Source organism: Schistocerca gregaria, chromosome 3 (genome assembly GCF_023897955.1).
Source record: "Schistocerca gregaria isolate iqSchGreg1 chromosome 3, iqSchGreg1.2, whole genome shotgun sequence".
Classification (NCBI taxonomy): domain Eukaryota; kingdom Metazoa; phylum Arthropoda; class Insecta; order Orthoptera; family Acrididae; genus Schistocerca; species Schistocerca gregaria.
The window spans coordinates 850,663,634-850,903,401 of NC_064922.1; the positions used below are offsets into that span (position 1 = coordinate 850,663,634).

At 44.1% G+C, this 239,768-nt stretch overlaps 1 protein-coding gene across 1 annotated transcript; it reads right to left on the minus strand.

Annotated features, from left to right (window-relative positions):
* Positions 1-15,433: 15,433 nt before the first annotated feature.
* Positions 15,434-233,548, minus strand: LOC126355625 (podocan-like). The gene is made up of 3 exons (XM_050005988.1): positions 233,500-233,548; positions 41,494-42,047; positions 15,434-16,622 (listed from the first exon to the last, which is right to left on the minus strand). Exons 1-3 carry the CDS (start codon positions 233,527-233,529, stop codon positions 15,434-15,436), a joined length of 1,773 nt encoding a protein of 590 aa, XP_049861945.1. The 5' UTR covers positions 233,530-233,548.
* Positions 233,549-239,768: the final 6,220 nt, after the last annotated feature.

Consider the following 239,768-nt stretch of genomic DNA (forward strand, 5'->3'; position numbering starts at 1 on the left):
TCACGGAAAACCTAAATCAGAATGGCAGGACGCGAGATTGAACCGTCGTCCTCCCGAATGCGAGTCCAATGTCTAACCACTTCGCCACCTCGCTCGGTTTGCAACAACTGGACCAATGACAACTGACGTGACAGAAGTGCACCCCGTCCACAAATTGCTGCAGATTTCAATGCTCGGCTATCAGCAAGTGTTAGCATGCGAACCATTTAATGAAACATCATGGATACGGGCTTTCAGAGCCGAAGGCCCACTGGTGTACCCTTGATAAACGCACAACACAAAGCTTTATGCCTGCGCTCGTTAACACCAACACTGCACTGTTGATGACTGGAAACAAGTTGCCTGGTCGGACGAGTCTTGTTTCAAATTGTGTCGAGCGGATATACACAGGTGTGGAGACAACCTCATGAATCCATGGATCTTGCATGTCAGCAGGGGACTGTTCAAGCTAGTGGAGGCTCCGTAATGGTGTGTGATGTGCGCAGCTGGAGTGATATGGGACCCCTGATAGATGTAGATAAGAATCTGACAGGTGACACATACGTAAGCATTCTGTCTGATCACCTCAATCCATTCGTGTCCATTATGCATTCCGATGGACTTGGGCGAATCCAGCAGGACAATGCGACACAACACACGTGTAGAATTGCTACAGAGTGCCTCCAGGAACACTGTTCCGACTTTAACAGCTTTCGCTGGTCACCAAACTCCCCAGACATGAACATTATTGAGCATATTTGGGATGCCTTGCAACGTGCTGTTCAGAGGAGATCTCCACCTCCTCGTATTCTTTCGGATTTATGGACAGTCTTGCAGGATTGATGGTGTCAATTCCCTCCAGTATTAGTTCAGACGTTAGTCGATTCCATGCAACGTCGTATTGTGGCACGTCTGTGTGCTCGCAAGGGCCCTGCACTTGTAAGTAGGCTGTTTAAGTTTTTTTATTGGTAACGCCGCCGCCACGTAGCGCTCTGTATGAAAATCACTGGCTGTGCCGTGTGCAGTCTGTGGCTGGTTGGCATTGTTGTAATACTCGCCATTGTAGTGTTGGACAGCGGCATCTGGATGCTAACAGCGCGTAGCGTTGCGCAGTTGGAGGTGAGCCGCCAGCAGTGGTGGACGCGGGGAGAGAGATGGCGGCGTTATGAAATTTGTAAGAGTGGATGTCATGAACTGCTATATATATTATGACTATTAAGGTAAATACATTGTTTGTTCTATATTAAAATCTTTCATTTGCTAATTATGCCTATCAGTAGTTAGTGCCTTCAGTAGTTTGAATCTTTTGTTTAGCTGGCAGTAGTGGCGCTCGCTGTATGGTAGTAGCTTGAGTAACGAAGATTTTTGTGAGGTAAGTGATTTGTGAAAGGTATAGGTTAATGTTAGTCAGGGCCATTCTTTTTAGGGATTTTTGAAAGTCAGATTGCGTTGCGCTAAAAATATTGTGTGTCAGCTTAAGCACAGTCATGTATAATTTTTCTAAGGGGACGTTTCACACTTTATCAGGCAGGTGTACGAGTTTCTTTGGCTCTGAGTGCATATACTGGTCATAGGGCAGCCCTGAGTCTCGATGGCGATGCCCACCATCCTCGCCGATACTGACTCGTTACAAGAGTGGTTCTGTATTATCTCCACTACTATTTGTCATCTAAGTCAACGACATTGTGCTATTGGTTCGATTGGTGCTTGCCGAATTCGTGGGCGACACTGCCTTGCTGACCAGTAGCCAGAGGGTCAATGCGGTCATTGCTCGCCTACAACGTGAACTCACGATGGCAGAAACTTGGGCCAAGGAAACATACAGATACTATCAACGCAGATAAGACGAGACTGGTGATGTTTATTCGATGCCGCCCGGTATTGGGAGTCAGGCTGATTCTTCACCATCAGGAAATCCCTTGGAGCAATCACGTCAAGTTACTTTTCAAACTGCCTGTCCAGGGTAAGAGGATCAAGAGTTCACATCTCATCTGTCCATTATTCCCCCCACTGGCCAGTTCGCAGATGAACGTCAAAACGAATCTTCTCCTTTAGAGGGCAGCAGTCATTCCAGCTGTATTACGTGGCTGTTCCATCCAGGCTTTGCAAAACCGGTGTCTTTGACTCATTCCTGGAGTGCCCAGGTGGACAAGAATCCGTGACCTACATAAAGAGCTTAACCAACCTACCACGCAGAAACTCTCATACAACACACACGCAAGCTCATGGACAAAATAGAAGCCCTACGACCCTCGTCATGTCATCTAGAATGTATATATATGTTGGATTAGTAACCCCTGAGCGTTGCCACCGAGTCTGGGTGCCTTGGGAGATTACTGAAATCCCACCTCATTCTTCACCTACTTGCTATAAGGTCCGAAGGACTTAAAGTACAGTGCCCTGATCAAGATTACAATAAATATAAAGATACACTTCGTCACTAAGGAAGTCCAGCCATTAAGCTGGTAGCACTTCGTCATAACCGTCCACAAATAAAAGGCCCTCAGCAATGTGTTCCCCGCTCCCGATGATGACGCTCAGCTGCGCCAATGAAGCATAGAAATTTCACGACAACTTCATTGCTTACATATTCCGCCCTCACAATCATGTTGCGCATATCAAGACGCTTCATTCGAACCCAGACTCGATAAGATAAAGTCAATGTTGTTCGAATTCATGTAAACGATATGCAATTGACAAGTGAGTGTACCGTGGTTGAAATACTCGAGGCTGGCGTGCACACATACATTCCAAACACGACAGTCACAGAGGCGATTAGTTCGGGAGAGAGGCCGCACAGCGGGGTGCCAGGCCCTTCAGAGGACGACCCAGCCCGTGTCGGCCAGTGACCGCCCGTAGTGGACAGTGTGGGCCCGAGTGAAAAGGGGGAACGACCCCGTGTTCGGCTTAAAAGCAAATTCAGCTACATTGTGTGGGAGCGACCAGACTACGATTCTTTACACATAGCATGCAGTTTCAGAGATTTTCACAGGGAGACAGCAAACGCCAAATGCCAAAGCTACAAGCTTTCGGATTGGTCGCCTTAAACGAAACGTCATTCTCCCGTTTTAGAAGAGCAATGCTGATTGGCAGACGAAATTTCTGACGCCTTGAGCTGAAGGAATAATAGAAGAGACCGAAAGATGTACCCCTTTACGTCTAGTGTGGAGAGGCGCCGTTCTGTTGTCTCTCTTGGCGTGAGAACACGTAACGAGAGCATGCGCGCTTGTACATGTACTCGATAGAGCGAGGAACAAGTCTCTTCTCAGTACTTCACTGGGAGAGCACCTCTGTCGAGAGCGAATCAAAGGGCGACTCCATATTGAGTCCTTGCGATTAAGCGTTGTTCACTGTGTTGGCCGACACACTTATTGTGCGGTGTGAACAGACAGAGTTATGGTTGAACGCCTGCGAGGGAATTTTGAATGGCATCGCGGTGGACTGGTTATCTGACCAGTGTACCACGCCAATAGTTACACTAGGGGCGAATAGGAATCCTTGACTTCATCAAGGCATAGGGAGAGTTTGATTGGCGAAGGTCAATCCAGATAGAATGAGAGTTATCTTATTTGTCAGCAGCGAGCGGCGCAGACGGCAGTCATCGCAGCTTACGGTATTGTGCGCTACAGCTATTGCGAGCCCCATATTTCCTCCACAACAGTACACTTCACTGCATTTCACACGTGACAGCCTCGACCGTACCTAGCAACATTCTAAAGGATAATTATTCAAGTTAAGTAGGCGTGCCTCTCAGCCATTCTGCCAAGTTTACCATCTTAAACTTTGTGTAGAAATTTCATTAGCGAATCCTATCCTTGAAAGGTAACTTCACATTCCGAAAAGAACCAGAATATAACTTGTTTAATTCATAACTAAAAGTGTCATTGTGATTTTTCAGAATTTTTGCAAAATAAATAATAACTTTCGTTAGTTTCATGTTTTTCTTACACTAACTAGCATTACTCCAGTACCCAAGTATCCCACTAGTTACGTAAGAAATTTTGTGAATTTTGTGTCATTTCCTTACAGCAGACGACTCCTGAAGATATTTATTGCTGAATTTTTTACAGGCATTTCTCTTTAGAACTCTAGGAGCGTCTGTCTGACTTCTGTAGTAGTGTGGGGGTGGAAATTGAATCTTGCAGGAGCCACAGGGTAAAGGGTACATCTCAGGTTAATCCGTTGTTCAGAATAAAAGAATAATAGATCAACCCCACATCTCAGACGACATCCGACGTCTCGCTCAAGAACCATATTTGCAAAATGGCCGTCGGAAAAGTCTCTAGAAACATAGTCTCGCAGCTGTTTGTTTTTGGGTGCGCGCCAGCTCGGCAGTCATTAAGGATAGTGTTCAGATGTGGTCGGTCGCGAACAGTCGGTCGGAGGAAACATTGGAGCGGTAACCAAGCGGTGTGCTGGCTGTTACGGTCGCGGCCGGAAGAATAAAAATGGTTCAAATGGCTTTGAGCACTATGGGACTTAACTGCTGAGGTCATCAGTCCCCTAGAACTTAGAACTACTTAAACCTAACCAACCTAAGGACGTCACACACATCCATGCCCGAGGCAGGATTCGAACCTGCGATTGTAGCGGTCGCGCGGTTCCTGACTGTAGCGACTAGAACCGCTCGGTCACCCCGGCCGGCTCCCGGAAGAATACTGAAATGTAATACGCAAGTAGGGAATGTCGTGCAAAATTAAAGCGTTAATGAAAGTTGAAGCTCTACTCCAATCTCATGATTTGGCGTTTTTGCTATAAAACAGTATATGTTGACAAATGATGTAATAAACTAATGGCGACATCTCGGTCCATTGTACTTAACGAACTGCGCCCGGCCGATCACCGAATAGCACTAATGATAAAATAACCTTTAACTGACAAAGAGAGAAATAATTATGAAAGAAGTGAGCAAATGACGGAGCTCACAAGTAGATGCGTAACACTTCATTAGTCATGCTGTTCTGACCGATTAAAACACATTTATTTCCTCGGAAATGTAGAGAGGATAATAGTTTATCATTTTCGTGTTTATTTATCTTCATGAATGTAATCTTAGGGTCGGTCGGCTGTATTTCAGTAATATCCTCTTACTGGTAGTCCACTCAGTTGTGTTATTGATATTATTCAACTTACATTATCGATTTCGAAACTATAAATTTCAGCTTCACACCTACTTGTGACAGTCCAGTTCAAACAAAACACTGAAATGCATAAAATGATGCTAACAGATGAACCTATCGAAAATCTCTAGTACTACTATAAGGCAAGTCTTACATGCAGCCAATATGAAGGCTGAACATACAGCAACAGAAGTTTTGTGGCTGAGCAACGAAAAGTTTTCGAAAAGTGCGGCGAATGAATGACGATGAAATTGGACTTCATCACTGAAATATTTCCACTGGCTATGGATTTAAGATGCTTTAGGTTCTCTCAGAAATATTTAAGATTAGATGGCAGACGAACTAGATGTCTGAGAAAGAAAACTGATGGCCTTTCATTTCTATAAGGATAATTTTCACATGCGATATTCAGTTGGGGAAAATCTTACGGTTGACGAGAAACTTCAGTGTTTGTTTGGCAGGAACAACGTTACGGAATACATCACTTAAAAAATTCCATGTACTGGACAAAAATATTTCCGTTAGTTGATTGCAAAATGTGTTAGAGCAGTAATTTACTCCTGCTGGTAAACAAGCCTGAAGGGCATTATCCAGTTAGAATAAAATTATTGATGGTATTCACTGAATCGTTGGTTTTATCAGTTAAGTACTCAGTACGTAACTACAGCTAATAACTGGTTTATCGACATCTCTCTTCTAGAAACTATTGGTTATCGATTTTTGAGATGGTTAAGAAATTAAGTAGCATATTTGAGACAAACAAATAAATACATATAAAAAGTGTAATTTACATTCGAGTGTTTTCACAAAGTGCAAAGAATGAACCTTGTGTTCTGTGTGCTGGAAGCTTAACACTTTGTGAGTAGGCTTTCGCAGAATATTTGCGGCTGTCTTCAGGCAACTCTCAGTTCAGGCTTCTACGCCCTTGGATCAAACGACCTGCGACCGTTCGTCCTGCCCTTCTCTGCATACGTTCAATACACCTTGTTAGTCCTGTCTGGTACAGGTCCATCACACTTGAACAATACTGAACAGTATTCTAGGATGAGTGACGAGAGTGCTTTTTGGGCAATTTTTTTTACAGAGCGATCGTATTTTACAGTATTCTAACAGTGACCCGAAGTCTGCTTTAGCTACGACATAGCCTTAATGATCATTCAATTTTAAAATCCCCTCAAAATATTGCAGCCAGGTATTTCTGTGCATTGACTTGTTACAGTTCCGACTCATAGGTGTTGTACATGCTAAGAAAAAATGGTTGTGCTATGGAAAGAAATGACACGACAGGCCATCAGCCCTGGTTATCGGGACGTATGGCAGGTTGTTATCGCACCACTGTCTGGTCCGCCTCCAGACACGTCTTCGGCCTGGAATCTCATTGACTGCAGTGGAATTGTCTTCAGTGATGAGCCCCGTTTTGAAATGAGCCCTGATGGCCAGAAAGGTTGACGGATCTCTCTCCAATTGAGAATGTTTAGAGCATTATGAGTAGGACCCTCCAATCAGCTCAGATTTTTGACGATCTAACGCGCCATTTGGACAGAATTTGGTACGATATACCAAGCCGAATAACGGTTTACATAAGAGGAAGAGGTGGACCAATCCGTTATTGACTTGCTCAATTTATAAAGCTCTTGCTCTTGAATAAATCATCCAACTTTTGTGAAACTGTAACCATTTGTTTCTACATGTACGTCACACTGCCCATCTCCGATCCATTTTGATAATTACTTCGTGGTGCCTCCTTTTTTTTCTTAGAGTGTAATTACATGTCACTACGTTTTTCCGTTTTATGAAGAGCTTAATTTTACGTATCTTAACACGTAAATCAAGTTATGAATCTTCGCACTGCACTGAGATGATATCAAGATATGTCTGAAAATTTGTGCAGCTTTTCTCGGACTGCATTTTGTTATACGTAAGTGCATCATCCAAAAAAGTGCGTGGTTACTATTATATCTTGGGTGATGCACGGGCAAAAGAGAAACACAAATTAAATTCTATGTAACAATGGCCATTCCAGCCAGGTTGAGAAATTGGCACTAAAGCCCAGATCGAAGCAGCAGAACTGAGATCCCTAGATGAAAAAAAAAAAAAAAAAAAAAAAAAAAAAAAAAAAAAAAAGAAAAAGGACAGCACACGCATCCATGCCCGAGGCAGGGTTCGAACCTGCGACCGTAGCGGTGGCGCGGTTCCAGACTGAAGCACCTAGAACCGCTCGGCCACTGCGGCCGGCTTCCTACATGCATCCTAGAGCTGCTGCGAGAGAGAACACTGTGAAAATGAGGTCATAAGGAAAGAGATATCTATCTATTAATCGATATTGAAATAAATCGTTACAACGTGTGTTGGCAATAGATGACAACGGTGTATCGAAATTAGATCTCCGTTATACACACCGAGGACAGTGTGGGACATTGGAGAAAGAGGTAGGCTGTACAATCAGCACAGGCCGGATGACGTACTCCTTGAAGAAACAAAGAAGGAGGGTGAAGATGATGATAATAATGACTACGTGGTTCATGGAGAAGTAGACCGATAAGAAGACTAGCCTTATTTATGCGAATGAGGTCTATCGAGGGTTACACTAATGGAAGGATAAATTATCAACTGAGTCTAAATATTCCGGCAATGAGATCACATGTGACTGCACAACTTTGCCCAGAATAATGTATGGTCTGGGACTATGACATTGCCCCACTATGGAAACCCTGAATGCTGGATGGACTAAATTTTTGAAGAGTAGAGACATAGTAAGAATATAATGCGTCCATTGTAGGATTCCTATACATCCGAATATGTCTCAAAATAATATGTTTGACAAGTTTCACGAGTTTCAGTCTGTGGGCCCATACGCTGGAGCCATAGCCCACCGTTTGAAGCAAATACTACCTTGGCTATCACCAGCAGTGCTCCTAATGAGAGGTATCCAGGCATGACTACGAGACTGCGCGACTTCCAAGTGCCCTAAATACGCCCTGTTGGCCTTTATAGGAAGACTTCCCTGACAAGCAGAAACGCAAGTGAAATATTCGGAGACAAAACTTCACTCAGTGGAGGGAAGTAACTGGCAGGACTGTGGATCGAGAGGCTAGAGAAAGCTACAACCTACACTTAGATGATTTATGACAAAGTGTTTCAACTTCCAACTTAGATGTTGTGCGTACAGCAACTGATGCCATGTTAAATTCTTCCAATAGGCTGTTGTGTAGTAAAATTAAACTTGCGGCGGGTATTTCATTCGATAAAATGGTGGAATAGCATGTAGCACTAGTAGTTTGTAGTAGTGCTTCTCTCAGGTAGCTTCGTGCATCAGCCCCCTATGGGGCAAAGTGACCATAGATGTAGACTGATATAAGATAGCAATACCTACTGCAATAAAATACACTCAAACGCCAAAGAAACTGGTATAGGCATGCGTACTCAAATACGGAGATACATAACCAGGTATAACACGTCGCTGCGGTAGGCAGCACCTCCATAAGACAACAAGTGTCTGGCGCAGTTGTTAGATCGGTTACTGCAGCTACAATGGCAGTTATTAAGGTTTAAGTGAGTTTGAAAGTGGTGTTAAGTCGGCGCACGAGCGATGCGACACACCATCTCTGAGGTAGTGATGAAATGGGGATTTTCCCATACGACTATTTCACGAGTGTACCGTGAATATCAGGAATCCGGAAAAACATCAAATCTGAGACATCGCTGCGGCCGGAAAAAGATCCTGCAAGAACTGGACCAATGACGACTGAAGAGAATCGTTCAAAGTGACAGAAGTGCAACCCTTCCGAGAATTGCTGCAGATTTCAATGCTGCGCCATCAACCTGTCTCAGCGTGTGAACCTTTCAACGAAACATCATCGATATGGGCTTTCGGAGCCGAAGGTCCGCTCGTGTACCCTTGATGACTGCTCGACACAAAGCCTTAAGCCTCGCCTGGACCCGGCAACATCGACAGTGGACTGTTGATGGCTGGAAACATATTGCCTGGACGAGTCTAGATTCAAACTGTATGAGTGGATGGGCGTGTACGGGTGTGGAGACAACCTCATGAATCCACGGACCCTGCATGTCAGCTGGGTACTGTTCAAGAAGGTGGAGGCTCTGTAATGGTGTGGGACATGTGCAGTTGGAGTGATATGGGAACCCTGACCTCTGACAGGTGACACGTACGTAAGCATCCTGTGTGATTTATTGTGGTAGAGGGTAGACCCCTTTCACTTCTAACGAGGTATAGTAAACATTTTCATTGGATTCACTAGGACACACAAGTTCTAGGAGGTCTTACACCTGGTCTGGAATCCAACACTTAGAAATAACTATGTTATATATAGTGGAAACAAGAATAGCTATAGCAGAAAAAAACACAAATTATGTTTCTACATGAAAATTGGAACAAAAAATTAAAAATGCAGGAAGGCAGATTTAAAGTGAATAGACTAGCAAGAGTGAATGTGAGAGCAGGAGTAGGATAGGAAGAGATAAAGGAGCGTGATAGGGTACTAGTCAAGAAGAAATCGTGGAAAGAAAAGATGGGAGCATTTTCTTTGCTCTCTGACAGAGAGAACAGCTCATATACTGTACGTTAATTTTGTAAGCAAAATTATGAGGTTGACAAAACAAAGTCCTGTAGCCTTTTATTAAATGCAGTAAGGCATTAAACCGTGCACAGAGTGCAGAACAACTCGTTCGAGATGCCTACACTACCAATAGAAAAAGATTTTGCGAAAGCCATTGTTCTTAGGATAATTGCAGTCACCATACGAGGTAAAGGACATGTTGAGTTACTGTTGTGATGCGATGACTAGTAACTGATCTCGGATAGAGGGCGCTCCAATATATGCACACTGAAGAGCTAGTGATGTGCAGATAGCATACGTTAGTCAAGTAACTTGTCTTGCTCCAACCATTGTTAACGGCTAGCCTTAGGTACCGGCTGATGGACATCAGGTAATAAATCATTTAATAAACTGAAACTCGGGTTCACCTATTATACCGGCAACTGAGCTTCTTATCGTCCAAAAATGTTTCGGCTCACTTCTGTCATCATCAGTGGGTACTTTCATTCATGCCATTCTCTAGAATGCTATGTTCTGTAAGTCCTTCTTTACGTTATTGTATGTCTCGCCACAGGTTTCCTCATGATTCCTGTCCTCTTTTGCTTGCCTCGAAAAAAATTGCCCATTGATAACAATTTTATTAGTGTTATTATTTCCTGGAGAAAGTTTATAAATATTGATTTTATGGATTGTAGCACCTTTCTCTTGCTGCAGTGGATTATTTACATCCATTCCAGATGGGTCTCACTATTTATATTGCAGGCAAGTCGGTGGAATATTTTAGAATAATACCTGTGTCCAGATTAGAGAACATACAGATTCTGACAAGGCAGGTACGTAATTGATAATAATATTGTGCTGGCGCAAAATTTATGGTCAGAGATGGTTCGAATATATTAGTACCACATGTAAAAACAAAACTATATTTTTCCTAAAAAATCCTCTGAAAATGCCTTTTATGTACAGGGTGACAATTATTGAACTATATGAAATAAAATCTTCAACACTTCTGGACGGTTTGCGTTAGGACGTTCAACATGGCCGGTTGGCCGCGGGGTATGATGAGAATTAAGATGTGCATACGCCTTGTTGTTGTCGGCCACTTCCGTTTGGATGGGTTCGACAGTAAGCAAAATTGGCGCAATTGGGAACTGAGAATCCGCATTACGCGATCGAGAAGTTCAAAAATGGTTCAAATGGCTCTGAGCACTATGGGACTTAACTACTAAGGTCATCAGTCCCATAGAACTTAGAACTACTTAAACCTAACTAACCTAAAGACATCACACACATCCATGCCCGAGGCAGGATTCGAACAGACTGTAGCGCCTAGAAGCGCTCGGCCACTGCGGCCGGCGATCGAGAAGTCTCTTCACCCTCAATGGGTGTGCAATGTCCAGTCAGGGAATAATCTGTGTGATATTCCTTATAGCACGGTGGCTACTGAATGGTATGTGAAAGATCTGGAAGCTGATTTCATCCCCACGATCCAAAGTGACCCTGATTTCGACATGAGGTGGTTTATGGAAGAGGGAGCTGGACTCCACCGAAGCAGGAGAATGTTTGATGTCCGGAAGGAGCACTTTAGGGACCTCATTCTGGCTCTGGGGTTCTCAGAGGCCACTGACATGGGCCTCGATTGGCTACCATGTTGTCCGGATCTGACGGCATACGACTCTTTTTAGTTGGGCTACACTAAAGACAAGGTGTACAGCAATAACCCCAAAACCATTGCTGAGCTGAACACAGCCATTCAGGAGGTCATCGACAGCATCGATGTTCCGACACTTCTGCGTGTCATACAGAATTTGTCTATTCGTCTACGCCACATCATCGTCAATGATGTCAGGCATATCTAAAACGTCATAACCTAAATCCGAACATCTGTAGTGATTTTCGCATGTTGAATAAAATGCGTGTACACCGTAGTTTATATCTAATTTAGGTTTTTTTCATATAGTTCAATAATTGTCACCCTGTATGTCGGATTTTATTCCCTCCATCATCTCGCTCCTATCATAGTTCATGCGACCGCCGCACTGGATGGTGGTGATGGGGAGGATAGCGGTGTCTGTCTGCAAAGTCTGGCCTCCAGTATCTGCACTATCGCTATCGGTTGAAGACCTCACTGTACGGACTCTTTCTAATTTTCTAGGCTCAGTGTAGGGTTCCACACCTGGGTTATATGCCGCTACAACTAGATCATCTTACCGGATGGGAAATTGGGACAGAGTGCGTACTATAGAAAACCTGCACACACTTATCTGTATCTGCCTGCCTCCAGTAGTCACTACGGCTCCCAAAGTCAACGCATTTTACGCATACTTGTTCATACGGCGCGATCCATCTGCGACCAAGACATTTTTCCAAATGAGCTGAAACACCTCGAGACGACATTCCGAAGAAGTAGGTACAGCAGCGAGAGGATAGTGCGTGCGTTTAGACAGGCTGTACCCAGACAACAGCAGGAAGAGAAAGAAGAGCAAAAATCACTAGCATGTATCCCTTTTGTCGTCAATACTTCCAGAAAAATCAATAAGTTCTTGGCATGACATAATGTTAAATGTCTATTTCGTACATCCATTAAAACCTTGACACGACTGACCTCAGTTAAGGACGATCCAGCACATCGCAAACAAGGGATCTACCAAATCCCCAGCCACTGCAGCAAAGCAAAGTGGGGGAAATCATATGCATGGGAGAAAAAGGCGCCTCTGAACATAGAGGCCACTCAGTGTACGATCGTGGTATCATGAATAAATCGAGGAGCTGCCAGCACCAGCTGTAGGGGGCCAAAAATTTTGAAGATGACTTTAAGGTAAGCCAAAACCGGTAAATAAACAAATATTATTGCGATCTCGACTGTTGGTTTAACCTAAATATGGCACCAGGTCGCTGTACCCCATTGGCAGTGTTGTTTAAATTTGTGAATTACACCAGACCACCAAATCAGCCGTGGCTGACCATAGTATAAGACTGGCCATACTATGGTTTCAATAACACCAAGGTGCTTAGTCAGTCTTCCTCGTTCAGGGATTGCATGATTACAGAGGCTATTAAATCAGGATGGTGTGACTAGACAGAATCAGCAGTGGAGCCCTGCGCTGAGACAAAGAAAAGAATAGTGTTTCTGTACGGCGAGGTCTGCAACCAACAGCAATAATGTGTACGGTGGAGATCAGTGTCCAAAGCCATCACTACCATCCATTGTGGTGGCTCCATGGATAGCGATATGAGTTGAGTGATGCAGGTGTAATGCCCAAAATATACATGACGTTGCTAGGATCTGAGAAACAATTAGCACACACCACCTGAAGATGGCAATGTGTCTGTGTGTTCAAATGTAATGGAGTAACAATGAAGTGACCCGTCAAGACACAAGAGTATTGTGCATGGTCAATAGTTGTCTCATAACAGGTGAACCAGAATCCTCTAATTTCTCTTGAGTGTTGACTAACTTAATAGCTGTGTCATAATAGACAAACCAGAATCCTCTAATTTCAGGATTCGAGATGGTGTGACTAGTGAAGAAAGTGACCTACAACTGCATCAAGAGTGAAGCCCAGCACTGAGCCTAGGAAAGGAATAGTGTGCCCGTACAGGGAAGTCTACAACCGACGGCGATAACGTGGACACTGCACCACTACCATCCACTGTGGTGGCTGCATGGATAGCGATATGAGAGGAGTGATGGAGGTGGTAATGCCCAAGGTATACAGGATGCCACCAGGAACTGAGGCCACAGCTCATGGTCTAGTGGCTAGCATTTCTGCCTCTGGATCATGGGGTCCCGGGTTTGATTACCAGCTGGGTTGGGGATTTTCTCTGCCTGGGGACTGAGTGTTTATGGTGTCCTCATCATTTCCTCCTCCTCATCATCATTCGTGACAGATGCTAGACTGGTCTGTGTAAAAACTGGGCTGCATAAAAATTGGGACTTCGTGTAGGCACTGTTGACCATGCAGCTGAGTGCCCCACAAACCACGCATCATCATAACGAGGCTCTGAGCAGCAATCAGCACACAGCACCTGAATATGGCAATGTGTGTCCAAATATTATGGAGTAATTGTGTCGTGACCCAGTCTTACACCCAAGAATTGTGCGAGATCAATAGTTGTCTCATAATAGGCGATCCAGAATCCCCTATTTTCCTCTGCAAACTTGGTTGCTGAACAAGTTTTAAATCCAAATGATGATGAGGAAACGATTTTTACGTGCCGCACGGGGGAGCCACGTGGTCTCGGAAGCCTTGTCATGGTTCACACAGCTTCCCCCATCGGAGGCTCGAGTCCTCCCCCAGGCATGGGTGAATGCGTTGTCCTTATTGTATGTTAGCTTAAGTTAGATAAAGTAGTGTGTAAGTCTAGGGACCGAAGACCTCAGCATTTTGGTCTACATCTACATCTACATCTACATTCATACTCCGCAAGCCACCTGACGGTGTGTGGCGGAGGGTACCTTGAGTACCTCTATCAGTTCTCCCTTCTATTCCAATCTCGTATTGTTCGTGGAAAGAAGGATTGTTGGTATGCCTCTGTGTGGGCTCTAATCTCTCTGATTTTATCCTCATGGTCTCTTCGCGAGGTATACGTAGGGGGGTGCAATATACTGCTTGACTCCTCGGTGAAGGTATGTTCTTGAAACTTCAACAAAAGCCGGTACTGAGCGTCTCTCCTGCAGAGTCTTCCACTGGAGTCTATCTGTCATCTCCGTAATGCTTTCGCGATTACTAAATGATCCTGTAACGCAGTGCGCTGCTCTCCATTGAATCTTCTCTATCTCCTCTGTCCTCTATCTCCTCAACCCTATTTGGTACGGATCTCACACTGCTGAGCAATATTCAAGCAGTGGGCGTACAAGCGTACTGTAACCTATTTTCTTTGTTTTCGGATTGCATTTCCTTAGGATTCTTCCAATGAATCTCAGTCTGGCATCTGCTTTACCGATGATCAACTTTATATGATCAATCCATTTTAGATCACTCCTAATACATACTCCCAGATAATCTATGGAATTAACCGCTTCCAGTTGCTGACCTGCTATATTGTAGCTAAATGATAAGGGATCTTTCTTTCTGTGTGTTCGCATCACATTACACTTGTCTACATTGAGATTCAATTGCCGTTCCCTGCACCATGTGTCAATTCGCTGCATTTCAGTACAATTTTCCATTGTTACAACCTCTCGATATACTACAGCATCATCCGCAAAAAGCCTCAGTGAACTTCCGATGTCATCCACCAGGTCATTTATGTATATTGTGAATAGCAACGGTCCTACGACACTCCCCTGTGGCACACCTGAGATCACTCTTACTTCGGAAGACTTCTCTCCATTGAGAATGACATGCTGCGTTCTGTTGTCTAGGAACTCTTCAATCCAATCACACAATTGGTCTGGTAGTCCATATGCTCTTCCTTTGTTCATTAAATGACTGTGGGGAACTGCATCGAACGCCTTGTGGAAGAAACACGGCATGTACCTGGGAACCTGCGGCTATGCCCCCTGAACCTTGTGGACGATAACACGAGCTGGGTTTCACACGACTGTCTTTTTCGAAACCCATGCTGATTCCTACAGAGTAGATTTCTAGTCTCCAGAAAAGTAATTATACTCGAACATAATACGTGTTCCAAAATTCCACAACTGATCGACGTTAAGAGATATAGGTCTATAGTTCTGCACATCTGTTCGACGTCCATTCTTGAAAATGGGGATGACCTGTCCCATAAGAACTCACCACAATTTTCCAATTATTCCGATTGTTCCGTACGAACTTACCTGCGAGTGCAGTTGCCTGCTAGTGCAGCCGAAGCGGCCGTCCTCGGAGGCGTGGAGACGCGGCAACCACTGACACAGAAGGCCGTCGGCCTGACGGCGGGGTCGCAGGCGGCGGGGTTGCCGCCGAGGTTGGCGCAGGCGAGCGCGGGGTAGGGCGGGAAGGGCAGCAGGTCGGCGAGCCGCAGGCGGTTCCAGCTGAGGTCGAGGTAGCGCAGCCGCGGCAGCGCCTGCGCAGGCGGCGGGCCCGCCCAGCGCCGGATGGCGTTCTTGCGCAGCGTCAGGTTGTGCAGCCCCTGGAGGCCGGCGAACGTGCGCTCGCCGACAGCGCTCGCGCGGTTGTCCTCCAGGTCGAGCATCAGCAGCGAGCTCGCGTTCAGGAACGGCTCGTCGGCACTCAGCGCCACGCGGTTGTGGCGCACGAACAGCCACTCGAGTTGCAGGTTCTCGGCGAAAATGTCCACGGGCAGCGAGCTCAGCAGGTTGTGGTCCAGGTAGAGGTGACGCAGGTCCGTCAGCTCCCGGAACAGCTGCGGCGGGAGCTGCCGCAGCCCGTTGCCGCACAGGTGCAGGTACAGCAGCTCGGTGACCCCGGCGAAGGCGTCGGCGGGCAGCGAGGTGGCGTTGCACGAGTTGAGGAAGAGCACCCCGAGGGAGTCCGAGCGCAGCCAGCTGCCGAGGCCGGCCACCTCCAGCGGGTTGCCGCTCAGGTTTAGGATGAACAGCTGCGGGTTCCACGAGAACGCGACCGGTGCCAGCTGCTGCACGCGGTTGTAGCTCAGGTCGAGCACCTTCAGGTCCGGGAGGTCTGAGAACGCATCCTCAGACACGAACGTGATGCGGTTGTGGTCTGCGAAAAGTTTCTGCAGTGACTTCAGCCCGGTGAAAGTCTCCCTCGTCAGGTTCTCAATACGGTTGAATGACAGGACGAGCTCCTCGATGTACGTCAACTTTGGGGACGCGTTAAAAGTGTCCAGCCTCAGACGAGAGCAGTTCAGAACTCCGAGACGCTGACGGCATTTGGAACGGACTGTTGCCGTGTCGACTCCGGGTGCGGGTGGGGCCGGTTGGCTGTGCGTAGTAACTGAATCTTCTGATGCCGAGGTGCTGGCTCTTGATACACTCACGACAGTTGCAGGTGCACCGTAGATTTCTTGAGACACTGCGCTGTCTGAGATAGATCCAGACCTGTCAATAATAGATTTTATTGGTAAAATAATTTCCTTAAATGTTTACGAAAGTAAAACTTCACTCCCCATCCGCACTGCACATCTTTGGCAGTACTACAGTGTGTGTCATGTTGGAAGATGGGCCAGTTCTTGAACCATTCTGCACATCATCTGCTACCAGCTCACATCAGCCAATGAAACATACTCTTCCTCAGAGCAAATCACTGTGAACAATCTTATACAATGATGGACACTCTCCTCGAAATTGAGACGTGACCATATTTGAAGAGAATGCAATATTGTGCCATATTGTCTACAGCAATTCTTTGCATGCCTTGCCATTATGTAAAGTGTCTGGCTCCTCCTGCTAGGCATAAGCAAATCTCACCTCTCCACACTTCCCCATAACTTTTTCTCTGTGCAGGAACATGATGGGCACAGTAATGCACTCATTGCAGTACAAATCGGTTTATAGTGTGTCCCCTTTTTCGTTATTGATCACTCAGACACAATTTTTTGGAGTTCTGTCTTACTATTGGATTTCTCATGTAAATTTATTTTTTCCTGTGACAGTTAATTTAATTTTCATACAGAAAGACTTTATTAGTTCTGGATTTCCATTCATCCATGAAAAATACTGTACAGGGTGAATAAAAAAAATCATCCGATTTCAAACACTCATAACTACTATGTTATTTGATATATGTGCGTGAACAATGTACTGTTGGAATGAGGAAACTCTCAAGTTTCACATGGTTCCCGCTAAGTAACAGCAGTGAGTTCCCATTTCAGTTCCAGTAAAAGAGGTGTCAGACAACAGAAAGCATACTCTGTTCTATGTGTTGTGCAATGCGGGTCAGTAATAACTGTTAAGCATGACTTCTGTACAAGGTGTAGATGATAGGATCCAAATCATTAGACGATAGCATGAACATTTCCGAAAAAAAGTTTGTTTGTGTAAAGGCAAATCGCGGGGCCGTCCCCGAGTGTCTGACACAGACGTCGAAGGCATCCACCATAGTTTCACAATGAGTCCGCAGAAATCCGTTCGCCGTGCAGCTCGATAGGTCAACATGCCCTCGATATCGGACTGGGTCTGCAGCTCGTGGTTTTGTGGTAGCGTTTTCGCTTCCCGCGCCCGGGTTCCTGGGTTCGATTCCCAATGGGGTCAGGGATTTATTCCGCCTCGTGATGACTGAGTGTTGTGTGATGTCCTTAGGTTAGTTAGGTTTAAATAGTTCTAAGTTCTAGGAGACTGATGACCATAGATGTTAAGTCCCATAGTGCTCAGAGCCATTTGAACCATTTTGTCCGACTGGCGTGTACTGCATCAACGTTTACACGTGAAACCATAGAAAATTCAACTACTGCAAGCTCTTCGTGAAGGTGGCAAACAACAACTTGTGGAGTTCTGTTTTTTCGTTCTTGTCAAGATGGAGGATGACAGTTTTCTTCCAGTATTAGGTGTTTAGTGAGAAGGCAACATTCCATTTAAATGGAATGGTGCATGGTCATAATGTGAGAATATGGGATACAGAACAAGTACATGAAATTGTGCAACATGATAGGGTCTAACTAAAATTAATGTGTTTTTTGCAGTTTCACCGGAAAAGGTGAATGTGTCCGTTTTCCTTTGTAGACAACACCTGTGAAAAGGTGTGAAAAAATTCATTGTATATGTTTATTAGTTTCAGAAATATAGATGTGCCAATTTGGATGATTCTTTTTGATACAGCATGTATTTATGGGTGGTAAGCAACATAGTACCTGAGCACGCCAAAGCCAAATAACAATAACCATTTATGGTCAGAGTTCCATTCCGCTGAATTTCCTAAATTAACACGAACATTGACTATTAAATATTACCAGTTGGTGTACCTTGCTACATGTCCAAGGTATGTGAAGATGAAAATCGCAATATTTTACCAAAGAAACTGACATTATTTAGATTTAAGTTAGTAACTAACGAATAGGTTTTGTCTTGCTTGAGGGAAATTCAATTATCTTAGGGATCTGTAATATTGTACTCAAAGTGGTTCACGTATTTTTATATGAGTATTTTTGTGCGCCTGTTCTGCGTTTTGCCAAGACAATTCATTTATCGTCATCCAACCATGTTTCGTTACTGGAGTGGCGTTGCAAGTGAAGTGTTTGCCATAAGATAGTGTAAAAAATATGTATTAGAAATCACTGAAGGTGCTACAACGGTGTGAAATGTGTGCGAACATACGCTTCCACACCTACTACCATTTCCAATGAAGCATTTCTGGGCATGTGACCATGTTGTCATGTTGTGCTACAGTCCCAGATTTTATTCTTAGTCGGAATTGCCCTTCATGATGTCAGTCTGTTTACCGGTAAGTACTTGATGAAGTGCACTTCAAAGAATGACTAAGCCATTGCTCAGTGTAATAACATGACAATGCTGTCTAGTAGAAGGAAATTTTTATAGAAGTGTGAAACATATTTTGGTGGACATCAGGAAACAGTGTGCAGAGCAGACTGGATTTCCAAACACATTAATGAAAATAATGAAAATATTTGTACTACATTATTGAACGAATGCAATCCGAAGAAATTCCCCTAATTCTCCTAATTAAAAAAAAAACAGTTCAGTCATTTTTCCACTATCCTTTCCCGTGCGCATAAATCATCTTCCATTGTCCTCATGTTGACCAGACGTAGACACATTTTCAGATGAACTGGGTACTCTAACTAATCTTAACAGGCAGAATCAGGCAAACGAAAATAATAACTTTAAAATAACTTCTTCCTAATTTCTAGTGAATGTTTTCTTTCCTAATTTTAAAAAGATACCAGAATCTTCGCTTTTAAATGACAATTGTCCCAACATCAAATATTTATTTACGATAAAATCTTCGTTTTTACATGACAATGGCCCCAACATCAAATATTTATTTACGATACAGATAAACGTACCAGCTACAGAAGAATTATTTGATGTTTTGGCGTTAACGCAAACTAAAGGCCTTTCTGGATGTTTTTAATCATTTCTACGCAGGCAGATCGTGATATTGCAAGTATCAGAGAGAAACTAATCTGGAAGATAATGTAGTTTGCTCATTCTAAACAATTATTAGTATTATTATTATTCTGTTGTTGTTCGAATGACTGACTTCTAGAAAAGTAGCTTCCATAGTGTAAGAGTAATATGTTGTGATCACTGAAGATGATAATTAATCTGTACATAGCTATTTAAATAGTCAGTTATCTTAAATGCAGCACTGAAGTTCATGTACCCCCCTCCATCTCCCAATGTTATGAGAAGCAAATAGTGCAGAATAGACAAGAATTATGACGTCTGTGACGTCTGTTACTAGAAGACAAGCCCAACAAAAAATGGATTTCAGTACTTCTCGTTACAAGTTACTTTATCTCAGAATGGTATAATTAGTGTTATAAAATCTGTACCTTTCAATCTTTATCTAATAACACAAAATGCCTGACGCGTGAAATTAAAAAATGAGCTGCAAGAGTTTTTCCCAGCTAAGTTCTCTTTCCATACAATAATTTTATTTCCGATCTTGTAGGTATATAGCGCAATACATTTACTTCTGTTATTATACTCTCATTTTTACTGTCTTCTGAGTGTGCTCTTCCTTAAATGTAGACATATGGAAAACAGTTACGAGTATGCAAATTGGCCAAAACCATCTGCTACATACGCTGCAGATGAGTGTTGTGTATGGCGGGCAGTACATTTCATCGTACCATTCCAATAACGTTTTACCCTCTCCTATTAAATTTTACCCCGTTCCATTAAATGACAGAGAATAGGAATAACAAGTGTTTGAGGACCTCTGTTTGATCTGTTACTTCTTTTCTTGATCTGTGCGACATAGATACATAGGAGGGGAAGGGTGAAAATATTCACGGTTCTGACCTGAAAAACGATACTGGAAAATTCCTAAGCATATTCTCACGAACTGTGGCGCTTCTTTCCACCAGTGTTTAAGGTTTTGTAACATCTCTATTATGCTCTTTCGCCAATCAAACAAACTTTTGACAATTCGCACTGCCGTTACTTGTTTATACTCCATGTCCCCTTTTAGTGCAACCTGATATAGGTTTTGCTGCAGCTGCGTTTAAGATAATAAACAAAGCAATGTGTTTCAGTCATCACATAATAAATTCGACGTTAGACAAGGAGTAGCAAGCAAGAGAGAAAGTTAAGTAAAACGTATTTCGTTTGTGATTATTTTCTCCCAGTGATAATTACTTACGTGCAAGAATGGTGTGTGTATATATATATATATATATATATATATATATATATATATATATATATATATATATATATATATATATAATGCCTATATTTTGTCTGACTTCAGCTTGAGATGGAATATTACAGTGTCATTAATCCCGTAGTTAAAGGATACCCCGTTTTGACGTATCTGCGAAGAACATACGTTTTAATCTCTGTACATTAAGGGACTGCTCCATGCTGATATTTTAGCGTGCGCTAACTAATGTTTACCGCCCAAAAAAATAACTGAATTTTCTGTGGAAAGACGTAGATTCCAGTTACTACTATTCGCTAAATGACTAACGTACAACATGAACAGAATCGGTTCCATTACACTCCCGTGGGGCGCACCAGTCATTACTTCAGTGCTTGTAGATGACTCTCCATCCAGGATAACGCGATGCGTCCAGACTATCTGGAAATTTTACGCTCCAGCCGCAAACGTTGCTAGACATTCCATAACAATGTACACTCTAAGACATAAGAAACGACGCACCACGAAGGAGTTATGGAAATTGCTCACAATTTATATTCATTCAGGTATCGACGGAAAATGCAAAATTGTACACTTTGGCAACCGACGGATGACTCGTGTTGCTGGAGCGCAATTTCATCGTGCAGCTGGCAAGGACAGTAAATGGATGCATATCGGTGCCAGGACATAAAGTCTTTGTGGATTTTATTCTGTGTACTCAGGTGTACAGTAACTATGCAATGTACGAGAGCTATTCGGAAAGTAAGGAACGATACGTCGCGAAATGGAAACCATAGCGAAAATCAACAGTTAGCTACAACTTCCAGACACTTATCTCCATAGTCGCCGATCCGACTTAGACGTTTGTCGTAGCGTTGAACGAACTTTCCAGTACCCTTGTTGTAGAAGGCAGCCGCCAGTGCTTTCCGCCAATTCTCTACGCTGGCCTACAGCTCGTTGTCTGTACCAAAACGTTGTCTTCATAGCCAGCGGTTCACGTGAGCAGAGATGAAACTCAGAGGGAGACAATTACGTGCTGTATTGTGGGTAATCAAACATTTCCAATTGAAAACGATGCAGGAGCATCTTCATTGCCCCTGCAGAATGCGGCTGAGAATTAGCTTGAAGAAGAAAACTTGTCACAGTTACGTGATGTTGGCTGCATAGCTTCAGGCGAAATTTCTCACCAGGTCGTCGTACTTGGCGGGAGACACTATTGGTCTAGGTTTCTTTATGTGCCCCCCGTGCGCTCAGAACTAAAAAGAACGACGTAACGCAATCGTTGGGCATACTAGAGACACTGCCCAACACACCTGTGCAAAACTTCATTGGACTTCCACTGTGGTTTCCATTTCGCGACCGATCGTTCCTTACTTTCCGAATAACCCTCGTACTTCGAGAGAAGACGTGTAGTTGGGCTCAAAAAAGCCTGTAGAGGTAACCAGCGAATCGCTTGACGTTTAAATATTCGATGATGTTGGCAGGAATGGGCGAACAATGGCCGAACACAGCATCAAGAAGCAAGTTGTCCACTTAGGGAGAAGACAGAACGTCAGGATCGGGCAATCGTCAGAGAGGGAATGCATACCAGGGGGATTCATCATTATCATCAATCTGACGGGCAATTGCAGCTTCGGTACCAACAAATACCATTAACAGGCGGCTAACAGGCTGAGCTCATGGAGCCCCTTGCGCCGACTACTGCTGACCTCTGCACACCAACAAACCTGTGGTCACTGGCAAACTTAGCCTGAAATATCACTGACTGGAGTAGAAATATTTTCAGTGATGAGTCCCCGTTCGACATGAGGTCCGATGACCAGCGAAGATGTATCTGGAGACAGCTGTGGGACACCAACCTGGCTCCTGTCTGCCGCCCTCCATACAGCCCGACAACTGGGAGTGATAGTCTGGGGTGCCATTTCACTCCAAAGCAGGACCCCTTTGGTTGCCATTTGCGACTCCCTTACAGCACAGCGGTAGGTCGACGATATTCTATGCCTCATTTTGTTGCCCTTCATGGCAAGCCATCATGGGCTTACATTTTAGAAAGTTAATGCCCACCCACACACAGTGGGAGCTTCTAGAGCTTGTCTTTATGCTTGTGAAACCCTACCTTGCACAATAAGTTTGCCGGATCTGTCCCCAATGGGGAACGTTTGCAGCTTTATGGGCTGGGCCCTCCAACAAGTTTGAGATGTCGACGGTCTAACGCACAAATTGGACAGTATTTGGCACGATGTCCCTCAGGAGGTCATCCAACAACCCAATCAGTGCATGGCAAGATGAATGAATGCTTGCGTAGGGACCAGAGGTGCACGAGCGCATTATTGGCCTGCTTAATTTGTGAAGCTCTTTCACTTCAATAAATCATCCTGTTTTTCTGGTAATCATTTGTTCGTCTGTACATTTACGTCACGTCTACTGATTTCGGTCCCAACTGGGTACTTTCTGTAGGATGCGCCATTTTTTTTATTGTCTTACAAGGGAACCTCCATACTGTAAATCACGGATTTTGAAGTTCAAGGTTTGTACACTCCTGGAAATTGAAATAAGAACACCGTGAATTCATTGTCCCAGGAAGGGGAAACTTTATTGACACATTCCTGGGGTCAGATACATCACATGATCACATTGACAGAACCACAGGCACATAGACATAGGCAACAGAGCATGCACAATGTCGGCACTAGTACAGTGTATATCCACCTTTCGCAGCAATGCAGGCTGCTATTCTCCCATGGAGACGATCGTAGAGATGCTGGGTGTAGTCCTATGGAACGGCTTGCCATGCCATTTCCACCTGGCGCCTCAGTTGGACCAGCGTTCGTGCTGGACGTGCAGACCGCGTGAGACGACGCTTCATCCAGTCCCAAACATGCTCAATGGGGGACAGATCCGGACATCTTGCTGGCTGGGACTTACACCTTCTAGAGCACGTTGGGTGGCACGGGATACGTGTGGACGTGCATTGTCCTGTTGGAACAGCAAGTTCCCTTGCCGGTCTAGGAATGGTAGAACAATGGGTTCGATGACGGTTTGGATGTACCGTGCACTATTCAGTGTCCCCTCGACGATCACCAGAGGTGTACGGCCAGTGTAGAAGATCGCTCCCCACACCATGATGCCGGGTGTTGGCCCTGTGTGCCTCGGTCGTATGCAGTCCTGATTGTGGCGCTCACTTGCACGGTGCCAAACCCGCATACGACCATCATTGGCACCAAGGCAGAAGCGACTCTCATCGCTGAAGACGACACGTCTCCATTCGTCCCACCATTCACGCCTGTCGCGACACCACTGGAGGCGGGCTGCACGATGTTGGGGCGTGAGTGGAAGACGGCCTAACGGTGTGCGGGACCGTAGCCCAGCTTCATGGAGACAGTTGCGAATCGTCCTGGCCGATACCCCAGGAGCAACAGTGTCCTTAATTTGCTGGGAAGTGGCGGTGCGGTCCCCTACGGCACTGCGTAGGATCCTACGGTCTTGGCGTGCATCCGTGCGTCGCTGCGGTCCGGTCCCAGGTCGACGGGCACGTGCACCTTCCGCCGACCACTGGCGACAACATCGATGTACTGTGGAGACCTCACGCCCCACGTGTTGAGCAATTCGGCGGTACGTCCACCCGGCCTCCCGCATGCCCACTATACGCCCTCGCTCAAAGTCCGTCAACTGCACATATGGTTCATGTCCACGCTGTCGTGGCATGCTACCAGTGTTAAAGACTGCGATGGAGCTCCGTATGCCACGACAAACTGGCTGACACTGACGGCGGCGGTGCACAAATGTTGCGCAGCTAGCGCCATTCGACGGCCAACACCGCGGTTCCTGGTGTGTCCGCTGTGCCGTGCGTGTGATCATTGCTTGTACAGCCCTCTCGCTGTGTCCGGAGCAAGTATGGTGGGTCTGTCACACCTGTGTCAATGTGTTCTTTTTTCCATTTCCAGGAGTGTATATCTGTAACATTACACATTTTCTGAGTAATTCAGCGTATCGCAGCGGTAAAGGTTCACGGCTTCCGCGCTGGAGGTACCGTGTTCTAATCCTGCTCGTATATTCTTTTTTTTTTTTTTCAAAATCGATCGAACTTTTCAGTTTTATTTCAAAGAATATCAACAAACATTGGAAGCTGTGCGAAATTGTAAAGATGTATTCAGTCCCACCAAAGTGGCCTCCTATGCGAGTTCTGCGATGTTTAGCCAGCCAGTGTGGCCGAGCGGTTCTAGGCGCTTCAGTCTGGAACCGCGCGACCACCACGGTCGCAGGTTCGAATCCTGCCTCGGGCATGGACGTGTGTGATGTCCTTAGGTTAGTTAGGTTTAAGCAGTTCTAAGTTCTAGGGCACTGATGACCTCAGATGTTAAGTCCGATAGTGCTCAGAGCCATTTTTTGTCTGCAATGTTTATTTTTACCGACAATTGAAAATCTTCACGAAAATTATTCAGAATACTCCCGACTTGATGAAAGACAATAGATACATCGCTTCTAGGGAAGACTCGATAAAATTACATTCGCTAATCCTACATCAATTCAGCGCAAACTAATTTTGAAAGTATGATTAGATACGCATGGTTTGCATCGAAATTAACTGATGAAAGAGAAATATTTTTGAATGCAAAAGAATTGTGTTTCCCGGTTTCGCTTATGAAGGAACGGTGCTCCTTCAAGACGGCTGCTTTCATAAAATGGCTGTGGTGCTGCGAAAATTTGTACTTCTGTTGTTTCTATGATAAGTATCACCCACAATATTGTTCTGGCACGTCAAGCAATATGGACGATGGAAAATAAGATTTTGTAATATTGTAGGACAGAAAAAATTAATAACAATATATCTTTATAATTTCGCATACCTTACACTGTTTGTTGACATTCTCTGAAATAAAATTGAAAAAGGTCGATTTTGAAAAAAAAAAAATGCACGAGCAGGATTTGAACGCGATACTTGGAGCGAGGTAGTCTCAAATCTTTACCGCTGCGCTACGCTGACTTGATTGGAGTTTTAGTAATGATACAGGTGTACAAAGCACGTAATGAACTGCAAATCGTGTTTCTCAAACCTAAGGCTCGTCGCTAAAAAACCGGATAGCAAGGTACATATTTGAAGCGCATCAAAATCCGAGATTTACAGGTTGGAGGGTCCCCTTGTTAGAGAATACAGTCCTTAGAAAGCGACGAAGTGATACTGAATCAAAAGTTTTTCCAAAGTATAGAAGCACCAAACAATGGAAATACTGAAATAACACCGAACAAATTTGCCATCCTCTTTCTTTGGCACTGAGAATACCAAATTGAAAATTTCGAGATTAGATTTGCATAATCGGTGTTTTCAAAAACGGAAGTTATTCTGTTCAAGGTAGGTCGTAATATCTGAACTCTCAATACGCTCCAAGATAAAAGTGAATTGTACTAAATTCTCTTGCCACACAATATTATCTTACATGGCGCACACGATCTAGGGAACGATTAACAAACCCAAAACTTACTATGTTGTCAGTTTTATTATTTATATGAATGCAGAATCTGCAGCTGCGAAAATGAGCATTTGGCGTCATTGGCCGGGAGGTCCCTTACGAGGCAGATCCGGCCGCCTTGGTGCAGGTCTTATTACAGTCGACGCCACATTGGGCGACCTGCGCGCCGGATGGTGTAGAAATGATGATGAAGACAACACAACACGCAGTCCCTGAGCCGAGAAAATACGCGACCCAGCCGGGAATCGAACCCGGGTCCGTAGGACGGCAATCCGTCACGCTGACCACTCAGCTTTTGGGGCGGACATCTGCAGTTATGACACATATTATGTAAATTGAAGGTGGAGAGGAGGGGGTATGGGGAGGAAAGGAAAGGGCAGGAAGTAATGACATCAGTTACATCGGGAATTTTGTGCGGAATCAGCGACGACGAGAGAAAAACGTTTGCCAGAGTGGGCCACGAACCCTGCATCTCCTGTATACTAGGCAGTTGGGTTAAGCTCTGCGCCGCCCGGACATAGTGTTAATCGCAAATGCGCTGACTATCTCAGCACGAACCCAGTTGACCACTCACACCTAGCGCCACCTGTCTGCAGTCCCATACATGTTCTCCGCCCTCCATTAATTTTGGATTACCACTGCAGATTGAACGTAAACATGCATCTGCACTGATGTTTGTTGATTCATTGCCCATCGAGGCATATCAGTTACCTGAATGCAACATGTCAGAAAGAACAGATGCCACGCATTCGTATAACTGCTTCGCTTAGATAAGCAATGAATCTAAAATTAGCAAACATGGAAGATATGGACGGGGCTGTGGATAGGTGGCGTTGGAGGGGAGCATGGGTCATGTGGGGGGGAATGCCGAGATAGTGTGCGCGCTTACGATAAACATTGTGTCTGGGCACTGTAGTGGTTAACCCAATTGCCTGGGAAGTAGGAGATCCTGGGTTCAAGTCCCAGTCCGGTACACATTTCACTCGTTGATGCTGATTCCTCAAAAAGTCCCAATGCAGCTGATATCATTAGTTCCTTCCTTTTCTCCCCCGCCCCCTTTCACCTTTAATTTACATAACTGTAGTGTTATTCGTGTTTTGCAACTTCATTTTATGTTCGTCTTTGACGGAACATGTTTCTCCTAATTGATGAAGTATCTTGAATGTCGAGAAAGTAATTATTATTTTGCTTCACTATCTATATTTTATTTTGAGATAATAATGTTTCATAGCAGGTCTTTTATGATAACTTACCGCTGACAATATTTACAAGTCAAGGGAGTGGACTGAACACTTACAGCCGGCCGGAGTGGCCGTGCGGTTCTAGGCGCTACAGTCTGGAGCCGAGCAACCGCTACGGTCGCAGGTTCGAATCCTGCCTCGGGCATGGACGTGTGTGATGTCCTTAGGATAGTTAGGTTTAATTAGTTCTAAGTTCTAGGAGACTGATGACCTCAGAAGTTAAGTCGCATAGTGCTCAGAGCCATTTTGAACACATACTTTTATGTTTCCGAGTCTGAAGTACGCATATTGACTCAACTGTGAGTATTTCTGGACTAAAAGTTTATTGAATGGCAGCTCTCACTGAATTGCAAATGAAAACCTGCTCGAACTGCACTTGACTTTACTGCGATGATAATCTGTGACTCATGGTAACTTGAGAGGCTGACAAGTGGAGCGGAATGTTGGGGGTGGAAGGGGGAGGGGGGGTTACTATTGTGATATTTGCGTGTGCATGTTTATTTAGTTTTAGGTTTACATCTTTCCAGGTTTTTTTATTGCATGGTAACTAGCCAGTGGATACATCGTTTTTTTCGTGCATTTTTTATCAGTTACCGTAAAATAGGACGAAATTGAGACATCAAGGATACATTCAGCACTAAGGACACACGTATTTTCAGTTATGGCTGGATGTGATTTCACTCTTTTTCCTTGTAGCTCTGTTTACGAAGCCTCAGGCAGGAGTCCTCGATTTATTAATCCATTTGCATTTGTTTTTAATGTGCCTTTTTACAATTTGAAGCTGACTGACAAAAAAGTAAGTAAAATAACGTGTTATGCCGAGTCAACTATAATGTGTTTAATTTTTGATGAATGTGTATGTTGTGGTTGGCAGGAGAGCCAACACCTTATTACTAAAGGAGGCCGAAATCACGCGTCTCAGCTCACGCAGGCTGGCGTGAGGTCTGGAACATGACAAGGGAATTAGAATTGAAAAAAACAGACGTAGCTGGTAGAATACTTAACTTTAATCCATTAATGAAGAACGTCGCTCGTGACAGTACATGATTCACAATATCAATGGTAACTGAATATGGCGCCTTGCTAGGTCGTAGCAAATGACGTAGCTGAAGGCTATGCTAACTATCGTCTCGGCAAATGAGAGCGTAGAAGTCAGTGAACCATCGCTATCAAAGTCGACCGTACAACTGGGGCGAGTGCTAGGAAGTCTCTCTAGACCTGCCGTGTGGCGGCGCTCGGTCTGCAATCACTGATAGTGGCGACACGCGGGTCCGACGTCTACTAACGGACCGCGGCCGATTTAGCTACCACCTAGCAAGTGTGGGGTCTGGCGGTGACACCACAGTGTAGGTACAGTATACCTTTCTTGTGAAACTGAATTTCAAAAATGTTGGATATACAGGGTGTTTCAAAAAGAATGACCTGATTTGAAAACTCCATATTTATTGAAACTTCCTGGCAGATTAAAACTGTGTGCCCGACCGAGACTCGAACTCGGGACCTTTGCCTTTCGCGGGCAAGTGCTCTACCAACTGAGCTACCGAAGCACGACTCAGGACCGGTACTCACAGCTTTACTTCTGCCAGTATCCGTCTCCTACCTTCCAAACTTTACAGAAGCTCTTCTGCGAAAAATGCAGAACTAGCACTCCTGAAAGAAAGGATACTGTGGAGACATGGCTTAGCCACAGCCTCGGGGATGTTTCCAGAATGAGATTTTCACTCTGCAGCGGAGTGTGCGCTGATATGAAACTCGGTCCTGCACACAGTTTTAATCTGCCAGGAAGTTTCATATCAGCGCACACTCCGCTGCAGAGTGAAAATCTCATTCTGGATCCATATTTATTGATAAAAACATACTACCAATATGGGATAATTTGCAAAACACAAAATCTTAAGGGTTTTAGCTACACTATTAGAAACGCTCTGTATATCCACCACAGCAACATGAACAACATCTAGACGGTAGCTAAATTCGCCATAAACTTTACACAATGTAATTGTGGCAGCTGATATTGTTCTTCGCTTCTTCTATGTCACTAGGTAAAAGGAGGATGAACACACTTTCCTTTACGTATCCCCTCAAGACAAAATGTCATGGGAACATGTTTGGCGATCCTATAGCCAAGAATGCATGACAGTGTCTTGGGGTCTCGTGCACCCTAACTAGTTTTGAGGCAGAGTATCGTTGAGAAACTGAAGTACGTTGTTACGCCACTGTGGAAATAAAGTCATCGGAGTCCTCCTGAAGTTGTGCAAGAACCCAGTTCAGTATCAGTTGAAGATATCTCATTCCAGTCGCCGTTTTCTTCTCAAAAAAAGAAGGGATCGTACACTTTTTCACTTGAAATGGCACAAAAAAGTTAATGGTACGTGAGTCTTTTTCGTGCTTATTAATACAAGCAGGGGTTTGGAGTCCCAATATGATCGTGTTATATCGGTTTACATTGCCGCTAACCTGAAATGTTGCTTCATGTCGTGTACATAGTTCCGCGTAGTCAGCGCGTACACAACTTTCCCACTAGAGCGCGCCCCGCTAAGCACAACAGCTCAGGTGCAGCGCTCGTCCGTCTCCGCACTACGAGATGGCGCTATCTTAGAGACGGACCAAATTCTGCTTCCGCTGATCCGCGTATTACTATGTAAGGCAGCCAATGAGATTGTTGCTAACGTAGAACCTTTTCTCCTTATGGGTCACACTCGCTCAGTGATACCTGAACGAGCGAGGTATTATAACGAGCGTACAGACCTCCGATCAGTCAGTCTGCATTAGTCTGCATTTGTCTGCATTAGTCTGTACCAGTCTATAGCCAAGTTTCAGTCTGCGCATAATAAGATTATCATATTCCTGTACATAGCCATGAAGAGAAATGAGTAGTCACTTTGTCAAGTGTCAGAGATATGCGAGAATAAGATTAACGTACCAAGACCAAAGGAACTTCACATTGTCAATTGTATATAGCATCCAGAATCCAGTTACATAAGATCTATGCTTTTTATTGTTTTAATAAATGTGTGTTGAAAATTAACCAAGTTCTGTTTAAAGTTGGTCACCGTCAATCTGCTACTCTAAGCGTGCAAGTGGCATTTCTATCGTCTGACCTAACGGCAGAAGATAAATACGCCACGATAAGACCACGAGACATATTGCTGACACTCGCCTACTTCGTTAGACCGACAAGTCCAATAATCTTATGGTGTGTTTACCGAAGGTCTTACAGTACGCACACCACACTTCATTACTGAAAATTAACAGTGGTAGAAATGTATCGTCTTCCATGTCGTCTAGAAGAGCACTGCTGAAGTCAATTCGTTCCCTTCCATCTCTAAACCGCAGAGCTTGTACAAATTGTTGTGTGTATGGTTTTCAAACCAAACAATGCCTTAACCCCAACAGACAGTTGTCTAAGGCATTACCAGTTCTCTACTTACGCGGCGAATAGACTTTCGTAAATTCCGCTGAAACGTTTGCCGAATTCTTTCCACCACATCATGGGAGATGCGAGGTCGACCTGGACTCTTACCTTTGTACAAGAATGCTGTCTCTTCAGATTGCCCATACCAATGGTCATACGAATGATTTAGCTGTAGGCAGATCAATGCCAAACGGCGACTAAAAGCACGCTGGACCCAAATCATTGATTCACTCTTCGCAAACTGCAAAATAAAAAACGCCCTCTATTGAGCTGACGCCATCTCACTTCTGACTGGCTATAAACTGAAAAGACGCGCTGACTGGCATGCAAAGGCGATTTTCTGAAACTCTAGGCCACGCTCATTGAATGAATAAAGATCTGATTTCCGGCACGTCCCATGTTTCGTAACAATAATAGTACAAAATCAGGTCATTCTTTTTGAAACATCCTGTACTTGAACCATTCACATAAAAGTACAATATTCTCTGGTATTTTACAAATTAACCTATGTCCTACCTAAATGGTAAATTACGTATCGTGGAAGTAAAATACTTCGCAAATTGTATATTTAGTGCAGGCATATTCTTTTTGTTATAGATTAAGTGATGATTCAGAAACATAAGGGCACTGAGAAGTAGACGATACACATATCATTCCATATTTGCTTTAAATGATACCATTAGGAAAGTAAAAAAGGAAGGGACATTAGGCTTTAACGTCTCGCTGACATCAAGGTCTTTAGAGGCGGAGCACAAGTTCGGAATGTTTCAGGGATGGGGAAGGAAATCGGCAGCGCCCTTCCAAAGGAGCTATCGCGGTATTTGTCTCGAGCGATTTACGGCAATCACAGTAAACCTGAACGTGGGTTTGAACCCTCGTCCTCCAGAATTATAGTCCAGAGTGTTAACATTAAAACAATAGCTTGATAAGAAGGGGACTACTCTAATTCAGTAAATTGCAACCACGCATTCAAAGAAATTTTCAGTCTGGTTTCATGGGAGCTGGCATTGTGCTTTTGAATCAGAAGAAATTCCGAAACGTCAACCAGGCTCAACAAAGTAAGTAGGCCCAGGAGCGTCTGATTCATTCGAAAAGTGTGCTTTAGCCCAAACAGAAGCAGAAGGTGGTTCAATGGTGAACCTGGCGAAAGTTTGGGGAAAAATGTTTCCAGACAAGAAATGTATCTGATTCAGCGTCAGAAAATGCTGTGACTCAAAATTTTGGTGCCAGTATAGATATTAATGACGATACAGTCTACCTGCTAAAAAAAGCAGAGATTTGGAAGTTGGAGTTTTTATTTTGAGGACAGCAAGGTTTTCAAAAAAATGGCTCTGAGCACTATGGGACTTAACTTCTGAGGTCATCAGTCCCCTAGAACTTAGAACTACTTAAACCTAACCAACCTAAGGACATGACATACATCCATGCCCGAGGCAGGATTCGAACCTGCGACCGTAGTGGTTGCGAGGTACCAGACTGTAGCGCCTAGAACTGCTCGGCTATCCCGGCCGGCAGCAAGGCTTTCAGTTCCTTCAAAGAAAGCGATGAATGAATTTTATATTGGACACAAAGAATTTATGAATGGTAATTACATCTGTGAATTAATGAGAAAAAGTGCCAATTTGCAAGGCCATTTATGATGAATGCAGCTTCAAAAAGAAAAACTTGATAGAGGTGTTTTAAGCTCTGTTTGTTGACAGGGGAAGACAGCTCCATGATATACCACTACCGGTTTTCATTGTGGTACTTTAACTAAATCACGCATCAGTTTTGTACCTCTTTTTTTATTTATTTATGTTTGATATAACTGAACTAAAATTACGCTAACGAAAAAATTCCCTCCAAGATTTGCAAAAATTTAACAAAATGTCATATATACACTGAAGAGCGAAAGAAATTGTGCACCTGCGTAATATCGTGTAGAGCCCCCGCGAGAACGCAGACGTGTTGCAACACGACGTGGCAGGGACTCGACTGATGTCTGAAGTAGTGCTGGAGGGAACTGACCACGAATCCTGCAGGGCTGTCCATAAAGCCGGAAAAGTCCCTGAGCTTCAAGCGCTAATAGAAAGCACAGAAGCTGATATCGTTATAGGTACAGAAAGCTGGCTAAAGCCTGAAATAAGTTCTGCAGAAATTTTTACGAAGTCTCAGACGGTGTTCAGGAAAGATAGATTAGGCAGAATTGGTTGTGGAGTGTTTGTGTCTGTCAGTAGTGGTTTATCTTGCAGTGAAGTCGAAGTAGATACTCCGTGCGAATTGGTATGGGTGGAGGTTATACTTAACAGCCGAATTAAGTTAATAATTGGCTCCTTCTACCGACCCCCAGACTCCGATGATACAGTTGCGGAACAGTTCAGAGAAAGTTTGTCTCGTAACAAATAAATACCCCACTCATACGGTTATAGTTGGTGGGGACTTCAACCTACCCTCGGTATGTTGGCAAAAATACTTGTTCAAAACCGGTGGTAGGCAGAAAACGTCTTCCGAGATTGTCCTAAATGCTTTCTCCGAAATTATTTCGAGCAGTTAGTCCACGAACCCACGAGAATTGTAAATGGTTGCGAAAACACACTTGACCTCTTGGCCACAAACAATCCAGAGCTGATAGGGAGCATCATGACTGATACAGGGATTAGTGATCACAAGGTCGTTGTAGCTAGGCTCAATACCATTTCTTCCAAATCCATCAGAAACAAAGGCAAAATAATTTTATTTAAAAAAGCGGATAAAGTATCACTAGAAGCCTTCCTAAAAGACAATTTCCATTCCTTCCGAACTGACTATGCGAATGTAGACGAGATGTGGCTCAAATTCAGAGGTATAGTAGCAACAGCAATTGAGATATTCATACCTCATAAATTGGTAAGAGATGGAACGGATCCCCCGTGGTACACAAAAAAGGTCCGAACGCTGTTGCAGAGGCAACGGAAAAAGCATGCGAAGTTCAGAAGAACGCGAAATCCCGAAGATGGGCTAAAATTTACAGACGCGCGAAATTTGGCACGTACTTCGATGCGAGATGCCTTTAATAGGTTCCACAACGAAACATTGTCTCGAAATTTGGTAGAAAATCCGAAGAAATTCTGGTCGTATGTAAAGTACACAAGCGGCAAGACGCAGTCAATACCTTCGCTGCGCAGTGCCGATGGTACTGTTATCGACGACTGTGCCGCTAAAGCGGAGTTATTGAACGCAGTTTTCCGAAATTCCTTCACCAGGGAAGACGAATGGAATATTCTAGAATTTGAAACAAGAACATCTGATAGCACGAGTTTCTTAGAAGTAGATACCTTATGGGTTGCGAAGCAACTCAAATCGCTTGATACGGGCAAGTCTTCAGGTCCAGATTGTATACCGATTAGGTTCCTTTCAGATTACGCTGATACTATAGCTCCCTACTTAGCACTCATATACAACCGCTCGCTCACCGATAGATCTGTACCTACAGATTGGAAAATTGCGCAGGTCGCACCAGTGTTCAAGAAGGGTAGTAGGAGTAATCCATTTAACTACAGACCTATATCATTGACGTGGGTTTGCAGTAGGGTTTTGGAGCATATACTGTATTAAAACATTATGAATCACCTCGAAGGGAACGATCTATTGACACGTAATCAGCATGGCTTCAGAAAACATCGCTCTTGTGCAACGCAGCTAGCTCTTTATTCGCACGAAGTAATGGCCGCTATCGATAGGGGATCTCAAGTTGATTCCGTATTTCTAGATTTCCGGAAAGCTTTTGACACCGTTCCTCATAAGCGACTTCTAATCAAGCTGCGGAGCTATGGGTATCGTCTCAGTTGTGCGACTGGATTCGTGATTTCCTGTCAGGAAGGTCGCAGTTCGTAGTAATAGACGGCAAATCATCGAGTAAAGCTGAAGTGATATCAGGTGTTCCCCAGGGAAGCGTCCAGGGACCTCTACTGTTCCTGATCTATATAAATGACCTGGGTGACAATCTCAGCAGTTCTCTTAGACTGTTCGCAGATGATGCTGTAATTTACCGTCTAGTAAGGTCATCCGAAGACCAGTATCAGTTGCAAAGCGATTTAGAAAAGATTGCTGTATGGTGTGTCAGGTGGCAGTTGACGCTAAATAACGAAAAGTGTGAGTTCCAAAAGAAATCCGTTGGAATTCGATTACTCGATAAATAGTACAATTCTCAAGGCTGTCAATTCAACTAAGTACCTGGGTGTTACAATTACGAACAACTTCAGTTGGAAGGACCACATAGATAATATTGTCGGGAAGGCGAGCCAAAGGTCGCGTTTCATTGGCAGGACACTTAGAAGATGCAACAAGTCCACTAAAGAGACAGCTTACACTACACTCGTTCGTCCTCTGTTAGAATATTGCTGCGCGGTGTGGGATCCTTACCAGGTGGGATTGACGGAGGACATCGAAAGGGTGCAAAAAAGGGCAGCTTGTTTTGTATTATCACGTTATAGGGGAGAGAGTGTGGCAGATATGATACACGAGTTGGGATGGAAGTCATTACAGCATAGACGTTTTTCGTCGCGGCGAGAGCTTTTTACGAAATTTCAGTCACCAACTTTCTCTTCCGAATGCGAAAATATTTTGTTGAGCCCAACCTACATAGGTAGGAATGATCATCAAAATAAAATAAGAGAAATCAGAGCTCGAACAGAAAGGTTTAGGTGTTCGTTTTTCCCGCTCGCTGTTCGGGAGTGGAATAGTAGAGAGATAGTATGATTGTGGTTCGATGAACCCTCTGCCAAGCACTTAAATGTGAATTGCAGAGTAGTTATGTAGATGTAGATGTAGAGTACGAGAGGGTGGAGTTCTCTTCTGAACAGCACTTGCAAGGCATCCCAGATATGCTAAATAATGTTCATGTCTGGGGTGTCTCGTTGCCCTGCTGTAATTGCCCAAGTCTGTCGGAATGCACAATGGACACGAATGGATGCAGGTGACCAGACAGGATGCTTACGTATGTGTCGCCTGTGAGAGTCGTATCTAGACGTATCATGGATCCCATATCACTCTAACTGCACACTCCCCACACCATTACTGAGCCTCCACCAGCTTAAAGAGTCCCCTGCTGATATGCAGTGTCCGTGCATTCATGAGGCTGTCTCCATACCCGTACACGTCCACCCGCTCGATACAGTTTGAAACGGGATTCGCCCGACCAGGCAACATGTTTCCAGTCATCAGCAGTCCAATGTCTGTGTTGACGGACCCAGGCGAGGCCTAAAGCTTTGTGGGGTGCCATCATCAACGGCACACGAGTGGACCTTCGGCTCCGAGAGCCCGTATCGATGGATTTCCGGTGAATGGTTCGCATACTTACACTTGTTGGCGTCCCAGCATTGAAATCTGCAGCAAATCCAAGGAAATGTTGCACTTCTGTCACGTTGAACGACTCTCTTCAGTCATCGTTGATCCCGTTCTTGCAGGATCTTTTTCCGGTCGCAGCGATGTCGGAGATTTTATGTTTTACCGCATTCCTCATATTCTCAATACACTCGTGAAATAGTCGTACGGGAAAATGCCCACTTCATCGCTACCTCGAAAATGCTGTGTCCCATCGCTCGTGCGCCGACTATAACACCACGTTCAAACACACTTAAAGCTTGATAACCTGCCATTGTAGCAGGAGTAACCGATGAAAGGTCTCTGTTGGATTCCTTTCATGTTAATTTCCTAAATCTGTTGACATGTACGGCATAAATCCCTCTTCTAAATTTGCTGTGGTGTTTCTGACCCTATCTAGGAGGAGACTGAGCAGTGGAACGTGTTACTTTTACACATAAACAAGAACGATCTGTCACACTGCTACACTTTAAAACACAGTTTATATGTAATTCATTTCACACAGTCTCCTACGGAACCTACATCCGCTTTCTTTTATACACTGTATATGTTAAGATACTGTCATCCCCCTTCCCTTCTGTGTGAAAGGATGAATGAGCAAATGTATTTCTAGTAGCATGCTTGATGGTGGCAGACAAGCCTGTCTGCTACAGAACAGTAGGACCAACGTCGGAACAGGTAGCTATGCTTTCTAAAAGCAAGGAGGTTTATACTGTTAGTATGGTCCTGTCCGTCCCTTGTCATGTTGGTATAGGAAGCTGCCTCTCTGGTCACTTCCGTTTGTATCTGTGGAAGCACGATCCGTAGGCTCCCACAGCAGTCGGTCCGCAGCAAGCGTCTGAAGTGGTAAGATCTCCGGCTAAGCGCGTCTCTGCTAGGTTCAGCCTAACTGAAAATTTAATCACCTTTATTTCAGGTTTAGATCTAAAATACCTAATGTTATCTTAAATTACAACGCAGTGTAACTCGAGTGTGAAGTTCAGAATATCTTCCAGTAGTTGCTTTGTCACTACTTTGTGAGTAATGTGGAACCACGTGTGGATGATCTGTAACTCTAACTAAGATCATCAATCTTAAATGCGAATGTGCGTGAGATTATAACGTCTCGTCTTGACAATATTTTTCAATATAGCAACTTTTCTTTATGTTCACCCCACGTGGAGTGTATTTTGTGAAACCAGTACCACGTGCTTATACAATTGTTTGACCCATCAGGTTAATAGTAAGAGGATAGTAACCAGCTCGAGGTTTTTCTTTTGTAAATTGCGTTTCGATGTAATTTATTTTAATTATCAAAATTATTGTGGAGTTACACTCTTTGTGTAAACCAAGTTGACCACGTGAAGCATGTGATGTAATCATCAAAGCAGCCCTCAGCTATTACTTTTGGGAAGATTTCACAGAGAGTTAGAATGAATTTAGAATACCAGTGTGTGGTAATTTCTTGACGTACAGGATTGCGCTACGAACGTAACTTCTTTGGGTGAAAATTGAATCGGTTGGTTGTGGTTAATTTCCTGTTTCATATGTTTGAGCGTTCTTCGTGTGTTATTTTATGAATGCGGTGTAGTATGCAGTGTCCCAATCTTGGCTCCATATTTGATGTGTTCAGTAAGATTACAAACTCATTTTCACAATCCTTAATAAGCACCAGTTTAGTTGTGAATCAAGTTTAATATGCTGAAATTTTAACGGAACAATGATAAATGTTAAAATAAATTTCTAAATATAAACTGATGTATTTCTTTTTATTTAATATATATATATATATATATAAAACCGGTTGTCGTAAGATGGCTATTAAAAGATTATAAGTAATGTTAGTCTGGTTGGCAATTTGGCAAACTAGACTGGATGCCTGGTGAAACAGTTGCTCAGTAATGCAAGGTTAACTTCCACATATAGCTCACAGCTTTCATTGTCTTGAATATCAGCACCGCTTTCGGAACAATTTAATGCATCAACTTTACACTGACCTAACAACTGCGCCAGACACTTGTTGTCTTATATAGGCGTTGCCGACCGCAGAGCCGCATTCTGCCTGTTTGAATATATCTCTATTTGAATACGCTTGCCTATACCAGTTTCTTTGGCGCTTCAGTATACAAATACATGCTTGTATTTTAAAGCAAAATCTATCTATTCAGTATTTTTATGTCTCTAGCAACCCTGTGTAAAGCCTGATTTGAGGCACCCAGCTATTTTAAGTGAATGGCTAACTGCATTCATAACCTGAGTAAATTAAACTAATAAGAAAACAATTAAAGAAAACAGCAATAATAAAAGTCCAGTAAAGCTACCCGGTGATTGGCACATAAGAGGACTAATCATATGACATATAAGTGGAAATGTGTCAGCGTACAGTGAGAATATTTGAAGCTTTTCAAGTACCTAAAGTTACCGCTATGGTGGTCGGATATGTTTTTCCTACATGGTCATCCGTATACCTGCACCATTTACTTTAAAATAATGTGAATATTTAGGTCCCTGTTGCAAAACACTATGCACCTTGAAATAAAATACACTGCCGACCGCCCTAAATGCAACACCTTGAAGGAACCATCCTGATCAGGCGAAATTTTCAGCATGCGTTTGCGGCGAGGATCGAGGCACGTGATAAGCATCTCAGCGAAGGCGCACATCGCGGGCCCCAGCAGTAAGACCTGCAAGCGCTACATAAAGTGGGAACTGGCTGCCGTGTGGACGAGCTGGAATTGTTCTTCCTGTTCTGGCGTAACCACAAGCGCCACAACGAAGATGAAGAACGGAAGACCAGAGAAGGCGACGTTAGCCAATAGCCCATTGGCAAGAACCGCGTCGTGACAGGAGCTACCTCTGGAAGAAGTGAATATAAGCGCTGATTTGGGAGAGCGGACCAATCAGCGAGATCATCGGTCCCATTGGATTAGGGAAGGATGGGGAGACAAGTCAGCCGTGCCCTTTCAAGTGAACCATCCCCGTATTTGCCTGAAGCGATTTAGGGAAACCACAGAGAACCTAAATCAGGATAGCCGGACGTGAGTTCGAACTGTTGACCTCCCGGATGCGAGTCCAGTGTGCAAACCACTGCGCCACCTTGCTCGGTGTCGTGACAGATCTACTGTGGCAGTGATGGACCACTCTGCCCAATCACGAACAAATTTCTTCTGTTGCGCAACCAGCAGTGTCCGAGCGTACCATTCAACGTCATTTGCCATGGAGTGGAGTGTCCACAAGGCGTCCATTGCTGCGTTTACCACGTAGTCAACGCCACAGGCGTTTCACCTGCAATGGTTCAATGAACGACGCACACGGACAACCGAATAGACCGATATTGCTTTTATCGAAGAATCCCGACTCTGCCTCCACCACTGAGATAGTAAATTGATTATAATCTGGAGACACTGTGTTGAGAGACTATTAAACTGTTGCCTTACGGCATCGCCATATTGCTTCTGCTCCCGGTATTATGGTTTGAGATAGTTTTGGATTCCGCTCTCTCACCCCTCTGGTATGCATTGCCAGTACACTACCCAGCCAGCGATACATCTTTGAAGTGTTGGAGCTTGTTTTCATCCCGTACATTCAGAGCTTGCCAATGGCCACATTTCAACAGGATAATCCGCGACCACACGTTGTATGCAATGTTCTAGACTTCTCCATCACACATCGGATTGCACTGCTACCTTGTCCTCCCTGTTTTGCAGATCTCCGGCCTATCTACATCTACATCTACATCCATACTCCACAAGCCACCTGACGGTGTGTGGCGGACGGTACCCTGAGTACCTCTATCGGTTCTCCCTTCTATTCCAGTCTCGTATTGTTCGTGGAAAGAAGGATTGTGGGTATGCTTCTGTGTGGGCTCTAATCTCTCTGATTTTATTCTCATGGTCTCTTCGCGAGATATACTTAGAAGGGAGCAATATACTGCTTGACTCTTCGGTGAAAGTATGTTCTCGAAACTTCACCAAAAGCCCGTACCGAGCTACTGAGCGTCTCTCCTGCAGTCTTCCACTGGAGTTTATCTATCGTCTCCGTAACGCTTTCGCGATTACTAAATGATCCTGTAACGAAGCGCGCTGCTCTCCGTTGGATCTTCTCTATCTCTTCTATCAACCCTATCTGGTACAGATCCCACACTGCTGAGCAGTATTCAAGCAGTGGGCGAACAAGCGTACTGTAACCTACTTCCTTTGTTTTCGGATTGCATTTCCTTAGGATTCTTCCAATGATTCTCAGTCTGACATCTGCTTTACCGACGATCAACTTTATATGATCATTCCATTTTAAGTCACTCCTAATGCGTACTCCCAGATAATTTATGGAATTAACTGCTTCCAGTTGCTGACCTGCTATTTTGTAGCTAAATGATAAGGGATCTATCTTTCTATGTATTCGCATCACATTACACTTGTCTACATTGAGATTCAATTGCCATTCCCTGTACCATGCGTCAACTCGCTGCAGATCCTCCTGCATTTCAGTACAATTTTCCATTGTTACAACCTCTCAATACCCCACAGCATCACCTGCAAAAAGCTTCAGTGAACTTCCGATGTCATCCACAAGGTCATTTATGTATATTGTGAACAGCAACGGTCCCTAGACGCTCCCCTGCGGCACACCTGAAATCACTCTTACTTCGGAAGACTTAATCGAAAATATCTGGTCGATGACTGTGGAACGATTGGCCTGGGATACACCACCGCTGCTACACCAGATCAACTTTGGCAATATGTGGAAGCAGCGTCGACTGCTACATCCAACAACACATCAAGAGCCTCTCTGATTCAACGCTGAGGCGTGTAGCAGAGGCTATAGCCATAAATGGCGGCAACACCCAGTACTGACTTCATCATCTTCCTCATTTTACATGGGGCTGTATTTTCAATCGTGTGATCTTTGTACAAAGCTTCGTCTCCCAAATCAGTTTGTCAGTGACGCCTGGGGTCCTTCCTAGTTTTGCGTTTGGATGAATAGCAGTGTATGTATATATAAGGAAACAATCATTTATTTTATTTCTTTTGTAGACCACTGAGGTTAGAAAAACAATGAAGTGAAGCATATTTGATTAAAAACAAAAATTATAATTTTTTTTGACAGACAAGACGTAGCTATTCTTACCAACACGAAAAACACTATTGAACTGTAAACTGAGAAATCTTAGCTGCTAGTATTAACTATGTAAAATGTAACCTACCCGCTGTGTTCAGAAAGTTCTGTAGACGTCCTGTCGCCAGATGTAACTGGTGGAGGAACTGCAGTTAATCCTTCTTCACTTGGTAGAGAGGTTGGACCATCCAACGATCCTCCAGTTCCCTCCTCTCTGCTGCCGTTTAACAAATGATTTCCCTCATTTGTTATAAGCTCATCTGGGAGGCGTTCGCCTTCGGTATTGTTCTCGCTTCCAGGAGGAGTACCTCCTGGAGGGCCGCCATCCACAGAAGGTACTGGTACTCTGATGGCCCAGACATCTGGCGCACCGAACGCCTGATGGACTCGGCCTTGTCCATTGGCAGCAGGCGCTACGCCGTTCCAGTGTCCTGGTGGAACACCTAGGGTCGTTTGGGACTTCTCAACATCTGGTGCATCGGGCTCTTCCTCCCTCGACGCAAGGAAGCCGAATGGGTAAACGTCTTGACCGGCTGGCTGACTGTCTGCCGCTGACGGTGGTTCTGGGCTTCGCCCATCACGAAGAGCTTCTTCAAGGGGCGCAGACAGGGCTGATGACACCAACGTTGTCAAGATCAGCACCTGGAACACACAAGAGTCACATTACATTCAACAAATTCTGTCTGCTTTAATCACTGGAATACTCAATCCAAGACAAAAAAGGACACACTGCGAGGAAATTATCCGTATTGGACGGAAACCTATAAATGTAATTTACATGTACATAAAAACGAATTGCTTCACTTCCAGAAAAATTGGGTGATTTATTTAAGACAAAGAGCTTCACAAATTGAGCAAGTCAATGACGTGCTTGTCCACCCTTGGCAGTTATGCGAGTAGTTATTCGGTTTGGCATTGATTGACAGAGTTGTTGGATGACCTCCCGAAGGATATCATACCAGAGTCTATCCAACTGAGGAATTATAAAGTCAAGATCTGCTTTTGGGTCTGGAAGGTCAAACTTTGTTAAGGTAACTTGTCTTATTGCATGTATTGCATCATATGGATTCATGAGCGTAGTCTTGTCTTGTGTCTTCGTATAATTGGTAACTTTCAAGTAAACCTTACAATTTGTGGGTTACATTATAAAAATATGACCGACTATTCTATAGGGCCAATTTTTAATGTCTTTCGTGTTAGTTTTTTCACCCATCCTCGGTCTGCGTGGTTCCGTTGTTCAATTAGTTACGAGAATTTTGTTTGGCTGTTAAAAGATGCAACTTTCAAGTTTAGCAACACATTGTTTATTAAGTAGTTGTATAATGGGAGGACGGTTTGGTTTTGGAATGAACACACAGAAAATACTGTGGGGAAGGCGAACCAAAGAACGCGTTTTATTGGCAGAACACATAGAAGATGCAAGCAGTCTACTAAAGAGGCTGCCTGCACTTTGCTTGTCCGTCCATCCACTTTTGGAGTACTGCTCCGCAGCGTGTGATCCTTACCAGATAAGATGTCCGCCCCTGGTAGCTGACTGGTCAGCGCGACGGAATGCCAGACCTAAAGGGCCGGGTTCTATTGCCGACTGGGTCGGAGATTTTCTCCGCTCACGGACTGGGTGTTGTGTTGTCCTTATCATCATCATTTCATCCCCATCGACACGCAAGTCGCCGACGTCAACTTGAAAGACTTGCTCCAGGCGACCGGTCTACCCGACAGGAGGCCCTAGTCAAACGGCATTTCCATTTTTTGCCAGTTAAGATTAATGGAATACATTGAGAAATTCAAAGAAGAGCAGCACATTTTGTACTGTCGAGAAATAGGGGAGAGAGTGTGATGTCAGCGGTATGATACAGGAATTGGAGTGCACATCATTAAAAGAAAGACGTTTCACGTTGTGGCCGAATCTTCGCATGAAATTCCACCAACTTCCTCCTCCGAATGCGAAAATATTTTGAAGACGTTAACCTTTATAGGGAGAAACGATCATAATAAATAAAAAAAATAAGGGAAATCGGAGTTTGCACGGAAAGATAAAGGTGTTTTTTTTCTGCGCATTGTTCGAGATTATAATAATAGGGAATTATTGTGAAAGTGGTTGATGAACCCTCTGCCAGGCACTTAAATGTGATTTGCAGTTTATCTTTGTAGATATACAGAGCTGCTTGGAGAGCCCTACCCATAATGCTCCAATCGTTCTCGACTAGGGACAGATCCAGCGACCTTGCTGGCCAGGGTAGGGTTTGCCAAGCACGAAGGCAAGCGGTAGAAACTGTCGCCGTGTGCGGGCGGGAATTATCTTGCTGAAATGTAAGTTTTGGATGGCTTTCCATGAAGGGCAACAGAAAGGGGCGTTGAATATCGCCACGTACCGCTGTGATGTAAGGATCCCGCGGATGATAACCAAAGGCAGTCAGGTAGGTACCCCATCACTGGCCGTGACGTCTGCACTCTCGTAAAACTGTCTGAAATTTTAGCCCCGTAACTGACCATAGCAGATGCTACATTGTACGAGGGTGAGTCAAATAGAAACCTTAAATTTGTAATAACAAATCGAAATTTCGCGCCGTTATCCTGGAAGTTGGTAAGCGTGCTACAAACAGCGTGCAGAATGGCCTTTAGGTGGCAGCATAGTGCAGATGCACACATACCGTTGCAGTATCAGTACAAAGATGGCCGCCCCACTTGCGACTTGCACCAGGGAAGAACAGCGTTCTGTTATTCGGTTTACCGGCCACGGTGGCTGAGCGGCTGCAGGCGCTACAGTCTGGAACCGCGCGAGCGCTCCGGTCGCAGGTTCGAATCCTGCCTCGGGCATGGATGTGTGTGATGTCCTCAGGTTAGTTAGGTTTAATTAGTTCTAAGTTCTAGGGGACTGATGACCTTAGAAGTTAAGTCCCATAGTGCTCAGAGCCTTTTTTTGTTATTCGGTTCTTGCGTACTGAAGGTGTGAAACCTATTGAAATTTACGACGAATGAAGGTTCAGTACGGTGACGCATGTTTCTCACAGCAGCAAGTCTACGAATGGAGTAGGAAGTTCGAAAATGGTGTGACTTCAGTGGAAGATGCTCCTCGTCCAAGTCAAGCACAAGTTGTGACTCCACAGAACATTGCAGCAGTTGAAGCCATAGTGTAGGAAAACCGCCGAGTGACACTGAATGACATTGCAGCATGTTTACAGATTAGCCATGGGTCAGCACACCACATTGTGCATGATGTGCTCCATTTTCAAAAAGTGTCTGCAAGATGGGTGCCCTGGCAGCTGACTCCTGAAGTGAGAGAACGACATGTTGTTGCTTGTGAAGAACTTCTTCGGCCGGCCTGTGTGGCTGAGCGGTTCTAGGCGCTTCAGTCTGTAACCGCGCGACCGCTACGTCGCAGGTACGAATCCTGCCTCGGGCATTGATGTGTGTGATGTCCTTAGGTTAGTTAGGTTTAAGTAGTTCTATGTTCTAGGGGACTGATGACCTCAGATGTTGTCCCATAGTGCTCAGAGCCATTGGAACATTTTTTTTTTTTTTTTAACATCTTCGGCGCTTGAGAAGATGAAGGCTTCCTTGCAAGAATCGTTGCTGGGGACGAAACTTGGGTTCACTTCCACCAACCGGAAACGAAGAGAGCGATCAAGGAATGGCGCCATTCCTCATTCACCAAAACCAAAGATTTTCGAACAGAACCATCAGCAGGGAAGTTTATGCTGACCCTCTATTGGGACGAAAAAGGCGTCATTTTGGAGCATCACATGCCTAGAGGGACCTCTGTCACCAGTACATCATACACGGATCTCCTAAAAAATGATCTGCGGCCTGGAATCAAATCAATGCGATGTGGATTGCTTTCAGCAGATGTCCTTTTGCAACATGACAATGCAAGGCCCCACACTGCCCGTAAACAGTTGCAGCAATCAGAGACCTGCATTTTGAGTGTCTTTCTCCACCAGACTCAGCAGACCTTGCCCCAAGTGATTTCCATATGTTTGGACCACTCGAAAACGCAATGGGAGGAAAGAAGTTCTGTTCTGATGAAGAAAAAATGGTTCAAATGGCTCTGAGCACTATGGGACTGAACTTCTGAGGTCATCAGTCCCCTAGAACTTAGAAGCACTTAAACCTAACTAACCTAAGGACATCGGACACAACCATGCCTGAGGTAGAATTCGAACCTGCGACCGCAGCGGTCGCGCGGTTCCAGACTGTAGCGCCTAGAACCGTCGGATGAAGAGGTACGCCACGCGGTGCATGAGTGGTTGTGCGGACTACCAAAAGAATTTTTTTCTAAAGGAACTTATGCACTTTGAAAGAGCTGGAGGACTTGCATTGAACGTGGGGGAGATTATGTTGAAAAGTGATACAGCTTTGTACCACTTCTGCACAATAAATAATATTTAAGGTTCTTATTTCACTCACCCTCATAGCTTCGACTATAACTGAAGTAATTCTTCTTTGATTTAGCTTTAATTGTCAACAAAAGTGCAACATGTGCGCTCATTCGACTTTGTTCTTAGACGAGGAATCATCAGTCATACTTCAGCAACTCCTGCCAACGTTCGCGAAATGCAATCTCTCCTTCTGTCACACACCGCAGGCGCGTGCAGAACACACCGATATGCTCTGCGCTTGGAGAACCCTAGCGCACACAGGTGTGCCGCCTCCAGAGCCTGCTCATGCTCAACTGCAAAGTACTTGTTGCTATTCGGAACGCCATGCTGTAGCAGCATCTCAAAGGTCAACGAACGGATGCTGAATCAAGTAAGCCATTCCACCGGAGGCCTTCATTTCTGCCGGCTGAAGATCGCAGCGAGACGCGATGGTGGAGGATGAACCAAACTTCGCGCAGCTTGACGCCACATAGCTATTCGTTGCTTACTAACAACACAAAAACGTCTAATAAAATTGCGTCACGTGGATATTTTCTGTAGAAAATATACGTCAAACACAGGTAATTTGGCGACACCGTAATCACTTATCCGAGAAGTATCTCCATTCAGTACCATCATTCAGTGCTGCGCAGTAAGTGCAGTGGGTAGACCTTCGTTTTCGAGAGTCTGGTTCTGAGTCTGTCTAATTTCATTTTATTTCCAAATTTTAGGCAGCATAATATTGTATTAGGCTTCCTATTCGTTGTACAGCAATTACTCTAAGTCGTATGCAAAACACGTGTACTTACATGATAAACGAAAACTAAACTCCGTCCGAATAGGCCTTGAAGGCCCAACGGTACCACCCGGCCGCCATGTCATCCTCAGCCCACAGGCATCACTGGATGCGGATCTGGAGCTTCTACTTCTCAGACAAGTAGCTCCTCAGTTTTGCCTCACAAGGGCTGAGTGCACTTACATGATACTGACACATAAATGAGAGTAGAATAAAGGACATTCTGCCACAGATAATGGTTTTTAACTATTACAACTGGCATTCTTACTCAACATAGTATGTAAGTTTCATAAATGTTGTAGTTATTTCCATCATATGACAAGTAAATTGTTTTTCACTGATTATTAATTACTCTTCATGAATATTTAGATACCTCAGATCAATATTTTTTTTTGTTTTCGGCGTTAAAATAACAGTTGTTGTAGCACATTTATCGTTTAAGAAACAGTACATGGCTCAGCTTTAGTGGGAAAATCAAAATTAGAATGTAAAAGTTACACCTAGACCTGGAATAGAACTCACGAACGTGAGTATTGTAGCCCAAAACTGTGCAAACTGCTCTAACATTTTTTGTTTGTTCTAACCAAAGCCCTGTAATGTACACGGCATTAGTTATAACAGCGCAGCACTGATGCATAGTATTGAATGAAGGTACTTATCCGACACATGATTACAGTGTAGCCAGATTAGCTCTCTTTGACGTACATTTTCTATCAAAACTATTCATATGACGAAATTCTGTTACAGACGTTATTGTATAAGTATTTTTAGTACGCAAGGAATCAACTTGTGGCGTCTGAGTATTATTTACTTTCCCCTCAAGCCAGTACTTTTGCTGCTCCCACGTTTTAGTGGGTACGACCAGCTGTGTAAATGCAAGTCGGTTGAAAATTACGGCTTCTGCAGCTGATTCATAATATTATTGCAGGAATGAAGCGTCTTTTTTTTAAGCCTATTTGCAAAATTATTTGCTAAATCTATACCGAAAAGAAACTGAACAAGTACGAACAGGAATCACGCTTTCAGAGTTCCTTACGAAGTTAATTATGTATATAGGTAATAATAATAATAATAATTTCGTGTGGCTCAAAGGAATGGTGCAAGTCTTTCTACTGGACGCCATTTCGGCGACTTGCGTGTCCCTAACTTACCCCAGTTATTCATCCTGAGTAAGAGGACGTACAGTTTAACGTGGAATCCAATCCACATCTCGTTCCTGGCTACTCCTCACAGCGTTCAGAGGTTAAAACGACGACGGAAAAGACCGGGGTTCGAGTGACATTCGATTCCTCGATTTGTCGAGTTCCAGGCACACGCTTTACCGCTAGACTATCACTCTGGCATGCATGTAATTACCCAGAAGAGCCAAAGAAACTAGTATACCTGCCTAATAACATGTAGGGTCCCCGCGAGCGCGCAGAAGCGCCGCACCACAAAGTAGTGCTGGAGGGAATTGACACCATGAATCCTACGGGGCTGTCCACAAAACCGTAAGAGTACGAGGGGACGGAGATCTCTTCTGAACAGCACGTTGCAAGGCATCCCACATATGCTCAATAATTTTCATGTCTGGGTACTCTGGTGGCCAGCAGAAGTGTTTAAACTCAGAAGAGTGTTCCTGGAGCCACTATGTAGCAATTCTTTACGAGTGGGGTGTCGCATTGTCGTGCTGGAATTGCCCAAGTCCGTCGGAATGCACAATGGACAGGAAATGATGCAGGTGATCATACAGGATGCTTACGTACGTGTCACCTGCCAGAGTCGTATCTAGACGTATTAGGGGTCCCATATGACCCCAACTGCACACGCCCCACACCATTACAGAGCCTCCACCAGCTTGAACAGTCCTCTGCAGACATGCAGCTGCCATGGATTCATGAGGTTGTCTCCATACTCGTACACGTCCACCCAGTCGTTGCAAATTGAAATGAGACTTGTCCGACCAGGCAACATGTTTCCAGTCAACAATAGTCTAATGTCGGCGCTGCCGGGCCCAGGCAAGGTGTAAAGCTTGGTGTCATGAAGTGATCAAGGGTAGACGAGTAGCCCTTTGGCTCCGAAACCCAATATCGATGACGTTTTGTTGAATGGTTCGCACGCTGACACTTGCTGATGGCCCAGCACTGAAGTCAGCCGAAATTTGCGAAAGCGTTGCGTTTCTATCACCCTGAGCGATTCTCTTCAGTCATTGTTGGTTCCGTTCTTGTAGGATGTTTTTCCGGCCCCAGCGATGTCGGAGATTTGATGTTTTACCGGATTCCTGACATGCACTGTATACTCGTGAAATGGTCGTACGGGAAAACCCAATTCATGGCTACCACGGAGATGCTGTATTCCATCGCTCGTGCGCCGACTATAATACCACATTCAAACTCACTTAAATCTTGATAACCTACCATTGTAGCAGCTGTAACCGCCGGCCGTGGTAGCCGAGCGCTTCTAGGCGCTTCAGTCCGGAACCGCGCGACTGCTACGGTCGCAGGTTCGAATCCTGCCTCGGACATGGATGTGTGTGATGTGCTTGGATTAGTTAGGTTAAAGTAGTTCTAGGTTCTAGGGGACTGATGACCTTAGAAGTTAAGTCCCATTGTGCTCTGAGCCATTTGAACCATTTTTGGACTTTTGGGTTCATTTTTCCTGACATTTGCGATGGCATTTGTCTCACGTTAAATTATTTGTCTCAGTGTCATTTAAGTAGCTCTGGTGCCTTAAAACGCTAATAAGAATCAGAGTGAATATGGCAATATCTACATCTACAGGGTGGTCCATTGATCGTGACCGGCCAAATATCTCACGAAATAAGCGTCAAAGGAAAAAAACTACAAAGAACGAAAATTGTCTAGCTTGTAGGGGGAAACCAGATGGCGCTACGGTTGGCCCGCTAGATGGCGCTGCCATAGGTCAAACCGATATTAACTGCGTTTTTTTAAAAATAGGAACCCCCATTTTTATTACATATTCGTGTAGTCCGTAAAGAAATATGAATGTTTTAGTTTGGACCACTTTTTTCGCTTTGTGGTAGAGGGCGCTGTAATAGTCACAAACATATTGCTCACAATTTTAGACGAACAGTTGGTAACAGGTAGGTTTTCTAAATTATAGTACAGAACGTAGGTACATTTGAACATTTTATTTCGGTTGTTCCAATGTGATACATGTACCTTTGTGAACTTATCATTTCTGAGAACGCATGCTGTTACAGCGTCATTACCTGTAAACACCACATTGATGTAACAAATGCTCAAAGTGATGTCCGTCAACCTCAATGCATTTGGCGATACATGTAACGATATTCCTCTCAACAGCGAGTAGTTAGCCTTTGTAATGTTCGCACATGCATTGACGCATGTTGTCAGGCGTTGTCGGTGGATCACGTTAACAAATATCCTTCACCTTCCCCCACAGAAATACCATCTATCAACACATATTTTTCTCAGGAACAGGTGAAGGTTTCAAGCTGAAATTTGTTTCAAATACCAGAGTCTACAGTCCCTTGGCGACGTAAATGATTTAAGGTTCTTAGCCTACTGAAATTAGAAACAACACACAGAAAATGCTGTGGTGAAGGGAAGCCGAACCAAAGACTGTGATTTATTAGCAGAACACATAGAAGATGAAAAGGATCTACTAAAAGAGACTGCCTACACTACGCATGTCCGTCTTCTTTTGGAGCACTCCTGCGCGGTGTGGGATCCTTATCAGACAGGGATTACGTCGACGGAGTTCAAAGAAGGGTAGCACGTTTTATTATTATTATTTATTATTTATTAGCGAATGTCCCCATAGGAGAACGATAAGCAGGTGATTTATCAATATTTCTTTAGGTTCTTCTTGTTTTGCCAATATTTCTTCATTTTCTCCCCAAAGGCCTTCATTCTTTCTTCAATCCACTTTGGTCGGTATGGTTTTGGTGCCGTCTCTGAAGTAAACTTCCACTTGTCAATTTTGCTTCTGAATGTATCCCTGTCTGATGCGTCTGTTATGTCAATTTTTGCTTTTGTCAAATCCTTCTTAACTTCAGTTACCCAGGGTATTGTTGCTTTAAGTGATGTCACATAGTCCAATAGACGTTTAGTTAACCTGTTTCCAGGTAATCTGTGTAGGTGTCCATAAAATTTCATTCGTCTCTTTCTGATGTCACTCTCTCCACTCACTCGTAGCACGTTTTATATTATCAAGAAATAATGGAGAGAGTATCACAGCCATGATATAGGATTTGAGGTGAATCATCCGATTGTAAAATAATAATAATAACTATCATGTTATTTGAGATTTGAGCGTGAACAATGTACTGTTGGAAACGGCAAACATTCGAGGTTTACACGGTTCTCGCTAGCAGTGTGCGCCCACTTCAGTTCCAGTAACAATGGTGTCGAGGCAACAGAAAGTATTTTGTGCTCTACGTTTTGCGCGGTGCGGGTCAGTAAATAACTGTTCAAAAAAATGGTTCAAATGGCTCTGAGCACTATGGGACTCAACATCTTAGGTCGTAAGTCCCCTAGAACTTAGAACTACTTAAACCTAACTAACCTAAGAACATTACACACATCCATGCCCGAGGCAGGATTCGAACCTGCGACCGTAGCAGCCCCGCGGTTCCAGACTGCAGCATCAGAACAGCACGGCCACCGCGGCCGGCAAATAACTGTTCAACGTGACTTTCGTACTAGGTATGGTGTGGGTCCTCCTACAGCACAGAGCATTAGACGACGGCATTAACAATTCCGAGCAACAGGTTGTTCGTGTAAAGGCAAATCGCCGGGCCGTCCACGAGGGTCTGACGTCGTACGCATCCACCATAGTTTCACAAGGAGTCCGCAGAAATCCGTTAGCCGTGCAGCTCGATAGCTCAGCGTGCCCCCGCCGTCCGTATGGCATGTGTTACGTCAACGTTTACACATAAAACCATAGAAAATTCAGCTACTGCAAGCTCTTTACGAAGATGACAAACAACAATGTGTGGAGTTCTGTAATTTCGTTCTTGGCGAGAACAGTTTTCTTCCAAGCTTAGTGTTTAGTGACGAGGCAACATTCCATTTAAACGGAAAGGTGAACCGTTGTAATGTGAGAATATGGGGTACGGAACAACCACATGAAGTTGTACAACATGAGAGGGACTCTCCCAAATTTAATGTGCAGTTTGACGGCAAGTGTGTGGTCCATTTTGGTTTGGCGAGAACACTGTTCCAGGACGCGAATATCTCGATGTGCTTGATAACTTTATTTTCCCACAGCTGATGAGTGATTCGAACGACTTCCTTTAGCAACAGGATGGGACACCGCCACACTGCCATCTGGAAGCGCAGGGATTTTTAAATCAAAGGAAGGTCGCACTGGACCAAATGATTCAGCCTTACATTACTGGCCACCAACGTCACCAGACCTGAGTGTATGTGTTTATTTCTTGTGGAGGTTTATAAAAGACCCTGTTTATGTGCCTCCGTTACCAACAACAGTGAATGAATGGAGACGTCGCAAAACAGCAGCTGTGGAAGCTGCAACTCGAGGCACGCTCGCTGTTGTGTGGGAAAAATTTGAATACCTCGTTGACTTATCACGTGCATCTCAAGGGGGGCATACTAAACACTTACTAAAAGGTGCCAAAAAACGTTTTGAGTTTCCCGTTCATCAAAGAACAATATTCATAGTATATGTGTTTTAGTTTCGGTAACATAGGCGTGCCAAATAGGATGATTCTTTCTCATACATCATGTCCTTTGTTGACTCCAACCTACATAGTGAGAAACGATCATAAAGGAAATAAGGCAAATCGCAGCCCCCACGGAAAGATATAGGAGTTCGGTTTTTTTTATCGTGCTGTTCGAGAGTGGAATAATAGAGAATTGCTGTGAAGGTGGTTCATTGAACCCTCTGCCAGTCACTTAATTGTGATTTGCAGAGTTTGCACGTACATATACAGGGTGGTCAGAGGTACACTAAAATGAACACAATACGATACATACAAAGAAAACTATACAGTATTCACCCAGAATTGGGCAACTTTGATAGCACTGGGTGATGCAGACGTCAAGTCCTTCATGCTATAGCTGGTTGGGCATGAGTTTCATTTGAAGAGATGCCTGGTTGTGTGCAATTCACCGCATTCGCATAGTGTTGTGTCGTCAGTTGGCAGTTGCAAGTTCCATTTAACGAGATTGCCCTTCGGTCCGTAGTCTGTTCAGGGACTTCCAGATTACCCACTTCTGCATGTGTCCAGGCGGCAGAGATTCTTGTGGTGTCATCCAGATGACATATGCTGAGACAGACTCAAACAAGTGTGTAAGTAGGCTGTTTGTACGTTGGCACCACTGTAGACTGTGTTAATATCATTGACAGCATTCTGCACCCTCGGCAAGAGATTCTGTCGTTTGACGGACTAGAAGTTAGCAAGTGGATAGAGAGGTGTATGGACATATTTTTTTCTTAGTGAAGACTCTGTGTCGGTAGGTCATATATTGTAAAGTGAGACGCAAGAAAATGAGGATGCATATTGTTGGTAATGTTTGGATTGTGGAATTACTGACAACTATATTTTTGCACCTGGTTGTTACATGAATAAGGTAAAATTTTCTAAATACATTGTTTGCTCTTCAACAAAATCTTTCTTTACTAACCATATGCTTCCTAGTATCTAGAATCTATAGTAGTTAGACTCTTTTCATTTAGTTCGTTGTAGTTGCTGCTTGCTGTAATTGCTGTAGTTCGTGTTACGAAGATTTTCTGAGGTAAGTGACTTATAAAAAAAGGGGAGGTTCTTGATTGAAATGAGTTTAAGCAATTAACAGAGTTGGAAGTAGTTTCATATTTCATTAATTTCATATTTTTTTGGACTTTTAGTGTTGTTAGGTTTTATTGCAATTCAGGGACATCTTCTGTAATAGTATTGGAAGTCATGTTGTCACTGTACAAGTATTGCGTTGGGCTTCTATAATGTGGGTAGTAAATGAATACGTTAAGCTTGAGTTGTCTTCGTCAGGGAAAATTCTGTAGGTCAGTGTTTAAATGATAAAAATAATTAAAACATCAGTATCAAGTGCTCCTTGAAAAAGCGTTCCGTTTTTCCGGCTGAGGTACAGAACCATAAAAATTACACAAACGTACTTTTATAGCATTTGGCTTTTTGGTGGAAGTAAGTGTAGCAGATCAGCAGTGGACATTGTTTCCTAGCAGATCACTCACTTGAGGATCCTCTGTCCCAAGCGACGGACTTCGGCTCTTCTGGAGGTGTTTCGTAGCCTAGTACGAAACTGGTTTACAAAAGGGACAATAGACACGCCACAGACAATGAAAGTCTTAGTAACCTGGCGAAACCTATATTCGGAAATGAACACATAAATTCTGAGTTAGACCTGTCACAAGTACACTCCTGGAAATTGAAATAAGAACACCGTGAATTCATTGTCCCAGGAAGGGGAAACTTTATTGACACATTCCTGGGGTCAGATGCATCACATGATCACACTGACAGAACCACAGGCAGATAGACACAGGCAACAGAGCATGCACAATGTCGGCACTAGTACAGTGTATATCCACCTTTCGCAGCAATGCAGGCTGCTATTCTCCCATGGAGACGATCGTAGAGATGCTGGATGTAGTCCTGTGGAACAGCTTGCCATGCCATTTCCACCTGGCGCCTCAGTTGGACCAGCCTTCGTGCTGGACGTGCAGACCGCGTGACACGACGCTTCATCCAGTCCCAAACATGCTCAATGGGGGACAGATCCGGAGATCTTGCTGGCCAGGGTAGTTGACTTACACCTTCTAGAGCACGTTGGGTGGCACGGGATACATGCGGACGTGCATTGTCTTGTTAGAACAGCAAGTTCCCTTGCCGGTCTAGGAATGGTAGAACGATGGGTTCGATGACGGTTTGGATGTACCGTGCACTATTCAGTGTCCCCTCGACGATCACCAGAGGTGTACGGCCAGTGTAGGAGATCGCTCCCCACACCATGATGCCGGGTGTTGGACCTGTGTGCCTCGGTCGTATGCAGGCCTGATTGTGGCGCTCACCTGCACGGCGCCAAACACGCATACGACCATCATTGGCACCAAGGCAGAAGCGACTCTCATCGCTGAAGACGACACGTCTCCATTCGTCCCTCCATTCACGCCTGTCGCGACACCACTGGAGGCGGGCTGCACGATGTTGGCGCGTGAGCGGAAGGCGGCCTAACGGTGTGCGGGACCGTAGCCCAGCTTCATGGAGACGGTTGCGAATGGTCCTCGCCGATACCCCAGGAGCAACAGTGTCCCTAATTTGCTGGGAAGTGGCGGTGCGGTCCCCTACGGCACTGCGTAGGATCCTTCGGTCTTGGCGTGCATCAGTGCGTCGCTGCGGTCCGGTCCCAGGTCGACGGGCACGTGCACCTTCCGCCGACCACTGGCGACGACATCGATGTACTGTGGAGACCTCACGCCCCACGTGTTGAGCAATTCGGCGGTACGTCCACCCGGCCTCCCGCATGCCCACTATACGCCCTCGCTCAAAGTCCGTCAACTGCACATACGGTTCACGTCCACGCTGTCGCAGCATGCTACCAGTGTTAAAGACTGCGATGGAGCTCCGTATGCCACAGTAAACTGGCTGACACTGACGGCGGCGGTGCACAAATGCTGCGCAGCTAGCGCTATTCGACGGCCAACACCGCGGTTCCTGGTGTGTCCGCTGTGCCTTGCGTGTGATCATTGCTTGTACAGCCCTCTCGCAGTGTCCGGAGCAAGTATGGTGGGTCTGACACACCGGTGTCAATGTGTTCTTTTTTCCATTTCCAGGAGTGTAGATACATTATTACACACGATATGTAACAGCCGGGCGCACATACTTGCTGTAGGACAAGTTGAAAGCAGACAAGATCACTCACAAACCAGTCTCCGCCAGCCGCGGTGGCCGAGCGGTTCTAGGCGCTTCAGTCTGGAACCGCGCGACCGCTACGCTCGCAGGTTCGAATCCTGACTCGGGCATGGATGTGTGTGGTGTCATTAGGTTAGTTAGGTGTAGTGTGCGTACTGTAAGACCTTCGGTGCACACACCATCAGATTATTTGACTTGTCACTCTAACGAAGTAGGCGAGTGTCAGCAATATGTCTCGTGGTCGTATCGTGGCGTGTTTATCTTCTGCCGTTAGTTCAGACGATAGAGTTGCCACTTGCACGCTTAGAGTAGCAAATTGACGGTGACCAACTTTAAACAGAACTTGATTAATTTTCACACACATTTATTAAAATAATAACAATCATAAACCTTACTTAACTTGATTCTAGATGCTATTTACAATTGACAATCTGAAGTTCCTTTGGTCTTGGTACGTTAATTTTATTCTCACATATCTCTGATACTTGAGAAAGTGTCTATACATTTATCTTCATGGCTATGTACTGGAATATGGTAATCTTATTAGGCGCAGACTGAAACTTGACTATAGACTGGTACAGACAAATGCAGACTGATGCAGACAAATGCAGACTGACTAATCGGAGGTCTGTACACTCATTATAATACCTCGCCCATTCAGTTATCACTGCGCGAGTGTGATCCGCGAGGAGAAAAGGTTCTATGTTAACAGCAATCTCATTGGCTGCGTTACATATTAATACGCGGATCGGCGGAAGCAGAATTTGGTCCAACTCTAAGGCAGCGGCATCTCGTAGTGCGGAGATGGACGAGCTCTGCGCCTGCGCTGTTGTGCTTAGCGGGGCGCGCTTTAGTGGGAAAGTTGTGTACGCGCTGACTACGCGGAACTATGTACACAACATCAGGTTTAAGTATTTCTAAGTTCTAGGCGACTGATGACCTCAGATGTTAAGTCCCATAGTGCTTAGAGCCATTTGAACCAGTTTTCAGTATGAAGACCAGTCCTCAGAGAGAGCAGAGAAATGAAATAGCGGTTACCATTATAGGAAGAGAAACTGACCAACGTCGGCCACTGTGGCCGAGCGGTTCTAGGCGCTTTAGTCTGGAGCCGCGCGACCGTTACGGTCGCAGGTTCGAATCCTGCTTCGGGCATGGATGTGTGTGACGTCCTTAGGTTAGTTAAGTTTAAGTAGTTCTAAGTTCTAAGGAACTGATGACCTCAGATGTTAAGATCCATAGTGCCCAGAGCCATTTCAACCATTCGAAACTAACCATGGGTCACATTAACAGCAACAGGGGTCGTCCAAAACGGCTTACTACGCTACATGGCGGCCTTCAGCGCTAGTGCTTGCGATAGAGATGTAGTACTAAGGCAGTCGTTACTATAGTAATCGCTGGGTACTTCAGAAACATCACGTGTGCATCCCAGGTGACTAAACCTTCCCTGGGCAATGGGAAGCACTAGACATTTAATGGCAGTAACTGTGGTATACTGAACTGTGGTGCATATACTGCCAGGTACTCTGTATCAGCGACCTCAGTAGCCATTAGACATCGTGAGAGAGCAGAATGGGGCGCTCCGCAGAACTCACGGACTTCGAACGTGATCAGGTGATTGGGGGTCATTTGTGGCATACGCAAGATTTCCACACTCCTAAATATCCTTAGGTCCACTGTTTCCGATGTGATAGTGAAGTGGAAACGTGAAGGGACACGTGCAGCACAAAAGCGTACAGGCCGACCTCATCTGTTGACTGACAGAGTCCGGCGACAGTTGAAGAGGGTCGTAATGTGTAATAGGCAGACATCTATCCACACCATCACACAGGACTTCCAAACTGCCTCAGGTCCACTGCAAGTACTATGACAGTTAGGCGGGAGGTGAGAAAACTTGGATTTCATGGTCGAGCAGCTGTTCATAAGCCACACATCATGCCGGTAAATGCGAAACGACGCCTCGCTTGGTGTAAGGAGCGTAAACGTTCGACAACTGAACAGTGGAAAAACGATGTGTGGCGTGACGAATCACGGTACACAATGTGGCGATCCGGTTTTCAGAGTGTAGGTATGGCGAATGCCCGGTGAACGTCATGTGCCAGCGTGTGTAGCGCCAACAGTAAAATTCGGAGGCGGTGGTGTTATTGTGTAGTCGTGTTTTTCATGGAGGGGGCTGTCAGCCCTTGTTGTTTTGCGTGGCACTATCACAGCACAGACCTACAGCGATGTTTTAAGCACTTTCTTGCTTCCCCTAGTTGAAGAGCAATTCGGGGATGGCGACTGCATCTTTCAACACAATAGAACATCTGTTCATAATTCATGGGCTGTGACGGAGTGGTTACATGACTATAACATCCTTGTAATGGACTGGCCTGCCCATAGTTCTGACTTTAATCCCATAGAACACCTTTGGGATGTTTTGGGACGCCGACTTCGTGCCAGTTCTCACCGACCGACATAGATACCTCTCCGCAGCGCAGCACTCCGTGAAGAATGGGACTGCCATTCCCCAAGAAACCTCCCAGTACCTGACTGAACATGTGCCGGCGAGAGTGAAAGGTGCCATCAAGGCTAAGGGTGGCCGGACACCATGTTGAATTCCAGCATTACCGATGGAGGGCGCTACGGACTTGTAAGTCATTTTCAGCCAGGTGTCTGGATATTTTTGATATTTTTGAACACATAGTGTATGTATGCTAAGTTTTCAAGTAACAGCAACTAATTTGTAAGGTAATGAAATTTTGTATATTTAACCTTAAGTACGCAGCAATGCGATATGTGGATTTGTCTGAATTTTAGAATACTTAACGTTGAATGTAGGAACTAAGTATTTTCGATCAGATTTAATGTATAAGTTGATTAGGTAGAGTCCCGGCGGAGGTTTGAGTCCTCCCTCGGGCATGGCTGTGTGCGTTTGTGCTTAGGATAGTTTAGGTTAAGTAGTGTGTAAGCTTAGGGACTGATGACCTTAGCAGTTAATTCCTGTATGATTTCACACACATTTTTGATTAGGTAGATCCGATTTGTAATATTTTGTGTATTTTGTAATCGTGATACAGAGAAGTTCAATTTTAGAATCTATTTCGCCAAACGATGTCAGACTTTTTCTTGTGTAACGATCCAAGTGTTTTTAATTACGACAGTATATGAGAATTGTAGAACAGTTGAGAAGTTCACTGATTTTTTAGTTAATGTAAAATATTTCATATCAGATTTTGTGAAGGAGAAACTTTACTTTGAACACAATTTTCAAACTCAAGCATTCGATCGTAGCACATACCCTTATCAGTACCTCATCCTCTTCCATGTCATGTTTATTTAAATCCAATGAATATTTTTCTAAAGGAAATCATTCTTCAATCAGAATCAGAAAAAGTATTAATTTATTTATTTATTTATTTATTTAACCTGGCAAGATTAGGGCCATCAGGCCCTCTCTTACATCTAACCAGGCATTCTACTTATTTTACAGTCATATGTTTCAGTAGGCATGTTAAACTACATCTAATACAAAAAGTGAGATAAACAATTAGAAAGGTACACCTGGAAAAATACATTATTGAAGAGAAAGATTTAAGATAGGAGTGCTGGCAGCAGGGAGTATGAGGGAGACTCATGGTGAAGCGAGGAGAAGAATAGAGAGACATGATGAAACATAATTAAGGAAAATATAAAGGAAAAGGAGACTGCGTGTCTAATAGAGATAGATGAAGAGGAAGGCATCTCAGAAGCAAGATAGGAGACACTAGCTTTGCTATTTGACAGATGAGAGGATTTGCCTTGCACATTAATTTTGTGGAGAATTTTATGCGGAAGATAGTAGGAAATGCTTCAACTTCTTCTTAAAAGCAACAGGAGATTGAATTTTCCTCAAGGTAAGGGGCAGTTTGTTCCAGAGGCGGACAGCGGCAACTGAGAAGGAGTTTGCAAAAGTTTTTGTTTTGTGAGTGGGCACAGTTAGGATACCAGATAAGAGTGACCTCGTGTTTCGATTATGATGGCATGACAGGATTTTAATCTCTGAAGCTAGGTACTGGGGTGCTTGCGCGATGAGGAGTCGGTGAAGTAGACATAGAGTGTGGTAGTCACGCAGTTTGTCCGGCCGCAGCCACCCTAGCTCGGAGTATGAAGCACTAACATGATCATATCGGCGAATGTTGCAGGTGTAACGCACACAGGCATTCATGGTTATCTCTAGCCGTCTTTTGTTTTCACTACTCATGCCTTGTTGAATCACATCACAATAGTGGAGGTTCGGTAGAACGAGTGCTTGCACGAGCTGGCGTTTCAAGTCCTGTGGGAATATGTTCCGAAACTTTTTGAGAGCATAGAGACAAGCAGACGTTTTTCGGCACACTGTGACTGTATTCTCCGCCCAGGTGAGATGCTCGTCCAAAGTTACACCCAAGTTCTTCACTGTTTTCTGATATGGTATTGGAGTACCTTCGAGCAGAATCAGAAAAGTATTAATGTTTGTAACAGTTTCGGTGCGGGCAGCATTGCACAACGCTGAGCTAATATCCATTATTTTCACTGAACATTTGCAAGGTTGTTCATTTATCAGTCAATGTACTGATATCACCTGTATGAAGCTATTTTAAAGCCAGCATTGCACTTCGCTGTGCCAAGACTGAATATTTTCTATGTCTACTGTGGAGAGAACAGAATACTAAGATTACATCCGTTGCAAGCTAAGGAAAATTTACGTTATTGATTATTAGAACAGCGAATTTTTTCAGCGGGAGAGCTTCTGTGAACTTTGGAAGGTAGGAGACGAGGTACTGGCAGAGTTGAAGCTGTGAGGACGGGTCGTGAGTCGTGCTTGGGTAGCTCAGTCGGGCAGTCCGCCTTTAGCCGCGGAGCAGCTAAGACTTGTTTACGTCCCGGCTGCGAACGTTCGCGGAAGAAGCGGTGTTTACACCGTCGTCACTCGCGTGTTTTATTGTTTGAATCGAACGCAATGGCACACTATTTCCGAAAAACCACGATACAGTTCACGTTCTGTAACGAGTATGCAAGACCGAAGGCTTTCGAAATCAGAGGCTGAGACGGTTCTGCGACCGTGTGGGCTGGTAGATTCCTCGACTTGCGCTACAGGGTGGTGGGGTTTCGGATTCCGCTGGATAGGTCAGGAGTCCACTACACGCAGCAAGCGGCTACAGGGGTAGCAGGGGCTGTGTGGCGTGGAATGGGCGTTTTTTTTTAGGTTAGATGGCCTCGGGCAAGTACAGAAAGGGCAACTGCCTCAAAGGGTGCGGGGCAAAGTCAGGACATGCGGGACCAAGCAGCAATCGGTATTGTAATTGTAAACTGTCGGAGCTGCATTGTTAAAGTACCGGAACTTCAAGCGCCGATAGAAAGCACCGAAGCTGAAATCGTTATAGGTACAGAAAGTTGGCTGAAGCCAGAGATAAATTCAGCCGAAATTTTTACAAAGGCACAGACGGTGTTTAGAAAGGATAGATTGCATTCAACCGGTGGTGGCGTGTTTGTCGCTGTTAGTAGTAGATTATCCTGTAGTGAAGTAGAAGTGGATAGTTCGTGTGAAATATTATGGGTGGAGGTTACACTCAACAACCGAGCTAGGTTAATAATTGGCTCCTTTTACCGACCTCCCGACTCAGCAGCATTAGTGGCAGAACAGCTGCAAGGAAATTTGGAATGCATTTCACATAAATTTTCTCAGCATATTATAGTCTTAGGTGGAGATTTCAATTTACCAGATATAGACAGGGACACTCAGATGTTTAGGACAGGTGGTAGGGACAGAGCATCGAGTGACATTATACTGAGTGTACTATCCGAAAATTACCTCGAGCAATTAAACAGAGAACCGACTCGTGAAGATAACATCTTGGACCTACTGATAACAAACAGACCCGAACTTTTCGACTCTGTAAGTGCAGAACAGGGAATCAGTGATCATAAGGCCGTTGCAGCATCCCTGAATATGGAAGTTAATATGAATATAAAAAAAGGGAGGAAGGTTTATCTGTTTAGCAAGAGTAATAGAAGGCAGATTTCAGACTACCTAACAGATCAAAACGAAAATTTCTGTTCCGACACTGACAATGTTGAGTGTTTATGGAAAAAGTTCAAGGCAATCGTAAAATGCGTTTTAGACAGGTACGTGCCGAGTAAAACTGTGAGGGACGGGAAAAACCCACCGTGGTACAACAACAAAGTTAGGAAACTACTGCGGAAGCAAAGAGAGCTTCACTCAAAGTTTAAACGCAGTCAAAACCTCTCAGACAAACAGAACCTAAACGATGTCAAAGTTAGCGTAAGGAGGGCTATGCGTGAAGCGTTCAGTGAATTCGAAAGTAAAATTCTATGTACCGACTTGACAGAAAATCCTAGGAAGTTCTGGTCTTATGTTAAATCAGTAAGTGGCTCGAAACAGCATATCCAGACACTCCGGGATGATGATGGCATTGAAACAGAGGATGACACAGCCGTGTACCGCAAGTCTCTAGAGGAACGGAAGGCTCCAAATGATTGGAAAAGAGCACAGGTAGTCCCAGTCTTCAAGAAGGGTCGTCGAGCAGATGCGCAAAACTATAGACCTATATCTATGACGTCGATCTGTTGTAGAATTTTAGAACATGTTTTTTGCTCGAGTATCATGTCGTTTTTGGAAACCCAGAATCTACTCTGTAGGAATCAACATGGATTCCGGAAACAGCTATCGTGTGAGACCCAACTCGCTTTATTTGTTCATGAGACCCAGAAAATATTAAATAAAGGCTCCCAGGTAGATACTATTTCCTAGACTTCCGGAAGGCGTTCGATACAGTTTCACACTGTCGTCTGATAAACAAAGTAAGAGCCTACGGAATATCAGACCAGCTGTGTGGCTGGATTGAAGAGTTTTTAGCAAACAGAACACAGCATGTTGTTATCAATGGAGAGACATCTACAGACGTTAAAGTAACCTCTGGCGTGCCACAGGGGAGTATTATGGGACCATTGCTTTTCGCAATATATATAAATGATGTACTCGTAGTAGATAGTGTCGTAAGTTCCATGCGGCTTTTCGCGGATGATGCTGTAGTATACAGAGAAGTTGCAGCATTAGAAAACTGTAGCGAAATGCAGGAAGATCTGCAGCGGATAGGCACTTGGTGCAGGGAGTGGCAACCGACCCTTAACATAGACAAATGTAATGTTTTGCGAATACATAGAAAGAAGAATCCTTTATTGTATGACTATACGATAGCGGAACAAACAGTGGTAGCAGTTACTTCTGTAAAATATCTGGAAGTATGCGTGCGGAACGATTTGAAATGGAATGATCATATAAAATTAATTGTTGGTAAGGCGGGTACCAAGTTGAGATTCATTGGAAGAGCCCTTAGAAAATGTAGTCCATCAACAAAGGAGGTGGCTTACAAAACACTCGTTCGACCTATACTTGAGTATTGCTCATCAGTGTGGGATCCGTACCAGATTGGGTTGACGGAGGAGATAGAGAAGATCCAAAGAAGAGCGGCGCGTTTCGTCACTGGATTATTTGTTAAGCTTAATAGCGTTACGGAGATGTTTAGCAAACTCAAGTGGCAGACTCTGCAAGAGAGGCGCTCTACATCGCGGTGTAGCTTGCTGTCCAGATTTCGAGAGGGTGCGTTTCTGGATGAGGTATCGAATATAATGCTTCCCCTGCTTAAACCTCTCGAGGAGATCACGAATGTAAAATTAGAGAGATTCGAGCGCAAGGAGGCTTTACGGCAGTTGTTTTTCCCGCGAACCATACGCGAATGGAACAGAAAAGGGAGGTAATGACAGTGGCACGTAAAGTGCCCTTCGCCACACACCGTTGGCTGGTTTGCGGAGTATAAATGTAGATGTAGACGTAGATGTAGATGTAGAACGTTTCTTGAGGGACGAAGTGCAACTTAATTACACGGAGATTATTCGAATTCATTTATCAATCGTGAGCAGCACGCTTTACGTAAAGATGATTGACGACACAGCAGGCAATAGGATCATTGAAGCCGCCAAACGAGGATTCCAGTTTCGACACTCCGATGGTCATATTGGCGAAGCTTTAGTCGCTCATTCGGGCCTAGGCGTGCGTACTATTCGAGTCTTCGGGCTGCCTTTCGAGGTACCAGAATCATTGGTCACCGAATCGCTCCAGCCATATGGCAGAGTTATCAGTCGTACGGCCGAACGTTAGGCACGTTTTAGCACGTATCCAGTGCTCAATGGTGTCCGACAGGTCCGAATTGCCCTTACGAAACCTGTGCCATCGTACATCAACATCGGCGGCTGTCGAGCTATTGTCATCTATGATGGACAGCCCCGGACATGCTCCGGGTGTGGTGAAGGACATCTTCGATCTGCGTGTATGCAGAGGAGACTCGTGCAACTCCCCAGCGGAGACCTCCAGAATCCGACTACACCAACGTCACTGCCGATGACTTACGTGACGGCGCTTCGCGGGGAGGTGACGCCGAGGTCGGAGCGCACTATGGAACCGACGCCGCAGTTGATTGAGGCGCCTTCGGACCCCACTGAAGAAGGAATGGCTCCGACCAACCTACAATTCCAGACATTACAGGTGGTACAGAAAGAGGGTGACAGCATCACAATAGGCATGGAAGGTGAAGTAGAACGGCCCCAGGGCGTTGTGGCGGCGGCGAGAACGCAGGTGATGCAAGATTCGCCGACACCAGAGGCCGAGGTTACGGCCCGCAAACAACGCTCGCCAAAGCGCCGCAAGAGGCGCCGACTAAACTCTGCGGAGAGGCTCCCTTCTCTTCTTGGGAGCTCAGATGAGTCTAACACTGTGGACCTGTCGGACTTGGAACCACAAGCTTCGGATGTCGCAGACTATACGAATTCGGACAGTGAAAAGATATCATGTCCTTCAGACGACGCATCCGCTCAAGGGCCTGCTACCCCTTCTGCGGTGGAGTCTAAAGGTGCGAAAGAACAACATATGTCACACATCAATGCCGCACAGGAAAATTTGGAGCACCGCAATAATATCAGCTGGTATGAGCATGACGAAAATCACCGATGCGGACCAATCTACTAGGGGACTCGCATCCGCCCGCATCTCAGGACACCTAATGCCGCAGGGGCACGTCCGTCGGGCGACCCTCTGCGGATGTGCAAAGGGACTGTCGATACGGTGAAACTTTGTCATTTTAACATCATGTGGAGATGACAGCTACTCGACCCCAGGCATACAGAATAGGGACAGTGAATGTAAATACCATTAGATTGCACGTGAAACAGCAGTTGTTTAGGGACATGATATACGCATCGGATATGGATATACTGATGATGAAGGAAATTTACATTCCTGAGTTCCAGGAAGTCCATGGATACATCTCCTACACCTCGCCGCACTCGAACAACGACAGTGGAACGGCGATATTGGTCCGGGACGGGATTCCGGTTCGCGACCTGGCTTATCTGCCTTCGGCACGAGGACTGGCGATAATTGTTAATGGAATTCGCATTCTCAATGTTTATGCCCCTTCCGGCACAGACAACAGACGGGCGCGTGCGAGATATTATTCGGAAGAGATTGTGCCCTTATTTACCGGCAGATTCCATCATTTCATTATAGGTGGTTACTTCAATTGTGTTTTATCCCAAAAAGACCAGACTCCACATTACAATACTTGTCGTGAATTGCATGTGCTATGCCGGGATCTGGAGTTAAGCGACACCTGGGACATGATTCATAGGAACAGTGAGGGAATACTTTTTATACCAGTCACTCGGCGAGCAGACTCGATCGAATATATGTTTCGGTTGGCCTACAGGATAAGGTGATCGACGCGGAACGATGGCCTGCGGCATTTACTGATCATCTGGCTTACATTTGTACCATATCACTCCCTAGGCAAAGTGTGTAGAGAAGCCGCGGGACATGGAAGCTCAATTCGTCACTTTTGGCGGGCCCCGAATGTCGTAAGAGAGTCGAGGAGGTATGGGCCGCATGTCAACGCCGTCTACCAACATATACCTCCGTGCTTCAATGGTGGCTCGAGTGTACTAAGCCGGCAATAAGAAGAGCTCCCATACAGTATGGTCGGGATAAGACGAGATGGCAAAGAGACACTCTTGATTATTATTACACCATGCTTCGTGAGCTGTCCTTCCAGGCGCCGTCTGCAGAACATCAAGCGGAAGTTCATCGTATCAAGGCGCAAATGCTATCGCTCACGCGACGACGACTGGGTGGCATCCCAATACGGGCAAGATGTCTCGACTCCATCACTGGCGGACGTACCTCAATACATCATGTGTCGCGGGAGCATAAACATTACCGCCGGGCATTGGTAACAGTGCTCCACGGTTTACATGGCCGTCAACTGATAACACAACAGGACATTGCCAATGAATTTTTAGAGCATTTCCGCCACCTCTATGCCGGTACACCGACGGACCGTGTGGTGGGGGAAGAGATACTGCAACATCTGCAAACGACACTGACAGAGACGGATAAGGCAGCGCTTATGGAGCCACTCACAGAAGACGACATAAAGGTGGCACTCACAAAAGGAGCGGCCCATAAATCACCAGGGCCAGATGGGATTACGGTAGAGTTTTATCGAGAATTCGTGGACATGATGATGCCACAGTTGGTGTCGATGTACAATGAGGCGATGCGTCCGGACATGTGCCTACCGTCGGATTTTGTGACGGGCTTTCTTCTTCCCATCCCGAAGATAGCGGGGGTGTCGCAGTGTTAATCAATACCGGCCTCTCACTATGCTAAACACCGACTATAAAATCTTTGCACGACTACTGGCGACTCGTCTGAAGCTGGCGATATCCAGGACAATATCCCCTGATCAGGCTTGCCTAGGGGTGCGAAGCAACATCTCCTCGGCGTTGAGTGAATACGGTGACGTTATCGCCCTTGCGGAAACATGTAAAATGCGAGCAGCGATGATATCTGTGGACTTCGATCGTGAGTTCGACAGGATAAACCATGACTTCTTGGCGTCAGTCATGAGCCGAATGGCGATTCCACCTGTTTTCATCTCCATCGTTATGAGGCTAATACGAGGGGATACATCGAAGGTGATTGTAAACGGCCGGGAAGCGGGCTCGATTCCTATTAACAGCTCAGTCCGACAAGGGTGCCCACTGTCCATGATGCTGTTTGCGATAGCGCTTGAGCCGCTGATGTGTGTTATGAGGCGCTCACTTACTGGGATAGCGTTTAATGAGAACTCTTTCGTCTGTCGCGCATATGCGGACGACATGATCCTCCTTGTCAGATCAGGACATGAAGTGCGTCAGACTGTTGAACATCTAGACTCTTACGGGACGGCGGCAGGCAGTGCCGTTAACATGACGAAATCCAAAATTATGCACATTGGACGGGGTGTGGACGACGTACCGGGACCGTTTCAGACGGTGGAATCGCTGAGATGTCTGGGGATTACATTTACCCGTTCACTACGGCGGTCAGCGGCGGCGAGTTCTCGGCGGCTTCTGCAGAATGTTCGTCTGACGATACGCAACAACTCACTGAGAGCTTTTGACATGATCCAACGTGTGGCATACACCAACGTTGACATAGCGTCACGACTGCCCCATTTAGCACAGATCCTACCAATACCGAAGGGTATTGCAGACCGCCTCATGACTGCCTTTGGTTACTATGTTAGTACTGGGATGTTATTTAATATCAAATATGATACTTCAAAGCTACAGGTCCGGAACGGTGGCCTCAACCTCACAAACGTGCGAAACAAAGCTCTGGCGCTCTACATGCGAGCGATGATACGAAATTGGCAACAAAGAAAGCATACCATAAATTCAGCTCTGATAGAAGTACTTGTTCCGCCTTCGTACGAACCCCCAATTGCGGTGGGCAATATTTCGCCTTCTCTTGCACACATTGCCTCATTTCTTGTTGATTACAGTTATGTTCGTCTGAAAGTACCTTCGACGAGAATACCCACGACTCGGGAGATCTATAGATGCTTGATGGATCACCATGGCCGCAACATAATGTAATTTAAATACCCGTCGAGAACGTGGAACCACATATGGTGTGCAGTGCATACTCCATTACTGTCAACAGCAGCGAGATCGATGTGGTATATTCTTATAAACCGTAAATTTGTGACCAGGAGTCGATTACATACAATTCATATGGTCGATTCTCCTCTTTGCACAAACTGTGGACTGTTAGCAACGGAAGGACATGGTTTAGTGTGTGGCGCAGCGAGGGACGTCTGGGTGCTGACGCGTCGAATACTGGCCTTCCTTCGGCGCACTAACTACCCAGAAATCACATCGGATGTACTTTTTCTACCGGAAAAGACCTTTTTTCCCAAACAAAAGACGTATGTGGTCAATTGGATCGCTGGACTTGCGACGAAATATTTATATTCGTACGATATTAAGTCCGTGATGGATTATTGGATCTATTTACAAGAACAACACGAGCTCATACGGAGTCATACGAAATACAGTTTTCCAATTTTTTAGCAAGTGTTTTTCACAATCCGCCCTGCAGCTGGGGTGTCCCAGAACTGAGAAGACTCCTGCAGCAGAAGGACTAGAGACAGTGCTGCGCGGTTCAATTATATTGGCATATAGCACACTGAGAGGAAAACTGGCCCCTACCTGTTGGCGCCAGTTATGACTGGATTATGTTAACGTGACGAAAAAGAAAAAAACAAAAAAAACACAACGATGGTAAACACCGAAACCGCCTCAGATAATGGTCCTTCGAATGGTCGACGCAGGAGAAATACATGCCGCCCACATTGGCAAAAATGATGAAGATTGTATGACTGTCTGCCAGGTTTATGAAGCGACACCGCGAGCTGCAGGGATTGTGATGCAGATGATAACTTCATTTTCACTCCCGCCCGTGACTAGGATTGTCATTTACTTTATTCCTGTTAAAAAACAAAAATAAGAAAAAGAGGGCGGCCTTTGCGTTGATTTTATAGGTTTCCAAATTGTTTTTGCTGTCTCGATACTTTTCTTATCCCTAGGGCAGTACAATTGTACGAATAAAGATTGTTTGTTTACCCTGCTTAAAAAAAAAAATAAACGGTTGGTAGAGCACTTGCCCGCGAAAGGCTAAGGTCCTGAGTTCGAGTCTCGGTCCGGCACGCGGTTTTAATCTGCTAGGAAATTTCGTGCCAGCGTACACTCCGCTGCAGAGTGAAAATCTCATTCTGGAAACATACCCGAGGTTGTGGCTAAGCCATGTCTACGCAATATACTTTCAACACGCAGGAAATTTGCATAACAGAAACATTACGCTTTTCATAATCATTGGCAAACAAACACATATTTTTTTAAAAGAACGTTACATTTTTATAAAACCCGTTACAAAGGGTGCGGCAGATTTTCTTCCCTAGCCTTTCCTCGTCCAAGCTTCTGTTCCGTGTCTAACGACCTCGTTGTCGATGGGACGTTAAACTCTAATCTCCTGCTCCTTTTCGATCGATAAGCTGCAGTGCACCTCCGCGGTACCCGAAAAAGTCCTGGTAGCCAAACTAACTGGCATGAGAAGTGGAACCGTTCCTGCTGTTCTGCCCGCCTGCCGTGGCAGAGTTCCACCCCTCACGTTGAGTGCCCTAAACTGGCGAGAATTGACAGAAGATGGGAGAACAGTGTGTGCCTCCGCCATCACGTCGGAAGTTCACTGAGGGTTTTTGCGGATGATGCTGTGGTATATAGAGAGGATGTAACAATGGAAAACTATAGTGAAATGCAGTAGGATCTGCAACGAATTGACGCATGGTGCAGGGAATGGCAGCTGAATCTCAATGTAGACAAGTGTAATGTGCTGCGAATACACAGAAAGAAAGATCCTTTATCATTTAGCTACAATGTAGCAGGTCAGCAACAGGAAGCAGTTGATTACATAAATTATCTTGCAGTAGGCATTCGGAGTGATTTAAAATGGAATGATCATATACAGTTGATCGTCGGCAAAGCAGATGCCAGACTGAGATTCATTGGAAGAATCCTAAGGAAATGCAGTCCGAAAACAAAGGAAGTAGGTTACAGTACACTTGTTCGTCCACTGCTTGAATATTGCTCACCAGTGTGGGATCCGTACCAGATAGGGTTGAAAGAAGAGATAGAGAAGATCCAACGTATAGCAGCGCGCTTCGTTACACGATCATTTAGTAATCTCGAAAGCGTTACGGAGATGATAGATAAGCTCCAGTGGAAGACACTGCAGGGGAGACGTTCAGTAGCTCGGTACTGGCTTTTGTTGAGGTTTCGAGAACATACCTTCACTGAGGATTCAAGCAGTATATTGCTCCCCCCCCCCCCTATTTATATCTCGCGAAGAGACCATGAGGATAAAATAAGTGAGATTAGAGCCCACACTGAGGCATACCGACAATCTTTCATTCCACAAACAATATGAGACTGGAATAGAAGGAAGAACCGATAGAAGTTCTCAAAGTACCCTCCGCCACACACCGCCAGATGGCTTGCGGAGTATGGATGTAGACGTATATGTAGATCACGTTTGATGCACTGTTAATTAGTTTTCAACTGGTCGCTGTTAGGTATCAGTTTATTCGGAATTTTATATGGAATTCTAATCTGTAATCAGAAGTAAAGGAATAACCTTATTTCTCTCTCTTCCGTTGTGGTGAAGACTGGTCTGGGCAGATGCTATGGCGTTGGAAAGTGTTTGGCAAAGTCACTGCGTTGCACTTTTAAAGGGGTTGGGGGGACACAGGTAGATGGCAGGGTCGTACAGTGTTGGCAGTTCTACAAGGGTTGCAGGATCGCCCAGCTATGGCTCTATCCTAATGTTGACGTCGTCGCCGCAGAGACTTTGGGCTGCAGTCTTCCCTCCATTTTCCGCTCCTCGGTTGTGCACTGAAGCGCCACAGAAACTGGTATAGGCATGCGTTTCCAAATACAGAGATCGTAAACAGGCAGAATACTGCAACGCCTATGTAAGACAGCAAGGGTCTGGTGCAGTTAGACCGGTTACTGCTGCTATAATGGCACGTTATCAAGGTTCAAATGGCCCTGAGCACTATGGGACTTAACATCTGAGGTCTTCAGTCCCCTAGACTTAGAACTACTTAAACCTAACTAACCTTAGGGCATCACACACATCCATGTGAAAGGCAGGATTCGAACCTGCGACCGTAGTGGTCGCGCTGTTCAAGACTGAAGCGCCTAGAACCGCTCGGCCACTGCGGCCGGCCGTTATCAAGGTTTAAGTGGATTTGAACGCGGTGCGAGCGATGGGACACAACATTTCAGAGGTAGCGATGAAGTGAGATATCCCCATACGACTATTTCACGAGTACATCGTGAATATCAGAAATCCAGTAAAACATCAAATTTCCGACATCGTTGCATCTGGAAAAAGACCGGCAAGAACGGGATCAACGACGACTGAAGAGAATCGTTCAACGTAACAGAAGTGCAACCTTCCGCAAATTGCTGAGGATTTCAGTTCTGGCCTGTCAATAAGTATTAGCGTGCGAACCATTCAACGGTATGGGCTTTAGGAGCCAAAGGCCGACTCCTATACCCTATATGACTGTGTGGCAACAGAGCTTTACGCCTCGCCTGGGCCTGTTAACACCGACATTGGACTGTTAGTGACTGGAGTCACGTTGCATGGTCGTTCTAGTCTCGTTTCAAATTGTATCGAGTGAGTGGAAGTGGCATGGGTATGGGGACAACTTCACGAATCCATGGATCCTGCAGGTCAGCAGGGGACTATTGAAGCTGGTGGAGCCTGTCTAATGGTGTGGGGCGGGTGCAATTGGAGTTATATGGATCCTGCAGGTCAGCAGGGGACTATTGAAGCTGGTGGAGCCTGTCTAATGGTGTGGGGCGGGTGCAATTGGAGTTATATGGATCCTGCAGGTCAGCAGGGGACTATTGAAGCTGGTGGAGCCTGTCTAATGGTGTGGGGCGGGTGCAATTGGAGTTATATGGATCCTGCAGGTCAGCAGGGGACTATTGAAGCTGGTGGAGCCTGTCTAATGGTGTGGGGCGGGTGCAACTGGAGTTATATGGATCCTGCAGGTCAGCAGGGGACTATTGAAGCTGGTGGAGCCTGTCTAATGGTGTGGGGCGGGTGCAATTGGAGTTATATGGATCCTGCAGGTCAGCAGGGGACTATTGAAGATGGTGGAGCCTGTCTAATGGTGTGGGGCGGGTGCAATTGGAGTTATATAGATCCTGCAGGTCAGCAGGGGACTATTGAAGCTGGTGGAGCCTGTCTAATGGTGTGGGGCGGGTGCAATTGGAGTTATATGGATCCTGCAGGTCAGCAGGGGACTATTGAAGCTGGTGGAGCCTGTCTAATGGTGTGGGGCGGGTGCAACTGGAGTTATATGGATCCTGCAGGTCAGCAGGGGACTATTGAAGCTGGTGGAGCCTGTCTAATGGTGTGGGGCGGGTGCAATTGGAGTTATATGGATCCTGCAGGTCAGCAGGGGACTATTGAAGCTGGTGGAGCCTGTCTAATGGTGTGGGGCGGGTGCAATTGGAGTTATATGGATCCTGCAGGTCAGCAGGGGACTATTGAAGCTGGTGGAGCCTGTCTAATGGTGTGGGGCGGGTGCAATTGGAGTTATATGGATCCTGCAGGTCAGCAGGGGACTATTGAAGCTGGTGGAGCCTGTCTAATGGTGTGGGGCGGGTGCAACTGGAGTTATATGGAACCCCTGACAAGTCTAGATACGACTGTGTCAGGTGACACGTACGTTAAGCATCTTGTCTTATCACCTGTGGGCCGGCCACTGAGACCGAGCGGCTCTAGGCGCTTTTTCGCAATAAAGAACAGCGGTAATTGTTTATTTCCTATTGTTCTTCGACGAAACGTGAGTAATTCACAGTCATACCAACAGTGTTTGTTAGTGTTCTGTGTTAAATTTTTTTGAGTTGTCTGATATGATGAGCTGTCTTAGTCGAATGGTTAAGGTGTTTGGCTGGTAGGCGAATTGTTCTGAGTTCAAACCTTGTTGGGTGCTTAATATTTTGTTTATTTTAAAACAATATCGAAGTGTCTTACTTCATGAATTTTATTCGTTTGCATTCAATTTTTTTAAATTTCTAGTGCTTTGTCTCTTTATTATAATCATAATAAGTTTTCGGTTTTTCGCAGCGATTGACAACAATGCAACGTAAGGCACATTTACAATAATATTCATGTTCTCTTTCTTGTTTTTGTTCCACAGTCGCAGTTTTACCAGTGGTACTGAAATATATTCTTCTTCTGCAACTGCAATAAGCGTCTTATTTAGACCAGACGCGTTTTTCTCCTTTGAAGCATCTTAAGTGGACAGTATTTTGTCTCCTCCACCGCCAAATCACCTTTCATAGTTTTGTGCTGCGGTAACACAATATTCAACGTTTGTGTCTGCTGATCAGTGTTTTAGCAAATCAATGCTGTTTGTGTGTGCCACACACAAAAATTATATTTGACATAGCTCAGAGCACTTCACTGATACACAGTATATTCAAGTCCTAACGTTTTTGTAAGTGCACAGTTTTGTTTAATGTATTTTGTCTACTTCCTTTTGATTGACTGAAGTGCTTTAAAATAAAGCCAAATGCGCCCAGTGTAAATAAAACTTTAATTGCGGGCGCGAAAGACGGAATATTTCTCAATATTACATACGACACCTATGTGGTACTTAAATTAAATGAGATATTGTTATACAGTAAATTTTATATGAAATTTAGGTATATTGTCTACATTTCATTCTTAACATTGTGGCAACTAAAATCGACCATACAGAAAGTATACGCTATCGACTTTTAACTCTTCAAAATTTCGTGCAATGCTTTACTATATTTAATGCTGCACAATAACTGCGTTGAACATCGAAACAAAATTAAGTCATTTATGGGGGGGAGGTATCAGTCAAGAAGATGTGTAAAAATCAAATTTTTGGGCCAAATAGTTTTTGTGAAACCGAATGATAAGTGTGTCAAAGCAGTCGGAACACCAGGAGAGCAGTGCAGTGATGACAAAATCGCGCACAGCGCGGAATGCGGGGAGCACGTCTGTGTAGCGGCGAAAGGGTTAACGCGGCCGTGGTGGCGTTACTTCATAAACTGCGTGCTCCCCCCCCCCCCCCCCTTCCCCCTAAACGTTAAGTTTGCGAACTATATTATACTATGGCGCTGCTTGTCTCGGCGCGTGCGTCGTTTGCAACTGGCAACGCAGCAATCTCCCGCGTCTGGGCGGGCATGTGCGAGCCGCCAAGATAATAGAATTGAACAATAGGCCGGTGTACGAGTTTCTTTGGCTCTTCAGCGTCGCTGCTGGAAGCGGTGAGTGCCCCGTCGGTTCGCGCAGTAAGCCGCGCCGCCAGTCAATGCTGACGTGGAGACGGCAGGCCGCTGCGGAAAGAAGGCAGGCCGGCGGACCGGGATTTCGGCGCCGCCCACGCAGCTGGCTGCGTCTGCGCCGGCGCGCCGGCGACCTCGTCAGCGTCCAGACGAGCGGCGCGTGGCGTGCGTGCGTGCGTGCGTGCGTGCCGCGTCTCTCGCCGAACTGCGCTGTGGCGCGGTTGTTGTAGGCCCGCCCTGTCCTCGCTGTGTTGTCAAACAGCCAGCCGGCTTCTGGCCGCTGGCGCCTATTTTTGACCTTCTCGGATAGGCCAACTAAGCACCTCGTGCGTCTTCTTTTCTTCCAGTGCTCCTTCATCTGTTCATTAGAAATCTCTACTGCTCTGACAGAGCGAGGTGGCGCAGTGCTTCGCACACTGGACCCCCATTTGGGAGGACGGCAGTTCAAATCCGCGTCGTGCCATCCTGATTTAGTTAGATTTTCCGTGATCTCCATAAGTCGAATCAGGCAAATGCCTGAATTTTTCCTTTGAAAGGAAATCTAGTGGGATCGATGACCTCGCTGTTTGGTACCTTCTCTCAAATCGACCAACCATTCTTCTGACCACTTCACATCTATTTTTCCGCTTTCCTACTTTGCCATTTTTCATATTCGATGCTTCTGTGTGTCAGTTGTTTCTTCAGCTTTTATATTACTTCTTGCTACATCAATTTTTACTATATGGATAGAACTTCAGCCTCAACGTTAACTACACTACTGGCCACTAAAATTGCTACACCAAGAAGAACTGCAGATGATAAACGGATATTCATTGGACAAATATATTATACTAGAACTGACTTGTGATTACATTTTCACGCAATTTGGGTACATAGATCCTGAGAAATCAGTACCCAGAACAACCACCTCTGGCCGCAATATCGGCCTTGGTACGCTTCGGTATTGAGTCAAAGAGAGCTTCGATGGCATGTACAGGTACAGCTGCCCATGCAGCTTCAACTCGATACCACAGTTCATCAAGAGTAGTGACTGGCGTATTCTGACGAGCCAGTTGCTCGGCCACCAGTGACCAGACGTTTTCAGTTGGTGAGAGATCTGGAGAATGTGCTGGCCAGAGCAGCAGTCGAACATTTTCTGTATCCAGAGAGGCCCGTACAGGACCTGAAACATGCGGTCGTGCACTATCCTGCTGAAATGTGGGGTTTCGCAGGGATCGAATGAAGGGTAGAGCCACGGGTCGTAACACATCTTAAATGTAACATCCACAGTAGAAAGTGCGGTCAATGCGAACAAGAGGTGACCAAGAATTGTAACCAGTGGCACACCAAACCATCACGCCGGGTAATATTCCTGTATGGCGATGACGAATACACGCTTCCAATGTGGATTCACCGCGATGTCGCCAAACACGGATGCGACCATCATGATGCTGTAAATAGTACCTGGATTCGTCCGAAAAAATGACGTTTTGCCATTCGTGCAGCCAGGTTCGTCGTTGAGTACACCATCGCAGGCGCTCCTGTCTGTGATACAGCGTCAAGGGTAACAGCAGCCATGGTCTCCGAGCTGATAGTCCATGCTGCTGCAAACGTCGTCGAACTGTTTGTGCAGATGGTTGTCTTGCAAACGTCTCCATCTGTTGATTCAGGGACCCAGACGTGGCTGCACGATCCGTTACAGCCATGCGGATAAGATGCCTGTCATCTCGACTGATATTGATACGAGACCGTTCGGATCCAACACGGCGTACCGTATTACCCTCCTAAACCCACTGATTCCATATTCTGCTAACAGTCATTGGATCTTGACGAACGCGAGCAGCAATGTCGCGGTACGATAAACCACAATAGCGATAAGCTACAATCCGATCTTTATCAAAGTCGGAAACGTGATGGTACGCATTTCTCCTCCTTACACGAGGCATCACAACAACGTTAAACCAGGCAACGCCGGTCAACTGCTGTTTGTGTATGAGAAATCGGTTGGAAACTTTCCTCGTGTCAGCACGTTGTAGGTGTCGCCACCGGCGCGAACCTTGTGTGAATGCTCTGAAAAGCTAATCATTTGCATATGATAGCATCTTCTTCCTGTCGGTTAAATTTCTCGTCTGTAGCACGTCATCTTCGTGGTGTAAATTCAATATTTTCTGTGTTATCAAGAATTTCTAATAGGCCATGCCTCTTTACCTATTTGATCCTCTGCTGCCTTCGCTGTAGCATCTCTTAATGAAATCCATTCGACTGTTACTGTGCTCGTATTCCTTTCCTCTGCTTTTGTCAACCGTTGCCTAATGGTCCCTCTGTAACTCCCAACACCCTCTGGTTCTTTGAGCATATCCAGATCCGAGTACTTTATTGTCCTACCTTTTTGCAATTCTTGAGTTTTAATCTATTGTTAATAACCAATAAATTGTGGCCAGAGTCCACATCTGGCTGTGAAAATGTCTTGCAATTTAAAACCTGGTTCTGCTATCTCTGTCTTACCATTACACAATCAATCTGAAACCTTCCACTGTCTCCAGGTCTCTTACATGTATACAACCTTATTTCAAGACTCGTAACTAAGTATTATCGATGATTAATTTATGCTCTGTGCAAATTTCTATCAGACGGCTTCCTCTTTATTCCGTTCCCCCAGTCTATTTTGCATGCCTATAAATTGTTGCACGCAGCTATGGGTATGAATCGGCACCATTTGTGAATTACTACTGTGTTGGTCTTAGCATATAATTTTTTGCGTTTTGTGAGGTGCCCAGCTTGACATTTCTGTACATTTAAGGCAAGTTGCCATATTTGCATCACTTTGTAATCTTCTCAAATAAGACAATGGATCCGCAGCGTTTTACAGATACTACTTTGTTACAGATAAGTGCATCATCTGTGTAAAGTCTGAGGCTACTATTAACATTCTCTGAAAGGTCGTTAACACACAACATGGATAGCAAGGGTCCCACCTAGAGGCACATCTGCGTCTGTCGATGACTGTCCATCTAAGACAACATGCTGCGTCATTCTTACCAAGAAATTCGCAGTCCAGACATAAATTTCACCTGATACCCCATATGATCATACTTTCATTAATGAAGACTATTGTTGTACCGAGTGAAGTGGTTTTCAGAAGTCAAGGATCCATCTGACTGCTTTCTCACGGCTTTCAAGATGTCATGTGAGAAAAGTCCTAGTTAGTTTCCGCACTGCGGTTCAGTGTTTTCGGAACCCATGCTGCAAGGCATGGAAGCTCCTTACTGTTTTAGAGCTCTCCGTTGTTAAACGGTTAACGCTGTTCATCTTGCAATCGCCAGCTGCGGATTGCCTATCTAACGGCTTCTAGGGGCGACAAAAATTCATTTTATATAGTTCATGTAATTATTGACCGATTTTAAAAATGTAAAGTTCTGTCGTAATGTAGTCATTCATAAGTATAATCTTACGTTAAAGTTTTAGCGCAGTAAGGCAAATATTACAGTTAGAAACAGCTTTGTGTGTTTCTTGAAGCAGCAAAACTAGCGGCTCGCGAATTAACAGTATATATTCATTCAGGATTTGAGAACCAGAGCACAGCAACTTGCAACAAACTGTATGTATAGTCTAAAACCTTTACGAAACTTTTTCTCGCTGACACCCTCTACAAAATAATGAAAAGAACAATGTTCATCGTTTACTGCATTTTCGCGCAGTGAAACTTCAACATGAGGTGAGAAACTGTGATTTATTACCTCTCTACTACTAACTCTATTCTAAATACAGTTTAGGGACATCCAGACGTACCGACAAATGTACCTGCAAGATTATTTCACTGTACGACTCTAGTTCAGGGAATACGACTTCATAAACATTATGATGCTTGAAAAAGTAGCTTTTGCGTTAGTCGGAGAGCACATTACCCAGACTATAGACATCCATTGTTTGATAGGGAGAAAAGTTCGCGATATCCAACGGCCTTTAAACACTGTTTCATCATGTTTTCAAGGAACACACCGCGATTTGACCATTTTATTGTTTATCTAAGTACAACCCATGTTTAGGCCTTTTATGCCATTTTAAGATATTTGATTTTATGTCTTTAACATATAATGCAGGACACTTAACATGCCAGGTTCAAAGTTGGCCATAAATTAAGAAAAATATTGGCTTCACACGAAATGCCAAATGTAAAATCACCTTCTACATTTGACCCTTCGTGGGAGGGGGGGGGGGGGGGCAATGTTTTTCGTAATTTATGGCCAACTTTGAGCTTGACAACATGTTAAGTGTTAAAGACATACTTGTGTGAGAATATAGCGGTCGAACTTTGTTTTGTGATAAAACACAGTCGTACTTCAATCTCTAGCACATACGAAACGAATAATGCGTAGGTAATGGTGGAGCCGAAAACTGATGGGTCTTGTTTGTATGCGTCTGTCACGCAGTATTTGTTTTGCGTATGACGTCATCATACCAGTGTAGACGTATGCACGTGGTTGTCACGAATTACCTGTGTGTAAAGTCATTAATTGGCGCTCCGTGGAATTTGTTTAGGTACGACATAGATTCACGTGGCATTCTGAAGAGCGGGCGAAACATTACTACAAACTCAAAGTGAAAACTGGCATTAAACAGAGAATTACAGAATGATGAGAGATGTCTCATCTGGCTCGTAAATATGCTCAAAATTGCAGAAAACGCAAGTCAGAGGGGGAAACAAATGGTTCAAATGGCTCTGAGCACTATCGGACTTAACATCTGAGGTCATCAGTCCCCTATAACTTAGAACTACTTATACCTAACTAACTTAAGGGCATCGCACACATCCATGCCCGAGGCAGGATTCGAACCTGCGACAGTAGCAACTGCGCGGATCCGGACTGAAGCGCCCAGGACCGCTCGGCCACAGCGGCCGGCAGCCTGAGGGGAGCTCGCATCGAAAGGAGTCCAAAGGCCTGGAAAGCAGTGCCGAGCGAGGTAAGAAAATGAGAAAACAGCGCAGGGCGGATACGTAGCAGAGATACAGTGGCGAGCAACAGAAACCGTCCTGCTGTATCTAAGAATAGCCGAATGAGGTAATTAATACGAAATACTTGTCCTGATTTAATCCTGACGTTTTCGTGAAAAATTTGCGGCGTGGACCCGAACTGCGCACAGAGAAATTTTTCTCGGAGCGACGTTTCTCGCAAACTTGGCTATTCCGCGTTATCGGCGACTGGTTGCCACCTGGCGGAAAGATTCACCGGCCGGAAGTGATAGCGATAGCTGTTTAGTCAGACTCTGGCAGGTCACGTGCGCCGGATCTGCCTGTACAGCGGGGCAGCAAACAGTAGCCGCAGCCCCCTTTGTACGCTGATCAGCCAGAACATTATGACCATCTACCTAATAGCCGATATGTCCGCCTTTGGCACGGATAACAGCGGCGACGCTTCGTTGTACGGAGGCAGTGGGTCCATGGTAGATCGCTGGAGAGAGTTGGCACCACATCTGCACGCACACAAGTCGCCTACTTTCCGTAAATTCCGGAGATGGGGGCCATGAACTCTGGCGCCACGCTCAATCACATCCTAGATGTGTTTGATCGGGTTCAGGTCTAGCGAATTTGGAGGGCCAGCACATCAATTGGAACTCGCCACTATATTCCTCGAACCCGTCCATCACACTCATGTCCTTGTTACATGGCACAGTATCTTGTTGAAAGATGCTAATGACGTCAGGAAACATGAGTGTCATGAAGGGGTGTACGTGGCCTGCAATCAGTGTACGATACTCCTTGGCCGTCGTGGTGCTTTGCACGGGAAATTCTGAAGGTGGCAAGGGTAAAATACAGGGAGCGAAAGGCTATTTACAATTTGTACAGAAGCCTGATGGCAGTTATAAGAGACGAGGGGGCATGAAAGGGAAGCAGTGGTTGGGAATGGAGTGAGACAGGGTTGTAGCCTATCCCCGATGTTATTCAATCCGTATATTGAGCAAGCAGTAAAGGAAACAAAAGAAAAGTTCGGAGTAGGTATTAATACCCGTGGACAAGAAATAAAAACTTTCAGGTTCGCCGATGACATTGTAATTCTGGCAGCGACAGCAAAGTACTTGGAAGAGCAGTTGAACGGAATGGACAGCGTCTTGAAAGGAGGTTATAAGATGAATATCAACAGTAGCAAAACGAGGATAAAGGGATATGGTCGAATTAAGTCGGGTGATGCTGAGGGAATTAGATTAGGAAATGAGACACTTAAAGTAGTAAAGGAGTTTTGCTATTTGGGGAGCAAAATAACTGATGGTCAAAGTAGAGAGGATATAAAATGTAGACTGGCAATGGGAAGGAAAGCATTTCTGAAGAAGACAAATCTGTCAACATCGAGTATAGATTTAAGCGTCAGGAAGTCATTTCTGAAAGTATTTGTATGGAGTGTAGCCATGTATGCAGGTAAAACATGGACGATAAACAGTATAGACAAGAAGAGAACTGAAGCTTTCGAAATGTGGAGCTACAGAAGAATGCTGGAGATTAGATGAGTAGATCACGTAACTAATGAGGAGGTACTGAACAGATTTGGGGAGAAGAGGAATTTGTGACACAACTTGAATGGAAGAATGGGTCGGTTGTTAGGGCACGTTCTGAGGCATCAGGGCATCACAAATTTAGTATTGGAGGGAATCGTGGAGTGTAAAAATCGTAGAGGGAGACCAGGAGTTGAATACACTAAACAAATTCAGAAGGATGTAGGTTGCAGTAGGTACAGGGAGATGAAGAAACTTGCACGGGATAGAGTAGCATGGAGAGCTGCATCAAACCAGTCTCTGGACTGAAGACCACAACAACAACAACAGGATTCATCAGACCATGCAACGCTCCGCCACTGCGCTGGCGTCAAGTTCCACTGTCACTTGGCCATTTCAGTTGCAGTTGTTGATGTCGTGGTGTTGGAACATTGGAACATGCATGGGTCGCCAGCTGCGGTGGCCCATCGTTATGAGCGTTCGCTGCACTGTGTGTTCAGACAGACTTGTACTCTGCCCAGCGTTAAAGTCTGATGTTAGTTCAACCAAAGTTCACCACCTGTTCTGTTTTGCCAGTCTGCCCAGCCTACGACGCCCGACGTCTGTAAGGAGGTGTGGCCACCCAACACTACGACGTCTGGACTTGGTTTCACCTTGGATTTGTCACGTGCTGAAGACACTCACCACAGCACTCTTCGAACAGCCGACAAATCGTGCAGTTTCCGATGCGCTCGTGCCGAGTCTCCGGGCCATCACAGTCTGCCTCCGGTCAAACTCATTCGACACACAGACAGTAGGCTCACTGATACCACATGTACATGTGCGTGTGTCAGACTAGCAGTCATTCCTCGCCATGTGACACTGCTATCGCCTGGACGGGTTCATATCGATAGTAGGTCGGTGGTCATACTGTTCGGGCTGGTCAATATACAGGGTGGGTCAAAAGTCCTTGGACACCTTCATAAGGTGGAAGATTAAAGGGAAAATTGAAATGTGATGATGGGAACATAGGTTTGATGTGGAGCCGCAACTTCTGGAGTGAATGTAATTCGTGGCCGCCATCTTGAAATCCGCCATTTTGGACTCAACTCATTTTTTTTAATAGGAAGGGGGTGTATGACACATCAAATAACACTCACTTGAGCTCTGGACTTTATTGGTATTATTTGTTTTTGTCTATCTTGTACAGTTTAGAGGTTATTAATGTTCAAAGTTGGGAAATTACCTTCATACCGACTGCTACAACACATGTTCTACGTGTTGTCCATCCCGAGACATGAACCACCATCAAGGTAACATTGAACTTTATTAACTTCTAAACTGTACAAGATAGACAAAAACAAATTATGGAAGCAGGCTGTTTAGGTTTTCTTATTGGTAACGCCACGTAGCGCTATGTATGAAAATCACTGGCTGTGCTGTGTGCAGTCTGTGGCTAGTTCACATTGTTGTCTGCCATTGTAGTATTGGGCAGCTGGATGTTAACAGCGCGTAGCGTTGCGTAGTTGGAGGTGAGCCGCCAGCAGTGGTGGATGTGGGGAGAGAGACGGCGGAGTTTTGAAATTTGTAAGAATGGATGTCATGAACTGCTATATATATTATGACTATTAATGTAAATACATTGTTTGTTCTCTATTAAAATCTTTCATTTGCTAACTATACCTATCAGTTGTTAGTGCCTTCCGTAGTTTGAATCTTTTATTTAGCTGGCAGTAGTGGCGCTCGCTGTGTTGCAGTAGTTCAAGTAACGAAGATTTTTGTGAGGTAAGTGATATGTGAAACGTATAGGTTAATGTTAGTCAGGGCCATTCTTTTCTAGGGAATTTTGAAAGTCAGAGTGCGTTGCGCTAAAAATATTTTGTGTCAGTTTAAGCACAGTTTTGTATAATTTTTCTAAGGGGACGTATCATAATTACACCAACCAATTCGAGAGCTCAGGCGAAAGTTATGTGTCATTCACCCCCCTTCCCATTTAAAAAAAAAAAAAAATTGGCTTGAATTCGAAATGGCGGATTTCAAGATGGTGGCCATGAATGACATTCACTCCAAAAGTTGCGGCCCCATGTCAAACCTTTGTTCCCATCATCACATTTCAATTTTCCCTTTAATCTTCCAACTTATGATGGTGTCCAAGGACTTTTGACTCGCCCTGGACATACAGTACACTGCTGGCCTGTACGGACATCACGCTGTCCCGAGCAGTCTTTCTTCTGCGGCCTCCGGCACTGGCCGGTTTCGCTTAACACCACGCGACCCAGCTATGGTACCAGCCAAGCAGCGTCTACAGGCGCGAGTTCCTCCTCCTCCCAGCAAACTACGAGCGACAGCCATAGGCGTCCTCAAGTAAGGCAGTCACCCGTCCTGGCATCTGGGCTACTGTCTGTCCAGACATTACAGAATTCTCACGCGTTTCTAGGTACGGTTAAATTCTCCATTTGCACAGCAATTGTGTTCTCGGTTATTAGACAAAACGTAACAGCGTTGAAGCGCTGTAATCAATATGTAGGAAAAGGCCGTGCACAGAACTGCTGTTTGGGCAAGCATGGGTGGCGACCCCATTGGTTCCTATTTGGGCTAGGAAGACGGGGCCATTTGTATAGCCATTCTAACACCTATTTTACCGTCGCTGTGTTGCAGTACATTAAGCACGGTTTGAAAGACGAACCGGGGCTGGTGCCCAGGAAAAACATGCGAATCGTCTAATTACTTTTGAAAAACACTGTAATAGGGCTGAAATTAATGCTCAGCTAATGGTACCATGGATGAGATGAATACAGTAAGCAGATTCAGAAGGAGGTAGGCTGGAGTAGCCACTCGAGATCAAGAGGCTCGCACAGGATAGAGTATCACGGAGAGCTACATCTACATCTACGTGACTACTCTGCAATTCATATTTAAGTGCTTGGCAGAGAGCCCATCGAACCACAATCATACTATCTCTCTACCATTCCACTCTCGAACAGCGCGCGGGAAAAATGAACACCTAAACCTTTCTGTTCGAGCTCTGATTTCTCTTATTTTATTTTGATGATCATTCCTACCTATGTAGGTTGGGCTCAACAAAATATTTTCGCATTCGGAAGAGAAAGTTGGTGACTGAAATTTCGTAAAAAGGTCTCGCCGCGACGAAAAACGTCTATGCTGTAATGACTTCCATCCCAACTCGTGTATCATATCTGCCACACTCTCTCCCCTATAACGTGATAATACAAAACGAGCTGCCCTTTTTTGCACCCTTTCGATGTCCTCCGTCAATCCCACCTGGTAAGGATCCCACACCGCGCAGCAAAATTCTAACAGAGGACGAACGAGTGTAGTGTAAGCTGTCTCTTTAGTGGACTTGTTGCATCTTCTAAGTGTCCTGCCAATGAAACGCAACCTTTGGCCCGCCTTCCCCACAATATTATCTATGTGGTCCTTCCAACGGAAGTTGTTCGTGATTTTAACACCCAGGTACTTAGTTGAATTGACAGCCTTGAGAATTGTACTATTTATCGAATAATCGAATTCCAACTGATTTCTTTTGGAACTCATGTGGATCACCTCACACTTTTTGTTATTTAGCGTCAACTGCCACCTGCCACACAATACTGCAATCTTTTCTAAATCGCTTTGCAACTGATACTGGTCTTCGGATGACCTTACTAGACGGTAAATTACAGCATCATCTGCGAACAGTCTAAGAGAACTGCTCAGATTGTCACTCAGGTCATTTATATAGATCAGGAACAGCAGAGGTCCCAGGACGCTTCCCTGGGGAACACCTGTTATCACTTCAGTTTTACTCAATGATTTGCCGTCTATTACTACGAACTACGACCTTCCTGACAGGAAATCACAAATCCAATCGCACAACTGAGACGATACCCCATAGGCTCACAGCTTGATTAGAAGGCGCTTGTGAGGAACGGTGTCAAAAGCTTTCCGGAAATCTAGAAATACGGAATCAAGCTGAGATCCCCTGTCGATAGCGGCCATTACTTCGTGCGATTAAAGAGCTAGCTGCGTTGCACAAGAATGATGTTTTCTGAAACCATGCTGATTACGTATCAATAGATCGTTTCCTTCGAGGTGATTCATAATGTTTGAATATAGTCTTTGGACTGGAGGCCACAACAACAAAAATGGCACCATTTGTATGTGCAGCGTTAAGTAACTGAGAACTGGAAGCATACTGATGGTTCAATATTTGGTGCCCCGGTGTATCAGATCCCAGTTTAACATAAGTTTTAACCGTTTCAAAGAAATCTTGATTGGTTGGAATTTTACGCCTAAAGAACACGTTTTTCTGGGAGGCTTTTTAAGCGCACTACTTCTATACCTTCAGCTCTACGAATCGGTTCCAACTTTGCACGAACATAGATAAAAGGATAAAGTCAAAACTAATTTTTTTCCAAGAATCTTTATCTGCTGTCGAGATTCGATGGTATAAACTCAAACTAAATGCTGCATGTGAAACTCGTTCTCACGTGGACAGAATGCGCGGAAGAGGTTCAAAGTGAATCAGATAAATAAAAAAATGCGTTCTTAGAATGAACTTTAAAGTTCTCTTTCAAAAATATAGCTTCATTCGCATTTTGAGTGGAGAAAACACGACTTATGTGAGGTTTTTTTCCGTCGCTTCTGTGTTTCAAACTTGCGTGCATCTGTTCAAATTTTGTAATAAGATTGACACATCAATGTAAATAGTAACCGTCCTGTTGTTTTCTGAAAAATTTCTCTGTCGCCACGATATAAGCAACATGGTTTGAAATTGACAAATCTACATCGGTTGGCAAGCTGTGGCCGTCTCAAGTCAAAATTATGGTACAGCAAAAGTTGGGAACCAGAGTGTAAAGCGCTTCTGTCAAAGAACAAAGAAAGGCAAATATGTCCTGGGCAAAGTTTGGAATCCAAAAGAAGGGAACTAGCTTTTCAACTTATCTACCAGCTTCAAAGACATTTAAATCAAAACATCTTGACATATTCGCGCTTTTTTTACTAGTTAACCCTACTTCCCCAGCGCAGTGAGCTCTCTTAGCTGTAAGGTGTTGGCACACCTGCATCTTGCAATTTATAGACTAAAGTCCCGGATGCTGTGCCTAAAATCCAGTCGGCTGGTGTGGCCGTGCGGTTCTAGGCGCTTAAGTCTGGAACCGCGTGACCGCTACGGTTGCAGGTTCGAATCCTGCCTCGGGCATGGATGTGTGTGATGTCCTTACGTTAGTTAGGTTTAAGTAGTTCTAAGTTCTAGGGGACTGATGACCACAGATGTTAAGTCCCATATTGCCCAAAATCCAGAAGCTTCGCCAGCCATCCTAAACAACATGAAATATACGGCTGAAGAGCATACATGTAATATCTAAAAACTTTTTCCTCTCGAAAATGTAAAATCTGGTAGTGGAGTTGTTCCTGCGTGTGGGGAGACGGGGATTGTGAGGGAGGAGGACGCACTAAAACAATTTTTTTTGTTCTGGGTGGGTGGGATAGGTTAATTCCCCCCCCCCCCTTTCCCTCACTCTCCTGTTACATGTATCATGAAGGATTTAAGAACAAATAGACACAAATTTGTATGCTTCTAGACATTGGAATGTATCTACAATAGGAAGTATTCGAGGGTGCGGCTGCATCTACATGGTAATAGGAACTACCCCAGAGTGTGGATACATTCATACTAAACCTTAATGACACGTTGCGTTATATTCGACGACATGACAAGTACGATGTTGGATGACATGGCACCACGTGTCATATTATACGGCAGGTTATCATGTATCATGTCGCTTTATTTGGTTCAAATGGCTTTGAGCTCTATGGGACTTAACATCTGAGACCGAGCGAGGTGGCGCAGTGGTTAGCACACTGGACTCGCATTCGGTAGCACGACGGTTCAAATCCGCGTCCGGCCGTCCTCATTTAAGTTTTCCGTGATTTCCCAATATCACTTCAGGCAAATGACGGCATGGTTCTTTTGAAAGGGCGCGGCTGACTTCCTTGCCTAATCCAATGGGACCGATGACCTTGCTGTCTGGTATCCTCCCCCGAATCAACCAACCAACCTTTTCTGAACAGTCTCATTTCTGGACCCAAATACAGACCTGCAAATTCAGAAAGATAAAAAGCCACCCTCTGCCTCAGAAAAGAGAAACAAAGGAGTGAAACTTCAAGGTCGGCAAGATGTCCTCCCCAGAAGTGAAAAAACCTTGATATCTACAGAGAGCAACACAATGCAATATGCAGTCGTAATACGTGCTTTCAGCCTCCTCCCACTTATTCGCCTTCTTCTCTGATATTTGTAATACGAAAATTGCAGTAATTAATCAAGCGACGTCCATAGTAATAAATTTAGTGCCGAAGTACAGCGAAGTGGACGCGCGATAGTACGAGAAGTTCATTTCATTGCGCTTTCCAAAGTTCTTACACTCCTTCGTAAGTGCAGCGCGTGTTCTCATAAATTCAAGTGCGCAAGTGCGCAGTGGTGTCGCTTTCTCTGTTAACACTGACATGACTTCAGTTGCGCATGCATCGTAAGATTGATTCCCAGAATTATTTGCTTATTTCATTGTGCTCTATTGCTCGCCCATATATATACACGCATAAAAAAAACATCGATTTGCATCACCTCGGTTCCGAGAGTTCCGGAACCAGTACAGAAGCCGGCCGCGGTGGTCTAGCGGTTCTAGGCGCGCAGTCCGGAACTGCGCGACTGCTACGGTCGCAGGTTCGAATCCTGCCTCGGGCATGGATGTGTGTGATGTCCTTAGGTTAGTTAGGTTTAAGTAGTTCTAAGTTCTAGGGGACTCATGACCAGAATAGTTAAGTCCCATAGTGCTCAGAGCCATTTGAACCTGTACAGAAAATTGGAACTGAGATCAACGTAAACGTCATTTCCGCCCTTTTTATTGCTCATGAAAAACACACATTACATGTTGTAGCACCACATGGCGATACCTTCAGAGATGGTGGTCCAGATTGTTGTACACACCGGTACCTCTAATACCCAGTAGCGCTTCCTCTTGCACTGATGCATTCCTGTATTCGTCGTGACATACTATCCGAAACTTCTTCAAGGCACTTTTGGTCCAGATTGTCCCACTGTTCAACGGTGATTCTGCGTAGATCCCTCAGAGTGGTTGGTAGGTGACGTCGTTCATAAAGAGACCTTTCCACTCTATCCCAGGCATGTGCGAAGGGTTCCTGTCTGGAGAACACGCTGACCACTCTAGTCGCCGATGTCGTTATCCTGAAGAAAGTCATTCACAAGATGTGCATGATGGGGGCGCGAACTTTCGTCTATGAAGACGGATGCCTCGCCGATATTCTTGAACTATCGGTCGGAGGACGACATTCACGTATCGTACAGCAGTTACGGATCCTTGCATGACCACCAGCGGCGTACGTCGGCCCCACATAATGCCACCACAAAACAGCGGGGAACTTCCACCTTGCTGCACTCGCTGGACAGTGTGTGTAAGGCGTTCAGCCTTGCCGGGTTGCCTCCAAACACGTCTCCGACGATTCTCTGATTGAAGGCGTTTGCGATATCATCGGTGAAGAGAACTTGATGCCAATCCTGAGCGGTCCATTCGACATTTTTTTGGGCCCATCTGTATCGCGGTGCATGGTGTCGTGTTTGCAAAGATGGACCTTGCCATGGACGTCGGGAGTGAAGTTGCCCATCATGCAGCCTATTGCGCACAGTTTGTGTCGTAACACGACGTCCTGTGGCTGCACGAGAAGCATTATTCAACATGGTGCCGTTGCTGTCAGGGTTCCCCCGAGCCATAATCCGTAGGTAGCGGTCATCGACTGCAGTAGTAGCCCTTGGGTGGCTTGAGCGAGGCATGTCATCGCCAGTTCCTTTCTCTCTGTATCTCCTCCATCTCCGAACAACATCGCTTTGGTTCACTCCGAGAGGCCTGGACACTTCCCTTGTTGAGAGCCCTTCCTGGCATAAAGTAACAATGCGGACGCGATCGAACCGCGATATTGAGCATATAGGCATGGTTGAACTACAGACATCACGAGCCGTGTACCTCCTTCCTGATGGGATGAGTGGAACTGATCGGCTGTCGGACCTCTTCCGTCTAATAGGCGCTACTCATGCTTCATTGTTTACATCTTTGGGCGGGTTTAGTGACATCCCTGAACAGTCAAAGTGACTGTGTCTGTGATACAATATCCACTGTCTACGTCTATCTTCAGGAGTTCTGGGAAGCGGGGTGATGCAAAACTTTTTTAGATGTGTATATATATAGGGTGGTGTTTTTTTCTGTTCTGACACCTGATCTTCAGTGACTCGTTACAAGTAATTCTTGGCCTCATTTATGTCTTTTTTGTATTTCACTGAAAATCTTTGCATTGCATTGTAGATGTCGACAGTATGCGCTGTATGTCACCTTATGGAAAACTTGTTAGATGCACTCATGGTACTTGTCGACAATAGAAAAGCCCAGTTTACTCTTCGACGTCCAGAATGCGTTCGGTACTGGTCTCTTTTTCTCTTGGCTGAGTTAGTTGTTAGTTAACAGTGATACCCAGCCGTGGAGGTACGTTCACTGATCCAAAGTTTGCCTAAACGCACCTCATGTACGGGGTTCACTGAAAGAAGTGGAAGAACAACGCAAAGACGTAATTGTGGGCAGGTCTCCGATCGACAGCAACCGTGTTACACTACTTTTGCGCCGGCTGGTGTTGCAGAGCGGTTCTAGGTGCTTCAGTCCGGAACCGCGCGACCGCTACGGTCGCAGGTTCGAATCCTGCCTCGGACATGGATGTGTGTTATGTCCTTAGGTTAGCTAGGTTTAAGAAGTTCTAATTTCTTGGGGACTGATCACCTCAGATGTTAAGTCCCATAGTGCTCAGAGCCATTTGAACCATTTTGAACTACTTTTGCATCTGCCCGAGTGCTTCTACATTACTCAGTGTATTGTGTTGTCTTTTTACGGACGTTGTGAACTTCTTTTCCCGTAAATAAAAGTAGAACTGAAGAAATCTTAATTATATTATTACTCTGTAGCGAGCCACTATAGATCGTGGGCTCGTTGTACATGAGTACTGACAAGACACCCCTTAAATATCTGTTTAGTAAATAAAAAGGTCTTCTCCTGCTGCACGGTCTTTCTCCCATACGCATTTCGCCGTTTTTCACTTTAAGGCATCGGCAGTGGAATCTAGTATGATACAGTTTTGTGGTTCAAATGGCTCTGAGCACTATGGGACTTAACATCTATGGTCATCAGTCCCCTAGAACTTAGAACTACTTAAACCTAACTAACCTAAGGACATCACACAATACCCAGCCATCAAGAGGCAGAGAAAATCCCTGACCCCGCCGGGAATCGAACCCGGGAACCCGGGCGTGGGAAGCGTGAACGCTACCACACGACCACGAGATGCAGGCACAGTTTTGTGTTTATATGTGTATATTCCGTATCATTTTAGATCCACTGACGACGCCTTAATGTGAAAAAAAAGGCGAAACGCGTCAAGGAGAAATAAAGCACAGTGCAGCAAGAGAAGGCGTTTTTTTTATTTTCAAAACAAATATTTCTGTGCTCTACGTCCCTGAAAACTTCTTAAATTTTGTCTGTCGAGTTCTGGTTCATCATTATATACACAGTAGAACCGGAATTCCATCGACGAACCTTCAGAGAACCAAGCAACACAGAAATGTGTGGTAGACGCGTACCTCAAGAGCTATGAGCACTTTCTCAGTGGAAGATACGTGTTTCTCAGGAGCTCTTAACGTATGCACTGTAGAGTCCATGTTTATTGGGTATAGTTTTCTTGTTTTGGTCCACACTACCAGTTCTCAAAATACGGAAAGCGAAGATCTTGCAGCAGAAGAGATTTCTTTCATTGTTTCAAAGATGAATAAGTGCTAATTGCTCTTAAGCTGTGCATTGAAGAGCACGTGTTTACTGGAGTTTTTTTCTTGGTGTGGTCCTTAACACCACTTCTTAAAGTCGCCACAAGCCAATGTACAGTGCGTAGCGTACTACATACCAACAATATCGATTTGTTGTCGCAATCCACTCACGTGTTGAGGTGGAAACAAAGTCATCCTCTAATACAGATTCTCTAAGTGTAACTATGATGACTCGCGAGAACCTTGTCTCACGCAATATTAGATACGCATACGACAACGTCTGTTCACGAAAACACACCAACTACCTGCGTTTCGGCGCGTGATAAACCGCTTGGTTCAGTGCAGTGATGAGTTCTGAAGGGGGAATCCAGACAAATCTCACAATAAAAATAACAAATTTGAACAAGTGACCCGCTTTGAGGCAATTAGCCACCAGTTTAGACTGCCAATGCGACTCCAAGCAAAAGACAAAAACCCAAAAATAAACAGAACAGGAAACTATTTCTGAACATAAGGAAATTCTCCGCGAGGTCAGACCATAGTTTGCAACTAAGAACCAGAACGATTCGGTGCTACATATTCTCTGTCCTCCTTTACGGGTATGAAAGGAGCAACTTGCACCCAAGTCCTGACTAACGAAATGAGGTCTTTGAAATGTTATCGCATGCAAAAAATATATTTTTTCCTGCAACTTCATTTTCAAAATCTCGCATATGAAGGTAAGGTACTCTCACTCTGTATGGTGTTGTTGTGGTCTTCAATCCAGAGACTGGCTTGATGCGGCTCTCCATGCTACTCTATTCTGTGCAAGCCTCTTCATCTCCGAGTAACTACTGCGACCTAAATCATTTTAATCTGTTAACTGTATTCATCTCTTGCTCTCCCTCTACGATTTTTACGCTCCACTCTTCCCTCCAATACTAAATTGGTGATCCCTTGATGCCTTCTTCCAGTCAAGTTGTGTCACATATTCCAAGCCAGATCCTTTTGATCTGCATACTGTATTCATCTCTGGATCTCCCTCTACCCTTTTTATCCTCCAACCACCCACCCCCCTTCCCCACACACTTCCCTCCAGTACTGAAATGGTGATCCTTGAAGTCTCAGAATGTGTTGTATCAGCCCATATTATCTTTTATTCAAATTGTGCTACATATTTCTTGGCTCCCAAGTTCTGTTCAGTGCCTCCTCATTAGTTATGTGATCTACCCATCTAATCTTCAGTATTCTTCTGTAGCTCCACATTTCGAAAGCTTCAGTTCCCTTCTTGTGCATATTGTTTATCGTCCATGTTTAACTTCCATACATCGCTACACTCCATACAAATACTTTCAGAAACACCTTCCTAACACTTAAATCTATACTCGATGTTAACAAATTTCTCTTCTTCAGAAACGCTTTCCTTCCCATAGAAAGGCTACATTTCATATCCTCTTTACTTATACCGTCATCAGTTATTTTGCTGCCCACATAACAAAACTCCTCTACTACTTTACGCGTCTCATTTCCTATTTCCTAATCTAATTCTTTCAGCATCACCGGATTTAATTCGACTACATTGCATTAGCCTCGTTTTGTTTTTGTTGATGTTCGCCTTATATCCTCCTTTCAAGACACTGTCAATTCCGTTCAGCTGCTCTTCTAGGTCCTTTGGTGTCTCTGACAGAATTACAATGTCATCGGTAAACCTCAGAGCTTTTATTTCTTCAAATGTTTCAAATGGTTCAAATGGTTCTAAGCACTATGGGACTTAACATCTGAGGTCATGAGTCCCCTAGACTTAGAATTACGTAAAACTTACTAACCTAAGGACATCACACACATCCATGCCAGAGGTAGGATTCGAACCTGCGACGTAGCAGCAGCGCGATTCCGGACTTAGTGCCTAGAACCACTCTGCCACAGCGGCCGGCTTTATTTCTTCCCCCTGGACTTTAATTCCTACACCAAATTTTTCTTTTGCTTCCTTTACTGCTTGCTTGAATAACATCGCGCATGGGGTATAATCCTGACTCACTCCGTTTGGGCCCCTCGACTCTTATAACTGCCATCCGATTTCTGTACGGACTGTAAATACCCTTTCGCTCTCTGTATTTCACAACTGGTACCTTCAGAATTTGAAAGAGAGTATTCCAGTCAACATTGTCAAAAGCTTCCTCTAAGTCTGCGAATGTAAGAAACGTAGGTTTACCTTTCCTTAATCTATCTTCTAAGATAAGTCGAAGGAAAGTTGCTACTCACCATATCGCTGAGAGGCTGAGTCGCGATAGGCACAACAAAAGGATTCACACGATTATAGCTTTCGGCTATTAAGGCCTTTATCAGCAGTAGACACACATACACACACGCAGACACAAACTCAGTCAAACGCAACTTGCACAAACGTCTGCCAGAAAGCTGTAATTGTGAGAATCTTTTTGTTGTGCCTATAGCGACTCAGCATCTACGCTATATGGTGAGCAGCAACTTTCCTTCTCTGGTATTGTTACATCCCATCCTGGATTTTCCATTGTTTGATTATATATATATATATATATATATATATATATATATATATATTGACTATATGTATATTGATTATCTGTATGTTGAGCAAGCAGTGAAGGAAACAAAGAAAAATTCGGAGTAGGTATTGAAGTGCATGGAGAAGAAATAAAAACGTTGAGGTTCGCCGATGACATTGTAATTCTGTCAGAGACAGCAAAGGACTTAGAAGAGCAGTTGAATGGAATGGATAGCGTCTTGAAAGGAGAATATAAGATGAACATCAACAAAAGCAAAACGAGGATAATGGAATGTAGTCGAATTAAGTCGGGTGATGCTGAGGGAATTAGATTAGGAAATGAGACACTTAAAGTAGTAGAGGAGTTTTGCTATTTGGGGATCAAAATGACTGATGATGGTCGAAGTAGAGAGGATATAAAATGTAGACTGGCAATGGCAAGGAAAGCGTTTCTGAAGAAGAGAAATTTGTTAACATCGAGTACAGATTTAAGTGTCAGGAAGTAGTTTCGGAAAGTATTTGTATGGAGTGTAGCCATGTATGGAAGTGAAACGTGGACGATAAATAGTTTGGACAAGAAGAGAATAAAAGCTTTCGAAATGTGGTGCTACAGAAGAATGCTGAAGATTAGATGGGTAGATCACATAACTAATGAGGAGGTATTAGAACAGAATTAGGGAGAAGAGGATTTTGTGACACAACTTGACAAGAAGGGACCGGTTGGTAGGACATGTTCTGAGGCATCAAGGGATCACAAATTTAGCATTGGAGGGCATTGTGGGGAGTAAAAATCGTAGAGGGAGACCAAGAGATGAATATACTAAGCAGATTTTGAAGGATGTAGGTTGCAGTATGTACTGGGAGATGAACAAGGTTGCGCAGGATAGAGTAGCATGGAGAGCTGCATCAAACCAGTCTCAGGACTGAAGACAACAACAACAACAACAACATGTATGTATGTATATATTTACCAATGTGTGCACTTTTTTTTTTTTTTTTGTTACGCCGCGTTGGGGGTCCGAGATGCTCACGGCCATAATTTTTAATTAGGAAGGGTATTTGAGTACTAAGTGCCGAACGCCTTCGTAAAACGTAAGAGGTGACACTCGTGAATACGGAAAGTACTCGTCACATTTCTGCTCTTTGGATGAGTTGGACGAACTGCCGATATGCCCGCACCTGGTGACGAAAGCAGCGCTACCTTTGCGACGGCCAGGATTTTTGCGTGGAATAAACCGACACCGCCGCGATCGGGCTGATGTTGCTGATGGCAGCCGTGGAGTCAGCAGCGGTCAACTACTGACTCCAGTCTGGGACGTGACAGGAACTGACAGCGCGCTTCGCTTTTCGGCAGCCGTCGCGTCCGTCTCAAGTTGACCGCCAACGGACGAGTTGTCTGTATTAACCTGCTACCCGACAGGCGGCAAGCAGCGGCCTGCAGCCTCGGCGCTAAATTTACTGATGCGGGAACCACTCGCTGACAGGCTGGCGGCAGAGAGCTCTTGAACAGAGGCAGTTTGTGAAACTTTACTCCCTCGCCATGCAGCAATCAGCTGAATTCTGGCACCGCAGTACTCGAGAACAGATCAGATTTTACCAGAATTCTAGTCTGGTGCTTCCCGCTCTTATCATTTGCGGTCACTGACCACATACCCATATATGAATCTGTACTCCGCTGGTAACCATAAGGTGTGCGGCGGAGAGAACATCGTCCAGCAGCATTTTACCGCTTTCGCCCTTCCTGCTTCATTCGTGGATTCTACGCGGGAAGAAAGACTGACGGTGTCCCAGATTACTTCTGCTGTTACCGTCAAGGTCATCACGAGAGAAATATATTAAAGGGAGTAGAATGTTTCAGGAGATAGCCACTTGAAATTCTGTGACGCACACCACATTTATACTAAGATTCATACCTTTGAGTGTATGCTGTGATACACACTGAAGAGCCAGATAAACTGGTAAACCTGCCTAATATCGTGTAGGGCCCCCGCAAGCACGCAGAAGTGCCGCAGCACGACGTAGCATGGTCTCAACCTATGTCTGAAGTAGTGCCGGAGGGAATTTACACCATGAATCCTACAGGACTGTCCATAAATCAGTAGGAGTACGGGAGGGCGGAGATCTATCCTGGACAGTGCGTTGCAGGGCATCCCAGATATGCTCAATAACGTTCCTGTTTGGGAGTTTGGTGGCCAGCGGAAGTGTTTAAACTCAGAAGTGTGTTCCTGGAGCCACTCTGTAGCAGCTATGAACATGTGGGGTGTCGCATTGTGCTGCTGTAATTGCCCAAGTCCGTAGGAATGCACAACGGGGATGAGTGAATGCAAATGATCGGACAGGATGCTCATCAGTCGGAGTCGTATCTAGACGTATCAGGGGTCCCATATCACTCCAACTCCACGCGCCCCACACCATTACAGAGCCTCCACCAGCTCGAACAATCCCCAGCCCATGGATTCATGAGGTTATCTCCATACCCGTACACGTCCATCCGCTCGATTCAACTTGTAACGAGACTCGTCCGAGCACGCAACATGTTTCCGGTCATCAACATTCGAATGTCTCTGTTGACGGATCCTGGCGAGGCGTAAAGCTTTGTGTTCTGCAGGATCTTTGGGGTTGGGTTTATAACATCCCAGCACCTCCACCAAAATTATAACATTTCAGCTCCTCAACACCAAATTAAAACGTTCCACTTCAATTTGTTTGCACTTATAGCGATCCCAGCTTCCTCAACCAAATTAAAACGTTGCATTAGGAGGTGTCTGCTTCGTGCAAAAGGTCTTGAGTTCATATTGACGACAACAAGTAATTCTTCATTACAGACGTTTATTTACAAACAGCGCTGACAGACTTCACAGACTCAACAACCGACTCTCAGAGCTAACCGCACTGCATATCCGAACTGGCAACTGACAACTCCTAGGTGTATTAATATCTTTACAAACAATGAGAGTCTTTGACAATGTTTTGTTTACAATACGATAGCAATTCACGACCCAAAACTAAATTAGACATTACAGAATTTTAGTACAGATTAAAGTAAGTAAAAGAATCAGTACATATAAATTCTTACAAGCATAATTTCCAAACAGATTTTATAACATTTTTCTACCAGCTTCTGGATAACCTTCAACAAATTTTTACCGATGTTTCCAGAAATATCTTGACATTTGATTCTGGATATTTCTTGAGTGATTTAGAACAACTATTTATATGTAAAATGATTTAAATCGTGTTTCAAAACGTAAATAAATCTTTTTAGCAATATTTCTTGATACAAATCGTCTTTCGAAATTAGGTTATGAAACAGTTTTCACAAGTTTTCGTATTTTTGCGATCATAATATAGAATTTCTCCATAGAAAGTTCCAGAAGTGTGCATTAAACGTTCATTTACAGACTTTCTCTTTAGCTGGTGAATTTTTAAAAGTATCCTGTCCATATTATACGAAATAATTTAGCTCAAAACTGATAATTTATACAATTAATCAGAGCTACAGCAAACAGTGAGTCTTCCTTTTACAAAATGAAATATAATTACAAAATTGAATGAAAATAGGTTACTAACACTAATATACATTTACATTAATTCTATTTTTGTTCTTTCTGTGCAAAATGTCCTAAAATTGACAAAGTACAATATTTAAACATCACCAAAATTTCCCTTTACATTTTGCATATCTGTATCGACATCCCCTAAAAGTCTACAGTATCGAATACTTCAATATGTCCCAATATGTCCTGTAATGTTACAGGATGTTTGGGGGAGGAGACCAGAAGAAAGGGTTCAAATGGCTCTGAGCACTATGGGACTTAACATCTGTGGTCATCAGTCCCCTAGAACTTAGAACTACTTAAACCTGACTAACTTAAGGACATCACACACATCCATCCCCGAGCCAGGATTCGAACCTGCGACTGTAGCAGTCGCGCGGTTCCGGACTGAGCGCCTTAACCGCGAGACCACCGCGGCCGGCGGAGGAGACCAAACAGCGAGGTCATCGGTCTCATCGGATTAGGGAAGGCGGGAAAGGAAATCAGCCGTGCCCTTTCACAGGAACCATCCCGGCCTTTCCTGGAGTGATGGTGGTGGTGGTTAGTGTTTAACGTCCCGTCGACAACGAGGTCATTAGAGACGGCCTGGGGCGATGTAGGGAAATTACGGAAAACCTAAATCAGGATGGCAGGACGCGGGATTGCACGATCTTTCTCCGGCTGCAGCGATGTCGGAGATTTGATGTTTCACCGGCTTCCTGGTGTTCACAGTACACTCGTGAAATGTCGTAGGGAAAATCCCCACTTCATCACTACGTGAGAGATCCTGTGTCCCACCGCTTGTGTGCCGACTATAACACCACGTTAGGACTCACTCAAATCTTCAGAACCTGCCATTGTAGCAGCAGTAACAACCGATCTAAGCATTCGGTCTGATCACTTGCATCCATTCATGTCCAGTGTGCATTTAGATGGACTTGGACAATTCCAGCGGGACAGTGCGACACCCCACCTGTCCAGAATTGCTATAGTGGCTCCAGGAATACTCTTATGAGTTTAAATACTTTCACTGGCCACGAAACTCCACAGACATGAACATTATTGAGCATGTCTTGCAACCTGCTGTTCAGAAGAGGTCTCCACCCCCTCGTACTCTTAGAATTTACGGACAGCCCAGCAGGATTCATGGTGTCAGTTTCCTCCAGCAGTACTTCAGACATTAGTCGCGTTCATGCCACGTCGTGTTGCAGTACTTCTGCGTGCTCGCGGGGGCCCTATACAATACTAGGCAGGCGTACCGGTTTGTTTGGCTCTTCAGTGAATTACATTCACTTATTTTGGGTCAACTACGGTTTCTTGCACCGACCACTAATCTTGGGCGAGTCTTTCTTCATTTAGCAGCAAGTTTCAGAACTTGTAGTCGTGTATACACAACTGTGTTGCTTGTGAGCATTATCATAGGACTTTATCCTCCAGTTCACTTGTAAAGACTATACCGTGAACTGTAGCGGTCGTATCACACAGTCTTGACGCACCACAGTCTGTACCTTCGATTCCCATGACACTTCTCGATTGAGAGTGATGTAATGAAGTTTGTTAGCTATGACGTTATAATAAAGTGTTTAGGTAACGAAGTAATGCATTTTCGGATGTTCAGCAACCTATCCAGTACATTATGTTCTGAGAGTGATGATATTATGTTGAAGACGTTACGATTTATGGAGCTAGTGGTTGAATGCGTGGTAGGTTTTGTGTCTTTTTGTCGTGATGGATAATGCAGACCGTACTATTAACTATTACAGCTAGCTGAATCACATTATTCGCAAGGAGAGCAGTACAAAGAGCGTACAATATAGTACAGTGATAATGGACCCCTTCGCTACCTTCTCCATCTTGCTTACCAAGTTGGATTAGCAAAGGGGGTATGGGAGATCTAAAGAAGAGCTGGACGTTTTCTCATGGGATTATTTAAATACAGGATGGAGACGCTCATGAAACTCTTTTGCCAGACGCTACTGCAAAGGCTTCGTATATCACGGAATAGTTTACTGTTACGTTTCGAGAGCATATGTACATATGAAGATGTAGAAATATCGACCTATTTTTCTAAAGAAGTATACCGGAATACTAATAGCACTTTGAAAGTCCTCCTCCGAGGAAATTTTGAGTCAGCAATACATTGCAGCTTTTGAATAATGACAACATTCACAAATGAAACGCTATTAGCAAAAGTAACGTACAGCAGCCCTATGTACTATTATCCCGAAGGAGGTTAAGCATTCTGTTTCTTTTTGACAATCAATTCATGAAGTGTTTATAAATACCGAGAACGTGTTCCAGTGTACTTAAACCAGGCTAAGAAAATGGAGATTGCTAAGCAAGTTTTGCGAACATTATTTACTTTTATTGCAAAAGCTGACTCTCTTTCAACTTCGAAAACATAGAGTGCACTCCATTTTAGCACTATAACCATACATATAACTTCATTAATAACCGTAATATTCTCAGAGAAAGCTCTATGAACGACGGAACAATTTACATCTACATCTGTACCTACATATATACAGGGTGGTTCATTGACAGTGACCGGGCCAAAAATCTCACGAAAAGAGCGTCAATCGAAAAAACTACAAAGAACGAAACTCGTCTAGCTTGAAGGGGGAAACCAGATGGCGCTATGGTTGGTCCGCTAGGTGGCGCTGCCGTAGGTCAAACGGATATCAGCTGCGTTTTTTAAAAAATAGGAACGCCCATTTTTATTACATATTCGTGTAGTACGTAAAGAAATATGAATGTTTTAGTTGGACTACTTTTCTCGCTTTGTGATAGATGGCGCTGTAATAGTCACCAACGTATAAGCACATGGTATCACGTAACATTCCGCCAGTGCGGACGGTATTTGCTTCGTGGTACATTACTCGTGTTAAAATGGACCGTTTACCAATTACGGAAAATGTCGTGTACACTTCTGCCACTGGGCACAAGAGAAATTACGGGACGATGATAGATTTTTTGCACGCGTTCTATTTAGCGACGAAGCGTCTTTCACCATCAGCGTTAACGTAAACCGGCATAATATGCACTATTGGGCAACGGAAAATCCACGATGGCTGCGACAAGTGGAACATCAGCGACCTTGGCGGGTTAATGTATGGTGGGGCATTATGGGAGGAAGGATAACTGGCTCCCATTTTATCGATGACAATCTAAATAGTGCGATGCATGCTGATTTTCTACGTAATGGTCTACCGATGTTACTACAAGATGTTTCACTGCATGACAGAATGGCGATGTACTTCCAGCGTGATGGATGTCCTGCACATAGCTCGCGTGCGGTTGAAGCGGTATTGTATAGCATATTTCATGACAGGTGGATTGGTCGTCGAAGCACTATACCACTGGCCGCACGTTCACCGGGTCTGACGTCCCCGGATTTCTTTCTGTGGGGAAAGTTGAAGGATATTTGCTATCGTGATCCACCGACAACGGCTGACAAAATGCGCCAGCGCATTGCCAATGCATGTGCGAACATTACGGAATTACTCGCTGTTCAGAGGAATGTCGTTACACGTAATACCAAATGCTTTGAGCTTGACGGACATAATTTTGAGGATTTGTTACATTAATGTGGTATTTACAGGTAAGCACGCTGTAACAAAAAAAAAATGGCTCTGAGCACTATGGGACTTAACATCTGTGGTCTTCAGTCTCCTAGAACTTAGAACTACTTAAACCTAACCAACCTAAGGACGTCACACACATCCATGCCCGAGGCAGGATTCGAACGTGCGACCGTAGCAGTGGCGCGGTTCCGGACTGAGCGCCTAGAACCGCGAGACCACCGCGGCCGGCCACGCTATAACAGCATGCGTTCTCAAAATAATAAGTTCACAAAGGTACATGTATCACAATGGAACAACCGAAATAAAATGTTCAAACGTACGTACGTTCTGTATTTTAATTTACAAAACCAACCTGTTACCAACTGTTCGTCTAAAATTGAGAGCCATATGTTTGTGACTATTACAGCGCCATCTGTCACAAAGCGAAAAAAGTGGTCCAACTGAAACATTGATATTTCTTTACGTACTACACGAATACGTAATAAAAAATGGGGGTTCCTATTTAAAAAAAAAAAACGCAGTTGATATTCGTTTGATCTATGGCAGCGCCATCTAGCGGGCCAACCATAGCGCCATGTGGTTTCCCCCTTCAAGCTAGTCAAGTTTCGTTCTTTTTAGTTTTTGCGTGTGACGCTTATTTCGTGAGATATTTGGCACGATCACGATCAATGGACCACCCTGTATAAGGTGAAGTTGATGGAACTTGATGTGCTGTACGAGCAAAAAACCTCACGGTACCAGATCGACGTACTGGCTGACGCCAAAGGACATAATTTAATCATGCTTCATCCGTATCAAGCTACTTTAAATGCGACTGAGAACACGCTCAGTGCCGGCTGGGGTGGACGAGCGGTTCTAGGCGCTACAGCCTGGAACCGCGAGACCGCTACGGCCGCAGGTTCGAATCCTGCCTCGGGCATGGACATCCTTAGGTTAGTTAGGTATAAGTAGTTCTAAGTTCTAGAGGACTGATGACTTCAGATGTTAAGTCCCATTGTGCTCAGAGCCATTTGAACCAATACGCTCAGTGAGGCTAAAAAGCAGAAAGAAGAAGCTATTGGAAATGTTTCGCCACAGGACAGGTCTCGAGTTGTCAGCCATACCAAGAAGGTAGTTGAGGAGAGATGGATTCACAAAGGATTATGATGAGTTTTGAGTAATACGTAACTTCTCTTGTTGCCATGTTATAATCTGCTTCCTTTCTCAAAACAGAGCATTGCAAATATGCATCTCACTAACATTCTAATGCAGTTGAAATTGCGACAGAATCATTAAATAGTGTGGTGTCAAACTTGTAACTGAGGGCAAGTCAGGTGAATAGTTTATGAAACAACCCATTCTCAGAATAAAATAAACGCGTAACTTCGTCACAAAACCCTTAGCAATTCTCGTTTCACCAAATATGGATGGTCCTTAAAAATTACATTTTTGCATTGAAAAAAATGTGTAGTTGCTTGATTATCGCGGTGGATATGAAAGTTTCGCATATTAATCATGTGGCACAATACTCTGCTCTTTGCGTGCTATCATTTGTCGAAATTCTTGTTCCAATAGCTCGAAGAGTTTATGCGATGCGTGGGATTTATGGCTATTTCTTTCTGGCTGTATCCTGGTGCGTCATTTCATGACGCAGTGGTTTACATACAACTGAGACTGCAGACAAATCACTTCAAGTTTAAAGAATAATTCACTATGTTTTCTACATTTCATACGAAGCAGCATATGACTTAAAATGTAGGAAACGCAAATTCATAGCGGCCCTTATTTTTCACTGCAAACTTTAAGAATTTCTTGCACTAATATCGAAATATCACAATAGCTACGAGCATTAACGAAGTGCGCCTAGAACCACTCGGCCACACCGGCCAGCCAACTTTGTAAGAGATGTTTCACATGGAGAGGAGGGCATAAAAACAGACGAAGTCTCGTCTTTGACATTGGACTTGTTTCATAATTGAAATATTTAAGCTAAGCAGTAAATCTCACCAAGCGGCGATGAAAGACTCAATAAATATTAGCACCGACGAGTACTGGTCTTTGATTCTCGAAGGAACAAAAGAAGTGAAAATGTTAGGCCAGATGAAGACTAGAATATATGCAAAACAGCCCATGGTATTCTTGTGGGTTGTGGGACTCATGGAGAGATGAAAAATTAGCAGGAGTTAGAAGATACGGTTGACGGAATCAAACAAATCGTAAATAATGCTGCTGTAAAAATGATAGGGGCCTGTTTCTCTGTTTACTAGTGTATACTGATAAGAGAATTAACAGAACAGTAAAGTCGCTGAGAGAGAGGTCTCAAGTAACCTCGATTTAAAACATTACAACATCCAAGAAAGAAAATAAAACTGTTCGACTAATGTGGTGGAAGGGACACTCAGGCTTCTGCAGAATGAAGTAGCAGCTGGGATTTGCAAAAGAGAGCATCAAAGAGGGGGACACGCTATTTAGTCAGCTTCCATTTTCCGACTTTCTCCATGTTTCAAGAAAAGAGATACCCGGTGAATGAGAACATCAGTGGCCTTAATTGCAGCAGGGAAAGAGCTTTCAGATCGCTTCAGCACAGAGCACTGTTAAAAAAAAAAAAAAAAAAAGTGCACAAACAGCTCTGTCCATGACCATGCAACAAGAGATGGACTCATCTTACATTTACCAAGAAAAAATAAACATAAAACTCAGAACAGCATTGTCTACCAAAGAATAAAAATGTACAATAAATTACCTAAACAGATTAAAGAAAGTGTAAAAATACACTTATTTTAAAAGCAACTATAAAGTACCTGTTATGCAATACATTTTATACATTGAAGGATTACTTAGGTAAGACAGAGTAGGGGTTTGATAAAAAATGTTATGCAAATAAATAATGATTATACAGTATCCAACATTCCACATAACACCTTCACTTTATGTTTTCTTTTTCTTTCTTTTTTCCTTTCTAGAAATACTCGCCCCAAAGCTATGCATAGCACAATACTAAAACCTCTTCCTCTTTCTGAGCTCAACACCTCACTCATTATTGACTCAGTTTTTCAGGATAGCAAATGGGAAGTTACGGTACAGAAAATGGCCCAGAATTGAGTGAAGTGTTATGAAACAATGTGTGTATAGAGTGTGCAGTGTCTGATAGTGAGATATGAGTGAACAGTGTGGCATTACATTATTTCATACGTTATTTGTAAAAAAAAAATATTGTATACCAGGAGTAAATCTAATAATTGTCTCTAACTAGAAGTCTGTAAATATAAGTGTATACGAATTATTTTAAATTGATCTAAATTAGTAAATACTTTGAAATGTCCTATAACATTGTAAAAAGAGATCTACAGATGAATAAAGCTACATCCAACAACAGTTATCCGAATAAGGTTGGAACACGCATATTTTCCTGCGCACCTCTACAGGGTGAACATAAATAAGACCGACAAACTGCAGGGATGGATTGCTAGATGGAAATGGTGGAAGAAAGGTCCTATAAAAACGCTTCCGGAATTGCATGATTGCCACGGCAGATGGCGCTGACGAATGACAGTTCCTCTAAACAAGTACTCTCACAGACATCGATCACATCACACAACATTTCGAGCCTTGTTTTGGCGTTTGTGAGATCGTGGGTCCTTTCAGACATACGTGCAGGGAGGCGCCAGGTTAGGAGGACCGGGTTCTACAGGATATTGAGACGAGCCCAACGTGATGTAAGCCAAAGTACGATTGTGTATATCCTACGTGACACAACCGCTACTATCCCTAATGACCACGATCCCATGGGGGCCACTTTGAGCACCTGTTGTGATGTGGATGCGATGCAGCTCTATACTGTGTTCCCGGACGATTTTTTGTCCGTATCCGGACAGACGTTCACAGGACCTTCTTTTCCACCATTTCCAGTCAGGAATCCTTCCCTGCAGTTTGTCGGTTTTATTTATGTTCACCCTATATAGGACTGGATTGATCATCTTGTAACATTACAGGACATATTGGGACATATTGAAGTATTCGATACTGTAGACTTTTAGGGGATGTCGATACAGATATGCAAAATGTAAAGGGAAACTTTGGTGATGTTTAAATATTGTACTGTGTCAATATTAGGACATTTTGCACAGAAAGAACAAAAATAGAATTAATGTAAATATATATTAGTGTTAGTAACCTATTTTCATTCATTTTTGTAATTATATTTCATTTTGTAAAAGAAAGACTCACTGTTTGCTGCAGCTCTGATTAATTGTATAAATTATCAGTTTTGAGCTAAATTATTTCGTATAATGTGGACGGGATACTTTTGAAAACTCACCAGCTAAAGAGGGGGTCTGTGAGTGAAAGTTTAATGCACACTTCTGGAACTTTCTATGGAGAGGTTCTGTATCGTGATCGCAAAAATACGAAAACTTGTGAAGACTGTTTCATAGCCTAGTTTCGAAAGACGATTTGTATCAGGAAATATTGCTGGAGAGTTTGTTTTACGTTTTCAAACACGATTTAAATCATTTTACATATAAATAGTTGTTCTAAATCACTCAAGAAATATCCAGAATCAAATGTCAAGATATTTCTGGAAACATCGGTACAAATCTGGTGAAGGTTATCCAGAAGCTGGTAGAAAAATGTTATAAAATCTATTTGGAAATTATGCTTGTAAGAATTTATATGTACTGATCCTTTTACTTACTTTAATCTGTACTAAAATTCTGTACTGTCTAATTTAGTTTTGGGTCGTGAATTTCTATCGTATTGTAAACAAAACATTGTTAAAGACTCTCATTGTTTGGAAAGATATTCATACACCTAGGAGTTGTCAGTTGCCAGTTCGGATATGCAGTGCGGTTAGCTCTGAGAGTCAGTTGTTGAGTCTGTGAAGTCTGGCAGTTCTGTTTGTAAATAAACGTCTGTAATGAAGCATTACTTGTTGTCGTCAATATGAACTCAAGACCTTTTGCACGAAGCAGACACCTCCTAATGCAACGTTTTAATTTGGTTGAGGAAGCTGGGATCGCTATAAGTGCAAACAAATCGAAGTGGAACGTTTTAATTTGGTGTTGAAGAGCTGGGATGTTATAATCTCTCCCACACGGAGCGAACATCCAGAAAACCTTAACCATATCATTTTACGATGTTCTAACTATTGTGTGTGTGTCTGTGTGTGTGTGTGTGTGTGTGTGTGTGTGTGTGTGTGTGTGTGGTGTGTGTGTGTGTGTGTTGAATTGAGCTGGGCACCTAGAAACGAAGGAGAAGCTTCGTCCCGCCGTAGCCCTCAGTGGTTCACAATCCCACAACAGGCCACAGCAGTCCACCCACCCCACCGCCGCCCCAGAACGAACCCAGGATTACTGTGCGGTTCGGCCCTCAGTGGACACGCTCGGGAACGTCTCATACCAGACGAGTGTACCTCAAATTTGTGCGTGGTAGAGTAACTATGGTGTACGCGTACGTGGAGACAGTGTCTGCGTAGCAATTGCCGACATAGTGCAACTGAGGCGGAATAATGGGAACCAGCCTGCATTCTCCGAGGCAGATGGAAACCGCCACAGGCTAGCCGGCACACCGAACATCGACACCAGTCAGTCGGGCGTATTCCTGCCGGGGACTGGCACACCTTCCGGCCCGAGAAGCAGCGCGTTAGACCGCGCGGCTAGCCGGGCGGGCTTGCCGGCCGGGGTGACCGAGCGGTTCTAGGCGCTACAGTCTGGAACCGCGCGACCGCTACGGTCGCAGGTTCGAATCCTGCCCCGGGCATGGGTGTGTGTGATGTCCTTAGGTTAGTTAGGTTTAAGTAGTTCTAAGTTGTAGGGGACTGATGATCTCAGAAGTTAAGTCCCATAGTGTTCAGAGCCATTCGAACCAGGCGGGCTTGTTCTAAGTATGCTGCGCACCAAAATAGACTGTGGTACGAACTCGCAAAAATACAGATTACCATGGTAACAAATACTAAAACGCTAATGAATGCGATGAACCTTTACATTAAATGATTAATAGCATGTTACCTACAATAATTTGATTTAAATCTGACGTATCAAATACTGACGTATAGACGCGCGTGATTAGCCGAGCGGTCTAATTGGCTGCAGTCAATGGACTGTGAGGCTGGTCCCGGCGGAGGTTCGAGTCCTCCCTCGGGCATGGGTGTGTGTGTTTGTCCTTAGGATGATTTAGGTTACGTAGTGTGTAATCTTAGGGACTGGTGACCTTAGCAGTTAAGTCCCATAAGATTCCACACACATTTGAACATTTGAACATACTGACGTATGTAATTTTGTATGTGTGTAAAAATAACTGTATGCTCAGAATTTAATCGTCATCGCTAAATTTAATGAAGAACTTTAACCGCTGCATTGTTTCCAACAAAAGGAAATAAAATAAAGTTGAAAGAAATGACATTATGACATCTCTTTTTGTGATCTGAAAGAAGAAACTCGACGCCTCGAGGGATGGGTTGGAGGGCGGGGAGAGGGGAGGGCCGTGGTAGCAGCAACAGATGAGGTGGCGCTATCTGAGCTACATCTACATCTACATCTACATCTACGCAAATGCTCTGCAATCCACCGTAAGGCATGCCGACAGCACCCGTACCACTCCTAATTGTTTTTCTTTCCTGTTCCACTCGCGAATAATGCGAGGGAAAACCGACAGTCTATATGCCTCCGTATAAACCCTAACCTCTCGTATCTTACATTCGTGGTACTTACACGGAATGTATGTGGGCTGCAATAGAATCGTTCTGCAGTCACCTTCAGAAGCCGGTTCTCTAAATTTTCTCAACAGAGTTCCTCGAAAAGAACGTTGCCTTCCCTCCACGGATTTCGATTTGAGTTCCCGACTTATCTCCGTCACACTTGCGTGTTGTTCGAACCTACATTTAAATCTGCATCATACTCCGCTAGCCACCTATTGATGTGTGGCGGAGGGTACTTTCGGTACCACTATCTGGCCACTCCAATCCTGTCTCACTCGCGAATAGTGCGTGGCAAGAATGACTGTCGGTAAGACTTTGTATTTGCTCTAATTTCTCGAATCTTCTCCTCAGTAGTAAATCCTTCCGTGACGCATAACGTCGTTCTTGTAACGTCTCCCAGAGTAGTTTGTTTAGCATCTCCTTAACGCTCTCTCGCCAGCTAAACGGTCCTGTGACGAAATGCGCCGCTCTTCGTTGGATCTTCTCTGTCTCCTCTATCAGTCCTACCTGATAGGGATCCCAAACAGGTGAACAATACTCAAGATCGGCAACAAATCTAGCAGCTCGCCTCTGAATTGCACGTATGTCAGCAAACATAAACATAGCCAAAGCATTGCAGACATACAAAAATTACGCGAAGCGAAATGTAGTGTGAGGAGGGCTATGCGAGAGGCGTTCAATGAATTCGAAAGTAAAGTTCTATGTACTGACTTGTCAGAAAATCCTAAGAAATTTTCGTCTTATGTCAAAGCGGTAGGTGGATCAAAACAAAATGTCCAGACACTCTGTGACCAAAATGGTACTGAAACAGAGGATGACAGACTAAAGGCCGAAATCCTAAATGTCTTTTTCCAAAGCTGTGTCACAGAGGAAGACTGCACTGTAGTTCCTTCTCTGGATTGTCGCACAAATGACAAAATGGTAGCTATCGAAATAGACGACAGAGGGATAGAGAAACAATTAAAATCGCTCAAAAGAGGAAAGGCCGCTGGACCTGATGGGATAACAGTTCGATTTTACACAGAGTATACGAAGGAAGTTGCCCCCCTTCTTGCAGCGGTGTACCGTAGGTCTCTAGAAGAGCGTAGCGTTCCAAAGGATTGGAAAAGGGCACAGGTCATCCCCGTTTTGAACAAGGGACGTCGAACAGATGTGCAGAACTAACGTCGATCAGTTGTAGAATTTTGGAACACGTACTATGTTCAAGTATAATGACTTTTCTGGAGATTAGAAATCTACTCTGTAGGAATCAGCATGGGTTTCGAAAAAGGTCGTGTGAAACTCAGCTCGCGCTATTCGTCCACGAGATTCAGAGGGCCATAGACACGGGTTCACAGGTAGATGCCGTGTTTCTTGACTTCCGCAAGGCTTTCGATACAGTTCCCCAGAGTCGTTTAATGAACAAAGTAAGAGCATATGGACTATCAGACCAATTGTGTGATTGGATTGAACAGTTGCTAGGTAACAGAACGCAGCATGTCATTCTCAATGGAAAGAAGTCTTCCGAAGTAAGAGTGATTTCAGGTGTGCCGCAGGGGAGTGTCAAAGGACCGTTGCTATTCACAATATACATAAATGACCTGGTGGATGACATCGGAAGTTCACTGAGGCTTTTTGCAGATGATGCTGTGGTGTATCGAGAGGTTGTAACAATGCAAAATTGTACTGAAATGCAGGAGGATCTGTAGCGAATTGACGCATGGTGCAGGGAATGGCAATTGAATCTCAATGTAGACAAGTGTAACGTACTGAAAATACACATAAAGAAAGATCCTTCATCACTTAGCTACAAAATAGCAGGTCAGCAACTGGAAGCAGTTAATTCCATAAATTATCTGGGAGTACGCATTAGGAGTGATTTAAAATGGAATGATCATATAAAGTTGATCGTCGGTAAAGCAGATGCCAGATTGAGATTCATTGGAAGAATGCTAAGGAAATGCATTCCGAAACAAAGGAAGTAGGTTACAGTGCGCTTGTTCGCCCACTGCTCGTATACTGCTCAGTAGTGTGGGATCCGTACCAGGTAGGGTTGATAGAAGAGATAGAGAAGATCCAACGGAGAGCAGCGCGCTTCGTTACAGGATCATTTAGTAAATGCGAAAGCGTTACGGAGATGATTGATAAACTCCAGTGGAAGACTCTGCAGGAGAGACGCCCAGTAGCTCGGTACGGGCTTTTGTTAAAGTTTCGAGAACATACCTTCACCGAAGAGTCAAGCAGTATATTGCTCCCTCCTATGTATATCTCGCGAAGAGACCAGGATAAAATCAGAGAGATTAGAGCCCACACAGAATCATACCGCCAATCCTTCTTTCCACGAACAATACGAGACTGGAACAGAAGGGAGAACCGATAGAGGTATTCAGAGTACCCTCCGCCACACACCGTCAGGTGGCTTGCGGAGTATGGATCTAGATGTAGATGTATGTATCCCTTAAATCCGACCTGATGCGGATCCCAAAGACTCGAGCAGTATTCAAGAATAGATCGTACTAGCCTCCTATGTGCGGTCTCCTTTACAGATGAACTACTCTTTCCTAAAATTCTCCCAATAAACCACAATCGACCATCGCCTTCCCTACCACAATCGTCACATGTTCGTTCCATTGCATGTCGCTTTGCAACGTTATGCCAAAATATTTGAACCACATGACTGTGTCAAGCAGCACACTATTAATGCTGTATCCGAACATTACAGATTTGCTTTTCCTACTCATCCGCATTAACTTACATTTTTCTGCATTTAGATATAGCTGCCACTCATCACACCAACTATAAATTTTGTCTAAGCCATCTTGTATCCTCCTACAGTCCCACAGCATCAACACCTTACCGTACACCACGGCATCATCAGCAAACAACAGCAGATTGCTGCCCACGCTGAACATAGCAAAAGCGATTGTATCGCACTTCCCTGGGCACTCCTGACGATTCCCTTGTGTCTCATGAACATTCGCCGTCAAGGACAGCGTACTCGGTCCTGTTACTTAAGAAGTCATCGAGCCACTCGTCATCCTCGTTCCTTCATTAATAGTATGAAATTGGACACCGTGTCAAACGCTTTCTGGAAATCTAGATATATGGAATCTACCTGTTGCCCTTCGTCCATAGTTGTCAGTGTATCATGTGAGGAAACAGCAAGCTGAGTTTTAAGTGAGAGATGCTTTCTAAAATCATGCTTATTCGTGGACGTAACATTCTCTGTCTCAAGGAAATTTGTTGTATTCGATCTGATAATGCGTTCAAAGATTCTGCAGCAAACCGATGTTAAGAATATTGCTCTGTAATTTTGTGCGTCCGTTCTTTTGCCCTTCTTACATACAGGAGTCACCTGCGCTTCTTTTCCAGTCGCTTGGCGCTTTGCACCGGGCGAGAGATTCTTGGTAAATGCAAGCTCGATAGGGTTCCTATGCCGTGAAGCACTCTTTCGAAAACCGTGTAAGGTAGCAGATTTTGCACCTTACATGATTCTAAATCAGTACTAATACACCGAATAATAATTGATAATTGGCCCACCGGTAGGAGAGAATGGACACAGAAAAAGAAGTTGTGTGTGTCATGTTAGACTAACGAGATGGGCTTGGAGGCTGTGTAAGTAGGCTGTTTAGGTTTTTTTACTGGTAACGTCGCCGCCACGTAGATCTCTCTATGAAAATCACTGGCTGTGCCGTGTGCAGTCTGTGGCTGGTTTGCATTGTTGTCTGCCATTGTAGTGTTGGTCAGCGGCAGCTGGATGTTAACAGCGCGTAGCGTTGCGCAGTTGGAGGTGAGCCGCCAGCAGTGGTGGACGTGGGGAGAGAGATGGCGGAGTTTTGAAATGTGTAAGAATTGGTGTCATGAACTGATATATACACTCCTGGAAATTGAAATAAGAACACCGTGAATTCATAGTCCCAGGAAGGGGAAACTTTATTGTCACGTTCCTGGGGTCAGATACATCACATGATCACACTGACAGAACCACAGGCACATAGGCACAGGCAACAGAGCATGCACAATGTCGGCACTAGTACAGTGTATATCCACCTTTCGCAGCAATGCAGGCTGCTATTCTCCCATGGAGACGATCGTAGAGATGCTGGATGTAGTCCTGTGGAACGGCTTGACATGTCATTTCCACCTGGCGCCTCAGTTGGACCAGCGTTCGTGCTGGACGTGCAGACAGCCTGAGACGACGCTTCATCCAGTCCCAAACATGCTCAATGGGGGACAGATCCGGAGATCTTGCTGGCCAGGGTAGTTGACTTACACCTTCTATAGCACGTTGGGTGGCACGGGATACATGCGAACGTGCATTGTCCTGTTGGAACAGCAAGTTCCCTTGCCGGTCTAGGAATGGTAGAACGATGGGTTCGATGACGGTTTGGATGTACCATGCACTATTCAGTGTCCCCTCGACGATCACCAGAGGTGTACGGCCAGTGTAGGAGATCGCTCCCCCACACCATGATGCCGGGTGTTGGCTCTGTGTGCCTCGCTCGTATGCAGTCCTGATTGTGGCGCTCACCTGCACGGCGCCAAACACGCATACGACCATCATTGGCACCAAGGCAGAAGCGACTCTCATCGCTGAAGACGACACGTCTCCATTCGTCCCTCCATTCACGCCTGTCGCGACACCACTGGAGGCGGGCTGCACGATGTTGGGACGTGAGCGGAAGACGGCCTAACGGTGTGCGGGACCGTAGCCCAGCTTCATGGAGACGGTTGCGAATGGTCCTCGCCGATACCCCAGGAGCAACAGTGTCCCTAATTTGCTGGGAAGTGGCGGTGCGGTCCCCTACGGCACTGCGTAGGATTCTACGGTCTTGGCGTGCATCGGCGCGTCGCTGCGGTCCGGTCCCAGGTCGACGGGCACGTGCACCTTCCGCCGACCACTGGCGACAACATCGATGTACTGTGGAGACCTCACGACCCACGTGTTGAGCAATTCGGCGGTACGTCCACCCGGCCTCCCGCATGCCCACTATACGCCCTCGCTCAAAGTCCGTCAACTGCACATACGGTTCACGTCCACGCTGTCGCGGCATGCTACCAGTGTTAAAGACTGCGATGGAGCTCCGTTTGCCACGGCAAACTGGCTGACACTGACGGCGGCGTTGCACAAATGCTGCGCAGCTAGCGCCATTCGACGGCCAACACCGCGGTTCCTGGTGTGTCCGCTGTGCCGTGCGTGTGATCATTGCTTGTACAGCCCTCTCCCAGTGTCCGGAGCAAGTATGGTGGGTCTGATACATCGGTGTCAATGTGTTCTTTTTTCCATTTCCAGGAGTGTATATTATGACTATTAACGTAAATACATTGTTTGTTCTCTATTAAAATCTTTCATTTGCTAACTATACCTATCAGTAGTTAGTGCCTTCCGCAGTTTGAATCTTTTATTTAGCTGGCAGTAGTGGTGCTCGCTGTATTGCAGTAGCTTGAGTAACGAAGATTTTTGTGAGGTAAGTGATTTGTGAAACGTATAGTTTAATGCTAGTCTGGGCCATTCTTTTGTAGGGATTATTGAAAGTCAGATTGCGTTGCGCCAAAAATACTGTGTGTCAGTTTAAGCAAAGTCTTGAATAAATTTTTCTAAGGGGACGTTTCAGCTGGAACACGGCCGGAACCCCTAAGGAAGGTGTTTATGTCATGTCAAACTAACGGGATGGCCGCTTTCCGACCCTTTTGTCGGCTGGCACTTTAGACCACCAAACACGTTCGGAGAGGCTGGCCTATCACAACAAGAAGCGAGAAGGAACTATATGCGAAAGAGAGAAAGACGATTTCGGGCTACAGTGGAAAATTTGCGGCAGACTGAGGAGTCTGGCGTAGAGGGCGTGGAGATACGTGTTAGAAGTTTGGCGGCAACAGTAAACGCGGGAAAATTCTGTGTCGTGGTTGGGTACAAACGCGCACGGATACATGGAAGTCTCTGTCGTGATTGGCTACCAACGCGCGCGGATCCATGCGCCGAAGAACGGCCAGGTTTGCAAAAACTCTGAAGAAAGACTCTGGGGTCGGCTGTGGAGGAGAGCAGTCGCGCTGACTGGTTGTCCTGCTTGGAGAGCGTGGAGAGAAGTAGGTTGTAGAAGTTAACGGCATTGAGTCCAGTGGTTACTCTCCAAGTCTGAATAGTTTACAGCATATGACTCCACACACGTAGCATTATCTGTTCCTCTGAGGAGAGAAACAGATTTGTACTAACTTGTGGTGTTCATATGCAATCTGAAGTGTACCTTTGCTGCCACGCACCTGAGTCAGCCAACTACTCTTGGCATACGTGAAAGTAGCTTGAGTATTGACTAGTGACGGACTCCGCAATTGAACACTTACGTACAGGAGTTTGCGGGCGGAAACCACGTCCACGTTGGAGGTTGAAGCCAGGCTCGCTCACGGGAAAGACGGCATCACGACGTTGGCTGGGCCGACCGCCGTAATCTTCACGGAGAATTACGGTGATATTAGCAATCATCAGCCAAAGTAGGGCACTGTAATTCTAAATGAATTCGTATTCCGCTAGCTCTTTGACTGGCGCTCTCTGAGTCTGTGTCCGTTCAGGCGGAACTGCAATAGAGTCACTTGCGGGTTCAGTGTTGACTTAAGTAGTTAGGAAAAGAGGATACAACGTGCCAATCATAGGCTAGTTAGGTTAGCGAGTATATTGTGTTGTCATGTTATACTGGCGATATTGCTCATCCTGCTCTGAATAAATCTTAATTTGGTATCATATGCTAATCACCGCATTATTGATTTCGTAGCTAGCAATCACCATATTTTTGTTTAATTATTACAGTGTAATGATAATTTCGATGCAAATGATACTGGGGGATTAACCGAGCGTTTAAAAAGAGCCAACTTAAGTCAGATAGCAACTCAAGGTCGACTACCAATAGATATTTTTCAATATATCGATAATTTTACAATAAACCCCCCGTACGTTGCAACCGAAATGGAAATTTGTGGTATGTTCTATGGGACCAAACTGCTGAGGTCATCGGTCCCTAGCCTTACAACTACTTACTTTAACTTAAACTAACTTATGCCAAGGACATTACACATACCCATGCCCAAGGGAGGACTCGAACCTCCGACAGAGGGAGCCGCGCGAACCTTGGTAAGACGCCCTATTGAGATTCCATCAGAACCTGGTGACCTATTTGCTTCCAACTCTTTCAATTGTTTCGCTATGCCAGGGACGCTTATTACTATGTCGTCCATACGAGAATCAGTCCGATGATCAAACGACGGTATGTTTGCACGATCCTCTAGCGTCAACGAGTTCTTAAACATAACATTTAAAACTTGCGGTTTGCTACCTTCAGCTGCCACACCAGGCTGGTCAACAAGTGACTGGATGGAAACCTTACATCCACTTAGCGATTTTACATCGGACCATAATTTTCTCGGGTTGTGTGTCAGATCTTTTGCTAAGCTATGACGGTGGTGGTTGGAGAGGTGGCGGAGAGGCGAAGGTGAGCCACCGCAATGAGGTCACCTGGCGCTACAAGCAGAAGGAAAGGCGCGGTGTCGGGATGGTGCTGACTGTGCTATAGCTGTACGCCTGGGCCGCGTGCCTTCCGCGCAGGCATTTGGACTGGTCTGCTGATATGGCGGAAGCTTCTCGCACTCTCGACGCTCTAGACTGCCTTGCATCAACGGTCTTCATTGTCACCTTACATACAAGATATTAGAGATCTGCCTCATACGTCTTCACTAAGTTTATACGTCACACCTTTCTTTCGGATTCTAGCTGAGAATTTTCTTGGCTAGCGATTCATCATTCCTCGTCTTCTTCCTCGCCTTTTTCCGTTTCTCTGCGGAGGGGTCCCCAACCTTTTCGAGACTGTTACCCATGAACGAGATCCAACACCCTCAACAAAGTTTGTGACCTAGTTAAACGTTATACAGTAAATAAATAACATAAATAATTAACACTCCTCTTTTAAAGGGACAAATTACCTTTATTCAACTACATCTACATCTACATGGTTACTCTGCAATTCACACCTAAGTGCCTGGCAGAGGGTTCATCGAACCATTTTCATACTACTTCTCTACCATTCCACTCTCGAATGGTGCGTGGGAAAAAGAAACACCTAAATCTTACCATTCGAGCTCTGATTTCTCTTATTTTATTATGATGATCATTTCTCCGTGCGTAGTTGGGTGTGAACAAAATATTTTCGCACTCGGAAGACAAAGTTGGTGATTAAAATTTCGTTAATAGATCTTGCCGCAAAGAAAACCGCCTTTGTTTCAGTGACTGCCACCCCAACTCGCGTATCATATCAGTGACACTCTCACTCCTATTGCGTGATAACACGAAACGAGCTGCCCTTCTTTGCACTTTTTCGATGTCCTCCGTCAATCCTACCTGCTAAGGATACCACACCGCGCAGAAATATTACAGCAGAGGACGGACAAGTGTATTGTAGGCTGTCTCTTTAGTGGGTTTGTCGCATCTTCTAAATGTTCTACCAACAAAGCGCAGTCTTTGTTTTGCCTTCCCCACAATATTATCTATGTGGTCGTTCCAATTTAAGTTGCTCGTAATTGTAATTCCTAGGTATTTAGTCGAATTGACAGTCCTTAGATTTGTGCGATTTATCATATACCCAAAATTTATCGTTTTTTTATCCATGTGGATGACCTCGCACTTTTCTTTGTTTAGTGCCAATTGCCACTTTTCGCACCATACAGAAATTCTCTCTAAATCACTTTGTAATTGGAAGTGATCGTCTGATGATCTTACTAGACGATAAATTACAGCGTCATCTGCAAACAATCTAAGGGGGCTGCTCAGATTATCATCTACATCATTTATGTAAACCAGGAGCAGCAGAGGGCCTATGACAGTACCTTGCGGAACGCCGGATATCACTTCTGTTCTACTCGATGATTTATCGTCTTTCACTAGGAACAGTGACCTCTCTGAGAGGAAATCACGAATCCAGTCACACAACTGAGACGATACTCCATATGCACGCAATTTGATTAATAGTCATTTGTGAGGAAAGATATCAAAAACATTCTGGAAATCGAGGAATGTGGAATCGATATGAGATCCCTTGTCGACAGCACCCATTACTTCATGGGAATAAAGAGCTACCTGTGTTGCACAAGATGGATATTTTCTTAATGTATCAATAAGTCATTTTCTTCAAGGTGATTCATAATGTTCGAGTACAGTATATGCTCCAAAATCCTACAGCAAATTGAGGTCACTGATATGGGTCTGTAATTCAATGGGGTACTCCTATTTCCTTTCTTGAATATTGGTGTGACCTGTGCAACTTTCCAGTCTTTAGGAACAGACCTTTCGTCAAGTGAGCGGTGGTATATGATTGCTAAGAAAGGCGCTATTGTGTCTGCATAGTCTGAAAGGAACCTGATTGGTATACCATTTGGACTGGAAGACTTGCTTTTCTTAAATGATTTGAGTTGCCAGAATGAGATTTTCACTCTGCAGCGGAGTGTGCGCTGATACGAAATGTCCTGACAGATTAAAAATGTGTACCGGATCGTGACTCGAACTTCCCGACGGAAGGCAGAGGTCCCGAGTTCGAGTCTCGGTCCGGCACACAGTTTTAATCTGTCAGGAAGTTTGATTTATTTCGCAACACCTAAGATATCTACTTTCATGTCACTTATGCTAACAGCTGTTCTGTACCGAATTCTGGAATATTTACTTCGTCTTTTTTCGTAAAGGAATTACGGAAAGCTGTATTTAGTAACTCCGCTGAAATGGCACTATCATTAGTAACATTTCCATCGCTATCGCGCAGTAACGGTATTAACTTAACTTATGGCACTGGTATACTTTACATACGACCTAAGTTAATGCTTAAACAGCTGACAGTCACGCTTTTTCTACGTCTTTCAGTACTGCCGGCTGGTCCCGGCAGAGGTTCGAGTCCTCCCTCGGGCATGGGTGTATGTGTTTGTCCTTAGGATAGTGTGTAAGCTTAGAGACTGATGACATTAGCAGTTAAGTCCCATAAGATCTCACACACATTTGAACATTTTTTTCAGTACTCCCAGAAATAATGCGTCAATGGAGTGTTTGGTTCTGCTTATTTCTAACAATTTTTTTATGTTTGATTTGGAGTCCACCATTGTATTCTGTACCATACTCCAAGCCAATCCAGTTCTTCACTTTTCTTTCGATTGCTGCCGTACTCTAAGGCTCACACCTTTAAGTTGCGAATGGATTCTGTATTCGTAAGATCTCTTCCACCAATAATAATCGAATTTCCCTGTCTAAAAATATTCTTTTATTCACAGAAACTGGTCTTACAATCCGAATTTTTACTTGTCAATTTTTCAAATCAGAAAAATAATTGCTATTAGAATTTATTTATGACGACGGGTGACAACTATTGGATTGGTGCATAAGTTCGTAAGGTTTTTCCATAAGTTTAATAAACACAACAGATACGCATAACAGAGACTTTAGTCAATAACTATATATTCTCCTTCAGCTTTTACAACAATCTGCCAACGGTGGTGCAACTTTTCGATCCTGTGACTGTAGAAGTCACGTGATTTAGAGGTGAACAACTCGTCGATCTATATTCGGAGCGCATTTTCTTCCGGAAAGGAAGTTCCTTGAAGGTTGTTGGACAGAGAGCGGAAAAAGTGAAAAACTGAGGATGCAATATCAGGTGCGTGACGTCGATGCGGAATGATTTTCCAGTCCAGCTCCTATATAGTGTTTCTTGTCAGTCTAGCTCTAGCAGAGTGCGGGCGGTCGTTATTGTGACGTAGTGTAAGTTCACGCAGCCTTCCTGGTCGTTGTTCTTGGAATGCCTCTACGATACAACTCAGTTGTTGACAATAGATCTCAGCATTGATGTTTCACCTCGGGGAAGCAATTCGTAGCACGCCTCACCGCCACTGTTCTACCAGATGCGTAACATTAAGGAAGCGCGAAGGTGTTTGTACGAAGAGTTACTGCTGTGTTTGGGGTCAACCATTCCCTTTTTTTCCTTATATTAGCATAAAGACACATTTTCTCGTTATTAATAACGATAAAGGATTGAAATGGTCGGTGTTGTTCATGAGCCAATTGATGATGAGCATGCAGAGATGCACGTGTGGCGAACCGTCGATATTTGTGATTTTAGCTTAGAGCATGTGGTACCCGCACACCCCATTTCTGAACCTTCCAAATTGCATGCAAGTGTCGCACGATGGTGTGGAATGATCACAGTTCATCGCTTTCTAAAAGATATAACTGTCATTTATGGAATAACCATATCGAGTGAGCCGTGCTAATTGCCAGTAAATCAGCAAATTACAAAAGTCTTCACGCATTTACTTTTGGCAAAATTGGTTTATATAACCGAACGTACCCCCTGACGATGACTTGGGTTCCACTCAGATCTAATGATTTATAATACGCAAGTGAGAGAACCAAACATGCAGGCCATACATTTGATTCAACGTTTTGACCTGTTACTTTTCTGGTACTTGTACTTTTATTGCACTTCAATCTGTTGCAGTTGTAACGCTTGGAAATGGCCTAAGGTCGAAATCTAGATTGTGGAATAAAACCTGTTGTACAGTCAAACGGCGGTATATCTTTAATCAAGTTTGATACGACTTTCACTCCATTCGAAAGTAAAATCTTTAACAGCTCATCACATTTACCAGGCACCTCAATCTGGATGAACCAATGGGTATTTGAATCGCCAAATAATTGAATGTCTGAGAACATAGTCGAAAGTGACTTTCGACCACGTATGGGTATTTGAATCGCCAAATAATTGAATGCCTGAGAACGTGGTCGGAAGTCACTTTCGACTATGTCCTCAGACATACAATTATTTGGCGATTCAAATACCCATTGGTTCATCCAGATTGAGGTTTTCCGCGATGGCCCCTTACCCCCACACCCTTACCCCCTCTCTCCCTCTTCACCAAAATCTCTTGAAACAAATGCCTGGATGATTCCTTTGAAAGGAATATGTTCATTTTCCTTTCTAATCTTAGCTCTAAAAGTGATTGCTCTCCCTCCATTATGGCTTCATCGTCGACGAGACTTAAAATGTCTAAATTTACGATCGTTATTTCTGACAGCGTCATTTCTACAAAGTCACATTCAGTTACAACAACCATGCTCTGACTGTAAGATCTTATGCGCTGTATTGATTCTTTCTAATGCTTTTTACTGAATCTGAAAAGGACGAAATAATGTTTGTAAGACCTATTGCTAAACTTCCTCCGCTACATTTGTATCTCTTAGGATTTATGTTTGTCAGAGCCTTAAGAACGTCAACGAATCCCTCTTTAAGTGTAAAAATGTTTTCTTATCTGCCAGCGCAAAGCTTTGGATTTGGCGTCTTTATCGTTATCTTGGAAGTACTCACGGAACATGCTTTTAAATCCTACCACCGTAGCATGCTGTGACTCAAAAATTTGCGGATGTCCTCAACTCTTTCTAAACACAGGCCTGTTTCTTGATTACAGTCTTACCACCTAGTCCTAGAGCATCTTGCAAAGGCGAAATTTAAGTCGCAAGTTAATTCTTTTGTGGGCATTTGAAAGCTCTTGTCTACGCAACCCCGGTACCAATTGTAGAGACTCTTCGTGCTCGTATTGTGGACGGCTGTGATACAATACGCCATTCTCCAGGGCTGCGTCAGCGCATCAGGGATTCCATGCGACGGAGGATGGATGCATGTATCCTCGCTAACGGAGGACATTTTGAACATTTCCTGTAACAAAGTGTTTGAAGTCACGCTGGTACGTTCTGTTGCTGTGTGTTTCCATTCCATGATTAATGTGATTTGAAGAGAAGTAATAAAATGAGCTCTAACATGGAAAGTAAGCGTTTCCGTACACATGTCCACATAACATATTTTCCCTCATCGTGTGTCAGGAATGTTTCCTGAAAGTTTGGCCGTACCTTTTTGTAATACCCTGTATTTGGCGTTTCGAAGCATCACCAAATTGTGAATCACTGGAAATCCCGTTGTTAACTGTGTGATTCGTTCCAATAAAATAATGAGAAACATCATATTCGTGACAAAAGAATTATAGTAACTTGCGTATTATGGGAGTAGGCTATTTGAAGGCAGCGACACACTGAAGATCCACACGCATTGTTCTTGGTACAATTTGTTATAATTAAATTTCAATTAGTATCATAATTATCTACCATTAACGTTTTTAGCAAGGAGTAAGAGAATGTGATTAGATACGTTGACCATGCGTGTTGATGGTTTAGCGTAATGAGTAGTGTCCCTGTCCAGTATTAAGTAGTTGTTGGGACGGTGGTTTGCATCTTAATACTTTCAAATTTTTTTCCTAACATTCGCCTTTTTATTAGGTTCTGATACTTTATTATTACTTTAATATAAGTATATGCTATAATATTTGATGTTATGTAAATATAAGTTCACCTTTTTTTGAGGGGTGACTGTTCGATTGGCTTAATCTACAGGACAGCCTGCGCTACTTGTATAGAGATATTTTGTTCCTTTTCCTTCTACGCTTCGAAATTCACGTGTTGCAAAGATTCTGCTACTGGGTAGGAACAGTGATCAAGTAAGACTGACCTTGGGGTTTTACTAAAATATGGGACTGATGAAATAATGTTTATCTTATGGTGAGAAGTATTCCAAATTTGTACCGCACTGTTTGTAATGGAACTTTTATATGCCTGTGTCGTTATTGATTGGACATGGTATTTTCCTTCTCGTGGGCGATGGAGGAAATGTGCGTTTTAATGGAGCTAACGTGGGAATTTTACGCGCGCCCGTTGAGTAAACAGTGTGATTTACGAACTAGAAACATCCCTCAAATCACGCTGCAGTGCGTTGGGGCCCACGTACCGTATCTACAAGTCGAATCGTTCCTGAGCGTTCAGCAGCACGTTGAACTTGGCCCGTTCAACGTTAACGTTCAACAGCACGGTCCGTGTGCCGACGGCTTAACGTGATATGCAGTTTTGAGTGTTGGTATAGCTATATGTCATATCTGTATGTAGAGAGATGCTTTCGGAACTTGGAGAAAAATGCTACGGAGCATGGAGTAGAATACAGGATGAATATTCCCTTTACAAATACACTCCTGGAAATTGAAATAAGAACACCGTGAATTCATTGTCCCAGGAAGGGGAAACTTTATTGACACATTCCTGGGGTCAGATACATCACATGATCACACTGACAGAACCACAGGCACATAGACACAGGCAACAGAGCATGCACAATGTCGGCACTAGTACAGTGTATATCCACCTTTCGCAGCAATGCAGGCTATTCTCCCATGGAGACGATCGCAGAGATGCTGGATGTAGTCCTGTGGAACGGCTTGCCATGCCATTTCCGCCTGGCGCCTCAGTTGGACCAGCGTTCGTGCTGGACATGCAGACCGCATGAGACGACGCTTCATCCAGTCCCAAACATGCTCAATGGGGGACAGATCCGGAGATCTTGCTGGCCAGGGTAGTTGACTTACACCTTCTAGAGCACGTTGGGTGACACGGGATACATGCGGACGTGCATTGTCCTGTTGGAACAGCAAGTTCCCTTGTCGGTCTAGGAATGGTAGAACGATGGGTTCGATGACGGTTTGGATGTACCGTGCACTATTCAGTGTCCCCTCGACGATCACCAGAGGTGTACGGCCAGTGTAGGAGATCGCTCCCCACACCATGATGCCGGGTGTTGGCCCTGTGTGCCTCGGTCGTATGCAGTCCTGATTGTGGCGCTCACCTGCACGGCGCCAAACACGCATACGACCATCATTGGCACCAAGGCAGAAGCGACTCTCATCGCTGAAGACGACACGTCTCCATTCGTCCCTCCATTCACGCCTGTCGCGACACCACTGGAGGCGGGCTGCACGATGTTGGGGCGTGAGCGGAAGGCGGCCTAACGGTGTGCGGGACCGTAGCCCAGCTTCATGGAGACGGTTGCGAATGGTCCTCGCCGATACCCCAGGAGCAACAGTGTCCCTAATTTGCTGGGAAGTGGCGGTGCGGTCCCCTACGGCGGCGGTGCACAAATGCTGCGCAGCTAGCGCCATTCGACGGCCAACACCGCGGTTCCTGGTATGTCCGCTGTGCCGTGCGTGTGATCATTGCTTGTACAGCCCTCTCGCAGTGTCCGGAGCAAGTATGGTGGGTCTGACACACCGGTGTCAATGTGTTCTTTTTTCCATTTCCAGGAGTGTATCTAGTACTTCCATAGGGAAGTGAGTTCATACTATTTTGAACAGGTGACCATGTCCGGAAACGTACCGTTTCCGTGCTACAGCCGTTCCAAAACATTTTTACTAGGCAGGTATCCAAAAGGGTAGTCACGGAGGGTGGTTACGTCAGATCGACTGATGACATTTGACGTCTTTCCTGCCTCGCTGACCTGTTTCGAACACCATTCACGTGTCTTTAGAGCAACATTGTTGACTACCCGTTTGCAGACTACACCGACATGATCCTTCTGTACGGCGAAACACCGTAATGGAACAGCTGCTCGTCGCCTTTATCTAGATCGTTATCCACAACGTCCGACTCCATCGCATAACCTTTTCGCTACAGTTACGCAACGGTTTGAAGAAAGGGCACCTTCACCGTTAGCAGACGTGACTGCGGTGCTCCAAAGAGACGCCGCACACCCGAATTTGAGGAGACTGCACTATTCATCGCGCTTCCCAGCCAACCCATATTCTCACGAAGCGGCAGTTATTCCCAATCCCCATTTATGTACTCCATGCTCGCTACTTTGAGATTCTTCAAAATGGTTCAAATGGCTCTGAGCACTTTGGGACTTCACATCTGAAGTCATCAGTCCCGTAGAACTTAGAACTACTCAAACTTAACCAACCTAAAGACATCACACACATCCATGCTCGAGGCAGGATTAGAACCTGCGACCGTAGCAGCAGCACGTTTCCGGACTGGAGCGCCTAGAACCGCTCGCCCACGCGGCCGGCGAGGATAGTTAAATTGGTTTTTACAACATGGAGGCGGTCTTCTTTCTGCTAATTCGGCTCCCGTTCCGACGGTTGGTGGAAAGTGATGGTGATTCTTTGTTTTCTTTGTCTTCTGGTTCTCCCCTGGTGCAGAACTTCAGGTCTTTCCCTAGTGGTCTGCAACGTGTGGTGGACTGAGAGGCAGTGGCGGCAGTCTCCAACTGTGGAACTTCATATCATCTCAGACATATCGTTTGTCAAGAGGATGAGCTTATTTGTCCTGAGTGGGCTCTCTGACATTTGACAATTCCAGCATGCACCGACGTGACTGTGAGTCAAGCTGGTTCGGTCAGACCAGCGAACGGGTGCACCTCACACTGAAATCTGCAGGATTTCAGGGCTCTTATAGGGAAGTTTCCCGCGTTCTAATAATCGTAACGCCAGTCCACGTAGTTTGAAAATTTTCGTGAACTCGTCAGAATATTCCTGCTGCCGCAGCGCGCCGCTCCTCACCCACAACGTGCCATTTTCTGCTGCCGCCTAAATCAAGGTCAAAGGGTCAAATGTTGCTGTACCGGGGGAGGTTTGTTAACTGATATTCACATCTCCCTGATCTCCGTAAACCATAGCTTGTCGTGTTCTTGATCGTAGCTGATTCAGTTTGAATAGAATTCGGCCTTGCAGTAGATTCATGTAAACGAACTCAGATTGCGTTGTAAGATGGGTTGATTAAAAAAATTGCTCGGAGCACTCATGGGACTTAACTTTTGAGGTCATCAGTCCCCTAGAACTTGGAACTACTTAAACCTAACCAACCTCAGGACATCACACACATCCAGGCCCGAGGCAGGATTCGAACCTGCGACCGTAGCGGCTGCGCGGTTCCAGACTGTAGCGTCTGTAACCGCTCGGCCACTCCCGCCGGCAGATGGGTTAATTAAGGGGAGAATTTGTATAGCTTCCGCCCCAATGAATGCTTTGCCAGTCAAGAACCATCCCTTTTTCTGATTTATGTTTGTCATTTTTTTGTAAGATTTTTCAGCTCGATTGCAGTTATAAAAGGATGAATAAAAACTTGTCATTAGTTTTGTAAACTTAAATTTGCCACTGTTGAGAAATACATAGGCAACGAAAGTGCAAAAATCACTAACTTCATATACAAGGTGTTACAAAAAGGTACGGCCAACCTTTCAGGAAACATTCCTCACACACAACGAAAGAAAATGTGTTATGTGGACATGTATCTGGAAACGCTTACGTTCCATTTTAGAGTTCATTTTATTACTTCTCTTCAAATCACATTAATCATGGAATGGAAACACACAGCAACAGAACGTACCAGCGTGACTTCAAACACTTTGTTACAAGAAATGTTCAAAATGTCCTCCGTTAGCGAGGATACATGCATCCACCCTCCGTCACATGGAATCCCTGATGCGCTGATGCAGCCCTGTAGAATGGCGTATTGTATCACAGCCGTCCACAATACGAGCACGAAGAGTCTCTACAATTGGTACCGGGGTTGCGTAGACGAGGGCTTTCAAATGCCCCCATAAATGAAAGTCAAGAGGGTTGAGATCAGGAGAGCATGGAGGCCACGGAATTGGACCACCTCTACCAATCCATCGGTCACCGAACCTGTTGTTGGGAAGCGTACGAACACATCGACTGAAATGTGCAGGAGCTCCATCGTGCATGAACCATATATTGTGTCGTACTTGTAAAGGCGCATGTTCTAGCAGCACAGGTAGAGTATCCTGTATGAAATTATGATAACGTGCTCCATCGAGCGTAGGTGGAAGAACATGGGACCCAATCAAGACATCACCAACAATGCCTGCCTAAAAGTTCACAGAAAATTTATGTTGATGACGTGATTGCACGATTACTTGCGGATTCTCGTCAGCCCACACATGTTGATTGTGAAAATTTACAATTTGATGACGTTGGAATGAAGCCTCATCCGTAAAGAGAACATTTTCACTGAAATGAGGATTAACACATTGTTGGATGAACCATTCACGGAAGGGTACCCGTGGAGGACAATCAGCTGCTGATAGTGCCTGAACACGCTGTACATGGTACGGAAACAACTGGTTCTCCCGTAGCACTCTCCATACAGTGACGTGGTTAACGTTACCTTGTACACAGCAACTTCTCTGACGCTGACATTAGGGTTATCGTCAACTGCACGAAGAATTGCCTCGTCCATTGCAGGCGTCCTCGTCGTTCTGGGTCTTCCCCAGTCGCGAGTCATAGGCTGGAATGTTTCGTGCTCCCTAAGACGCCGATCAATTGCTTCGAACGGCTTCCTGTCGGGACACCTTCGTTCTGGAAATCTGTCTCGATACAAACGTACCGCGCTACTGCTATTGCCCCGTGCTAATCCATACATCAAATGGACATCTGCCAACTCCGCATTTGTCAACATTGCACTGACTGCAAAACCACGTTCGTGATGAACACTAACCTGTTGATACTACGTACTGATGTGCTCGATGCTAGTACTGTAGAGCAATGAGTCGCATGTCAACACAAGCACCGAAGTCAACATTACTTTCCTTCAACTGGGCCATTTGGCGGTGAGTCGAGGAAGTACAGTACATACTGACGAAATTAAAATGAGCTCTAACATGGAAATTAAGCGTTTCCGGACACATGTCCACATAACATCTTTTCTTTATTTGTGTGTGAGGAATGTTCACCCTGTATAAAAGTTAAGAGTGTACCGCACAATTTGAAGATGATTGAGAACATAATATTGTTCTTTGTGCAAAGATAATAATTTAGAGTTACTTGGACATGTATTTATGATTGAAGCAAGCGACAGCTTGCAGGCTTTCCCATTTAGGATGTTTCCTGGACCGAGACTGGCTGGCTTGGAGGTGGTAATTCTGTTGGAGATGCCGCCAGTAAGGCAGGGCTCAGAAGGCCATTCTCGGTATCTGGCAGCAGGCAGACTTGGCGCATGCGGCCTGCAGATCGGGCTGTTTGCGCGGAACGGCGCCTCCTGAGGCCGGCCGGCGCTGACAGCCCGGGCTGCTGTGCGGCGGCGTGGCGCTTCTCAGAAGAGGAGAGGGCCGCTCTGGTTCTCTGAGGAATGCCGCCGCCCTCTACTCTTCTGACATCTCTTCTGTTCTGCCGCCCAGAGTCCGAGAAGAGGCAGCGGAGCAGAGGAACGGCGGCGGGAAGACACACACGCCTCCACTGTGCGTCCAAGAGCGGAAGTGTCCACATGCGAGAGGACGCGCGTGGGTTCTGACGTCCTCTTCTCGGTAGCGGATCACAGCTGTCCCCACCCCTCACGCGCCATCCTGGGAACCGTGGACTCCCGGCAACGGGCACATTCTCTAAGTCCGTTGGCGTCCACAGCCAGTGTGAGGTCGAGTAAAATTTGTATTACCTGCCGGGTAGTTATAATCAAAGTACAGTGACTCACAGTGGTCTAGAGTGGGCTGCAATTGTCGTATGCTGCGAAACATGTTACATGTGCTAATGCGTTAATCTGCATATACATCTACATCGACACTCCGCGAGCCACCGTGCGGTGCTCGGCGGAGGGTACCCTGTACCAATACTACTCATTTCCTATCCTGTTTACTCGCAAATAGAGCGATCGAAAAACGATTGTCTATATATCTCCGTATTTACCCTAATTTCTCGTATCTTACCTTGTGGTCCTCACGTGTAATGTCCGGGTGATCAAAAAGTCAGTATAAATTTGAAAACTGAATAAATCACGGAATAAGATAGAGAGATAGAGAGGTACAAATTGACACACATGCTTGGAATGACATGGGGTTTTATTAGAACCAAAGAAGTACAAAAGTTAAAAAAAGTCCGACAGATGGCGCTTCATCTGATCCAAATAGCAATAGTTAGGATAACAAAAGTAATACAAAGCAAAGATGTTCTTTACAGGAAATGCTCAATATGTCCACCATCATTCCTCAACAATAGCTGTAATCGTGGAATAATGTTGTGAACAGCACAGTAAAGCATGTCCGGAGTTATTGTGAGACATTGGCGTCGGATGTTGTCTTTCAGCATCCCTTAATGGCTCTGAGCACTATGGGACTTAACATCTATGGTCATCAGTCCCCTAGAACTTAGAATTACTTAAACCTAACTAACCTTAGAACAGCACACAACACCTAGTCATCACGTCAGCATCTCTTAGAGATGTCGGTCGATCACGATTCACTTGCGAATTCAGGTAACCCTAAAGCCAATACTCGCACGGACTGAGGTCTGGGGACCTGGGAGGCCAAGCATGACGAAAGTGGCGGCTGAGCACACGATCATCACCAAACGACGCTCGCAAGAGATCTTTCAAGCATCTAGCAATATGGGGTGGAGCACCATCCTGCATAAACATCGTACGTTTCAGCAGGTGTTTATCAGCCAGCCTGGGAATGATGCGATTATGTAATATGTCGGCGTACCTCACACCCGTCACAGTAGCAGTTACAAAACCAGAATCACGCATTTCCTCGAAGAAAAAAGGCCCGATAACGGTAGATGTGGTAAATCCAACCCATACCGTGACTTTCTCGTCGTGCTGTGGAGTTTTCATGACAGTTCTAGGATTTTCGGTAGCCCAAATTCTATAGTTGTGGGCGTTGACAGAGCGTGAAATGACCTTCGTCGGTCCACAACACGTTACTCAACCAATCGTCATCTTCCGCCATCTTTTGAAACGCCCACACCGCAAATGCCCTCCGCTTTACTAAATCGCCAGGTAACAGTTCATGATGTCGATAGATTTTGTACGGATAGCATCGGTGGGTACGCGTAAGTGCCAACCAAACAGTAGTGTATGGAATGCCGGTGCGACGTGCGACTGCACAAGCGCTGACTTTCCTGTGCGTAGACGAATCCGCTACAGTCTCCATTTCTTCCTTAACTGTCTCAGCAGCATTACGGCCTGTGCTCGGGTGGCCACTATGGAGTCTATCGTCTAAAGAACCCGGGGCTTCAAACTTCGAAATAATTCTCGCCACAGCTGCATTTGTCAACGGACCTTTACCCGTTCCAATCCTCTTCCTATAGCGATAGGATCGTAACACTGAACTAGTACATTCCCCATTCTGATAATACAGCTTCACTAAAAGCGCCTTGTCAGGTAACGTCAACAACCTGCGACTGCTGGCGCAACTGATTCTCTTGTAAGTAGGCTGTTTAGGTTTTCTTATTGGTAACGCCACGTAGTGCTCTGTATGAAAATCACTGGCTGTGCTGTGTGCAGTCTGTGGCTAGTTTGCATTGTTGTCTGCCATTGTAGTGTTGGGCAGCTGGATGTTAACAGCGCGTAGTGTTGCGCAGTTGGAGGTGAGCCGCCAGCAGTGGTGGATGTGGGGATGTGAGAGATGGCGGATTTTTGAGAGCGAACGATCTGGACGTGTGTCCATCAGAGACAGTAAATTTGTAAGACTGGATGTCATTAACAGATATATATTATGACTTTTGAACACTGTTAAGGTAAATACATTGTTTGTTCTCTATCAAAATCTTTCATTTGCTAACTACGCCTATCAGTAATCAGTGCCTTCAGTAGTTTGAATCTTTTATTTAGCTGGCAGTAGTGGCGCTCGCTGTATTGCAGTAGTTTGAGTAACGAAGATTTTTGTGAGGTAAGTGATTTGTAAAACGTATAGGTTAATTTAGTCAGGGCCATTCTCTTGTAGGGATTATTGAAAGTCAGATTGCGTTGCGCTAAAAATATTGTGTGTCAGTTAAGCATGTATAATTTTTCTAAGGGGAAGTTTCATATGTCGACCCTTAGCCGAGGATACCTCACTGGGATCTTCTGATTTTTTCTTGTAGTTTGTTTAATTAGTGCAGCCTTTGTTTAAAAAAATGGTTCATATGGCTCTGAGCACTGCTGTCGTCATTAGTCCCCTAGAACTTAGAACTACTTAAACCTAACTGACCTAAGGACATCACACACATCCATGCCCGAGGCAGGATTCGAACCTGCGACCGTAGCAGTCGCACGGTTCCGGACTGTGCGCCTAGAACCGCGAGACCACCGTGGCCGGCCAGCCTTTGTTTATTGCTAGCGCGTAATTGTAGAGAGAATTTCCTTTGTAGTTGTAGTTTTTCATTCTTGTACAGTAAAACAGTTGTGGCATGCATGTAGATTTGCGCCAAGTATTTCGCAGCTGCGCTTGCAATCAACGAGATATTATTTTCAATGCTATGTTAAAGTGTTTTCTTATTTTCCTCTTCAAATTGTGCTTTTCTGTGTTGTCGTGTGAAATATTGTGACAATAATGGCGTGTGGAAAACGTAATACTAGGCTCCAAAGTAAACTGAGAAATGACAGTGAAGACGAAAGCAGTGCGTTAGCGCCGCCGAGTAATGAATTAACGAATGTTCAAAGTAGAAATTTGGTGATTGTGCATAGGTAAATGGAGCGGGCTGCAAATAATGGTGTAGGCAGTGAAACAATTAGTGAACAGGGAAGCATTATCGATCGATCGGTTGGTAACAGTTCGCCTCAGGAATCCGAAATGACAGGACACAATCTTGCAAATACTGTAGATTAAGGTTTTGCGTCCTCACCGTTTTCTCAAATAAGTCAAGACACAATTTCTGCTTGTCAAAATGTGAATGTTGCCGGTGCAAATGTACTGCCAAAAAGCATAGAGGAACAGATTCCAGACACTAATACATTATTATTGCAATTAATTCAACAAATGAAACAAAATCAGAGACAAACACAGCAACAGTTAGACACAATGGAACAAAATCAGAGACAAACACAGCAAAATCTTCAAAAGTTAGACACAATGGAACAAAATCAAAGACAAACACAGCAAAAACATCGAAAGTTAGACACAATGGAACAAAATCTTCGGAAGTTAGAAACCACACTTGAACACACACGTGAAGATTTAACTACTGAGTTACAAACATTGAATCGAAATGTTAAAAAGTCTGTAATGACGTAAAAACACAAATTTGTGAGCATTTTCAACCTATCTTTTCGCGGCATGAAAATGCATTACAGAATCACGAAGCAGCCATAAAAGATGTGCAAACCATTGTTCATGAAAATCATGAGACCTTCTCGGCTAAAATTAACTCAGTTGCATCTACCGATTCGGTTACGCTACTTGCAAAAAGTCAGGAAAACTTAAAGGACACACTAGATACTCCAAAAATTGGTTCAGAAAGACACATGGAGGAAATTAGTTCATTATCAGAGAAAGTAGTCGAACTTTTGGATCAGCTAAATAATTTATCTACGAAGGTAGATGATAATCTGAATGACTCATGACCGGTAGTCTTTAATGACACCGAAGAGTACAAACAAATTTGGAAATTCAAACAAAATCAGAATCAAATTAATACGCAACAGTTGGTACAAGTAATACATGAATTACATATTTCAGAGGACACTCGCGCTCCAACACGGGAAGAGGAACTTAGAAATACGGAAAAGCCACAAAATAATAACACAGGGCATTTCGGAAATTATGAAAGAAATTGGCGAAGTGCACCGAATTTTGAGATGGAACCGCCAACACGACCTAACAATGACCGAATGCGACTCGCCGACACGATAATTTTGACTATAAGCTGTTTATTACTACACGTGAATTCAAAACATTTAAGAATTCCGGCAACGATATTCATCCACAAGCGTGGTTTCATCAATTCTCTCATTGTTTTCCTCCCAACTGGTCATTAGAGCACAGATTAGAATTTACGTGTGGCTACTTAGAGATTGGACCAGCTATAAGAATGCGATCAGTCATTCATGGCTGTCACAGTGAAGGAGAATTTTATCATGCCTTCCTCTCAACATATTGGTCTCAAGCCACACAAGACCGAGTAAAACATAGCATCATAATGATGAAACATTTCTAACAATCTGAATTTTCCAGTCTTGTGAAATATTTTGAAGACATGTTGCACAAGAAACAGTACCTGTCAAACCCTCACAGCCCCTCAGAACTCATCCGCATTTGCTTAATCAAATTGCCTGAACATTTACGACATATTATTTGGGAAGGACGTTGCAAAGACGACATTGAATCTTTTCAGGGACTGTTACAAGAATTGGAAATTGACACTGACAATCGCGGGACGCGAAAACAGAAACAAAACAATTACAGGTCACATCCGTCACAATTCCGCAATAACAGAAATAATAAATGGACACGACAAGGCTATACTTACAACACAAATCGTGACCAAAACAGACACCACCCATATGACAACCACTGGCAAAGTAATAGTTACAGAGAAAGATGGAATTTCCGAAGTATGAATATAACAGAAACAATCATAGAAACAGACAATATGGGAACCAAAATAATTATTATCAAGGGAGACAGAATAACTTCAGAGGCAACGGTCCAGCGCGCAGTTACGATTTGGGGAGAAATTCTCCACCACGTGACCGACAAGAAAGAAACTATGGAATATGCCGACACTACGACAGACGATATAATCATAACGAAAGACCTGAATTTCATCAGAACTGGCGGGATTCAAAGAGGGCTGGGCTCTCTCGGCAACGTGAATTTGTAGAAGTTAGGTCTCCTAATCCCAATAACGATGCACGGCAACAAAGAGATAGCAGACAATGACTCGCACCGCAGGCAGCCACTTGCGCCGGCTGGCTCAGAGAAAAATAACAGACGCTAACCTTGAGAAAAATTTGATCATTCTTTACCGATGTACCGTATACCACATGATAAATCCGTTGAAGTTGAAACTCTGCGTACTAGGAAGAGTAAAGGTTTACACCACATTTCACATGTAAAACCGTTTATTGAAAAATAATCTGCTTTTTAACTTTGTCTTTGCCATAAACTTTTTCACTTCACGCTACTAGTATAATTTGTCACACTGAGAAACCGTTAACATGCAACAATGTTTGAAGTTAAATATCCCATCAAGAACCAAGAGAACTTATTTAAACAGAAATTACGAATGCATTGTTAAAGTGAACAGACGACACAGTGTTATTGTGTGTGTAAATTTTTGCTTGCTAGTTGCAGGATTACGTAACAACTATAAGGATTACATACTTAGAACATATACAGGTACTGCTAATGAGATTTTAATGCAACATTTTGGTTTACTTGAAAATACATTCTTTATTTGAAGTACTTTGTATGGGATTAAAGATGACTTAGCATTTGGTTTCTTTGACAGCTACATGATTATATCACGACGCTACTAATATGTGACACAATTTATATTGTTGCTTTTGCGGTGTTTCTGTTTTATATCTGCACAGTTTTTCTGTATTATTCTGGAAAGTAAGACATGTTTTAGTAGTAACTTTTGTGGTATAGCTGCAATGAGACAACCTTTTCTGTAGCACAACAATAGGTTACAGCACAGTACTATCTTCATCACGGCAATAAGCGTAATAACTAAGATATCTATACACAAAGCATTTCACTTTTGTTTATGATGAGGTAAGTACATTGACTTCTGCAGAACTTAGCTTTCAGAGGACGATAACTACGACACTCCCACAGAACTATCTTACAGCAAGAAGCACATTTAGCGCTAAAGGACATGTATCTGAGTGATTAATTGTGTACTTAAAATCATTTATTTTTAAAGATTTTTGAATTACCATGATACAAAGGTTGTCCCCGATATATTTCATTCCATTGCTGTAATCTGTAACACCTGAGGGTATAATTACATTAATCCTCAGGGGGTACAAGCCTACTTTGTGTACCATGTGTCTGGCAAGCACAAAGAGCCCTAGCTAATATGGTATTTGCTTATACAACTTTAGACATCGATACCATATCCCTGTAACTCATAAACTACACAGCTATCTGATCATTTAACTGAGAGATAAACATTTTTTTACTACATCAGTGACACATGTTTACACAATTACACAGTTGGATAACTTCACACTTATGAAACTGTATTTTGTCTGTACTGTGTGAACTGTTCATATTTTTTCGGAACCATTGTGATACTACGAGAGTGTTGAATGATGTAATTTGTATGGGAGCATGATTTTTAAAGTACATATGAGGTGGGTGACACTATTGAAATCAGCAGAGAATATTTTTTAGGTTTTGACGTTATTGTAGTAAGCTATGACGTTTTTGATATTTGACTGAGGTGTTTTAATGCTATTATTACGACGACGATTATGCTGTTGAGGAATATTTATTATGATATGTATTTATTATGATGAAATACTGAAGACGTGTCGACGAATATGTATATGTGTAATAAGGTAAGGAATAATGAGTAGTGGTTAGCGGCTCGGGTTTGTGAAAAAGGATGTTGGAAACCAAGAATAGTAGTTTAGGAGTGATGAAATGTGTGTATATGCTAATGTATCACAATGCCGGCGAAAATTTTTTGGACACTGTTATATTTATAGGCTTTTGTTTCTACACATTTGTAACGCAAATTCTCAACCTGTGAAATTTTTTTATATGAGACTGCCACTGTAGCTGAAACTGCTGTCGTAAATATTTCGTAAGAAAGGTAAGTGACCTTGACGTAATCCCATTTGGGTGCCCACCTGAGAGGCAGTCGTCTCACAAAAGAAAGCCATTAGGTGGAGCAAAAAAAATAGGCCATTATCCTCGCTATTGACATTCCTTTGCAGAAAGCATCGCAAATACGACACGCTCATTACTTGGAAAGATACTTACATCTGCACACCTGATTATGACAAACATCTTTCTACGAGAATTGAGAGAATTTATACTAACTTATGAAATTCCACATGACTATTGAATGATATTTTTATGCTTTGCTTTTCATAGTTGCTTATTTCATTTGATATCTGGTTTCCAGCTGTGTTGCAGCATTAGTTTTATAAAATAAAATTAAATTCATTTGCTAATGTCAACACTTTCTGTCAACAGATCTATTAAATAATAATTTTATGGTCCATCTTCTTCGAAAAAGGAGCACTTGGAAAGGAAAGAACAATAAGAAGGGATTAATAACCTTTACTGCATACATAATTTTCTTTTCAACTACTTGGTAATTTTTTTGGTAGAATAACTTCTTGTGGTGCATCACTTTAATGACATAAATATTAAGATGTGAATAGACATCTCCCTTTTTTGCATTGTTGTCTTTAGTGTAATATTTTTTCTGCTTGAGCTTTCTCATGTTTAGGTATAAGTTATAGCATTTGCTGCTGCTGTTGGCCAGGCATAATGTTACTGAATTTGACTTTGTATTACTCTGTTAAGCAAGTTTTACTACTGATTTATTTTTCTTGTTTGCTGCACAGTGCCTTACATTAGTTCTAATATTGCAATTGCTTTGCTAATTTAGATTTCCTGGTGCTTGCTTTGCCAATTTCCATTTTTTTTGTCATTGCTGTTTGTGTTAATTGTTTTGTGCTGTTGCATTGCCTCGTCCCTTAGTTTAGCATCTGAGCTCCATAGATTTAAGTTAGCTTCAGAAAGGGTATGATATATAAGAGAACGAGTTGTGATGAATTGGAAGAAATGCATTGAGAAGCTATAAGAAAATGGTATGGCCGAAAAAGTATTTTGATAGAGGATATGAACAAAAAAGTAGGGTTTAGAGACAACAGGTTTAGGTAGGATTTTCTCGGAAATAAATAATGAGGTAAGATAATGGAAAATAAATAATGAGGTAAGAAATATGTGAACATATAAATACAGAAAGCATGCTTGGATAGGATTTTTTTGGTGGAAACAAATGTTGAAATAAGACGAAAGATCTATGGAATGAAGTTTTGTGTTGGACTGCAGTACCAAATGTTACACTGAAAACAAACCCTGTCCTTTCCCCCTGTCTTATTCTACTATGTGTTTGTGTACTCTTGTGTATTTGTGTTTTTCCTCTCTTTATGTGTTTAGCTAATACGATTTATGTTCTAGGATTTTTCTAGTACTAAGCTACATTCACTATGATGAGGAATACTGTTATCCTCAAATATAATTTGCATTAATAATATGTTATTTTCTTTGTAAAGATTTTTATAGACATTATTAATTCTGTTCTGTTTCAATGCTCATGTGTGAAATTAATGTTTCGAAAACTATTCCCATTATTTTATGTATTTACTTATGTCATAATTCCTGTAACACTGATGTATATGTTTATTTCTAATCTTTTGTAACGCCTGTGTTACTACAAATGTTATCTGTACTGTTGTAATGATGTAATTTGTACCTTTGTAATTGTATTCTTATGTTGTAAATTTATAGTTGTATAGACACCAGATCTTCAAATTAAGTATCATTTTACGGCCAAGTTTCTGTTGGTCATGATATATGCACCGTATGTGAGAAGTTGGGACTGTTAGTGCTTGCATGTGTGTTGATAATTCATCAAGGGACTGGTTAACAGCATTGCTGGTTCTAAGGACAATTCCGATAACTTTGTGAGTGCACATGTGGTTGTTTATGGACTTGCTATATTCTCCGCAAGACTCTTCGATGGTGATTGTGCTCCTGAGCAGTAGCAACAGATGACTGCAGGCCGTCTCTACAAGGACTGCAGTGGGTCTGCATCTTTGATGGCCCACCAATACTATTATTTCTACAATGACTGCACTGGGTCTGCACCTCTGGTGGCCCACCAATACTGTAATCTCTACCAGCACTACAGTGGGTCTACGCTGTGATGACCTACCTAACAATATTCTTCAAAATTTCGACTGACTCTGCGGTGGGTTTGCTCTGTTGTGGCCCATTACCTGTCTGCGTGTCAAGAGCCAGCATTGTCTTTCCGTTGGAAGGACAACACTACTACTTCAAGACTGCATGGAAATCCATTACTTCTGTGTGCATTTTCTTTTACTGCTCAGACTTTGAGAAAAACGCTGCTATTTTACTGTGATGAACAATGAGGACTGTCTTTATGGACTGTGAGAAAATTTTAGCTTTTGACCAACATTGTATCGATAAGTGTGTTCATTTGATATCTTTGTTATTGTAATTATGAAATTTTTTTTCAAATCTGTATTGGCCACTGCCCAAAACAATTTGTAAAATTTTTTGTGGGGGGGAATGGGGGCTATGTAAGTAGGCTGTTTAGGTTTTCTTATTGGTAACGCCACGTAGAGCTCTGTATGAAAATCACTGGCTGTGCTGTGTGCAGTCTGTGGCTGGTTTGCATTGTTGTTGGCTATTGTAGTGTTGGGCAGTTGGCCGTTAACGGCGTGTAGCGTTGCGCAGTTGGAGGGAGCCGCCAGCAGTGGTGGATGTGTGGAGAGAAATGGCGGGGTTTTGATTGCGGATGATGTGGACGTGTGTCCATCAGAGACAGTACATTTGTAAGACTGGATGTCATGAACTGATATATATTATGACTTTTGAACACTGTTAAGGTAAATACATTGTTTGTTCTTTATCATAATCTTTTATTTGCTAACTATGCCTACCAGTAGTTAGTGCCTCAGTAGTTAAAATCTTTTATTTAGCTGGCAGTAGTGGCGCTCGCTGTATTGCAGTAGTTTGAGTAACGAAGATTTTTGTGAGGTAAGTGATTTGTGAAACGTATAGGTTAATTTAGTCAGGGACATTCTCTTGTAGGGATTATTGAAAGTCAGATTGCGTTGCGCTAAAAATATTGCGTGTCAGTTTAAGCACAGTCATGTATAATTTTTCTAAGGGGACGTTTCACTCTCATTACAGCTCCTTTTATACACGATTGTCATGCGCAATCAGTGACGGTTTGCTGTCCAGCGCCATCTGTCGGACATTTTGTGAACTTAGTTCTTTTTTTTGTTCTAATAAAACCCCATTTCATTCCAAGCATTTTTTCAATTTTTACCTCTCTATCTACATTATTCCTTCGTTTGTTAAGTTTTCAAATTTATACTGACTTTTGGAAGAGCAGTTGAACGGAATGGACAGTGTCTTGAAAGGAGGATATAAGATGAACATCAACAAAATCAAAACGAGGATAATGGAAAGAAGTCGGATTAAGTCGGGTGATGCTGAGGGAATTAGACTAGGAAATGAGACACTTAAAGTAGTAAAGGAGTTTTGCTATTTGGGGAGCAAAATAACTGATGATGGTCGAAGTAGAGAGGATATAAAATGTAAACTGGCAATGGCAAGGAAAGCGTTTCTGAAGAAGAGAAATTTGTTAACATCTAGTATAGATTTAAGTGTCAGGAATCATTTCTGCAAGTATTTGTATGGAGTGCAGCCATGTATGGAAGTGAACCATTTGACGATAACTATTTTGGACAAGAAGAGAATAGAAGCTTTCGAAATGTGGTGCTACAGAAGAATACAGAAGATTAGATGGGTAGATCACATAACTAATGAGGAGGTATTGAATAGAATTGGGGAGAAGAGGAGTTTGTGGGACAACTTGACAAAAAGAAGGGACCGGTTGGTAGGACATGTTTTGAGACATCAAGGGATCACAAATTTAGCATTGGAGAGCAGCATGGAGGGTAAAAATCGTAGAGGGAGACCAAGAGATAAATACACTAAGCAGATCCAGAAGGATGTAGGTTGCAGTAAGTACTGGGAGATGAAGAAGCTTGCACAGGATAGAGTAGCATGGAGAACTGCATCAAACCAGTCTGAGGACTGAAGACCACAACAACAACAACAATTGACTTTTTGACCACCCAGTATGTTGGCGGTAATGGAATCTATCGGCAGTCAACTAAAAAATGCCGGAATTTTAAATTTTCTCGAAAGTGTTCCTCGGAAAGGAAGTCGTCTTCCCACCAGGGATTCCCGTTTGAGTTCTCGAAGCATCTCCTTAACACTTACCTACTGCTCGAACCTACCGGCAACAAATCTAGCAGTCCGCCTCCGAACTGCTTCAATGTCTTCCTTCTATCCGACCTGGTGGGAACCCAAGCACTCGAGCAGTTCTCAACTGGTTGCACCAGCGTCCTATGTGCGTTGTCCTTTACGGGTGAATCACTCTTTCCGAAAATTCACCCAATAAACCAAAGTCGACCTTTCGCCTTCCTAACCAAAGTCGTCACATGCTCGTTCCACCTCATATCGCTTTACAATCACGCCCAGATATTTAAACGACTGGAATGTGTCAAGCAGGACACTAGTAATACTGTATCCGACCATTACAGGTTTTTTCCTTCCTACTCATCCGCATTAACTTACATTTTTTCACATTTAGGGGTAGTTGCGATTCGTCACATCAACTGGAAATTTAGTCTAAGTCATACTGTATCTCCCAATAGTCACTCAACTTCGACACCTTGCAGTACACCGCAGCATCGTCAGTAAACAACTGCAGATCGCTGCCCATCCTGTTCACCGTAAATATATATGGTTCTATCACACGTCCCTTGGGTACTCCTCACTTTGCCCTTGTCTCCGATGAACACTCGCTTCAGCCCCTTATAGCATCATTAAGTTCAGATAGGTTAATGCGAAACTGACTTACACTGGAGAAAATTAGTTCCAGTTTTGGCCACCAGGCGTAAATCTGGCGCTGTGAATGCATCTACATGGCTACTCTGCAATTCACACTTAAGTGGCTGGCAGAGGGTTCATCGAACCATTTTCCATTCTCATAGTACTTTTCTACCATTCCACTCTCGAATGCGCTTGGGAAAAAGGAACACCTACACCTTTCCGTTCGAGCTCTAAAAAATGGCTCTGAGCACTATGGGACTCAACTGCTGTGGTCATTAGTCCCCTGGAACTTAGAACTACTTAAACCTAACTAACCTAAGGACATCACAAACATCCATGCCCGAGGCAGGATCCGAACCTGCGACCATAGCAGACGCACGGTTCCGGACTGAAGCGCCTAGAACCGCACGGCCACCGCGGCTGACCGTTCGAGCTCTGATTTCTCTTGTTACATTGTTATGATCATTTCCCCCTATGTAGGAGGGTGTCAACAAAATATTTTCGCACTCGGAAGAGAAAGTTGCTGATTGAAATTTCGTAAATAGATCTCGCCACAAAGAAAACCGCCTTTCTTTCAGTGAGTGCCACCCCAACTCGCGTATCATATCAGTGACACTCTCACCCCTATTGCGCGATAACACGATACGAGCTGCCCTTCTTTGCACTTTCTCGATGTCCTCCGTAAATCCTACCTGGTAATGATACCACACCGCGCAGCAATATTCCAGCACATACGAACAAGTGTAATGTAGGCTGTCTCTTTAGTGGGTTTGTCGCACCTCCTACGTGTTCTGCCAACAAAGTGCAGTCTTTGTTTCGCCTTCCCCATAATATTATCTACACTCATGGAAAATGAAATAAGAACACCGTGAATTCATTGTCCCAGGAAGGGGAAACTTTATTGACACATTCCTGGGGTCAGATACATCACATGAGCACACTGACAGAACCACAGGCACATAGACACAGGCGACAGAGCATGCACAATGTCGGCACTAATACAGTGTATATCCACCTTTCGCAGCAATGCAGGCTGCTATTCTCCCATGGAGACGATAGTAGAGATGCTGGATGTAGTCCTGTGGAACGGCTTGCCATGCCATTTCCACCTGGCGCCTCAGTTGGACCAGCGTTCGTGCTGGACGTGCAGACCGCGTGAGACGACGCTTCATCCAGTCCCAAACATGCTCAATGGGGGACAGATCCGGAGATCTTGCTGGCCAGGGTAGTTGACTTACACCTTCTAGAGCACGTTGGGTGGCACGGGATACATGCGGACGTGCATTGTCCTGTTGGAACAGCAAGTTCCCTTGCCGGTCTAGGAATGGTAGAACGATGGGTTCGATGACGGTTTGGATGTAGCGTGCACTATTCAGTGTCCCCTCGCCGATCACCAGAGGTGTACGGCCAGTGTAGGAGATCGCTCCCCACACCATGATGCCGGGTGTTGGACCTGTGTGCCTCGGTCGTATGCAGTCCTGATTGTGGCGCTCACCTGCACGGCGCCAAACACGCATACGACCATCATTGGCACCAAGGCACAAGCGACTCTCATCGCTGAAGACGACACGTCTCCATTCGTCCCTTCATTCACGCCTGTCGCGACACCACTGGAGGCGGGCTGCACGATGTTGGGGCGTGAGCGGAAGACGGCCTAACGGTGTGCGGGACAGTAGCCCAGCTTCATGGAGACGGTTGCGAATGGTCCTCGCCGATACCCCAGGAGCAACAGTGTCCCTAATTTGCTGGGAAGTGGCGGTGCGGTCCCCTACGGCACTGCGTAGGATCGTACGGTCTTGGCGTGCATCCGTGCGTCGCTGCGGTCCGGTCCCAGGTCGACGGCCACGTGCACCTTCCGCCGACCACTGGCGACAACATCGATGTACTGTGGAGACCTCACGCCCCACGTGTTGAGCAATCGGCGGTACGTCCACCCGGCCTCCCGCATGCCCACTATACGCCCTCGCTCAAAGTCCGTCAACTGCACATACGGTTCACGTCCACGCTGTCGCGGCATGCTACCAGTTTTAAAGACTGCGATGGAGCTCCGTATGCCACGGCAAACTGGCTGACACTGACGGCGGCGGTGCACAAATGCTGCGCAGCTAGCGCCATTCGACGGCCAACACCGCGGTTCCTGGTATGTCCGCTGTGCCGTGCGTGTGATCATTGCTTGTACAGCCCTCTGGCAGTGTCCGGAGCAAGTATGGTGGGTCTGACACACCGGTGTCAATGTGTTCTTTTTTCCATTTCCAGGAGTGTATGTGGTCTTTCCGATTTAAATTGCTCGCAACTCTAATTCCTAGGTATTTAGTCGAATTGACAGTACTTAGATTTCTGCGATTTATCGTATACCCACAATTTATCGGATTTCTTTTAGTACCCATGTGCATTACTTCGCACATTTCTTTGTTTAGTGCCAATTGCCACTTTTAGCATCATACAGAAATTCTGGCTAGTTGATTTTGTAATTGGAATTGATCGTCTAATGATTTTACTAGACGGTTAATTACAATGTCATTTGCAAACAATCTAATGGGGCTGCTCAAATTATCACCTACATCATTTATGTAAATCAGGAACAGCATAGGGCCTATGACACTACCTTGCGGAGTGCCAGATATCACTTACGTTCTAATCGACGATTTACCGTCCATCACTAGGAACTGTGACCTCTCTGAGAGGAAATCACGAATCCAGTCACACAACTGAGACGATACTCCATATGCACGGAATTTGATTAATAGTCGCTTGTGAGAACGGCATCAAAAGCCTTCTGGAAATCCTAGAATATGGAATCGATCTGAGATCCCTTGTCAACAGCACTCATTACTTCATGGGTATAAAGAGCCTGATGCGTTACACAAGAACGATATTTTCTGAATCCGTGTTGGTTATGTATCAATAAGTCATTTTCTACAAGGTGCAAAAAATGGTTCAAATGGCTCTGAGCGCTATGGGACTTAACATCTGTGCTCATCAGTCCCCTAGAACTTAGAACTAATTAAACCTAACTAACCTAAGGACATCATACATATCCATGCCCAAGCAGTATTCGAACCTGCGACCGTAGCAATCGCGCGGTTCTGGACTGAGCGCCTGAACCGCTAGACCACTGCGGCCGGCTTCTACAAGGTGATTCATAATGCTCGAGTACAGTAAATGCTCCAAAATCCTACTGCAAATTGAGGTCAGTGATTTGGGTCTGTATTTCAAACCTTTCTTGAATATTAGTGTGACCTGTGCTATTTTCCAGTCTTTAGGAACAGACCTTTCGTCAAGTGAGCGGTTGTATATGATTGCTAAGAAAGGCGCTATTGTGTCTGCATACTCTGAAAGGACACTGATTGGTATACCATCTGGACCGTAAGACATGCCTTTTTTAAGTGATTTGAGTTGTTTCTCACACCTAAGATATCTACCTTTATGATCTGGAATATTTACTTCGTCTTCTTTCGTGAAGGAATTACGGAAAACTGTATTTAGTAACTCGGTTTTAGTGGCACCATCATCGGTAACATTTCCGTCGCTATCACGAAGTGACGGTATTGACTGTTCTTTTTTTTTGTGTACCCTACATACGATCAGAATCTCTTCGAGTTTTCTACCATATTTTGAGACTATGTTTCATTGTGGAAACTATTCAAAGCATCTCGCATTGACGTCCGCACTAAGTTTCGAGCTTCCGTGGAACTTAGCCAGTGTGTTGTGCTTCCCTCAGGAAATTGAGTTTCCCCTGGCCACCCTTGTGGCCGAGCGGTTCTAGGCGCTTCAGTCCGGAACCGCGCGACTGCTACGGTCGCAGGTTCGAATCCTGCCTCGGGCATGGATGTGTGTGATGTCCTTAGGTTAGTTAGGTTTAAGTAGTTCTAAGTTCTAGGGGACTGATGACCTCCGATGTTTAGTCCCATAGTGCTCAGACCTCAGTTTCTTCTGGCGGAAAACCAGAGCTTGTGTTATATTCGTAGGCGCTTGCAGAATGCCCAGCGAGACGTGGCAGTGAACAATAGCACGGCCTGTCGTTGGGCGAGGCGCCTGTCATCATCTCAACAACATCGGGCAAACCTCTGCGATTTCGTGCGTTTCGGCCAGCTACACACAGCTGGGGCTGCTGTAATGTTGGAACGTGCGGACACTCTCATTAAAGTTAATCAACTGATCATAGTCAAACACCTGACTGCTGAACTGGACTTCTCCGGTGGTAGCGCTGACACACTCGTCCATCAGCTGCGGTACTCAAAGGTGGGTCCCTTGCTGGCTAGCAGAAGACCATAAAGCGCTGCGAAGGACCGCCTCTGCGGAGTTGCTTGCACGTTACGAGACTGATCGTGACAATATTTTGTATAACATCGTCACATGCCAAGAAATAAAGGTTTATCACGACGAACCGCAAACAAAACGGCAATCCATGGAGTGGCGCCACACCACTTCTGCTCCGAAGAAATTCAAAGTCATGGCGGCTGCCTTATGCAGCTCTGAAGGAGTTATTCTCTTTAATGGCCTCCTTCATCTACATCTACATCCATTCTTCGCAAGCCACCTGACGGTGTGTGGCGGAGGGTACCTTGAGTACCTCTTTCGGTTCTCCCTTCTATTCCAGTCTCCTATTGTTCGTGGAAAGAAGGATTGTCGGTATGCCTCTGTATGGTCTCTAATCTCTCTGATTTTGTCCTCATGGTCTCTTCGCGAGATAAACGTAGGAGGGAGCAATATACTGCTTGACTCCTTGATGAAGGTATGTTCTCGAAACTTTAACAAAAGCCCGTACCGAGCTACTGAGCGTCTCTACCACTACATCTACATTTATACTCCGCAAGCCACCCAACGGTGTGTGGCGGAGGGCACTTTACGTGCCACTGTCATTACCTCCCTTTCCTTTTCCAGTCGCGCATGGTTCGCGGGAAGAACGAATGTCTGAAAGCCTCCGTGCGCGCTCTAATCTCTCTAATTTTACATTCGTGATCTCCTCGGGAGGTATAAGTAGGGGGAAGCAATATATTCGATACCTCATCCAGAAACGCGCCCTCTCGAAACCTGGCGAGCAAGCTACACCGCGATGCAGAGCGCCTCTCTTGCAGAGTCTGCCACTTGAGTTTGTTAAACATCTCCCTAACGCTATCACGGTTACCAAATAACCCTGTGACGAAACGTGCCGCTCTTCTTTGGATCTTCTCTATCTCCTCCGTCAACCCGATCTGGTACGGATGCCACACTGATGAGCAATACTCAAGTATAGGTCGAACGAGTGTTTTGTCTCTCCTGCAGAGTCTTCCACTGGAGTCTATCTATCATCTCCGTAGCGCTTACGCGATTGCTAAATGATAGTGTAACGAGCGCGCTGCTCTCCGTTGGATCTTCTCTGTCTCTTCTATCAACCCTATCTGGTACGGATCACACACCGGTGAGCAGTATTCAAGCAGCAGGTGAACAAGCGTACTGTAACCTACTTCCTTTGTTTTCGGACTGCATTTCCTTAGGATCCTTCCAATGAATCTCAGTCTGGCATCTGCTTTACCGGCGATTAATTTTATATGGTCATTCCGTTTTAGATCACTTCTGATGCTCTCTCCCAGATAATTTATGGAATTAACTGCTTCCAGTTGCTGACCTGCTATATTGTAGCTTAATGGTGAAGGATCTTTCTTTCTGTGTATTTTCAGTACATTACACTTGACTACATTGAGATTCAATTGCCATTCCTTGCACCATGCGTCAATTCGTTGCAGATCCTGCTGCATTTCAGTACAATTTTCCATTGTTGCAACCGCTCGACATACTACAGCATCATCGGCAAAAAGCCTCAGTGAATTTCAATGTTATCCACAACGTCATTTATGTGTATTGTGAATAGCAATGGTCCTACGACACTCCCCTGCGGCACACCTGAAATCACTCTTACTTCGGAAGACGCCTCTCCATTGAGAATGACATGCTGCTTTCTGTTATCTAGGAACTCTTCAATCCAATCACATAATTGGTCTGACAGTCCACATGCTCTTGCTTTGTTCAGTAAACGACTGTAGGGGACTGTTTCAAACGCCTTGCGGAAGTCAAGAAACACGGCATCTACCAGGGAACCCGTATCTATGGCCCTCTGAGTCTCGTGGACGAATAGCGCTAGCTGGGTTTCACACTACCTTTTTCGAAACCCATGCTGATTCCTACAGAGTAGATTTCTAATCTCCAGAAAAGTCATTATACTCGAACATAATACGTGTTCCGAAATTCTACAACGGATCGACGTTAGAGATATAGGTTTATAGTTCTGCACATCGGTTCGACGTCCCTTCTTGAAAACGGGGATGACCTGTGCCCTTTTCCAATCTTTTGTAACGCTATGCTCTTCTCGAGAGCAACAGTGCACCGCTGCAAGAAGTGGGGCAAGTTCCTTCGCGTACTCTGTGTAAAATCGAACAGACATCCCATCAGGTCCAGCGGTTTTTCCTTTTTTTTAGCGATTTTAATTGTTTTTCTATCTCTCTGTCATCTATTTCGATAACTCCCTGATGGTGCAACGATCAACTCTGAAACGTGCTGTGCAACCCTCAGGAAATTGAAGAAACGACTTGTATGGTGCCTCTTACGTGAGGAAGACATCTTTACCAGTTTTAATAAATTATTGTCTCTTATTGATGTATTCACAATAGTTAGGAAGTGCCGCAGTCCGTAGCCGACCATGAGTCGGAGAGCATTTTCCACGCTGGCTGGGTAGGTGACGAAGCGACCATATATAGTGCGTAGTAGGGTTGGGCTCGGCGCCGGACCGTAACAACAAACGTCAGCCTGGGAAATATACATGACGGGAAGTACCGCCATCTTGGCGCCAAAGTCACTGATTTTGTTTATTTATATTTAATAATTAAAGTCATTTATGAGAACATTAATACTACGAGGAGCCTCTGGATGTTTAAAACTATTTATCATAATTTTGCCTCGTTAAAATTCGCACCTGTTCATTAACAAATGCATATCTCAGTAAGTACGAATTTGATCGGAAATCCACGAACTGTGACGAAACTAGTAAGAGATACGGACTGCGCGCCAAAGTCGGCAGTTGGCGTTAAGAGCTCTTGCTGTCTTGTTCGATGGTAGCCATGCTCTCGGTTACGACTAGTTTGTGACATGAGTGTTTTCATTATTGATCTAATAGGAATAAAAGTGATTTTACGGCATTCTGAATGTTAATTTCGAGTAAATAGATACCCCAAAGTTGATCTACAGCAGTTTCAGATAATTAGCATCCACCGACAGAGACATCCAATGCGCCAAGGAAGAATCTGCACGGGACGACATTTACGAGAGCTGCACCGCGCACAGGTAGGAGGAAATCCGACGACACGACCCACCTAGGCGGATCAAGGAAAGTCCGACTTACACTCGCACGTTCCGGGTGGAAATGCTGACCAGTTATACTTCACGTCACATGTACCACCCTCCACGGTCTTGCGGCTAAGCTGAGTAATAACAGTATCTTGTCGTCGCCATAAAAATGAAAACGATCTTCTCCTTCTCCATGAAGATAGAAGAAAGACGTAATGGTTTAGGAATAGGACATAAATGGAAAAGTTCAAACAAGTAAGAAAATCGTAATGTTGATTTTATTATTAACCGCCTCCTGCAGAATTTGTTCAGTATGAGCACCGGAGACGTTGACGAGATGCTGCATCAGTAAGAAGACGTGATCAACAGTTGCTCGCAGCAGCTCTGCTGGTATCTGCACAACTCGTTCCTGTATACTGATCCTTAGATCAGGTAGAGACCGATCGCGTCCCAGGTAAACGTGTTTAATTTAGATATCCCCAGAGCCAGAGCGAGAAGTCACATGGGTTCAGATCAGATGATTTTGCACGCGACGCGTCTGGAAACCCTCTGGAGATAACACATTTCTGGAAGGTTGCGCTAAGCAGATCTTTCACATGAAGAGCGACATGATACGTTGCCACATCTTGCGTGAAAATAGTGGTTTTCGCACAGATGCGATCTTCCAAAGCAAGGTTCGCGTGCTGTACAGGGAGCTCTCGATGACGTGCAGACGTCACCGTACACCTGACAGCCCCTCTCGGTGTATTCTCTCGAAAGAAGAACGGACCGGGAATAAAGGTCTTTGTGAACCACTACAGAGTCACATGCTGCGAATGCAATGGATCTCTGTGCACAACGCGCTGTTTAATAGTACGCCAAATGAGGTAGTTTTGTGCATTCATTGCACCCTGTAATGTAAGATGTGCTTCCCCATAACGTGCAGACGTCACCGTACACCTGACAGCCCCTCTCGGTGTATTCTCTCGACAGAAGAACGGACCGGGAATAAAGGTCTTTGTGAACCACTACAGAGTCACATGCTGCGAATGCAATGGATCTCTGTGCACAACGCGCTGTTTAATAGTACGCCAAATGAGGTAGTTTTGTGCACCCTGTAATGTAAGATGTGCTTCCCCATAACGTGCAGACGTCACCGTACACCTGACAGCCCCTCTCGGTGTATTCTCTCGAAAGAAGAACAGACCGGGAATAAAGGTCTTTGTGAACCACTACAGAGTCACATGCTGCGAATGCAATGGATCTCTGTGCACAACGCGCTGTTTAATAGTACGCCAAATGAGGTAGTTTTGTGCATTCATTGCACCCTGTAATGTAAGATGTGCTTCCCCATAACGTGCAGACGTCACCGTACACCTGACAGCCCCTCTCGGTGTATTCTCTCGAAAGAAGAACGGACCGGGAATAAAGGTCTTTGTGAACCACTACAGAGTCACATGCTGCGAATGCAATGGATCTCTGTGCTCCACGCGCTGTTTAATAGTACCCCAAATCCGGTAGTTCTGCGCATTCAATGCTCCCTGTAGTGTAAAATGTGCTTCGTCACTCCATGGAACAACTTCCATCCCAGCCAGAAACAGAAGAGCTATTTCCGAATATTGTTGCGGATCATGACTTATCAGTTGCGACACCGTCTGAATCTTGCACAGATTCCTAGCAGTGTTCTGTCAAAGTCAATTATGTTCCACTGTCACTGTGTCCCTCTCTCTTCCTCACGCTGCTATTGCCTCCTCCGCTCTTTGTCACCAACCGCCGTCTGCTGTCTTCCTGTATTTATTAATTTTCCGTCTCTTCGCCACTGCCACTGTCTTCTACTCTCTCAGCAAAGAAAGCACGAATATTTCCGCGTGCCGAAATTTTTGAGAAAGTTTTTAAAAATGTTGAGGAATGTACGCTACTGGCCATTAAAATTGCTAGACCAAGAAGAAATGCAGATGACAAACGGGTATTCATTGGGCAAATATATTATACTAGAAGTGACATGTGATTACATTTTCACGCAATTTGGCTGCATAGATCCTGAGACATCAGTACCCAGAACAACCACCTCTGGCCATAATAACGGCCTTGATACGCCTGGGCATTGAGTCAAACAGAGCTTGGATGGCGTGTACAGGTACAGCTGCCCATGCGCCTTCAACACCATACCACAGTTCATCAAGAGTAGTGACTGGCGTATTGTGACGAGCCAATTGCTCGGCCACCATTGACCAGACGTTTTCAGTTGGTGAGAGATCTGGAGAATGCGCTGGCCAGGGCAGAAGTCGAACATTTTCTGTATCCAGAAAGATCCGTACAGGACCCACAACGTGCGGTCGTGCATTATCCTGCTGAGAAAGATCCGTACAGGACCCGCAACGTGCGGTCGTGCATTATCCTGCTGAAATGTAGGGTTTCGCAGGGACAGAATGAAAGGTAGAGCCACGGGTCGTAACACATCTGAAATGTAACGTCCACTGTTCAAAGTGCCGTCAATGTGAACAAGAGGTGACCGAGACGTATAACCAATGGCACACCATACCATCACGCCGGGTGATACGCCAGTATGGCGATGACGAATACATGCTTCCAATGTGCGTTCACTGCGATGTCGCCAAACACTGATGCGATCATGATGATGCTATAAACAGAACGTGGATTCATCCGAAAAAATGACGTTTTGCCATTCGTGCACCCAGGTTCGTCGTTGAGTACACCTTCGCAGGCGCTCCTGTCTGTGATGCAGCGTCAAGGGTAACGCAGCCACGGTCTCCTAGCTGACTGTCCTTGGTGCTGCAAACGTCGTCGAACTGTTCGTGCAGATGGTTGTTGTCTTGCAGACGTCCCCATCTTTTGACTCAGGGATCGAGACGTGGCTGCACGATCCGTTATAGCCATGCGGATAATATGCCTGTCATCTTGACTGCTAGTGATACGAGGCCGTTGGGATCCAGCACGGCGTTCCGAATTACCCTCCTGAACCCACCGATTCCATATTCTGCTAATAGTCATTGGATCTCGACCAACGCGAGCAGCAATGTTGCGATACTATAAACCGCAATCGCGATAGGCTACAATCCGACCTTTATCAAAGTCGGAAACGTGATGGTACGCATTTCTCCTCCTTACACGAGGCATCACAACAACGTTTCACCAGGCAACGCCGGTCAACTGCTGTTTGTGTATGAGAAATCGGCTGGAAACTTTGCTCATGTCAGCACGTTGTAGGTGTCACCACTGCCGTCAACCTTGTGTGAATGCTCTGAAAACCTAATCATTTGCATATCACAACATCGTTTTCCTGTCGGTTAAATTTCTCTTCTGTAGCACGTCATCTTCGTGCTTAGCAATTTTAATGGAGCAGTGTAGAATGAGCCAGCTAGTACCCCAATTTACAGATCAAAATCTTTTAAATCTGCGGGAACGTATTTGCACTTTTATACTCGGATTTTTTTTCCCGCTGGTTCCCTTCTTCTCCCTATTACAGCAGGGCATACTACTCATATGAAAAGAAGTTATTGGTCTCTAAAATTTAGACAGTTTACTTATGTGAAATTGAAATAACACAGAATACTCAAACCGGACTTTAGGTGCAAAAACATGTTCCATGTGCGTCAGGTCTACAACATGGAGTTCCTTCATGATGACGGAGGCAGCGCACAGCATGTTCGTCCATGCTACGTCATTTTACAAACTACCATTTCGCCTCACACTGCATTTTACGCGCGTATTTTACGTATAAAATTAGGGTATATTTGGTCTTCTGTATCCAGGAAACGAATAAAGATACGAAGAAAATTCTCAAAAGTGTCTGAGATCGGAATCTTAGGAACACGTGGTAAAAACTACAGCCATTTGCTGTGTGTAGCCGTCTCGAAATCCACGGCTAGGTTTTGGTGTGGAAAAAAACAAGTTTTTGGGATGTTTTTCGATAGTGGATAAAGACTTTTTGAAAACGGGGAGACGGCTGTACAAGATCGATGCCTAGAGAACATACTGTTTAAAATTTGAGCAATTTTCTGCTGTTATTTATCGCTTACATTTGGGATCATTCCAGATTTTACACGCAGAAGTCGGGTAACTTTGAATTTCATTATTTTGGAAACGGGTAAAGATACCAAGAAAATTTTCAAGGATTTTAGAGATTGCGATCTTAGGAATATATCGTACAAATTTCTGGCCTCTGCCAAGCGTACCCATCTTGGAATCTTAGACTGGGTTCTGTTTCGCTGGTGATGCCGAAAATAAAGTAAGAAAAAGTTCCCAGAATGAGATTTTCACTCTGCAGCGGAGTGTGCGCTGATATGAAACTTCCTGACAGATTAAAACTGTGTGCCAGACCGAAACTCGAACTCGGGACCTTTGCCTTTCGCGGGCAAGTGCTCTACCATCTGAGCTACCGAAGCACGACTCACGCCCGGTACTCACAGCTTTACTTCTGCCAGTATCCGTCTCCTACCTTCCAAACTTTACAGAAACTCTCCTGCGAAACTTGCAGAACTAGCACTCCTGAAAGAAAGGATATTGCGCAGACATGGCGCAGGAGAGCTTCTGTAAAGTTTGGAAGGTAGGAGACGGATACTGGCAGAAGTAAAGCTGTGAGTACCGGACGTGAGTCGTGCTTCGGTAGCTCAGTCGAGTCTCCACCACGCAGCCCCGCCGAAACACGTCAACCTCAGGTTTCATGGTCTACAGTTTGGAAAACGATCCACCAACCATATCACACCACTGACACCACCTCTAAGTGGTACCTTCTCGTCAACGGCAAGTATACTACAAGACAGAAACTGCATCGTATTGCACTGGTGGACTCACCCCTGTGCCTCAAATGCAATGTCGAAGATACAGATTTACATCGTTTTGAGTGTGGGCCAGCAGCAGCTGTCTGGACCCTCGTACAGAAGATTGTGGCTTTCTACCTCCGAGTACCACCACATCATGTTTCTCCTACTGTTATGATATATCCTGACACGACCTACTTTCCACCGGCTAAGTGGCACGCCGTCACATGGATCAGTGGCATAGCTGTCAACTACCTCTTCCGGGACGACATCGTCGATCCGGCGGACTTCTGGACACGCCTCCAAGTACGTCACCACACCCTTCGCCGACATCGACACTATCGGGCCACTTTCGCGAACTATTTACAGAGTATTTTCACCAACCCGCCTCAAACCTGGAATCTCAACGAACATTGCCAACCAAGACTGGACGATCCCACGTTCCCCTTCAATGGTCAATGATAGAATGCATTTTGTTCTGATGGCGCGCCAAAGTGGAGCATGGCGCGGAGAGTATTCCTATTTTATTTCACTTCTCTTTTCTCTTCCTCTTCTAAGTTTTTTCTCCTTATACATGTTTATCCCTTTCACACATAGCTCTCTATCTGCAGCCTATTTGTTTTTCTTTCTCCTGTGCTCCCCCAAAACAAAAACAAAAAAAAGACTTAAAAAAAAAGAGTTTGCTGCTGATGGTGAGACTGTATACTCCTTTATGTTAAAAAAAAAAGAAGAGAGAATAAAAATAGAAGGCCTTTGCGGAAATATAGCTACCTCTTTTGTTTTCCATTTTCAAAGGGTATTGTGCTATTTTATGAAGAACGTCGTCTCTTATTTTCATGTTCAAGAGGTTTTTTTTTATAAATTTTCTTATTTAAAAAAAATGGTAGAGCGCGAAAGGTAAAAGAAAAAAAACGCAAAAAAAAGTTGGGAAAAAAAAGGATGGTAGAACACTTGCCCGCTTTATAAAAATAAAAAAAAAATAAAAAAAAAAAAATAAAAAAAAAAGTTGGTAGAGCACTTGCCCGCGAAAGGCAAAGGTCCCGATTTCGAGTCTCGGTCGGGCACACGGTTTTAATCTGCCAGGAAGTTTCATATCAGCGCACACTCCGCTGCAGAGTGAAAATCTCATTCTGGAGACATTCCCCAGGCTGTGGCTAAGCCATGTCTCCGCAATATCCTTTCTTTCAGGAGTGCTAGTTCTGCAAGTTTCGCAGGAGAGCTTCTGTAAAGTTTGGAAGGTAGGAGACGGATACTGGCAGAAGTAAAGCTGTCAGTACCGGGCGTGAGTCGTGCTTCGGTAGCTCAGATGGTAGAGCACTTGCCCGCGAAAGGCAAAGGTCCCGAGTTCGAGTCTCGGTCGGGCACACAGTTTTAATCTGCCAGGAAGTTTTAAAAAAAAGTTTTTTTGTGGTGTTTTCAGAAGCCGGCCAGTGTGGCCGTGCGGTTCTCGGCGCTTCAGTCTGGAACCGCGTGACCGCTACGGTCGCAGGTTCGAATCCTGCCTCGGGCATGGATGTGTGTGATGTCATTATGTTAGTTAGGTTTAAGTAGTTCTAAGTTGTAGGGGACTGATGACCTCAGATGTTAAATCCCATAGTGCTCACAGCCATTTGAGCCATTGAAAAGTCCCATCGAAGCTGTCGTCGACCACAGCAAATGAAAAAAGAACCAACCGATTTCCTCCATCTGCCTAAGCCCGAGAAAGTTTATGATATTCCCACTGTGACCTTGAAATGTAGGTTAGTGATACTAATGCGATACTTCTGTTGGGTACACAAACTGTTCGTAGCCCAGGGGCTATCCAAAACACTTCGCGCTACCTTTTTATCACCAACAGAACCAGACGTATCAGCACCGGATTTTTTTTTTTTTTTTTTTTTTGTGAACATACTAGGTGCACATGCCGTCGCATGTATAACGATTACATGGTTTAACGATCGCGACCATCAGTCGTCGGCTAGGTAGAGGCAGAATTAGACATCGCACGCTCTACGTGAGTGATATTTTACGCCACAAGGTACTACCAACAAGCCAAAGAATACTAGTTTCTGAGGGTGTGGTGGAGGCAGCGTCATATGACGTGTCATTCGTATTAAAAAATGTTCGCGAACCGGCCCTGACTATAGTGCTGTTCTCATTTATAGGAGAAACCAGGGTGTGGCTTCAGAATTGACTCCAGATAATGGCGCCCGTCTCGGGTGTGCTGGCTGGCGGTGGACAACGTTGAGTCGATATCCAGACGTGCACAGTAATATTGTCCGCGCATCAGCGGCGTCGGAGAGCCAGGCGCGGCGGCCTGGTTTCACGTTACTGCTCAGTGCAGGCGGCTGGCTGGTTTTGCTACATCAGACCGTTTAGCCTCAGCTGCTGCCGCTGCGAACGGCCTTCGTGGCGACCTTCGCAAAGGCAGGAGGCGAGACTCGCGTAGTGGACAGCGACGAAGAGGAAGGTCTGGGGAGGTGACCGACTCCAGCGCGTGGGAAGGGGAAACAGACTCACAGCGAGGCATACGTTTAAGCAGTGGCTATCTCAAATAGGCTGAGGAACCGCAAACACGACGGTAACTCAGAAAATTGTGGTATCCGGAGGACAAAACCACTTTGTCCACCATTGGCTGTTAATACCGTAGACGTGAGTGAAAATCGCAGCAGAGGCATGCGACCATTAAAACCGCAATGACGAAATTGGCTTTAAAGTCGCAAAATAGTAAGTCACAGGATGTGTCAATACTTATTCTGGACTCTGCCCATCATAGATGACTTGGTGACAAATTAATAACATATTTTTTTGTAGTCTTATAAGATAGAAGCCAACCTAGGGGAAGATCAGTTTGGATTCCGTAGAAATGTTATAACACGTGAGGCAATACTGACCCCTAAGACTTACCTTAGAAGATAGATTAAGGAAAGGCAAACATACGTTTGTTTCTAGCTTCTGTAGACTTAGATTTAGCTTTTGACAATGTTGTCTGGAATACTCTCTTTCAAATTATGAAGGTGGCAGGGGTAAAATACAAGGAGCGAAAGGCTATTTGCAATTTGTACAGAAACCAGATGGCTGGCCGGAGTGACCGAGCGGTTCTAGGCGCTACAGTCTGGAACTGCGCGACTGCTACAGTCGCAGTTTCGAATCCTGCCTCGGACATGGATTGTGTGATGTCCTTAGATTACTTAGGTTTAAGTACTTCTAATTTCTAGGGGACTGATGACCTCAGCAGTTAAGTCCCATAGTGCTCAGAGCCATTTGAACCATTTGAACCAGAAACCAGATGGCAGTTATAACAATCGAGGGGTATGAAAGGGAAGCAGCGGTTGGAAAGGGAGTGAGACAGGGTTGTAGCCTATACCCGATGCTATTCTATCTGTATATTGAGCAAGCAGTAAAGAAAACAAAAGAAAAATTTGGATAGGAATTAAAATCCATGGAGAAGAAATAAAAACTTTGAGGTTCGGCCATGACATTGTAATTCTGTCAGAGAGAGCAAAGGACCTGGAAGAGCAGTTGAACGGAATGGACAGTGTCTTGAAACGAGGATATAAGATGAACATCAACAAAAGCAAAACGAGGATAATGGAATGTAGTCGAATTATGTCGGGTGATGCTGAGGGAATTAGATTAGGAAATGAGACACTTAAAGTAGTAAATGAGTTTTGCTATTTGGGGAGCAAAATAACTGATGATGGTCGAAGTAGAGAGGATATAAAATGTAGACTGGCAATGGCAAGGAAAGCGCTTCTGAAGAGGAGAAATTTGTTAATATCGAGTATAGATTTAAGTTTCAGGAAGTCGTTTCTGAAAGTATTTGTATGGAGTGTAGCCATGTATGGAAGTGAAACATGGACGATAAATAGTTTGGGCAAGAAGAGAATAGAAGTTTTCGAAATGTGGTGCTACAGAAGAATGCTGAAGATTAGATGGGTAGATCACATAACTATTGAGAAGTTATTGAATAGAATTGGGGAGAAGGGAAATTTGTGGCACACTTTGACTAGAAGAAGGGATCGGTTGGTAGGACATGTTTTGAGGCGTCAAGGGATCACCAATTTAGTATTGGCGGGCAGCGTGGAGGGTAAAAATTGTAGAGGGAGACCAAGTGATGAATACACTAAGCAGATTCAGAAGGATGTAGGTTGCAGTAAGTACTGGGAGATAAAGAAGCTTGCACAGGATAGAGTAGCATGGAGAGCTGCATCAAACCAGTCTCTGGGCTGAAGACCACAACAACAACTTAAGATTATACAACTGCCAAAAAAAAAATTCAACATCAAAGATATTGTCATCATCATCATCTTCCTTTCAAGGATTAGGATGTTGCCTGTTCCGAACTCTCAAACAAAATCAGTCCCATCTTTTTCGAGGTCTTCCAATACCTCTTTTCGCATTCGGTTTGCACTTCAGGATCTTCCGAAGAATTCTGTGACCTGGCTTTCTCATGCAGTGTTGCCTCCAGTCTTCACGATGTTTTGAATTTTTTGATTCATTCATGCATTCATTCATTTATGCATGATTCGTTTCTAATGATATCTCTTATTGTGCAGCCTTTCTTAGGAACCTCATCTCTGCTGTTTGAATTTATATTCTGGGTTTCTTTTTCAGAATTTCATGATTGTTTATTTTCGTACTTTGTTGCCCAATGTTATGCTAATGGCGCCACAGACAACTTGGAATTTCTAGGCGATACACCACACTTTTGTCTAACACCTTGGATAATAGTTATTTCTTCTAATCAATTCCTATCTGTGTTGATTACAATGCATGTGCTTATGTAAAGACTCTTCACTAGCTCTATTAGACGATAGGGATATCCACATTCAGACATAATCTTCTATAGCCTGTCACGACTCACATTGCCAGAAGCCTTCGCAAGGTCGATAAAGGCCGTATGGGATTCTATATTAAGTTCTCTGTGTTTCTCTACAATATTTTTAACAACAAACACATTGTCTGTACATGAAGACCTGATCTAAATCCAGTTTGTTCTTCGAAATAATAGCTTCTGTGATGTTCTTCATGGAGTTATTGATTATCTTTGAGTACAGTTTGCAGCCAGCGTTTAGAGGACTGATGCCACGACAGTTTTTACAGTCATTACGTTTCCATTTTTTGAAAAGAGAGATTACTTCCGCTGTACACCAAGGGTCTGGGATTTTACAGTTTGTCCAACATTCGTTTATTAATTGTAAAAGTGTTTTATCTTGTGGTAATCCTCCATATTTAATTAGCACTGCATATATTTCATCTATTCTAGTAGCTTTTCTGTCCTTCATGCTTTCAAAGCCTCTTGAAGTTCGCCCATAGTAACTGGATCTACTATTTCATCGTACATACTTTCTCCATTGTCATCTTCGGCCTTCTGTTTACACCCCAAGACTGCGTAATGATTTATCCATTGTTCGGTGGGTATAATGTTCAGTGAGACAGTGTCTTTTTCTTCCTTGTTGAGGTCTTTCATGACGTTTAAAACAAAGACATTTAAAACAAAATACATACCATTTAGTAGGTAATGAATATACAAGTTTGGGAAGAACGTCAATTAAAGCCATTTTCATCATTGGCCGTTAAATTCATTGGAATAAGTCGAACTTTTACTTCTAAATCTGCATAAATACTCCGCAAGCCACAGTAAGGTGTATGGCGGAGGTTACCTTGTACCACTGCTGACCATTCTCTTTTCCTGTTGCACTCGCAAATGGAGCGTGAGAAGAAATGACTGTGGCTGTGCTTCGCTACGGGCCTAATTCCTCTACCTTGTCTTCGTGATCCTTACTCGAATTATGCGTTGGCGGCAGCAGAACCGTTATGCAGTCAACCGCAAAATCTGGGTCTCTGAATTTTACCAAGAATGTTTCCCTCCAGGGATTCCAATTTCAGTTGAAGAAGCATCCAGGTAAGGCTCGTGTCTTGGTAGAATGAACCGGTAACAAATCTTGCAGCTCGCTTCTGAATTGCTTCGACGTCTTCCTTTAATCCGACATCGTCGCAGTCAGAAGCACTCGAGCAATACACAAGAGAGCTACTGCGAAATATGCGCAGATGTTAACTTGATATTGTTTCAACTACTGCTCGATGTTTGGTGCTCATCTTTTACTGTTTTTATTTTGCAGTACGAACTTTACGTTTATGGATCGAACTCTTTTTTATTGTTCTACTGTGAAAATTGCAATTATGTTAATTCCGCACTTTTGTAACTTCTGTTGTCTCCTGAAAGCCAAACGTAAAGACATACCCAAAAGATACTCAAGAATGGTTCGCACTTGTGTTCTCTACGCGGTGTGCTTTACAGGTGAGCTACATTTTCATAGAATTCTCTCAATAGATCAAACTCGACCCATCGCTTTTCGTATCATCTTTACGTGCTCGCTCCGTATCATATTGCTTTGCAACGTTACGCCTAGAGATGCAATTGACTTGACGGTGTCAAGGAATACACTACTAATGCTGTATCTGAACATTACTTTAACATTTATTTTGCGTTACTACCCGGTTTTGGCTCGTAGCTGTTCCCAAATGCAGCTGTAATATCCAACGTCAACAAAGTAATTGAACTGTTAATATTTACAGTCGTTCTTCCTCAGATTCTACTTGAAGTAAGTTTATAATGTAAATAAGGACAAATACGTCTTTCGCAAGGAATGTTTATTTTGTTTTTAACGGAACATCTTTCACCTATACTAGACATAACCACTGGTCTATATTAGGAAGAACATTATTTAACTGCACACCTTTTGTTAGGGAATCTCTACTGTTTCCTGGCAGTCATTTAAATTATTTAACTACTAGGTGACAAACCCTGCATTACCCGGGTATTCAGTTTGCCAATTGTATATTAGACACGAAAACAAAAATGAACCGTGTTTATTGTGTCTTTAAGAAAAAAAATCATTTCGATATATTTGTGAAAAAAACCTTTCAAATTATAAAATAGTTGTAAAAAGAAATTTGCATAACGTGCAAATGTATTATTACAGTATACCGGGCAGGTCAGTGCGCCGCGAGCAACTGTTTGCGTGTCTACAACGCGATTTTGTAAACGAATCTATAGTAACGCTTCTTCATGACTCTGTGGACAGCTGTTGTTTTCGCCTGCAGCCGCTTGCGTTTCACAGCGTCAAAATCGTCGCCAGGTATCAAGGATTTCCTTTAGTTTACTCGACTGTAAGAGTCTCTTTTAGTAGTGAAGAATAAATGTATTGAAACTTCACGCATGATGCAGCATATTTTGACGTTTCGCATTGATTATAACTTCATGTCACTTGCACTATATGTCGTACAATGATATAACTTTGTAGCATATGCGAATACTGTCTGCGAAGTATGTTGCGAATACGTTAATAAATTTAAATGTCATGCATGATGCGGCAGATTTTCACGCATCTCATTGTTTATGACGCCGTATCTGGTGAACAATGATATGTATTTGATTCTTATCTCGACAGCGATTGTTGCCGGACACTATGGGATATGAGAAATAAGTTTGGTTGAAATTTGTATAGTAACTTAGGAGGAAATGTGGAACACATACACAAACACATCCATTTTTAAAATGTATATGGATTAACCACTATAGGTATGTGGTTTATCCCTCACTTCCACTTTTCTGTTATTTTCAAGTGTCCACTGGTTCTTTTGACTCTGGGAGTTGAGACCGTCCCCACCTACCTGTTGCCCAGTGATGAACTTAGTGATATTTGGAGTAAGTTAGTAGTTTGGGCTCCTGGCCACATTTTCACGGCACTTGCCACACTGAATGATACACTGCAGCGTGTGACAGGGACAGTCGAATTTTAATAACCATTTCTGTTAATAATAAAAATACTCATCGCTTTTGTTGCTCTTCTTTGTTATATGTTGATGGCTCGTTGTTTTCTTGCTTTCTGTGGTTTATATTTCTATAATCGTCTAGCGGATGCGCCGCGCGGAGTAGCTGCGCGGTTAGAGGCACCATGTCACTGCTTGCGCAGTCCCTCCCTCCGGAGGTTCGAGTCTTCCCTCGGGTATGGACGTGTATGATGTCCTTACCTAAGTTAGTTTAAGAGGTGTGTAAGTCTAGGGACCGATGAACTCAGCAGTTTGGTCCCACAGGAATTCACACAAATTTGAACATTTCTATAAGATAATCGGATTACCGCTTCAACAATCATGTGAAATTTGGTGGACTTTCTGCAGAATTACACATATATTTTCAGTCATTTCACTTCACTTCCTAGTCGTACAACCAACTACCCAAAATAACAAAGAGTCTCCTCTAACAACATATAGCAAAGAAATTAGTATCGTATATCGATCTATTTATGCAAAATAATCTTTGGGACATACTTTTCATAGATTAAATACAGTTAATTGTCTACCTGTTTTGATCAGTCCACAATCATCATTGTAATTATATTAAGTATTTATGAATATTGACATTTAAACATTTTCGCATAGCTTTGTAGTAGTGGATTTTTGGTATTTATGTCTTCACGGCGGTATCGTTCACTTCATAGTACCTTTACCTCACTATACCCAATTTTATTACAGTGTCTACAGTAAAAACGAATTTTTTTTTTAGTAATCAGCCGGCCGGAGTGGCCGAGCGGTTCTAGGCGCTACAGACTGGAACCGCGAGACCGCTACTGTCGCAGGTTCGAATCCTGCCTCGGGCATGGGTGTGTGTGGTGTCCTTAGGCTAGTTAGGTTTAATTAGTTCTAAGTTCTAGGGGACTCATGACCTCAGAAGTTAAGTCCCATAGTGCTCAGAGCCATCTGAACCATCTTTGAGTAGTCACTTTTGTGACTGTTTCGATGCAGTCCGTCTTGAACTTCTCACTTGCGCGTAGCTCTTCATCTCAGTGTAACACTTGCACACTTCGTATTCAATTATTTGTGGTATTTAATCCAATCTCTGTCTTCCCCTACAGTTTTTACCCTCTACATCTTCTAACAGTATGCTATTTATTTCGATATGTCTAAATACATATCCTATCATCCTGTCACTTCTTCTTGTCAGTGTATTTCTGTTGCCCCCTATCTTCGACGATTCTGCGGAGAACCTCCTCATTTCTTACCTTATCAGTGTACCTAATTTGGGACATCCTCTGTAGCACCATATCTCAAGCTCTTCGAGCTTCTTCTTTTCCATTTTTTTCAAACTCCCTGATTCAGCAATACACAATGTTGGGCTCCAAACGCACGTTCTCAGAAATTTCTTCGTACGATTAAGGTCGGTGTTTGGTATTGGCACACTTTTCTTGGCCTGGAGCGCCCGCTTTGGCTGTTCTAATCTGCTTTTCATATCTGCTTGATTCGCCCGTCATTTGTTATTTTGCCTCCAGTATAGCAGAATCGCTTAACTTTGTTTACTTCGAGCTCCCCAGTTTTGATGCTTAGCTGAATGCTAATCTCTTTTCTGTTACTCCTCACTATTTTTGTCTTTCTTCAGTTTATTCTACATCCGCATACTGTAATCATTGGACTGCTCATTCCATTCAAGAAGTCCTGCAGTTATTCCTCGCTTTCACTTAGGGTAGTAATGTCATTAGCGTGTATTACCATTTACATTCTTTCACCCTGAATTTAACCCCACTCTTGAATCTTTTTTTCATTTCCATCACTGTCTCTTACGTCTGCAGCTTGAACAGTAGTGGAAAAAGACCACATCCCCCGACTTACAGCCGGCCGGGGTAGCCGAGCGGTTCTAGGCGCAGCCGCTACGGTCGCAGGTTCAAATCCTGCCTGGGGCATGGATGTGTGTGACGTCCTTAGGTTAGTTAGGTTTAAGTAGTTCTAAGTTCTAGGGGACTGATGACCTCAGAAGTTAAGTCCCATAGTGCTGAAAGCCATTTTTTGAACCCCGTCTTACACCCTTTTTAATCCGAGCACTGCGTTCTGTATCTTCCATTCTTATTGTTTCCTCTTGGTTTTTGTATACACTGCATATTTCCCGTCATCCCCTAAATCTAACTCCTATTTTTCTCAAAATTTCGAAAATTTTTTTCCATAATACAAAAACTGTAGCAAATGACAAATAACAACCATAAAACTGTAATTAATTAGAAAAATTAAAAGTCCTGCCCGGAAACACTACAGATCATCTAACAACCTACGTATAACTAAAAAAAGTCATACACTACTGTTGATGCTTATTATGAATAGGCAAGAATATTTGTTTAAAAACAAAATAAATGCCGATTGCAACATGAGGATTTGTTCTTATCTATAAGAAGAATATAAACTAATGAACGTTTTTAAAAAAATTACGCCACTAGATATGATTTATTAGTTATTGAAACTACTTACATAAAGGCAAGTTATAACGTAAGTACGGTCATTCTTGAGTACTGCTCGAGTGTTTGGAATCCACACCACGTCGAATTAAAGGAAGAAACGGAAGAAAAATGAATGGATTGATAGGTTTCAGAGAGGTTTGCTTGGTTGTAAAGCAAATACCCAAGTTGTCCCAAATGTTCCCAATCGAGGCTTCCCTTACTCCACAGTCGAACCGCGGGCTACATGGCTGGAAAGACGCAGACTCAGACATCAGTCAGAATGATTATAGCGTGATGATACACAGATAGTTTACGCTGGATATTGCAAGTATACTTGAAAATAGACACAGGCTGCAAGTGGCTAGTCATGTAAAACAATTGTTAAAGTAAACGCTCTAAATTATTCTAGAGTATTCAACAGCCGATGGTGGTTTAAATGATTTTGACCCTCAGAAAATGTATTGACGCTGTGGATCTGCGTGTGAATTTTTTTTTTTTATTCATTCATTGTGTTCTGTAGTTAGTTAATGTTATGTAACGCAAATGATATGCACGATTTATATCCAAAGATAGATGGACGAGTTTGTGTGCATGGGAGTATACTGTCTATTCACAGGTTATGAAACATTCGGTTAAATTTAATAACAATGAGTACTTCAACCTCTGACATTGGTCATGTCACAAATGAAACACACTTAAATTTCACTTTAGGGTAAACATCTTAGCCTTGTATAAATTACACACGCTGCTAGTTGTTATTTGAACAATTCGTCTAAGAACAGAAACGTTTCTCCAGAGCAAACAGTTTTGGACTGTGTGTCAAAACTGATTTGTATGTATACAGTAATTTTATCTTAAAGGCGCATCTATTCTCTGTCTGGGTGAACACCAGATATTTCTGCGCAGTTGAAGCCACTATGTCTGATGAGAAAAACCGCGATCACTCTTGGTACTGCGAAGGAAAACATCGTCAGGATCATATACAGGGTGTCCCAAGAGGAAGGATCAATATTCAGGGATATGACAAGAACGATCAGTCGAAGAAGAAATTTCTAGTGAATATGCACCCCTTAACTCCTATGAACACTTTGTCTTCGATACTGTGAAATTAATCTCTTCTACTGCAAGCTTTCTGCCATGGTTTGAGAGCTGGTAGTATGGACCAAAACAAAAAAAGAAGGGTCCAGTAAACATGGACTCCAAAGTGCATACCTTAAGACCTGTGAGCACTTGTTCACCTTCACTGCTGTGAAGCACATGTCTCCTACTGATAGCCTGCTTATAGTGGGGAAGTAATAAATAGAGTGGAAACTTCAAAATTCTTAGGTGTCCATATTGACGACAATTTAAATTGGGAAAAGCACATTTTCGAACTCCTCAAACAACTTAGTTCAACCACATTTGCAACTACAATTATCGCAAACCTTGAGGAGAGAAAAATCGGTAAGTTGACATATTTTGCGCATTTTCATTCAGTAACGTCATGTGTTATTATGTTCTGCAGGAACTGATCTTTAAGAAAGAAAGTCTTCGGTGCGCAGAAGCGTGCTGTGACAATAATATGCGGTGCTCACCTTGTGGACATCTGTACAAGAAGTTGGGGGCATTCGGACTACTGCTTCATAGTATGTTTATTCCCTCATGAAGGTTCTAGTAAATAATCCACTACTGTTCAAAAGAATTTTAGCTGTTAGACATTAATGAGTAGAAATATGTAATCTGGGTTAAGATAAAATGAGCTTATTTGATGCAAATACTATCTATAAAGATAACACTGTATCGTGTTCATTAATTTATTCTGTGCGATTCTGCAGCCATTAATCAACTGGGCACGAGACTGTTATATTTGTAAAACGTGGTAATTCTGCTTGTTAAGATTTGTATCTAAAAAGTATTGCGATGTTTTGTAAAACTGGCAGTGTGTGGCAGTGAGCTCCATTTGCAAACCATGAAGATTTGACATGCGTTTTGCAACGACTGAAACACGCAGTGTTAACAGACACAGGAACTCGCGTATCATTCCTAAACGATCGTTCAGATTGGCTTCCGTGAATACTGCTGTTCTAGGAAAACATGTGAAGTAAACAGCAATTATCGTCTTGCAGATGTTTTCTGTGAGCCTTATGAACGTTCTTGGCGCGCTGATCGCAAAATTTTATCACGTTATCTGTTAAGTGCTGCGGTGCTAACGTCCTCCACTATCTGAGCCCTGTCATTACTGGAGCCTTATCTCCTCGACAGAAAACAGTTAGTCATTTTAACGGGCGGCACCGCAGGAATAAAGCTGACGGGGAGTGACGTGCGGTGCCACGAGGTGGTACAGAGTGCTTGCTGCCCACTGGGTCTGAAGATGAACAGTGACGGTCGAAACTAGTCGCCTGTGACAAGGTGTAAGTGGCTTTGTCTGACATTAAAGTTGCGAAAGCAATGTGGCATTAAGCCCGCCCGGTTAGGCGAGCGGTTTAACGCACGGCTTTCCGGAGCGGCAAGGAGCGCCTGGAGACCCGGCACGATTCCGTCCAGCGGAATTGTGTCGAGGTCCGGTGAGCCGCCAGTCTGTGGATGGCTTTTAGGCGGTTTTCCATTTGCATCGGCGAATGCGGGCTGGTTCCCCTTATTCCGCCTCAGCGACTGCAGCGCAAACAACTTCTCCACGTACGCGTACACCACCATTTCTGATTGCTGATGACACTAGCTTGATAGTAAAGGATGTTGTGTGCAACATTGACTCGGTCTCAAGTAGTGCAGTACATTACCTCAGTTCATGGCTTGTAGAAAATAAACTAACGTTAAACCACAGCAAGACTCAGTTTTTACAGTTTCTAACACACAATTCAACAAAACCTGACGTTTTAATCTCACAGAACGGGCATATGATTAGTGAAACTGAACAGTTCAAATTTCAAGGTGTTCAGATAGATAGTAAGCTCTCGTGGAAAGCCCACGTTCCGAATCTTGTTCAAAGACTTAATACTGCCGTTTTCACTATTCGAACGGTATCAAAAGTGAGTGATACTTCGACACGTAAATTAGTCTACTTTGCTTATTTTCATTCACTTATGTCGTATGGTGTTATGTTTTGGGCTAACTCTTCCCATTCTAGAAGGATATTTTTGGTTCAGAAACGGGCGGTTCGGGCAATAAGTGGTGTGAGTTCACGAACCTCTTGTCGACCTCTGTTCACGAGTCTGGGTATTTTGACATTGGCCTCTCAATATGTATATTCCTTATTGTCGTTTCTTGTTACCAATATTAGTTTATTTCCAAGGATAAGCAGCTTTACTGGGTTAATACTCGGCAGAAATCAAACCTCCATTTGGATCGGAATTCCTTAACTCTTGTGCAAACAGGTGTGCAGTATACTGGAATTCAAAAATCTTGCGCTTTCAAATCGAAACTGAAGAGTTTCCTCATGGGTCACTCTTTCTATTCTGTCGAGGAGTTCCTTGAAAAATTAAGCTGATTCTTATTGTATTGCTGATAGCGCTTACTGAAACTTATGGACTGATTTATTTTCAGGTTCATGAACATTTATTTTTATCTGCTATTACTTTTATGTTGTAAGTTCATGTACTGACACGTTCCATGACCTTGGAAACTTGCTCCTCAATTTAGTACTACGGAACTTGATGTGTAAATAAATAAAATAAAATAAAACGTAAACATAGGAGTTACACTCGTCTAGTGTGAGACGTTCCCTGCGGTGAGGGGGTGGGGGGGGGGGCGGATGCCGAACAGCGCAATAACCCTGGGTTCGGTTAGGGGTTGCGGAGGGGTGAAGTGGACTGCGGTAGTCGTCGTGGGGTTGTGGACCACTGCGGCTGCGGCGGGGACGGAGCCTCTCCGTCGTTTCTAGGTACCCTGTTAACATACAACATACAACGTAGCATTCCTTCACAATATGTCTGTTTTTTAAAAAAAGAATTAGTGCGCCTCACTTCACAAACCGCACGCACCAGAGACGGTGAAGGACAGATGCATTGCAAATCTTTCTTGAAGCCGCAGCAATTGAAGATCAAGCTAGTTACACTGTGATATCTGCAAGCCAATAAAAACTGAACTTCGCCCGAACAGGCCGGACGGCCCAACGGTACCGACCGGCCGCCGTGTCGTCCTCAACGCACAGGCGTCACTGAATGCGGATATGGAGGGTCATGCGATTAGCACACCGCTCTCCCGGTCGTATATCAGTTTACGAGACCGGAGCTGCTTATTAATCAAGTAGCTCCCCGGTTTGCATCACAAGGGCTGAGTGCACCCTTCTTGCGAACAGCCCTCAGCAGACCGGATGGTTACCCATCCAAGTTCTAGCCCAACCCGACAGCGTTTAACTACGATGATCTGACGGAAACCGGTGTTAACACTGCGGCAAGGCCGTTCCTGCAAGCCAATTTAACTGCACTTATTCGAGTTTCTCTTTAAATTCTACCACACTGAGTGTCTACATGATTAACATTGTTGCTTTCATAATTTTCCCAAACTGACGAATTGTTCGAATAATTGTTGTGTAAACTACCTCTTTGCTGCGTAAATTTAGTAACTCTGGCAAGGAAAATATCTCCACTCGACAGTCTCAAAACGGATAAAAATGATTTTAAAATAAGAAAATGCGCATATTGTGCCACTCTTGAATTTAATTTGCTGATAGTAACCTGCGTTTGAGTACTATTGATGTGCTGTGTCGTCCGAACACGACACAGCCAGGGCAAAAGCACCACAGGCGCAAAGATGTGAGCTGGTGGCAGTGCCATAGAACTCGCCACTGCCGGCAGAGGTGGCCGAGCGGTTCTGGGCGCTGCAGTCTGGAGCCGCGCGACCGCTACGGTCGCAGGTTCGAATCCTGACACGGGCAACGATGCGTGTGATGTCCTTAGGTTGGTTGGGTTTGAGTAGTTCTAAGTTCTAGGGGACTGATGACCTCCGAAGTTAAGTCTCATAGTGCTCAGAGCCCTTTGAACCATTTGAACTCGCCACTGGCGCGAGTTCCACCAGCGCCACGGTTGTGATGATGAAGATATGCACTTCGCCTCGGCCAATTGCCGGCCGAGTACAATCCGCCAAAGACCGGACGACAACGGACAGAAGCCTACTCGGAAGACAGAAGAGCAGATCTCGCCCATTTGGTTGTAGATCATCGTCCAGGGCTGACTTGGACAGGGAGCGCCGTTTAGTGAACTCTTAGAAGTGAACAGACGGTTGTTGTAAATAGCGTTTTCTATGTACTATGAAGTTTACCTACGATTATTTGCACTTAACCATTGATTGCCTTTTTGTGTTATATTACATGCAGTGTTGCAGATTTCATATTTCGACTAGTAACGAAGATAAGTAAACTTTCTCAACTCTTTTGTGTTGGAGTGTTGTAGAACCTTCGTTCTCCTATCCTGTTACCTACCCTGGGGCACAGCTGTGTAATACTGGCAGGGAGGAATGGTGTTAGCGGTGTACTGCACCAGAAGTCGCTTCCCGAACTCACAAACTCGGCCTACCGTTACAGCAGTAGCGACGAGGCCTTCACAAAATGACGTATCACCGTTATCAAGTTTAAGGACTAGAGAAAGATACACTCCTGGAAATGGAAAAAAGAACACATTGACACCGGTGTGTCAGACCCACCATACTTGCTCCGGACACTGCGAGAGGGCTGTACAAGCAATGATCACAAGCACGGCACAGCGGACACACCAGGAACCGCGGTGTTGGCCGTCGAATGGCGCTAGCTGCGCAGCATTTGTGCACCGCCGTCGTCAGTGTCAGCCAGTTTGCCGTGGCATACGGAGCTCCATCGCAGTCTTTAACACTGGTAGCATGCCGCGACAGCGTGGACGTGAACCGTATGTGCAGTTGAAGGACTTTGACCGAGGGCGTATAGTGGGCATGCGGGAGGCCGGGTGGACGTACCGCCGAATTGCTCAACACGTGGGTCGTGAGGTCTCCACAGTACATCGATGTTGTCGCCAGTGGTCGGCGGAAGGTGCACGTGCCCGTCGACATGGGACCGGACTGCAGCGACGCACGGATGCACGCCAAGACCGTAGGATCCTACGCAGTGCAGTAGGGGACCGCACAGCCACTTCCCAGCAAATTAGGGACACTGTTGCTCCTGGGGTATCGGCGAGGACCATTCGCAACCGTTTCCATGAAGCTGGGCTACGGTCCCGCACTCCGTTAGGCCGTCTTCCGCTCACGCCCCAACATCGTGCAGCCCGCCTCCAGTGATGTCGCGACAGGCGTGAATGGAGGGACGAATGGAGACGTGTCGTCTTCAGCGATGAGAGTCGCTTCTGCCTTGGTGCCAATGATGTTCGTATGCGTGTTTGGCGCTGTGCAGGTGAGCGCCACAATCAGGACTGCATACGACCGAGGCACACAGGGCCAACACCCGGCATCATGGTGTGGGGAGCGATCTCCTACACTGGCCGTACACCTCTGGTGATCGTCGAGGGGACACTGAATAGTGCACGGTACATCCAAACCGTCATCGAACTCATCGTTCTACTATTCCTAGACCGGCAAGGGAACTTGCTGTTCCAACAGGACAATGCACGTCCGCATGCATCCCGTGCCACCCAACGTGCTCTAGAAGGTGTAAGTTAACTACCCTGGCCAGCAAGATCTCCGGATCTGTCCCCCATTGAGCATGTTTGGAACTGGATGAAGCGTCGTCTCACGCGCTCTGCACGTCCAGCACGAACGCTGGTCCAACTGAGGCGCCAGGTGGAAATGGCATGGCAAGCCGTTCCACAGGACTACATCCAGCATCTCTACGATCGTCTCCATGGGAGAATAGCAGCCTGCATTGCTGCGAAAGGTGGATATACACTGTACTAGTGCTGACATTGTGCATGCTCTGTTGCCTGTGTCTATGTGCCTGTGGTTCTGTCAGTGTGATCATGTGATGTATCTGACCCCAGGAATGTGTCAATAAAGTTTCCCCTTCCTGGGACAATGAATTCACGGTGTTCTTATTTCAATTTCCAGGAGTGTATGTCGTGTAATATATAGTGTTACCATAAGCCGCTTCACAAAATTCATGAATGAGATATTATTTGGCAAAAACCTAAACATTTACTTGAAACACTATGCACTGTCCAGCCACATTAATCCGACCTGAATAACCACCTTTCCCAGCGCCGTCCCCTGCGAGGCGTGTGGGGAGGGTGTCATTGGGGTTCTGGAAGGTAGCGACAGGGATGTGGAACTATGCAGACTCCAATGCCTTGGGCAGCTGCGCTAGGTTTGTCGATTGAGGATCTGTGGAGCGTACAGCACAATCTGTGTGGTCCCACAGATCCGCAATTGGGTTTAAAATGGTTCAAATGGCTCAGAGTACTGTGGGACTTAACATCTGAGGTCATCAGTCCCCTACACTGAGGACTACTTAAACCTAACGAACCTAAGGACATCACACACATCCATGCCCGTGGCAGGATTCCAATCTGCGAACAGAGCAACAACGCGGTTCCGGACTGATGCTCCTAAAACCGCTCGGCCACAGCAGCCGGCAATTGGGCTTAAATCCTGGGAGTCTGGTGGCCAGGGGAGTACGGTAAATTCAACCTGGTGCTCTTCGAACCATATACTATGCTGCGAGCAATGAGTCGTTGCAGTGTCCTGCTGGTAGATGCCATCGTGCCGAGGAAGAAACAAACTTCATGGAGGGGAGAACATGGTTCCCCAAGGATAGATGCATACTTGTGTTATCCCACTGTCCCTTCTAGAACAACGAGATCACGCAGGGAATGGCCTCCGGCCTACACCCTTCTGACGAATGTTTTAGGGCACTTGCTTCCAGGCATTTCACATCGTAAACGCCAATGACCATCAGTGCGATGGAGCATGTAATGTGATACATCTGAAAAGGCCACTTGTCGCCAGTGACTGGACGTCCATCTGCCGTATTGGCGCGAAAATTCCACTCCTCGTCCTCGATGAACAGCAGTCACCGACAGTGCTTGAACGAGGCACCTGCTGCGGAGGCTGATACTCAGCAACGGTGACGATACTTTGGTTGAGGAGACACTGTTGGTAGCCCCTTTGCTCCTGTGGACGGTCAGCTGCTCAGCAGTTGCACGTCTATTCGAGCGCACACATCTTTGCAGCCGCCGTGCACCCCTGTCATGCATGGCCTGTGGTCCACCGCAGGTGCCTCGGAGACGGTTTGTATAGTGCCATTTTGCCATGCACGATATATTTTAAACACGGCGGCACGGGAACAGTTTACTAACTTAGCCGTTTCGGAAATGCTTTTACCTTGTCCCGAAAGCCCATTTGGACATCAAATTTGCTCTGTTTCCGCACTACGGCAACGATTGCACTGTTTCTTGCATTCCCCCCCCCCCCTCCCCCCTCCGACACGCTATATATACCCTCCACTGCTAGAGTTTCCACCTGCCGTCTGTAAGTTGTTACTTCACGTTGATGTCGTACATAGACGGCGGTCGTGTTAATGTGACTGGACCATGTACGTTAACAGATGCTGTACTTATAAAGTCATAGTCCCCGAAATAGAAGCTGCTATGATATACATCTACATCTACATCTACATGGTTACTCTGCAGTTGACACTTATGTGCCTGGTTGACACTTATGTGCCTGGCTGAGGGTTCATCAAACCATTTTCTTACTACTTCTCTACCATTCCACTCTCGAATGGCGCGTGGGAAAAAGGAACACCTAAATCTTTCCATTCGAGCTCTGATTTCTCTTATTTTGTTATGATGATCATTTCTCCCTGCGTAGGTGGGTATCAACAAAATACAGGGTGATCAAAAAGTCACTATAAATTTGGAAACTGAATAAATCACGGAATAATGTAGATAGAGAGGTACAAATTGACACACATGCTTGGAATGACATGGGGTTTTATTATAACCAAAAAAATACAAAAGTTCAAAAACTATCCGACAGATGGCGCTTCATCTGATTAGAATAGCAATAATTAGCATAACAAAGTAACACAAAGCAAAGATGATGTTCCTTACCGGAACAAAACCAGAATGACGCATTTCCTCGAAGAAAAAAGGCCCGATAACTGTAGATGTGGTAAATCCAACCAATACCGTGACTTTCTCGTCCTGCAATGGAGTTTGCACCACAGTTCAAGGATTTTCGGTAGCCCAAATTCTGCATTTGTGGGCGTTGACAGACCCTCGGAGCGTGGAATGAGCTTCGTCGGCCCACAACACGTTACTCAACCAATCGTCATCTTCCGCCATCTTTTGCAACGCCCACACCGCAAATGCCCTCCGCTTCACTAAATTGCCAGGTAACAGTTCATGACGCCGATGGATTTTGTACGGATAGCATCGGAGGGTACGCCTAAGTGCCAACCAAACAGTAGTGTATAGAATGCTGGTGCAACGTGCGACTGCGTATCATATCAGCAACACTCTTACCCTTACTGCGCGATAACACGAAACGGTCTGCCCTTCTTTGTAGTTTTTCGATGTCCTCCGTCAATCCTACCTGGTAAGGATCACACACCGCGCAGCAATATTCCAGCAGAGGACGGACAAGAGTAATGTAGGCTGTCTCTTTAGTGGGTTTGTCGCTTCTTCTAAGTGTTCTGACAACAAAGCGCAGTCGTTGTTTCCCCTTCCCCACAATATTATCTATGCCGTACATTCTTCCGTTATTCCTCCTTCTATTGAAAATGACCACAACAGAATGGAGCACCATCTGGCAGACATTTGGATAATGTGATTAGTGACTTTTGATGATCTTTTACTGGACTGTTGATACACTGAAAATCATGCCGTATGTTCACATGTTTCCCTCGTCAACTGCACGTACTGCTCCACTCCACTATGTTATATTATCACTGAACCACCACATTTGGACTTCACTGACGAATAAGGAAAGGTCGTACAACAATAACGCATGAACTTCTACTGGCTAGGAAAAATAGAACTGTCCAGGAACGTATTTCATGAACCTTAAGATAGGCAAACAAGCGTACATTATCAGTCCCGCATGCGAAGACGTAAGTTGTGTTGCCCATATAAACGTACATGAAATACTTCCCTGGACAGTTTTATTATGCGCAACCTGTATTTTGGGAAATATGACGTTGTTCTTACTGGATCTGTTAGCATATACCGCTGAAAACACATGTTTAGCTTTCATCGTCACCTTCAGCATGTATGACACTTCGCCAGCTGTGCCTTCTTACATTGGCTAGTCCACGTCCTCACATCTGCTTGCGGATCTCCTCGTGTTTGTTCTCTCTGATGATTTTTACTGGTCCGTCATCTTCCTTACTACTACTGCGCCCTCCTCCTTTCCTTCTGCGTTCTATATAGCGATGTTAATCCTAAGTCTGTTCTTATTCTGTATCTCGCTTGCGATCTTCTCCTGTGTATTCTGCTACATGTACAAGAAATTCCATTTCCGCACTCTTCGCTATTAGGGTGACTTTTTTAATTTTTTTGTTTTTAATTTTTTTATTCAGTTTTCGCTTGCACACCGTACTACAGGGACTGATAGTGTTTCGTAACATTTGAAAAGTGTCTTTTTGGCTTGTAAAGTTCGCCTAATAGTACCATTCATTAACTTAAATTTCTCTATCTGCTTGCCATATAGTACCTCATTAATGATCCCTCTGAATCGGCTAGTTTCTTACAGGGTGTTGTTTGCTCAGGGACCCATGATTCTGCAATTTTTAGCTTCGTTAATCTTGAATCATCGATTTACTCAAACGCAGAGTTTTAGAGATAAATGATCTTGATGGAAGGAAAACGATTGTCTCTGTAGTTCATAATGACCATTTTCGTTCTCAGCCATTCGAGATTAGATACTTCTCTCATTAGTCTTGTATCTGCTTTCCCAGTAGCTCAATTTACGGCGGGTTTCCACCTCAAACCACTCCGTTCAGTAACTCCCACACACTTAAGGTTGCTACTGATCCCAAATACTGACCTTGGTTGAGTCATTAAAAGATATTGAATCCTCTCCTCTGCTGATGCGTATTACAATAGTTTCACTACATTTATATTTACAGTTAGCTGCCAATGTTTACACCGGGCTTCGATAATCTGAAATTTTGTCTCCACTTCGTGACAAGTTTTCTACGTTCTCTCCTCCCAGTACACAACTGCAGCATTGACACTCACTCCGACGTTTCCTGTCCTCCAAACATCAGGAACGAACAGAGAGTTTGGTTTCACACGATCTGTCTTGATTCCTAGTTGGGAAGTGTTTGCTCCCCATAAAAGTGATCATACCCGAACACTTTATATGTCCCATAATTCTACAAGAAAGGGAAAAACCATGTGATCTCTTACTAGGGGCACCACCACACATTTTCTCCTCTACATCAATGTGTGATACACTATGTGGTCAAAAGCATCCGGACATCACCAAAACATACGTTTTTCGTATTAGCTGCATAGTGCTGCCACCTACTACCAGATAGTCCATATCAGCGACCTAAGTACTCATTAGACATCGTGCGTGAGTGAGCAGAACTGGGCACTCCGCGGAACTCACGCACTTCGAACGTGATCAGGTGATTGGGTGTCACTTGTGTCATACGTCTGTACGTGAGATTTCCACACTCCTAAATATAGCTCGGCCACTGCTTCCGATGTGATAGTGAAGTGGAAACGTGAAGGGACACGTACCTCGTCTGTTGACTGACAGAGATTGCAGACAGTTGAAGAGGGCCGCAATGTGGAATAGGCAGACATCTATCCAGACCATCACACAGGGATTCCAAACTGCATCAGGATCCACTGTAAGTACTGTGACAGTTAGGCTGGAGGTAAGAAAACTTAGATTTCATGGTCGAGCGGCCGCTCATAAACCAGACATCACACCGATAAATGCAAACGACGCCTCGCTTGTTGTAATGAGCGTAAACACTGGACTATTGAACAATGGAAAAAACATTATGTAGAGTGGACAAACCACGGTACACAATCTACATCTACATCTACATCCATACTCTGCAAGCCAACTAACGGTTTGTGGCGGAGGGTACCCTGAGTACCTCTATCGGTTCTCCTTTCTATTCCAGTCTCGTATTGTACGTGGAAAGAAGGATTGTCGGTATGCTTCTGTGTGGGCTCTAATCTCTCTGATTTTATCCTCATGGTCTCTTCGCGAGATATACGTAGGAGGGAGCAATATACTGCTTGACTCTTCGGTGAAGGTATGTTCTCGAAACTTTAACAAAAGCCCGTACCGAGCTACTGAGCGTCTCTCCTGCAGAGTCTTCCACTGGAGTTTATCTATCATCTCCGTAACTCTTTCGCGATTACTAAATGATCCTGTAACGAAGCGCGCTGCTCTCCGTTGGATCTTCTCTATCTCTTCTATCAACCCTATCTGGTGCTGATCCCACACTGCTGAGCAGTATTCAAACAGTGGGCGAACAAGCGTACTGTAACCTACTTCCTTTGTTGTCGGATTGCATTTCCTTAGGATTCTTCCAATGAATCTCAGTCTGGCATCTGCTTTACCGACGATTAACTTTATATGATCATTCCATTTTAAATCACTCCTAATGCGTACTCCCAGATAATTTATGGAATTAACTGCTTCCAGTTGCTGACCTGCTGTTTTGTAGCTAAATGATAAGGGATCTATCTTTCTATGTATTCGTATCACATTACACTTGTCTACATTGAGATTCAATTGCCATTCCGTGCACCATGCGTCAATTCGCTGCACATCCTCCTGCATTTCAGTACAATTTTCCATTGTTGCAACCTCTCGATACACCACAGCATCATCTGCAAAAAGCCTCAGTGAACTTCCGATGTCATCCACCAGGTCATTTATGTATATTGTGAATAGCAACGGTCCTATGACACTCCCCTGCGGCAGACCTGAAATCACTCTTACTTCGGAAGACTTCTCTTCATTGAGAATGACATGCTGCGTTCTGTTATCTAGGAACTCCTCAATCCAATCACACAATTGATCTGATAGTCCGTATGCTCTTACATTGTACATTAAACGACTGTGGGGAACTGTGTCAAACGCCTTGCGGAAGTCAAGAAACACGGCATCTACCTGTGAACCCGTGTCTAAGGCCCTCTGAGTCTCGTGGACGAATAGCGCGAGCTCGGTTTCACCGTCTTTTCGAAACCCATGCTGATTCCTACAGAGTAGATTTCTAGTCTCCAGAAAAGACATTATACTCGAACATAATACGTGTTCCAAAATTCTACAACTGATCGACGTTAGAGATATAGGTCTATAGGTCTGCACATCTGTTCGACACAATGTGGCGATCCAATGGCGGAGTGTGGGTATCGTGAATGCCTGGTGAACGTCATCTGCCAGCGTGTGTAGTGTCAAATGTAATATTCGGAGGCGGTGGTGTTATGCTGTGGTCGTGTGTTTAATGGACGGGGCTTGGATCCTTTGTTATTTTGCTTGCCACTATCACAGCACAGGCCTACATTGATGTTTCAAGCACCTTCTTGCTTCCCATTGTTGAAGAGTAATTCGGGGATAGTGATTGCACAGAGTCCTTACCTGAACCCAATATAATACCTTTGGGATTTTTTTGAACTTTGACTTCGTGCCAGGCCTCACCGACCGACATCGATGCTTCTCCTCAGTGCAGCACTCCGTGAAGAATAGGCTGCCATTACCCAAGAAACCTTCCAGCGCCTGACTGAACGTATGCCTGCGAGAGTGGAAGCTGTCATCAAGGCTAAGGGTGGGCGAACACTGTAGTGAATTCCAGCATTACCTGTGGAGGATGCCACGAACATGTAAGTCATTTTCAGCCAGGTGTCCGGATACTTGTGTGTGTGTGTGTGTGCGCGTGTGTGTACATTAACAATATTTAGTGTGATGTACCGTGATCAGCCAAAGGGAACGAAATTACCTAATCGCTAAACTATGGACTAATAACAATTTCCTGTGGCTCAGTGCCCTGGTGCAAGTCTTTCTATTGGACGCCATTTCGGCCACTTGCGTGTTCCTAAGTACCACAGTTATCGAAGCGGACAAAGTAGACCTTCAGTTCAACGTGGAATCCGAACTATGTGTCGTTTCAGGCGAATCTTCACTTTATTGAGAAATTAGTTATATGATAATAGAAGGCTGAAAGATATCCATCGTCCGTCCGGGATTCGATCCCCTGCCCAGGAACGCGCTTTACTGCCAGAACTCCAGGCTCGACTTTATTGTGAAACAAATTGTTTATTTGATAACACATCATCCTACCCAGCCACTGCGGACTAGCGCATATACGCTGAGGTGCAAAAGTCATGGGTTACCTTCTAACAACTTGACGTGGCGTGGACTCAACAAGTGGTTGGAAGACCCTCTGAAGAAATGTTGAACCATGCTGCCTCCACAGCCGTCCGTAATTCAAATGGTTCAAATGGCTGTGAGCACTATGGGACTCAACATCTGAGGTCATCAGTCCCCTAGAACTTAGAACTACTTAACCCTTCCAGAGGAAGTGGTTCCGTTTCAAACCACCTACAGTTTTCTCATTTTGTGGCAGAAGGGCAGTGGATACATATGGGGACACCATTCAGCAGCCTAGTTGGTGCTGCCCTCTAGCGGCAATCACTGGAACCGCTTCAAAATCTGGAAATATTAGCAAGTAGTAAGGCGATTTGGATAGCCATTTTTGCACGCTGTGCGCGAACGTCTTTGTTCTCAAAAATTGTAACTGTATTCTTTTGTATAAGGTAACTTTTATGCATGTATTAAATGCAGAATACTGTTCTGTTTACATTAATACTGTATGTACTGCAATAATTGTTGCGGTTGGCAGGAGAGCCAACCGTGTTAGTAAAGGAGGCCGAAATGCACGCGTTTTAGCTCACGCAGGCTGGCGTGAGGTCTGGAACATGACAAGGGAATTAGAATTGAGAAAAACGCACGTAGCTGGTGGAATAATTAACTGTAATTCATTAACGGAGAACGTCGCTCTTTATGGTACATGATTCACAATATCAATAGTACGGATACTGGCGCCTTGCTAGGTCGTAGCAAATAACGTAGCTGAAGGCTATGCTAACTATCGTCTCGGCAAATGAGAGCGTAGAAGTCAGTGAACCATCGCTAGCAAAGTCGGCTGTACAACTGGGGCGAGTGCTAGGAAGTCTCTCTAGACCTGCCGTGTGGCGGCGCTCGGTCTGCAATCACTGATAGTGGCGACACGCGGGTCCGACGTATACTACCGGACCGCGGCCGATTTAAAGGCTACCACCTAGCAAGTGTGGTGTCTGGCGGTGACACCACAATAATAACCAAAACAATGGATTTATTTCCGTGAATGTTGTGGTGGTTCCATTTGAAACCACTGCTCCTGTAACGACAGCATTAGTAGGTGTGACGAATTATTTTTTTCCAGTTTCACGTGATGTATTCTCACAGACTAAAGGATGAGGAAATTCTGGAGTGCCTTTTCGCAGATATTCCTTCAGATCCCGACTCACAGATTGACACTAGCAGTGACAGTGAAAGTGATGTGCTAGCTGATCTGGATTTGCCAATGAAAACACCTGTTTTATCTCAAATTATTTCGGAAAGTGAGAGTGAGAACTATTTTGACAATGACAGTGATGATAGTTTCAGTTCTGATGACAATTTGCCACTGTCTTCCATTACCAATTTTTCATGGAGAAAGGACTTCAATGCAATGAACTTTGCCGCCAATTTTTCAGAGGAAGCTGGTGTACGAGGAAAACTTAAAAATGACAGTGAAGGTATGCAACCAGTAGATTTTTTTTGTCTTCTTTATCACACTATGTTAGAACACATAGTTTTCCAGTCTAACCTGTACGTAACACAGAAAGGTGGCAATTTCAAGCCTCTTTCTAAAGCAGAACTAAATGTATTTTTGGCTATAAACATTCTAATGCGAATCGAGAAACCTTGCTATTGTCGTCATTGCTGGTCATCCCATAAGGAACATCGAGATGAATACATTTCCACACTAATGTCGGTAAAAAGGTTCAGCTGGATTTTGACACATATTCACATCAATGACAACGCTGTTATGCTTTCATGGGAGAGCAGAAATTTATGACAAATTATACACAATCCATCTACTAATCAGTCAGTAGGTGCGAGAATTCTTTGTTCTTTGAAGTTATCAGTTTCTAAGGAGGAAGCTATAGATGAGTCCATGGTGAAGTTCAAAGGACGAATCGAATTCAAAAATATATGCCCCAAAAGCCAATCAAGAGGGGATACAAAATCTGGGTCAGAGCTGATAAGCTTGGATATATTTGTGATTTTCAGATATATATACTGGGTAAGTTGAAGTCATTGTGGAAAAATCCTTAGGAGAGAGAATTTTGAGAGATATATGTAAAGGCTTGGAAGGAGAGGGATACAATATATAGTTTGACAATTTTTTTTTTACCAGTGTCTCACTTTTGCAGAAGCTAAAAGATGACGGACTTTTTGCCTTTGGAACAATTAGATCACACAGAAAAGGACTTCCTACGCTAAAAACAGACAAAGAGTTGCAAAGAGGAGAGTTTGACTGGTCAGCTCGTTCTGATGGCATTGCCTGCATCAAATGGAAAGACAAACGTGTAGTCATGTTGCTGTCTACAATTGATTCGCATGTATGTGTTGAAGAAGTCAGCCGTAAAGAAAAGGATGGAAAAATCACAAAGGTACCTTGCCCGAAAATACTGAAATCATATAATGCAAATATGGGATGTGTTGATAAGGCATATCGATAAGCCAGATATGATGAACAGTTTTTATGCAATAGACAGGAAATCAACAAGGTGGTGGCAAAGATTATTTTGGTATATAGCTGATATTTCTACTGGAAACGCATTATCCAACAGCGAAGCAAGCGCTAAAGGATTTTCGAAGACGTGTTGCCACAGGCCTGGTAGGCAATAATGTCTTCAAACATAGTCCTGGCCATCACAGTACACCGTCAGAACCATCTGTAAAAAAAATTCAAAACTGTTGTTCCCCATGAGAAACGTATATCGGATGCAAAACATCTGCCAAAACATGGAACCTCAAGGCGCTGTGTGCACTGCAGCACAAAGATAGAACCTCACAGAAGCAGATGGACATGTAGTCACTGCCTTATGCTTTCCAGCACAAAGGAATTGCTTTTTACTGTATCATAAAAAGTGATTACATTTAGCGGGCAGTGGCTCCATTTGAAACCACCCTGTGTGTGTTCATTTTATGTATATTTCACTTAATTTTTACATTTTTTTGTCTCACTGTATGAAAATTAATACAATAAAAACAAGGAAAAATTATTTTTTTTATTTTGCCCCTGAAAGGGTTAAACCTAACTACACTAATGACATCACACACTTCCATGCCCGAGGCAGGATTCGAACCTGCGACCGTAGTGGTCGCGCGGTTCCAGACTGAAGCGGCTAGAACCGCTCGGCCACAGCGGCCGGCCGCCGTCCGTAATTGTAGAAGTGTTGCCGGTGCAGGATTTTGTGCGTGAACTAACCTATCTATTATATCCCACAAATCTTCGATGGGAGCATGTCGGGCTAGGTGGATGGCCAAATCATTCGCTCGAATTGTCCAGAATGTTCGTCAAATCAACTGCGAACGATTGTGGCCCGGTGACATGGCGCGTTATCATCCACAAAAATTTCATTGTCGTTTGGTAGCATAGAGTCTATGAATGGCTGTAAAGAGTCTCCACCGAGCGAGGTGGCGCAGTGGTTAGTATACTGGACTGGCATTCGGGAGGACGACGATTCAACCCCGCGTTCGGCCATTCTGATTTAGGTTTTCCGCGGTATCCCTAAAGCGCTTCAGGTAAATGTCGGGATGGTTCCTGTGAAGGAGCCTGGCCCACTTGCTTCCCCATCTTACCGTAATCCGATGGGACCAATGACGTCACTGTTTGGTGCCCTCCCCCGAATCAACCAACCAAGCAACTAAATGGTCTGTAGGTAGCCGAACATAACCGTTTCCAGTCAATTTTGGGTTCAATTGGATCAAAGGACCTAGTACATTCCATGTAAACACAACCCACACCATTGTGGAGCTATCACCAGCTTGGACACTGGCTTGTTGACAACTTGGGCCCATGGCTTTGTGGGGTCTGCGCCACACTCGAACCCTACCATCAGCTCTTACCAACTGAAATCGGAACTTATCTGACAAGACTACGGTTTTCCAGTCGTTCAGAGTCCAATGTATATGGTCACGAGCCCAGCAGAGGTGCTGCAGGCGATGTGCCGTTAGCAAAGGCACTCGCGTCGGTCGCCTGCTGCCATAGCACGTTAACGCCAAGTTTCGCCTTCGGTCCCAACGGATAGGTTCGTCGTACGTCCCACACTGATTTCTGCCGTTATCTTACGCAGTGTTGCTTGTCTGTTAGCACTGACAACTCTACGCAAACGCAGCTGCTCTCGGTCGTTAAGTGAAGGACTTCGGCCACTACATTATCCGTGATGAGAGATCGGCAAACTCTTGACACTGTGGATGTCGGAATATTGAAGTCCGTAACGATTTCAGAAATGGTATCACCCGTGCATCCAGATCCGACTACCATTCCACATTCAGAGTCTGTTAATTCCCGCCGTGTGGCCGTCGATAACATTTTCACGTGAATCTCCAGCGTACAAATGACGTCTCCGTCAATGCACTGCTCTTGAATATCTCGTGTACGCTATACTACCGCCATCTGTATATGTGCGTGTCGTTGTCCAATGACTTTTGTCACCTCGGTATATATATACACTATGGTGCATGGTCCATTGTTGACATCAGGTACTTTTTAATCGCTTTAAGCTTCGAAAAGCTTCTTTCTCGAGTTGTCACCGTCAAGGGTTGTGTTAACAAAATTCGTAGAGCTATACTCTCGTTGGGCCCAATTCCACACTCTTTAGTGAGAGTTTCAAAAATGTTCAAATGTGTGTGAAATCTTATGGGACTTAACTGATAAGGTCATCAGTCCCTAAGCTTACACACTACTTAACCTAAATTATCCTAAGGACAAACACACACACCCATGCCCGAGGGAGGACTCGAACCTCCGCCGGGACCAGCCGCACAGTCCATGACTGCAGCGCCTAAGACCGCTCGGCTAATCCCGCGCGGCTGTGAGAGTTTCAGTTGGTGTGACACCAGGCTTTACAAGACCATTTTAAGTTCGCCTTTGAAGTCGACAAGATTGGTGTCCTTATCCTGTCCACAACTAAGACCACTGCACAGTTTGGAACACTTGTCACCTAGAACGTCAGGTGACATGTCTTTTAATTTTACTAATGTCGTACAAAAAAGCAAAAAAGATCGGCCACGGTGGTATAGCTGTTTAAAGTTGCTGTACAGGAACTGTTATGCCATCAAATGCTGACATTTATGTTTATTTCTCTACTAGCTGCAGCGCCCTGCCTTGCGCGGGGTGTCTAATATCTGCCACACAAAAAATGACTGGCCCTCTGCGTTGTTGATACTCACAGCGAATGCAAGCCGCATGGGAAACTGCAATTGCTTTAAACAGAAGGGAGTATTTCAATCACTGGGAGTCTGTGGAATTCTACGAATGAATATGTCTTTGCTTGTATGAAAAGGTGATTAGTTGCGTCATCTGTTGTTACATATGGGGCAAAGAATGTTTCAGGTAGGGCTGTGGTTGAGCACGACTCGAACTGTTCGAACAGTTTACGTCACACTTCGGGAAATCTCGGGTTCTGTTCGACGTTCTGATCGGCCCGCGATCTAGTGACTGCAATTAATAGTGACTGCAATTAATAGTGACTGCAATTAATAGTGACTGCAATTAATAGTTAAAGGTATGCCATTTACTAATGTGTAAGTCATTGTCCATTACTCGGCGTAACGTATTCCCTGAGAGACGACAGTTCTGATGCGATCCTTCAACTCAGGAAGGGTGGCTAGAGATTTGCATGGATTTCTTGAGACAGACATTTCTCGGTAGAGTAATTTCCCGTTTTAGTGACATTTCCTAGCCGCCTCGCTAACCTGACTTTTTACGTGCAGACTTTTTCCTTTGGGGTTACCTGAAGCAAGAAGTGGACCGGACACGTTGTGCCACCATTCCTGAGTTGAAAGATCGCATCAGAACTCCGTTGGCAATGTCCCAGGGAAACCGGTACGCCGGGTAACGGAAAGCTTCCAACGCCGCCTAGATGACTGTCTTGCGCAGAGGGGACATGAGTCATATTCAAAAAGTAATCCACGCAATGGACAATGACTTACACATTAGTAAAAGGCATACCTTTAACTATTAATTGACATAAGAGGTAATAAATAAATTACAGTTACAGCCTGATGGCGTGTTTTAATATCCTACTATGCACGCTGCCGCGCCCTCTACTTTAAACATGACCAGCCTCGGCGCTTGTGTGGCACAGTTGATTTTAATAATAAAAAGAACTGTGAAACACGGAGTAAAATATCTTCTATAGTATATGTAGCAACTGCAACTAACCAATAAATTACAGATTGCAGTCATGTTTCCGTCAAATTCTCGAGCTTTCGCTGGTCCCGCGATCTAGTAACGTCTGATGGTATTATCCAAATGGTTCAAATGGCTCTGAGCACTATGGGACTTAACTGCTGAGGTCATCAGTCCCCTAGACCTTAGAACTACTTAAAACTAACTATCCTAAGGACATCACACACATCCATGCCCGAGGCAGGATTCGAACCTGCGACCGTAGCGGTCACGCGGTTCCAGACTGCAGCGCCTAGAACCGCACGGCCACTCCGGCCGGTCTGGTATTATCTGCCATTTTGATTTGTTCTTGCGATGGCAGTTACAGTCAGTTTACCACGGTATACTTAATTTATTGGGTATTTTTCGTCAGTTTTCTTCCCTGTTTCATCTGAATGTAGGTATTCGAAGCAAATCAGTCAAGTACTTTTAGAGATGTTTGGTAACAGCGTGTCTCCTTTATATATGCAGTATATATATTTATTGTATATATTAAAATATGTTGCCTATATCCGTCCAAATGTTCATTAAGGGATGGTGTAGAAATTAGACGAAAATCGGCCAAGAACTTTTAGAGATTTTTGTCAACGTCCTTCCCCTTTGTGTATTAGATAGAAAAACACACACACACACACACACACACACACAACACGCGCGCGCGCGCGCGCGCGCGCGCGCGTGCGTGTGTTAAAACAGATAGACGCTCTTCTTTATAAATATGTTGTTGTTGTTGTTGTGGTCCTCAGTCCTGAGACTGGTTTGATGCAGCTCTCCATGCTACTCTATCCTGTGCAAGCTTCTTCATCTCCCAGTACCTACTGCAACCAACATCCTTCTGAATCTGCTTAGTGTATTCATCTCTTGGTCTCCCTCCACGATTTTTGCCCTCCACGTTGCCCTCCATTGCTAAATTTGTGATCCCTTGATGCCTCAGAACATAACCTACTAACCGGTCCCTTCTTCTAGCCAAGTTGTGCCACAAACTCCTCTTCTCCCCAATCCTATTCAATACTTAATCATTAGTTATGTGATCTACCCACCTAATCTTCAGCATTCTTCTGTAGCGCCACATTTCGAAAGCTTCTATTCAATTCTTGTCCAAACTATTTATCGTCCATGTCTCACTTACATACATGGCTACACTCCATACAAATACTTTCAGAAACGACTTCCTGACCCTTAGATCTATACTCGATGTTAACAAATTTTTCTTCTTCAGGAACGCTTTCCTTGCCATTGCAGTCTACTTTTTATATCTTCTCTACTTCGACCATCCTCAGTTATTTTGCTCCCCAAATAGCAAAACTCCTTTACTGCTTTAAGTGTCTCATTTCCTAGTCTAATTCCCTTAGCTTCACCCGATTTAATTCGACTACATTCCATTTTCCTCAAAAATGGCTCTAAGCACTATGGTCATCAGTCCCGTAGCACTTAGAACTACTTAAACCTAACTAACCTAAGGACAGCACACAACACTCAGTCATCAGGAGGCAGAGAAAATCCCTGACCCCGCCGGGAATCGAACCCGGGGACCCATTATCCTCGTTTTGCTTTTGTTAATGTTCATCTTATATCCTCCTTTCAAGACACTGTCCATTCCGTTCAACTGGTCTTCCAAGTCGTTTGCTGTCTCTGACAGAATTACAATTCCATCGGCGAACCTCAAAGTTTTTATTTCTTCTCCATCGACTTTAATACCTACTCCGAACTTTTCTTTTGTTTCCTTTACTGCTTGTTCAATATACAGATTGATTAACATCGTGCAGAGACTACAACCCTGTCTCACCCCCTTCCCAACCACTGCTTCCCTTTCATGCCCCTCGACTCTTATAACTGCCATCTGGTTTCTGTACAAATGGTAAATAGTCTTTCGCGGTGGATATAAATTTTTTCGCTTCTGTACCGGATTTCTAGATGAGGTAGGAACATTTAAAGTGTTGTGCAGACTCATGGTAATAATTGAGTTTACTACACTACCACTAGGAAGCTTTACTATTTTGAAAAACGCTCACGAGGTGACCAGTTCCAGCCCAGTCCTCCTCAAATTCTGATGGATTATTTACGGCTAAACAGATTTCGCAATACCGCAGATAATTTCCAGTGAGACACTAGATTTTGTAAATGATTTGTAGCTAGGCATCTCCATTTATGCAAAACTTTTATAGTCCTGTTTAATACATCCTTTTCGAATCATATTAAAATTTTTCTTCAAGATTTCGCCGCTCTCAAAAGCTTGCCGCCTTGCTGTTCCTCCCTCCCCCTATCCTACCCCCCCCCCGCCCCCCCCCCCCGCCCCCCCCCCCCCCCCAGAGCCAGCCATGATTACGATCTGATGTGATGCGTCTTTGATTTTTTATGTTGGAAACGTATGGCAATGAATGTAAAGCCTGATTCTTTCCAAGTACAATAAATAGTTAGTTAGTTTGCTAATCACATTTTCCGTAGACCTGTTTCTACATCATAATGATGTAGAAACAGGATTATCCATACATTACACATTATGATTTTATTCCTACTCTTACAATCATACTTAAAACCAAGTTTGTAAGTAGAAATTCATCAGTGGAATAGGAGGACATTTTATGTTATTGGACAAATGATCAAAAATTTTTATTGCTGCATATTGAACACCTATCTAAACCACTGACAGCTTTAACAATGGGTAACAAAAGGTATTTTTTCCTTCTGGTGTTGTAGATATGTACACCACTGTCTTCAAATTGTGTGGATTATTTACGGCGAATGTATTGCAACAGCGCAGTTAAAATGGCTAGCTACTTGAAAAGATACCTACACGACGTTCGTGGGTGAACACCACTTATTATCTTTACTACTCGCTTTTGTGCAATCAATACTTTCTTTTTATATGACCAGTTAAGCCAGAAAATTATTGTGTATGACATTATGGTGTGAAAATATGCTAAGTATGTCAGGAGACTGATACATTTCTTTCCAAGATTAGCAATTATACGAAGAGAAGCTCAGCAATATGCTTCTTCCATTTCAGGTTTACACCGGCATGTACACCCAAAAATTTGGAGCGTTCTACCCGACTTGCTGACTCTGCTCATGGGATACGTCAGTCGTTGGTACGGCTATTTGTTGGACAGAACTGAATGCTGCGTGTTTTTTGTCAAAATTTATGGAGAGTTCATTTTCAGAGAACCAGTAGATAATGTTTTCGAAAATGTCGTTTGCTAACTCTTCCGTTGCTTACTCTCTAATGATATTTGTTATAATACCAGTATGGTCTGCAGAAAGTATCAGTTCCGCTTGTTGAATATTAACTGGATGGTCATTCATATAAATCAGGAACAGGAGTAGACCCAAAATCGAATCCTGTGAGACTCCCTTTGTGAGCCGGCCGGTGTGGCCGAGCGGTTGTAGGTGCTATGGTCTGGAACCGCGCGACCGCTACGGCCGCAGGTTCGAATCTTGCCTTGGGCATGGATGTACGTGATGTCCTTAGGTTAGTTAGGCTTAAGTAGTTCTAAGTTATAGGGGACTGATGATCTCGGAAGTTAAGTCCCATATTGCTCAGAGCCATTTGAACCATCCCTTTGTGATTTTACCCCAGTGACTAAATTTTCTATCTTTCTAACATTGAATTATTCAGCACAACCTTTCGTATTCTGTTTGTCAAGAACGATTCAAACCAGCTGTGTGAGAAGCTATCAAAAATATGAATTGCGGCGAAGGATTTGGTGTTCTCTTTTAATAAGTTCACGATTGCCGTAACGCAAAGAGGAAGCCAGTGGTTCAAGCTTGGGCTGTGGCCGTCTGCTGCTGGTGTAGACAGACAGGCAGGGAGAGAGAGGGACGCTGATCTGGCGTGCGTTTGATTTAAGAAGGCCAGCTCAGCGTGCCGGCCGCCTGCTTCGCCCGCAGAAGGCGGCAAAACGTCCCCCGACAACGTCAGCAACACACACGCACCCACACACCGGTTACAACCGGCCTCACCCCGCGCCGGCTTCAGCTGCCGCCATACTCTGTGCGCGATGTTCCTGCCATTACAGTTAGTACCTGCAGTAACTGTAGCCACATTCACCGCTGTATTCTGCAAATACCCGCCACCTGAACGCCGACACAATATGGCGACCAATATCCTCCGTCTGCGACGTGTCGAGTAACATAGTGGTGATTGTTTACGCAGCTCTGTGTTCCATCTCGTTAAGGCGACAATGGGCACTTATTTCCATACGTTACAAAGACGACAATCGTGTAAATAACTGCGGCTGGAACGTCTTTTTGGCTGCTTCTAATTTTGTATTGGCGGTGTTCTGCAACGTGCATGAAGTTAAGGGAATGATATTCTTCTATTATACGTAGACAATGCTGTTTGTTTTAATGTTCATGGCCTGCAGAAGATGCACAATACATAATGGTGTATGGTATGGGACGAGTTCACAATTTTAGGTAAGGTTCCCCAGTACCTACTACAAATAACTATTTTGGCGGCATAGAATTAAAAAATTTTTTGGAAATTTAATTTTAATTTTTAACTGCATTACTGCATTTTAACACGTCCTCATCAAGCTACAGGTCAAACGGCGTTCTTTACGTTTTACGAAACGAAGCTACAATATCGATATATTCGTATTATAATATATACGAAACGAAGCTACAGTATCGATATATCTGACGACACAATACATCGCTGGTAATGTAAAGAACGCCGTTTGACCTGTAGCATGATGAAGACATGTTAAAATGCAGTTAAAAATTAAAATAAAATTTCTAAAAAATTTTCAGATTCTTCAAGCAACTACGATTCCGAGATTTGTGTCATCGAAGCGAGATATCCTCGATAATGGCTCTGAAGGTCATTGTATTCGTTGAACCGGAGCGAAGGCATGGGTGCCCCATTTGCCAGACTGGGCTACCCTCAGCTTTTTTTTTTTTTTTTTCTTTATGGCTTTCAGTAAAGACCGAGTGTATGTCCCATCATTACTAGTGGATCTCCAGGAGCTAAGTTGTCAAATTATTGCCGCAGCTGCACAAGTGATGCTAGATATGCTGAAGAAAGCGCGACAAGAAATTGATTTCTGATGGAAATTGGAAATTTGTGATAAGATCTTATGGGACCAAACTGCTGAGGTCATCGGTCCCAAAGCTTACACACTACTTAATCTAACTTAAAACTAACTTACGCTAAGGGCAACACACACACACACACACACACACACACGCTTGTCCGAGGGAGCACAATAACTTCCGACGGAAGGAGCGACTTCAGATGGAACGATTGCTGTATGACCAATGGCAGTTACAATCGCCGGAAGTGAAAGTTAAAGTGAAAGTGAATGTTTGGGTAGAAACTTCTAGTAGTTTGTTACCAGGTGACTCCTCTACAACCTGTAATGCCTTCCCAATAAAATTATGTGTGTAAGTGAGGTTGTAAAGTCTTCTTACAATCACCCTGTATTTTACTTTCAATAAGCAAAACAACCAAATAGCGGCGGCTGTTGTGCAAGAGCACAAGAGCACGTGAACACCCTAACTTTTGATACTTTGCGGATTTGTTGGTCATTTTCTTTTAATGCTGTTAAACGTAATGTAGATGCGGTAACCTGAAATAGTCGGCTTTAAATGTACCGCGCTCTGCTACATTGCTACTTCTCTGGATTCAGCGAAACCTGGTGTCAGGGTCGCGAGGACAGTTTCAGTTGTGCACGTTTTAAGGAGCTTTTGCGCATGCGCGGCTCGTGTGACGTAATTGCCGTATGGGCCAAACACATACTGATTTGATAAACAACGTGCGCGATCATGGCGTGCACACCTAACCATTACCACTCAGCTATAAGTTACATCAATGCCATTAGGTGGTAACAAACTGCAGCAGACTTATATCCTCATTCATGTGGCATAAATCCCACTAGGAGGTAGCACACACCTCAGATATACCAATTCACTCATTATACAGTAAAAGTAGATCGGACATTAGTATATGTTATACTGGTAGAAAAAGTTATTTTGTGGGATACTGAGTGAGATATAACATTAATTTTTGGATTTTATCATACAGCAATGCACTTCAGGCGCTGAAAATCATAAAGCACGTCATCGTTGGTAGTGAGAGTGTAGCATTTATTCGTGTTTCTGATATCTGTTGATTTTCTGTGTACATGAACAGTCACGAAAATCTGTCTCACTGGTTTCTCTGATATTCACTTAAATGCAGGGTCGACGACAGTGTGCTTTTGACCCATATGGTTCTCAGCGCCTCGTTTGTACTCTAGTCATGTCACCATGTTGGTAGAAAGTACTACTTGAATTTAATCATTTCCACAAACGGAGATTGTGTGTGGAGTTGTTGTTTACTGTGCACGAATCGGATTTCGTGTACTGTCTTAACACTAACTCTGTTGGATCTGTTTGAAGTGCTAACAGGGAAGAAATTTACTAGGAATTGTTAGCCATATAGGAACTAGAACCTCCCAAATCAAAGTCTTTGACTGAGAAAGTGACGAAATCCAATAAGCGAGACTACAAGCGAACATATAATAAAGAAGTGTATAATAAGCGTTAAGTTGTTGTGTGGGTTCAACGTAAAAATGTCTAATTTTCAGTCCAGTGGTTAATTCGTGGGCTAATATATGTTTTAGGGACCTTGTACCTTCGACCGAAAAAATTAAAAGCACGGAAACTACACAAGAACGCGAAACGGAGAGTAGAGAAAGCTTAAACATTATTTCGTTCTTGCCCTAAACTTTATTTAATTATGTACAAAATAACAAAATTCCACAAAGACAATTCCTTCTTTTTTCAAACAAGTTAAGCTTATTATTATTACTGTTATTATTACTATTGGCAGTGGCTGTAGTTATATAAATATGTTGATGAGATAACTGTTATACAACAAGCGTTATTAATTTCATATTCTCGTATTTATCTCAATCTAAAACTTCTTGAACGCCCAGAATGTACATATACTCACGAGCCGCCACTGCAACCAAAGCACTGTACTGAAAGAAAATGAATGCAGGGCCACTAAGCTACAAAAAACAACACGCACGTTTCACGACACGAAATACAGATACGCAACCAGTCACACGTTTTCGATCACTTGCCACAGCTATGGATTTGTGGCTAAAACAGGGATTTCGTTTTGAGTATTCTGTAATGTCATATTCCCGTCCTAATGTTAAAAGAAGTATAAAAATGTAAGGAATAAGCGCGAGTGTTGTGTATTTGACTTCTTGTTGGCATAGTGGGGCGTAACAAAACTGACGTGCCTTTACGCAATACGGTTTCATTCGAATAGGCCTAATTTCTTCAGCTGTCTGTCTACCAATCAGTTCGCATTAGCTTAAAGTACATTGCGTGGATCTAGTAGTGTGTCTACCTGGTCAGGTTAATACGGTACTGCTAATGGAACGGAAGCAGGACACTGGAATTGAAAAACGTGCTGTCATTGTAGCTGTGCATCAGAAAAAACTATTGTAGCAGGACAGTAGCAACAAATGCTGGCGCAGCCCAGTCTATAGTGGTGAATAAATTGCAGTGGATCAAGCAAACAAGTGTTTCAGGAGTTGGAAGACCCCGAGTAACATCAAAGAGGGGAAATCAGTTGTTAAAATGGTTCAAATGGCTCTGAGCACTATGGGACTTAACATCTGAGGTCATCACTCCCTTAGACTTAGAACTACTGAAACCTAACTAACCTAATAACATCACACACATCCATGCACGAGGCAGGATTCGAACCGGCGACCGTAGCGGCCACGAAATCAGTTGTCAGAGGACACGTACTGCATCTGAAATTCGCCACGAAGTAAACAGTATCCGAGCTGCTCCAATCTCTGTCTAGACAGTGTAACGCCGTCTTCGTGAACATTGTTTTTGTGGGGTGCACAGCGGCCAGAAATTTTTTATTACGCAAACATAATAAGGTGAAACGATCGCAGTGTTTACAACAACAGAAGAACTGGAGGATGCAGCAATAGTCGAAGGTGTTATTCACGGACGAATTAAGGTGTGAAGTATATGGAAGCTATCGCCGAATGTATGTTCTTCGATTCCGTGCGGAATGTAGGAAGAGCAAGAGTGTGACACCAACGGTGAAGCATGGTGAAGGGTTGGTCATGGGGTGGGTATTCTTTACAGGTGATAAAGTCGGTGATTTATGAAGGATTAATGGAACTTGAGAAGGAAGGATATCACAGGATACTGATCAACAATGCAAATCTCTTTGGCAAGATTGTTGTGGGTTTGTTGTGCAGCAAGGAAATTGTCCCAGACATGCTTCTAAATTGAGCAGAGGATGTGCAGGCAGAAAAGAGAAAGGCGGGGAACTGAAGAATATGATTTGGCCAAGTCTGTCACCTGACTTAAAATCCCATTGAATTCTTAAGGGATAAACTTGACAGGGACATCAGAAATCTGAAGTCATTTAATGTTAAAGATCTATGGAATGATTTAGGTATTTAAGTGTGTATCTGCGAAATCTTATCTCCAGAATACTAAGAGATTCTGCAGTTTTTATGAGGGCAAACGAAGGATACACTAAAGAGTCTAAAATCTTAACAGTATTGTATTTTGCTTAATGATAGAGAGTAAAAATACTCATTTTTTTTGGTCTATTTTGTTTGCACGATGCGTTCATACATTAGAAGGAAGTATATCCTTTTTATCAGTGGTGATTGAAACTTAATCAGTAGTATACGTAATACGAACCCACATAGGTTTTAGCCTTAGGTCAACTTGCTGCAGATTTCGTTTCGTTGGTGCGATACTGGAAAAGTGTGATCAGTCTACAAAGGAAATTACTTACAAAACAAGTGCACAACCATTACTACAATATTGCTTTAGTTTGTGGGACACACACGAAATAGTGCTAGAAGGAATTATTGAACGTATACGGAGAAGAGCAACGCAAGCGGTCACAAGTCTTGGAAGATGTGCTGGAAATACTACTGAGTGTTACAATACTATTTTACTGTTTAATTTTCCAAAACAATCTCACATGATTTCAACAAAAAAATTGCGATTTCCTCTTTCACTTACCACTGACAGATTATAAGAAGGGCGCGGTAGTTCAGTCCCTATAAGAAAACCGCATTGTCAGCGACAATGTGCAGTCGATACACCACGGTCACTTTGTAAAGTTTCACTTGCATTCTCCGCACTGCACAGTAAGCGGGTGCTGCTGAACCGACATTTCGGAGCACTAAACGGCGCAACTATTTTTTTTTTTTTGATACCTTTCAGAGGCCACTTATAAATTACACATAAACCGGAGTCTCGGAAACGGGACTGAGTGTGTGCTGCCATAGAAGTTCGCCTGCTCACTCGGTACGTATGAAAAAAACTCGTCTAGACGTAAGACAAAAAGACTCGATATGTAGCCGGCCGCGGTGGCTGAGCGGTTCTAAGCGCTTCAGTCCGGAACCGTGCGACTGCTTCGGTCGCAGGTTCGAATCCTGCCTCGGGCATGGATGTGTGCTGTCCTTCGGTTAGTTAGGTTTAAGTAGTTCTAAGTTCTAAGGGACTGATTACCTCAGATGTTAAGTCCCATAGTGATCAGAGCCATTTGAGCCATTTGAACTGGATAGGTTCTTATCAGTATAAACAAATTAATGTAAAACTGGTTACGTATCGACGGAAGAAATACTGCTAATGAACCAAAACATAAACTACATACTATGTTTTTAGTAAATGCAGTATTTGGATACTACACTCATGTTCAGAAAAAATAGAACACCTTAACCCCTAGAGAGAGGACGTTCATATTCACAGGGCATGTGCAGTATGTTTTGCAGCAATGATTAGTACTTGAGCCATGTCGGCCCGCGGGTTCAAGGTCAACATCGATATCGCTGTACAACACCACCTACAGGTAAAATGTGCCTGAGGCTCTCGTTGTCGCTATAAACCGAAGGTAATGGATCAGTGTGAGTTGAGCAGACGTGCAGGATGCCTCGCAGATGTGTACGCGAACCGTACCGTCAAATCAGTGAGTCTGAAAGAGGGCGTATTATTGGCATGCACCTCATCCGAATGGCATTGCAGGACAGATCTGCGTGCTCCTCGGCTCTGGCGCAACAGTGGAACACATCGTACATTCTAAGGCGTGACAGTCCGTCGCCGTTTATTATGTCATGGGTTACATGGGCGTCGTCCACTTCACCGCCTACCTTTGATGATTGTGGAGAAATATACTACACTACTGGCCATTATAGTTGCTCCACCAAGAAGAAATGCAGATGATAAACGGGTATTCACTGGACAAACATATTATACTAGAATTGACATGTGATTACATTTTCACGCAACTTGGGTGCATAGATCATGAGAAATCAGTACCCAGAACAACAACCTCTGGCCATAATAACGGCCTTGATATGCCTCGGCATTGAGTCAAACAGGAGTGTACAGGTACAGCTGCCCACGCAACTTCAACACGATACCACAGTTCATCAAGAGTAGTGATTGGGGTATTGTGACGAGCCAGTTGCTCGGCCACCATTTACCAGGCGTTTTCAATTGGTGAGAGGTCTGGAGAATGTGATGGCCAGGCCAGCAGTCCAACATTTTCTGTATCCACAAACACCCGTACAAGACCTGCAACATGCGGTCGTGCATTATCCTGCTGAAGTGTAGGGTTTCGCAGGGATCGCATGAAGGGTAGAGCCACGGGTCGTAACACATCTGAAATGTAAAGTCCACTGTTCTAAGTTCCGTCAATGCGAACGAGAGGTGACCGAGACGTGTATCCAGTGGCACCCCATACCATCACGCCAGTATGGCTATGACGAATACACACTTAAACGTGCGTTCACCGCGATGTCGCCAAATACGGATGTGACCATCATGATGCTGTAAACAGAACCTGGATTCATCCGAAAAAATGACGTTGTGCCATTCGTGCACCCAGGTTCGTCGTTGAGTACACCATCGCAGGCGCTCCTGTCTGTGATGCAGCGTCAAGGGTTACGCAGTCACGGTCTCCTAGCTGACAAAACTCCAGCACTACAACTCGCTTCTTGGGTGATCAGGCGGAAAGAAAAAATGCTCTCGTTCTCACTGGACATAGTATTATAATCACAAACTAGAGTGATGAAAATTCCTAAATTAAACACAGCGAATTTTTTCTGAGCAACCTACGTGTGATGCAAAAGCATAGTGCATGGATGTCACTGTACTGTTGAATACTAAAGTCACTGAAGGTATTAATTACAGTCAATCGTCTGGTATTCTCTTAGCTCTTTTCTTATCCGAATCCGAGAAACACATTTCAGTTCTGGAACTGTCACCTGCTACGTTGATAACGAGTCGATCAACAACACATTCCACGAAGCCAGCCAGGCGCCGCATTTTCTCCTCTTCTTTTATGACGTGCAGTTGTATACCCCGCCAGCGGTCGGCAGTGACGTGTGAAAAAGCTGCGCACGTTAGTTCCAGTACGTCTGGAAGGTTAACTGTCTTATATTTCTCGGACCAAATCCCTTAACTTGGCTCCAGATCAGTTCCTTTAGGTTCATATTGTAATGGTGTAGTGGCAAGTGTAAAAGTACAGCATCTGTATGGTGTGCTCCATGCTGTGATAATGATTGTTTTTCATGTTTCTACGACACATATCTACAACTGTGGTATAAAGCAATGGACATAGTCCATATAAAGAGTATTTGGTTTTTTATTTTTGCCTTAAAATTGTTGTATTTTCTAAATTTAAGCAACCTTTATTAACAGTGTTTCATAAAATATCAGCAATTGAGAATTTATATTTGAAGTGAAAACAGAAATTTCGCGTGCAATATGTAATTAAAAACAATAAGATGTGCATTATTTATAAAAAAAATTATGATGAATTTTACAATTACGAGATGTAGGTATTTCAAATTGATAGAGAAAAAAATTTACAAATTCGAGGCTTGAACCAGTGAACCATAAAATGCAATAAATTGTAAAGCTTCGGTGTTACTAATTCCGCTCTAAATCGGATGTGCAGCTGAGAAGAACTGTATCCAATACAGCCCTTCGGAAAACGTCAAAGCCGATTATCTCTGTAAATTTATGACAAGCATTAAGAACAACATATTTCTCGGCACTTTTTAACCGTGTTGCACTACGGATCAGTAAGCAGCCTCAGCCATTTTCACACTGTCGCATTAACCCGGCAGTGCACGCGCCTGGAAACGGGACACACAAACGTCAAACACGTAGCTGTTCTTTCAGATCCTTACAGATTACATCGAGTTTTAACTACCATCAGACGACTCTTATTGTTATCTTTTATATGTGCCCAAAAGATGGCTTTTTTTAACCAATTTTCAGACATAGTGTTAATGTGAAGATTTCTCAATGGTCTGACAGATCAGCTGAGTTTACTGCCAGGTTAACAAGCCGACAATCAGAGCACAACAGTGCAGAGGCTGTAACTGCATACATTTTTTGAAATAAAAACTACATAATTACAGCGCGATTAAGAAGAACGTTGATGGCTGTTAATACATTTTAATATCTTAAACGCCGGCCGCGGTGGCCGTGCTTTTCTGGCTCTGCAGTCCGGAACAGCGGGGCTGCTACGGTCGCAGATTCGAATCCTGCCTCGAGCATGGGTGTGTGTGATGTCCTTAGGTTAGTTCGGTTTATGTAGTTCTAAGTTCTAGGGGACTTATGACCTAAGATGTTGAGTCACATAGTGCGCAGAGCCATTTGAACCATATTAATATCTTAAACTTTCGTGTGGCGTGGGTTAGTAATAATATATCTAATACAAAAGTAGGGCAGGCCGGGGTAGCCGAGCGGTTCTAGGCGCTGCAGTTTGCAACCGCGCGACCGCAACCGTTGCAGGTTCGAATCCTGCCTCGGGCATGGATGTGTGTGATGCCCTTAGGTTAGTTAGGTTTAAGTAGTTCTAAATTCTAGGCGACTGATGACCTTGGAAGTTAAGTCCCATAGTACTCAGAGCCATTTGAACTATTTTTGAACAAAATAGGACCTACTTCCTTGAGCGTAACACCACTGAACGCGTGCTGCGGCTTCTGATCAATCATCGCTTTTGTGTACATCAGGTTTAGTGTTATGATGAACGGAGTATACTGACGAAGTGGCGATAGAATTTGTGTACTGTATTTAGAATAGTTCTTTATAAAAAATACCGTCGCCCGGCACTCAGCACCTGCCGACGCACCGCAAAGGAGCTACTGTACTTCTGTGTCAAAGTGTATGCTGCTATCGAAGTAGCCGCATCGCAAAGAAGATACTTCTTTGTCAAAGATCGCCGCCACCAAGTGAACTCGCCCAAAGTTTCATTAAGTAACTTGAAACTATCGTTCGCATTACGAGCACGACAAGTGGTGTTGCAATTATTATGCCTTCTCCGATTTAAGAGAGGTTTCAGAGGTTGCCAGACTCCGAAATCGATCTGTAAAATTGTCTTATTCATTAAATAAAATTCTTGTGTTGCATTCGTGTGTTCAGATCTCTTATGTGGTTCGACGTAAAGTACTGCACCAGGCGACCATCTGACTGCCTACCGCCCCCCGGCCTTAAAGGCATTCTCCAGCACAACACAGCCACTGTCCATTTAATTACCTATAACTAACAGCGAGCAACTCTAATTATTCAGTAGTTAATTGCACACTACCAGAAAAATTATAAGTGTGGCGCTCAAAAAAATTGTGATATTCAGAAAATATGTTTTTTATTAATTTGAGTACGTAATTTATACTTTTAAAATATTCTTGGCGGTCCAGTTTTCGACCTACCTTGGTCGCCTTCTGATGTGGGGTGCTATTGGGTAGAACCACGAATCACAGCTGGTGCGTATCGAGGGCACAGTGACCAGTATGACCTACGTGAATGACATCCTGCGACCCGCAGCCGCACTCTTTCTGCACAACACTCCAGACGCCATTTTTCAGCAAGACAATGCACGACCACATGTCGCTGCACAACACGTACCTTCTTGGTGTCAGAGGATGTCAGCCTTTTTCCTTAGCCCACCAGATCACCAGACTAGTCGCCAATCAAAAATGTGTGTGGGATATGGTGAAATGACGGGTAAATGGAAATGAGCGTTTGGCGCCATTGGCCGGGAGGCCCCTTACGAGGCAGGTCCGGCCTCCTTGGTGCAGGTCTTATTACATTCGACGCCACACTGGGCGGGCTGCGCGCCGGATGGGGATGAAATGATGATGAAGACAGCACAACATCCAATCCCTGAGCGCAGAAAATCCCCAACCCAGGAGAGAATCGAACCCGGGCCCGTAGGACGGCAATCCGTCGCGCTCACCACTCAGGTGTCGGGGCGGACAAATGACGGGTGCAGTGCTGTGACTTAATGCCAACCACCACAGATGAACTTTGGAAGTTTGGAACCAAGTGAATGCAGCGTGGATGGCTGTACCACAGGACGCAATTCGCGTCTTATACGCGTCGGTACCAGCACGCATGGAACAGGTTCTCAGGTCCCACGTCGGACCCTGTGTCTACTAGGCAACAGGACACATGCTCGACCGAGGTGACTAAAATGCTAATGATTTCTGCAGAACGTACTAATGTAAATGTCCATTCAATATGAACGTCCTGTCTCTAGTCACTCAAGGTGTTTTGTTTTCTCTGAACATGAGTGTATTAAGCCAGTATGTCACAGCTAAATGCGTCAATTTTTGTAATGAATTTCTTGTTGCTTCACGTAAATTTAGATGCTAACCAGAAATCCGGCGTCGAACGTTTTCTAACTATGCTTGCAAACGTCTCTCTCTCTCTCTCTCTCTCTCTCTCTCTCTCTGTGTGTGTGTGTGTGTGTGTGTGTGTGTGTGTGTGTGTGTGGGCGCGGCGGGGCGAGTTGCCGAGTTGCAGGCTGTTTCCCAGTCGGAACGTCAGAGTCATCATCATCATATCGTCATCTACTTGTGAAAAACATTTATTAATCAGTAACACACACCCAGGAGAAGAGATTATTTTACCAGAGAATCAAATTGATTTACGTGTGTGCCTCCTTTCCGCCCTCGGCACCCGTTTGGAGGGCAGTGAATTATAATCTGATACTATAACATTAAGCAACAATGGACACACGCCCATTCACTTTAGGAGCGACTGCGGCTACTGTTTGTTGTTAGCTGCGACACGGAACGACGCATTTCATCCCAGGTGTTACGTAAGGTGCTCTATTTTGAGACCAATCACCCACGTGTTTACCGCCTGCAGATATCGATAAAGATGAGAACAAGAGATACGGGTGTATGTCAACTGCTGATCAACTTTAAGTGGAAATTGTCAAAACAACGTCGCGTGTAAAATAAATGAAGTACTCCTTTTTTTTAAGATAATAAATTATGAGGTCGCTGTTTTGGTGCGGTGAGGTTCTCCATATCTGCCGCTTGGCATCTGCCTTTTCCAATTCGACACAGAACGTCATCATGATATGCCTTCTGCACTCATACCTATGCGTACCTTGAAATTCTCTTCTCCACTATCCCTACAGCTAAGTTTGCGATTGCGTGGCACTATACAGAACCGCAGGTACACAGATGTTGTTGTTGTTGTTGTGGTCTTCAGTCCTGAGACTGGTTTGATGCAGCTCTCCATGCTACTCTATCCTGTGCAAGCTGCTTCATCTCCCAGTACCTACTGCAAACTACATCCTTCTGAATCTGCTTAGTGTACTCATCTCTCGGTCTCCCTCTACGATTTTTACCCTCCACACTGCCCTCCAATGCTAAATTTGTGATCCCTTGATGCCTCAAAACATGTCCTACCAACCGATCCCTTCTTCTAGTCAAGTTGTGCCACAAACTTCTCTTCTCCCCAATCCTATTCAATACCTCCTCATTAGTTACGTGATCTATCCACCTTATCTTCAGTATTCTTCTGTAGCACCACATTTCGAAAGCTTCTATTCTCTTCTTGTCCAAACTAGTTATCGTTCATGTTTCACTTCCATACATGGCTACACTCCAAACAAATATTTTCAGAAATGACTTCCTGACACTTAAATCTATATTCGATGTTAACAAATTTCTCTTCTTCAGAAACGCTTTCCTTGCCATTGCCAGTCTACATTTTATATCCTCTCTACTTCGACCATCATCAGTTATTTTACTTCCTAAATAGCAAAACTCCTTTACTACTTTAAGTGTCTCATTTCCTAATCTAATTCCCTCAGCATCACCCGATTTAATTGGACTACATTCCATTCTCCTCGTTTTGCTTTTGTTGATGTTCATCTTATATCCTCGTTTCAAGACACTGTCCATTCCGTTCAACTGCTCTTCCAAGTCCTTTGCCGTCTCTGACAGAATTACAATGTCATCGGCGAACCTCAAAGTTTTTACTTCGTCTCCATGAATTTTAATACTTACTCCAAATTTTTCTTTTGTTTCCTTTACTGCTTGCTCAATATACAGATTGAATAACATCGGGGAGAGGCTGCAACCCTGTCTTACTCCCTTCCCAATCACTGCTTCCCTTTCATGTCCCTCGACTCTTATAACTGCCATCTGGTTTCTGTACAAATTGTAAATAGCCTTTCGCTCCCTGTATTTTACCCCTGCCACCTTTAGAATTTGAAAAAGAGTATTCCAGTCAACAATGTCAAAAGCTTTCTCTAAGTCTACAAATGCTAGAAACGTAGGTTTGCCTTTTCTTAATCTTTCTTCTAAGATAAGTCGTAAGGTCAGTATTGCCTCACGTGTTCCAACATTTCGACGGAATCCAAACTGATCCTCCCCGAGGTCCGCATCTACCAGTTTTTCCATTCGTCTGTAAAGAATTCGCGTTAGTATTTTGCAGCTGTGACTTATTAAACTGATAGTTCGGTAATTTTTACATCTGTCAGCACCTGCTTTCTTTGGGATTGGAATTATTATATTCTTCTTGAAGTCTGAGGGTATTTCGCCTGTCTCATACATCTTGCTCACCAGATGGTAGAGTTTTGTCAGGACTGGCTCTCCCAAGGCCGTCAGTAGTTCTAATGGAATGTTGTCTACTCCGGGGGCCTTGTTTCGACTCAGGTCTTTCAGTGCTCTGTCAAACTCTTCACGCAGTATCGTATCTCCCATTTCGTCTTCATCTACATCCTCTTCCATTTCCATAATATTGTCCTCAAGTACATCACCCTTGTATAAACCTTCTATATACTCCTTCCACCTTTCTGCCTTCCCTTCTTTGCTTAGAACTGGGTTGCCATCTGAGCTCTTGATATTCATACATGTGGTTCTCTTCTCCCCAAAGGTCTCTTTAATTTTCCTGTAGGCAGTATCTATCTTACCCCTAGTGAGATAAGCTTCTACATCCTTACATTTGTCCTCTAGCCATCCCTGTTTAGCCATTTTGCACTTCCTGTTGATCTCATTTTTGAGACGTTTGTATTCCTTTTTGCCTGCTTCATTTACTGCATTTTTATATTTTCTCCTTTCATCAATTAAATTCAATATTTCTTCTGTTACCCAAGGATTTCTAGCAACCCTCGTCTTTTTACCTACTTTATCCTCTGCTGCCTTCACTACTTCATCCCTCAGAGCTACCCATTCTTCTTCTACCGTATTTCTTTCCCCTATTCCTGTCAATTGTTCCCTTATGCTCTCCCTGAAACTCTGTACAACCTCTGGTTCTTTCAGTTTATCCAGGTCCCATCTCCTTAATTTCCCACATTTTTGCAGTTTCTTCAGTTTTAATCTACAGGTCATAACCAATAGATTGTGGTCAGAGTCCACATCTGCCCCTGGAAATGTCTTACAACTTAAAACCTGGTTCCTAAATCTCTGTCTTACCATTATATAATCTATCTGATACCTTTTAGTATCTCCAGGGTTCTTCCACGTATACAACCTTCTTTCATGATTCTTAAACCAAGTGTTACCTATGATTAAGTTGTGCTCTGTACAAAATTCTACTAGGCGGCTTCCTCTTTCATTTCTTAGCCCCAATCCATATTCACCTACTATGTTTCCTTCTCTCCCTTTTCCTACACTCGAATTCCAGTCACCCATTACTATTAAATTTTCGTCTCCCTTCACTGTCTGAATAATTTCTTTTATTTCATCGTACATTTCTTCAATTTCTTCGTCCTCTGCAGAGCTAGTTGGCATATAAACTTGTACTACTGTAGTAGGTGTGGGCTTCGTATCTATCTTGGCCACAATAATGCGTTCACTATGCTGTTTGTAGTAGCTTACCCGCATTCCTATTTTCCTATTCATTATTAAACATACTCCTGCATTACCCCTATTTGATTTTGTGTTTATAACCCTGTAGTCACCTGACCTAAGTCTTGTTCCTCCTGCCACCGAACTTCAGTAATTCCCACTATATCTAACTTTAACCTATCCATTTCCCTTTTTAAATTTTCTAACCTACCTGCCCGATTAAGGGATCTGACATTCCACGCTCCGATCCGTAGAACGCCAGTTTTCTTTCTCCTGATAACGACATCCTCCTGAGTAGTCCCCGCCCGGAGATCCGAATGGGGGACTATTTTACCACCGGAATATTTTACCCAAGAGGATGCCATCATCATTTAATCATACAGTAAAGCTGCATGTCCTCGGGAAAAATTACGGCTGTAGTTTCCCCTTGCTTTCAGCCGTTCGCAGTACCAGCACAGCAAGGCCGTTTTGGTTAATGTTGCAAGGCCAGATCAGTCAATCATCCAGACTGTTGCCCCTGCAACTACTGAAAAGGCTGCTGCCCCTCTTCAGGAACCACACGTTTGTCTGGCCTCTCAACAGATACCCCTCCGTTGTGGTTGCACCTACGGTACGGCCATCTGTATCGCTGAGGCACGCAAGCCTCCCCACCAACGGCAAGGTCCATGGTTCATGGGGGGAGGCACACACGAAAATTAGACCCTACTCTGTTCCTAACATTCAGCGCACTCAAATAGACTCTATGATGGAGGACTAGACAGATAATCAGACGGCTGTTGTGCTGGTACTATCAAAATAGTGATGATATGTTGGGAAACATTGTAAGACAAGCAAGTAAACTTTAAAACTGTATGTCGCAATTTCTGAGGCAATCATCAAAGGAAAGGAAAATTCTGTGTCATACTTCCAGAATGAATTTCTATTCTGCAGCAGAGAGTCAAAGCCTCCCACTCCTTTTTAAATTTAATATGAGAACATAAGTGATATGATCAATGTTAACGTCTTCAAAATATTCCCCTTTGCATACAATAAAATCACCCATGTATGAATGACAACACAATCTGTGGTATTCTGGAGTAGGCAGAAGAGGAAGAAGAACGAGAAATACAGGGGATCTTGAACTTATGTTTCAGTAATGCATAATTACGATCAATATGTCCAAACCTGCAAAAACAATGTGAAAGTATACTGCTTCCTCTCTTGTAGAGAAAATGCGTGCAGTGGAGAAGTAGAGTCCACTTTGTATATTATAACACCTAATCACAAGAAGCGTTTATCACAATATTCCCTCTCAACATATTGAGGATCAAGACATTTCTAGAAGTTCTCAGCAACTCTGACCTACATTATACTTGGTATATTACGCATGCAAAGAAGTACAGATGCTACCTGCCGATGGTGGGTTCTCTGTATGATGATCCTGAGGAAGTCAGGATGTATTCAGTGAAATGTTCTCGCTTCAACTACAGACTTAAGAATAAGTGAGCACATGGGAATTGTCCGTGATAAAAGAAATAAATTATAAGAGGCTTCAGGGTGAAAAATAATTCAAGAGAATTTAAAATAATTTTTCATAATTATTCAAAAAACATACAAAAACTTAGTGATCAAATTACATATGTCTATGTGGAATTCAGTACCACAAATCATCAGAAATAGAACATAAGGAACTCCATATGACAGTAATAGAGCAAGGAGAGTTCTGGTACATTTTGTTTGTGTGGATTGCATACATTCAGGGGGCAGTGTACATTCAAGGACAAACCTATTGCTGTGATAACCCAGGGGTCCCTTAACCTATTCTACTAAGTGGTTTATGACCCCTACATATAATCCAGCGTTCTGAGAAGCTCCCCACCCCATACCCCTCCCCTCCCCCTCCCCACCACACTGGAAAATCCACAAATCCCTCCCCCCACCAATATACACACTACATATAAAATTAATTGACTAATTAATTAAATTGATCAATTAATTAGTCGCCCTCAGAAAAATCCCTCCTCTCCCCTCCCACAACTGGAAACTGGCGGGTAAAGTACTCAATCTGTGTTGGAGAGAAAGGATCACATAACACGAAAATCAAATTAATGTCAATAATAAAAATAATAACATGTGGATGCATATTCTCTATTTAACCCGTTTGCAGGGGACAGCACTCCCTCCCCCCCCCCCCCCCCCCTCCCATTTGGGTGGAGCTCACAACGACCCACTCTTCCTATGATGTAATAACTGTAAATACTGAGGAATCTAATGAAGTGCACTATATTAGAAGCCATTCAGTGTTACCCCTGTCTATGTATGCCATCCGGGAGCCGCCACTGAGGTCAAAAACTGCCTACTGTGATCATATTTAAAGACTGCAATACTAAGTAAGACCGAGCATGGACCAGGTATTAGCATCCTTTGATCTTGCAGCCCCGAACATAGCATCAGGTGGTGCCACTTCGTTGATAGGAAATTTCTGACTCCCTTCCTCTTTCTGTCTCTCGCAAGAGACTACTACTTGTATGTGTGTAAAGTAACATCTCCAAACAAGAAGACGGAGATTTTCATCCCTCCTCAGAATACTGTGTTGCTATTTGCTAATGCTGCGGACAAAGGGAGACCTGGCGGAATTACGATATCAAAAGTGGCGGGAAACAGTCCATTTGCACCATACTATCAAATTAATTGTTTAACAATTTACAGAAGCCAAACAAATCGCTTAAAAACTCTCACCACCACCTTATGATGGTTATTCTTTGTAATTAATATACTTTCTACATTGAGAATCAATAGCAACACTGGCTTATGTGGCACGTGGACGGGAAGTAGTGCTAATTTCCGAATAAAGTGTGTGGTTGTGCCGATAGGTAAGAGGTGTTAGGAAGCATAGCTTTCACTGCAACGAACATCAGATGTGATGTCCTGCTCTGATTACAGTGCAACAGATTGGTGCCGTGAATAACATATCATAGAATAGCTTTGAGCAAAGATCGCAAAAACCCCTACTAACACATATACCACAAATACACTACTGGTCATTAAAACTGCTACACCACGAGGATGACGTGCTACAGACACGAAATTTAACCAACAGGAAAATTTCTCATACACAAACAGCAGTTGACCGGCGTTGCCTGGTGAAACGTTGTTGTCATGCCTCGTTTGAGGAGGAGAAATGCATATCATCACGTTTCCAACTTTGATAAAGGTCGGATTGTAGCCTATCGCGATTGCGGTTTATCGTATCGCGACATTGCTGCTCGCGTTGGTCGAGATCCGATGACTATTAGCAGAACATGGAATCGGTGGGTTCAGGAGGGTAATACGGAACGACGTCCTGGATCCCAACGGCCTCGTATCACAAACAGTCGAGATGAGAGGCATCTTATCGGCATGGCTGTAAATGATCGTGCAGCCACGTCTCGATCCCTGAGTAAACAGATGGGGACGTTTGCAAGACAACCACCGTCTGCAAGAACAGTTCGACGACGTTTGCAGCAGCATGAAATATCAGCTCGGAGACCATGGCTGCTGTTACCCTTGACGCTTGATCACAGACAGGAGCGCCTGCGATGGTATACTCAACGACGAACCAGGGTGCACGAATGGCAAAATGTCATTTTTTCGGATGAAGCCAGGTTGTGTTTATAGCATCATGATGTTCGCATCCGTGTTTGGCGACATCGCGGTGAACGCACATTGGAAGCGTGTATTCGTCATCGCCATACTGGCGTATCACCTGGCGTTATGGTATGGGGTACCATTGGTTACGCGTCTCGGTCACCTCTTGTTCGCATTGACGCACTTTGAACAGTGGACGTTACATTTGAGATGTGTTACGACCCGTGGCTCTACCCTTGAATCGATCGCTGCGAAACCCTACATTTCAGCAGAATAATGCACGACCGCATGTTGCAGGTCCTGTACGAGTGTTTGTGGATACAGAAAACGTTCGACCGCTGCCCTGGCCAGCACTTTCTCCAGATCTCTCACAAATTGAAAACGTCTGGTCAATGGTGGCCGAGCAACTGGCTCGTCACAATACGCCAGTCGCTACACTTGATGAACTGTGGTATCGTGTTCAAGGTGCATGAGCAGCTGTACCTGTACACGCCATCCAAGCTCTGTTTGGCTCAATGTCGAGGGGTATCAACCCCTTTATTACGGCCAGAGGTGGTTGTTCTGGGTACTGATTTCTCAGGAGCTATGCACCCAAATTGCGTGAAAATGTAATCACATGTCAGTTCCAGTATAATATATTTGTCCAATGAATTTCCGTTTATCATCTGCATTTCTTTTTTGTGTAGCAATTTCTATGGCCAGTAGAGTAGATTCTATGAAATACGCACCCTCTAACAGCTCCTAGCAGATGTGAGGTGCTAAAAAGTAAGCCCTTACTGCAATTTACTGGGACAGTCGCGACAACTTGTTTGCTTCTCATAATGTCCGGAAGCTTTGTGCCCAGGCACATGGACAACTGAAGAGCGACCCGTGTCCCATGTGGCGTTGGTGGGTACTATTTACTGGTGATCACATCACAAAGAGTGACGTGGTCCATCCCCATGTTCTAACATACTCGCCATGTGTTGGGGATCTTGTACACAGACGTGTTTTAGAACACAAGCACCCTCCTCCACATGTTGTCTGTAACTCACACGATCATGAAGTCAACCAAATGCATAGTAAGCAGTAGTTTGCTATTCACTTACACAGAAGATACCTCGAGCATGCCATCTAGACAGTCCAGCAAATGTGGGGGAGAAGTCGGCGTTCCCTGATATATGATACCTGGGGAACCACCTCACTCTCTCTCAAGTGGCTACTAAGCCAAAGTTTCCATTTGGCCGCTGGCTGCAGACACTGTGAGGCAAGCAATTGTATCTTGGATCTATAGTTCTAATTGCAAATTCACCCTGACGCACACTCTCCAAATTTTACAAAAATGACATGGAGGCACTGAGAACCATGGAAACAGTAATGTTTCGTGGACAACAATAAGACAGCTGGAATAAATTGTTTAACGTGGATGGTCACCTAATGTAGACTACTAAATTTATGTACGTCTGATCACAAGCCCAGATTTGTCCCTAAAGTTATTGGCACATACATAATAGGATTTTATAAAGTGGTCATACATGTGCTTCTGATAAACTTTACACCTTCCTTATCTAAAGAGCTTTATATTACCTGCTTGCGGCTGCAATAAACAGTTGCCAAATCGATCGCGCATTTGACCATGTGGAAGACTGTTTAAGTGTGTTAAACTCTTTGTAATATTTACAGTGTGCTTCTCTGTACTCTCTACCAAGCACTACCATGAGGTATCAGCTAACAAGTACTTTTCAGAACAATTGATGTATGGTTTTTAACAACATCCTGCTGTATGTCTACTGAGGTAATAGGAACAGATGCAAGTTGACTGCTGTCTTGGATGCTTTCCTGCCTCTAAATTGACACAGACCTGCAATAAAGAATGATTGAAAATAGATGGAGCAATCAGTTGACAGAGATTGTAACGAGGTAGGATTTGATTGCAGACAGAGAGAGGGAGATGCTGTGATAGTTCATTTTTCACACATTTAACATTTTTTCATTGTTGTCTCGAGCTGTATCAGTTGTGTGGTATATTCGACTCATGCACATCTGTGTGTGACTTACGCCCTCCTCTAGATGAACGAAGATGTATGCAAAGTACTTCATTTCATTGCCACATTTTGGACATAAATCGAGTCTTCAGTATGATAACTGTAGTGATTCTAAGTCAGTGACAGGAGTATGTAAGGTACTGCAAATCCCTGTGCATACATTTTCTTGACAGCTGTGTACATTAGAGACACATAAAACACTTCTGCTAAGTATTTGTCTATTTATTCACAAAATATGTCGTTGTTTCATGTATTTTTCTGTTGCTGGCGATCATTTTAAAGTACCGATGCGAGCATAGCTCAATTTCCGAACCATAATTGGATGTGGACAGTAGGCGCTATACACCTCTGGAAAGCAGTAGAGTATCACAAAGAATCTGTCGTTTTTTTCTTTGACTTAGAAGGTAGTTGTTTTGTCATCTCAAAGTTTGTTGCAACAGTGAGTGGGATAGAAAACTTGCAGGGTGAATGTATTTCAGGTGTTAGAAATATATTTCCTGCACTGAGTTATTAACAACATCACATTCCACAAGACTAATATATCGGAAAACATACTGCTTTAACATCATAACATGTTTAATTACAGAACTGTGTGACCTTAGGAACATGTGTTTATGTTTAAGACTATTTGTCTCTTTCTAGTACCTTCTGGGTATGGTATCCAAACACTAAAACAATGCTACAGAAATGATAGCACAAATGGTTTATGCAAAATGCTTCAAACTCCTACTGTCTGAAGCTCTGTCATACGTAAACCATACGTTTCTTCTTCTTCCTGATCGTCGGTTACATTATCATAATACTCTCAAATGTATCAGGTTAATATCTACTGTGGACCAATAAGGAAAGCTAACCTACTCAGCTTGCATGCATCTATAGATATCGTGTGTAATTGGATGGGTAACACGAGTAAGGCTGGTACAGAATAGTCTTCGCTGAACAGCAGCTACAGGATTACTGGTCTATATCACTAGCATCAGTGGGTTGTACCAGTTTGGAATACGTGTGATGCTCTTCCAAAAGGAAAATATCGAAGTGTATTGGTTATGTGGAACTCAGCTCGTTCTGCTTCTTCATGAGATGTCGAATGTAGCGTGTATAGTGCCCTCCTACCTCTAGTCAGTTCCTGAATAATCGGAGACAATGTTGCAGGAAGGGTTGTTTGAAGATAGAGGAACAGTTACAAGATGCATAGAGAGATCATCTAGAGTTTTGGTGAGGATCCGTGAATGCAAGAATAGGGAGAGAAGAGTAATTGTAATAAAATCTTACCAGATTTATGATGCGGAAGGATGTGGTTTAGATGTTATACATGAACTGAAAATCATGCTGCAGTGTCGTTGGCTGGTAACATCATGAGATCGATGCTATGAGATGTTTTGTGGTTTGGAAGTCGAGTAATTGGGTAAAATGCGTTTAAATTATGGAAAACCTGGTAAAATTACGAAAATTGTAGGAAAATATGTGCAGTTGAGGTAAATAGGACAAAAACGTGGATGAATGAGGCTACTTACATGTGCACCTTGGTGTGTGAAAATCATTCAATTCCTTCACCAGTTACAGTCTGGAACCGCGCGACCGCTACGGTCGCAGGTTCGAATCCTGCCTCGGGCATGGATGTGTGTGATGTCCTTACGCTAATTAGGTTTAAGTAGTTCTAAGTTCTAGGGGACTGATGACCTCAGAAGTTAAGTCCCATAGTGCTCAGAGCCATTTGAACCATTTGAACCTTCACCAGTATGACTGAGAGTTGGTTGTGCATGCTCTATAGATTTAAGTCCTGTGAAATGTCACTTTGTTCCACATGCACTTATGCATTGTAAACCATAAAAATGAAACATGCAGTGTCCAAGGATTTGGTCATGATGACCACCACCTATGACACTGAAACAGTGATAATATTCCTGGATGCAATACGCTTTGCCCATGTGAGGAATCAATGCTCTTGGTCTCCTCTAAAATGAGACACTAAGACATCTGCTTCCTCATCACTTTGGAACGTAAGTTTAGAGGTCATCACCTTTGGAGAGCTGTTTGTAAACAATCCACAATGCTGCAAACTCTTCCAGTTTTCATATGTTGCAGTATCGTCCACATTTTTGTCAGTAAGAAACACTGCCTCTGACTTTTATTTGAACCATCTTGTGTGTTGTGGGAGCAGCTTACCATACACCATATCACGTCCAACTATATGTTAGAGCCTATGTGTCGAGATGTGCTAATGTCAGGTTAGCACCTGACACAAACCTCAACATCATTGTAGAGAAACGAAAGGTATGGCAGTGTACAAAGCTGTAGTCATAAACTGATTGGATGTGTTTCAGAAAAAAAAAACGCTCTCTTGTGATTGATAGTCTGTGGAATATGGTTTTCCTAGAATACAGGGGAGAAAACATCACACAGGCCTGCTGAAGTGGCTTCGATCACTGGCCAGCCACTCTAATGGACCAATACATGTATGTTTTACGGGCTCTCCGCATATGCCGATGTCAACGTGCAGATGGTATCTTTTTTTTTAGATATATCAGAAGAGAGAGGCGTGGTAATATTTTATCAAGTACTCTACCAAATGACGTTGGCAAAGTTTTTATAGTTCATAGTTCTACTCCTTAGGATGTTATAAAACTAATGAGACACTGTCCTGTCAACAAAGACTCTGACGCCATTACATTGTCATGCTTGTCATGCTTCTAACGTAGTAATCATAGGAAAATGGTAATGGAGATTCGGACATATGCAGGGGGATATTTATAGACAGTCATTTGATACAGATGAATTGTAGGTGTTCTGCTTCTGAATTTCTTAGTGCAGTCTGCCTATACTTTGCATGGTTGTGAATTTCGTCCTGTACATTAGTGTGCCATTATTCTCATTACAATCGCTCACTATGTGTTACAGGTGGATGACTTAACAGTCTTGTAACTAAAGGAGCAGTGCTGTTGGAACTTGATAGGATTTCGAGAGAATTAGCAGTCGTCTGTGCCTTGGCGGGGGAGATCTCTCACTCGTCGAAATCCACCTGGATTCGTATACTATATACCGAAGTCTGGAAGATTTCTGAGAATACTGCAGAAAGACGATATTCTGACGAAAAGTGAGCTCAGAGGTCAGCTTTATACTGTTTCTTCTAAGTATTGTGAGCAAACATATTACTACCTCCTACATATGTCTCGTGAAGTGACTGCAGTGAGAAAGTTAGGGGCTAATAAGAAGATTTTTACCAATTTTACCAAGAGACAATCAGCAGCAGAAGTTCTGTCTTTTGTTTTCCCGATAAATAAGAGGCAACATACAATTTTGTGTGCCTGTAAATGGATGAAGTGACGTCTTAATAGGCAGGCAAAATTTGCATCTACGTCATACTTTGCAAGCCAGTCCCGTAACACTACAAGTCATTTCCTTTCCTATGCCACTCGCAAACAGAGTGAGGGATTAAGATTGTCTATGTGCCTCTGTATGAGCGCTAATTTCACCTATCCTGTCTTCGTGGTCCCCATGCGAAATTTATGTTGGCGGCAGCAGAAACCTTCTGGAGTCAGCTTCAAACGTCAGTTCTTAGCAGTGTCCTGAAAAAGAACATCACCTTCCCTCGAGAGCTATCTGGCAAGAGTAATCCAACTACAGGAAAAAAATATTACTCACCATGCAAAGTGACTCTCATGATTAATTTAATTAATTACTCAATCAATTTGTATCAAAGTCGTTCCAGGATGTGGGTGGAAGTGAGAGCGAGAGTACCACACATATGATTCATGAGTTGGAGCGCTAATCAGGAGTTCTTTTTGTTGTGGAGAGATCTTTAATGACATTTCAATCTCCCACCTACACAGGAAGACATGACAATCGTAATAAAATAAGCTATATTACCGAATTTATAAAGTGATATGTAGTATAAATCTGATATTTAACAACTCCCTGTGTTGTTACTGCAGGAGACCTTGTATGTGATTTAGCATTAGGTTACTTTAAGAGAAATTGAAAGTGAGGAGGCATCCTGTGACAGAGATAGAGCATACTCTTAGCACTCCAGCATGATGAAAAAATGAGTTTAATAGTCCAGTCTTGTGATGCAGGACATATCAGATATTAAGCTGGTAAGAAGCGATGTTTTTTTACCTGATGAGAGAATAGTTAGAGGAAATAGACACTTTGCCATACAGTTGTACAGGATTTTCACAAGTAATAGTACTTACGTGATTTGAAGATGTGTGTACGCTACAATTTCTTCTGTCTTCGAAAATAACTCATGTAAAAGGAAGGAATCTTCATTTTGTGTGAGAAATTCTAGATGTATGGACAACACCCCTGTCTCGCATTGTATGAAGTTGATTTCTTAAACTGGGGAGAGTTGCGGTGGAAAAAAATTCAAAGACATCGTTTAATATGCCCTAAACAAGTATGATCCGAGTAAGGTTTTAAGGAATGGGAAAGATCCATCATGGTTTAATAGCCGTGTTAGAAAAGCGCTACGTAAACAAAGAGCACTTCATCTCAGACTCAAGAGAAGTATAAACCTAACTGACAAACAAAAGCTGAACGAAGCGAAAATGAGCGTAAGGACATCAATGAGAGAAGCGTTCAGTGACTTTGAAAGTAAGACGGTGTCAGCCGACCTGAATAAGAGCCGTTAGAGATTTTGCTCATTTATAAAATCAGTAAGTGGGTCAAAATCATCTATTCATTCTCTCAGCGACCACACCGGCACCGAAACGGAAGATAACAGAGAGAAGGCCGAAATACTGAATTCGGTCTTCCGAAGTCTTTTTTCGGAGGAAGATCGTAGCACTGTCCCTCCTTTCAATTGACATAAGAACATCGAAATGTCATATATTGAGATAACCGATCGCGGAATTGAAAATCAGCTACAATCGCTTAGTAGTGGGAAAGCTTCAGGACCAGATGAAATACCTATAAAATTCTGTAAAGATTATGCGAAAGAACTTGCTCTGCTTCTAGCAGTAATTTATCGTAGATCGCTTGAACAACGAAAGGAAATCTAACGACTGGAAAAAAGCGCAAGTCACTCTCGTTTTTAAGAAAGGCCGTAAGACAGATCCACACTCTTACGGGCCCATATCGTTGGCGTCAATATGTTGTATAATTATGGAATATGTCTTATGACTTTTTTGGAAAATGATCAGCTCCTCCATAAAAATCAACAGGAGATCCACAACGCAGTGGACAACGGCGCTCAGGTTGATGCCGTGTTCCTTGGTTTCAGTAAGGCATTTGACACCGTCCCGCTCTCCGTTTAATGAAAAAAATACGAGCTTACGGAGTATCGGAGCAGACCTGCGATTGGATTCAAGACTTTCTTGTAGACAGAACTCAACACGTCGGAACTAAATCGACACATGTAAAAGTAATATCCGGAGTACTACAGGGAGGTGTGATAGGTTGGTTGGTTGGTCGTTTGGGGGAAGGAGACCGGACAGCGAGGTCATCGTTCTCATTGGATTAGGGAAGGACGGGGAAGGAAGTCGGCCGTGCCCTTTGAAAGGAACCATCCCGGCATTTGTCTGGAGTGATTTAGGGAAAACACGGAAAACCTAAATCAGGATGGCCGGACGCGGGATTGAACCGTCGTCCTTCCGAATGCAAGTCCAGTGTCCACTGCGCCACCTCGCTCGGTGGTGTGATAGGACCGTTGCTGTTTACAATATATACATAAATTAAATTATCTAGTAGAAAGGGTCCGATGCTCTTTAAGGCTATTCGCAGATGACGCAGGTGACTATACCAAAGTAGCAACGCTAGAAGATAGCAAGAATTAGCACAACGACCTGCAGAGAAGTAATGAATTGTGCAGGTTCTGGCAGTTGACCCTGAACGTAAATAAATGGAACACATTGCGTATACAAAGAAATCAACTACTATACCGCTACACTATTGATGACAAACAGCTGGAGACAGCGTCCACATAAAACAGATAGTGGGAAAAGTAGATACCAGACTCGGATTCATCGGAAGAATCTTAAGGAAATGTAACTCATCCACGAAAGAAGTGGCTTATAACGTGCTTGTTCACCCGATTCTTGAGTACTGTTCATCTGTCTGGGATCCCTATCAGGTAGGACTGATAGAGGAGATAGAGAAGATCCAACGAAGAGCGGCGCGTTTCGTCATGGGAAAGTTTAGCTGGCGAGAGAGCGTTACGGAGATGCTCAACAAGCTTCACTGGCAGACGCTACAAGAGAGGCGTTGTGCGCCACAGAGAGAGTTACTATTGAAATTTCGGGACACAACTTTTCAGGAGGAGTCGGACAACATATTACGTCTCCCCCACATACATCTCGCGTATTGACCACGAGGAGAAAATTTGAGAAATCAGAGCCAATACAGAGGCTTACCGGCAATCATTCTTCCCACGCACTATACGTGAGTGGAACAGGGTTGGAGTGATCACATAATGGTACCGAAAGTGCCCTCCATGACAAACCATTAGGTGGCTTGCGGTGTATGATTTGATGTAGATGAATTGCAGTTAGTACTATACATCCAAGCTGTACCTGCTTGTCTCACAGTGTCAGCGGCCAGCAGCCAACCGTGAGTTGTGGGTTAGTAGCCACTTGAGAGAGAGAGAGAGAGAGAGAGAGAGAGAGAGAGGTGGTTTGCCAGATATCAAATATCGAAGCCAGCCAACTACTGCCCTACAGCCGTTGGACTGTCTGTATGGCAACGCTCAAGGCATCCTCTGGGTTGACGATTAATAAACTACTGCCCAGTATGCATTTGGTTGACTGTGAGATTATGTGGGGTTACAGGCAATGCATGGAGGATGGTGCTTGTGTTCTGATAAGTCTCTGCATACAAGACCGCCAATATATGGTGAGTGTTTTTGATATTTAATTACTTCATTTGCTGTCGTGTGTCTATACACATGGGGATGTACCACACAGCTCTTTATGATGTGATCACCAGTCAGTAGTTCCCACTGATGTCATTTGGGATACTGGGATTACTCGCTAGTTATCCGCGAGTCTGGGCACAAAGCTTCGAAACACTATGGGAAGCAAACGCGTTGTAGAGACTGTCCCAGCGAAGTGCAGTAAGGCAGTTCTAGCACTGTACACCTGCTCGGAGCTGTTAGTTGGTGCGTGTTTTATAGTGTCTATTTGTGGTATACGTCTTAGTTTGGATTTTTAGCGATCTTTGTGGAATGTTGAGGTCTTTATTAGCAATGTTTTTTTTGTGATATAGTATTCCCACTCCAACTGTTATCAGAGCAGGACATCACGTCTGATGTATGTGGCAGTGGAAAGCTAATGCTTTGTACCTCCTGTTAGTGTTGGCACAACCGCGCATCTTTGTTTGGGGATTACCATGACTTCCAGCTTACATGCTGGGCATGCCAGCCCCATGTGCGTGTCTCTCTCCTGATCTGCGTGTGCAGGAACACGCAAGACGGCCAGTGCAGCTGCAGTTCCCAGCATGTCTTCGCTGGAGTCAGTGCGAAGGCGTGACTGGAAGGTTTTTTTCGGTGGACATGGGATGTGGTGGTGGAAGAGAGTGCTTCTGTTCTCAAATGTCAGTGCATAGTAGACCTCATATATACTATGCGCTAAGGTTTACTTAGTTACCTGATTTGCAAAATGTGTGAGTGTGATTCTCAAATGTTGAAAATATATTTTATTACGAAGAAGAATCATCGTAAGGTGATGGTGAGTTTTTTAAGTGATCTATTTGACTCGTGCAAATTGGACAATTTCCGATTAGTTTTGATATCGCAGTTGCCCCCAGCACTAGCAAATAGGAGCACAGTACTGTGAGGAGGAATGAAACTCTCTTGTCTGCATCTTTGGAGACGTTAGTTCGCACACAAACAGGAAGTAGCTACTTGCGAGAGACAGGGAGAGGAAGCGAGTCTGAAATTTCACATTAATAAAATGCCACCAACTGATTTTTTGTTCAGGGCTGTGAGATCAAAGGATGCCAACACCTGGTCCATGGTCGGTGAAAGTTAGTATCCTGATCTGTAATTATGACTGGCTGTGCTCAGACTACAGATATACAAATGGGCGACGCAGAATATCTTTTAATATACTGCAGTTCATTCCACTCCTCGATGCCTACATTTATTACATCATGGGAAGAGGGGGCACAAGTGAGCTCTACTCAAGTGGGGAATCCCTGTCTCTTGCAAACTGATGAAGTAAAGAATATGCATTCAGATATTATTATTGTTGACATTAATTTGAATTCGATATTGTGAGATTCTTCCTCTCCAGCACAGACTTTGTCTTTTTCCTGTCAATTTTCAGATGGGGAAGGGGAAAGGAGGGCTGGGTGATTTTCTGCAGGGGGAGAGGTTAATTAATTGATCAATTTCAGCGAAAGGAAAGCGGTTGGGAATTTCCCAGAAGGCTCAGGGAGGAGTAGGGGGATAGAGTGGGGGGTTTCTCCAAAGGATGGATTATCCGCAGGGGATCATCAACTACTTAACTGAACAATTGGTGAAGGGACCGCTGGATCACTGAGGGAGGTGGGGGTTACATGAAAAACCACTTGGCAGAACAATAGTTTTGCCCCTGAATGTATGCAGCCCACACAAACGGAATGTACCAGAACTCTTTTTGTGTTACCAGTTACAGTAAAGCCTCATTACTTGTAATAATATTGTGTAAGTAGATCGCTACTTGAGACAAGAGCTGTTTTCATGGATGAGGTGATGAAAGACTGATATTGATCCTTGAACATAGCACAACATTTCTGAACTGCAGCAACCGATTTAGGCTTGGTCTGAGAGAAAGCACATCTTTAGAACTGAAAACCATGTAAATAGAATATTAGCAGTAGTCCACCAGCAGCCAATGTTCTCACCATAAATTCTTGTTTGTCGCAGCATGTAAATGGTCTTCACAATAAAACACAAGACAAAGCAACTAATAATAAAAAATAGAACGATGAAGTTTCAGGTAGCCCCAGCGGTCAGCGGAAGTAGAATATTTTTTTTTTAATTAGGCGTTCTGCAGCTCACCAACGTTTAGCCAGCTAAAAGGTAAATAATTGTCATAACAGTACAAAACACAAACTTATGAAATATACGAGCACAGACATACAAGCTTAACAAAGGGCCTTAGAAGCCTACAGTTGCCAACAGGCAAGTAAGACATTTTCGGGTAGGTCTCGGTAACATAAAGAAAAGAAGGAAGAACAATATAAACATATTAACCAGTAACATGGTGTAGTGGCATAAATATAAATAGAGATACAAGTACACGTTTAACAGTGGTGTTCAACAGGCTGTGGAAAATGGTACACGTTAGCGTAACAAAAAAATGTTCAAATGTGTGTGAAATCTTATGGGACTTAACTCCTAAGGTCATCAGTCCCTAAGCTTACACACTGCTGAACCTAAATTATCCTAAGGACAAACACACACACCCATGCCCGAGGGAGGGCTCGAACCTCCGCCGGGACGAGCCGCACAGTCCATGACTGCAGCGCCTGAGACCGCTCGGCTAGCCCCGGGCGGCTGTTAGCGTAACAGAGTTAACTGTACGTGACCCTCAAATTTAAGAAACAAAATGAAAGGAATAGAAAGAATAGAAAGAAAATTGTTTATTGCTTAAACTGAAATACCTACACATATGAAACATTAACATGAAACGACGGTTAACACGGTTCCCAGTGCTGTGTTATTACTAAAAAGGTATCTTGGCAGCTTCTTAAAATTTAAAAAGCTCTTTAGCATATGCACTATTTACTCAAAGAAAGTAATAGAATGGCGGCACTGGTAGGAAAATCTAGATTAACACGATGTAATTGTTGCAAAAACGATTATTTGGCCTCTACCATGCTGCAGATGCGAAGAGGACGCGATTGATGTCACTTTTTGTATTGTTACAGTCACAGAACAGAGCTGGAGTAATTCTAGTGATGCGAAGGTGCATCGGAAAACCTTTGTGGTTGAATCTGGTTCGGCGGACAGTGGATTTCAGCCATATGGATAGACAAACATCGCAGAACCAGGATCTACGTCAGGACCGGCCACGGCGTGCCAAACTTCACGCGTGTAGAGTGTGTGGGCCTTAGGTGAACCAACGTCCGACCTGCTACTCGGCTTTGATCGGTCCTTTTCGGAAGTAGCTGGAACAGTGTGACGTTTCATTTATAGCACTGCGGTGCGGCGTTTTTCAGTCAGCGGTACTATCCGAATTCGGCAGAATCGCGCCGTCAGCGCTGTTTAACCTTCACTGTTTGTTGATGGAGTGAAGGGCGTTCATAGGTCCAATGGCTGTTTACACAAAAGAGACAGACACCCTGTCTATCTTCACAGTCCTTTAAAATGAATGGGAATGGCAGAAGACAGGGGTGAGAATTCTCAATTCGCATAGGCGACACGTACTGCATATTTGCTATGAGCCGACATTACAGTACTATGCAGAAATAATTTAACGATTTAGTTGTCAGTCAAACAGCGAAAAATTACAATGATCGATAGACAGGATTCATAGTTCTCTACATCAAAGGCACGTTGTGGTACGTTTGCAGGCCTGGAGCACACCGAAGACATTGGTGGTGCGAATAGTAAAATTTCTGAAGTCTCACGCATTATTTCGTTGCTGGAACAGCTTTCTGTGGAGCTGAATGGAGAGTACGGATACTTCGTATACTACTGCAAAGTATGCTGGATAAGTCGAGCGGCATGCCTGTTGTTGAATTTATGAAGGACAAAGTATTGCAGGAACGAAAATCAGAACATCTGGAATGGAGTGTAGACTTTGCATTTTAATTGGACTTGATTACACGGTGCTCATAGTAAGACATTACAGGCCAACTTTTTTCTGATTTGATGACGCTACACCTAAAAATAAAGTCGTGTTGTAGAAAAGACAGGCTCCTTCTGTAAGCTCACTGTCATTAAAGAAAACGTGAGGTTTGAAGAAATCATTGTGGCCTTGAAAGAATTACAATGATGATTTAAAAAAAATTTTTTGAAGACACTGTCAATCTTAGATCTCTTTTCGAGCTGTTTTCGTGAACGTCTGCCGTTTCAGTTGAAAGCACCACTCAGCATTTGCGATTTTATGATTGACCTGCAAGGTTGTTCCAGTTTCAATGACAAACCATATTACGTTCAAACTGTCCATGACATCTATATTGCTTTACTCAGGTAGAATTTTAAGTGTCCGTAATGAGCTTGCGAAAGCGTTACAATGTTTCGATCGAAATATTTCTGTGGAGGACCTTTTTCCGATTATGAAACTTAATAAGCCACGATTATGTGGCAACCTGAGAGCGAAATTCTGTGTCGTTGTCTGTGTCTGGCTGTATGTCGACTGTTTGTACCAGCTAAAAATTATATTATGTCCTCAGCGCCTCAGAAAATAATTAAATAATACTATAAATTTGTTTTGTTTGTTACTTATATTGTAGAGAAATAGGAAATATAGAACCCAGTCGTATGTAGTGCGACTGTATTGCCATTTAAATGCAGCGTTTTTGCGGTTTTCCCGTCTTCCCCCTCCTCGCGCTCAGACAGGTGGTGTGGTGATGGGGAAAATGTGAAATGAGGCTGAGTGCTTTGGCACTCGGGCCGAAACCTTGGCTGCCCCTGGTGCACGCGGAATAACAGGCCGACCACAGGCATAATATCTTTCCATAAAGCAAAAGTGGAACAGTCCACTCCTGTACTGATTTGGTCAGAAAGGCTTTGGTTAAAAGCATATCGTACAGAAATGCTCACTGTACAGCCAAAGCTCAGATTTCCCTAGCAGACAACACCAATGCACTTCGCCGCTACTTACAACCCATGTAATACAGTCTGGAATCCCGCGACCGCTACGGTCGAAGGTTCGAATCCTGCCTCGGGCATGGGCGTGTGTCATGTCCTTAGGTTAGTTAGGTTTAAGCAGTTCTAAGTTCTAGAGGACTGATGTCCTCAGCAGTTAAGTCCCATAGTGCTCAGAGCCATTTGAACAACCCATGTAAAGGTAAATCATATCAAAGACGTCTAGACTCGGACCATTGATTCCTCATCTCACGGTTCTTAGTTCAGCATTCTCTTCGGTATTGTTCTGATTTTTAAGCTACCGGCCACCCTGTATGACAGCTGACTTGCTCAGATTTACTGTACAGTAATTCACAACAACTTTGATACTAACACTGTCTTGTAACAGTAAAGTCACTCACCGTCGATTACTCGCTTAGGAGACCCGTAAGTCGGGACCGATACAGCTCCTGAAATATTTTTCATGAGTATTCGACTGTAACTTTCCTGTCAAAACAAACGTGCTGACGGATGGCCTCTGCCAGTAACGTGCCGAGAACGAATAGTAATCTTCCGTTCGACTGATGAAGTCTTCCATTTGTAAGATCTGCCACCATCCAGACTTGTCAGGTCGTGATTCCATGAGAACGTCTTGATCGTTAGACACTTTACTTATGACGCGTTTCGAGTAATCATCATCAGATAAGACATACTTAGGAAAGCTCAGTCAGGTGAGCAATGGAAGTAAAACGTACACTCATGTGTAATTGCCGTTGCGCGTATTTGTGTCATATGTTATTTTGAGACGTCTAATAAGTCTGCCACGCGACGTTTCAAAACATCATCTTTCGTAAATACGCCCAACGGCAATTGCACTTGAGGTTGTACGAGACTTGCTCAGAAAGTAATACACCGCATTTTTTTCTCGGCGGGAAACAATGCTACGAATGAGAAACGTTACGTATGTATTATTTGAAGTCTCCTGAGTGAGCGCGCCAAGTTTCCGTCACTTCCGACAGATAGCGTAGCTGCAGGGCAGTTTCAAAATGGCGTCTGTAGGTGACGTGAGTTACAAGCAACGTGCCGTCATTGAATTTATGACTGCAAAGAAAGAAACTGTGGGGAACATTCACAAAGGCTTCTGCAAAGTCTATGGAGTATCTGTTAGTCGCTGGGCACGAAGGGTGAGGTCATCAGAAGACGGTTCGGCACAGCTCCACAATTTGTAGCTGTCGGGGAGATCATCCATGGCTATCACACCCAACATATTGCAGCGAGCTCATATTGTCATTCGTGAGGACAAGCGCGGCAGTTGGCGCTGCATCTGTCAATCAGCAAAGGAAGTTCACACAGCGAAGCACTGGCTTTGCCACCAGGACGAAGATTCCTACCGACAGGGCATACACGCCCTTGTTTTGCGCTGGAGGAAGGCCACACAGTGGGATGGACATCATGTGGAAAAATAGGTGGTTTGGGTAAAACACCGTTCTTCCGTGTGTGTAATTCTCATTATGCCCAATAAACAATTGTTGAAGAAGAAAAATGCGATGCATTACTTTCTGGGCAACCCTCATACGTTTTACTTGCATTGCTCACCAGCATGGGCTTTCCTAAGCATATTTTATCTGATGAAGATTACTCGAAATGCGTCATAGCTAACGTTTTTAGCGATCAAGATATTTCCGTGGAATTACTACATGTAATGTTGTATACAGGATGCGGTGTACCATTGATAACTGAGCGCTTCAAGTTGTAATACCCTGATGGGGAAACAAAATCGGAACACCAAAAAATACATAATGTAGAGTAATGAAATTTCTGGAATACATTTGTCTCGGTAACATACGGAAGTGATTAACATTAAGACGTCACAGGTTAATGTATGCGCGAAATAAGTCAATGCAAATGTGAAATGCTACTACGTTAATAACCGGTGTAGCCGCCAGAATGTTGAATGTGCATGCATTGATGTTAATTTGTGGAATGGAGTTCCATGCCTGTCACACTTGGTCCGTCAGTACAGGGACAGTCAATGCTGATGATGCTGTAGTTTTCGTCCGATGATGTCGCACATGTGTTCGATTGGAGACAGATCTGGTGATCGAGCAAGGAAAGGAACCACTCTGAAGAGCATGTTGGATTACATCAGCGGTATGTGGTCGAGCGTTATCCTGTTGGAAAACAATAACTGGCGTATTGTCCATGATTGGTAGCACAAGAGGTCGAATCTCCTGATAACGTGATGGAAGAAGAAATGAATGACTATTTGGAGGATGTTGCATATCCAGTACTAGTCAGACTTCGCCAAAAGCTTTATACCTGTGAACAAAGGAATAATAAGTGATAGTTAATGTTGATGTAGTATTTTTGAAATTATTGGGAGAAGTGACAACCGAAGAATTATTCAAGTTAGGTGTACAATCTTTGAGACTGAAAATATACTATCGGACTTTGAAGACAATATCATCCATAGAATTCAGAAGACAGCAAGGAAAGATAATTGTGAGAACTACCGCACAATCAGTTTGACAGCTCCTGCATACAAGTTCCTGAGCGAAATAATATACAAAAGACTGGATAAGAACATTGAGGACCAGTTACATAGTGATTAATTTTCCCTTAGGAATGCCAAATGTACCAGAGAGGCACTTCTCAGATTATGCTCGTTAATGGAAACAAGGATTACGAAAAATTAAGATACTTTCATAAGATGTCACGACTTAGAAACGTGTTAAATAGTATACAGTGATGCAAGATAAAAAATCTCAGTAAAATAAGTAAAAGCAGTAGGGAAAGACGGCTAATATGCAATATGCACAAGAATCAAAAATGAAACAAAAAGAGCAATAGACAAGTACCTGAATTAGAAAGGTCGTAAACATGGGACTCATTCTTTCTCCTCTACAGTTTGGCCAATATATCGGAGAAACAACGAAAGAAATAAAAGAAAGATTCAAAAATTGGATTAAAATTCTAGGGGAAGACTATCAATGATAAAATTCGCTGATGACAATGCTATTCTCTCTGAGCGTGAAGGAAAAATTACAGGAAGTGTTGAATGAAATCAGTACTGCACAGAGTACAGAAAACGGTTTAACAGTAAACCAAAGAAAGATGAAAGTATTGAGGACAAGCAAAAATGAGATTAACGGCAAACGCATAAAAATTGGGATTTATTTAGTAAATGAAGTGAAGGAATTACACTGCTTGGGAAGCAAAATAACGCGTGGCGGACGTAACAAGTAACACCCAAAAAGGTAGCTAGTGCAGGATCGCACACGGTTTCTCCCAAGAAGAAGTTGACTGCTGCGAAACATACGTCTTTAATTGAAAAAGCAGTTTCTGAGAATGTACGTCTGGAGCAGAGTATTGTATCAATGTGAATCAGGGTCTCTGGAGAAACTAGGAAAGATTGGCAACGTAGAGTTTGAAACGCAGTGTTACAGGAAGGTTACTCAAAATTAGGTGGACTTATTAAATGATAAATGAGGAGGTCCTCCACAGGTTCCGCCAATAGAGAATTATCTGGAAAACATTGTCCACAGGAAAAGAGAGAACCGTAGAGCGTATTTTAAGAAACAAAACAATAACTCCAACTGTAGGAAACTGTAGAAGTCAAAAATTCTGCAGGGGAGACAGACGTCGGAATGTACACTGAAGCGTCAAGGAGGCTGGTATAGGTATGCACATTCAAATACAGAGATATGTAAACAGGCAGAGAACGGCGCTGCAGATGGCAACGCCTACATAAGTCAACAAGTGTCTGGTGCACTTGTTAGATCGGTTACTGCTGCCACAATGGCGGCTTTTCAAGATTTAAGTGAGTTTTAACATGTGTATAGTCGGCGCACGAGCGATGGGACACAGCATGTCCAAGGTAGCGACGAAGTGGGGATTTTTCCGTACGACCATTCCTGGATATCAGGAATCTGGTAAAACATCAATCTCCGACATCGTTGCGGCCGGAAAAAATTCCTGCAAGGACGTGACCAACGACTATTGATGAGAGTCGTTGAACGTGGCAGCAGTGCAACCCTTCCGCAAATTTCTGCAGATTTCAATGCTGGGCCATCAACAAGTGTCAGCGTGCAGAATATTCAACGAAACATCATCTATATGGGCTTTCAGAGCCGAAGGTCCACTCGCGTACCCTTGATGGCTGCGCAACACACAGCTTTACGGCTCGCCTGGGCTCGTCAACACCGAGATTGCACTGTTGATGATGGATACATGTTGCCTGGTCGGACGAGTCTCGATTCAAATTGTATCGAGTGGATGGACATGTACGGGTATGGAGACAACCTCATGAATCCGTGGACCCTGCATCTCAACAGGGGACTGTTCAAGCTGGTGGAAGCTCTGTAATGGTGTGTATCACAAGGGCGATGGGTGTTGGTGATGCTCTAAGGTGAAGAGGCTGCCCACACAAGAACAAACAGTTCCACTTCGCATCAAACTAGTCACAAGACTAACGATAGAAAGGAAAAAGGGTGAAATCTTTGAGAGATTAATCGTGAGGTGTGATTTGACGAAACAGAAGATAAACTGAATGGAATTCGAAAACAAAGTTTCGAAGTTCGCATAGTAGTAAATGGCCATACGTCAGTGCCAACAATGGGATCGCCGAATTATCACGAGGGAAAGTTTCAGCTATAAATAAAGTTCTCTGCAAAGCTGCTCTGAAACAGGATCATTCTTCTCCTTCACATTTTAAAGCAAGCGACTACTAACAATTTTACAGAAGGTTTCTGAAATGTTCTAAGGAGAGTGTCCTACGTGCTACTCGAAATTATTAAACGTTCGCATTAGTGCTTGTATTCTCCTCGTGCAGTGGTATCAGGTCAAATCGTATCGGTAGATAACGTTAATACCTTGAAAAGCGATTAACTAGTCAGGTAAATGCTTATCGAGTTCTGAAACCTCTGACTGCGCAAAGTGCACTACTGTCCAGAATGCGCAAGTCCCTTGCTCACGGAGTCAACAAAACGTCTTATGACATTAAGAGGTCCCTGACTAAGGAATTTATTGCTAGCGCACTCGAGCAGATGACACTTCGATGGATTGCTCACTCGCTGCCTGCGATATGTGAGCTATAATAGAATCGCAGACCAGAGAGCAGTGTCAGCAGCAGTAGTAGTGGTGGTAGCTCGCTGTCGTCGGACGGTTGGGTTAGGTTGGCTCGTAGGGAGCAGTTGTCGAGTTGTACAGCACACAGAGAGCACTTGTGTCTTGGAGTTCGGACAATGCAGTCCAGTAGTGGTGTTCTGTAGCTCGAGAAGAGCATTAGAGTTATGGAATTACCAAGGCTGGTCGTGGAGAACGATGGCGATGCCTGAGCGATGTAGTATAAGATAAAAGCAAAAATAATTGTTCTTTATTGCCGTGCACATATGTTAATTGCTACAACTGATTTTTTGTACTATTGTTATATCAAAGTCCCATGTAAATGTTTTCAATAATAATCTTTCTTATAAATATAACTTTTGATAGCCATTCATCTGAATTTAAAGTTTTTACTAATTTCTCCTATCCATAGTCATGCCGATTATCGTCAAGAAAATCAGTTGTTTTTCATACATAACAAAATCTAGTGGCCAGCATTGCACTGGGGTGCACCAAAAAAGAAAAAAAATCCTTATGGAGTAGATACAGGGGGTTTCAAAAATGACCGGTATATTTGAAACGGCAATAAAAACTAAACGAGCAGCGATAGAAATACACCGTTTGTTGCAATATGCTTGGGACAACAGTACATTTTCAGGCGGACAAACTTTCGAAATTACAGTAGTTACAATTTTCAACAACAGATGGCGCTGCAAGTGATGTGAAAGATATAGAAGACAACGCAGTCTGTGGGTGCGCCATTCTGTACGTCGTCTTTATGCTGTCAGCGTGTGCGGTTCACAACGTGCAAGTGTGCTGTGGACAACATGGTTTATTCCTTAGAACAGAGGATTTTTCTGGTGTTGGAATTCCACAGCCTAGAACACCGTGTTGTTGCAACAAGACGAAGTTTTCAACGGAGGTTTAATGTAACCAGAGGACCGAAAGCGATACAATAACGGATCTGTTTGAAAAATTTCAACGGACTGGGAACGTGATGGATGAACGTGCTGGAAAGGTAGGGCGCCCGCATACGGCAACCACAGAGGGCAACGCGCAGCTAGTGCAACAGGTGATCCAACAGCGGCCTCGGGTTTCCGTTCGCCGTGTTGCAGCTGCGGTCCAAATGACGCCAACGTCCACGTATCGTCTCATGCGCCAGAGTTTACACCTCTATCCATACAAAATTCAAACGCGGCAACCGCTCAGCGCCGCTACCATTGCTGCACGAGAGACATTCGCTAACGATATAGTGCACAGGATTGATGACGGCGATATGCATGTGGGCAGCATTTGGTTTACTGACGAAGCTTATTTTTACCTGAACGGCTTCATCAATAAACAGAACTGGCGCATATGGGGAACCGAAAAGCCCCATGTTGCAGCCCCATCGTCCCTGCATCCTCAAAAAGTACTGGTCTGGGCCGCCATTTCTTCCAAAGGAATCATTGACCCATTTTTCAGATCCGAAAAGATTACTGCATCACGCTATCTGGACATTCTTCGTGAATTTGTGGCGGTACAAACTGTTTTAGATGACACTGCGAACACCTTTTGGTTTATGCAAGATGGTGCCCGGCCACATCGCACGGCCGACGTCTTTAATTTCCTGAATGAATATTTCGATGATCGTGTGATTGCTTTGGGCTATCCGAAACATACAGGAGGCGGCGTGGATTGGCCTCCCTATTCGCCAGACATGAACCCCTGTGACTTCTTTCTGTGGGGACACTTGAAAGACCAGGTGTACCGCCAGAATCCAGAAACAATTGAACAGCTGAAGCAGTACATCTCATCTGCATGTGAAGCCATTCCGCCAGACACGTTGTCAAAGGTTTCGGGTAGTTTCATTCAAAGACTACGCCATATTATTGCTACGCATGGTGGATATGTGGAAAATATCGTACTATAGAGTTTCCCAGACCGCAGCGCCATCTGTTGTTGACAATTGTAACTACTGTAATTTCGAGAGTTTGTCTGCCAGAAAATGTTCTGTTGTCCCAAGCATATTGCAACAAACGGTGTATTTCTATCGCTGCTCGTTTAGTTTGTATTGCCGTTTCAAATATACCGGTCATTTTTGAACACCCTTTATATACGCGTTATCCTGCGACATCATTGAGGTAAGAATTTTCAGTTTATTCAGAACGATTTTTCAGGGTCATGACGCAGTACTGCTGACGTCCAGGTTTACCAGTTTAGATTCACAGCCAGTTAATTATTGAAAGGTTATGTATGAGTCACAATTTTGTTGGGAGGCTAGTCACTTTTTTATTGGGAGGTTACGGAATTTATCTGTTGGGAGGTTACAACTTGTTTACATAAACTCTGGTGAGGCTTTGAAAGAAGCTAACTAAACCGAGAAAAGGAATCGATCATCAATGCGCTGTCACAGTCATCAGCCGCTTCACATGACACTGATGTGTGTTGGTCTCACTCAGAGCATAGGTCCTTTAATGTTATGTACCCAAGTTCCACTTTTTTTCCTGAAAAATATTTATTAATGGTTTTTGTACAATCTTTCAACATAATACAGGCACATACATATCAAATAGCACACAGTAATATCCTTTGCTATCGACATATTCACGTTTTGTTATCATAATAATTAGAATTTTTTTTTCTTTTGGATGCCAGAGCCACAGCCGTCCAGTGTGGCCGAGCGGTTCTAGGCGCTTCAGTCCGGAACCGAGCGACCGCTCCGGTCGCAGGTTCGAATCCTGCCTCGGGCATGGATGTGTGTGGGGTCCTTAGGTTAGTTAGGTTTAAGTAGTTCTTCGGGACTGATGACCTCAGTTGTTAAGTCGCACAGTGCTCAGAGCCATTTGAACCATTTTTGAACCAGAGCCACAGCATCGTCGCTGCTGGCAGTTTGATTATCATCATCATCAGCATCATCATTAGCAGCAGCAGCTTCTTCTTCTACGTATTACTATTGATATTATTATCTTATAAGCTTCACTGATCGCTTGTGCGTATGTAAAAGAAAAAGGTTAGCTCTTGTGCTGAAAACCACAGATATTATCGTCCATTATCGTGCAAATCAAACCCAATGTTCAGTATGTTAAGCAAAATGAATCTTCTTAAACCACAGGAGATCAAAATACACTGACGGGAAAAAAATCGCAGCACCAAGGTGGAGTTGTGCTACGTACACGGAAGTTGGTAGGCGTACTTCTACATCTGCAAGATGACGTTTATTCAGATTTCGTTTCAGTCGCGTAAAAGTGGCGCTAGCATCGCGATTATGAGGATGCAAACCTGGTTTGCTTTATATGCACGCCGTAAAGGTTGTCAACACTACTTGCTTTTGAGATTGGACGTGGTGATTGATGTTAATCAAGAATGCTTGTAAGGTGACAAAGGCTCCATTATCAACACCTCAGTGAACGGGGTCATGTAACAGGGCTAAGAGAAGCTGGGCGTTCCTTCTGCGATACTGCAGAAAGACTCTTCAGGAATGCAGCCACTGTACATAATTGCTGTCAGCGGTAGTCACGAGAATACACAGTCGCAAGAAAACCGGGCTCTGGTCGGCCACGTGGCACTACCGAGAGGGAAGACCATCACGTTCGGCGTATGGCTGTGGAGTATCGTACATCATCTGCAGCAGCCACTTAAACAGCAGTTGGCGCCACAGTGATGTTACTAACTGCTGCAAATCGGTTGCTTCAAGGACAGCTCCGAGCCAGAAGCCCTTTGGCATAAATGCCAGTGACCCGAAATCACTGCAATTTGCGACATCAATGGTGTCAAGCGAGAGCTCATTGGAGAGCAGGGTGGAAGCCTGTTGTGTTTTCTGATGAAGGCTGGTTCTGCCTCGGTGCCAGTGATGAGCGTGTATTGGTTATAAGGAGGTCAGTTGAGGACCTGCAACCAACCTGTCTGCTTGCTACACACACACTGGACCTAACCGGAAGTTATGGTCTGGAGTGCGATCTCGTATGACAGCAGGAGCACTCTCGTGGTTATCCCAAGCACCCTGCCTGTGAATTTATACCTCAGTCTGGATATTTGTTCTGTTGTTCTCCCATTACAGGGGGTGTTTTCCAACAGGATAACGCTCGCCAACATACCGCTGTTGTAACCCAGCGTGCTCTAGAGTGTCGACATAGTGCCTTGGTCTGCTCGATCACCAGATGTGTCTCCAACTGAGCACATACAGAACGTCATCGGACAACGACTCAAGTATCACCAACAAACACCATTGACCGTCCCAGCACTGACCGACCAAGTGCAACAGGCATGGAACTCCATCCCACATCCTGACGCACGGCACCTGAACAACACAATGCGTGCACGTCTGCATGCTTATGTTCAACATTCTGGCTGTTATACCGGTTATTATTGTGCCAGCATTTCACATTTGCAATGGCTTATCTCGCCCTTACATTAAGCTATGGCCTTGCAATGTTAATCACTTAAACATGGTACCCAGACAAATGTATTCCCGAAATTTCACCACTTTACCTTAATTAATTGTTGCTGTTCTGTGTCCTTTCCGTCATTGTATTACACGCGTAAAGAAAAGTTTTATTCTTTGTCTCTCTTTCCCTGCAGGTATTCACGGTCTTTCTAGTTATCCCTTAGAATCCAGCAGACAACCCCCTTCATTCATCAGCCTTGCTACATGTCCCGATGGCTTCCATTTCATTTTCGTTACGGTCGTAATTACGTCTTCAGCTCCACTCTGTTCCTTGATCCATTATTTTGTATTCCTACATCTAAAGTAATTAACAATATGCACGTCACTATTGTTCAATGAAGAGAGCTACGTTATTGAAGGGCTTTTTGAACCCTTGCTGTCCATTTTTTATCTTAGTGACCCTGCAGGTGGTATTAAAAATAAGCTTAGACTTCTCGCAAATGATGCAGTTATCTGATGCAGCTATCCGATAAAAAGCTGCACGTATATCCAGTGAGATCTTGATAAGATTTCAGAGTAGTGCCGACTTCCTTTAAATGTTCCAAAATGTAAAAGTGCGCATTACAAAACGCAAAAACGAAGTATCCTATAGCTGCAATGTCAGTCAGCCAGAATTGCAGTCAGTCAGCTCATGCAAATACCTGGTTGTAACAATCTGCGGGCAAATGAAGTGGAGTGCTGAGACATTCTTGGTGATAGGTAAAGCAGATGGCGCAGTTCGGTCCACTGGTAGAAGCGTGTGAAGATGCAACCAATCTAGAGAGGGGACTACTTACATCACCCACGTGCAACCCTTAATGGTTGAGGAAAGGTGGTTATGTGGAGTTGGGGAAAGGGGTGGGGTAATAACGCGGAAAGAATGCTTAAATTACTCTGTTCGAACTGCAGATAGTCTAACCTTGTCTTTCTGGTCCCTGCAGAAGTGATACCTAGGGGGGCCTCTTGTACTATTTTCCTACATTTCTCACTTAATGTTGGCTCTCAAATGCACGGTCATCAGAGCCCATACAAAGGCCCAATTTTTTCACAGTACAATTTTTTTTCACTGTCCAATCTAGCCACTGTCACGAACGATGATGATGATGATGAAATAATGAGGACAACACAAACACGGAGTCCCCAGGCAGAGAAAATCCCCAGCCCGGCCGGGAATCGAACCCTGGACCCCATGATCTTGACGTAGCAACGCTAGCCACTGGATCACGAGCTGCGGACCCCACTCTGGAATATTGCTCAAGTATGAAGAAGACAGTCCCGCCCAACACCATTACCTTGTACGGATTTCAACTCGACGGTCGAGAAAGCTGATTGAGACGACTGGAATTGTGAATGGCACGTATCCCAGCAACCACCTGGCGGTCGTACAATCGAACGTCCCTTCACGGCCATGGTTCACCTCGACAAAGCTTAGGAGACGTCATGTGACCTCTCCTTCCGCATGGGGCTGAGACACAGGTGTTACTCTCCCATCTCTACCAGCTGACGTCGCCGCTTATGGACATTGTGATCGGGACACAATAACGGCGACGGATCTGAACCGTCATACTGTCGCGTACCAAGTCCTCCGTCGTACCTGGGGGTGCTGTACAAGAAATTGGTTGTGAAGGGCGAACCCCTCCCTATAACTGTAAGTGCTTCATTTCACTGGTTCGACATATATAGGTATTAATTGCTAGCGGACTGTTTAACACAAGCGGAAATCCAGCTTTGATGTAAAAGTTGTGCGGATCTTGTCCTCCCATGGAACCAGCTCGCTTCGAAAACTGGGACGCCTGTTTGTGTTTTTTCTTTGTATTATGAACTTACGAGGGTGGTTTGAAAAGTTCTCGGAACGCAACAGAAAAAAAGTACTTACATCACTAAATTTTTTAATATTTCTCAATGTACTCTCCTTGTACATTAATGCACTTGGTCCGGCGATGTTCCAGTGCCTTGATCTCTTCCCGAAAATCAGTTTCCTGCAGGCCTGCAAAACAGTTGTCAACTCCGGCTATCAGTTCTTTGTTTGAAGTGAATCTTCTTCCACGAAGAAAAACTTTCAGTGTTAGGAACAGAAAGTCTGACGGAGCCATATCAGGTGAGTAAGGCGCATGTGGCAACAATTCATACCTTAGTTGCTGTAATTTTGCCATATAGATATAATAACTTTTGAACACTATTGAGGTAAATACATTGTTTGTTCTCTATCAAAATCTTTCATTTGCTAACTATGCCTATCAGTAGTTAGTGCCTTCAGTAGTTAGAATCTTTTATTCAGCCGGCAGTATTGGCGCACGCTGTATTGCAGTAGTTTGAGTAACGAAGATCTTTGTGAGATAAGTGATTCATGAAAGGTATAGGTTGTTGTTAGTCACGGCCATTCTTTTGTAGAGATTATTGAAAGTCATATTGCGTTGCGCTAAAAATGTTGTGTGTCAGTTTAGTGTTGATCAGAATAAGTAAAGAGAGAAATATCTGAGTACGTTCACTTTTGCTCAGCTGTTTGAAAATCAAATAACTTAAGAGTTTTATTAGCACAGTCATTTACGGTTTTCCAAAGGTGACGTTTCAACCTGGATGAACGCGGTCAATTGGGTAAAGGGAGTGGCGATACGCTACATGCACCGCTACGGCGAATAGGAAGTCCTTGATTTCTGGCAATAAATGATGGAGCAGTTCATGGTCTCGACGAAAAGAGCGCAATACCGGAACTTTTTTTGCTATTTGGGGTCGTTCTATATGGACCCACCGCATGACTGGGGTGTGCCAGATGTGAGAAGAAGTTGAATTGCAGACGTGATGTTCCCACGATCCCCATACGGTAACAGAAACAGTCTTTGACTGTATGCAGCTGTCCCGGTTACTCCAACGGTTGAGCAGTCCCGGGCACTCCAACGGCCGACGACTGGTGATGACCGTAGAAACGACGTCCTCGTCTTACTGGCCACCCGCATCCATAAGCTGATCCCAATGGGTAAGATGGCTCTTTTTAGTTCACATGACCTCACAAGTTTTACCATACGGCTCCATCATATTGTTGATTTTCAATTAGAGAAAAAAATCATTGTGTCGGTGCACCTCGGTGGGCGGTTAAAAAAATGATTCAAATGGCTCTGAGCACTATGGGACTTAACTTCTAAGGTCATCAGTCACCTAGAACTTAGAACTACTTAAACCTAACTAACTTAAGGACATCACTCATATCCATGCCCCAGGCACCGGCCGGTCCAGGAGTTTTTATAGGTGTGTTTGTACAGTATAGTACTGACACACCATTTCTAACCCATTTTCTGAAACGTAAATTCGAAAATAACGCGTCACTGTGAATTAGCATCATGACAGCAGTAGCAGAGAGCTAGCCAGTGACGTCACAGACATCACATGGCTCAAATTGAGCGTTTTAGCGGCCTTTCAAATTATATGAATTTCATTTCCGATTTTGTAAAATAATACTGAAATTCAAGGGGGGAAAAGCCTGTTAGGGTTATAAAATGAGATAATTAATCATTTAAGACAGTTTTCAGAAAACAGTCAAATACCCTACTATTGTCGGCTTTGAAACGGATTGTATTTGCAAGGTGTCCGTGCCTCTCCACCTACCTTTACATCACTGTTTAATCATTATCTTTTCTTGATCCTCGCCGATCCAGCGTTTCCTCATTCTATTGATTCCCAAAAAGTCCAAATCTGAATCGCTAGCCTTTCTCTTCTTACTCACACTTTGAGACTTGCCTGACTTCTCCCTCACATCCTGACCATCCTTAAGTGGTTTGGCTTGGTTCCCCTACATCACTATGCCCAAATATTGGTACAATTCCTCTAATAATGCTATGATATATTCCCTTGATAGCTATGGACTACGCGGTAATTATTGCGGGCTCCCTGCACGTTTTCATGCTCTATATCTTCCCCGTCTATGATGGCACTTTCCAGCGGTGTAATGTCCATGTCACAAGGCCAAATTCGTGGTACAGCAGTTTGAGGAGTACGATAGTGAAGTTACGTTCGTGTTGTGGCCAGCAGATTCGCGTGATCTGACGTGTATCGAATACAGACTAAGACAAAAAGAAACAACGCGCCAGGAAGGAAATACGCGAATGCGACGGAAATCGGTAGACGTGTTTTGCATGTACAGGAAAGAAATGATTATAATTTCAGAAAAATTCAGGAGAAAAAGCTTCACAAATTGAGCAAGTCAAAAATGCGTTGGTCCACCCTTGGCCCTTATGGAAGCACTTATTCGGTTTGGAACACTGAAACAGTTGTTGGATTTCGTCCTGAGGGATATCGTGCCAGATTCTGTCCAATTGCCGAGGTAGTTCGTCAAAATCCCGAGCTGCTTGAGAGGACCTGCCCACAATGCGGCAAACGTTCTCAACTGGTGAGACATTCAAAAGCGTTCAAATGTGCGTGAAATCTTATGGGACTTAACTTGGTTCAAATGGCTCTGAGCATTATGGGACTTAACATCTGTGGTCATCAGTCCCTTAGAACTTAGAACTTCTTAAACCTAACCAACCTACGGACATCGCACACATCCATGCCCGCGGCAGGATTCGAACCTGCGTTTCATAGCGGTCGCGCGGCTCCTGACTGTAGCGCCTGGAACCGCTCGGTCACCCCGGCCGGCTGCACTGTTGGTCTTCGTACTTGTCATCCCCTAATTTGGCCAGAAAGGTCGCTGGGTCTCTCCCCAACTGAGAACATTTGGAGCATTTTGGGCACGGCCTTCTGGATTCTGACGATGGAACGCGCAAATTGCAACACAACTTGACACGATATCCCTTAGGAGGAGACCCAACAAGTCTATCAATCACTGCGAAGCCGAATAGCTGCTTGCATACGGGCCAAAATTGGACCAACGCAGTAACGCAGTATTGACTTGCTGAATTTGCGAAGTTCTTTCCCCTGAACAAATCATCGAGTTTTTCAGAAAATGTAATCATTTGTTCGCCTGTACATGTGAGACACACCTATCGATTTTTGTCCCTTTCGGATGATTCCTGCGTGGTGCGTCTTTTTTTTCGTTAGCGTGTCCATCTGGGGCGCTATCGTACGTTAATTCCACACCTACAAACCACAGCTCCGTAATACTTCTTTCGTAAGTAAAACCTCCTCTTGTTACTCCAACTTAATTATTTTTCCCAGGCCGCGTTTCGCCATTTTCTTTCGTAAGTAAAACCTCCTCTTGTCACTGCAACTTAATTATGTTTCCCAGGCCGCGTTTCGCCATTTTCTTGATCTAAGGTAGCTTTAGTGGGATGTAGAGCGTCACAGTTGTGTTATTTTTAGATTATCAAACAGTTCATGTCGCGTCTTTTATGTACTTTAGTAATTACTTATAGTTTGCTGTGATGTGTTTCCTCTCATCTGGTCTGGAGGTCGCACTACCACTTTATTTTCGAAACATAAGCATGATTTTGTATTCCAAAATGTTTCAGAATGTTCACCATGTTTCTTCTTCTTTTTTGTGATGTACCGTACTATTATTCTTTTGCCAGTAGATATAGCTATTTGTTCGAACACTGTACGCTTACCAACGTATGTGTTTGCTTCTCTTTCTTTTGCTTACCTACATGTTGCCAACCTAACGACGTAGATGTTCAAAACAAACTTCTGTTCATTATGTTTATCTCACTCTCTCTCTTTGTGTGTGTGTGTGTGTGTGTGTGTGTGTGTAAGACAGAGAGAGAGAGAGAGAGAGAGAGAGAGAGAGAGAGAGAGAGAGAGAGACTGAGCTGAAGAGTGTGTATATGGTTCTTTTTTTAGTAGTGTGTGTGTGTGTGTGTGTGTGTGCGTGCGTGTGAGGGGGCGGTGAGTTGGTGGTTTGTAGAATGTTGAATATGAATATAATAGCTGTTTAAGAGTGGGTGAAGCTTTCAGTGACAGCTGTTTTGACTTTTGGTTTCAATGCTCTATGCTCTGTGGAGGAGTTCACGTATAAGTGAGTGAAAAGATGTTGAGTGGTATTATTACTATATTGGGTAGTACTATTATTATATTAATGCTCTTGGGGACCGTTATTCCATTATTTTATCTATTAGTGTAAACAATGAATTGTTTGGCATGTGTACTTGACCATTCAACAGGGTTTTCCTTTCTGCTTTGGTTTTTTGTATGAGGTAATTCTCTTGCAGGCTTAGGAGGTGTTTGTTATTGTTGATTCTAATTATTTTCATGTCTTCTTCTCTAGTGGTTCGTTTGTGGTTATGTTGCCTTAGGTGTTTTGCAGGTGTTGAGTGGTTTGTCCCATACTTACAGGCCCTCACATATTCCTGGTATCTGGCATCAAATGTTGCTATTATCCAAAAAAGAAAGAAAAACGCGACGTGAATTGCTTGATAATCTAAAAACAACAAAACTGTATCGTTCTAGGTCCCACTGAAGACGCCTTATAGGAAGAAAAAAGGCGAAACACGTCTAGGAAAAATACATTAAGTTGCAGCAAAAGAAGGCGGTTTTACACTACTGGCCATTAAAATTTCTACACCACGAAGATGACGTGCTACAGACGCGAAATTTAACCGACAGGAAGAAGACGCTGTGATATGCAAATGATTAGCTTTTCAGAGCATTCACACAAGGTTGGCGCCGGTGGCGACACCTACAACGTGCTGACACGAGGAATGTTTCCAACCGATTTCTCATACACAAACAGCAGTTGACCGGCGTTGCCTGGTGAAACGTTATTGTGATGCCTCGTGTAAGGAGGAGAAATGCGTACCATCACGTTTCCGACTTTGCTAAAGGTAGGATTGTAGCCTATAGCGATTTCGGTTTATCGTGTCGCGACATTGCTGTTCGCCTTGGTCGAGATCCAATGACTGTTAGCAGAATATGGAATCGGTGGGATCACGAGGGTAATACGGAACGCCGTGCTGGATCCCAACGGCCTCGAATCACCAGCAGTCGAGATGACAGGCATCTTATCTCCATGGCTGTAACGGATGGTGCAGCCACGTCTCGATCCCTGAGTCAACAGATGGGGACGTCTGCAAGACAACAACCATCTGCACGAACAGTTCGACGACGTTTGCAGCAGGACGGACTATCAGGTCGGAGACCGTGGCTGCGGTTACCCTTGACGCTGCATCACAGACAGCAGCGCTTGCGATGGGGTTCTCAACGACGAACCTGGGTGCACGAATAGCAAAACGTCATTTTTTCGGATGAATCTAGGTTCTGTTTACAGCATCATGATGGTCGCATCCGTGTTTGGCGACATCGCGGTGAACGCACATTGGAAGCGTGTATTCGTCATCGCCATACTGGCGTATCACGCGGCGTGATGGTATGGGGTGCCATTGGTTACACGTCTCGGTCACCTCTTGTTCGCATTGACGGCACTTTGAACAGTGGAAGTTACATTTCAGATGTGTTATGACCCGTAGCTGTACACTTCATTCGATCCCTGCGAAACCCTACATTTCAGCAGGATAATGCACGATCGCATGTTGCATGTCCTGTATGGGCCCTTCTTTTCGACTGGTGCCCTGGCCAGCACATTCTCCAGATCTGTGACCAATTGAAAACGCCAGATCAATGGTGCCCGAGCAACTGGCTCGTCACAATACGCCAGTCACTACTCTTGATGAACTGTGGTATCGTGTTGAAACTGCATGGGCAGCTGTACATGTACACGCCATTCAAGCTGTGTTTGACTCAATGCCCAGGCGTATTTAGGCCGTTATTACGGCCAGAGGTGGTTGTTCTGGGTACTCATTTCTCAGGATCTATGCACCCAAATTGCGTGAAAATGTAATCACGTGTCAGTCCTAGTATAACATATTTGTCCAATGAATACCCGTTTGTCATCTTCATTTCTCCTTGGTGTAGCAATTTTAATGGCCAGTAGTGTATTTACAAAACAAGTATTTCTGTGCTTGCAGTGGAGGATGGCTGCGCAGACAAACTTGTAAACACAGCTCCGTAATTTACGGAAATAGCGGGACCTGTGTGTAGAGCTCTAGTGCCACGTACCTCCGATCGAGTCGGCTTTATTTGCGAAATATCCGCTATCGTTCACTCAGCGTGTCGTTTTCCTTCTTTCATAGACGGAGAAGGCTTTAACGCAGTTGTGCGTGCTATCGGAAGATGGCAGCGACACGCAGTACAGAGGCGGAGTGACTCGCTTCGCCGCTCCCTCGGCCGCTGTCCTCTGGGGTAGGGCGCCGCCGCCCACCCTACCTGTCGCACACGCACGGCACGCAGCCCAGCCAGAGATCGCCCGCGCTCGCAGCCGCCACTCACTCACCTGTACAGCGACCGCCGCCGCCGCCGCCATGCTGCCTCGCGCCGGACTGAGCTTATCTGCGCCCTCTCGCCTCCCGACTTATCTCTGATTGCTGATTAGCTCTATCTGTCAGGCCGCACCTTGCGCCGCGCCGCGCCCCACCTCACGTCCCCACGAATCCGGGGAAACGGGCGGGCCGAGATCGCACCCCGCGCAGTGCACCCGCGGGCAAGTAGCAGCTTCCGGTTTGCTCCCGGCTCAGTACTTCCGGCGGCCCGGCCCCGCTGGGGGACATCGACGCCGCCCGCCGCTGGGTAAGCGCGTCTGCGCGCGCAAAAGGCGCTGAGCCAGCAGCACGCGCCCCGCCGCTCGCGCTCTGTGCATTGTCTCTCGAACGTCGGGCGCGTTCTTCAGAGCTAGCGAGGCTGCGCTGTGCTCTTTCCAGATTTCCCAATGGGGTTCCCCATTTTGCATAGAGTGACCAACTCTCCCGTATTTCCCGGTATCTCACGTGTTATACAGAGGGGTCCAAAAAATGTATCCACTGTTTAAAGTCCATAACTCACAAACTGACAGAGTTGTCCCATCTACATCTACATCTACATGATTACTCTGCAATTCACATTTAAGTGCTTGGCAGAGGGTTCATCGAACCACAATCATACTGTCTCTCGACCATTCCACTCCCGAACATCGCGCGGGAAAACGAACACCTAAACCTTTCGGTTCGAGCTCTGATTTCTCTTATTTTATTTTGATCATCATTCCTACCTATGTAGGTTGGGCTCAACAAAATATTTTCGCATTCGGAAAAGAAAGTTGGTGACTGAAATTTCGTAAATAGATCTCGCCGCGACGAAAAACGTCTTTGCTTCAATGACTTCCATCCCAAGTCGCGTATCATATCTGCCACACTGTCTCACCTATTACGTTATAATACAAAACGAGCTGCCCTTCTTTGCACCCCTTCGATGTCCTCCGTCAATCCCACCTGATAAGGATCCCACACCGCGCAGCAATATTCCAACAGAGGACGAACGAGTGTAGTGTAAGCTGTCTCTTTAGTGGACTTGTTGTATCTTCTAAGTGTTCTGCCAATGAAACGCACCTTTTGGCTCGCTTTCCCCACAATATTATCTATGTGGTCTTTCCAACTGAAGTTGTTCGTAATTTTAACACCCAGGTACTTAGTTGAATTGACAGCCTTGAGAATTGTACTATTTATCGAGTAATCGAATTCCAACGGATTTCTTTTGGAACTCATGTGGATCATCTCACACTTTTCGTTATTTAGCGTCAACTGCCACCTGCCACACCATACAGAAATCTTTTCTAAATCGCTTTGCAACTGATACTGGTCTTCGGATGACCTTACTAGACGGTAAATTACAGCATCATCTGCAAACAACCTAAGAGAACTGCTCAGATTGTCACCCAGGTTATTTATATAGATCAGGAGTAGCAGAGGTCCCAGGACGCTTCCCTGGGGAACACCTGATATCACTTCAGTTTGGTAGTGTAATACTTTGTAGTTCGGCAATCGCCACACAAGCGTTGTATTGCGTTGTTTTGTTTTGTCAGATGAGAGTCTCCAGATAGTCAGTGTTTTGTTCTTAGATGCACCTCGTTACTCGAGTAAATATGGCTGGCGCAAGGCTTACATTCGATGAAAGGAAGTCAGTTTTGAAGTGGTATTTCAAGTACGAAAACATTAATGAGGTTCAACAGCAATGGCGAAATGAGTATCAAACAGAGCCACCGACACGTTTAACGATTCGTCGCATTCGAGACAAATTTGAAGCCGAAGGCTGTGTTAAAGATGAACACAAACAACGATCTGCACGAACTGTAACAGTAACAAGTCCAGCTTACTCCCGTCCTGTGTTTCAACAATTCACTCGCTCACCACAGAAGTCTGTGAGACAGCGTGCCCGTGAAACTGGAGTGAGTCGCTCAAGTGTTCGGCGAATTTTGAAGACAGCAAAATGGAAGTGCTACATCCCACGATTGCTACACGCAATGGACGAAGACGACCCAGATCGTAGAACAGAGTACAGCGAGTGGTTTACCAACATGGTGCGCAACGATGGAGAGTTTGCAGAGATCTTTGTGTGCTCTGATGAGGCACAGTTCAAACTCAGTGGTACAGTTAATTGCCACAATTGCATCTACTGGGCCGCCGAAAATCCGAACGTCCATGTAGACAAAGCAGTGAATTTGCCAGAAGTAAATGTGTGGTGTAGGTTGTCTTACCGGGGCTTGATTGGACCATTCTTCTTTGACGGCTCAGTTACCGGTGAGGTGTACCTTCAGAAGCTTCCGACATCCATTTTACCTGCCGCCCGAGACTTGTAAGGAGACGGAAGAGTTTACTTTCAACAAGATGGTGCCCCAGCGCACTACCAAAATCGTGTTAGGGTGTATCTCGACGAAAATCTACCAGGAAGATGGATAGGCCGTAGAGGTGCTGTGGAGTATCTACCACGTTCCCCAGACCTAACTGCCCTGGAATTCTACCTGTGGGGGAACACTAAAGGACGTTGTTTATCGACAAAAGCCACGCACATTGGATGAACTTCGAGAATCCATCGTACATTCATGTGCAAATATCCAGCTGAACATGTTGGAGTCAGTAGTGCATGCTGCAGTTCGGTGGCATCATTTTTGTGTGGATGTCAATGGTGACCATTTGGATCACCTACAGTGATATCTCTAAGGTGGACTCCAAGCTACACTTTCTCCAAAAATACATGAAAGAATCCTGGAGATACTAAAAGGTATCAGATAGATTATATAATGGTAAGACAGAGATTTAGGAACCAGATTTTAAACAGTAATACATTTCCAGGGGCAGACGTGGACTCTAAGTCACAGCTGCAAAATACTAACGCGAATTATTTACAGACGAATGGAAAAGGTGGTAGAAGCCGACCTCGGGGAAGATCAGTTTGGATTCCATACAAATGTTGGAACACGTGAGGCAATACTGACCTTACGACTTATCTTAGAAGAAAGATTAAGGAAAAACAAACCTACGTTTCTAGCATTTGTAGACTTAGAGAAAGCTTTTAACAATGTTGACTGGAATACTCTCTTTCAAATTCTAAAGGTGGCAGGGGTAAAATACAGGGAGCGAAAGGCTATTTACAATTTGTACAGAAACCAGCTGGCAGTTATAAGAGTCGAGGGGCATGAAAGGGAAGCTGCGGTTGGGAAGGGAGTGAGACAGGGTTGTAGCCTCTCCCCGATGTTATTCAATCTGTATATTGAGCAAGCAGTAAAGGAAACAAAAGAAAATTCGGAGTAGGAATTAAAGTCCATGGAGAGGAAATAAAAACTTTGAGGTTCGCCGATGAAATTGTAATTCTGTCAGAGACAGCAAAGGACTTGGAAGAGCAGTTGAATGGAATGGATAGTGTCTTGAGAGGAGTATATAAGATGAACATCAACAAAAGCAAAACGAGGATAATGGAATGTAGTAGAATTATGTCGGGTGATGCTAAGGGAATTAGATTAGTAAATGAGACACTTAAAGTAGTAAAGGAGTTTTGCTATTTGGGGAGCAAAATAACTGATGATGGTCGAAGTAGAGAGGATATAAAGTGTAGAACGGCAATGGCAAGGAAAGCGTTTGTGAAGAAGAGAAATATGTTAACATAGAGTATAGATTTAAGTGTCAGGAAGTTGTTTCTGAAAGTATTTGTATGGAGTGTAGCCATGTATGGAAGTGAAACATGGACAATAAATAGTTTGGACAAGAAGAGAATAGAAGCTTTCGAAATGTGGCGCTACAGAAGAACGTTGAAGATTAGGTGGGTAGATCATGTAACTAATGAGGAGGTATTGAATAGGATTGGGGAGAAGAGAAGTTTGTGGCACAACTTGACTAGAAGAAAGGACCGGTTGGTAGGACATGTGTTGAGGCATCAAGGGATCACCAATTTACTATTGGAGGGCAGTGTGGAGGGTAAAAATCGTAGAGGGAGACCAAGAGATGAATACACTAAGCAGTTTCAGAAGGAAGTCGGTTGCAGTACAGATGGGATATGAAGGAGCCTGCACATGACTGAGTAGCATGGAGAGCTGCATTAAACCAGTCTCAGGACTGAAGACCACAACAACAACAACAACAACAACATTCACCAAAAATGAGACAACTCCGCCAATTAGCTTGCAAGTTATGGACTTTTAAACAGTGGATACATTTTTTGGACCCCTTTGTATATTTTTTATTCATCCCGGCTCCAATACGGACCGCCTATTTCTCCACTACATTTCGGCAGCGGTCACTGTTTTAAATATTCATCCCGCCAAGAACCATCTATAATTCGAATAGCCCGACCGACAGTTCTTGAAAAGTTTTCGTGTAATAATCAGTACCTTAGTCGACACGCACTGACGTGACAAAAGTCATGGGATAGCGGGGTGAAGTACTAACGAGAATTGCACCTCCACCGGAATCTGCTATTACGAAGTCTTACTGATTAACTGTACTACAGCAAAATTTAATTTAAGATCAGTACTCGATATAAATGGTATAACGGCTTGTTTATAGTCTTTTCTGATTAGCAGTACTCATTACGTGGTGGAAGTGGTGTCTTATGAAACTAACAATCATTTTAGTATTATTTTATTTTATTGTACGCCAGTACGTCCGTAACAAATTATAAGTAGGTCCATGGACTTCTCATCATTATAGGACTAATAACAGTAAGATTCCATAATAGCGGATTGCAGCAGAAAATTCAGTTTTCGTTTGTACGGTCACGCCTAGTTACGAGTTAGCAGGTGTAGAAACGTAGTTTGTTTGCTGACTTGAGCGAGTGAGCGAGCGCAGAACTAGCTTCGTGACGTACGCGCCGCGGCCTCTCTTTCTTGTAGGCCTCGATACAGATGGCGGTAGTTTAGCGTACAGAGGGTACAAGAGGGCAGTACATTGGCGGAGAAGTCATTTGTACACAGGTGATTCAGGTGAAAGAGTTTGCGACGTGGCTATGGCCGCACGTCGGGAACTGACAGACTTTGAGCGCGGAAATTGTTGTTGCGGGTTAGATGCATGAGATACTATATTCGAAAATCGTTAGGGACTTCAAAATTCCGAGGTCCACAGTGTCAAGAGAGTGCAGGGAATACCAAGTTTCAGGCATTACCTCTCACCACGGGCAAGGAAGTGGCCGGTGGCCTTCACTTAACGATCGTTCGAGCCTTGCGCCAGAATTTGACATTAACAGCCTACGGCAGCAGACGACCAATGGGAATGATTTTTTGCTAAGAACATGAAATCGCCTGTAGCACCTCTCCTGGGCTCGTGACAATATCGGTTGGACTCGGAAATCGTGGCCTGGTAAGATGAGTCCTGATTTCACTTGGTAACATTTGATGGTAGGTTTCCAGTGTGCAACCAAGTTTCGAACAAAGCACTGTGCAGGCTAGTGGTGGCTCCATAAAGGTGTGGACGGTGTTTACATGGAATGGACTGGGTCCTCTGGTCCAACTGAACCGATCAGTGCCTGGAAAGGTTATGTTCTGCTACTTGTTGACGATTTACAGCCATTCAGTGACTTCATTTTCCCAAACAACACTGGAATTTTTATGGATGGCGCGCTCCACGTCCCAAGTCAGCTATTCGCGGCTGGTCTGAAGAACATTCTGGATAATTCGAGCGAACGATTTGGCGACCCAGATCGCCCGACATGAATCCCGTCAAACATTTATGGGACATAATCGAGAAAAACAATTCGTGCACAGAATTCTGCGCCGGCTGCACTTTTGCAGTTGTGGGCGGGTGTAGAGGCAGCATGACTCAGTATTTCTTCAGGGGACTTCCAGCGACTCCTTGAGTCCATACCACGGCGATTTGTTGCACTGTGCCTGCCTAATAGAGGTCCGACACGATATTAGAAGGTATCCCACGACTTTTGTGACATCATTATATAACCGTTCTTCTGGTCATGCAATGGAAAGAAGGCGATTTGGCCCAAGGGAATGTGTGGGGAGCAGAAATAATGATATAGCCTACGCGTCCAGAGGGATTGCAAGAGTTGGAATATTTACCTGTTTCCCGGTCAGTACTGGCAACCCACCGATGCGGTTGCTTCGTACCAATCGCCACCTGTGGTATAAACGAAACACGGCACCAGCAGGACTCGAGAAAGCAGATTATAGAAACTTTTAAGAACGCTCGTTACAATATTTGTTCCTCAGTCGGCTACAGAACACAACAGCATTTCGAATTGCTTCAAAATCTCAAGTTGGCAGCAATCGAAAGAAGAGGACAGTCTACACGTAAC

Excerpts from the sequence above, each read along its gene's own strand:
- LOC126355625 (XM_050005988.1), bottom strand. The coding sequence starts at position 233,529 with ATGGCGGCGGCGGCGGCGGTCGCTGTACAG. Across the intron at positions 42,048-233,499 it reads CGGCGGCGGTCGCTGTACAG|GTGCTGATCTTGACAACGTT; the intron begins GTGAGTGAGTGG and ends TGTGTGTTCCAG. Across the intron at positions 16,623-41,493 it reads GAACTTTCTGAACACAGCGG|GTCTGGATCTATCTCAGACA; the intron begins GTAGGTTACATT and ends TATTATTGACAG.